Genomic DNA, 288,358 nt, shown 5'->3' with positions numbered 1-288,358 from the left:
CAACCAAGCAAGCTTGCAAAGGAAATCTGCACTACAATGAAGTCTCACTGCCACCCGGTCAAAAGGGCCATCTGGAAAAAGTGTAAAATCCAGAAAGGCAGGGCAGGCCATGGAGAACTGGGAGCCTTGTTATGCTGATGGCCGGGATGTAAATTGCCAATACCCACTCTGGAGAAGTGTATGTTGTTTCCTGAAACATCCAAAAAACAAAGCAACAGAGCCTAGGGCACTTCCACTTATGGTCCTATAGCTTAGGGAAATTAAAATCAAAAAGACACAGCCACCCCAAAGTTTGGGCTGGCTCTGTTTACAAGAACCTCGTTTACAGTACAAGTTGAATATCACAGAAAGCGTAAAATGGATAAAGAAGTTGTGGTACTTACGTACAATGCAGTATCACTCAGCAATGAAATCTATGTCATCAGGCCCGTAGCAGCATAATGAGTGGATTCAGGTACGATGATTCTAAGTGAAATAAGTCACACAGAAAAAGAAACATCATAAGGTATCACTAACACACGGAATGTAAACTTGGCTACATAGGAACTGAATTACAAAACAGAACAGGGTCTCAAATGTAGAAAACCAACTTATGCTTGCTTAAGGGGAAAGGTGACTTGGGGTGCGGCATAAAACCAGAGATTGAAATTAGCACAGATACCGTTCCATAAGCCAAATATGTAATAGACAAGAGCTACTCCTTGCTCAACGAAGTGGACTCAACACCCCATATTAAACGCCTAAGAATATACCTGACTAGTAAGAATCTTAAAACCTATGGATTTATATGTCTCCGAAAGAGAATCAAGCGTGTGTACAGCGGCATAAACGCAGCAGTGATAGGATTGGTGAGATTCGGTGAGCAAATGCAGACTCTTTGAAATCATATTGCATGGTACCCATTCCATGGGTCTCAACTCTCCAGGTTTAAGGGATTCTTCCTTCAGCTAAAACATGCATGTGGAACCCAGAGTATGATGCACCGTGTGATCGGGAAACGAGTTCAAATGTGTCTCAGTTTTCGTCCCTGGTACTCGGGTGCAACATTCCAGACGCTTTACTAACACTCTCCCCACTTGGAGAGTCAGTGCCTTTAACCTCCTGTTTGGCCCAGTTTGCAATTTCTGCGTAAGATGAACAGGAATAGGGAGAACCAATGAGAGAATAGGTGGAGGTGTCTGGACGGGCAAATTTAACTCTCATTTCCCACCAGGAAGAGGAATTAACCAAAGGCTCAACTTGCCATGCCGGAAACAAACTAGGGCCTGAAGCAATCCTGCGGTGTTGCGGCCAGCTCACAAGAAAGCGAGTTGAAGGAAGGAACTCAGGGGCACTGTAATTCACAAACCTGCAGAGTTATAAATGACAGCTATCGTCCAAAAATATATTGAAGTAAGGCTGCCAAGAGGACTTGAAAGCGGGGCAGAATTGCAGGAAACCGATTTCAGGAGGTAGACTGGAAATGCATGTAAAGCATAGGAAAAGAGGCAGAACGTCCACAATGATGCACTTGGCCAAAAAGGGCGTATGCATTTTTTCCTGAATATATTCAGGAAAATACGCATACGCCCTTTTTGGCCAACCAAGCAAGCTTGCAAAGGAAATCTGCACTACAATGAAGTCTCACTGCCCCCCAGTCAAAAGGGCCATCTGGAAAAAGTGTAAAATCCAGAAAGGCAGGGCAGGCCATGGAGAACTGGGAGCCTTGTTATGCTGATGGGCGGGATGTAAATTGACAACAGCCACTCTGGAGAAGTGTATGGTGTTTCCTGAAACATCCAAAAAACAAAGCAACAGAGCCTAGGGCACTTCCACTTATGGTCCTATAGATTAGGGAAATTAAAATCAAAAAGACACAGCCACCCCAAAGTTTGGGACGGCTGTGTTTACAAGAACCTCGTTTACCGTACAAGTTCAATATCACAGAAAGCGAAAAATGGATAAAGAAGTTGTGGTACTTACGTACAATGCAATATCACTCAGCAATGAAATCTATGTCATCAGGCCCGTAGCAGCATAATGAGTGGATTCAGGTACGATGATTCTAAGTGAAATTAGTCACACAGAAAAAGAAACATCATAAGATATCACTAATACATGGAATGTAAACTTGGCTACACAAGAACTGAATTACAAAACAGAACAGGGTCTCAAATGTAGAAAACTAACTTATGCTTGCTTAAGTGGAAAGGTGAGTTGGGGTGCTGCATAAAACCAGAGATTGAAATTAGCACAGATACCGTTCCATAAGCCAAATATGTAATAGAAAAGAGCTACTCCTTGCTCAACGAAGTGGACTCAACACCCCATATTAAACGCCTAAGAATATAACTGACTAGTAAGAATCTTAAAACCTATGGATTTATATGTCTCCAAAAGAGAATCAATTGTGTGTACAGCGGCATAAACGCAGCAGTGATAGGATTGGTGAGGTTCGGTGAGCAAATGCAGACCCTTTGAAGTCATATTGCATGGTACCCATTCCATGGGTCTCAACTCTCCAGGTTTAAGGGATTCTTCCTTCAGCTAAACATGCATGTGGAACCCAGAGTATGATCCACCGTGTGATCGGGAAACGTGTTCAAATGTGTCTCAGTTTTCGTCCCCTGGTACTCGGGTGCAACATTCCAGACGCTTTACTAACACTCTCCCCACTTGGAGAGTCAGTGCCTTTAACCTCCTGTTCGGCCCAGTTTGCAAATTCTGCGTAAGATGAACAGGAATAGGGAGAACCAATGAGAGACTAGGTGGAGGTGTCTGGACGGGCTAATTTAACTCTCATTTCCCACCAGGAAGAGGAATTAACCAAAGGCTCAGCGTGGCATTCCAGAAGCACACTAGGGTCTGAAGCAATCTTGCAGTGTTGCGGCCAGCTCACAAGAAAGCGAGTTGAAGAAAGGAACTCAGGGGCACTGTAATTCACCAACCTGCAGAGTTATAAATGACAGCTATCGTCCAAAAATATATTGAAGTAAGGCTGCCAAGAGGAGTTGAATGCGGGGCAGAATTGCAGGAAACCGATTTCAGGAGGTAGACAGGAATTGCATGTAAAGCATAGGAAAAGAGGCAGAACGTCCACAATGATGCACTTGGCCAAAAAGGGCGTATGCTTTTTTTCCTGAATATATTCAGAAAAAAACGCATACGCCCTTTTTGGCCAACCAAGCAAGCTTGCAAAGGAAATCTGCACTACAATGAAGTCTCACTGCCCCCCGGTCAAAAGGGCCATCTGAAAAAAGTGTAAAATCCAGAAAGGCAGGACAGGCCATGGAGAACTGGGGGACTTGTTATGCTGATGGGCGGGATGTAAATTGCCAGAAGCCACTCTGGAGAAGTGTATGGTGTTTCCTGAAACATCCAAAAAACAAAGCAACAGAGCCTAGGGCATTTCCACTTATGGTCCTATAGCTTAGGGAAATTAAAATCAAAAAGACACAGCCACCCCAAAGTTTGGGCCGGCTCTGTTTACAAGAACCTCGTTTACGGTACAAGTTCAATATCACAGAAACCGAAAAATGGATAAAGAAGTTGTGGTAATTACGTACAATGCAATATCACTCAACAATGAAATCTATGTCATCAGGCCCGTAGCAGCATAATGAGTGGATTCAGGTACGATGATTCTAAGTGAAATAAATCACACAGAAAAAGAAACATCATAAGATATCACTAACACACGGAATGTAAACTTGGCTACACAGGAACTGAATTACAAAACAGAACAGGGTCTCAAATGTAGAAAACCAACTTATGCTTGCTTAAGGGGAAAGGTGAGTTGGGGTGCTGCATAAAACCAGAGATTGAAATTAGCACAGATACCGTTCTATAAGCCAAATATGTAATAGACAAGAGCTACTCCTTGCTCAACGAAGTGTACTCAACACCCCATAATAAACGCCTAAGAATATACCTGACTAGTAAGAATCTTAAAACCTATGGATTTATATGTCTCCAAAAGAGAATCAAGCGTGTGTACAGCGGCATAAACGCAGCAGTGATAGGATTGGTGAGGTTCGGTGAGCAAATGCAGACCCTTTGAAGTCATGTTGCATGGTACCCATTCCATGGGTCTCAACTCTCCAGGTTTAAGGGATTCTTCCTTCAGCTAAACATGCATGTGGAACACAGAGTATGATCCACCGTGTGATCAGGAAACGTGTTCAAATGTGTCTCAGTTTTCGTCCCCTGGTACTCGGGTGCAACATTCCAGATGCTTTACTAACACTCTCCCCACTTGGAGAGTCAGTGCCTTTAACCTCCTGTTTGGCCCAGTTTGCAATTTCTGCGTAAGATGAACAGGAATAGGGAGAACCAATGAGAGACTAGGTGGAGGTGTCTGGACGGGCAAATTTAACTCTCATTTCCCACCAGGAAGAGGAATTAACCAAAGGCTCAGCGTGGCATGCCAGAAGCACACTAGGGCCTGAAACAATCCTGCGGTGTTGCGGCCAGCTCACAAGAAAGCGAGTTGAAGGAAGGAGCTCAGGGGCACTGTAATTCACAAACCTGCAGAGTTTAAATGACAGCTATCGTCCAAAAATATATTGAAGGAGGGCTGCCAAGAGGACTTGAAATCGGGGCAGAATTGCATGAAACCATTTCAGGAGGTAGACTGGAATTGCATGTAAACCATAGGAAAAGAGGCAGAACGTCCACAATGATGCACTTGGCCAAAAAGGGCGTATGCGTTTTTTCCTGAATATATTCAGGAAAAAACGCATACGCCCTTTTTGGCCAACCAAGCAAGCTTGCAAAGGAAATCTGCACTACAATGAAGTCTCACTGCCCTCCGGTCTAAAGGGCCATCTGAAAAAAGTGTAAAATCCAGAAAGTCAGGACAGGCCATGGAGAACTGGGAGCCTTGTTATGCTGATGGGTGGGATGTAAATTGCCAGCAGCCACTCTGGAGAAGTGTATGGTGTTTCCTGAAACATCCAAAAAACAAAGCAACAGAGCCTAGGGCACTTCCACTTATGGTCCTATAGATTAGGGAAATTAAAATCAAAAAGACACAGACACCCCAAAGTTTGGGCCGGCTCTGTTTACAAGAACCTCGTTTACGGTACGAGTTCAATATCACAGAAACTGAAAAATGGATAAAGAAGTTGTGCTACTTACGTACAATGCAATATCACTCAGCAATGAAATCTATGTCATCAGGCCCGTAGCAGCATAATGAGTGGATTCAGGTACGATGATTCTAAGTGAAATAAGTCACACAGAAAAAGAAACATCATAAGATATCACTACTACACGGAATGTAAACTTGGCTACACAGGAACTGAATTACAAAACAGAACATGGTATCAAAAGTAGAAACCCAACTTATGCTTGCTTAAGGGGAAAGGTGAGTTGGGGTGCGGCATAAAACCAGAGATTGAAATTAGCACAGATACCGTTCCATAAGCCAAACATGTAATAGACAAGAGCTAATCCTTGCTCAACGAAGTGGACTCAACACCCCATATTAAACGCCTAAGAATATACCTGACTAGTAAGAATCTTAAAACCTATGGATTTATATGTCTCCGAAAGAGAATCAAGCATGTTTACAGTGTCATAAATGCAGCAGTGATAGGATTGGTGAGGTTCGGTGAGCAAATGCAGGCCCTTTGAAGTCATATTGCATGGTACCCATTCCATGGGTCTCAACTCTCCAGATTTAAGGGATTCTTCCTTCAGCTAAAACATGCATGTGGAACCCAGAGTATGATCCACCGTGTGATCGGGAAACGTGTTCAAATGTGTCTCAGTTTTCGTTCCCTGGTACTCGGGTGCAACATTCCAGACGCTTTACTAACACTCTCCCCACTTGGAGAGTCAGTGCCTTTAACCTCCTGTTTGGCCCAGTTTGCAATTTCTGCGGAAGATGAAGAGGAAGAGGGAGAACCAATGAGAGACTAGCTGGAGCTGTCAGGACGGGCAAATTTAACTCTCATTTCCCACAAGGAAGAGGAATTAACCAAAGGCTCAGCATGCCGTGCTGGAACCAAACTAGGGCCTGAAGCAATCCTGCGGTGTTGCGGCCAGCTCACAAGAAAGCGAGTTGAAGAAAGGAGCTCAGGGGCACTGTAATTCACAAACCTGCAGAGTTATAAATGACAGCTATCTTCCAAAAATATATTGAAGTAAGGCTGCCAAGAGGACTTGAAAGCGGGGCAGAATTGCAGGAAACCGATTTCAGGAGGTAGACTGGAATTGCATGTAAAGCATAGGAAAAGAGGCAGAACGTCCACAATGATGCACTTGGCCAAAAAGGGCGTATGCGTTTTTTCCTGAATATATTCAGGAAAAAACGCATACGCCCTTTTTGGCCAACCAAGCAAGCTTGCAAAGGAAATCTGCACTACAATGAAGTCACACTGCCCCCTGGTCAAAAGGGTCATCTGAAAAAAGTGTAAAATCCAGAAAGGCAGGACAGGCCATGGAGAAATGGGAGACTTGTTATGCTGATGGGCGGGATGTAAATTGCCAGCAGCCACTCTGGAGAAGTGTATGGTGTTTCCTGAAACATCCAAAAAACAAAGCAACAGAGCCTAGGGCATTTCCACTTATGGTCCTATAGCTTAGGGAAATTAAAATCAAAAAGACACAGACACCCCAAAGTTTGGGCCGGCTCTGTTTACAAGAACCTCGTTTACAGTACAAGTTCAATATCACAGAAAGCGAAAAATGGATAAAGAAGTTGTGGTACTTACGTACAATGCAATATCACTCAGCAATGAAATCTATGTCATCAGGCCCGTAGCAGCATAATGAGTGGATTCAGGTACGATGATTCTAAGTGAAATAAGTCACACAGAAAAAGAAACATCATAAGATATCACTACTACACGGAATGTAAACTTGGCTACACAGGAACTGAATTACAAAACAGAACAGGGTTTCATATGTAGAAAACCAACTTATGCTTGCTTAAGGGGAAAGGTGAGTTGGGGTGGTGCATAAAACCAGAGATTGAAATTAGCACAGATTCCATTCCATAAGCCAAATATGTAATAGACAAGAGCTACTCCTTGCTCAACGAAGTGGACTCAACACCCCATATTAAACGCCTAAGAATATACCTGACTAGTAAGAATCTTAAAACCTATGGATTTATATGTCTCCGAAAGAGAATCAAGCATGTGTACAGCGGCATAAACGCAGCAGTGATAGGATTGGTGAGGTTCGGTGAGCAAATGCAGACCCTTTGAAGTCATATTGCATGGTACCCATTCCATGGGTCTCAACTCTCCAGGTTTAAGGGATTCTTCCTTCAGCTAAAACATGCATGTGGACCCAGAGTTCGATCCACCGTGTGATCAGGAAACGTGTTCAAATCTGTCTCAGTTTTCGTACCCTGGTACTCGGGTTCAACATTCCAGATGCTTTACTAACACTCTCCCCACTTGGAGAGTCAGTGCCTTTAACCTGCTGTTTGGCCCAGTTTGCAATTTCTGTGGAAAATGAACAGGAATAGGGAGAACCAATGAGAGACTAGGTGGAGGTGTCTGGACGGGCAAATTGAACTCTCATTTCCCACCAGGAAGAGGAATTAACCAAAGGCTCAGCGTGCCATGCCAGAAGCACACTAGGGCCTGAAGCAATCTTGCGGTGTTGCGGCCAGCTCACAAGAAAGCGAGTTGAAGAAAGGAACTCAGGGGCACTGTAATTCACAAACATGCAGAGTTATAAATGACAGCTATCGTCCAAAAATATATTGAAGTAAGGCTGCCAAGAGGACTTGAAAGCGGAGCAGAATTGCAGGAAACCGATTTCAGGAGGTAGACTGGAATTGCATGTAAAGCATAGGAAAAGAGGCAGAACGTCCACAATGATGCACTTGGCCAAAAAGGGCATATGCATTTTTTCCTGAATATATTCAGGAAAAAACGCATACGCACTTTTTGGCCAACCAAGCAAGCTTGCAAAGGAAATCTGCACTACAATGAAGTCTCACTGCCCCCCGGTCAAAAGGGCTATCTGAAAAAAGTGTAAAATCCAGAAAGGCAGGACAGGCCATGGAGAACTGGGAGCCTTGTTATGCTGATGGGCGGGATGTAAATTGCCAACAGCCACTCTGGAGAAGTGTATGTTGTTTCCTGAAACATCCAAAAAACAAAGCAACAGAGCCTAGGGCACTTCCACTTATGGTCCTATAGCTTAGGGAAATTAAAATCAAAAAGACACAGCCACCCCAAAGTTTGGGCCGGCTCTGTTTACAAGAACCTCGTTTACGGTACAAGTTGAATATCACAGAATGCGAAAAATGGATAAAGAAGTTCTGGTACTTACGTACAATGCAGTATCACACAGCAATGAAATCTATGTCATCAGGGCCGTAGCAGCATAATGAGTGGATTCAGGTACGATGATTCTAAGTGAAATAAGTCACACAGAAAAAGAAACATCATAAGGTATCACTAACACACGGAATGTAAACTTGGCTACACAGGAACTGAATTACAAAACAGAACAGGGTCTCAAATGTAGAAAACCAACTTATGATTGCTTAAGGGGAAAGATGAGTTGGGGTGCTGTATAAAACCACAGATTGAAATTAGCACAGATACCGTTCCGTAAGCCAAATAAGTAATAGACAAGAATTACTCCTTGCTCAACGAAGTGGACTCAACACCCCATAATAAACGCCTAAGAATATACCTGACTAGTAAGAATCTTAAAACCTATGGATTTATATGTCTCCAAAAGAGAATCAATCGTGTGTACAGCGGCATAAACGCAGCAGTGATAGGATTGGTGAGGTTCGGTGAGCAAATGCAGACCCTGTGAAGTCATATTGCATGGTACCCATTCCATGGGTCTCAACTCTCATGGTTTAAGGGATTCTTCCTTCAGCTAAACATGCATGTGGAACACAGAGTATGATCCACCGTGTGATCGGGAAACGTGTTCAAATGTGTCTCAGTTTTCGTCCCCTGGTACTCGGGTGCAACATTCCAGACGCTTTACTAACACTCTCCCCACTTGGAGAGTCGGTGCCTTTAACCTCCTGTTTGGCCCAGTTTGCAATTTCTGCGTAAGATGAACAGGAATAGGGAGAACCAATGAGAGAATAGGTGGAGGTGTCTGGACGGGCAAATTTAACTCTCATTTCCCACCAGGAAGAGGAATTAACCAAAGGCTCAACTTGCCATGCCGGAAACAAACTAGGGCCTGAAGCAATCCTGCGGTGTTGCGGCCAGCTCACAAGAAAGCGAGTTGAAGGAAGGAACTCAGGGGCACTGTAATTCACAAACCTGCAGAGTTATAAATGACAGCTATCGTCCAAAAATATATTGAAGTAAGGCTGCCAAGAGGACTTGAAAGCGGGGCAGAATTGCAGGAAACCGATTTCAGGAGGTAGACTGGAAATGCATGTAAAGCATAGGAAAAGAGGCAGAACGTCCACAATGATGCACTTGGCCAAAAAGGGCGTATGCATTTTTTCCTGAATATATTCAGGAAAATACGCATACGCCCTTTTTGGCCAACCAAGCAAGCTTGCAAAGGAAATCTGCACTACAATGAAGTCTCACTGCCCCCCAGTCAAAAGGGCCATCTGGAAAAAGTGTAAAATCCAGAAAGGCAGGGCAGGCCATGGAGAACTGGGAGCCTTGTTATGCTGATGGGCGGGATGTAAATTGACAACAGCCACTCTGGAGAAGTGTATGGTGTTTCCTGAAACATCCAAAAAACAAAGCAACAGAGCCTAGGGCACTTCCACTTATGGTCCTATAGATTAGGGAAATTAAAATCAAAAAGACACAGCCACCCCAAAGTTTGGGACGGCTGTGTTTACAAGAACCTCGTTTACCGTACAAGTTCAATATCACAGAAAGCGAAAAATGGATAAAGAAGTTGTGGTACTTACGTACAATGCAATATCACTCAGCAATGAAATCTATGTCATCAGGCCCGTAGCAGCATAATGAGTGGATTCAGGTACGATGATTCTAAGTGAAATTAGTCACACAGAAAAAGAAACATCATAAGATATCACTAATACATGGAATGTAAACTTGGCTACACAAGAACTGAATTACAAAACAGAACAGGGTCTCAAATGTAGAAAACTAACTTATGCTTGCTTAAGTGGAAAGGTGAGTTGGGGTGCTGCATAAAACCAGAGATTGAAATTAGCACAGATACCGTTCCATAAGCCAAATATGTAATAGAAAAGAGCTACTCCTTGCTCAACGAAGTGGACTCAACACCCCATATTAAACGCCTAAGAATATAACTGACTAGTAAGAATCTTAAAACCTATGGATTTATATGTCTCCAAAAGAGAATCAATTGTGTGTACAGCGGCATAAACGCAGCAGTGATAGGATTGGTGAGGTTCGGTGAGCAAATGCAGACCCTTTGAAGTCATATTGCATGGTACCCATTCCATGGGTCTCAACTCTCCAGGTTTAAGGGATTCTTCCTTCAGCTAAACATGCATGTGGAACCCAGAGTATGATCCACCGTGTGATCGGGAAACGTGTTCAAATGTGTCTCAGTTTTCGTCCCCTGGTACTCGGGTGCAACATTCCAGACGCTTTACTAACACTCTCCCCACTTGGAGAGTCAGTGCCTTTAACCTCCTGTTCGGCCCAGTTTGCAAATTCTGCGTAAGATGAACAGGAATAGGGAGAACCAATGAGAGACTAGGTGGAGGTGTCTGGACGGGCTAATTTAACTCTCATTTCCCACCAGGAAGAGGAATTAACCAAAGGCTCAGCGTGGCATTCCAGAAGCACACTAGGGTCTGAAGCAATCTTGCAGTGTTGTGGCCAGCTCACAAGAAAGCGAGTTGAAGAAAGGAACTCAGGGGCACTGTAATTCACCAACCTGCAGAGTTATAAATGACAGCTATCGTCCAAAAATATATTGAAGTAAGGCTGCCAAGAGGAGTTGAATGCGGGGCAGAATTGCAGGAAACCGATTTCAGGAGGTAGACAGGAATTGCATGTAAAGCATAGGAAAAGAGGCAGAACGTCCACAATGATGCACTTGGCCAAAAAGGGCGTATGCTTTTTTTCCTGAATATATTCAGAAAAAAACGCATACGCCCTTTTTGGCCAACCAAGCAAGCTTGCAAAGGAAATCTGCACTACAATGAAGTCTCACTGCCCCCCGGTCAAAAGGGCCATCTGAAAAAAGTGTAAAATCCAGAAAGGCAGGACAGGCCATGGAGAACTGGGGGACTTGTTATGCTGATGGGCGGGATGTAAATTGCCAGAAGCCAATCTGGAGAAGTGTATGGTGTTTCCTGAAACATCCAAAAAACAAAGCAACAGAGCCTAGGGCATTTCCACTTATGGTCCTATAGCTTAGGGAAATTAAAATCAAAAAGACACAGCCACCCCAAAGTTTGGGCCGGCTCTGTTTACAAGAACCTCGTTTACGGTACAAGTTCAATATCACAGAAACCGAAAAATGGATAAAGAAGTTGTGGTAATTACGTACAATGCAATATCACTCAACAATGAAATCTATGTCATCAGGCCCGTAGCAGCATAATGAGTGGATTCAGGTACGATGATTCTAAGTGAAATAAATCACACAGAAAAAGAAACATCATAAGATATCACTAACACACGGAATGTAAACTTGGCTACACAGGAACTGAATTACAAAACAGAACAGGGTCTCAAATGTAGAAAACCAACTTATGCTTGCTTAAGGGGAAAGGTGAGTTGGGGTGCTGCATAAAACCAGAGATTGAAATTAGCACAGATACCGTTCTATAAGCCAAATATGTAATAGACAAGAGCTACTCCTTGCTCAACGAAGTGTACTCAACACCCCATAATAAACGCCTAAGAATATACCTGACTAGTAAGAATCTTAAAACCTATGGATTTATATGTCTCCAAAAGAGAATCAAGCGTGTGTACAGCGGCATAAACGCAGCAGTGATAGGATTGGTGAGGTTCGGTGAGCAAATGCAGACCCTTTGAAGTCATGTTGCATGGTACCCATTCCATGGGTCTCAACTCTCCAGGTTTAAGGGATTCTTCCTTCAGCTAAACATGCATGTGGAACACAGAGTATGATCCACCGTGTGATCAGGAAACGTGTTCAAATGTGTCTCAGTTTTCGTCCCCTGGTACTCGGGTGCAACATTCCAGATGCTTTACTAACACTCTCCCCACTTGGAGAGTCAGTGCCTTTAACCTCCTGTTTGGCCCAGTTTGCAATTTCTGCGTAAGATGAACAGGAATAGGGAGAACCAATGAGAGACTAGGTGGAGGTGTCTGGACGGGCAAATTTAACTCTCATTTCCCACCAGGAAGAGGAATTAACCAAAGGCTCAGCGTGGCATGCCAGAAGCACACTAGGGCCTGAAACAATCCTGCGGTGTTGCGGCCAGCTCACAAGAAAGCGAGTTGAAGGAAGGAGCTCAGGGGCACTGTAATTCACAAACCTGCAGAGTTTAAATGACAGCTATCGTCCAAAAATATATTGAAGGAGGGCTGCCAAGAGGACTTGAAAGCGGGGCAGAATTGCATGAAACCATTTCAGGAGGTAGACTGGAATTGCATGTAAACCATAGGAAAAGAGGCAGAACGTCCACAATGATGCACTTGGCCAAAAAGGGCGTATGCGTTTTTTCCTGAATATATTCAGGAAAATACGCATACGCCCTTTTTGGCCAACCAAGCAAGCTTGCAAAGGAAATCTGCACTACAATGCAGTCTCACTGCCCCCCCGGTCAAAAGGGCCACCTGGAAAAAGTGTAAAATCCAGAAAGGCAGGGCAGGCCATGGAGAACTGGGAGCCCTGTTATGCTGATGGGCGGGATGTAAATTGACAACAGCCACTCTGGAGAAGTGTATGGTGTTTCCTGAAACATCTAAAAAACAAAGCAACAGAGCCTAGGGCACTTACACTTATGGTCCTATAGCTTAGGGAAATTAAAATCAAAAAGACACAGCCACCTCAAAGTTTCGGCCGGCTCTGTTTACAAGAACCTCATTTACGGAACAAGTTCAATATCGCAGAAAGTGAAAAATCGATAAAGAAGTTGTGGTACTTACGTACAATGCAATATCACTCAGCAATGAAATCTATGTCATCAGGCCCATAGCAGCATAATGAGTGGATTCAGGTACGATGATTCTAAGTGAAATAAGTCACACAGAAAAAGAAACATCATAAGATATCACTACTACACGGAATGTAAACTTGGCTACACAGGAACTGAATTACAAAACAGAACAGGGTCTCAAATGTAGAAAACCAACTTATGCTTGCTTAAGGGGAAAGGTGACTTGCGGTGTGGCATAAAACCAGAGATTGAAATTAGCACAGATACCGTTCCATAAGCCAAATATGTAATAGACAAGAGCTACTCCTTGCTCAACGAAGTGAATTCAACACCCCATATTAAACGCCTAAGAATATACCTGACTAGTAAGAATCTTAAAACCTATGGATTTGTATGTCTCCGAAAGAGAATCAAGCGTGTGTACAGCGGCATAAATGAAGCAGTGATAGGATTGGTGAGGTTCGGTGAGCAAATGCAGACTCTTTGAAGTCATATTGCATGGTACCCATTCCATGGGTCTCAACTCTCCATGTTTAAGGGATTCTTCCTTCAGCTAAAACATGCATGTGGAACCCAGAGTATGATCCACCGTGTGATCGGAAAACGTGTTCAAATATGTCTCAGTTTTCGTACCCTGGTACTCGGGTGCAACATTCCAGACGCTTTACTAACACTCTCCCCACTTGGAGAGTCAGTGCCTTTAACCTCCTGTTTGGCCCAGTTTGCAATTTCTGTGGAAAATGAACAGGAATAGGGAGAACCAGTGAGAGACTAGGTGGAGGTGTCTGGACGGGAAATTTGAACTCTCATTTCCCACCAGGAAGAGGAATTAACCAAAGGATCAGCATGCCGTGCCAGAACCAAACTAGGGCCTGAAGCAATCCTGCGGGGTTGCGGCCAGCTCACAAGAAAGCGAGTTGAAGAAAGGAGCTCAGGGGCACTGTAATTCACAAACCTGCAGAGTTATAAATGACAGCTATCGTCCAAAAATATATTGAAGTAAGGCTGCCAAGGGGAGTTGAATGCGGGGCAGAATTGCAGGAAACCGATTTCAGGAGGTAGACTGGAATTGCATGTAAAGCATAGGAAAAGAGGCAGAACGTCCACAATGATGCACTTGGCCAAAAAGGGCGTATGCGTTTTTTCCTGAATATATTCAGGAAAAAACGCATACGCCCTTTTTGGCCAACCAAGCAAGCTTGCAAAGGAAATCTGCACTACAATGCAGTCTCACTGCCCTCCGGTCTAAAGGGCCATCTGAAAAAAGTGTAAAATCCAGAAAGTCAGGACAGGCCATGGAGAACTGGGAGCCTTGTTATGCTGATGGGTGGGATGTAAATTGCCAGCAGCCACTCTGGAGAAGTGTATGGTGTTTCCTGAAACATCCAAAAAACAAAGCAACAGAGCCTAGGGCACTTCCACTTATGGTCCTATAGATTAGGGAAATTAAAATCAAAAAGACACAGACACCCCAAAGTTTGGGCCGGCTCTGTTTACAAGAACCTCGTTTACGGTACGAGTTCAATATCACAGAAACTGAAAAATGGATAAAGAAGTTGTGCTACTTACGTACAATGCAATATCACTCAGCAATGAAATCTATGTCATCAGGCCCGTAGCAGCATAATGAGTGGATTCAGGTACGATGATTCTAAGTGAAATAAGTCACACAGAAAAAGAAACATCATAAGATATCACTACTACACGGAATGTAAACTTGGCTACACAGGAACTGAATTACAAAACAGAACATGGTATCAAAAGTAGAAACCCAACTTATGCTTGCTTAAGGGGAAAGGTGAGTTGGGGTGCGGCATAAAACCAGAGATTGAAATTAGCACAGATACCGTTCCATAAGCCAAACATGTAATAGACAAGAGCTAATCCTTGCTCAACGAAGTGGACTCAACACCCCATATTAAACGCCTAAGAATATACCTGACTAGTAAGAATCTTAAAACCTATGGATTTATATGTCTCCGAAAGAGAATCAAGCATGTTTACAGTGTCATAAATGCAGCAGTGATAGGATTGGTGAGGTTCGGTGAGCAAATGCAGACTCTTTGAAGTCATATTGCATGGTACCCATTCCATGGGTCTCAACTCTCCAGATTTAAGGGATTCTTCCTTCAGCTAAAACATGCATGTGGAACCCAGAGTATGATCCACCGTGTGATCGGGAAACGTGTTCAAATGTGTCTCAGTTTTCGTTCCCTGGTACTCGGGTGCAACATTCCAGACGCTTTACTAACACTCTCCCCACTTGGAGAGTCAGTGCCTTTAACCTCCTGTTTGGCCCAGTTTGCAATTTCTGCGGAAGATGAAGAGGAAGAGGGAGAACCAATGAGAGACTAGCTGGAGCTGTCAGGACGGGCAAATTTAACTCTCATTTCCCACAAGGAAGAGGAATTAACCAAAGGCTCAGCATGCCGTGCTGGAACCAAACTAGGGCCTGAAGCAATCCTGCGGTGTTGCGGCCAGCTCACAAGAAAGCGAGTTGAAGAAAGGAGCTCAGGGGCACTGTAATTCACAAACCTGCAGAGTTATAAATGACAGCTATCTTCCAAAAATATATTGAAGTAAGGCTGCCAAGAGGACTTGAAAGCGGGGCAGAATTGCAGGAAACCGATTTCAGGAGGTAGACTGGAATTGCATGTAAAGCATAGGAAAAGAGGCAGAACGTCCACAATGATGCACTTGGCCAAAAAGGGCGTATGCGTTTTTTCCTGAATATATTCAGGAAAAAACGCATACGCCCTTTTTGGCCAACCAAGCAAGCTTGCAAAGGAAATCTGCACTACAATGAAGTCACACTGCCCCCTGGTCAAAAGGGTCATCTGAAAAAAGTGTAAAATCCAGAAAGGCAGGACAGGCCATGGAGAAATGGGAGACTTGTTATGCTGATGGGCGGGATGTAAATTGCCAGCAGCCACTCTGGAGAAGTGTATGGTGTTTCCTGAAACATCCAAAAAACAAAGCAACAGAGCCTAGGGCATTTCCACTTATGGTCCTATAGCTTAGGGAAATTAAAATCAAAAAGACACAGACACCCCAAAGTTTGGGCCGGCTCTGTTTACAAGAACCTCGTTTACAGTACAAGTTCAATATCACAGAAAGCGAAAAATGGATAAAGAAGTTGTGGTACTTACGTACAATGCAATATCACTCAGCAATGAAATCTATGTCATCAGGCCCGTAGCAGCATAATGAGTGGATTCAGGTACGATGATTCTAAGTGAAATAAGTCACACAGAAAAAGAAACATCATAAGATATCACTACTACACGGAATGTAAACTTGGCTACACAGGAACTGAATTACAAAACAGAACAGGGTTTCATATGTAGAAAACCAACTTATGCTTGCTTAAGGGGAAAGATGAGTTGGGGTGCTGTATAAAACCACAGATTGAAATTAGCACAGATACCGTTCCGTAAGCCAAATAAGTAATAGACAAGAATTACTCCTTGCTCAACGAAGTGGACTCAACACCCCATAATAAACGCCTAAGAATATACCTGACTAGTAAGAATCTTAAAACCTATGGATTTATATGTCTCCAAAAGAGAATCAATCGTGTGTACAGCGGCATAAACGCAGCAGTGATAGGATTGGTGAGGTTCGGTGAGCAAATGCAGACCCTTTGAAGTCATATTGCATGGTACCCATTCCATGGGTCTCAACTCTCATGGTTTAAGGGATTCTTCCTTCAGCTAAACATGCATGTGGAACACAGAGTATGATCCACCGTGTGATCGGGAAACGTGTTCAAATGTGTCTCAGTTTTCGTCCCCTGGTACTCGGGTGCAACATTCCAGACGCTTTACTAACACTCTCCCCACTTGGAGAGTCGGTGCCTTTAACCTCCTGTTTGGCCCAGTTTGCAATTTCTGCGTAAGATGAACAGGAATAGGGAGAACCAATGAGAGACTAGGTGGAGGTGTCTGGACGGGCAAATTTAACTCTCATTTCCCACCAGGAAGAGGAATTAACCAAAGGCTCAGCGTGGCATGCCAGAAGCACTCTAGGGCCTGAAGCAATCCTGCGGTGTTGCGGCCAGCTCACAAGAAAGCGAGTTGAAGAAAGGAGCTCAGGGGCACTGTAATTCACAAACCTGCAGAGTTATAAATGACAGCTATCTTCCAAAAATATATTGAAGTAAGGCAGCCAAGAATAGTTGAAAGCGGGGCAGAATTGCAGGAAACCGATTTCAGGAGGTAGACTGGAATTGCATGTAAAGCATAGGAAAAGAGGCAGAACGTCCACAATGATGCACTTGGCCAAAAAGGGCGTATGCGTTTTTTCCTGAATATATTCAGGAAAAAACGCATACGCCCTTTTTGGCCAACCAAGCAAGCTTGCAAAGGAAATCTGCACTACAATGAAGTCTCACTGCCCCCCGGTCAAAAGGGCCATCTGAAAAAAGTGTAAAGTCCAGAAAGGCAGGACAGGCCATGGAGAACTGGGAGCCTAGTTATGCTGATGGGCGTGATGTAAATTGCCAGCAACCACTGTGGAGAAGTGTATGGTGTTTCCTGAAACATCCAAAAAAGAAAGCAACAGAGCCTAGGGCACTTCCACTTATGGTCCTATAGCTTAGGGAAATTAAAATCAAAAAGACACAGCCACCCCAAAGTTTGGGACGGCTCTGTTTACAAGAACCTCGTTTACGGTACAAGTTGAATATCACAGAAAGCGAAAAATGGATAAAGAAGTTGTGGTACTTACGTACAATGCAATATCACTCAGCAATGAAATCTATGTCATCAGGCCCGTAGCAGCATAATGAGTGGATTCAGGTACGATGATTCTAAGTGAAATAAGTCACACAGAAAAAGAAACATCATAAGATATCACTACTACAAGGAATGTAAACTTGGCTACACAAGAACTGAATTGCAAAACAGAACAGGGTGTCAAATGTAGAAAACCAACTTATGCTTGCTTAAGGGGAAAGGTGAGTTGGGGTGCTGCATAAAACCAGAGATTGAAATCAGCACAGATAACGTTCCATAAGCCAAATATGTAATAGACAAGAGCTACTCCTTGCTCAACGAAGTGGACTCAACACCCCATATTAAACGCCTAAGAATATACATGACTAGTAAGAATCTTAAAACCTATGGATTTATATGTCTCCGAAAGAGAATCAAGCGTGTGTACAGCGGCATAAGCGCAGCAGTGATAGGATTGTTGAGGTTCAGTGAGCAAATGCAGACCCTTTGAAGTCATATTGCATGGTACCCATCCATGGGTCTCAACTCTCCATGTTTAAGGGATTCTTCCTTCAGCTAAAACATGCATGTGGAACCCAGAGTATGATCCACCGTGTGATCGGAAAACGTGTTCAAATGTGTCTCAGTTTTCGTCTCCTGGTACTCGGGTGCAACATTCCAGATGCTTTACTAACACTCTCCCCACTTGGAGAGTCAGTGCCTTTAACCTCCTGTTTGGCCCAGTTTGCAATTTCTGTGGAAAATGAACAGGAATAGGGAGAACCAATGAGAGACTAGGTGGAGGTGTCTGGACGGGCAAATTTAACTCTCATTTCCCACCAGGAAGAGGAATTAACCAAAGGCCCAGCATGCCGTGCCGGAACCAAACTAGGGCCGGAAGAAATCCTGCGGTGTTGCGTCCAGCTCACAAGAAAGCGAGTTGAAGAAAATAGCTCAGGGGCACTGTAATTCACAAACCTACAGAGTTATAAATGACAGACATCTTCCAAAAATATCTTAAAGTAAGGCTGCCAAGAGGAGTTGAAAGCGGGGCAGAATTGCAGGAAACCGATTTCAGGAGGTAGACTGGAATTGCATGTAAAGCATAGGAAAAGAGGCAGAACGTCCACAATGATGCACTTGGCCAAAAAGGGCGTATGCGTTTCTTCCTGAATATATTCAGGAAAAAACGCATACGCCCTTTTTGGCCAACCAAGCAAGCTTGCAAAGGAAATCTGCACTACAATGAAGTCTCACTGCCCCCCGGTCAAAAGGGCCATCCGAAAAAAGTGTAAAATCCAGAAAGGCAGGACAGGCCATGGAGAACTGGGAGCCTTGTTATGCTGATGGGCGGGATGTAAATTGTCAACAACCACTCTGGAGAAGTGTATGGTGTTTCCTGAAACATCCAAAAAACCAAGCAACAGAGCCTAGGGCATTTCCACTTATGGTCGTATAGCTTAGGGAAATAATAATCAAAAAGACACAGCCACCCCAAAGTTTAGGACGGCTCTGTTTACAAGAACCTCGTTTACGGTACAGGTTCAATATCGCAGAAAGCGAAAAATGGATAAAGAAATTGTGGTACTTACGTACAATGCAATATCACTCAGCAAAGAAATCTATGTCATCAGGCCCGTGACAGCATAATGAGTGGATTCAGGTATGATGATTCTAAGAGAAATAAGTCACACAGAAAAAGAAATATCATAAGATATCACTACTACACGGAATGTAAACTTGGCTACACAGGAACTGAATTACAAAACAGAACAGGGTGTCAAATGTAGAAAACCAACTTATGCTTGCTTAAGGGGAAAGGTGAGTTGGGGTGCTGCATGAAACCAGAGATTGAAATTAGCACAGACACCGTTCCATAAGCCAAATATGTAATAGACAAGAGCTACTCCTTGCTCAACGAAGTGGACTCAACACTCATTATTAAACGCCTAAGAATATACCTGACTAGTAAGAATCTTAAAACCTATGGATTTATATGTCTCCGAAAGAGAATCAAGGGTGTGTACAGCGGCATAAACGCAGCAGTGATAGGATTGGTGAGGTTCGGTGAGCAAATGCAGACCCTTTGAAGTCATATTGCATGGTACCCATTCCATGGGTCTCAACTCTCCAGGTTTAAGGGATTCTTCCTTCAGCTAAAACATGCATGTGGAACCCAGAGTATAATCCACCGTGTGATCGGGAAACGTGTTCAAATGTGTCTCAGTTTTCGTCCCCTGGTACTCGGGTGCAACATTCCAGACGCTTTACTAACACTCTCCCCACTTGGAGAGTCAGTGCCTTTAACCTCTTGTTTGGCCCAGTTTGCAATTTCTGCGTAAGATAAACAGGAAGAGGGAGAACCAATGAGAGACTAGGTGGAGGTGTCTGGACGGGCAAATTTAACTCTCATTTCCCACCAGGAAGAGGAATTAACCAAAGGCTCCGTGTGCCATGCTAGAACTAGATTAGGGCCTGAGGAGATCCTGCGGTGTTGCGGCCAGCTCACAAGAAAGCGAGTTGAAGAAAGGAGCTCAGGGGCACTGTAATTCACAAACCTACAGAGTTATAAATGACAGCTATCTTCCAAAAATATATTGCAGTAAGGCTGCCAAGAGGAGTTGAATGCGGGGCAGAATTGCAGGGAACCGATTTCAGGAGGTAGACTGGAATTGCATGTAAAGCATAGGAAAAGAGGCAGAACGTCCACAATGATGCACTTGGCCAAAAAGGGCGTATGCGTTTTTTCCTGAATATATTCAAGAAAAAACGCATACGCCCTTTTTGGCCAACCAAGCAAGCTTGAAAAGGAAATCTGCACTACAATGAAGTCTCACTGTCCCCCGGTCAAAAGGGCTATCTGAAAAAAGTGTAAAATCCAGAAAGGCATGACAGGCCATGGAGAACTGGGAGCCTTGTTATGCTGATGGGCGGCATGTAAATTGCCAACAGCCACTCTGGAGAAGTGTATGGTGTTTCCTGAAACATCTAAAACACAAAGCAACAGAGCCTAGGGCACTTCCACTTATGGTCCTATAGCTTAGGGAAATTAAAATCAAAAAGACACAGCCACCCCAAAGTTTGGGACGGCTCTGTTTACAAGAACCTCGTTTACGGTACAAGTTGAATATCACAGAAAGCGAAAAATGGATAAAGAAGTTGTGGTACTTACGTACAATGCAATATCACTCAGCAATGAAATCTATGTCATCAGGCCCGTAGCAGCATAATGAGTGGATTCAGGTACGATGATTCTAAGTGAAATAAGTCACACAGAAAAAGAAACATCATAAGATATCACTACTACAAGGAATGTAAACTTGGCTACACAAAAACTGAATTACAAAACAGAACAGGGTGTCAAATGTAGAAAACCAACTTATGCTTGCTTAAGGGGAAAGGTGAGTTGGGGTGCTGCATAAAACCAGAGATTCAAATTAGCACAGATACCGTTCCATAAGCCAAATATGTAATAGACAAGAGCTACTCCTTGCTCAACGAAGTGGACTCAACACCCCATATTAAACGCCTAAGAATATACCTGACTAGTAATAATCTTAAAACCTATGGATTTATATGTCTCCGAAAGAGAATCAAGCGTGTGTACAGTGGCATAAACGCAGCAGTAATAGTATTGGTGAGGTTCGGTGAGCAAATGCAGACCCTTTGAAGTCATATTGCATGGTACCCATCCATGGGTCTCAACTCTCCATGTTTAAGGGATTCTTCCTTCAGCTAAAACATGCATGTGGAACCCAGAGTATGATCCACCGTGTGATCGGAAAACGTGTTCAAATGTGTCTCAGTTTTTGTCCCCTGGTACTCGGGTGCAACATTCCAGAAGCTTTACTAACACTCTCCCCACTTGGAGAGTCGGTGCCTTTAACCTCCTGTTTGGCCCAGTTTGCAATTTCTGTGGAAAATGAACAGGAATAGGGAGAACCAATGAGAGACTAGGTGGAGGTGTCTGGACGGGCAAATTTAACTCTCATTTCCCACCAGGAAGAGGAATTAACCAAAGGCTCAGCCTGCCGTGCCGGAACCAAACTAGGGCCTGAAGCAATCCTGCGGTGTTGCGGCCAGCTCACAAGAAAGCGAGTTGAAGAAAGGAGCTCAGGGGCACTGTAATTCACAAACCTGCAGAGTTATAAATGACAGCTATCTTCCAAAAATATATTGAAGTAAGGCAGCCAAGAATAGTTGAAAGCGGGGCAGAATTGCAGGAAACCGATTTCAGGAGGTAGACTGGAATTGCATGTAAAGCATAGGAAAAGAGGCAGAACGTCCACAATGATGCACTTGGCCAAAAAGGGCGTATGCGTTTTTTCCTGAATATATTCAGGAAAAAACGCATACGCCCTTTTTGGCCAACCAAGCAAGCTTGCAAAGGAAATCTGCACTACAATGAAGTCTCACTGCCCCCCAGTCAAAAGGGCCATCTGAAAAAAGTGTAAAGTCCAGAAAGGCAGGACAGGCCATGGAGAACTGGGAGCCTAGTTATGCTGATGGGCGTGATGTAAATTGCCAGCAGCCACTGTGGAGAAGTGTATGGTGTTTCCTGAAACATCCAAAAAACAAAGCAACAGAGCCTAGGGCACTTCCACTTATGGTCCTATAGCTTAGGGAAATTAAAATCAAAAAGACACAGCCACCCCAAAGTTTGGGACGGCTCTGTTTACAAGAACCTCGTTTACGGTACAAGTTGAATATCACAGAAAGCGAAAAATGGATAAAGAAGTTGTGGTACTTACGTACAATGCAATATCACTCAGCAATGAAATCTATGTCATCAGGCCCGTAGCAGCATAATGAGTGGATTCAGGTACGATGATTCTAAGTGAAATAAGTCACACAGAAAAAGAAACATCATAAGATATCACTACTACAAGGAATGTAAACTTGCCTACACAACAACTGAATTACAAAACAGAACAGGGTGTCAAATGTAGAAAACCCACTTATGCTTTCTTAAGGGGAAGGGTGAGTTGGGGTGCTGCATAAAACCAGAGATTGAAATTAGCACAGATACCGTTCCATAAGCCAAATATGTAATAGACAAGAGCTACTCCTTGCTCAACGAAGTGGACTCAACACCCCATATTAAACGCCTAAGAATATACCTGACTAGTAAGAATCTTAAAACCTATGGATTTATATGTCTCCGAAAGAGAATCAAGCGTGTGTACAGCGGCATAAACGCAGCAGTGATAGTATTGGTGAGGTTCGGTGAGCAAATGCAGACCCTTTGAAGTCATATTGCATGGTACCCATTCCATGGGTCTCAACTCTCCAGGTTTAAGGGATTCTTCCTTCAGCTAAAACATGCATGTGGAACCCAGAGTATGATCCACCCTGTGATCGGAAAACGTGTTCAAATGTGTCTCAGTTTTCGTCCCCTGGTACTCGGGTGCAACATTCAGACGCTTCACTAACACTCCCCCTCTTGGAGAGTCAGTGCCTTTAACCTCCTGTTTGGCCCAGTTTGCAATTTCTGTGGAAAATGAACAGGAATAGGGAGAACCAATGAGAGACTAGGTGGAGGTGTCTGGACGGGCAAATTTAACTCTCATTTCCCACCAGGAAGAGGAATTAACCAAAGTCGCAGCATGCCGTGCCGGAACCAAACTAGGGCCTGAAGTAATCCTGCGATGTTGCGGCCAGCTCACAAGAAAGTGAGTTGAAAAAAGGAGCTCAGGGGCACTGTAATTCACAAACCTGCAGAGTTATAAATGACAGCTATCTTCCTAAAATATATTGAAGTAAGGCTGCCAAGAGGAGTTGAAAGCGGGGCAGAATTGCAGGAAACCGATTTCAGGAGGTTGACTGGAATTGCATGTAAAGAATAGGAAAAGAGGCAGAACGTCCACAATGATGCACTTGGCCAAAAAGGGCGTATGCGTTTTTTCCTGAATATATTCAGGAAAAAACGCATACGCCCTTTTTGGCCAACGAAGCAAGTTTGCAAAGGAAATCTGCACTACAATGAAGTCTCACTGCCCCCCGGTCAAAAGGGCCATCTGAAAAAAGTGTAAAACCCAGAAAGGCAGGACAGGCCATGGAGAACTGGGAGCCTTGTTATGCTGATGGGCGGGATGTAAATTGCCAGCAGCCACTCTGGAGAAGTGTATGGTGTTTCCTGAAACATCCAAAAAACAAAGCAACAGAGCCTAGGGCACTTCCACTTATGGTCCTATAGCTTAGGGAAATTAAAATCAAAAAGACACAGCCACCCCAAAGTTTGGGACGGCTCTGTTTACAAGAACCTCGTTTACGGTACAAGTTGAATATCACAGAAAGCGAAAAATGGATAAAGAAGTTGTGGTACTTAAGTACAATGCAATATCACTCAGCAATGAAATCTATGTCATCAGGCCCGTAGCAGCATAATGAGTGGATTCAGGTACGATGATTCTAAGTGAAATAAGTCACACAGAAAAAGAAACATCATAAGATATCACTACTACACGGAATGTAAACTTGGCTACACAGGAACTGAATTACAAAACAGAACAGGGTGTCAAATGTAGAAAACCAACTTATGCTTGCTTAAGTGGAAAGGTGAGTTGGGGTGCTGCATACAACAAGAGATTGAAATTAGCACAGATACCGTTCCATAAGCCAAATATGTAATAGACAAGAGCTACTCCTTGCTCAACGAAGTGGACTCAACACCCCATATTAAACGCCTAAGAATATACCTGACTAGTAAGAATCTTAAAACCTATGGATTTATATGTCTCCGAAAGAGAATCAAGCGTGTGTACAGTGGCATAAACGCAGCAGTGATAAGATTGGTGAGGTTCGGTGAGCAAATGCAGACCCTTTGAAGTCATATTGCATGGTACCCATCCATGGGACTCAACTCTCCATGTTTAAGGGATTCTTCCTTCAGCTAAATCATGCATGTGGAACCCAGAGTATGATCCACCGTGTGATCGGAAAACGTGTTCAAATGTGTCTCAGTTTTCGTCCCCTGGTACTCGGGTGCAACATTCCAGACGCTTTACTAAAACTCTCCCCACTTGGAGAGTCGGTGCCTTTAACCTCCTGTTTGGCCCAGTTTGCAATTTCTGTGGAAAATGAACAGGAATAGGGAGAACCAATGAGAGACTAGCTGGAGGTGTCCGGACGGGCAAATTTAACTCTCATTTCCCACCAGGAAGAGGAATTAACCAAAGGCTCAGCGTGCCATGCGGGAACCACACTAGGGCCAGAAACAATCCTGTGGTGTTGCGGCCAGCTCACAAGAAAGCGAGTTGAAGAAAGGAGCTCAGGGGCACTGTAATTCACAAACCTGCAGAGTTATAAATGACAGCTATCTTCCAAAAATATATTGAAGTAAGGCAGCCAAGAATAGTTGAAAGCGGGGCAGAATTGCAGGAAACCGATTTCAGGAGGTAGACTGGAATTGCATGTAAAGCATAGGAAAAGAGGCAGAACGTCCACAATGATGCTCTTGGCCAAAAAGGGCGTATGCGTTTTTTCCTGAATATATTCAGGAAAAGACGCATACGCCCTTTTTGGCCAACCAAGCAAGCTTGCAAAGGAAATCTGCACTACAATGAAGTCTCACTGCCCTCCGGTCAAAAGGGCCATCTGAAAAAAGTGTAAAACCCAGAAAGGCAGGACAGGCCATGGAGAACTGGGAGCCTTGTTATGCTGATGGGCGGGATGTAAATTGCCAGCAGCCACTCTGGAGAAGTGTATGGTGTTTCCTGAAACATCCAAAAAACAAAGCAACAGAGCCTAGGGCACTTCCACTTATGGTCCTATAGCTTAGGGAAATTAAAATCAAAAAGACACAGCCACCCCAAAGTTTGGGACGGCTCTGTTTACATGAACCTCGTTTACGGTACAATTTGAATATCACAGAAAGCGAAAAATGGATAAAGAAGTTGTGGTACTTACGTACAATGCAATATCACTCAGCAATGAAATCTATGTCATCAGGCCCATAGCAGCATAATGAGTGGATTCAGGTACGATGATTCTAAGTGAAATAAGTCACAAAGAAAAAGAAACATCATAAGATATCACTACTACACGGAATGTAAACTTGGCTACACAGGAACTGAATTACAAAACAGAACAGGGTGTCAAATGTAGAAAACCAACTTATGCTTGCTTAAGGGGAAAGGTGAGTTGGGGTGCTGCATAAAACCAGAGATTCAAATTAGCACAGATACCGTTCCATAAGCCAAATATGTAATAGACAAGAGCTACTCCTTGCTCAACGAAGTGGACTCAACACCCCATATTAAACGCCTAAGAATATACCTGACTAGTAAGAATCTTAAAACCTATGGATTTATATGTCTCCGAAAGAGAATCAAGCGTGTGTACAGTGGCATAAACGCAGCAGTAATAGTATTGGTGAGGTTCGGTGAGCAAATGCAGACCCTTTGAAGTCATATTGCATGGTACCCATCCATGGGTCTCAACTCTCCATGTTTAAGGGATTCTTCCTTCAGCTAAAACATGCATGTGGAACCCAGAGTATGATCCACCGTGTGATCGGAAAACGTGTTCAAATGTGTCTCAGTTTTCGTCCCCTGGTACTCGGGTGCAACATTCCAGACGCTTTACTAACACTCTCCCCACTTGGAGAGTCGGTGCCTTTAACCTCCTGTTTGGCCCAGTTTGCAATTTCTGTGGAAAATGAACAGGAATAGGGAGAACCAATGAGAGACTAGATGGAGGTGTCTGGACGGGCAAATTTAACTCTCATTTCCCACCAGGAAGAGGAATTAACCAATGGCTCAGCCTGCCGTGCTGGAACCAAACTAGGGCCTGAAGCAATCCTGCGGTGTTGCGGCCAGCTCACAAGAAAGCGAGTTGAAGAAAGGAGCTCAGGGGCACTGTAATTCACAAACCTGCAGAGTTATAAATGACAGCTATCTTCCAAAAATATATTGAAGTAAGGCAGCCAAGAATAGTTGAAAGCGGGGCAGAATTGCAGGAAACCGATTTCAGGAGGTAGACTGGAATTGCATGTAAAGCATAGGAAAAGAGGCAGAACGTCCACAATGATGCACTTGGCCAAAAAGGGCATATGCGTTTTTTCCTGAATATATTCAGGAAAAAACTCATACGCCCTTTTTGGCCAACCAAGCAAGCTTGCAAAGGAAATCTGCACTACAATGAAGTCTCACTGCCCCCCGGTCAAAAGGGCCATCTGAAAAAAGTGTAAAACCCAGAAAGGCAGGACAGGCCATGGAGAACTGGGAGCCTAGTTATGCTGATGGGCGTGATGTAAATTGCCAGCAGCCACTGTGGAGAAGTGTATGGTGTTTCCTGAAACATCCAAAAAACAAAGCAACAGAGCCTAGGGCACTTCCACTTATGGTCCTATAGCTTAGGGAAATTAAAATCAAAAAGACACAGCCACCCCAAAGTTTGGGACGGCTCTGTTTACAAGAACCTCGTTTACGGTACAAGTTGAATATCACAGAAAGCGAAAAATGGATAAAGAAGTTGTGGTACTTACGTACAATGCAATATCACTCAGCAATGAAATCTATGTCATCAGGCCCGTAGCAGCATAATGAGTGGATTCAGGTACGATGATTCTAAGTGAAATAAGTCACACAGAAAAAGAAACATCATAAGATATCACTACTACAAGGAATGTAAACTTGGCTACACAAGAACTGAATTACAAAACAGAACAGGGTGTCAAATGTAGAAAACCAACTTATGCTTGCTTAAGGGGAAAGGTGAGTTGGGGTGCTGCATAAAACCAGAGATTGAAATCAGCACAGATACCGTTCCATAAGCCAAATATGTAATAGACAAGAGCTACTCCTTGCTCAATGAAGTGGACTCAACACCCCATATTAAACGCCTAAGAATATACCTGACTAGTAAGAATCTTAAAACCTATGGATTTATATGTCTCCGAAAGAGAATCAAGCGTGTGTAAAGCGGCATAAACCCAGCAGTGATAGGACTGGTGAGGTTCGGTGAGCAAATGCAGACCCTTTGAAGTCATACTGCATGGTACCCATTCCATGAGTCTCAACTCTCCATGTTTAAGGGATTCTTCCTTCAGCTAAAACATGCATGTGGAACCCAGAGTATGATCCACGGTGTCATCGGGAAACGTGTTCAAATGTGTCTCAGTTTTCGTCCCCTGGTACTCGGGTGCAACATTCCAGACGCTCTACTAACACTCTCCCCACTTGGAGAGTCGGTGCCTTTAACCTCCTGTTTGGCCCAGTTTGCAATTTCTGTGGAAAATGAACAGGAATAGGGAGAACCAATGAGAGACTAGGTGGAGGTGTCTGGACGGGCAAATTTAACTCTCATTTCCCACCAGGAGGAGGAATTAACCAAAGGCTCAACATGCCATGCCGGAACCAAACTAGGGCCTGAAGCAATCCTGCGGTGTTGCGGCCAGCTCACAAGAAAGCGAGTTGAAGAAAGGAGCTCAGGGGCACTGTAATTCACAAACCTGCAGAGTTATAAATGACAGCTATCTTCCAAAACTATATTGAAGTAAGGCAGCCAAGAATAGTTGAAAGCGGGGCAGAATTGCAGGAAACCGATTTCAGGAGGTAGACTGGAATTGCATGTAAAGCATAGGAAAAGAGGTAGAACGTCCACAATGATGCACTTGGCCAAAAACGGCGTATGCGTTTTTTCCTGAATATATTCAGGAAAAAACGCATACGCACTTTTTGGCCAAGCAAGCAAGCTTGCAAAGGAAATCTGCACTACAATGAAGTCTCACTGCCCCCCGGTCAAAAGGGCTATCTGAAAAAAGTGTAAAATCCAGAAAGGCAGGACAGGCCATGGAGAAATGGGAGCCCTGTTATGCTGACGGGCGGGATGTAAATTGCCAGAAGCCACTCTGGAGAAGTGTATGGTGTTTCCTGAAACATCCAAAAAACAAAGCAACAGACCCTAGGGCACTTTCACTTATGGTCCTATAGCTTAGGGAAATTAAAATCAAAAAGACACAGCCACCCCAAAGTTTGGGCTGGCTCTGTTTACAAGAACCTCATTTACGGTACAAGTTCAATATCACAGAAAGCGAAAAATGGATAAAAAAGTTGTGGTACTTACGTACAATGCAATATACTCAGCAATGCAATCTATGTCATCAGGCCCATAGCAGCATAATGAGTGGATTCAGGTACGATGATTCTAAGTGAAATAAGTCACACAGAAAAAGAAACATCATAAGGTATCACTAATACACGGAATGTAAACTTGGCTACACAGGAACTGAATTACAAAACAGAAGAAGGTGTCAAATGTAGAAAACCAACTTATGCTTGCTTAAGGGGAAAGGTGAGTTGGGGTGCTTCATAAAACCAGAGATTGAAATTAGCACAGATACCGTTCCATAAGCCAAATATGTAATAGACAAGAGCTACTCCTTGCTCAACGAAGTGGACTCAACACCCCATATTAAACGCCTAAGAATATACCTGACTAGTAAGAATCTTAAAACCTATGGATTTATATGTCTCCGAAAGAGAATCAAGCGTGTGTACAGCGGCATAAGCGCAGCAGTGATAGGATTGTTGAGGTTCAGTGAGCAAATGCAGACCCTTTGAAGTCATATTGCATGGTACCCATTCCATGGTTCTCAACTCTCAATGTTTAAGGGATTCTTCCTTCAGCTAAAACATGCATGTGGAACCCAGAGTATGATCCACGGTGTCATCGGGAAACGTGTTCAAATGTGTCTCAGTTTTCGTCCCCTGGTACTCGGGTGCAACATTCCAGACGCTTTACTAACACTCTCCCCACTTGGAGAGTCGGTGCCTTTAACCTCCTGTTTGGCCCAGTTTGCAATTTCTGTGGAAAATGAACAGGAATAGGGAGAACCAATGAGAGACTAGGTGGAGGTGTCTGGACGGGCAAATTTAACTCTCATTTCCCACCAGGAAGAGGAATTAACCAAAGGCTCAAAATGCCGTGCCGGAACCAAACTAGGGCCTGAAGCAATCCTGCGGTGTTGCGGCCAGCTCACAAGAAAGCGAGTTGAAGAAAGGAGCTCAGGGGCACTGTAATTCACAAACCTGCAGAGTTATAAATGACAGCTATCTTCCAAAAATATATTGAAGTAAGGCAGCCAAGAGGAATTGAAAGCGGGGCAGAATTGCAGGAAACCGATTTCAGGAGGTAGACTGGAATTGCATGTAAAGCATAGGAAAAGAGGCAGAACGTCCACAATGATGCACTTGGCCAAAAAGGGCGTATGCGTTTTTTCCTGAATATATTCAGGAAAAAACGCATACGCCCTTTTTGGCCAGGCAAGCAAGCTTGCAAAGGAAATCTGCACTACAATGAAGTCTCACTGCCCCCCGGTCAAAAGGGCCATCTGAAAAAAGTGTAAAATCCAGAAAGGCAGGACAGGCCAAGGAGAACTAGGAGCCTTCTTATGCTGATGGACGGGATGTAAATTGCCAGCAGCCACTCTGGAGAAGTGTATGGTGTTTCCTGAAACATCCAAAAAATAAAGCAACAGAGTCTAGGGCACTTCCACTTATGGTCCATTAGCTTAGGGAAATTAAAATCAAAATGACACAGCCACCCCAATGTTTGGGACGGCTGTGTTTACAAGAACCTCGTTTACAGTACAAGTTCAATATCACAGAAAGCGAAAAATGGATAAAGAAGTTGTGGTACTTACGTACAATGCAATATCACTCAGCAATGAAATCTATGTCATCAGGCCCGTAGCAGCATAATGAGTGGATTCAGGTACGATGATTCTAAGTGAAATAAGTCACACAGAAAAAGAAACATCATAAGATATCACTACTACACGGAATGTAAACTTGCCTACACAACAACTGAATTACAAAACAGAACAGGGTGTCAAATGTAGAAAACCAACTTATGCTTGCTTAAGGGGAAAGGTGAGTTGGGGTGCTGCATAAAACCAGAGATTGAAAGTAGCACAGATACCGTTCCATAAGCCAAATATGTAATAGACAAGAGCTACTCCTTGCTCAACGAAGTGGACTCAACACCCCATATAAAACGCCTAAGAATATACCTGACTAGTAAGAATCTTAAAACCTATGGATTTATATGTCTCCAAAAGAGAATCAAGCGTGTGTACAGCGGCATAAACGCAACAGTGATAGGATTGGTGAGGTTCGGTGAGCAAATGCAGGCCCTTTGAAGTCATATTGCATGGTACCCATTCCATGGGTCTCAACTCTCCAGGTTTAAGGGATTCTTACTTCAGCTAAAACATGCATGAGGAACCCAGAGTATGATCCACCATGTGATCGGGAAACGTGTTCAAATTTGTCTCAGTTTTCGTCCCCTGGTACTCGGGTGCAACATTCCAGACGCTTTACTAACACTCTCCCCACTTGGAGAGTCAGTGCCTTTAACCTCCTGTTTGGCCCAGTTTGCAATTTCTGTGGAAAATGAACAGGAATAGGGAGAACCAATGAGAGACTAGGTGGAGGTGTCCGGACGGGGAAATTTAACTCTCATTTCCCACCAGGAAGAGGAAATAACCAAAGGCTCAGCGTGCCATGCCAGAACCACACTAGGGCCAGAAGCAATCCTGCGGTGTTGCGGCCACCTCACAAGAAAGCGAGTTGAAGAAAGGAGCTCAGGGGCACTGTAATTCACAAACCTGCAGAGTTATAAATGACAGCTATCTTCCAAAACTATATTGAAGTAAGGCAGCCAAGAATAGTTGAAAGCGGGGCAGAATTGCAGGAAACCGATTTCAGGAGGTAGACTGGAATTGCATGTAAAGCATAGGAAAAGAGGTAGAACGTCCACAATGATGCACTTGGCCAAAAACGGCGTATGCGTTTTTTCCTGAATATATTCAGGAAAAAACGCATACGCACTTTTTGGCCAAGCAAGCAAGCTTGCAAAGGAAATCTGCACTACAATTAAGTCTCACTGCCCCCCGGTCAAAAGGGCTATCTGAAAAAAGTGTAAAATCCAGAAAGGCAGGACAGGCCATGGAGAAATGGGAGCCCTGTTATGCTGACGGGCGGGATGTAAATTGCCAGAAGCCACTCTGGAGAAGTGTATGGTGTTTCCTGAAACATCCAAAAAACAAAGCAACAGACCCTAGGGCACTTTCACTTATGGTCCTATAGCTTAGGGAAATTAAAATCAAAAAGACACAGCCACCCCAAAGTTTGGGCTGGCTCTGTTTACAAGAACCTCATTTACGGTACAAGTTCAATATCACAGAAAGCGAAAAATGGATAAAAAAGTTGTGGTACTTACGTACAATGCAATATACTCAGCAATGCAATCTATGTCATCAGGCCCATAGCAGCATAATGAGTGGATTCAGGTACGATGATTCTAAGTGAAATAAGTCACACAGAAAAAGAAACATCATAAGGTATCACTAATACACGGAATGTAAACTTGGCTACACAGGAACTGAATTACAAAACAGAAGAAGGTGTCAAATGTAGAAAACCAACTTATGCTTGCTTAAGGGGAAAGGTGAGTTGGGGTGCTTCATAAAACCAGAGATTGAAATTAGCACAGATACCGTTCCATAAGCCAAATATGTAATAGACAAGAGCTACTCCTTGCTCAACGAAGTGGACTCAACACCCCATATTAAACGCCTAAGAATATACCTGACTAGTAAGAATCTTAAAACCTATGGATTTATATGTCTCCGAAAGAGAATCAAGCGTGTGTACAGCGGCATAAGCGCAGCAGTGATAGGATTGTTGAGGTTCAGTGAGCAAATGCAGACCCTTTGAAGTCATATTGCATGGTACCCATTCCATGGTTCTCAACTCTCAATGTTTAAGGGATTCTTCCTTCAGCTAAAACATGCATGTGGAACCCAGAGTATGATCCACGGTGTCATCGGGAAACGTGTTCAAATGTGTCTCAGTTTTCGTCCCCTGGTACTCGGGTGCAACATTCCAGACGCTTTACTAACACTCTCCCCACTTGGAGAGTCGGTGCCTTTAACCTCCTGTTTGGCCCAGTTTGCAATTTCTGTGGAAAATGAACAGGAATAGGGAGAACCAATGAGAGACTAGGTGGAGGTGTCTGGACGGGCAAATTTAACTCTCATTTCCCACCAGGAAGAGGAATTAACCAAAGGCTCAAAATGCCGTGCCGGAACCAAACTAGGGCCTGAAGCAATCCTGCGGTGTTGCGGCCAGCTCACAAGAAAGCGAGTTGAAGAAAGGAGCTCAGGGGCACTGTAATTCACAAACCTGCAGAGTTATAAATGACAGCTATCTTCCAAAAATATATTGAAGTAAGGCAGCCAAGAGGAATTGAAAGCGGGGCAGAATTGCAGGAAACCGATTTCAGGAGGTAGACTGGAATTGCATGTAAAGCATAGGAAAAGAGGCAGAACGTCCACAATGATGCACTTGGCCAAAAAGGGCGTATGCGTTTTTTCCTGAATATATTCAGGAAAAAACGCATACGCCCTTTTTGGCCAGGCAAGCAAGCTTGCAAAGGAAATCTGCACTACAATGAAGTCTCACTGCCCCCCGGTCAAAAGGGCCATCTGAAAAAAGTGTAAAATCCAGAAAGGCAGGACAGGCCAAGGAGAACTAGGAGCCTTCTTATGCTGATGGACGGGATGTAAATTGCCAGCAGCCACTCTGGAGAAGTGTATGGTGTTTCCTGAAACATCCAAAAAATAAAGCAACAGAGTCTAGGGCACTTCCACTTATGGTCCATTAGCTTAGGGAAATTAAAATCAAAATGACACAGCCACCCCAATGTTTGGGACGGCTGTGTTTACAAGAACCTCGTTTACAGTACAAGTTCAATATCACAGAAAGCGAAAAATGGATAAAGAAGTTGTGGTACTTACGTACAATGCAATATCACTCAGCAATGAAATCTATGTCATCAGGCCCGTAGCAGCATAATGAGTGGATTCAGGTACGATGATTCTAAGTGAAATAAGTCACACAGAAAAAGAAACATCATAAGATATCACTACTACACGGAATGTAAACTTGCCTACACAACAACTGAATTACAAAACAGAACAGGGTGTCAAATGTAGAAAACCAACTTATGCTTGCTTAAGGGGAAAGGTGAGTTGGGGTGCTGCATAAAACCAGAGATTGAAAGTAGCACAGATACCGTTCCATAAGCCAAATATGTAATAGACAAGAGCTACTCCTTGCTCAACGAAGTGGACTCAACACCCCATATTAAACGCCTAAGAATATACCTGACTAGTAAGAATCTTAAAACCTATGGATTTATATGTCTCCAAAAGAGAATCAAGCGTGTGTACAGCGGCATAAACGCAACAGTGATAGGATTGGTGAGGTTCGGTGAGCAAATGCAGGCCCTTTGAAGTCATATTGCATGGTACCCATTCCATGGGTCTCAACTCTCCAGGTTTAAGGGATTCTTACTTCAGCTAAAACATGCATGTGGAACCCAGAGTATGATCCACCATGTGATCGGGAAACGTGTTCAAATGTGTCTCAGTTTTCGTCCCCTGGTACTCGGGTGCAACATTCCAGACGCTTTACTAACACTCTCCCCACTTGGAGAGTCAGTGCCTTTAACCTCTTGTTTGGCCCAGTTTGCAATTTCTGTGGAAAATGAACAGGAATAGGGAGAACCAATGAGAGACTAGGTGGAGGTGTCCGGACGGGGAAATTTAACTCTCATTTCCCACCAGGAAGAGGAAATAACCAAAGGCTCAGCGTGCCATGCCAGAACCACACTAGGGCCAGAAGCAATCCTGCGGTGTTGCGGCCACCTCACAAGAAAGCGAGTTAAAGAAAGGAGCTCAGGGGCACTGTAATTCACAAACCCGCAGAGTTATAAATGACAGTTATCTTCCAAAAATATATTGAAGTAAGGCAGCCAAGAGGAGTTGAAAGCGGGGCAGAATTACAGGAAACCGATTTCAGGAGGTAGACTGGAATTGCATGTAAATCATAGGAAAAGAGGCAGAACGTCCACAATGATGCACTTGGCCAAAAAGGGCGTATGCGTTTTTTCCTGAATATATTCAGGAAAAAACGCATACGCCCTTTTTGGCCAAGCAAGCAAGCTTGCAAAGGAAATCTGCACTACAATGAAGTCTCACTGCCCCCCGGTCAAAAGGGCCATCTGAAAAAAGTGTAAAATCCAGAAAGGCAGGACAGTCCATGGAGAACTGGGAGCCTTGTTATGCTGATGGGCGGGATGTAAATTGCCAGCAGCCACTCTGGAGAAGTGTATGGTGTTTCCTGAAACATCCAAAAAACAAAGCAACAGAGCCTAGGGCACTTCCTCTTATGGTCCTATAGCTTAGGGAAATTAAAATCAAAAAGACACAGCCACCCCAAAGTTTGGGATGGCTCTGTTTACAATAACCTCGTTTACCGTACAAGTTCAATATCACAGAAAGCGAAAAATGGATAAAGAAGTTGTGGTACTTACGTACAATGCAATATCACTCAGCAATGAAATCTATGTCATCAGGCCCGTAGCAGCATAATGAGTGGATTCAGGTACGATGATTCTAAGTGAAATAAGTCACACAGAAAAAGAAACATCATAAGATATCACTACTACACGGAATGTAAACTTGGCTACACAAGAACTGAATTACAAAACAGAACAGGGTATCAAATGTAGAAAACCAACTTATGCTTGCTTAAGGGGAAAGGTGAGTTGGGGTGTTGCATAAAACCAGAGATTGAAATTAGCACAGATACCGTTCCATAAGCCAAATATGTAATAGACCAGAGCTACTCCTTGCTCAACGAAGTGGACTCAACACCCCATATTAAACGCCTAAGAATATACCTGACTAGTAAGAATCTTAAAACCTATGGATTTATATGTCTCTGAAAGAGAATCAAGCGTGTGTACAGCGGCATAAACGCAGCAGTGATAGGATTGGTGAGGTTCGGTGAGCAAATGCAGACCCTTTGAAGTCATATTGCATGGTACCCATTCCATGGGTCTCAACTCTCCAGGTTTAAGGGATTCTTCCTTCAGCTAAAACATGCATGTGGAACCCAGAGTATGATCCACCGTGTGATCGGGAAACGTGTTCAAATGTGTCTCAGTTTCATCCCCTGGTACTCGGGTGCAACATTCCAGACGCTTTACTAACACTCTCCCCACTTGGAGAGTCAGTGCCTTTAACCTCCTGTTTGGCCCAGTTTGCAATTTCTGTGGAAAATGAACAGGAATAGGGAGAACCAATGAGAGACTAGGTGGAGGTGTCCGGACGGGGAAATTTAACTCTCATTTCCCACCAGGAAGAGGAATTAACCAAAGGCTCAGCATGCGAAGCCGGAACCAAACTAGGGCCTGAAGCAATCTTGCGGTGTTGCGGCCAGCTCACAAGAAAGCGAGTTGAAGAAAGGAGCTCAGGGGCACTGTAATTCACAAACCTGCAGAGTTATAAATGACAGCTATCTTCCAAAAATATATTGAAGTAAGGCAGCCAAGAGGAGTTGAAAGCGGGGCAGAATTGCAGAAAACCGATTTCAGGAGGTAGACTGGAATTGCATGTAAAGCATAGGAAAAGAGGCAGAACGTCCACAATGATGCACTTGGCCAAAAAGGGCGTATGCGTTTTTTCCTGAATATATTCAGGAAAAAACGCATACGCCCTTTTTGGCTAACCAAGCAAGCTTGCAAAGGAAATCTGCACTACAATGAAGTCTCACAGCCCGCCGATCAAAAGGGCCATCTGAAAAAAGTGTAAAATCCAGAAAGGCAGGACAGGCCAAGGAGAACTAGGAGCCTTCCTATGCTGATGGGCGGGATGTACATTGCCAGCAGCCACTGTGGAGAAGTGTATGGTGTTTCCTGAAACATCCAAAAAACAAAGTAACAGAGCCTAGGGCACTTCCACTTATGGTCCTATAGCTTAGGGAAATTAAAATCAAAAAGACACAGCCACCCCAATGTTTGGGACGGATCTGTTTACAAGAACCTCGTTTACGGTACAAGTTCAATATCACAGAAAGCGAAAAATGGATAAAGAAGTTGTGGTACTTACGTACAATGCAATATCACTCAGCAATGAAATCTATGTCATCAGGCCCGTAGCAGCATAATGAGTGGATTCAGGTACGATGATTCTAAGTGAAATAAATCACACAGAAAAAGAAACATCATAAGATATCACTACTAAACGGAATGTAAACGTGGCTACACAGGAACTGAATTACAAAACAGAACAGTGTCTAAAATGTAGAAAACCAACTAATGCTTGCTTAAGGGGAAAGGTGAGTTGGGGTGTGGCATAAAACCACAGATTGAAATTAGCACAGATACCATTCCATAAGCCAAATATGTAATAGACAAGAGCTACTCCTTGCTCAACGAAGTGGACTCAACACCCCACAATAAACGCCTAAGAATATACCTGACTAGTAAGAATCTTAAAACCTATGGATTTATATGTCTCCGAAAGAGAATCAAGCGTGTGTACAGTGGCATAAACGCAGCAGTGATAGGATTGGTGAGGTTCGGTGAGCAAATGCAGACTCTTTGAAGGCATATTGCATGGTACCCATTCCACGGGTCTCAACTCTCCATGTTTAAGGGATTCTTCCTTCAGCTAAAACATGCATGTGGAACCCAGAGTACGATCCACCGCGTGATCGGAAAACGTGTTCAAATGTGTCTCAGTTTTCGTCCCCTGGTACTCGGGTGCAACATTCCAGACGCTTTACTAACACTCTCCCCACTTGGAGAGTCAGTGCCTTTAACCTCCTGTTTGGCCCAGTTTGCAATTTCTGTGGAAAATGAACAGGAATAGGGAGAACCAATGAGAGACTAGGTGGAGGTGTCCGGACGGGCAAATTTAACTCTCATTTCCCACCAGGAAGAGGAATTAACCAAAGGCTCAGCGTGCCATGCCGGAACCACATTAGGGCCCGAAGCAATCCTGCGGTGTTGCGGCCAGCTCACAAGAAAGCGAGTTGAAGAAAGGAGCTCAGGGGCACGGTAATTCACAAACCTGCAGAGTTATAAATGACAGCCATCTTCCAAAAATATATTAAAGTAAGCCTGCCAAGAGGAGTTGAAAGCGGGGCAGAATTGCAGGAAACCGATTTCAGGAGGTAGACTGGAAATGCATGTAAAGCATAGGAAAAGAGGCAGAACGTCCAGAATAATGCACTTGGCCAAAAAGGGCGTATGTGTTTTTTCCTGAATATATTCAGGAAAAAACGCATACGTCCTTTTTGGCCAACCAAGCAAGCTTGCAAAGAAATCTGCACTACAATGAAATCTCACTGCCCCCTGGTCAAAAGGGTCATCTGAAAAAAGTGTAAAATCCAGAAAGGCAGAACAGGCCATGGAGAACTGGGAGCCTTGTTATGCTGATGGGCGGCATGTAAATTGCCAGCAGCCACTCTGGAGAAGTGTATGGTGTTTCCTGAAACATCCAAAAAACCAAGCAACAGAGCCTAGGGCATTTCCACTTATGGTCGTATAGCTTAGGGAAATAATAATCAAAAAGACACAGCCTCCCCAAAGTTTGGGACAGCTCTGTTTACAAGAACCTCGTTTACGGTACAGGTTCAATATCGCAGAAAGCGAAAAATGGATAAAGAAATTGTGGTACTTACGTACAATGCAATATCACTCAGCAATGAAATCTATGTCATCAGGCCCCTGACAGCATAATGAGTGGATTCAGGTATGATGATTCTAAGAGAAATAAGTCACACAGAAAAAGAAACATCATAAGATATCACTACTACACGGAATGTAAACTTGGCTACACAGAAACTGAATTACAAAACAGAACAGCGTCTCAAATGTAGAAAACCAACTTATGCTTGCTTAAGGGGAAAGGTGAGTTGGGGTGCGGCATAAAACCACAGATTGAAATTAGCACAGATACCGTTCCATAAGCCAAATATGTAATAGACAAGAGCTACTCCTTGCTCAACGAAGTGGACTCAACACCCCATATTAAACGCCTAAGAATATACCTGACTAGTAATAATCTTAAAACCTATGGATTTATATGTCTCCGAAAGAGAATCAAGCGTGTGTACAGTGGCATAAACGCAGCAGTGATAGGATTGGTGAGGTTCGGTGAGCAAATGCAGACTCTTTGAAGTCATATTGCATGGTACCCATTCCACGGGTCTCAACTCTCCATGTTTAAGGGATTCTTCCTTCAGCTAAAACATGCATGTGGAACCCAGAGTACGATCCACCGCGTGATCGGAAAACGTGTTCAAATGTGTCTCAGTTTTCGTCCCCTGGTACTCGGGTGCAACATTCCAGACGCTTTACTAACACTCTCCCCACTTGGAGAGTCAGTGCCTTTAACCTCCTGTTTGGCCCAGTTTGCAATTTCTGTGGAAAATGAACAGGAATAGGGAGAACCAATGAGAGACTAGGTGGAGGTGTCCGGACGGGCAAATTTAACTCTCATTTCCCACCAGGAAGAGGAATTAACCAAAGGCTCAGCGTGCCATGCCGGAACCACACTAGGGCCCTAAGCAATCCTGCGGTGTTGCGGCCAGCTCACAAGAAAGCGAGTTGAAGAAAGGAGCTCAGGGGCACGGTAATTCACAAACCTGCAGAGTTATACATGACAGCCATCTTCCAAAAATATATTAAAGTAAGGCTGCCAAGAGGAGTTGAAAGCGGGGCAGAATTGCAGGAAACCGATTTCAGGAGGTAGACTGGAATTGCATGTAAAGCATAGGAAAAGAGGCAGAACGTCCAGAATGATGCACTTGGCCAAAAAGGGCGTATGCGTTTTTTCCTGAATATATTCAGGAAAAAACGCATACGCCCTTTTTGGCCAACCAAGCAAGCTTGCAAAGGAAATCTGCACTACAATGAAATCTCACTGCCCCCTGGTCAAAAGGGTCATCTGAAAAAGTGTAAAATCCAGAAAGGCAGGACAGGCGATGGAGAACTGGGAGCCTTGTTATGCTGATGGGCGGGATGTAAATTGCCAGCAGCCACTCTGGAGAAGTGTATGGTGTTTCCTGAAACATCCAAAAAACCAAGCAACAGAGCCTAGGGCATTTCCACTTATGGTCGTATAGCTTAGGGAAATAATAATCAAAAAGACACAGCCTCCCCAAAGTTTGTGACAGCTCTGTTTACAAGAACCTCGTTTACGGTACAGGTTCAATATCGCAGAAAGCGAAAAATGGATAAAGAAATTCTGGTACTTACGTACAATGCAATAACACTCAGCAATGAAATCTATGTCATCAGGCCCGTGACAGCATAATGAGTGGATTCAGGTATGATGATTCTAAGAGAAATAAGTCACACAGAAAAAGAAACATCATAAGATATCACTACTACACGGAATGTAAACTTGGCTACACAGAAACTGAATTACAAAGCAGAACAGCGTCTCAAATGTAGAAAACCAACTTATGCTTGCTTAAGGGGAAAGGTGAGTTGGGGTGCGGCATAAAACCACAGATTGAAATTAGCACAGATACCATTCCATAAGCCAAATATATAATAGACAAGAGCTACTCCTTGCTCAACAATGTGGACTCAACACCCCATATTAAACGCCTAAGAATATACCTGACTAGTAAGAATCTTACAACCTATGGATTTATATGTCTCCGAAAGAGAATCAAGCGTGTATACAGCGGCATAAACGCAGCAGTGATAGGATTGGTGAGGTTCGGTGAGCAAATGCAGACCCTTTGAAGTCATATTGCATGGTACCCATTCCATGGGTCTCAACTCTCCAGGTTTAAGGGATTCTTCCTTCAGCTAAAACATGCATGTGGAACCCAGAGTATGATCCACCGTGTGATTGGGAGACGTGTTCAAATGTGTCTCAGTTTTCGTCCCCTGGTACTCGGGTGCAACATTCCAGACGCTTTACTAACACTCTCCCCACTTGGAGAGTCAGTGCCTTTAACCTCTTGTTTGGCCCAGTTTGCAATTTCTGCGTAAGATAAACAGGAAGAGGGAGAACCAATGAGAGACTAGCTGGAGGTGTCCGGACGGGCAAATTTAACTCTCATTTCCCACCAGGAAGAGGAATTAACCAAAGGCTCAGCCTGCCGTGCCGGAACCAAACTAGGGCCTGAAGCAATCCTGCGGTGTTGCGGCCAGCTCACAAGAAAGCGAGTTGAAGAAAGGAGCTCAGGGGCACTGTAATTCACAAACCTGCAGAGTTATAAATGACAGCTATCTTCCAAAAATATATTGAAGTAAGGCTGCCAAGAGGAGTTGAAAGCGGGGCAGAATTGCAGGAAACCGATTTCAGGAGGTAGACTGGAATTGCATGTAAAGCACAGGAAAAGAGGCAGAACGTCCACAATGATGCACTTGGCCAAAAAGGGCGTATGCGTTTTTTCCTGAATATATTCAGGAAAAAACGCATACGCCCTTTTTGGCCAACCAAGCAAGCTTGCAAAGGAAATCTGCACTACAATGAAGTCTCACAGCCCGCCTATCAAAAGGGCCATCTGAAAAAAGTGTAAAATCCAGAAAGGCAGGACAGGCCAAGGAGAACTAGGAGCCTTCTTATGCTGATGGGCGGGATGTAAATTGCCAGCAGCCACTGTGGAGAAGTGTATGGTGTTTCCTGAAACATCCAAAAAACAAAGCAACAGAGCCTAGGGCACTTCCACTTATGGTCCTATAGCTTAGGGAAATTAAAATCAAAAAGACACAGCCACCCCAAAGTTTGGGATGGCTCTGATTACAAGAACCTCGTTTACGGTAAAAGTTCAATATCACAGAAAGCGAAAAATGGATAAAGAAGTTGTGGTACTTACGTACAATGCAATATCACTCAGCAATGAAATCTATGTCATCAGGCCCGTAGCAGCATAATGAGTGGATTCAGGTACGATGATTCTAAGTGAAATTAGTCACACAGAAAAAGAAACATCATAAGATATCACTAATACACAGAATGTAAAATGGCTACACAAGAACTGAATTACAAAACAGAACAGGGTGTCAAATGTAGAAAACCAACTTATGCTTGCTTAAGGGGACGGGTGAGTTGGGGTGCTGCATAAAACCAGAGATTGAAATTAGCACAGATACCGTTCCATAAGCCAAATATGTAACAGACAAGAGCTACTCCTTGCTCAACGAAGTGGACTTAACACCCCATATTAAATGCCTAAGAATATACCTGACTAGTAAGAATCTACCTGACTAGTAAGAATCTTAAAACCGATGGATTTATATGTCTCCGAAAGAGAATCAAGCGTGTGTACAACGGCATAAACGCAGCAGTGATAGGATTGGTGAGGTTCGGTGAGCAAATGCAGACCCTTTGAAGTCATACTGCATGGTACCCATTCCATGGGTCTCAACTCTCCAGGTTTAAGGGATTCTTCCTTCAGCTAAAACATGCATGTGGAACCCAGAGTATGATCCACCATGTGATCAGGAAACGTCTTCAAATGTGTCTCAGTTTTCTTCCCCTGGTACTGGGGTGCAACATTCCAGACGCTTTACTAACACTCTCTCCACTTGGAGAGTCAGTGCCTTTAACCTCCTGTTTGGCCCAGTTTGCAATTTCTGTGGAAAATGAACAGGAATAGGGAGAACCAATGAGAGACTAGGTGGAGGTGTCTGGACGGGCAAATTTAACTCTCATTTCCCACCAGGAAGAGGAAATAACCAAAGGCTCAGCGTGCCATGCCAGAACCACACTAGGGTCAGAAGCAATCCTGCGGTGTTGCGGCCAGCTCACAAGAAAGCGAGTTAAAGAAAGGAGCTCAGGGGCACTGTAATTCACAAACCCGCAGAGTTATAAATGACAGCTATCTTCCAAAAATATATTGAAGTAAGGCAGCCAAGAGGAGTTGAAAGCGGGGCAAAATTGCAGGAAACAGATTTCAGGAGGTAGACTGGAATTGCATGTAAAGCATAGGAAAAGAAGCAGAACGTCCACAATGATGCACTTGGCCAAAAAGGGCGTATGCGTTCTTTCCTGAATATATTCAGGAAAAAACGCATACGCACTTTTTTGACAACCAAGCAAGCTTGCAAAGGAAATCGGCACTACAATGAAGTCTCACTGCCCCCCGGTCAAAAGGGCCATCTGAAAAAAGTGTAAAATCCAGAAAGGCAAGACAGGCCATGGAGAACTGGGAGCCTTGTTATGCTGATGGGCGGGATGTAAATTGCCAGCAGCCACTCTGGAGAAGTGTATGGTGTTTCCTGAAACATCCAAAAAACAAAGCAACAGAGCCTAGGGCACTTCCACTTATGGTCCTATAGCTTAGGGAAATTAAAATCAAAAAGACACAGCCACCCCAAAGTTTGGGACGGCTCTGTTTACAAGAACCTCGTTTACGGTACAAGTTCAATATCACAGAAAGCTAAAAATGGATAAAGAAGTTGTGGTACTTACGTACAATGCAATATCACTCAGCAATGAAATCTATGTCATCAGGCCCGTAGCAGCATAATGAGTGGATTCAGGTACGATGATTCTAAGTGAAATAAGTCACACAGAAAAAGAAACATCATAAGATATCACTACTACACGGAATGTAAACTTGGCTACACAGAAACAGAATTACAAAACAGAACAGGGTGTCAAATGTAGAAAACCAACTCATGCTTGCTTAAGGGGAAAGGTGAGTTGGGGTGCTGCATACAGCAAGAGATTGAAATTAGCACAGATACCGTTCCATAAGCCAAATATGTAATAGACAAGAGCTACTCCTTGCTCAACGAAGTGGACTCAACACCCCATATTAAACGCCTAAGAATATACCTAACTAGTAAGAATCTTAAAACCTATGGATTTATATGTCTCCGAAAGAGAATCAAGCGTGTGTACAGCGGCATAAACGCAGCAGTGATAGGATTGTTGAGGTTCGGTGAGCAAATGCAGGCCCTTTGAAGTCATATTGCATGGTACCCATTCCATGGGTCTCAACTCTCCAGGTTTAAGGGATTTTTCCTTCAGCTAAAACATGCATGTGGAAACCAGAGTATGATCCACCGTGTGATCGGGAAACGTGTTCAAATGTGTCTCAGATTTTGTTCCCTGGTACTCGGGTGCAACATTCCAGATGCTTTACTAACACTCTCCCCACTTGGAGAGTCAGTGCCTTTAACCTCCTGTTTGGCCCAGTGTGCAATTTCTATGGAATATGAACAGGAATAGGGAGAACCAATGAGAGACTAGCTGGAGGTGTCCGGACGGGCAAATTTAAATCTCATTTCTCACCAGGAAGAGGAATTAACCAAAGGCTCAGCATGCCGTGCTGGAAACAAACTAGGGCCTGAAGCAATCCTGCGGTGTTGCGGCCAGCTCACAAGAAAGCGAGTTGAAGAAAGGAGCTCATGGGCACTGTCATTCACAAACCTGCAGAGTTATAAATGACAGCTATCTTCCAAAAATATATTGAAGTAAGGCAGCCAAGAGGAGTTGAAAACGGGGCAGAATTGCAGGAAACCGATTTCAGGAAGTAGACTGGAATTGCATGTAAAGCATAGGAAAAGAGGCAGAATGTCCACAATGATGCACTTGGCCAAAAAGGTCATATGCGTTTTTTCCTGAATATATTCAGGAAAAAACGCATATGCCCTTTTTGGACAACCAAGCAAGCTTGCAAAGGAAATCTGCACTACAATGAAGTCTCACTGCCCCCCGGTCAAAAGGGCCATCTGAAAAATGTGTAAAATCCAGAAAGGCAGGACAGGCCATGGAGAACTGGGAGCCTTGTTATGCTGATGGGCGGGATGTAAATTGCCAGCAGCCACTCTGGAGAAGTGTATGGTGTTTCCTGAAACATCGAAAAAACAAAGCAACAGAGCCTAGGGCACTTCCACTTATGGTCCTATAGATTAGGGAAATTAAAATCAAAAAGACACAGCCACCCCAAAGTTTGGGATGGCTCTGTTTACAAGAACCTCATTTACCGTACAAGTTCAATATCACAGAAAGCGAAAAATGGATAAAGAAATTGTGGTACTTACGTACAATGCAATATCACTCAGCAATGAAATCTATGTCATCAGGCCCGTAGCAGCATAATGAGTGTATTCAGGTACGATGATTCTAAGTGAAATAAGTCACACAGAAAAAGAAACATCATAAGATATCAGTAATACACGGAATGTAAACTTGGCTACACAGGAACTGAATTACAAAACAGAACAGGGTGTCAAATGTAGAAAACCAACTTATGCTTGCTTAAGGGGAAAGGTGAGTTGGGGTGCTGCATAAAACCAGAGATTGAAATTAGCACAGATACCGTTCCATAAGCCAAATATGTAATAGACAAGAGCTACTCCTTGCTCAACGAAGTGGACTCAACACCCCATATTAAACGCCTAAGAATATACCTGACTAGTAAGAATCTTAAAACCTATGGATTTATATGTCTCCGAAAGAGAATCAAGCGTGTGTACAGCGGCATAAACGCAGCAGTGATAGGACTGGTGAGGTTCGGTGAGCAAATGCAGACCCTTTGAAGTCATATTGCATGGTACCCATTCCATGGGTCTCAACTCTCCATGTTTAAGGGATTCTTCCTTCAGCTAAAACATGCATGTGGAACCCAGAGTATGATCCACCGTGTGATCGGGAAACGTGTTCAAATGTGTCTCAGTTTTCGTCCCCTGGTACTCGGGTGCAACATTCCAGACACTTTACTAACACTCTCCCCACTTGGAGAGTCAGTGCCTTTAACCTCCTGTTTGGCCCAGTTTGCAATTTCTGTGGAAAATGAACAGGAATAGGGAGAACCAATGAGAGACTAGGTCGAGGTGTCTGGACGGGCAAATTTAACTCTCATTTCCCACCAGGAAGAGGAATTAACCAAAGGCTCAACATGCCATGCCGGAACCAAACTAGGGCCTGAAGCAATACTGTGGTGTTGCGGCCAGCTCACAAGAAAGCGAGTTGAAGAAAGGAGCTCAGGGGCACTGTAATTCACAAACCTGCAGAGTTATAAATGACAGCTATCTTCCAAAAATATATTGAAGTAAGGCTGCCAAGAGGAGTTGAACGTGGGGCAGAATTGCAGGAAACCGATTTCAGGAGGTAGACTGGAATTGCATGTAAAGCATAGGAAAAGAGGCAGAACGTTCACAATGATGCCCTTGGCCAAAAAGGGCGTATGCGTTTTTTCCTGAATATATTCAGGAAAAAACGCATACGCTCTTTTTGGCCAACCAAGCAAGCTTGCAAAGGAAATCTGCACTACAATGAAGTCTCACTGCCCCTTGGTCAAAAGGGTCATCTGAAAAAAGTGTAAAATCCAGAAAGGCAGGACAGGCCATGGAGAACTGGTAGCCTTGTTATGCTGATGGGCGGGATGTAAATTGCCAGCAGCCACTCTGGAGAAGTGTATGGTGTCTCCTGAAACATCCAAAAAACAAAGCAACAGAGCCTAGGGCACTTCCACTTATGGTCCTATAGCTTAGGGAAATTAAAATCAAAAAGACACAGCCACCCCAAAGTTTGGGACGGCTCTGTTTACAAGAACCTCGTTTACAGTACAAGTTCAATATCACAGAAAGCGAAAAATGGATAAAGAAATTGTGGTACTTACGTACAATGCAATATCACTCAGCAATGAAATCTATGTCATCAGGCCCGTAGCAGCATAATGAGTGGATTCAGGTACGATGATTCTAAGTGAAATAAGTCACACAGAAAAAGAAACATCATAAGGTATCACTAATACACGGAATGTAAACTTGGCTACACAAGAACTGAATTACAAAACAGAACAGGGTGTCAAATGTAGAAAACCAACTTATGCTTGCTTAAGGGGAAAGGTGAGTTGGGGTGCTGCATAAAACCAGAGATTGAAATTAGCACAGATACCGTTCCATAAGCCAAATATGTAATAGACAAGAGCTACTCCTTGCTCAACGAAGTGGACTCAACACCCCATATTAAACGCCTAAGAATATACCTGACTAGTAAGAGTCTACCTGACTAGTAAGAATCTTAAAACCTATGGATTTATATGTCTCCGAAAGAGAATCAAGCGTGTGTACAGCGGCATAAATGCAGCAGTGATAGGATTGGTGAGGTTCGGTGAGCAAATGCAGACCCTTTGAAGTCATATTGCATGGTACCCATTCCATGGGTGTCAAGTCTCCGGGTTTAAGGGATTCTTCCTTCAGCTAAAACATGCATGTGGAACCCAGAGTATGATCCACCGTGTGATCGGGAAACGTGTTCAAATGTGTCTCAGTTTCGTCCCCTGGTACTCGGGTGCAACATTCCAGACGCTTTACTAACACTCTCCCCACATGGAGAGTCAGTGCCTTTAACCTCCTGTTTGGCCCAGTTTGCAATTTCTGTGGAAAATGAACAGGAATAGGGAGAACCAATGAGAGACTAGGTGGAGGTGTCTGAACGGGCAAATTTTACTCTCATTTCCCACCAGGAAGAGGAATTAACCAAAGGCTCAGCATGCGAAGCCGGAACCAAACTAGGGCCTGAAGCAATCCTGTGGTTTGCGGCCAGCTCACAAGAAAGCGAGTTGAAGAAAGGAGCTCAGGGGCACTGTAATTTACAAACCTGCAGAGTTATAAATGACAGCTATCTTCCAAAAATATATTGAAGTAAGGCAGCCAAGAGGAGTTGAAATCGGGGCAGAATTGCAGAAAACCGATTTCAGGAGGTAGACTGGAATTGCATGTAAAGCATAGGAAAAGAAGCAGAACGTCCACAATGATGCACTTGGCCAAAAAGGGCGTATGCGTTTTTTCCTGAATATATTCAGGAAAAAACGCATACGCACTTTTTGGCCAACCAAGCAAGCTTGCAAAGGAAATCTGCACTACAATGAAGTCTCACAGCCCGCCGATCAAAAGGGCCATCTGAAAAAAGTGTAAAATCCAGAAAGGCAGGACAGGCCAAGGAGAACTAGGAGCCTTCTTATGCTGATGGGCGGGATGTAAATTGCCAGCAGCCACTGTGGAGAAGTGTATGGTGTTTCCTGAAACATCCAAAAAACAAAGCAACAGAGCCTAGGGCACTTCCACTTATGGTCCTATAGCTTAGGGAAATTAAAATCAAAAAGACACAGCCACCCCAAAGTTTGGGATGGCTCTGATTACAAGAACCTCGTTTACGGTAAAAGTTCAATATCACAGAAAGCGAAAAATGGATAAAGAAATTGTGGTACTTACGTACAATGCAATATCACTCAGCAATGAAATCTATGTCATCAGGCCCGTAGCAGCATAATGAGTGGATTCAGGTATGATGATTCTAAGTGAAATTAGTCACACAGAAAAAGAAACATCATAAGATATCACTAATACACAGAATGTAAAATGGCTACACAAGAACTGAATTACAAAACAGAACAGGGTGTCAAATGTAGAAAACCAACTTATGCTTGCTTAAGGGGACGGGTGAGTTGGGGTGCTGCATAAAACCAGAGATTGAAATTAGCACAGATACCGTTCCATAAGCCAAATATGTAATAGACAAGAGCTACTCCTTGCTCAACGAAGTGGACTCAACACCCCATATTAAATGCCTAAGAATATACCTGACTAGTAAGAATCTACCTGACTAGTAAGAATCTTAAAACCGATGGATTTATATGTCTCCGAAAGAGAATCAAGCGTGTGTACAACGGCATAAACGCAGCAGTGATAGGATTGGTGAGGTTCGGTGAGCAAATGCAGACCCTTTGAAGTCATACTGCATGGTACCCATTCCATGGGTCTCAACTCTCCAGGTTTAAGGGATTCTTCCTTCAGCTAAAACATGCATGTGGAACCCAGAGTATGATCCACCATGTGATCAGGAAACGTCTTCAAATGTGTCTCAGTTTTCGTCCACTGGTACTGGGGTGCAACATTCCAGACGCTTTACTAACACTCTCTCCACTTGGAGAGTCAGTGCCTTTAACCTCCTGTTTGGCCCAGTTTGCAATTTCTGTGGAAAATGAACAGGAATAGGGAGAACCAATGAGAGACTAGGTGGAGGTGTCTGGACGGGCAAATTTAACTCTCATTTCCCACCAGGAAGAGGAAATAACCAAAGGCTCAGCGTGCCATGCCAGAACCACACTAGGGCCAGAAGCAATCCTGCGGTGTTGCGGCCAGCTCACAAGAAAGCGAGTTAAAGAAAGGAGCTCAGGGGCACTGTAATTCACAAACCCGCAGAGTTATAAATGACAGCTATCTTCCAAAAATATATTGAAGTAAGGCAGCCAAGAGGAGTTGAAAGCGGGGCAAAATTGCAGGAAACAGATTTCAGGAGGTAGACTGGAATTGCATGTAAAGCATAGGAAAAGAAGCAGAACGTCCACAATGATGCACTTGGCCAAAAAGGGCGTATGCGTTCTTTCCTGAATATATTCAGGAAAAAACGCATACGCACTTTTTTGACAACCAAGCAAGCTTGCAAAGGAAATCGGCACTACAATGAAGTCTCACTGCCCCCCGGTCAAAAGGGCCATCTGAAAAAAGTGTAAAATCCAGAAAGGCAAGACAGGCCATGGAGAACTGGGAGCCTTGTTATGCTGATGGGCGGGATGTAAATTGCCAACAGCCACTCTGGAGAAGTGTATGGTGTTTCCTGAAACATCTAAAACACAAAGCAACAGAGCCTAGGGCACTTCCACTTATGGTCCTATAGCTTAGGGAAATTAAAATCAAAAAGACACAGCCACCCCAAAGTTTGGGACGGCTCTGTTTACAAGAACCTCGTTTACGGTACAAGTTCAATATCACAGAAAGCGAAAAATGGATAAAGAAGTTGTGGTACTTACGTACAATGCAATATCACTCAGCAATGAAATCTATGTCATCAGGCCCGTAGCAGCATAATGAGTGGATTCAGGTACGATGATTCTAAGTGAAATAAGTCACACAGAAAAAGAAACATCATAAGATATCACTACTACACGGAATGTAAACTTGGCTACACAGAAACAGAATTACAAAACAGAACAGGGTGTCAAATGTAGAAAACCAACTCATGCTTGCTTAAGGGGAAAGGTGAGTTGGGGTGCTGCATACAACAAGAGATTGAAATTAGCACAGATACCGTTCCATAAGCCAAATATGTAATAGACAAGAGCTACTCCTTGCTCAACGAAGTGGACTCAACACCCCATATTAAACGCCTAAGAATATACCTAACTAGTAAGAATCTTAAAACCTATGGATTTATATGTCTCCGAAAGAGAATCAAGCGTGTGTACAGCGGCATAAACGCAGCAGTGATAGGATTGTTGAGGTTCGGTGAGCAAATGCAGGCCCTTTGAAGTCATATTGCATGGTACCCATTCCATGGGTCTCAACTCTCCAGGTTTAAGGGATTTTTCCTTCAGCTAAAACATGCATGTGGAACCCAGAGTATGATCCACCGTGTGATCGGGAAACGTGTTCAAATGTGTCTCAGATTTTGTTCCCTGGTACTCGGGTGCAACATTCCAGATGCTTTACTAACACTCTCCCCACTTGGAGAGTCAGTGCCTTTAACCTCCTGTTTGGCCCAGTGTGCAATTTCTATGGAAAATGTACAGGAATAGGGAGAACCAATGAGAGACTAGCTGGAGATGTCCGGACGGGCAAATTTAACTCTCATTTCTCACCAGGAAGAGGAATTAACCAAAGGCTCAGCATGCCGTGCTGGAAACAAACTAGGGCCTGAAGCAATCCTGCGGTGTTGCGGCCAGCTCACAAGAAAGCGAGTTGAAGAAAGGAGCTCAGGGGCACTGTAATTCACAAACCTGCAGAGTTATAAATGACAGCTATCTTCCAAAAATATATTGAAGTAAGGCAGCCAAGAGGAGTTGAAAACGGGGCAGAATTGCAGGAAACCGATTTCAGGAAGTAGACTGGAATTGCATGTAAAGCATAGGAAAAGAGGCAGAATGTCCACAATGATGCACTTGGCCAAAAAGGGCATATGCGTTTTTTCCTGAATATATTCAGGAAAAAACGCATATGCCCTTTTTGGACAACCAAGCAAGCTTGCAAAGGAAATCTGCACTACAATGAAGTCTCACTGCCCCCCGGTCAAAAGGGCCATCTGAAAAAAGTGTAAAATCCAGAAAGGCAGGACAGGCCATGGAGAACTGGGAGCCTTCTTATGCTGATGGGCGGGATGTAAATTGCCAGCAGCCACTCTGGAGAAGTGTATGGTGTTTCCTGAAACATCGAAAAAACAAAGCAACAGAGCCTAGGGCACTTCCACTTATGGTCCTATAGATTAGGGAAATTAAAATCAAAAAGACACAGCCACCCCAAAGTTTGGGATGGCTCTGTTTACAAGAACCTCATTTACCGTACAAGTTCAATATCACAGAAAGCGAAAAATGGATAAAGAAATTGTGGTACTTACGTACAATGCAATATCACTCAGCAATGAAATCTATGTCATCAGGCCCGTAGCAGCATAATGAGTGGATTCAGGTACGATGATTCTAAGTGAAATAAGTCACACAGAAAAAGAAACATCATAAGGTATCACTAATACACGGAATGTAAACTTGGCTACACAAGAACTGAATTACAAAACAGAACAGGGTGTCAAATGTAGAAAACCAACTTATGCTTGCTTAAGGGGAAAGGTGAGTTGGGGTGCTGCATAAAACCAGAGATTGAAATTAGCACAGATACCGTTCCATAAGCCAAATATGTAATAGACAAGAGCTACTCCTTGCTCAACGAAGTGGACTCAACACCCCATATTAAACGCCTAAGAATATACCTGACTAGTAAGAGTCTACCTGACTAGTAAGAATCTTAAAACCTATGGATTTATATGTCTCCGAAAGAGAATCAAGCGTGTGTACAGCGGCATAAATGCAGCAGTGATAGGATTGGTGAGGTTCGGTGAGCAAATGCAGACCCTTTGAAGTCATATTGCATGGTACCCATTCCATGGGTGTCAACTCTCCGGGTTTAAGGGATTCTTCCTTCAGCTAAAACATGCATGTGGAACCCAGAGTATGATCCACCGTGTGATCGGGAAACGTGTTCAAATGTGTCTCAGTTTCGTCCCCTGGTACTCGGGTGCAACATTCCAGACGCTTTACTAACACTCTCCCCACTTGGAGAGTCAGTGCCTTTAACCTCCTGTTTGGCCCAGTTTGCAATTTCTGTGGAAAATGAACAGGAATAGGGAGAACCAATGAGAGACTAGGTGGAGGTGTCTGAACGGGCAAATTTAACTCTCATTTCCCACCAGGAAGAGGAATTAACCAAAGGCTCAGCATGCGAAGCCGGAACCAAACTAGGGCCTGAAGCAATCCTGCGGTTTGCGGCCAGCTCACAAGAAAGCGAGTTGAAGAAAGGAGCTCAGGGGCACTGTAATTTACAAACCTGCAGAGTTATAAATGACAGCTATCTTCCAAAAATATATTGAAGTAAGGCAGCCAAGAGGAGTTGAAATCGGGGCAGAATTGCAGAAAACCGATTTCAGGAGGTAGACTGGAATTGCATGTAAAGCATAGGAAAAGAGGCAGAACGTCCACAATGATGCACTTGGCCAAAAAGGGCGTATGCGTTTTTTCCTGAATATATTCAGGAAAAAACGCATACGCCCTTTTTGGCCAACCAAGCAAGCTTGCAAAGGAAATCTGCACTACAATGAAGTCTCACAGCCCGCCGATCAAAAGGGCCATCTGAAAAAAGTGTAAAATCCAGAAAGGCAGGACAGGCCAAGGAGAACTAGGAGCCTTCTTATGCTGATGGGCGGGATGTAAATTGCCAGCAGCCACTGTGGAGAAGTGTATGGTGTTTCCTGAAACATCCAAAAAACAAAGCAACAGAGCCTAGGGCACTTCCACTTATGGTCCTATAGCTTAGGGAAATTAAAATCAAAAAGACACAGCCACCCCAAAGTTTGGGATGGCTCTGATTACAAGAACCTCGTTTACGGTAAAAGTTCAATATCACAGAAAGCGAAAAATGGATAAAGAAGTTGTGGTACTTACGTACAATGCAATATCACTCAGCAATGAAATCTATGTCATCAGGCCCGTAGCAGCATAATGAGTGGATTCAGGTACGATGATTCTAAGTGAAATAAGTCACACAGAAAAAGAAACATCATAAGGTATCACTAATACACGGAATGTAAACTTGGCTACACAAGAACTGAATTACAAAACAGAACAGGGTGTCAAATGTAGAAAACCAACTTATGCTTGCTTAAGGGGAAAGGTGAGTTGGGGTGCTGCATAAAACCAGAGATTGAAATTAGCACAGATACCGTTCCATAAGCCAAATATGTAATAGACAAGAGCTACTCCTTGCTCAACGAAGTGGACTCAACACCCCATATTAAACGCCTAAGAATATACCTGACTAGTAAGAGTCTACCTGACTAGTAAGAATCTTAAAACCTATGGATTTATATGTCTCCGAAAGAGAATCAAGCGTGTGTACAGCGGCATAAATGCAGCAGTGATAGGATTGGTGAGGTTCGGTGAGCAAATGCAGACCCTTTGAAGTCATATTGCATGGTACCCATTCCATGGGTGTCAACTCTCCGGGTTTAAGGGATTCTTCCTTCAGCTAAAACATGCATGTGGAACCCAGAGTATGATCCACCGTGTGATCGGGAAACGTGTTCAAATGTGTCTCAGTTTCGTCCCCTGGTACTCGGGTGCAACATTCCAGACGCTTTACTAACACTCTCCCCACTTGGAGAGTCAGTGCCTTTAACCTCCTGTTTGGCCCAGTTTGCAATTTCTGTGGAAAATGAACAGGAATAGGGAGAACCAATGAGAGACTAGGTGGAGGTGTCTGAACGGGCAAATTTAACTCTCATTTCCCACCAGGAAGAGGAATTAACCAAAGGCTCAGCATGCGAAGCCGGAACCAAACTAGGGCCTGAAGCAATCCTGCGGTTTGCGGCCAGCTCACAAGAAAGCGAGTTGAAGAAAGGAGCTCAGGGGCACTGTAATTTACAAACCTGCAGAGTTATAAATGACAGCTATCTTCCAAAAATATATTGAAGTAAGGCAGCCAAGAGGAGTTGAAATCGGGGCAGAATTGCAGAAAACCGATTTCAGGAGGTAGACTGGAATTGCATGTAAAGCATAGGAAAAGAGGCAGAACGTCCACAATGATGCACTTGGCCAAAAAGGGCGTATGCGTTTTTTCCTGAATATATTCAGGAAAAAACGCATACGCCCTTTTTGGCGAACCAAGCAAGCTTGCAAAGGAAATCTGCACTACAATGAAGTCTCACAGCCCGCCGATCAAAAGGGCCATCTGAAAAAAGTGTAAAATCCAGAAAGGCAGGACAGGCCAAGGAGAACTAGGAGCCTTCTTATGCTGATGGGCGGGATGTAAATTGCCAGCAGCCACTGTGGAGAAGTGTATGGTGTTTCCTGAAACATCCAAAAAACAAAGCAACAGAGCCTAGGGCACTTCCACTTATGGTCCTATAGCTTAGGGAAATTAAAATCAAAAAGACACAGCCACCCCAAAGTTTGGGATGGCTCTGATTACAAGAACCTCGTTTACGGTAAAAGTTCAATATCACAGAAAGCGAAAAATGGATAAAGAAGTTGTGGTACTTACGTACAATGCAATATCACTCAGCAATGAAATCTATGTCATCAGGCCCGTAGCAGCATAATGAGTGGATTCAGGTACGATGATTCTAAGTGAAATTAGTCACACAGAAAAAGAAACATCATAAGATATCACTAATACACAGAATGTAAAATGGCTACACAAGAACTGAATTACAAAACAGAACAGGGTGTCAAATGTAGAAAACCAACTTATGCTTGCTTAAGGGGACGGGTGAGTTGGGGTGCTGCATAAAACCAGAGATTGAAATTAGCACAGATACCGTTCCATAAGCCAAATATGTAATAGACAAGAGCTACTCCTTGCTCAACGAAGTGGACTCAACACCCCATATTAAATGCCTAAGAATATACCTGACTAGTAAGAATCTACCTGACTAGTAAGAATCTTAAAACCGATGGATTTATATGTCTCCGAAAGAGAATCAAGCGTGTGTACAACGGCATAAACGCAGCAGTGATAGGATTGGTGAGGTTCGGTGAGCAAATGCAGACCCTTTGAAGTCATACTGCATGGTACCCATTCCATGGGTCTCAACTCTCCAGGTTTAAGGGATTCTTCCTTCAGCTAAAACATGCATGTGGAACCCAGAGTATGATCCACCATGTGATCAGGAAACGTCTTCAAATGTGTCTCAGTTTTCGTCCACTGGTACTGGGGTGCAACATTCCAGACGCTTTACTAACACTCTCTCCACTTGGAGAGTCAGTGCCTTTAACCTCCTGTTTGGCCCAGTTTGCAATTTCTGTGGAAAATGAACAGGAATAGGGAGAACCAATGAGAGACTAGGTGGAGGTGTCTGGACGGGCAAATTTAACTCTCATTTCCCACCAGGAAGAGGAAATAACCAAAGGCTCAGCGTGCCATGCCAGAACCACACTAGGGCCAGAAGCAATCCTGCGGTGTTGCGGCCAGCTCACAAGAAAGCGAGTTAAAGAAAGGAGCTCAGGGGCACTGTAATTCACAAACCCGCAGAGTTATAAATGACAGCTATCTTCCAAAAATATATTGAAGTAAGGCAGCCAAGAGGAGTTGAAAGCGGGGCAAAATTGCAGGAAACAGATTTCAAGAGGTAGAGTGGAATTGCATGTAAAGCATAGGAAAAGAAGCAGAACGTCCACAATGATGCACTTGGCCAAAAAGGGCGTATGCGTTCTTTCCTGAATATATTCAGGAAAAAACGCATACGCACTTTTTTGACAACCAAGCAAGCTTGCAAAGGAAATCGGCACTACAATGAAGTCTCACTGCCCCCCGGTCAAAAGGGCCATCTGAAAAAAGTGTAAAATCCAGAAAGGCAAGACAGGCCATGGAGAACTGGGAGCCTTGTTATGCTGATGGGCGGGATGTAAATTGCCAACAGCCACTCTGGAGAAGTGTATGGTGTTTCCTGAAACATCTAAAACACAAAGCAACAGAGCCTAGGGCACTTCCACTTATGGTCCTATAGCTTAGGGAAATTAAAATCAAAAAGACACAGCCACCCCAAAGTTTGGGACGGCTCTGTTTACAAGAACCTCGTTTACGGTACAAGTTCAATATCACAGAAAGCGAAAAATGGATAAAGAAGTTGTGGTACTTACGTACAATGCAATATCACTCAGCAATGAAATCTATGTCATCAGGCCCGTAGCAGCATAATGAGTGGATTCAGGTACGATGATTCTAAGTGAAATAAGTCACACAGAAAAAGAAACATCATAAGATATCACTACTACACGGAATGTAAACTTGGCTACACAGAAACAGAATTACAAAACAGAACAGGGTGTCAAATGTAGAAAACCAACTCATGCTTGCTTAAGGGGAAAGGTGAGTTGGGGTGCTGCATACAACAAGAGATTGAAATTAGCACAGATACCGTTCCATAAGCCAAATATGTAATAGACAAGAGCTACTCCTTGCTCAACGAAGTGGACTCAACACCCCATATTAAACGCCTAAGAATATACCTAACTAGTAAGAATCTTAAAACCTATGGATTTATATGTCTCCGAAAGAGAATCAAGCGTGTGTACAGCGGCATAAACGCAGCAGTGATAGGATTGTTGAGGTTCGGTGAGCAAATGCAGGCCCTTTGAAGTCATATTGCATGGTACCCATTCCATGGGTCTCAACTCTCCAGGTTTAAGGGATTTTTCCTTCAGCTAAAACATGCATGTGGAACCCAGAGTATGATCCACCGTGTGATCGGGAAACGTGTTCAAATGTGTCTCAGATTTTGTTCCCTGGTACTCGGGTGCAACATTCCAGATGCTTTACTAACACTCTCCCCACTTGGAGAGTCAGTGCATTTAACCTCCTGTTTGGCCCAGTGTGCAATTTCTATGGAAAATGTACAGGAATAGGGAGAACCAATGAGAGACTAGCTGGAGGTGTCCGGACGGGCAAATTTAACTCTCATTTCTCACCAGGAAGAGGAATTAACCAAAGGCTCAGCATGCCGTGCTGTAAACAAACTAGGGCCTGAAGCAATCCTGCGGTGTTGCGGCCAGCTCACAAGAAAGCGAGTTGAAGAAAGGAGCTCAGGGGCACTGTAATTCACAAACCTGCAGAGTTATAAATGACAGCTATCTTCCAAAAATATATTGAAGTAAGGCTGCCAAGAGGAGTTGAACGTGGGGCAGAATTGCAGGAAACCAATTTCAGGAGGTAGACTGGAATTGCATGTAAAGCATAGGAAAAGAGGCAGAACGTCCACAATGATGCACTTGGCCAAAAAGGGCGTATGTGTTTTTTCCTGAATATATTCAGGAAAAAACGCATACACCCTTTTTGGCCAACCAAGAAAGCTTGCAAAGGAAATCTGCACTACAATGAAGTCTCACTGCCCCTTGGTCAAAAGGGTCATCTGAAAAAAGTGTAAAATCCAGAAAGGCAGGACAGGCCATGGAGAACTGGGAGCCTTGTTATGCTGATGGGCGGGATGTAAATTGCCAGCAGCCACTCTGGAGAAGTGTATGGTGTTTCCTGAAACATCCATAAAACAAAGCAACAGAGCCTAGGGCACTTCCACTTATGGTCCTATAGCTTAGGGAAATTAAAATCAAAAAGACACAGCCACCCCAAAGTTTGGGACGACTTTGTTTAAAAGAACCTCGTTAACGGTACAAGTTCAATATCACAGAAAGCGAAAAATGGATAAAGAAGTTGTGGTACTTACGTACAATGCAATATCACTCAGCAATGAAATCTATGTCATCAGGCCCGTAGCAATATAATGAGTGGATTCAGGTACGATGATTCTAAGTGAAATATAAGTCACACAGAAAAAGAAACATCATAAGATATCACTACTACACGGAATGTAAACTTGGCTACACAAGAACTGAATTACAAAACAGAACAGGGTGTCAAATGTAGAAAACCAACTAATGCTTGCTTAAGGGAAGGGTGAGTTGGGGTGCTGCATAAAACCAGAGATTGAAATTAGCACAGATACCGTTCCATAAGCCAAATATGTAATAGACAAGAGCTACTCCTTGCTCAACGAAGTGGATTCAACACCCCATATTAAACCCCTAAGAATATACCTGACTAGTAAGAATCTACCTGACTAGTCAGAATCTTAAAACCTATGGATTTATATGTCTCCGAAAGAGAATCAAGTGTGTGTAGAGTGGCATAAATGCAGCAGTGATAGGATTGGTGAGGTTCGGTGAGCAAATCCAGGCCCTTTGAAGTCATATTGCATGGTACCCATTCCATGGGTCTCAACTCTCAAGGTTTAAGGGATTCTTCCTTCAGCTAAAACATGCATGTGGAACCCAGAGTATGATCCACCGTGTGATCGGGAAACGTGTTCAAATGTGTCTCAGTTTTCATCCCCTGGTACTCGGGTGCAACATTCCAGACGCTTTACTAACACTCTCCCCACTTGGAGAGTCAGTGCCTTTAACCTCCTGTTTGGCCCAGTTTGCAATTTCTGTGGAAAATAAACAGGAATAGGGAGAACCAATGAGAGACTAGGTGGAGGTGTCCGGACGGGGAAATTTAACTCTCATTTCCCACCAGGAAGAGGAAATAACCAAAGGCTCAGCGTGCCATGCCAGAACCACACTAGGGCCAGAAGCAATCCTGCGGTGTTGCGGCCAGCTCACAAGAAAGCGAGTTAAAGAAAGGAGCTCAGGGGCACTGTAATTCACAAACCCGCAGAGTTATAAATGACAGCTATCTTCCAAAAATATATTGAAGTAAGGCAGCCAAGAGGAGTTGAAAGCGGGGCAGAATTACCGGAAACCGATTTCAGGAGGTAGACTGGAATTGCATGTAAAGCATAGGACAAGAGGCAGAACGTCCACAATGATGCACTTGGCCAAAAAGGGCGTATGCATTTCTTCCTGAATATATTCAGGAAAAAACGCATACGCCCTTTTTGGCCAACCAAGCAAGCATGCAAAGGAAATCTGCAATACAATGAAGTCTCACTGCCCCCCGGTCAAAAGGGCCATCTGAAAAAAGTGTAAAATCCAGAAAGGCAGGACAGTCCATGGAGAACTGGGAGCCTTGTTATGCTGATGGGCGGGATGTAAATTGCCAGCAGCCACTCTGGAGAAGTGTATGGTGTTTCCTGAAACATCCAAAAAACAAAGCAACAGAGCCTAGGGCACTTCCACTTATGGTCCTATAGCTTAGGGAAATTAAAATCAAAAAGACACAGCCACCCCAAAGTTTGGGACGGCTCTGTTTACAACAACCTCGTTTACCGTACAAGTTCAATATCACAGAAAGCGAAAAATGGATAAAGAAGTTGTGGTACTTACGTACAATGCAATATCACTCAGCAATGAAATCTATGTCATCAGGCCCGTAGCAGCATAATGAGTGGATTCAGGTACGATGATTCTAAGTGAAATAAGTCACACAGAAAAAGAAACATCATAAGATATCACTACTACACGGAATGTAAACTTGGCTACACAAGAACTGAATTACAAAACAGAACAGGGTATCAAATGTAGAAAACCAACTTATGCTTGCTTAAGGGGAAAGGTGAGTTGGGGTGCGGCATAAAACCAGAGATTGAAATTAGCACAGATACCGTTCCATAAGCCAAATATGTAATAGACAAGAGCTACTCCTTGCTCAACGAAGTGGACTCAACACCCCATATTAAACGCCTAAGAATATACCTGACTAGTAAGAATCTTAAAACCTATGGATTTATATGTCTCCGAAAGAGAATCAAGCGTGTGTACAGCGGCATAAATGCAACAGTGATAGGATTGGTGAGGTTCGGTGAGCAAATGCAGACCCTTTGAAGTCATATTGCATGGTACCCATTCCATGGGTCTCAACTCTCCATGTTTAAGGGATTCTTCCTTCAGCTAAAACATGCATGTGGAACCCAGAGTATGATCCACCGTGTGATCGGGAAACGTCTTCAAATGTGTCTCAGTTTTCGTCCCCTGGTACTCGGGTGCAACATTCCAGACGCTTTACTAACACTCTCCCCACTTGGAGAGTCAGTGCCTTTAACCTCCTGTTTGGCCCAGTTTGCAATTTCTGTGGAAAATGAACAGGAATAGGGAGAACCAATGAGAGACTAGGTGGAGGTGTCCAGACGGGCAAATTTAACTCTCATTTCCCACCAGGAAGAGGAATTAACCAAAGGCTCAGCGTGCCATGCCGGATCCACACTAGGGCCAGAAGCAATCATGCGGTGTTGCGGCCAGCTCACAAGAAAGCGAGTTGAAGAAAGGAGCTCAGGGGCACTGTAATTCACAAACCTGCAGAGTTATAAATGACAGCTATCTTCCAAAAATATATTGAAGTAAGGCTGCCAAGAGGAGTTGAAAGCGGGGCAGAATTGCAGGAAACCGATTTCAGGAGGTAGACTGGAATTGCATGTAAAGCATATGAAAAGAAGCAGAACGTCCACAATGATGCACTTGGCCAAAAAGGGCGTATGCGTTTTTTCCTGAATATATGCAGGAAAAAACGCATACGCCCTTTTTGGCCAACCAAGCAAGCTTGCAAAGGAAATCTGCAGTACAATGAAGTCTCACTGCCCCCCGGTCAAAAGGGCCATCTGAAAAAAGTGTAAAATCCAGAAAGGCAGGACAGGCCATGGAGAACTGGGAGCCTTGTTATGCTGATGGGCGGGGTGTCAATTGCCAGCAGCCACTCTGGAGAAGTGTATGGTGTTTCCTGAAACATCCAAAAAACAAAGCAACAGAGCCTAGGGCACTTCCACTTATGGTCCTATAGCTTAGGGAAATTAAAATCAAAAAGACACAGCCACCCAAAATTTTGGGACGGCTCTGTTTACAAGAACCTCGTTTACGGTACAAGTTCAATATCACAGAAAGCGAAAAATGGATAAAGAAGTTGTGGTACATACGAACAATGCAATATCACTTAGCAATGAAATCTATGTCATCAGGCCCGTAGCAGCATAATGAGTGGATTCAGGTACGATGATTCTAAGTGAAATAAGTCACACAGAAAAAGAAACATCATAAGATATCACTACTACACGGAATGTAAACTTGGCTACACAAGAACTGAATTACAAAACAGAACAGGGTGTCAAATGTAGAAAACCAACTTATGCTTGCTTAAGGGGAAAGGTGAGTTGGGATGCTGCATAAAACCAGAGATTGAAATTAGCACAGATACCGTTCCATAAGCCAAATATGTAATAGACAAGAGCTACTCCTTGCTCAACGAAGTGGACTCAACACCCCATATGAAACCCCTAAGAATATACCTGACTAGTAAAAATCTACCTGACTATTAAGAATCTTAAAACCTATGGATTTATATGTCTCCGAAAGAGAATCAAGCGTGTGTACAGCGGCATAAACGCAGCAGTGATAGGACGGGTGAGGTTCGGTGAGCAAATGCAGACCCTTTGAAGTCATATTGCATGGTACCCATTCCATGGGTCTCAACTCTCCATGTTAAGGGATTCTTCCTTCAGCTAAAACATGCATGTGGAACCCAGAGTATGATCCACCATGTGATCGGGAAACGTGTTCAAATGTGTCTCAGTTTTCATCCCATGGTACTCGGGTGCAACATTCTAGACGCTTTACTAACACTCTCCCCACTTGGAGAGTCAGTGCCTTTAACCTCCTGTTTGGCCCAGTTTGCAATTTCTGTGGAAAATGAACAGGAATAGGGAGAACCACTGAGAGACTAGGTGGAGGTGTCCGGACGGGCAAATTTAACTCTCATTTCCCACAAGGAAGAGGAATTAACCAAAGGCTCAGCGTGCCATGCCGGAACCACACTAGGGCCAGAAAGTATCCTGCGGTGTTGCGGCAGCTCATAAGAAAGCGAGTTGAAGAAAGGAGCTCAGGGGCACTGTAATTCACAAACCTGCAGAGTTATAAATGATAGCTATCTTCCAAAAATATATTGAAGTAAGGCTGCCAAGAGGAGTTGAAAGTGGGGCAGAATTGCCAGAAACCGATTTCAGGAGGTAGACTGGAATTGCATGTAAAGCATAGGAAAAGAGGCAGAACGTCCACAATGATGCACTTGGCCAAAAAGGGCGTATGCGTTTTTTCGTGAATATATTCAGGAAAAAACGCATACGCCCTTTTTGGCCAACCAAGCAAGCTTGCAAAGGAAATCTGCACTACAATGAAGTCTCACTGCCCCCTGGTCAAAAGGGCCATCTGAAAAAAGTGTAAAATCCAGAAAGGCAGGACAGGCCATGGAGAATTGGGAGCCTTGTTATGCTGATGGGCGGGATGTAAATTGCCAACAGCCACTCTGGAGAAGTGTATGGTGTTTCCTGAAACATCCAAAAAACAAAGCAACGGAGCCTAGGGCATTTCCACTTATGGTCCTATAGCTTAGGGAAATTAAAATCAAAAAGACACAGCCACCCCAAAGTTTGGGCCGTCTCTGTTTACAAGAACCTCGTTTACGGTACAAGTTCAATATCGCAGAAAGCGAAAAATGGATAAAGAAGTTGTGGTACTTACGTACAATGCAATATCACTCAGCAATGAAATCTATGTCATCAGGCCCGTAGCAGCATAATGAGTGGATTCAGGTACGATGATTCTAAGTGAAATAAGTCACACAGAAAAAGAAACATCATAAGATATCACTACTACACGGAATGTAAACTTGGCTACACAGGAACTGAATTACAAAACAGAACAGGGTCTCAAATGTAGAAAACCAACTTATGCTTGCTTAAGTGGAAAGGTGAGTTGGGGTGCTGCCTATAACCAGAGACTGAAATTAGCACAGATACCGTTCCATAAGCCAAATATGTAATAGACAAGAGCTACTCCTTGCTCAATGAAGTGGACTCAACACCCCACATTAAACGCCTAAGAATATACCTGACTAGTAATAATCTTAAAACCTAAGGATTTATATGTCTCCAAAAGAGAATCAAGCATGTGTACAGCGGCATAAACGCAGCAGTGATAGGATTGGTGAGGTTCGGTGAGCAAATGCAGACCCTTTGAAGTCATATTGCATGGTACCCATTCCATGGGTCTCAACTCTCCAGGTTTAAGGGATTCTTCCTTCAGCTAAAACATGCATGTGGAACCCAGAGTATGATCCACCGTGTGATCGGAAAACGTGTTCAAATGTGTCTCAGTTTTCGTCCCCTGGTACTCGGGTGCAACATTCCAGACGCTTTACTAACACTCTCCCCACTTGGAGAGTCAGTGCCTTTAACCTCCTGTTTGGCCCAGTTTGCAATTTCTGTGGAAAATGAACAGGAATAGGGAGAACCAATGAGAGACTAGGTGGAGGTGTCCAGACGGGCATATTTAACTCTCATTTCCCACCAGGAAGAGGAATTAACCAAAGGCTCAGTGTGCCATGCCGGAACCACACTAGGGCCAGAAGCAATCCTGTGGTGTTGCGGCCAGCTCACAAGAAAGCGAGTTGAAGAAAGGAGCTCAGGGGCACTGTAATTCACAAACCTGCAGAGTTATAAATGACAGCTATCTTCCAAAAATATATTGAAGTAAGGCTGCCAAGAGGAGTTGAAAGCGGGGCAGAATTGCAGGAAACCGATTTCAGGAGGTAGACTGGAATTGCATGTAAAGCATAGGAAAACTGGCAGAACGTCCACAATGATGCACTTGGCCAAAAAGTGCGTATGTGTTTTTACCTGAATATTCAAGGAAAAAACACATATGCCCTTTTTGGCCAACCAAGCAAGCTTGCAAAGGAAATCTGCACTACAATGAAGTCTCACTGCCCCCCGGTCAAAAGGGCCATCTGAAAAAAGTGTAAAATCCAGAAAGGCAGGACAGGCCATGGAGAACTGGGAGCCTTGTTATGCTGATGGGCGGGATGTAAATTGCCAGCAGCCACTCTGGAGAAGTGTATGGTGTTTCCTGAAACATCCAAAAAACAAAGCAACAGAGCCTAGGGCACTTCCACTTATGGTCCTATAGCTTAGGGAAATTAAAATCAAAAAGACACAGCCACCCCAAAGTTTGGGCCGTCTCTGTTTACAAGAACCTCGTTTACGGTACAAGTTCAATATCGCAGAAAGCGAAAAATGGATAAAGAAGTTGTGGTACTTACGTACAATGCAATATCACTCAGCAATGAAATCTATGTCATCAGCCCGTAGCAGCATAATGAGTGGATTCAGGTACGATGATTGTAAGTGAAATAAGTCACACAGAAAAAGAAACATCATAAGATATCACTAACACACGGAATGTAAACTTGGCTACAAAGGAACTGAATTACAAAACAGAACACGGTCTCAAATGTAGAAAACCAACTTATGCTTGCTTAAGGGGAATGGTGAGTTGGGGTGCTGCATGAAACCAGAGATTGAAATTGGCACAGATACCATTCCATAAGCCAAATATGTAATAGACAAGAGCTACTCCTTGCTCAACGAAGTGGACACAACACCCCATATTAAACGCGTAAGAATATACCTGACTAGTAAGAATCTTAAAACCTATGGATTTATATGTCTCTGAAAGAGAATCAAGCGTGTGTACAGCGGCATAAACGCAGCAGTGATAGGATTGGTGAGGTTCGGTGAGCAAATGCAGACCCTTTGAAGTCATATTGCATGGTACCCATTCCATGGGTCTCAACTCTCCAGGTTTAAGGGATTCTTCCTTCCGCTAAAACATGCATGAGGAATCCAGAGTATGATCCACGGTGTGATCGGGAAACGTGTTCAAATGTGTCTCAGTTTTCGTCTTCTGGTACTCGGGTGCAACATTCCAGACGCTTTACTAACACTCTCCCCACTTGGAGAGTCAGTGCCTTTAACTTCCTGTTTGGCCCAGTTTGCAATTTCTGTGGAAAATGAACAGGAATAGGGAGAACCAATGAGAGACTATGTGGAGGTGTCTGGACAGGCAAATTTAACTCTCATTTCCCACCAGGAAGAGGAATTAACCAAAGGCTCAGCATGCCATGCCGGAACCACACTAGGGTCTGAAGCAATCCTGCGGTGTTGCGGCCAGCTCACAAGAAAGCGAGTTGAAGAAAGGAGCTCAGGGGCACTGTAATTCACAAACCTGCAGAGTTATAAATGACAGCTATCTTCCAAAAATATATTGAAGTAAGGCTGCCAAGAGGAGTTGAAAGCGGGGCAGAATTACCGGAAACCGATTTCAGGAGGTAGACTGGAATTGCATGTAAAGCATAGGACAAGAGGCAGAACGTCCACAATGATGCACTTGGCCAAAAAGGGCGTATGCATTTCTTCCTGAATATATTCAGGAAAAAACGCATACGCCCTTTTTGGCCAACCAAGCAAGCATGCAAAGGAAATCTGCAATACAATGAAGTCTCACTGCCCCCCGGTCAAAAGGGCCATCTGAAAAAAGTGTAAAATCCAGAAAGGCAGGACAGTCCATGGAGAACTGGGAGCCTTGTTATGCTGATGGGCGGGATGTAAATTGCCAGCAGCCACTCTGGAGAAGTGTATGGTGTTTCCTGAAACATCCAAAAAACAAAGCAACAGAGCCTAGGGCACTTCCACTTATGGTCCTATAGATTAGGGAAATTAAAATCAAAAAGACACAGCCACCCCAAAGTTTGGGACGGCTCTGTTTACAATAACCTCGTTTACCGTACAAGTTCAATATCACAGAAAGCGAAAAATGGATAAAGAAGTTGTGGTACTTACGTACAATGCAATATCACTCAGCAATGAAATCTATGTCATCAGGCCCGTAGCAGCATAATGAGTGGATTCAGGTACGATGATTCTAAGTGAAATAAGTCACACAGAAAAAGAAACATCATAAGATATCACTACTACACGGAATGTAAACTTGGCTACACAAGAACTGAATTACAAAACAGAACAGGGTATCAAATGTAGAAAACCAACTTATGCTTGCTTAAGGGGAAAGGTGAGTTGGGGTGCTGCATAAAACCAGAGATTGAAATTAGCACAGATACCGTTCCATAAGCCAAATATGTAATAGACAAGAGCTACTCCTTGCTCAACGAAGTGGACTCAACACCCCATATTAAACGCCTAAGAATATACTTGACTAGTAAGAATCTTAAAACCTATGGATTTATATGTCTCCGAAAGAGAATCAAGCGTGTGTACAGCGGCCTAAACGCAGCAGTGATAGGATTGGTGAGATTCGGTGAGCAAATGCAGACCCTTTGAAGTCATATTGCATGGTACCCATTCCATGGGTCTCAACTCTCCATGTTTAAGGGATTCTTCCTTCAGCTAAAACATGCATGTGGAACCCAGAGTATGATCCACCGTGTGATCGGGAAACGTGTTCAAATGTGTCTCAGTTTTCGTCCCCTGGTACTCGGGTGCAACATTCCAGACGCTTTACTAACACTCTCCCCACTTGGAGAGTCAGTGCCTTTAACCTCCTGTTTGGCCCAGTTTGCAATTTCTGTGGAAAATGAACAGGAATAGGGAGAACCAATGAGAGACTAGGTGGAGGTGTCCAGACGGGCAAATTTAACTCTCATTTCCCACCAGGAAGAGGAATTAACCAAAGGCTCAGCGTGCCATGCCGGAACCACACTAGGGCCAGAAGCAATCATGCGGTGTTGCGGCCAGCTCACAAGAAAGCGAGTTGAAGAAAGGAGCTCAGGGGCACTGTAATTCACAAACCTGCAGAGTTATAAATGACAGCTATCTTCCAAAAATATATTGAAGTAAGGCTGCCAAGAGGAGTTGAAAGCGGGGCAGAATTGCAGGAAACCGATTTCAGGAGGTAGACTGGAATTGCATGTAAAGCATATGAAAAGAAGCAGAACGTCCACAATGATGCACTTGGCCAAAAAGGGCGTATGCGATTTTTCCTGAATATATGCAGGAAAAAACGCATACGCCCTTTTTGGCCAACCAAGCAAGCTTGCAAAGGAAATCTGCACTACAATGAAGTCTCACTGCCCCCCGGTCAAAAGGGACATCTGAAAAAAGTGTAAAATCCAGAAAGGCAGGACAGGCCATGGAGAACTGGGAGCCTTGTTATGCTGATGGGCGGGGTGTCAATTGCCAGCAGCCACTCTGGAGAAGTGTATGGTGTTTCCTGAAACATCCAAAAAACAAAGCAACAGAGCCTAGGGCACTTCCACTTATGGTCCTATAGCTTAGGGAAATTAAAATCAAAAAGACACAGCCACCCAAAATTTTGGGACGGCTCTGTTTACAAGAACCTCGTTTACGGTACAAGTTCAATATCACAGAAAGCGAAAAATGGATAAAGAAGTTGTGGTACATACGAACAATGCAATATCACTTAGCAATGAAATCTATGTCATCAGGCCCGTAGCAGCATAATGAGTGGATTCAGGTACGATGATTCTAAGTGAAATAAGTCACACAGAAAAAGAAGCATCATAAGATATCACTACTACACGGAATGTAAACTTGGCTACACAAGAACTGAATTACAAAACAGAACAGGGTGTCAAATGTAGAAAACCAACTTATGCTTGCTTAAGGGGAAAGGTGAGTTGGGATGCTGCATAAAACCAGAGATTGAAATTAGCACAGATACCGTTCCATAAGCCAAATATGTAATAGACAAGAGCTACTCCTTGCTCAACGAAGTGGACTCAACACCCCATATGAAACCCCTAAGAATATACCTGACTAGTAAAAATCTACCTGACTATTAAGAATCTTAAAACCTATGGATTTATATGTCTCCGAAAGAGAATCAAGCGTGTGTACAGCGGCATAAACGCAGCAGTGATAGGACGGGTGAGGTTCGGTGAGCAAATGCAGACCCTTTGAAGTCATATTGCATGGTACCCATTCCATGGGTCTCAACTCTCCATGTTTAAGGGATTCTTCTTTCAGCTAAAACATGCATGTGGAACCCAGAGTATGATCCACCATGTGATCGGGAAACGTGTTCAAATGTGTCTCAGTTTTCATCCCATGGTACTCGGGTGCAACATTCTAGACGCTTTACTAACACTCTCCCCACTTGGAGAGTCAGTGCCTTTAACCTCCTGTTTGGCCCAGTTTGCAATTTCTGTGGAAAATGAACAGGAATAGGGAGAACCACTGAGAGACTAGGTGGAGGTGTCCGGACGGGCAAATTTAACTCTCATTTCCCACAAGGAAGAGGAATTAACCAAAGGCTCAGCGTGCCATGCCGGAACCACACTAGGGCCAGAAAGTATCCTGCGGTGTTGCGGCAGCTCATAAGAAAGCGAGTTGAAGAAAGGAGCTCAGGGGCACTGTAATTCACAAACCTGCAGAGTTATAAATGACAGCTATCTTCCAAAAATATATTGAAGTAAGGCTGCCAAGAGGAGTTGAAAGTGGGGCAGAATTGCCAGAAACCGATTTCAGGAGGTAGACTGGAATTGCATGTAAAGCATAGGAAAAGAGGCAGAACGTCCACAATGATGCACTTGGCCAAAAAGGGCGTATGCGTTTTTTCCTGAATATATTCAGGAAAAAACGCATACGCCCTTTTTGGCCAACCAAGCAAGCTTGCAAAGGAAATCTGCACTACAATGAAGTCTCACTGCCCCCTGGTCAAAAGGGCCATCTGAAAAAAGTGTAAAATCCAGAAAGGCAGGACAGGCCATGGAGAATTGGGAGCCTTGTTATGCTGATGGGCGGGATGTAAATTGCCAACAGCCACTCTGGAGAAGTGTATGGTGTTTCCTGAAACATCCAAAAAACAAAGCAACGGAGCCTAGGGCATTTCCACTTATGGTCCTATAGCTTAGGGAAATTAAAATCAAAAAGACACAGCCACCCCAAAGTTTGGGCCGTCTCTGTTTACAAGAACCTCGTTTACGGTACAAGTTCAATATCGCAGAAAGCGAAAAATGGATAAAGAAGTTGTGGTACTTACGTACAATGCAATATCACTCAGCAATGAAATCTATGTCATCAGGCCCGTAGCAGCATAATGAGTGGATTCAGGTACGATGATTCTAAGTGAAATAAGTCACACAGAAAAAGAAACATCATAAGATATCACTACTACACGGAATGTAAACTTGGCTACACAGGAACTGAATTACAAAACAGAACAGGGTCTCAAATGTAGAAAACCAACTTATGCTTGCTTAAGTGGAAAGGTGAGTTGGGGTGCTGCCTATAACCAGAGACTGAAATTAGCACAGATACCGTTCCATAAGCCAAATATGTAATAGACAAGAGCTACTCCTTGCTCAATGAAGTGGACTCAACACCCCACATTAAACGCCTAAGAATATACCTGACTAGTAATAATCTTAAAACCTAAGGATTTATATGTCTCCAAAAGAGAATCAAGCATGTGTACAGCGGCATAAACGCAGCAGTGATAGGATTGGTGAGGTTCGGTGAGCAAATGCAGACCCTTTGAAGTCATATTGCATGGTACCCATTCCATGGGTCTCAACTCTCCAGGTTTAAGGGATTCTTCCTTCAGCTAAAACATGCATGTGGAACCCAGAGTATGATCCACCGTGTGATCGGAAAACGTGTTCAAATGTGTCTCAGTTTTCGTCCCCTGGTACTCGGGTGCAACATTCCAGACGCTTTACTAACACTCTCCCCACTTGGAGAGTCAGTGCCTTTAACCTCCTGTTTGGCCCAGTTTGCAATTTCTGTGGAAAATGAACAGGAATAGGGAGAACCAATGAGAGACTAGGTGGAGGTGTCCAGACGGGCATATTTAACTCTCATTTCCCACCAGGAAGAGGAATTAACCAAAGGCTCAGTGTGCCATGCCGGAACCACACTAGGGCCAGAAGCAATCCTGTGGTGTTGCGGCCAGCTCACAAGAAAGCGAGTTGAAGAAAGGAGCTCAGGGGCACTGTAATTCACAAACCTGCAGAGTTATAAATGACAGCTATCTTCCAAAAATATATTGAAGTAAGGCTGCCAAGAGGAGTTGAAAGCGGGGCAGAATTGCAGGAAACCGATTTCAGGAGGTAGACTGGAATTGCATGTAAAGCATAGGAAAACTGGCAGAACGTCCACAATGATGCACTTGGCCAAAAAGGGCGTATGTGTTTTTACCTGAATATTCAGGAAAAAACACATATGCCCTTTTTGGCCAACCAAGCAAGCTTGCAAAGGAAATCTGCACTACAATGAAGTCTCACTGCCCCCCGGTCAAAAGGGCCATCTGAAAAAAGTGTAAAATCCAGAAAGGCAGGACAGGCCATGGAGAACTGGGAGCCTTGTTATGCTGATGGGCGGGATGTAAATTGCCAGCAGCCACTCTGGAGAAGTGTATGGTGTTTCCTGAAACATCCAAAAAACAAAGCAACAGAGCCTAGGGCACTTCCACTTATGGTCCTATAGCTTAGGGAAATTAAAATCAAAAAGACACAGCCACCCCAAAGTTTGGGCCGTCTCTGTTTACAAGAACCTCGTTTACGGTACAAGTTCAATATCGCAGAAAGCGAAAAATGGATAAAGAAGTTGTGGTACTTACGTACAATGCAATATCACTCAGCAATGAAATCTATGTCATCAGCCCGTAGCAGCATAATGAGTGGATTCAGGTACGATGATTCTAAGTGAAATAAGTCACACAGAAAAAGAAACATCATAAGATATCACTAACACACGGAATGTAAACTTGGCTACAAAGGAACTGAATTACAAAACAGAACACGGTCTCAAATGTAGAAAACCAACTTATGCTTGCTTAAGGGGAATGGTGAGTTGGGGTGCTGCATGAAACCAGAGATTGAAATTGGCACAGATACCATTCCATAAGCCAAATATGTAATAGACAAGAGCTACTCCTTGCTCAACGAAGTGGACTCAACACCCCATATTAAACGCCTAAGAATATACCTGACTAGTAAGAATCTTAAAACCTATGGATTTATATGTCTCCGAAAGAGAATCAAGCGTGTGTACAGCGGCATAAACGCAGCAGTGATAGGATTGGTGAGGTTCGGTGAGCAAATGCAGACCCTTTGAAGTCATATTGCATGGTACCCATTCCATGGGTCTCAACTCTCCAGGTTTAAGGGATTCTTCCTTCCGCTAAAACATGCATGAGGAATCCAGAGTATGATCCACGGTGTGATCGGGAAACGTGTTCAAATGTGTCTCAGTTTTCGTCTTCTGGTACTCGGGTGCAACATTCCAGACGCTTTACTAACACTCTCCCCACTTGGAGAGTCAGTGCCTTTAACCTCCTGTTTGGCCCAGTTTGCAATTTCTGCGTAAAATGAACAGGAAGAGGGAGAACCAATGAGAGACTAGCTGGAGGTGTCTGGACGGACAAATTTAACTCTCATTTCCCACCAGGAAGCGGAATTAACCAAAGGCTCAGCATGTAATGCCGGAACCAAACTAAGGCCTGAAGCAATCCTGTGGTGTTACGGCCAGCTCACAAGAAAACGAGTTGAAGAAAGGAGCTAAGGGGCACTGTAATTCAGAAACCTGCAGAGTTATAAATGACAGCTATCGTCCAAAAATATATTGAAGGAAGGCTGCCAAGAGGACTTGAAAGCGGGGCAGAATTGCAGGAAACCGATTTCAGGAGGTAGACTGGAATTGCATGTAAAGTATAGGAAAAGAGGCAGAACGTCCACAATGATGCACTTGGCCATAAGGGCATATGCGTTTTTTCCTGAATATATTCAGGAAAAAACGCATACGCCCTTTTTGGCCAACCAAGCAAGCTTGCAAAGGAAATCTGCACTACAATGAAGTCTCACTGCCCCCCGGTCAAAAGGGCCATCTGAAAAAAGTGTAAAATCCAGAAAGGCAGGACAGGCCATGGAGAACTGGGAGCCTTGTTATGCTGATGGGCGGGATGTACATTGCCAACAGCAACTCTGGAGAAGTGTATGGTGTTTCCTGAAACATCTGAAAAACAAAGCAACAGAGCCTAGGGCACTTCCACTTATGGTCCTATAGCTAGGGAAAATAAAATCCAAAAAACACAGCCACCCCAAAGTTTGGGACGGCTCTGTTTACAAAAACTCGTTTACGGTACAAGTTGAATATCACAGAAAGCGAAAAATGGATAAAGAATTTGTGGTACTTACGTACAATGCAATATCACTCAGCAATGAAATCTATGTCATCAGGCCCGTAGCAGCATAATGAGTGGATTCAGGTACGATGATTCTAAGTGAAATAAGTCACACAGAAAAAGAAACATCATAAGATATCACTACTACACGGAATGTAAACTTGGCTACACAGGAACTGAATTACAAAACAGAACAGGGTCTCAAATATAGAAAACCCACTTATGCTTGCTTAAGGGGAAAGGTGAGTTGGGGTGCGGCATAAAACCAGAGATTGAAATTAGCACAGATACCGTTCCATAAGCCAAATATGTAATAGACAAGAGCTACTCCTTGCTCAACGAAGTGGACTCAACACCCCATATTAAACGCCTAAGAATATACCTGACTAGTAAGAATTTTAAAACCTATGGATTTATATGTCTCCGAAAGAGAATCAAGTGTGTGTACAGCGGCATAAACGCAGCAGTGATAGGATTGGTGAGGTTCGGTGAGCAAATGCAGACCCTTTGAAGTCATATTGCATGGTACCCATTCCATGGGTCTCAACTCTCCATGTTTAAGGGATTCTTCCTTCAGCTAAAACATGCATGTGGAACCCAGAGTACGATCCACCGTGTGATCGGAAAACGTGTTCAAATGTGTCTCAGTTTTCGTCCCCTGGTACTCGGGTGCAACATTCCAGACGCTTTACTAACACTCTCCCCACTTGGAGAGTCAGTGCCTTTAACCACCTGTTTGGCCCAGTTTGCAATTTCTGTAGAAAATGAACAGCAATAGGGAGAACCAATGAGAGAATAGGTGGAGGTGTCTGGACGGGCAAATTTAACTCTCATTTCCCACCAGGAAGAGGAATTAACCAAAGGCTCAGCATGCCGTGCCAGAACCAAACTAGGGCCTGAAGCAATCCTGCGGTGTTGCGGCCAGTTCACAAGAAAGCGAGTTGAAGAAAGGAGCTCAGGGGCACTGTAATTCACAAACCTGCAGAGTTATAAATGACAGCTATCGTCCAAAAATATATTGAAGGAAGGCTGCCAAGAGGACTTGAAAGCGGGGCAGAATTGCAGGAAACTGATTTCAGGAGGTAGACTGGATTTGCATGTAAAGCATAGGAAAAGAGGCAGAACGTCCACAATGATGCACTTGGCCAAAAAGGGAATATGCGTTTTTTCCTGAATATATACAGGAAAAAACGCATACGCCCGTTTTGGCCAACCAAGCAAGCTTGCAAAGGAAATCTGCACTACAATGAAGTCTCACTGCCCCCCGGTCAAAAGGGCCATCTGAAAAAAGTGTAAAATCCAGAAAGGCAGGACAGGCCATGGAGAACTGGGAGCCTTGTTATGCTGATGGGCGGCATGTAAATTGCCAACAGCCACTCGGGAGAAGTGTATGGTGTTTCATGAAACATCCAAAAAACAAAGCAACAGAGCCTAGGGCACTTCCACTTATGGTCCTATAGCTTAGGGAAATTAAAATCAAAAAGACACAGCCACCCCAAAGTTTCGGCCGACTCTATTTACAAGAACCTCGTTACGGTACAAGTTCAATATCACAGAAAGCAAAAAATGGATAAAGAAGTTGTGGTATTTACATACAATGCAATATCACTCAGCAATGAAATCTATGTCATCAGGCCCGTAGCAGCATAATGAGTGGATTCAGGTACGATGATTCTAAGTGAAATAAGTCATACAGAAAATGAAACATCATAAGATATCACTACTACACGGTGTAAACTTGGCTACACAGGAACTGAATTACAAAACAGAACAGGGTCTCAAATGTAGAAAACCAACATATGCTTGCTTAAGGGGAAAGGTGAGTTGGGGTGCGGCATAAAACCAGAGATTGAAATTAGCACAGATACCGTTCCATAAGCCAAATATATAATAGACAAGAGCTACTCCTTGCTCAACGAAGTGGACTCAACACCCCATATTAAACGCCTAAGAATATACCTGACTAGTAAGAATCTTAAAACCTATGGATTTATATGTCTCCGAAAGAGAATCAAGCGTGTGTACAGCGTCATAAACGCAGCAGTGATAGGATTGGTGAGGTTCGGTGAGCAAATGCAGACTCTTTGAAGTCACATTGCATGGTATCCATTCCATGGGTCTCAACTCTCCAGGATTAAGGGATTCTTCCTTCAGCTAAAACATGCATGTGTAACCCAGAGTACGATCCACCGTGTGATCGGGAAACGTGTTCAAATGTGTCTCAGTTTTCGTCCCCTGGTACTCGGGTGCAACATTCCAGACGCTTTACTAACACTCTCCCCACTTGGAGAGTCAGTGCCTTTAACCTCCTGTTTGGCCAAGTTTGCAATTTCTGCGTGAGATGAACAAGAAGAGGGAGAACCAATGAGAGACTAGCTGGAGGTGTCTGGACAGACAAATTTAACTCTCATTTCCCACCAGGAAGAGGAATTAACCAAAGTCTCAGCATGTGATGCCGGAACCAAACTAAGGCCTGAAGCAATCCTGCGGTGTTGCGGCCAGCTCACAAGAAAACGAGTTGAAGAAAGGAGCTAAGGGGCACTGTAATTCACAAACCTGCAGAGTTATAAATGACAGCTATCGTCCAAAAATATATTGAAGGAAGGCTGCCAAGAGGACTTGAAATCGGGGCAGAATTGCAGGAAATCGATTTCAGAAGGTAGACTGGAATTGCATGTAAAGCATAGGAAAAGAGGCAGAAAGTCCACAATGATGCACTTGGCCAAAAAGGGCGTATGCGTTTTTTCCTGAATATATTCAGGAAAAAACGCATACGCACTTTTTGGCCAACCAAGCAAGCTTGCAAAGGAAATCTGCACTACAATGAAGTCTCACTGCCCCCCGGTCAAAAGGGCCATCTGAAAAACGTGTAAAATCCAGAAAGTCAGGACAGGCCATGGAGAACTGGGAGCCTTGTTATGCTGATGGGCGGGATGTACATTGCCAACAGCAACTCTGGAGAAGTGTATGGTGTTTCCTGAAACATCTGAAAAACAAAGCAACAGAGCCTAGGGCACTTCCACTTATGGTCCTATAGCTAGGGAAAATAAAATCCAAAAAACACAGCCACCCCAAAGTTTGGGACGGCTCTGTTTACAAAAACTCGTTTACGGTACAAGTTGAATATCACAGAAAGCGAAAAATGGATAAAGAATTTGTGGTACTTACGTACAATGCAATATCACTCAGCAATGAAATATATGTCATTAGGCCCGTAGCAGCATAATGAGTGGATTCAGGTACGATGATTCTAAGTGAAATAAGTCACACAGAAAAAGAAACATCATAAGATATCACTACTACACGGAATGTAAACTTGGCTACACAGGAACTGAATTACAAAACAGAACAGGGTCTCAAATATAGAAAACCCACTTATGCTTGCTTAAGGGGAAAGGTGAGTTGGGGTGCGGCATAAAACCAGAGATTGAAATTAGCACAGATACCGTTCCATAAGCCAAATATGTAATAGACAAGAGCTACTCCTTGCTCAACGAAGTGGACTCAACACCCCATATTAAACGCCTAAGAATATACCTGACTAGTAAGAATCTTAAAACCTATGGATTTATATGTCTCCGAAAGAGAATCAAGTGTGTGTACAGCGGCATAAACGCAGCAGTGATAGGATTGGTGAGGTTCGGTGAGCAAATGCAGACCCTTTGAAGTCATATTGCATGGTACCCATTCCATGGGTCTCAACTCTCCATGTTTAAGGGATTCTTCCTTCAGCTAAAACATGCATGTGGAACCCAGAGTACGATCCACCGTGTGATCGGAAAACGTGTTCAAATGTGTCTCAGTTTTCGTACCCTGGTACTCGGGTGCAACATTCCAGACGCTTTACTAACACTCTCCCCACTTGGAGAGTCAGTGCCTTTAACCACCTGTTTGGCCCAGTTTGCAATTTCTGTGGAAAATGAACAGCAATAGGGAGAACCAATGAGAGACTAGGTGGAGGTGTCTGGACGGGCAAATTTAACTCTCATTTCCCACCAGGAAGAGGAATTAACCAAAGGCTCAGCATGCCGTGCCAGAACCAAACTAGGGCCTGAAGCAATCCTGCGGTGTTGCGGCCAGTTCACAAGAAAGCGAGTTGAAGAAAGGAGCTCAGGGGCACTGTAATTCACAAACCTGCAGTTATAAATGACAGCTATCGTCCAAAAATATATTGAAGGAAGGCTGCCAAGAGGACTTGAAAGCGGGGCAGAATTGCAGGAAACTGATTTCAGGAGGTAGACTGGATTTGCATGTAAAGAATAGGAAAAGAGGCAGAACGTCCAAAATGATGCACTTGGCCAAAAAGGGAATATGCGTTTTTTCCTGAATATATACAGGAAAAAACGCATACGCCCGTTTTGGCCAACCAAGCAAGCTTGCAAAGGAAATCTGCACTACAATGAAGTCTCACTGCCCCCCGGTCAAAAGGGCCATCTGAAAAAAGTGTAAAATCCAGAAAGGCAGGACAGGCCATGGAGAACTGGGAGCCTTGTTATGCTGATGGGCGGGATGTAAATTGCCAGCAGCCACTCTGGAGAAGTGTATGGTGTTTCCTGAAACATCCAAAAAACAAAGCAACAGAGCCTAGGGCACTTCCACTTACGGTCCTATAGCTTAGGGAAATTAAAATCAGAAAGTCACAGCCACCACAAAGTTTGGGCCGGCTCTGTTTACAACAACCTCGTTTACGGTACAAGTTCAATATCACGGAAAGCAAAAAATGGATAAAGAAGTTATGGTACTTACGTACAATGCAATAACACTCAGCAATGAAATCTATGTCATCAGGCCCGTAGCAGCATAATGAGTGGATTCAGGTACGATGATTCTAAGTGAAATAAGTCACACAGAAAAAGAAACATCATAAGATATCACTACTACACGGAATGTAAACTTGGCTACACAGGAACTGAATTACAAAACAGAACAGGGTGTCAAATGTAGAAAACCAACTTATGCTTGCTTAAGGGGAAAGGTGAGTTGGGGTGCGGCATAAAACCAGAGATTGAAATTAGCACAGATACCGTTCCGTAAGCCAAATATGTAATAGACAAGAGCTACTCCTTGCTCAACGAAGTGGACTCAACACCCCATAACAAACGCCTAAGAATATACCTGACTAGTAAGAATCTTAAAACCATGGATTTATATGTCTCCGAAAGAGAATCAAGTGTGTGTATAGCGGCATAAACACAGCAGTGATAGGATTGGTGAGGTTCGGTGAGCAAATGCAGACCCTTTGAAGTCATATTGCATGGTACACATTCCATGGGTCTCAACTCTCCAGGTTTAAGGGATTCTTCCTTCAGCTAAGCATGCATGTGGAACCCAGAGTATGATCCACAGTGTGATCAGAAAACGTGTTCAAATGTGTCTCAGTTTTCATCCCCTGGTACTCCGGTGTAACATTCCAGACGCTTTACTAACACTCTCCCCACTTGGAGAGTCAGTGCCTTTAACCTCCTGTTTGGCCCAGTTTGCAATTTCTGCGGAAGATGAACAGGAAGAGGGAGAACAAATGAGAGACCTGCTGGAGGCGTCTGGACGGGCAAATTTAACTCTCATTTCCCACCAGGAAGAGGAATTAACCAAAGGCTCAGCATGCGATGCCGGAACCAAACTAGGGCCTGAAGCAATCCTGCAGTGTTGCGGCCAGCTCACAAGAAAGCGAGTTAAAGAAAGGAGCTCAGGGGCACTGTAATTCACAAACCTGCAGAGTTATAAATGACAGCTATCGTCCAAAAATATATTGAAGGAAGGCTGCCAACAGGACTTGAAAGCGGGGCAGAATTGCAGGAAACCGATTTCAGGAGGTAGACTGGAATTGCATGTAAAGCATAGGAAAAGAGGCAGAACGTCCACAATGATGCACTTGGCCAAAAAGGGCGTATGCGTTTTTTCCTGTCCAGGAAAAAACGCATACGCCCTTTTTGGCCAACCAAGCAGGCTTGCAAAGAAATCTGCACTACTATGAAGTCTCACTGCCCCCCGGTCAAAAGGGCCATCTGAAAAAAGTGTAAAATCCAGAAAGGCAGGACAGGCCATGGAGAACTGGGAGCCTTGTTATGCTGATGGGCGGGATGTAAATTGCCAGCAGCCACTCTGGAGAAGTGTATGGTGTTTCCTGAAACATCCAAAAAACAAAGCAACAGAGCCTAGGGCACTTCCACTTATGGTCCTATAGCTTAGGGAAATTAAAATCAAAAAGACAAAGCCACCCCAAAGTTTGGGCCGGCTCTGTTTACAAGAACCCATTTTACCGTACAAGTTCAATATCACAGAAAGCGAAAAATGGATAAAGAATTGTGGTACTTACGTACAATGCAATATCACTCAGCAATGAAATCTATGTCATCAGGCCCGTAGCAGCATAATGAGTGGATTCAGGTACGATGATTCTAAGTGAAATAAGTCACACAGAAAAAGAAACATCATAAGATATCACTAATACACGGAATGTAATCTTGGCTACACAAGAACTGAATTACAAAACAGAACAGGGTGTCAAATGTAGAAAACCAACTTATGCTTGCTTAAGGGGAAAGGTGAGTTGGGGTGCGGCATAAAACCAGAGATTGAAATTAGCACAGATACCGTTCCATTAGCCAAATATGTAATAGACAAGAGCTACTCTTTGCTCAACGAAGTGGACTCAACACCCCATATTAAACACCAAAGAATATACCTGACTAGTAAGAATCTTAAAACCTATGGATTTATATGTCTCCGAAAGAGAATGAAGCGTGTGTACAGCGGCATAAACGCAGCAGTGATAGGATTGGTGAGGTTCGGTGAGTAAATGCAGACCCTTTGAAGTTATATTGCATGGTACCCATTCCATGGGTCTCAACTCTCCACGTTTAAGAGATTCTTCCTTCAGCTAAAACATGCATGTGGAACCCAGAGTATGATCCACCGTGTGATCGGGAAACGTGTTCAAATGTGTCTCAGTTTTCGTCCCGTGGTACTCGGGTGCAACATTCCAGACGCTTTACTAACACTCTCCCCACTTGGAGAGTCAGTGCCTTTAACCTCCTGTTTGGCCCAGTTTGCAATTTCTGTGGAAAATGAACAGGAATAGGGAGAACCAATGAGAGACTAGGTGGAGGTGTCTGGATGGGCAAATTTAACTCTCATTACCCACCAGGAAGAGGAATTAACCAAAGGCTCAGTGTTCTGTGCCGGAACCAAACTAGGGCCTGCAGCAATCCTGCGGTGTTGCGGCCAGCTCACAAGAAAGCCAGTTGAAGAAAGGAGCTCAGGGGCACTGTAATTCACAAACCTGCAGAGTTAAAAATGACAGCTATCTTCCAAAAATATATTGAAGGAAGGCTGCCAAGAGGAGTTGAAAGCGGGGCAGAATTGCAGGAAACCGATTTCAGGAGGTAGACTGGAATTGCATGTAAAGCATAGGAAAAGAGGCAGAACGTCCACAATGATCCACTTGGCCAAAAAGGGCATATGCGTTTTTTTCTGAATATATACAGGAAAAAACGCATACGCCCGTTTTGGCCAATCAAGCAAGCTTGCAAAGGAAACATGTACTACAATGAAGTCTCACTGCCCCCCGGTCAAAAGGGCCATCTGAAAAAAGTGTAAAATCCAGAAAGGCAGGACAGGCCATGGAGAACTGGGAGCCTTGTTATGCTGATGGACGGGATGTAAATTGCCAGCAGCCACTCTGGAGAAGTGTATGGTGTTTCCTGAAACATCAAAAAAATAAAGCAACAGAGTCTAGGGCACTTAGACTTATGGTCCTATAGCTTAGGGAAATTAAAATCAAAAAGACACAGCCATCCCAATGTTTGGGACGGCTGTGTTTACAAGAACCTCGTTTACAGTACAAGTTCAATATCACAGAAAGCGAAAAATGGATAAAGAAGTTGTGGTACTTACGTACAATGCAATATCACTCAGCAATGAAATCTATGTCATCAGGCCCGTAGCAGCATAATGACTGGATTCAAGTACGATGATTCTAAGTGAAATAAGTCACACAGAAAAAGAAACATCATAAGATATCACTACTACACGGAATGTAAACTTGGCTACACAAGAACTGAATTACAAAACAGAACAGGGTGTCAAATGTAGAAAACCAACTTATGCTTGCTTAAGGGGAAAGGTGAGTTGGGGTGCTGCATAAAACCAGAGATTGAAAGTAGCACAGATACCGTTCCATAAGCCAAATATGTAATAGACAAGAGCTACTACTTGCTCAACGAAGTGGACTCAACACCCCATATTAAACGCCTAAGAATATACCTGACTAGTAAGAGTCTACCTGACTAGTAAGAATCTTAAAACCTATGGATTTATATGTCTCCGAAAGAGAATCAAGCATGTGTACAGCGGCATAAACGCAGCAGTGATAGGATTGTTGAGGTTCGGTGAGCAAATGCATACCCTTTGAAGTCATATTGCATGGTACCCATTCCATGGGTCTCAACTCTCCAGGTTTAAGGGATTCTTCCTTCAGCTAAAACATGCATGTGGAACCCAGAGTATGATCCACCGTGTGATCGGGAAACGTGTTCAAATGTGTCTCAGTTTCGTCCCCTGGTACTCGGGTGCAACATTCCAGACGCTTTACTAACACTCTCCCCACTTGGAGAGTCAGTGCCTTTAACCTCCTGTTTGGCCCAGTTTGCAATTTCTGTGGAAAATGAACAGGAATAGGGAGAACCAATGAGAGACTAGGTGGAGGTGTCTGAACGGGCAAATTTAACTCTCATTTCCCACCAGGAAGAGGAATTAACCAAAGGCTCAGCATGCGAAGCCGGAACCAAACTAGGGCCTGAAGCAATCCTGCGGTGTTGCGGAAAGCTCACAAGAAAGCGAGTTGAAGAAAGGAGCTCAGGGGCACTGAAATTCACAAACCTGCAGAGTTATAAATGACAGCTATCTTCCAAAAATATATTGAAGTAAGGCAGCCAAGAGGAGTTGAAAGCGGGGCAGAATTGCAGAAAACCGATTTCAGGAGGTAGACTGGAATTGCATGTAAAGCATAGGAAAAGAGGCAGAACGTCCACAATGATGCACTTGGACAAAAAGGGCGTATGCGTTTTTTCCTGAATATATTCAGGAAAAAACGCATACGCCCTTTTTGGCCAACCAAGCAAGCTTGCAAAGGAAATATGCACTACAATGAAGTCTCACAGCCCGCCGATCAAAAGGGCCATCTGAAAAAAGTGTAAAATCCAGAAAGGCAGGACAGGCCAAGGAGAACTAGGAGCCTTCTTATGCTGATGGGCGGGATGTAAATTGCCAGCAGCCACTGTGGAGAAGTGTATGGTGTTTCCTGAAACATCCAAAAAACAAAGCAACAGAGCCTAGGGCACTTCCACTTATGGTCCTATAGCTTAGGGAAATTAAAATCAAAAAGACACTGCCACCCCAAAGTTTGGGACGGCTCTGTTTACAAGAACCTCGTTTACGGTACAAGATGAATATCACAGAAAGCGAAAAATGGATAAAGAAGTTGTGGTACTTACGTACAATGCAATATCACTCAGCAATGAAATCTATGTCATCAGGCCCGTAGCAGCATAATGAGTGGATTCAGGTACGATGATTCTAAGTGAAATTAGTCACACAGAAAAAGAAACATGATAAGATATCACTAATACACTGAATGTAAAATGGCTACACAAGAACTGAATTACAAAACAGAACAGGGTGTCAAATGTAGAAAACCAACTTATGCTTGCTTAAGGGGACGGGTGAGTTGGGGTACTGCATAAAACCAGAGATTGAAATTAGCACAGATACCGTTCCATAAGCCAAATATGTAATAGACAAGAGCTACTCCTTGCTCAACGAAGTGGACTCAACACCCCATATTAAACGCCTAAGAATATACCTGACTAGTAAGAATCTACCTGACTAGTAAGAATCTTAAAACCTATGGATTTATATGTCTCCGAAAGAGAATCAAGCGTGTGTACAGCGGCATAAACGCAGCAGTGATAGGATTGGTGAAGTTCGGTGAGCAAATGCAGACCCTTTGAAGTCATACTGCATGGTACCCATTCCATGGGTCTCAACTCTCCAGGTTTAAGGGATTCTTCCTTCAGCTAAAACATGCATGTGGAATCTAGAGTATGATCCACCGTGTGATCAGGAAACGTCTTCAAATGTGTCTCAGTTTTCGTCCCCTGGTACTGGGGTGCAACATTCCAGACGCTTTACTAACACTCTCCCCACTTGGAGAGTCAGTGCCTTTAACCTCCTGTTTGGTCCAGTTTGCAATTTCTGTGGAAAATGAACAGGAATAGGGAGAACCAATGAGAGACTAGGTGCAGGTGTCTGAACGGGCAAATTTAACTCTCATTTCCCACCAGGAAGAGGAATTAACCAAACGCTCAACATGCCATGCCGGAACCAAACTAGGGCCTGAAGCAATCCTGCGGTGTTGCGGCCAGCTCACAAGAAAGCGAGTTGAAGAAAGGAGCTCACGGGCACTGTAATTCACAAAACTGCAGAGTTATAAATGACAGCTATCTTCCAAAAATATATTGAAGTAAGGCAGCCAAGAGGAGTTGAAAGCGGGGCAGAATTGCAGGAAACCGATTTCAGGAGGTAGACTGGAATTGCATGTAAAGCATAGGAAAAGAGGCAGAACGTCCACAATGATGCACTTGGCCAAAAAGGGCGTATGCGTTTTTTCCTGAATATATTCAGGAAAAAACGCATACGCCCCTTTGGCCAACCAAGCAAGCTTGCAAAGGAAATCTGCACTACAATGAAGTCTCACTGCCCTCCGGTCAAAAGGGCCATCTGAAAAAACTGTAATATCCAGAAAGACAGGACAGGCAAAGGAGAACTAGGAGCCTTCTTATGCTGATGGGCGGGATGTAAATTGCCAGCAGCCACTCTGGAGAAGTGTATGGTGTTTCCTGAAACATCCAAAAAACAAAGCAACAGAGCCTAGGGCACTTCCACTTATGGTCCTATAGCTTAGGGAAATTAAAATCAAAAAGACACAGCCACCCCAAAGTTTGGGACGGCTCTGTTTACAAGAACCTCGTTTACGGTACAAGTTCAATATCACAGAAAGCGAAAAATAGATAAAGAAGTTGTGGTACTTACGTACAATGCAATATCACTCAGCAATGAAACCTATGTCATCAGGCCCGTAGCAGCATAATGAGTGGATTCAGGTATGATGATTCTAAGTGAAATAAGTCACACAGAAAAAGAAACATCATAAGATATCACTACTACACGGAATGTAAACTTGGCTACACAGGAACTGAATTACAAAACAGAACAGGGTGTTAAATGTAGAAAAGCAACTTATGCTTGCTTAAGGGGAAAGGTGAGTTGGGGTGCTGCATACAACAAGCGATTGAAATTAGCACAGATACCGTTCCATAAGCCAAATATGTAATAGACAAGAGCTACTCCTTGCTCAACGAAGTGGACTCAACACCCCATATTAAACGCCTAAGAATATACCTGACTAGTAAGAATCTTAAAACCTATGGATTTATATGTCTCCGAAAGAGAATCAAGCGTGTGTACAGTGGCATAAGCGCCGCAGTGATAGGATTGGTGAGGTTCGGTGAGCAAATGCAGACTCTTTGAAGTCATATTGCATGGTACCCATTCCATGGGTCTCAAATCTCCAGGTTTAAGGGATTCTTCCTTCAGCTAAAACATGCATGTGGAACCCAGAGTATGATCCACCGTGTGATCGGGAAACGTGTTCAAATGTGTCTCAGTTTTTGTCCCCTGGTACTCGGGTGCAACATTCCAGACGCTTTACTAACACTCTCCCCACTTGGAGAGTAAGTGCCTTTAAACTCCTGTGTGGCTCAGTTTCCAATTTCTGTGGAAAATGAACAGGAATAGGGAGAACCAATGAGAGACTAGGTGGAGGTGTCCGGACGGGTAAATTTAACTCTCATTTCCCACAAGGAAGAGGAATTAACCAAAGGCTCAGCGTGCCGTGCCGGAACCACACTAGGGCCAGAAGCAATCCTGCGGTGTTGCGGCCAGCTCACAAGAAAGCCAGATGAAGAAAGGAGCTCAGGGACACTGTAATTCACAAACCTGCAGAGTTATAAATGACAGCTATCTTCCAAAAATATATTGAAGTAAGTCTGCCAAGAGAAGTTGAAAGCGGGGCAGAATTGCACGAAACCGATTTCAGGAGGTACACTGGAATTGCATGTAAAGCATAGTAAAAGAGGCAGAACGTCCACAATGATGCACTTGGCCAAAAAGGGCGTATGCGTTTTTTCCTGAATATATTCAGGAAAAAACGCATACGCCCTTTTTGGCAAACCAAGCAAGCTTGCAAAGGAAATCTGCACTACAATGAAGTCTCACTGCCCCCCGGTCAAAAGGGCCATCTGAAAAAAGTGTAAAATCCAGAAAGGCAGGACAGGCCATGGAGAACTGGGAGCCTAGTTATGCTGATGGGCGGGATGTAAATTGCCAGCAGCCACTGTGGAGAAGTGTATGGTGTTTCCTGAAACATCCAAAAAACAAAGCAACAGAGCCTAGGGCACTTCCACTTATGGTCCTATAGCTTAGGGAAATTAAAATCAAAAAGACACAGCCACCCCAAAGTTTGGGACGGCTCTGTTTACAAGAACCTCGTTTACGGTACAAGTTCAATATCACAGAAAGCGAAAAATGGATAAAGAAGTTGTGGTACTTACGTACAATGCAATATCACTCAGCAATGAAATCTATGTCATCAGGCCCGTAGCAGCGTAATGAGTGGATTCAGGTACGATGATTCTAAGTGAAATTAGTCACACAGAAAAAGAAACATCATAAGATATCACTAATACACGGAATGTAAACTTGGCTACACAAGAACTGAATTACAAAACAGAACAGGGTGTCAAATGTAGAAAACCAACTTATGCTTGCTTAAGGGGAAGGGTGAGTTGGGGTGCTGCATAAAACCAGAGATTGAAATTAGCACAGATACCGTTCCATAAGCCAAATATGTAATAGACAAGAGCTACTCCTTGCTCAACGAAGTGGATTCAACACCCCATAATAAACGCCTAAGAATATACCTGACTAGTAAGAATCTACCTGACTAGTAAGAATCTTAAACCCTATGGATTTATATGTCTCTGAAAGAGAATCAAGCGTGTGTACAGCGGCATAAACGCAGCAGTGATAGGATTGGTGAGGTTCGGTGAGCAAATGCAGACCCTTTGAAGTCATATTGCATGGTACCCATTCCATGGGTCTCAACTCTCCATGTTTAAGGGATTCTTCCTTCAGCTAAAACATGCATGAGGAATCCAGAGTATGATCCACGGTGTGATCGGGAAACGTGTTCAAATGTGTCTCAGTTTTCGTCCCCTGGTACTCGGGTGCAACATTCCAGACGCTTTACTAACACTCTCCCCACTTGTAGAGTCAGTGCCTTTAACTTCCTGTTTGGCCCAGTTTGCAATTTCTGTGGAAAATGAACAGGAATAGGGAGAAACAATGAGAGACTAGGTGGAGGTGTCTGGACAGGCAAATTTAACTCTCATTTCCCACCAGGAAGAGGAATTAACCAAAGGCTCAGCATGCCATGCCGGAACAAAACTAGGGCCTGAAGCAATCCTGCTGTGTTGCGGCCAGCTCACAAGAAAGCGAGTTGAAGAAAGGAGCTCAGGGGCACTGTAATTCACAAACCTGCAGAGTTATAAATGACAGCTATCTTCCAAAAATATATTGAAGTAAGGGTGCCAAGAGGAGTTGAATGCGGGGCAGAATTGCAGGAAACCGATTTCAGGAGGTAGACTGGAATTGCATGTAAAGCATAGGAAAAGAGGCAGAACGTCCAAAATGATGCACTTGGCCTAAAAGGGCGTATGCGTTTTTTCCTGAATATATTCAGGAAAAAACGCATACGCCCTTTTTGGCCAACCAAGCAAGCTTGCAAAGGAAATGTGCACTACAATGAAGTCTCACTGCCCCGCGGTCAGAAGGGCTATCTGAAAAATGTGTAAAATCCAGAAAGGCAGGACAGGCCATGGAGAACTGGGAGCCTTGTTATGCTGATGGGCGGGATGTAAATTGCCAACAGCCACTCTGGAGAAGTGTATGGTGTTTCCTGAAATATCTAAAAAACAAAGCAACAGAGCCTAGGGCACTTCCACTTATGGTCCTATAGCTTAGGGAAATTAAAATAAAAAAGACACAGCCACCCGAATGTTTCGGCTGGCTCTGTTTAGAAGAACCTCGTTTCCGGTACAAGTTCAATATCACAGAAAGTGAAAAATGGATAAAGAAGTTGTGGTACTTACGTACAATGCAATATCACTCAGCAATGAAATCTATGTCATCAGGCCCGTAGAAGCATAATGAGTGGATTCAGGTACGATGATTCTAAGTGAAATAAGTCACACAGAAAAAGAAACATCATAAGATATAACTACTACACGGAATGTAAACTTGGCTACACAGGAACTGAATTACAAAACAGAACAGGGTGTCAAATATAGAAAACCAACTTATGCTTGCTTAAGGGGAAAGGTGAGTTGGGGTGCGGCATAAAACCAGAGATTGAAATTAGCACAGATACCGTTCCATAAGCCAAATATGTAATAGACAAGAGCTACTCCTTGCTCAACGAAGTGGACTCAACACCCCATATTAAACGCCTAAGAATATACCTGACTAGTAAGAATCTTAAAACCTATGGATTTGTATGTCTCCGAAAGAGAATCAAGTGTGCGTACAGCGGCATAAACGCAGCAGTGATAGGATTGGTGAGGTTCGGTTAGCAAATGCAGACCCTTTGAAGTCATATTGCATGATACCCATTCCATGGGTCTCAACTCTCCATGTGTAAGGGATTCTTCCTTCAGCTAAAACATGCATGTGGAACCCAGAATATGATCCACCGTGAGATCGGGAAACGTGTTCAAATGTGTCTCAGTTTTCGTCCCCTGGTACTCGGGTGCAACATTCCAGACGCTTTACTAACACTCTCCCCACTTGGAGAGTCAGTGCCTTTAACCTCTTGTTTGGCCCAGTTTGCAATTTCTGCGTAACATAAACAGGAAGAGGGAGAACCAATGAGAGACTAGGTGGAGGTGTCTGGACGGGCAAATTTAACTCTCATTTCCCACCAGGAAGAGGAATTAACCAAAGGCTCAACATGCCATGCCGGAACCAAACTAGGGCCTGAAGCAATCCTGCGGTGTTGCGGCCAGCTCACAAGAAAGCGAGTTGAAGAAAGGAGCTCAAGGGCACTGTAATTCACAAACCTGCAGAGTTATAAATGACAGCTATCTTCCAAAAATATATTGAGGTAAGGCAGCCAAGAATAGTTGAAAGCGGGGCAGAATTGCAGGAAACCGATTTCAGGAGGTAGACTGGAATTGCATGTAAAGCATAGGAAAAGAGGCAGAACGTCCAGAATGATGCACTTGGCCAAAAAGGGCGTATGCGTTTTTTCCTGAATATATTCAGGAAAAAACGCATACGCCCTTTTTGGCCAACCAAGCAAGTTTGCAAAGGAAATCTGCACTACAATGAAGTCTCACTGCCCCCCGGTCAAAAGGGCCATCTGAAAAAAGTGTAAAATCCAGAAAGGCAGGACAGGCCATGGAGAAATGGGAGCCTTGTTATGCTGATGGGCGGGATGTAAATTGCCAGCAGCCACTCTGGAGAAGTGTATGGTGTTTCCTGAAACATCCAGAAAACAAAGCAACAGAGCCTAGGGCACTTCCACTTATGGTCCTATAGCTTAGGGAAATTAAAATCAAAAAGACACAGCCACCCCAAAGTTTGGGCCGGCTCTGTTTACAAGAACCTCGTTTACGGTACAAGTTGAATATCACAGAAAGCGAAAAATGGATAAAGAAGTTGTGGTACTTACGTACAATGCAATATCACTCAGCAATGAAATCTATGTCATCAGGCACATAGCAGCATAATGAGTGGATTCAGGTACGATGATTCTAAGTGAAATAAGTCACACAGAAAAAGAAACATCATAAGATATCACTACTACACGGAATGTAAACTTGGCTACACAGGAACTGAATTACAAAACAGAACAGGGTCTCAAATGTAGAAAACCAACTTATGCTTGCTTAAGGGGAAAGGTGAGTTGGGGGGCTGCATACAACAAGAGATTGAAATTAGCACAGATACCGTTCCATAAGCCAAATATGTAATAGACAAGAGCTACTCCTTGCTCAACGAAGTGGACTCAACACCTCATATTAAACGCCTAAGAATATACCTGACTAGTAAGAATCTTAAAACCTATGGATTTATATGTCTCCGAAAGAGAATCAAGCGTGTGTACAGTGGCATAAACGCAGCAGTAACAGTATTGGTGAGGTTCGGTGAGCAAATGCAGACCCTTTGAAGTCATATTGCATGGTACCCATTCCATGGGTCTCAACTCACCAGGTTTAAGGGATTCTTCCTTCAGCTAAAACATGCATGTGGAACCCAGAGTATGATCCACCGTGTGATCGGGAAACGTGTTCAAATGTGTCTCAGGTTTCGTCCCCTGGTACTCGGGTGCAACATTCCAGACGCTTTACTAACACTCTCCCCACTTGGAGAGTCAGTGCCTTTAACCTCCTGTTTGGCTCAGTTTGCAATTTCTGTGGAAAATGAACAGGAATAGGAAGAACCAATGAGAGACTAGATGGAGGTGTCTGGACGGGCAAATTTAACTCTCATTTCCCACCAGGAAGAGGAATTAACCAAAGGCTCAACATGCCATGCCGGAACCAAACTAGGGCCTGAAGCAATCCTGCGGTGTTGCGGCCAGCTCACAAGAAAGCGAGTTGAAGAAAGGAGCTCACGGGCACTGTAATTCACAAACCTGCAGAGTTATAAATGACAGCTATCGTCCAAAAATATAATGAAGTAAGGCAGCCAAGAGGAGTTGAAAGCGGGGCAGAATTGCAGGAAACCGATTTCAGGAGGTAGACTGGAATTGCATGTAAAGCATAGGAAAAGAGGCAGAACGTCCACAATGATGCACTTGGCCAAAAAGTGCGTATGCGTTTTTTCCTGAACAGGAAAAAACGCATACGCCCTTTTTGGCCAACCAAGCAAGCTTGCAAAGGAAATCTGCACTACAATGAAGTCTCACTGTCCCCCGGTCAAAAGGGCTATCTGAAAAAAGTGTAAAATCCAGAAAGGCAGGACAGGCCATGGAGAACTGGGAGCATTGTTATGCTGATGGGCGGGATGTAAATTGCCAACACCCACTCTGGAGAAGTGTATGTTGTTTCCTGAAACATCCAAAAAACAAATCAACAGAGCCTAGGACACTTCCACTTATGGTCCTATAGCTTAGGGAAATTAAAATCAAAAAGACATAGCCACCCCAAAGTTTGGGTCGGCTCTGTTTACAAGAACCTCGTTTACGGTACAAGTTCAATATCACAGAAAGCGAAAAATGGATAAAGAAGTTGTGGTACATACGTACAATGCAGTATCACTCAGCAATGAAATCTATGTCATCAGGCCCGTAGCAGCATAATGAGTGGATTCAGGTATGATGATTCTAAGTGAAATAAGTCACACAGAAAGAGAAACTTCATAAGATATCACTAACACACGGAATTTAAACTTGGCTACAGAGGAACTGAATTACAAAACAGAACAGGGTCTCAAATGTAGAAAACCAACTTATGCTTGCTTAAGGGGAAAGGTGAGTTGGGGTGCTGCATAAAACCAGAGATTGAAATTAGCACAGATACCGTTCCATAAGCCAAATATGTAATAGACAAGAGCTACTCCTTGCTCAACGAAGTGGACTCAACACCCCATAATAAAGGCCAAAGAATATACCTGACTAGTAAGAATCTTAAAACCTATGGATTTATATGTCTCCAAAAGAGAATCAATCGTGTGTACAGCGGCATAAACGCAGCAGTGATAGGATTGGTGAGGTTAGGTGAGCAAATGCAGACCCTTTGAAATCATATTGCATGGTACCCATTCCATGGGTCTCAACTCTCCAGGTTTAAGGAATTCTTCCTTCAGCTAAACATGCATGTGGAACCCAGAGTATGATCCACCGTGTGATCGGGAAACGTGTTCAAATGTGTCTCAGTTTTCGTTCCCTGGTACTCGGGTGCAACATTCCAGACGCTTTACTAACACTCTCCCCACTTGGAGAGTGAGTGCCTTTAACCTCCTGTTTGGCCGAGTTTGCAATTTCTGCGTAAGATGAACAGGAATAGGGAGAACCAATGAGAGACTAGGTGGAGGTGTCTGGAAGGGTAAATTTAACTCTCATTTCCCACCAGGAAGAAGAATTAACCAAAGGCTCAGCGTGGCATGCCAGAAGCACACTAGGGCCTGAAACAATCCTGCGGTGTTGCGGCCAGCTCACAAGAAAGCGAGTTGAAGGAAGGAACTCAGGGGCACTGTAATTCACAAACCTGCAGAGTTATAAATGACAGCTATCGTCCAAAAATATATTGAAGGAAGGCTGCCAAGAGGACTTGAAAGCGGGGCAGAATTGCAGGATACCGATTTCAGGAGGTAGACTGGAATTGCATGTAAACCATAGGAAAAGAGGCAGAACGTCCACAATGATGCACTTGGCCAAAAAGTGCGTATGCGTTTTTTCCTGAACATATTCAATAAAAAACGCATACACACTTTTTGGACAACCAAGCAAGCTTGCAAAGGAAATCTGCACTACAATGAAGTCTCACTGCCCCCCGGTCAAAAGGGCCATCTGAAAAAAGTGTAAAATCCAGAAAGGCAGGACAGGCCATGGAGAACTGGGAGCCTTGTTATGCTGATGGGCGGGATGTAAACTGCCAACACCCACTCTGGAGAAGTGTATGTTGTTTCCTGAAACATCCAAAAAACAAATCAACAGAGCCTAGGACACTTCCACTTATGGTCCTATAGCTTAGGGAAATTAAAATCAAAAAGACACAGCCACCCCAAAGTTTGGGCCGGATCTGTTTACAAGAACCTCGTTTATGGTACAAGTTCAATATCACAGAAAGCGAAAAATGGATAAAGAAGTTGTGGTACTTACGTACAATGCAGTATCACTCAGCAATGAAATCTATGTCATCAGGCCCGTAGCAGCATAATGAGTGGATTCAGGTACGATGATTCTAAGTGAAATAAGTCACACAGAAAAAGAAACATCATAAGATATCACTAACACACGGAATTTAAACTTGGCTACAAAGGAACTGAATTACAAAACAGAACAGGGTCTCAAAAGTAGAAAACCAACTTATGCTTGCTTAAGGGGAAAGGTGAGTTGGGGTGCTGCATAAAACCAGAGATTGAAATTAGCACAGATACCGTTCCATAAGCCAAATATGTAATAGACAAGAGCTACTCCTTGCTCAACGAAGTGGACTCAACACCCCATAATAAAGGCCAAAGAATATACCTGACTAGTAAGAATCTTAAAACCTATGGATTTATATGTCTCCAAAAGAGAATCAATCGTGTGTACAGCGGCATAAACGCAGCAGTGATAGGATTGGTGAGGTTAGGTGAGCAAATGCAGACCCTTTGAAATCATATTGCATGGTACCCATTCCATGGGTCTCAACTCTCCAGGTTTAAGGCATTCTTCCTTCAGCTAAACATGCATGTGGAACCCAGAGTACGATCCACCGTGTGATCGGGAAACGTGTTCAAATGTGTCTCAGTTTTCGTCCCCTGTTACTCGGGTGCAACATTCCAGACGCTTTACTAACACTCTCCCCACTTGGAGAGTGAGTGCCTTTAACCTCCTGTTTGGCCGAGTTTGCAATTTCTGCGTAAGATGAACAGGAATAGGGAGAACCAATGAGAGACTAGGTGGAGGTGTCTGGAAGGGCAAATTTAACTCTCATTTCCCACCAGGAAGAAGAATTAACCAAAGGCTCAGCGTGGCATGCCAGAAGCACACTAGGGCCTGAAACAATCCTGCGGTGTTGCGGCCAGCTCACAAGAAAGCGAGTTGAAGGAAGGAACTCAGGGGCACTGTAATTCACAAACCTGCAGAGTTATAAATGACAGCTATCGTCCAAAAATATATTGAAGGAAGGCTGCCAAGAGGACTTGAAAGCGGGGCAGAATTGCAGGATACCGATTTCAGGAGGTAGACTGGAATTGCATGTAAACCATAGGAAAAGAGGCAGAACGTCCACAATGATGCACTTGGCCAAAAAGTGCGTATGCGTTTTTTCCTGAACATATTCAGTAAAAAACGCATACGCCCTTTTTGGCCAACCAAGCAAGCTTGCAAAGGAAATCTGCACTACAATGAAGTCTCACTGTCCCCCGGTCAAAAGGGCTATCTGAAAAAAGTGTAAAATCCAGAAAGGCAGGACAGGCCATGGAGAACTGGGAGCATTGTTATGCTGATGGGCGGGATGTAAATTGCCAACACCCACTCTGGAGAAGTGTATGTTGTTTCCTGAAACATCCAAAAAACAAATCAACAGAGCCTAGGACACTTCCACTTATGGTCCTATAGCTTAGGGAAATTAAAATCAAAAAGACATAGCCACCCCAAAGTTTGGGTCGGCTCTGTTTACAAGAACCTCGTTTACGGTACAAGTTGAATATCACAGAAAGCGAAAAATGGATAAAGAAGTTGTGGTACATACGTACAATGCAGTATCACTCAGCAATGAAATCTATGTCATCAGGCCCGTAGCAGCATAATGAGTGGATTCAGGTATGATGATTCTAAGTGAAATAAGTCACACAGAAAGAGAAACTTCATAAGATATCACTAACACACGGAATTTAAACTTGGCTACAGAGGAACTGAATTACAAAACAGAACAGGGTCTCAAATGTAGAAAACCAACTTATGCTTGCTTAAGGGGAAAGGTGAGTTGGGGTGCTGCATAAAACCAGAGATTGAAATTAGCACAGATACCGTTCCATAAGCCAAATATGTAATAGACAAGAGCTACTCCTTGCTCAACGAAGTGGACTCAACACCCCATAATAAAGGCCAAAGAATATACCTGACTAGTAAGAATCTTAAAACCTATGGATTTATATGTCTCCAAAAGAGAATCAATCGTGTGTACAGCGGCATAAACGCAGCAGTGATAGGATTGGTGAGGTTAGGTGAGCAAATGCAGACCCTTTGAAATCATATTGCATGGTACCCATTCCATGGGTCTCAACTCTCCAGGTTTAAGGGATTCTTCCTTCAGCTAAACATGCATGTGGAACCCAGAGTATGATCCACCGTGTGATCGGGAAACGTGTTCAAATGTGTCTCAGTTTTCGTTCCCTGGTACTCGGGTGCAACATTCCAGACGCTTTACTAACACTCTCCCCACTTGGAGAGTGAGTGCCTTTAACCTCCTGTTTGGCCGAGTTTGCAATTTCTGCGTAAGATGAACAGGAATAGGGAGAACCAATGAGAGACTAGGTGGAGGTGTCTGGAAGGGTAAATTTAACTCTCATTTCCCACCAGGAAGAAGAATTAACGAAAGGCTCAGCGTGGCATGCCAGAAGCACACTAGGGCCTGAAACAATCCTGCGGTGTTGCGGCCAGCTCACAAGAAAGCGAGTTGAAGGAAGGAACTCAGGGGCACTGTAATTCACAAACCTGCAGAGTTATAAATGACAGCTATCGTCCAAAAATATATTGAAGGAAGGCTGCCAAGAGGACTTGAAAGCGGGGCAGAATTGCAGGATACCGATTTCAGGAGGTAGACTGGAATTGCATGTAAACCATAGGAAAAGAGGCAGAACGTCCACAATGATGCACTTGGCCAAAAAGTGCGTATGCGTTTTTTCCTGAACATATTCAATAAAAAACGCATACACACTTTTTGGACAACCAAGCAAGCTTGCAAAGGAAATCTGCACTACAATGAAGTCTCACTGCCCCCCGGTCAAAAGGGCCATCTGAAAAAACTGTAAAATCCAGAAAGGCAGGACAGGCCATGGAGAACTGGGAGCCTTGTTATGCTGATGGGCGGGATGTAAACTGCCAACACCCACTCTGGAGAAGTGTATGTTGTTTCCTGAAACATCCAAAAAACAAATCAACAGAGCCTAGGACACTTCCACTTATGGTCCTATAGCTTAGGGAAATTAAAATCAAAAAGACACAGCCACCCCAAAGTTTGGGCCGGCTCTGTTTACAAGAACCTCGTTTACGGTACAAGTCCAATATCACAGAAAGCGAAAAATGGATAAAGAAGTTGTGGTACTTACGTACAATGCAGTATCACTCAGCAATGAAATCTATGTCATCAGGCCTGTAGCAGCATAATGAGTGGATTCAGGTATGATGATTCTAAGTGAAATAAGTCACACAGAAAAAGAAACATCATAAGATATCACTAACACACGGAATTTAAACTTGGCTACAAAGGAACTGAATTACAAAACAGAACAGGGTCTCAAAAGTAGAAAACCAACTTATGCTTGCTTAAGGGGAAAGGTGAGTTGGGGTGCTGCATAAAACCAGAGATTGAAATTAGCACAGATACCGTTCCATAAGCCAAATATGTAATAGACAAGAGCTACTCCTTGCTCAACGAAGTGGACTCAACACCCCATAATAAAGGCCAAAGAATATACCTGACTAGTAAGAATCTTAAAACCTATGGATTTATATGTCTCCAAAAGAGAATCAATCGTGTGTACAGCGGCATAAACGCAGCAGTGATAGGATTGGTGAGGTTAGGTGAGCAAATGCAGACCCTTTGAAATCATATTGCATGGTACCCATTCCATGGGTCTCAACTCTCCAGGTTTAAGGCATTCTTCCTTCAGCTAAACATGCATGTGGAACCCAGAGTATCATCCACCGTGTGATCGGGAAACGTGTTCAAATGTGTCTCAGTTTTCGTCCCCTGTTACTCGGGTGCAACATTCCAGACGCTTTACTAACACTCTCCCCACTTGGAGAGTGAGTGCCTTTAACCTCCTGTTTGGCCGAGTTTGCAATTTCTGCGTAAGATGAACAGGAATAGGGAGAACCAATGAGAGACTAGGTGGAGGTGTCTGGAAGGGTAAATTTAACTCTCATTTCCCACCAGGAAGAAGAATTAACCAAAGGCTCAGCGTGGCATGCCAGAAGCACACTAGGGCCTGAAACAATCCTGCGGTGTTGCGGCCAGCTCACAAGAAAGCGAGTTGAAGGAAGGAACTCAGGGGCACTGTAATTCACAAACCTGCAGAGTTATAAATGACAGCTATCGTCCAAAAATATATTGAAGGAAGGCTGCCAAGAGGACTTGAAAGTGGGGCAGAATTGCAGGATACCGATTTCAGGAGGTAGACTGGAATTGCATGTAAACCATAGGAAAAGAGGCAGAACGTCCACAATGATGCACTTGGCCAAAAAGTGCGTATGCGTTTTTTCCTGAACATATTCAGTAAAAAACGCATACACACTTTTTGGCCAACCAAGCAAGCTTGCAAAGGAAATCTGCACTAAAATGAAGTCTCACTGCCCCCCGGTCAAAAGGGCCATCTGAAAAAAGTGTAAAATCCAGAAAGGCAGGACAGGCCATGGAGAACTGGGAGCCTTGTTATGCTGATGGGCGGGATGTAAACTGCCAACACCCACTCTGGAGAAGTGTATGTTGTTTCCTGAAACATCCAAAAAACAAATCAACAGAGCCTAGGACACTTCCACTTATGGTCCTATAGCTTAGGGAAATTAAAATCAAAAAGACACAGCCACCCCAAAGTTTGGGCCGGCTCTGTTTACAAGAACCTCGTTTACGGTACAAGTTCAATATCACAGAAAGCGAAAAATGGATAAAGAAGTTGTGGTACTTACGTACAATGCAGTATCACTCAGCAATGAAATCTATGTCATCAGGCCTGTAGCAGCATAATGAGTGGATTCAGGTACGATGATTCTAAGTGAAATAAGTCACACAGAAAAAGAAACATCATAAGATATCACTAACACACGGAATTTAAACTTGGCTACAAAGGAACTGAATTACAAAACAGAACAGGGTCTCAAAAGTAGAAAAGCAACTTATGCTTGCTTAAGGGGAATGGTGAGTTGGGGTGCTGCATGAAACCAGAGATTGAAATTTGCACAGATACCGTTCCATAAGACAAATATGTAATAGACAAGAGCTATTACTTGCTCAACGAAGTGGACTCAACACCCCATATTAAACGCCTAAGAATATACCTGACTAGTAAGAATCTTAAAACCTATGGATTTATATGTCTCCGAAAGAGAATCAAGCGTGTGTACAGTGGCATAAGCGCAGCAGTGATAGGATTGGTGAGGTTAGGTGAGCAAATGCAGACCCTTGAAATCATATTGCATGGTACCCATTCCATGGGTCTCAACTCTCCAGGTTTAAGGCATTCTTCCTTCAGCTAAACATGCATGTGGAACCCAGAGTACGATCCACCGTGTGATCGGGAAACGTGTTCAAATGTGTCTCAGTTTTCGTCCCCTGTTACTCGGGTGCAACATTCCAGACGCTTTACTAACACTCTCCCCACTTGGAGAGTGAGTGCCTTTAACCTCCTGTTTGGCCGAGTTTGCAATTTCTGCGTAAGATGAACAGGAATAGGGAGAACCAATGAGAGACTAGGTGGAGGTGTCTGGAAGGGTAAATTTAACTCTCATTTCCCACCAGGAAGAAGAATTAACCAAAGGCTCAGCGTGGCATGCCAGAAGCACACTAGGGCCTGAAACAATCCTGCGGTGTTGCGGCCAGCTCACAAGAAAGCGAGTTGAAGGAAGGAACTCAGGGGCACTGTAATTCACAAACCTGCAGAGTTATAAATGACAGCTATCGTCCAAAAATATATTGAAGGAAGGCTGCCAAGAGGACTTGAAAGCGGGGCAGAATTGCAGGATACCGATTTCAGGAGGTAGACTGGAATTGCATGTAAACCATAGGAAAAGAGGCAGAACGTCCACAATGATGCACTTGGCCAAAAAGTGCGTATGCGTTTTTTCCTGAACATATTCAATAAAAAACGCATACACACTTTTTGGACAACCAAGCAAGCTTGCAAAGGAAATCTGCACTACAATGAAGTCTCACTGCCCCCCGGTCAAAAGGGCCATCTGAAAAAAGTGTAAAATCCAGAAAGGCAGGACAGGCCATGGAGAACTGGGAGCCTTGTTATGCTGATGGGCGGGATGTAAACTGCCAACACCCACTCTGGAGAAGTGTATGTTGTTTCCTGAAACATCCAAAAAACAAATCAACAGAGCCTAGGACACTTCCACTTATGGTCCTATAGCTTAGGGAAATTAAAATCAAAAAGACACAGCCACCCCAAAGTTTGGGCCGGATCTGTTTACAAGAACCTCGTTTACGGTACAAGTTCAATATCACAGAAAGCGAAAAATGGATAAAGAAGTTGTGGTACTTACGTACAATGCAGTATCACTCAGCAATGAAATCTATGTCATCAGGCCCGTAGCAGCATAATGAGTGGATTCAGGTACGATGATTCTAAGTGAAATAAGTCACACAGAAAAAGAAACATCATAAGATATCACTAACACACGGAATTTAAACTTGGCTACAAAGGAACTGAATTACAAAACAGAACAGGGTCTCAAAAGTAGAAAACCAACTTATGCTTGCTTAAGGGGAAAGGTGAGTTGGGGTGCTGCATAAAACCAGAGATTGAAATTAGCACAGATACCGTTCCATAAGCCAAATATGTAATAGACAAGAGCTACTCCTTGCTCAACGAAGTGGACTCAACACCCCATAATAAAGGCCAAAGAATATACCTGACTAGTAAGAATCTTAAAACCTATGGATTTATATGTCTCCAAAAGAGAATCAATCGTGTGTACAGCGGCATAAACGCAGCAGTGATAGGATTGGTGAGGTTAGGTGAGCAAATGCAGACCCTTTGAAATCATATTGCATGGTACCCATTCCATGGGTCTCAACTCTCCAGGTTTAAGGCATTCTTCCTTCAGCTAAACATGCATGTGGAACCCAGAGTACGATCCACCGTGTGATCGGGAAACGTGTTCAAATGTGTCTCAGTTTTCGTCCCCTGTTACTCGGGTGCAACATTCCAGACGCTTTACTAACACTCTCCCCACTTGGAGAGTGAGTGCCTTTAACCTCCTGTTTGGCCGAGTTTGCAATTTCTGCGTAAGATGAACAGGAATAGGGAGAACCAATGAGAGACTAGGTGGAGGTGTCTGGAAGGGCAAATTTAACTCTCATTTCCCACCAGGAAGAAGAATTAACCAAAGGCTCAGCGTGGCATGCCAGAAGCACACTAGGGCCTGAAACAATCCTGCGGTGTTGCGGCCAGCTCACAAGAAAGCGAGTTGAAGGAAGGAACTCAGGGGCACTGTAATTCACAAACCTGCAGAGTTATAAATGACAGCTATCGTCCAAAAATATATTGAAGGAAGGCTGCCAAGAGGACTTGAAAGCGGGGCAGAATTGCAGGATACCGATTTCAGGAGGTAGACTGGAATTGCATGTAAACCATAGGAAAAGAGGCAGAACGTCCACAATGATGCACTTGGCCAAAAAGTGCGTATGCGTTTTTTCCTGAACATATTCAGTAAAAAACGCATACACACTTTTTGGCCAACCAAGCAAGCTTGCAAAGGAAATCTGCACTACAATGAAGTCTCACTGTCCCCCGGTCAAAAGGGCTATCTGAAAAAAGTGTAAAATCCAGAAAGGCAGGACAGGCCATGGAGAACTGGGAGCATTGTTATGCTGATGGGCGGGATGTAAATTGCCAACACCCACTCTGGAGAAGTGTATGTTGTTTCCTGAAACATCCAAAAAACAAATCAACAGAGCCTAGGACACTTCCACTTATGGTCCTATAGCTTAGGGAAATTAAAATCAAAAAGACATAGCCACCCCAAAGTTTGGGTCGGCTCTGTTTACAAGAACCTCGTTTACGGTACAAGTTGAATATCACAGAAAGCGAAAAATGGATAAAGAAGTTGTGGTACATACGTACAATGCAGTATCACTCAGCAATGAAATCTATGTCATCAGGCCCGTAGCAGCATAATGAGTGGATTCAGGTATGATGATTCTAAGTGAAATAAGTCACACAGAAAGAGAAACTTCATAAGATATCACTAACACACGGAATTTAAACTTGGCTACAGAGGAACTGAATTACAAAACAGAACAGGGTCTCAAATGTAGAAAACCAACTTATGCTTGCTTAAGGGGAAAGGTGAGTTGGGGTGCTGCATAAAACCAGAGATTGAAATTAGCACAGATACCGTTCCATAAGCCAAATATGTAATAGACAAGAGCTACTCCTTGCTCAACGAAGTGGACTCAACACCCCATAATAAAGGCCAAAGAATATACCTGACTAGTAAGAATCTTAAAACCTATGGATTTATATGTCTCCAAAAGAGAATCAATCGTGTGTACAGCGGCATAAACGCAGCAGTGATAGGATTGGTGAGGTTAGGTGAGCAAATGCAGACCCTTTGAAATCATATTGCATGGTACCCATTCCATGGGTCTCAACTCTCCAGGTTTAAGGGATTCTTCCTTCAGCTAAACATGCATGTGGAACCCAGAGTATGATCCACCGTGTGATCGGGAAACGTGTTCAAATGTGTCTCAGTTTTCGTTCCCTGGTACTCGGGTGCAACATTCCAGACGCTTTACTAACACTCTCCCCACTTGGAGAGTGAGTGCCTTTAACCTCCTGTTTGGCCGAGTTTGCAATTTCTGCGTAAGATGAACAGGAATAGGGAGAACCAATGAGAGACTAGGTGGAGGTGTCTGGAAGGGTAAATTTAACTCTCATTTCCCACCAGGAAGAAGAATTAACGAAAGGCTCAGCGTGGCATGCCAGAAGCACACTAGGGCCTGAAACAATCCTGCGGTGTTGCGGCCAGCTCACAAGAAAGCGAGTTGAAGGAAGGAACTCAGGGGCACTGTAATTCACAAACCTGCAGAGTTATAAATGACAGCTATCGTCCAAAAATATATTGAAGGAAGGCTGCCAAGAGGACTTGAAAGCGGGGCAGAATTGCAGGATACCGATTTCAGGAGGTAGACTGGAATTGCATGTAAACCATAGGAAAAGAGGCAGAACGTCCACAATGATGCACTTGGCCAAAAAGTGCGTATGCGTTTTTTCCTGAACATATTCAATAAAAAACGCATACACACTTTTTGGACAACCAAGCAAGCTTGCAAAGGAAATCTGCACTACAATGAAGTCTCACTGCCCCCCGGTCAAAAGGGCCATCTGAAAAAAGTGTAAAATCCAGAAAGGCAGGACAGGCCATGGAGAACTGGGAGCCTTGTTATGCTGATGGGCGGGATGTAAACTGCCAACACCCACTCTGGAGAAGTGTATGTTGTTTCCTGAAACATCCAAAAAACAAATCAACAGAGCCTAGGACACTTCCACTTATGGTCCTATAGCTTAGGGAAATTAAAATCAAAAAGACACAGCCACCCCAAAGTTTGGGCCGGCTCTGTTTACAAGAACCTCGTTTACGGTACAAGTCCAATATCACAGAAAGCGAAAAATGGATAAAGAAGTTGTGGTACTTACGTACAATGCAGTATCACTCAGCAATGAAATCTATGTCATCAGGCCTGTAGCAGCATAATGAGTGGATTCAGGTACGATGATTCTAAGTGAAATAAGTCACACAGAAAAAGAAACATCATAAGATATCACTAACACACGGAATTTAAACTTGGCTACAAAGGAACTGAATTACAAAACAGAACAGGGTCTCAAAAGTAGAAAACCAACTTATGCTTGCTTAAGGGGAAAGGTGAGTTGGGGTGCTGCATAAAACCAGAGATTGAAATTAGCACAGATACCGTTCCATAAGCCAAATATGTAATAGACAAGAGCTACTCCTTGCTCAACGAAGTGGACTCAACACCCCATAATAAAGGCCAAAGAATATACCTGACTAGTAAGAATCTTAAAACCTATGGATTTATATGTCTCCAAAAGAGAATCAATCGTGTGTACAGCGGCATAAACGCAGCAGTGATAGGATTGGTGAGGTTAGGTGAGCAAATGCAGACCCTTTGAAATCATATTGCATGGTACCCATTCCATGGGTCTCAACTCTCCAGGTTTAAGGCATTCTTCCTTCAGCTAAACATGCATGTGGAACCCAGAGTATCATCCACCGTGTGATCGGGAAACGTGTTCAAATGTGTCTCAGTTTTCGTCCCCTGTTACTCGGGTGCAACATTCCAGACGCTTTACTAACACTCTCCCCACTTGGAGAGTGAGTGCCTTTAACCTCCTGTTTGGCCGAGTTTGCAATTTCTGCGTAAGATGAACAGGAATAGGGAGAACCAATGAGAGACTAGGTGGAGGTGTCTGGAAGGGTAAATTTAACTCTCATTTCCCACCAGGAAGAAGAATTAACCAAAGGCTCAGCGTGGCATGCCAGAAGCACACTAGGGCCTGAAACAATCCTGCGGTGTTGCGGCCAGCTCACAAGAAAGCGAGTTGAAGGAAGGAACTCAGGGGCACTGTAATTCACAAACCTGCAGAGTTATAAATGACAGCTATCGTCCAAAAATATATTGAAGGAAGGCTGCCAAGAGGACGTGAAAGTGGGGCAGAATTGCAGGATACCGATTTCAGGAGGTAGACTGGAATTGCATGTAAACCATAGGAAAAGAGGCAGAACGTCCACAATGATGCACTTGGCCAAAAAGTGCGTATGCGTTTTTTCCTGAACATATTCAGTAAAAAACGCATACACACTTTTTGGCCAACCAAGCAAGCTTGCAAAGGAAATCTGCACTAAAATGAAGTCTCACTGCCCCCCGGTCAAAAGGGCCATCTGAAAAAAGTGTAAAATCCAGAAAGGCAGGACAGGCCATGGAGAACTGGGAGCCTTGTTATGCTGATGGGCGGGATGTAAACTGCCAACACCCACTCTGGAGAAGTGTATGTTGTTTCCTGAAACATCCAAAAAACAAATCAACAGAGCCTAGGACACTTCCACTTATGGTCCTATAGCTTAGGGAAATTAAAATCAAAAAGACACAGCCACCCCAAAGTTTGGGCCGGCTCTGTTTACAAGAACCTCGTTTACGGTACAAGTTCAATATCACAGAAAGCGAAAAATGGATAAAGAAGTTGTGGTACTTACGTACAATGCAGTATCACTCAGCAATGAAATCTATGTCATCAGGCCTGTAGCAGCATAATGAGTGGATTCAGGTACGATGATTCTAAGTGAAATAAGTCACACAGAAAAAGAAACATCATAAGATATCACTAACACACGGAATTTAAACTTGGCTACAAAGGAACTGAATTACAAAACAGAACAGGGTCTCAAAAGTAGAAAAGCAACTTATGCTTGCTTAAGGGGAATGGTGAGTTGGGGTGCTGCATGAAACCAGAGATTGAAATTTGCACAGATACCGTTCCATAAGACAAATATGTAATAGACAAGAGCTATTACTTGCTCAACGAAGTGGACTCAACACCCCATATTAAACGCCTAAGAATATACCTGACTAGTAAGAATCTTAAAACCTATGGATTTATATGTCTCCGAAAGAGAATCAAGCGTGTGTACAGTGGCATAAGCGCAGCAGTGATAGGATTGGTGAGGTTCGGTGAGCAAATGCAGACTCTTTTAAGTCATATTGCATGGTACCCATTCCATGGGTCTCAACTCTCCAGGTTTAAGGGATTCTTCCTTCAGCTAAAACATGCATGTGGAACCCAGAGTATGATCCACCGTGTGATTGGGAAACGTGTTCAAATGTGTCTCAGTTTTTGTCCCCTGGTACTCGGGTGCAACATTCCAGACGCTTTACTAACACTCTCCCCACTTGGAGAGTCAGTGCCTTTAACCTCCTGTTTGGCCAGTTTGCAATTTCTGTGGAAAACGAACAGGAATAGGGAGAACCAATGAGAGACTAGGTGGAGGTGTCTGGACAGGCAAATTTAACTCTCATTTCCCACCAGGAAGAGGAATTAACCAAAGGCTCAGCATGCCATGCCGGAACCACACTAGGGTCTGAAGCAATCCTGCGGTGTTGCGGCCAGCTCACAAGAAAGCGAGTTGAAGAAAGGAGCTCAGGGGCACTGTAATTCACAAACTTGCAGAGTTATAAATGACAGCTATCTTCCAAAAATATATTGAAGTAAGGCTGCCAAGAGGAGTTGAAAGCGGGGCAGAATTGCAGAAAACCGATTTCAGGAGGTAGAGTGGAATTGCATGTAAAGCATAGGAAAAGAGGCAGAACGTCCACAATGATGCACTTGGCCAAAAAGGGCGTATGCGTTTTTTCCTGAATATATTCAGGAAAAAACGCATACGCCCTTTTTGGCCAACCAAGCAAGCTTGCAAAGGAAATCTGCACTACAATGAAGTCTCACTGCCCCCAGGTCAAAAGGGACATCTGAAAAAAGTGTAAAATCCAGAAAGGCAGGACAGGCCATGGAGAACTGGGAGCCTTGTTATGCTGATGGGCGGGATGTAAATTGACAACAGCCACTCTGGAGAAGTGTATGGTGTTTCCTGAAACATCTAAAAAACAAAGCAACAGAGCCTAGGGCACTTCCACATATGGTCCTATAGCTTAGGGAAATTAAAATCAAAAAGACACAGCCACCCCAAAGTTTGGGACGGCTCTGTTTACAAGAACCTCGTTTACAGTACAAGTTCAATATCACAGAAAGCGAAAAATGGATAAAGAAGTTGTGGTACTTACGTACAATGCAATATCACTCAGCAATGAAATCTATGTCATCAGGCCCGTAGCAGCATAATGAGTGGATTCAGGTACGATGATTGTAAGTGAAATAAGTCACACAGAAAAAGAAGCATCATAAGATATCACTAATACACGGAATGTAAACTTGGCTACAAAGGAACTGAATTACAAAACAGAACAGGGTGTCAAATGTAGAAAACCAACTTATGCTTGCTTAAGGGGAAAGGTGAGTTGGGGTGCTGCATAAAACCAGAGATTGAAATTAGCACAGATACCGTTCCGTAAGCCAAATATGTAATAGACAACACCTACTCCTTGCTCAACGAAGTGGACTCAACACCCCATATTAAACGCCTAAGAATATACCTGACTAGTAAGAATCTTAAAACCTATGGATTTATATGTCTCCGAAAGAGAATCAAGCCTGTGTACAGTGTCATAAACGCAGCAGTGATAGGATTGGTGAGGTTCGGTGAGCAAATGCAGACTCTTTTAAGTCATATTGCATGGTACCCATTCCATGGGTCTCAACTCTCCAGGTTTAAGGGATTCTTCCTTCAGCTAAAACATGCATGTGGAACCCAGAGTACGATCCACCGTGTGATCAGAAAACGTGTTCAAATGTGTCTCAGTTTTCGTACCCTGGTACTCGGGTGCAACATTCCAGACGCTTTACTAACACTCTCGCCACTTGGAGAGTCAGTGCCTTTAACCTCCTGTTTGGCCCAGTTTGCAATTTCTGCGTAAGATGAACAGGAATAGGGAGAACCAATGAGAGACTAGGTGGAGGTGTCTGGACGGGCAAATTTAACTCTCATTTCCCACCAGGAAGAGGAATTAATCAAAGGCTCAGAGTGGCATTCCAGAAGCACACTACGTTCTGAAGCAATCTTGCGGTGTTGCGGACAGCTCACAAGAAAGCGAGTTGAAGAAAGGAACTCAGGGGCACTGTAATTCACAAACCTGCAGAGTTATAAATGACAGGTATCGTCCAAAAATATATTGAAGGAAGGCTGCCAAGAGGACTTGAAAGCGGGGCAGAATTGCAGGAAACCGATTTCAGGAGGTTGACTGGAATTGCATGTAAACCATAGGAAAAGAGGCAGAACGTCCACAATGATGCACTTGGCCAAAAAGGGCGTATGCATTTTTTCCTGAATATATTCAGGAAAAAACGCATACGCCCTTTTTGGCCAACCAAGCAAGCTTGCAAAGGAAATCTGCACTACAATGAAGTCTCACTGCCACCCGGTCAAAAGGGCCATCTGGAAAAAGTGTAAAATCCAGAAAGGCAGGGCAGGCCATGGAAACTGGGAGCCTTGTTATGCTGATGGCCGGGATGTAAATTGCCAATACCCACTCTGGAGAAGTGTATGTTGTTTCCTGAAACATCCAAAAAACAAAGCAACAGAGCCTAGGGCACTTCCACTTATGGTCCTATAGCTTAGGGAAATTAAAATAAAAAAGACACAGCCACCCCAAAGTTTGGGCTGGCTCTGTTTACAAGAACCTCGTTTACAGTACAAGTTGAATATCACAGAAAGCGTAAAATGGATAAAGAAGTTGTGGTACTTACGTACAATGCAGTATCACTCAGCAATGAAATCTATGTCATCAGGCCCGTAGCAGCATAATGAGTGGATTCAGGTACGATGATTCTAAGTGAAATAAGTCACACAGAAAAAGAAACATCATAAGGTATCACTAACACACGGAATGTAAACTTGGCTACATAGGAACTGAATTACAAAACAGAACAGGGTCTCAAATGTAGAAAACCAACTTATGCTTGCTTAAGGGGAAAGGTGACTTGGGGTGCGGCATAAAACCAGAGATTGAAATTAGCACAGATACCGTTCTATAAGCCAAATATGTAATAGACAAGAGCTACTCCTTGCTCAACGAAGTGTACTCAACACCCCATAATAAACGCCTAAGAATATATCTGACTAGTAAGAATCTTAAAACCTATGGATTTATATGTCTCCAAAAGAGAATCAAGCGTGTGTACAGCGGCATAAACGCAGCAGTGATAGGATTGGTGAGGTTCGGTGAGCAAATGCAGACCCTTTGAAGTCATGTTGCATGGTACCCATTCCATGGGTCTCAACTCTCCAGGTTTAAGGGATTCTTCCTTCAGCTAAACATGCATGTGGAACACAGAGTATGATCCACCGTGTGATCAGGAAACGTGTTCAAATGTGTCTCAGTTTTCGTCACCTGGTACTCGGGTGCAACATTCCAGATGCTTTACTAACACTCTCCCCACTTGGAGAGTCAGTGCCTTTAACCTCCTGTTTGGCCCAGTTTGCAATTTCTGCGTAAGATGAACAGGAATAGGGAGAACCAATGAGAGACTAGGTGGAGGTGTCTGGACGGGCAAATTTAACTCTCATTTCCCACCAGGAAGAGGAATTAACCAAAGGCTCAGCGTGGCATGCCAGAAGCACACTAGGGCCTGAAACAATCCTGCGGTGTTGCGGCCAGCTCACAAGAAAGCGAGTTGAAGGAAGGAGCTCAGGGGCACAGTAATTCACAAACCTGCAGAGTTTAAATGACAGCTATCGTCCAAAAATATATTGAAGGAGGTCTGCCAAGAGGACTTGAAAGCGGGGCAGAATTGCATGAAACCATTTCAGGAGGTAGACTGGAATTGCATGTAAACCATAGGAAAAGAGGCAGAACGTCCACAATGATGCACTTGGCCAAAAAGGGCGTATGCGTTTTTTCCTGAATATATTCAGGAAAATACGCATACGCCCTTTTTGGCCAACCAAGCAAGCTTGCAAAGGAAATCTGCACTATAATGCAGTCTCACTGCCCCCCCGGTCAAAAGGGCCACCTGGAAAAAGTGTAAAATCCAGAAAGGCAGGGCAGGCCATGGAGAACTGGGAGCCCTGTTATGCTGATGGGCGGGATGTAAATTGACAACAGCCACTCTGGAGAAGTGTATGGTGTTTCCTGAAACATCTAAAAAACAAAGCAACAGAGCCTAGGGCACTTACACTTATGGTCCTATAGCTTAGGGAAATTAAAATCAAAAAGACACAGCCACCTCAAAGTTTCGGCCGGCTCTGTTTACAAGAACCTCATTTACGGTACAAGTTCAATATCGCAGAAAGTGAAAAATCGATAAAGAAGTTGTGGTACTTACGTACAATGCAATATCACTCAGCAATGAAATCTATGTCATCAGGCCCGTAGCAACATAATGAGTGGATTCAGGTACGATGATTCTAAGTGAAATAAGTCACACAGAAAAAGAAACATCATAAGATATCACTACTACACGGAATGTAAACTTGGCTACACAGGAACTGAATTACAAAACAGAACAGGGTCTCAAATGTAGAAAACCAACTTATGCTTGCTTAAGGGGAAAGGTGACTTGCGGTGTGGCATAAAACCAGAGATTGAAATTAGCACAGATACCGTTCCATAAGCCAAATATGTAATAGACAAGAGCTACTCCTTGCTCAACGAAGTGGATTCAACACCCCATATTAAACGCCTAAGAATATACCTGACTAGTAAGAATCTTAAAACCTATGGATTTATATGTCTCCGAAAGAGAATCAAGCATGTTTACAGTGTCATAAATGCAGCAGTGATAGGATTGGTGAGGTTCGGTGAGCAAATGCAGACTCTTTGAAGTCATATTGCATGGTACCCATTCCATGGGTCTCAACTCTCCAGATTTAAGGGATTCTTCCTTCAGCTAAAACATGCATGTGGAACCCAGAGTATGATCCACCGTGTGATCGGGAAACGTGTTCAAATGTGTCTCAGTTTTCGTTCCCTGGTACTCGGGTGCAACATTCCAGACGCTTTACTAACACTCTCCCCACTTGGAGAGTCAGTGCCTTTAACCTCCTGTTTGGCCCATTTTGCAATTTCTGCGGAAGATGAAGAGGAATAGGGAGAACCAATGAGAGACTAGCTGGAGCTGTCAGGACGGGCAAATTTAACTCTCATTTCCCACAAGGAAGAGGAATTAACCAAAGGCTCAGCATGCCGTGCCGGAACCAAACTAGGGCCTGAAGCAATCCTGCGGTGTTGCGGCCAGCTCACAAGAAAGCGAGTTGAAGAAAGGAGCTCAGGGGCACTGTAATTCACAAACCTGCAGAGTTATAAATGACAGCTATCTTCCAAAAATATATTGAAGTAAGGCTGCCAAGAGGACTTGAAAGCGGGGCAGAATTGCAGGAAACCGATTTCAGGAGGTAGACTGGAATTGCATGTAAAGCATAGGAAAAGAGGCAGAACGTCCACAATGATGCACTTGGCCAAAAAGGGCGTATGCGTTTTTTCCTGAATATATTCAGGAAAAAACGCATACGCTCTTTTTGGCCAACCAAGCAAGCTTGCAAAGGAAATCTGCACTACAATGAAGTCTCACTGCCCCCCGGTCAAAAGGGCCATCTGAAAAAAGTGTAAAATCCAGAAAGGCAGGACAGGCCATGGAGAACTGGGAGACTTGTTATGCTGATGGGCGGGATGTAAATTGCCAGCAGCCACTCTGGAGAAGTGTATGGTGTTTCCTGAAACATCCAAAAAACAAAGCAACAGAGCCTAGGGCATTTCCACTTATGGTCCTATAGCTTAGGGAAATTAAAATCAAAAAGACACAGCCACCCCAAAGTTTGGGCCGGCTCTGTTTACAAGAACCTCGTTTACGGTACGAGTTCAATATCACAGAAACTGAAAAATGGATAAAGAAGTTGTGCTACTTACGTACAATGCAATATCACTCAGCAATGAAATCTATGTCATCAGGCCCGTAGCAGCATAATGAGTGGATTCAGGTACGATGATTCTAAGTGAAATAAGTCACACAGAAAAAGAAACATCATAAGATATCACTACTACACGGAATGTAAACTTGGCTACACAGGAACTGAATTACAAAACAGAACATGGTATCAAAAGTAGAAACCCAACTTATGCTTTCTTAAGGGGAAAGGTGAGTTGGGGTGCGGCATAAAACCAGAGATTGAAATTAGCACAGATACCGTTCCATAAGCCAAATATGTAATAGACAAGAGCTACTCCTTGCTCAACGAAGTGGACTCAACACCCCATATTAAACGCCTAAGAATATACCTGACTAGTAAGAATCTTAAAACCTATGGATTTATATGTCTCCGAAAGAGAATCAAGCATGTTTACAGTGTCATAAATGCAGCAGTGATAGGATTGGTGAGGTTCGGTGAGCAAATGCAGACTCTTTGAAGTCATATTGCATGGTACCCATTCCATGGGTCTCAACTCTCCAGATTTAAGGGATTCTTCCTTCAGCTAAAACATGCATGTGGAACCCAGAGTATGATCCACCGTGTGATCGGGAAACGTGTTCAAATGTGTCTCAGTTTTCGTTCCCTGGTACTCGGGTGCAACATTCCAGACGCTTTACTAACACTCTCCCCACTTGGAGAGTCAGTGCCTTTAACCTCCTGTTTGGCCCAGTTTGCAATTTCTGCGGAAGATGAAGAGGAAGAGGGAGAACCAATGAGAGACTAGCTGGAGCTGTCAGGACGGGCAAATTTAACTCTCATTTCCCACAAGGAAGAGGAATTAACCAAAGGCTCAGCATGCCGTGCTGGAACCAAACTAGGGCCTGAAGCAATCCTGCGGTGTTGCGGCCAGCTCACAAGAAAGCGAGTTGAAGAAAGGAGCTCAGGGGCGCTGTAATTCACAAACCTGCAGAGTTATAAATGACAGCTATCTTCCAAAAATATATTGAAGTAAGGCTGCCAAGAGGACTTGAAAGCGGGGCAGAATTGCAGGAAACCGATTTCAGGAGGTAGACTGGAATTGCATGTAAAGCATAGGAAAAGAGGCAGAACGTCCACAATGATGCACTTGGCCAAAAAGGGCGTATGCGTTTTTTTCTGAATATATTCAGGAAAAAACGCATACGCCCTTTTTGGCCAACCAAGCAAGCTTGCAAAGGAAATCTGCACTACAATGAAGTCACACTGCCCCCTGGTCAAAAGGGTCATCTGAAAAAAGTGTAAAATCCAGAAAGGCAGGACAGGCCATGGAGAAATGGGAGACTTGTTATGCTGATGGGCGGGATGTAAATTGCCAGCAGCCACTCTGGAGAAGTGTATGGTGTTTCCTGAAACATCCAAAAAACAAAGCAACAGAGCCTAGGGCATTTCCACTTATGGTCCTATAGCTTAGGGAAATTAAAATCAAAAAGACACAGACACCCCAAAGTTTGGGCCGGCTCTGTTTACAAGAACCTCGTTTACAGTACAAGTTCAATATCACAGAAAGCGAAAAATGGATAAAGAAGTTGTGGTACTTGCGTACAATGCAATATCACTCAGCAATGAAATCTATGTCATCAGGCCCGTAGCAGCATAATGAGTGGATTCAGGTACGATGATTCTAAGTGAAATAAGTCACACAGAAAAAGAAACATCATAAGATATCACTACTACACGGAATGTAAACTTGGCTACACAGGAACTGAATTACAAAACAGAACAGGGTTTCATATGTAGAAAACCAACTTATGCTTGCTTAAGGGGAAAGGTGAGTTGGGGTGGTGCATAAAACCAGAGATTGAAATTAGCACAGATACCATTCCATAAGCCAAATATGTAATAGACAAGAGCTACTCCTTGCTCAACGAAGTGGACTCAACACCCCATATTAAACGCCTAAGAATATACCTGACTAGTAAGAATCTTAAAACCTATGGATTTATATGTCTCCGAAAGAGAATCAAGCATGTGTACAGCGGCATAAACGCAGCAGTGATAGGATTGGTGAGGTTCGGTGAGCAAATGCAGACCCTTTGAAGTCATATTGCATGGTACCCATTCCATGGGTCTCAACTCTCCAGGTTTAAGGGATTCTTCCTTCAGCTAAAACATGCATGTGGACCCAGAGTTCGATCCACCGTGTGATCAGGAAACGTGTTCAAATGTGTCTCAGTTTTCGTACCCTGGTACTCGGGTTCAACATTCCAGATGCTTTACTAACACTCTCCCCACTTGGAGAGTCAGTGCCTTTAACCTGCTGTTTGGCCCAGTTTGCAATTTCTGTGGAAAATGAACAGGAATAGGGAGAACCAATGAGAGACTAGGTGGAGGTGTCTGGACGGGCAAATTGAACTCTCATTTCCCACCAGGAAGAGGAATTAACCAAAGGCTCAGCGTGCCATGCCAGAAGCACACTAGGGCCTGAAGCAATCTTGCGGTGTTGCGGCCAGCTCACAAGAAAGCGAGTTGAAGAAAGGAACTCAGGGGCACTGTAATTCACAAACCTGCAGAGTTATAAATGACAGCTATCGTCCAAAAATATATTGAAGTAAGGCTGCCAAGAGGACTTGAAAGCGGAGCAGAATTGCAGGAAACCGATTTCAGGAGGTAGACTGGAATTGCATGTAAAGCATAGGAAAAGAGGCAGAACGTCCACAATGATGCACTTGGCCAAAAAGGGCATATGCATTTTTTCCTGAATATATTCAGGAAAAAACGCATACGCACTTTTTGGCCAACCAAGCAAGCTTGCAAAGGAAATCTGCACTACAATGAAGTCTCACTGCCCCCCGGTCAAAAGGGCTATCTGAAAAAAGTGTAAAATCCAGAAAGGCAGGACAGGCCATGGAGAACTGGGAGCCTTGTTATGCTGATGGGCGGGATGTAAATTGCCAACAGCCACTCTGGAGAAGTGTATGTTGTTTCCTGAAACATCCAAAAAACAAAGCAACAGAGCCTAGGGCACTTCCACTTATGGTCCTATAGCTTAGGGAAATTAAAATCAAAAAGACACAGCCACCCCAAAGTTTGGGCCGGCTCTGTTTACAAGAACCTCGTTTACGGTACAAGTTGAATATCACAGAAAGCGAAAAATGGATAAAGAAGTTCTGGTACTTACGTACAATGCAGTATCACACAGCAATGAAATCTATGTCATCAGGGCCGTAGCAGCATAATGAGTGGATTCAGGTACGATGATTCTAAGTGAAATAAGTCACACAGAAAAAGAAACATCATAAGGTATCACTAACACACGGAATGTAAACTTGGCTACACAGGAACTGAATTACAAAACAGAACAGGGTCTCAAATGTAGAAAACCAACTTATGCTTGCTTAAGGGGAAAGATGAGTTGGGGTGCTATATAAAACCACAGATTGAAATTAGCACAGATACCGTTCCGTAAGCCAAATAAGTAACAGACAAGAATTACTCCTTGCTCAACGAAGTGGACTCAACACCCCATAATATACGCCTAAGAATATACCTGACTAGTAAGAATCTTAAAACCTATGGATTTATATGTCTCCAAAAGAGAATCAATCGTGTGTACAGCGGCATAAACGCAGCAGTGATAGGATTGGTGAGGTTCGGTGAGCAAATGCAGACCCTGTGAAGTCATATTGCATGGTACCCATTCCATGGGTCTCAACTCTCATGGTTTAAGGGATTCTTCCTTCAGCTAAACATGCATGTGGAACACAGAGTATGATCCACCGTGTGATCGGGAAACGTGTTCAAATGTGTCTCAGTTTTCGTCCCCTGGTACTCGGGTGCAACATTCCAGACGCTTTACTAACACTCTCCCCACTTGGAGAGTCGGTGCCTTTAACCTCCTGTTTGGCCCAGTTTGCAATTTCTGCGTAAGATGAACAGGAATAGGGAGAACCAATGAGAGACTAGGTGGAGGTGTCTGGACGGGCAAATTTAACTCTCATTTCCCACCAGGAAGAGGAATTAACCAAAGGCTCAGCGTGGCATGCCAGAAGCACACTAGGGCCTGAAGCAATCCTGCGGTGTTGCGGCCAGCTCACAAGAAAGCGAGTTGAAGGAAGGAACTCAGGGGCACTGTAATTCACAAACCTGCAGAGTTATAAATGACAGCTTTCGTCCAAAAATATATTGAAGGAAGGCTGCCAAGAGGACTTGAAAGCGGGGCAGAATTGCAGGAAACCGATTTCAGGAGGTAGACTGGAATTGCATGTAAACCATAGGAAAAGAGGCAGAACGTCCACAATGATGCAGTTGGCCAAAAAGGGCGTATGCGTTTTTTCCGGAATATATTCAGGAAAAAACGCATACGCCCTTTTTGGCCAACCAAGCAAGCTTGCAAAGGAAATCTGCACTACAATGAAGTCTCACTGCCCCCTGGTCAAAAGGGCTATCTGAAAAAAGTGTAAAATCCAGAAAGGCAGGACAGGCCATGGAGAACTGGGAGCCTTGTTATGCTGATGGGCGGGATGTAAATTGCCAACAGCCACTCTGGAGAAGTGTATGTTGTTTCCTGAAACATCCAAAAAACAAAGCAACAGAGCCTAGGGCACTTCCACTTATGGTCCTATAGCTTAGGGAAATTAAAATCAAAAAGACACAGCCACCCCAAAGTTTGGGCCGGCTCTGTTTACAAGAACCTCGTTTACGGTACGAGTTCAATATCACAGAAACTGAAAAATGGATAAAGAAGTTGTGCTACTTACGTACAATGCAATATCACTCAGCAATGAAATCTATGTCATCAGGCCCGTAGCAGCATAATGAGTGGATTCAGGTACGATGATTCTAAGTGAAATAAGTCACACAGAAAAAGAAACATCATAAGATATCACTACTACACGGAATGTAAACTTGGCTACACAGGAACTGAATTACAAAACAGAACATGGTATCAAAAGTAGAAACCCAACTTATGCTTTCTTAAGGGGAAAGGTGAGTTGGGGTGCGGCATAAAACCAGAGATTGAAATTAGCACAGATACCGTTCCATAAGCCAAATATGTAATAGACAAGAGCTACTCCTTGCTCAACGAAGTGGACTCAACACCCCATATTAAACGCCTAAGAATATACCTGACTAGTAAGAATCTTAAAACCTATGGATTTATATGTCTCCGAAAGAGAATCAAGCATGTTTACAGTGTCATAAATGCAGCAGTGAGAGGATTGGTGAGGTTCGGTGAGCAAATGCAGACTCTTTGAAGTCATATTGCATGGTACCCATTCCATGGGTCTCAACTCTCCAGATTTAAGGGATTCTTCCTTCAGCTAAAACATGCATGTGGAACCCAGAGTATGATCCACCGTGTGATCGGGAAACGTGTTCAAATGTGTCTCAGTTTTCGTTCCCTGGTACTCGGGTGCAACATTCCAGACGCTTTACTAACACTCTCCCCACTTGGAGAGTCAGTGCCTTTAACCTCCTGTTTGGCCCAGTTTGCAATTTCTGCGGAAGATGAAGAGGAAGAGGGAGAACCAATGAGAGACTAGCTGGAGCTGTCAGGACGGGCAAATTTAACTCTCATTTCCCACAAGGAAGAGGAATTAACCAAAGGCTCAGCATGCCGTGCTGGAACCAAACTAGGGCCTGAAGCAATCCTGCGGTGTTGCGGCCAGCTCACAAGAAAGCGAGTTGAAGAAAGGAGCTCAGGGGCACTGTAATTCACAAACCTGCAGAGTTATAAATGACAGCTATCTTCCAAAAATATATTGAAGTAAGGCTGCCAAGAGGAGTTGAAAGCGGGGCAGAATTGCAGGAAACCGATTTCAGGAGGTAGACTGGAATTGCATGTAAAGCATAGAAAAAGAGGCAGAACGTCCACAATGATGCACTTGGCCAAAAAGGGCGTATGCGTTTTTTCCTGAATATATTCAGGAAAAAACGCATACGCCCTTTTTGGCCAACCAAGCAAGCTTGCAAAGGAAATCTGCACTACAATGAAGTCACACTGCCCCCTGGTCAAAAGGGTCATCTGAAAAAAGTGTAAAATCCAGAAAGGCAGGACAGGCCATGGAGAAATGGGAGACTTGTTATGCTGATGGGCGGGATGTAAATTGCCAGCAGCCACTCTGGAGAAGTGTATGGTGTTTCCTGAAACATTCAAAAAACAAAGCAACAGAGCCTAGGGAATTTCCACTTATGGTCCTATAGCTTAGGGAAATTAAAATCAAAAAGACACAGACACCCCAAAGTTTGGGCCGGCTCTGTTTACAAGAACCTCGTTTACAGTACAAGTTCAATATCACAGAAAGCGAAAAATGGATAAAGAAGTTGTGGTACTTACGTACAATGCAATATCACTCAGCAATGAAATCTATGTCATCAGGCCCGTAGCAGCATAATGAGTGGATTCAGGTACGATGATTCTAAGTGAAATAAGTCACACAGAAAAAGAAACATCATAAGATATCACTACTACACGGAATGTAAACTTGGCTACACAGGAACTGAATTACAAAACAGAACAGGGTTTCATATGTAGAAAACCAACTTATGCTTGCTTAAGGGGAAAGGTGAGTTGGGGTGGTGCATAAAACCAGAGATTGAAATTAGCACAGATACCATTCCATAAGCCAAATATGTAATAGACAAGAGCTACTCCTTGCTCAACGAAGTGGACTCAACACCCCATATTAAACGCCTAAGAATATACCTGACTAGTAAGAATCTTAAAACCTATGGATTTATATGTCTCCGAAAGAGAATCAAGCATGTGTACAGCGGCATAAACGCAGCAGTGATAGGATTGGTGAGGTTCGGTGAGCAAATGCAGACCCTTTGAAGTCATATTGCATGGTACCCATTCCATGGGTCTCAACTCTCAAGGTTTAAGGGATTCTTCCTTCAGCTAAAACATGCATGTGGACCCAGAGTTCGATCCACCGTGTGATCAGGAAACTTGTTCAAATCTGTCTCAGTTTTCGTACCCTGGTACTCGGGTTCAACATTCCAGATGCTTTACTAACACTCTCCCCACTTGGAGAGTCAGTGCCTTTAACCTGCTGTTTGGCCCAGTTTGCAATTTCTGTGGAAAATGAACAGGAATAGGGAGAACCAATGAGAGACTAGGTGGAGGTGTCTGGACGGGCAAATTGAACTCTCATTTCCCACCAGGAAGAGGAATTAACCAAAGGCTCAGCGTGCCATGCCAGAAGCACACTAGGGCCTGAAGCAATCTTGCGGTGTTGCGGCCAGCTCACAAGAAAGCGAGTTGAAGAAAGGAACTCAGGGGCACTGTAATTCACAAACCTGCAGAGTTATAAATGACAGCTATCGTCCAAAAATATATTGAAGTAAGGCTGCCAAGAGGACTTGAAAGCGGAGCAGAATTGCAGGAAACCGATTTCAGGAGGTAGACTGGAATTGCATGTAAAGCATAGGAAAAGAGGCAGAACGTCCACTATGATGCACTTGGCCAAAAAGGGCATATGCATTTTTTCCTGAATATATTCAGGAAAAAACGCATACGCACTTTTTGGCCAACCAAGCAAGCTTGCAAAGGAAATCTGCACTACAATGAAGTCTCACTGCCCCCCGGTCAAAAGGGCTATCTGAAAAAAGTGTAAAATCCAGAAAGGCAGGACAGGCCATGGAGAACTGGGAGCCTTGTTATGCTGATGGGCGGGATGTAAATTGCCAACAGCCACTCTGGAGAAGTGTATGTTGTTTCCTGAAACATCCAAAAAACAAAGCAACAGAGCCTAGGGCACTTCCACTTATGGTCCTATAGCTTAGGGAAATTAAAATCAAAAAGACACAGCCACCCCAAAGTTTGGGCCGGCTCTGTTTACAAGAACCTCGTTTACGGTACAAGTTGAATATCACAGAAAGCGAAAAATGGATAAAGAAGTTCTGGTACTTACGTACAATGCAGTATCACACAGCAATGAAATCTATGTCATCAGGGCCGTAGCAGCATAATGAGTGGATTCAGGTACGATGATTCTAAGTGAAATAAGTCACACAGAAAAAGAAACATCATAAGGTATCACTAACACACGGAATGTAAACTTGGCTACACAGGAACTGAATTACAAAACAGAACAGGGTCTCAAATGTAGAAAACCAACTTATGCTTGCTTAAGGGGAAAGATGAGTTGGGGTGCTGTATAAAACCACAGATTGAAATTAGCACAGATACCGTTCCGTAAGCCAAATAAGTAATAGACAAGAATTACTCCTTGCTCAACGAAGTGGACTCAACACCCCATAATAAACGCCTAAGAATATACCTGACTAGTAAGAATCTTAAAACCTATGGATTTATATGTCTCCAAAAGAGAATCAATCGTGTGTACAGCGGCATAAACGCAGCAGTGATAGGATTGGTGAGGTTCGGTGAGCAAATGCAGACCCTGTGAAGTCATATTGCATGGTACCCATTCCATGGGTCTCAACTCTCATGGTTTAAGGGATTCTTCCTTCAGCTAAACATGCATGTGGAACACAGAGTATGATCCACCGTGTGATCGGGAAACGTGTTCAAATGTGTCTCAGTTTTCGTCCCCTGGTACTCGGGTGCAACATTCCAGACGCTTTACTAACACTCTCCCCACTTGGAGAGTCGGTGCCTTTAACCTCCTGTTTGGCCCAGTTTGCAATTTCTGCGTAAGATGAACAGGAATAGGGAGAACCAATGAGAGACTAGGTGGAGGTGTCTGGACGGGCAAATTTAACTCTCATTTCCCACCAGGAAGAGGAATTAACCAAAGGCTCAGCGTGGCATGCCAGAAGCACACTAGGGCCTGAAGCAATCCTGCGGTGTTGCGGCCAGCTCACAAGAAAGCGAGTTGAAGGAAGGAACTCAGGGGCACTGTAATTCACAAACCTGCAGAGTTATAAATGACAGCTTTCGTCCAAAAATATATTGAAGGAAGGCTGCCAAGAGGACTTGAAAGCGGGGCAGAATTGCAGGAAACCGATTTCAGGAGGTAGACTGGAATTGCATGTAAACCATAGGAAAAGAGGCAGAACGTCCACAATGATGCACTTGGCCAAAAAGGGCGTATGCGTTTTTTCCGGAATATATTCAGGAAAAAACGCATACGCCCTTTTTGGCCAACCAAGCAAGCTTGCAAAGGAAATCTGCACTACAATGAAGTCTCACTGCCCCCTGGTCAAAAGGGCTATCTGAAAAAAGTGTAAAATCCAGAAAGGCAGGACAGGCCATGGAGAACTGGGAGCCTTGTTATGCTGATGGGCGGGATGTAAATTGCCAACAGCCACTCTGGAGAAGTGTATGTTGTTTCCTGAAACATCCAAAAAACAAAGCAACAGAGCCTAGGGCACTTCCACTTATGGTCCTATAGCTTAGGGAAATTAAAATCAAAAAGACACAGCCACCCCAAAGTTTGGGCCGGCTCTGTTTACAAGAACCTCGTTTACGGTACAAGTTGAATATCACAGAAAGCGAAAAATGGATAAAGAAGTTGTGGTACTTACGTACAATGCAGTATCACACAGCAATGAAATCTATGTCATCAGGGCCGTAGCAGCATAATGAGTGGATTCAGGTACGATGATTCTAAGTGAAATAAGTCACACAGAAAAAGAAACATCATAAGGTATCACTAACACACGGAATGTAAACTTGGCTACACAGGAACTGAATTACAAAACAGAACAGGGTCTCAAATGTAGAAAACCTACTTACGCTTGCTTAAGGGGAATGGTGGGTTGGGGTGCTGCATGAAACCAGAGATTGAAATTGGCACAGATACCGTTCCATAAGCCAAATATGTAATAGACAAGAGCTACTCCTTGCTCAACGAAGTGGACTCAACACCCCATATTAAACGCCTAAGAATATACCTGACTAGTAAGAATCTTAAAACCTATGGATTTATATGTCTCCGAAAGAGAATCAAGCGTGTGTTCAGCAGCATAAACGCAGCAGTGATAGGATTGGTGAGGTTCGGTGAGCAAACGCAGACCCTTTGAAGTCATATTGCATGGTACCCATTCCATGGGTCTCAACTCTCCAGTTTTAAGGGATTCTTCCTTCAGCTAAACATGCATGTGGAACCCAGAGTATGATCCACCGTGTGATCGGGAAACGTGTTCAAATGTGTCTCAGTTTTCGTCTCCTGGTACTCGGGTGCAACATTCCAGACGCTTTACTAACACTCTCCCCACTTGGAGAGTCAGTGCCTTTAAACTCCTGTTTGGCCCAGTTTGCAATTTCTGCGTAAGATGAACAGGAATAGGGAGAACCAATGAGAGACTAGGTGGAGGTGTCTGGACGGGCAAATTAAAATCTCATTTCCCACCAGGAAGAGGAATTAACCAAAGGCTCAGCGTGCCATGCCAGAAGCACACTAGGGCCTGAAGCAATCATGCGGTGTTGCGGCCAGCTCACAAGAAAGCGAGTTGAAGAAAGGAACTCAGGGGCACTGTAATTCACAAACCTGCAGAGTTATAAATGACAGCTATCGTCCAAAAATATATTGAAGTAAGGCTGCCAAGAGGACTTGAAAGCGGTGCAGAATTGCAGGAAACCGATTTCAGGAGGTAGACTGGAATTGCATGTAAAGCATAGGAAAAGAGGCAGAACGTCCACAATGATGCACTTGGCCAAAAAGGGCGTATGCGTTTTTTCCTGAATATATTCAGGAAAAAACGCATACGCCCTTTTTGGCCAACCAAGCAAGCTTGCAAAGGAAATCTGCACTACAATGAAGTCTCACTGCCCCCGGTCAAAAGGGCCATCTGAAAAAAGTGTAAAATCCAGAAAGGCAGGACAGGCCATAGAGAACTGGGAGACTTGTTATGCTGATGGGCGGGATGTAAATTGCCAGAAGCCACTCTGGAGAAGTGTATGGTGTTTCCTGAAACATCTAAAAAACAAAGCAACAGAGCCTAGGGCTCTTCCACTTATGGTCCTATAGCTTAGGGAAATTAAAATCAAAAAGACACAGTCACCCCAAAGTTTGGGCCGGCTCTGTTTACAAGAACCTCGTTTATGGTACAAGTTGAATATCACAGAAAGCGAAAAATGGATAAAGAAGTTGTGGTACTTACGTACAATGCAGTATCACACAGCAATGAAATCTATGTCATCAGGGCCGTAGCAGCATAATGAGTGGATTCAGGTACGATGATTCTAAGTGAAATAAGTCACACAGAAAAAGAAACATCATAAGATATCACTACTACACGGAATGTAAACTTGGCTACACAGGAACTGAATTACAAAACAGAACATGGTATCAAAAGTAGAAACCCAACTTATGCTTGCTTAAGGGGAAAGGTGAGTTGGGGTGCGGCATAAAACCAGAGATTGAAATTAGCACAGATACCGTTCCATAAGCCAAATATGTAATAGACAAGAGCTACTCCTTGCTCAACGAAGTGGACTCAACACCCCATATTAAACGCCTAACAATATACCTGACTAGTAAGAATCTTAAAACCTATGGATTTATATGTCTCCGAAAGAGAATCAAGCATGTTTACAGTGTCATAAATGCAGCAGTGATTGGATTGGTGAGGTTCGGTGAGCAAATGCAGACTCTTTGAAGTCATATTGCATGGTACCCATTCCATGGGTCTCAACTCTCCAGATTTAAGGGATTCTTCCTTCAGCTAAAACATGCATGTGGAACCCAGAGTATGATCCACCGTGTGATCGGGAAACGTGTTCAAATGTGTCTCAGTTTTCGTTCCCTGGTACTCGGGTGCAACATTCCAGACGCTTTACTAACACTCTCCCCACTTGGAGAGTCAGTGCCTTTAACCTCCTGTTTGGCCCAGTTTGCAATTTCTCCGGAAGATGAAGAGGAAGAGGGAGAACCAATGAGAGACTAGCTGGAGCTGTCAGGACGGGCAAATTTAACTCTCATTTCCCACAAGGAAGAGGAATTAACCAAAGGCTCAGCATGCCGTGCCGGAACCAAACTAGGGCCTGAAGCAATCCTGCGGTGTTGCGGCCAGCTCAGAAGAAAGCGAGTTGAAGAAAGGAGCTCAGGGGCACTCTAATTCACAAACCTGCAGAGTTATAAATGACAGCTATCTTCCAAAAATATATTGAAGTAAGGCTGCCAAGAGGACTTGAAAGCGGGGCAGAATTGCAGGAAACCGATTTCAGGAGGTAGACTGGAATTGCATGTAAAGCATAGGAAAAGAGGCAGAACGTCCACAATGATGCACTTGGCCAAAAAGGGCGTATGCGTTTTTTCCTGAATATATTCAGGAAAAAACGCATACGCCCTTTTTGGCCAGGCAAGCAAGCTTGCAAAAGAAATCTGCACTACAATGAAGTCTCACTGCCCCCCGGTCAAAAGGGCCATCTGAAAAAAGTGTAAAATCCAGAAAGGCAGGACAGGCCATGGAGAACTGGGAGACTTGTTATGCTGATGGGTGGGATGTAAATTGCCAGCAGCCACTCTGGAGAAGTGTATGGTGTTTCCTGAAACATCCAAAAAACAAAGCAACAGAGCCTAGGGCATTTCCACTTATGGTCCTATAGCTTAGGGAAATTAAAATCAAAAAGACACAGCCACCCCAAAGTTTGGGCCGGCTCTGTTTACAAGAACCTCGTTTACGGTACGAGTTCAATATCACAGAAACTGAAAAATGGATAAAGAAGTTGTGCTACTTACGTACAATGCAATATCACTCAGCAATGAAATCTATGTCATCAGGCCCGTAGCAGCATAATGAGTGGATTCAGGTACGATGATTCTAAGTGAAATAAGTCACACAGAAAAAGAAACATCATAAGATATCACTACTACACGGAATGTAAACTTGGCTACACAGGAACTGAATTACAAAACAGAACATGGTATCAAAAGTAGAAACCCAACTTATGCTTTCTTAAGGGGAAAGGTGAGTTGGGGTGCGGCATAAAACCAGAGATTGAAATTAGCACAGATACCGTTCCATAAGCCAAATATGTAATAGACAAGAGCTACTCCTTGCTCAACGAAGTGGACTCAACACCCCATATTAAACGCCTAAGAATATACCTGACTAGTAAGAATCTTAAAACCTATGGATTTATATGTCTCCGAAAGAGAATCAAGCATGTTTACAGTGTCATAAATGCAGCAGTGATAGGATTGGTGAGGTTCGGTGAGCAAATGCAGACTCTTTGAAGTCATATTGCATGGTACCCATTCCATGGGTCTCAACTCTCCAGATTTAAGGGATTCTTCCTTCAGCTAAAACATGCATGTGGAACCCAGAGTATGATCCACCGTGTGATCGGGAAACGTGTTCAAATGTGTCTCAGTTTTCGTTCCCTGGTACTCGGGTGCAACATTCCAGACGCTTTACTAACACTCTCCCCACTTGGAGAGTCAGTGCCTTTAACCTCCTGTTTGGCCCAGTTTGCAATTTCTGCGGAAGATGAAGAGGAAGAGGGAGAACCAATGAGAGACTAGCTGGAGCTGTCAGGACGGGCAAATTTAACTCTCATTTCCCACAAGGAAGAGGAATTAACCAAAGGCTCAGCATGCCGTGCCGGAACAAAACTAGGGCCTGAAGCAATCCTGCGGTGTTGCGGCCAGCTCACAAGAAAGCGAGTTGAAGAAAGGAGCTCAGGGGCACTGTAATTCACAAACCTTCAGAGTTATAAATGACAGCTATCTTCCAAAAATATATTGAAGTAAGGCTGCCAAGAGGACTGGAAAGCGGGGCAGAATTGCAGGAAGCCGATTTCAGGAGGTAGACTGGAATTGCATGTAAAGCATAGGAAAAGAGGCAGAACGTCCACAATGATGCACTTGGCCAAAAAGGGCGTATGCGTTTTTTCCTGAATATATTCAGGAAAAAACGCATACGCCCTTTTTGGCCAACCAAGCAAGCTTGCAAAGGAAATCTGCACTACAATGAAGTCACACTGCCCCCTGGTCAAAAGGGTCATCTGAAAAAAGTGTAAAATCCAGAAAGGCAGGACAGGCCATGGAGAAATGGGAGACTTGTTATGCTGATGGGCGGGATGTAAATTGCCAGCAGCCACTCTGGAGAAGTGTATGGTGTTTCCTGAAACATCCAAAAAACAAAGCAACAGAGCCTAGGGCATTTCCACTTATGGTCCTATAGCTTAGGGAAATTAAAATCAAAAAGACACAGACACCCCAAAGTTTGGGCCGGCTCTGTTTACAAGAACCTCGTTTACAGTACAAGTTCAATATCACAGAAAGCGAAAAATGGATAAAGAAGTTGTGGTACTTACGTACAATGCAATATCACTCAGCAATGAAATCTATGTCATCAGGCCCGTAGCAGCATAATGAGTGGATTCAGGTACGATGATTCTAAGTGAAATAAGTCACACAGAAAAAGAAACATCATAAGATATCACTACTACACGGAATGTAAACTTGGCTACACAGGAACTGAATTACAAAACAGAACAGGGTTTCATATGTAGAAAACCAACTTATGCTTGCTTAAGGGGAAAGGTGAGTTGGGGTGGTGCATAAAACCAGAGATTGAAATTAGCACAGATACCATTCCATAAGCCAAATATGTAATAGACAAGAGCTACTCCTTGCTCAACGAAGTGGACTCAACACCCCATATTAAACGCCTAAGAATATACCTGACTAGTAAGAATCTTAAAACCTATGGATTTATATGTCTCCGAAAGAGAATCAAGCATGTGTACAGCAGCATAAACGCAGCAGTGATAGGATTGGTGAGGTTCGGTGAGCAAATGCAGACCCTTTGAAGTCATATTGCATGGTACCCATTCCATGGGTCTCAACTCTCCAGGTTTAAGGGATTCTTCCTTCAGCTAAAACATGCATGTGGACCCAGAGTTCGATCCACCGTGTGATCAGGAAACGTGTTCAAATCTGTCTCAGTTTTCGTCCCCTGGTACTCGGGTTCAACATTCCAGATGCTTTACTAACACTCTCCCCACTTGGAGAGTCAGTGCCTTTAACCTGCTGTTTGGCCCAGTTTGCAATTTCTGTGGAAAATGAACAGGAATAGGGAGAACCAATGAGAGACTAGGTGGAGGTGTCTGGACGGGCAAATTGAACTCTCATTTCCAACCAGGAAGAGGAATTAACCAAAGGCTCAGCGTGCCATGCCAGAAGCACACTAGGGCCTGAAGCAATCTTGCGGTGTTGCGGCCAGCTCACAAGAAAGCGAGTTGAAGAAAGGAACTCAGGGGCACTGTAATTCACAAACCTGCAGAGTTATAAATGATAGCTATCGTCCAAAAATATATTGAAGTAAGGCTGCCAAGAGGACTTGAAAGCGGAGCAGAATTGCAGGAAACCGATTTCAGGAGGTAGACTGGAATTGCATGTAAAGCATAGGAAAAGAGGCAGAACGTCCACAATGATGCACTTGGCCAAAAAGGGCATATGCATTTTTTCCTGAATATATTCAGGAAAAAACGCATACGCACTTTTTGGCCAACCAAGCAAGCTTGCAAAGGAAATCTGCACTACAATGAAGTCTCACTGCCCCCCGGTCAAAAGGGCTATCTGAAAAAAGTGTAAAATCCAGAAAGGCAGGACAGGCCATGGAGAACTGGGAGCCTTGTTATGCTGATGGGCGGGATGTAAATTGCCAACAGCCACTCTGGAGAAGTGTATGTTGTTTCCTGAAACATCCAAAAAACAAAGCAACAGAGCCTAGGGCACTTCCACTTATGGTCCTATAGCTTAGGGAAATTAAAATCAAAAAGACACAGCCACCCCAAAGTTTGGGCCGGCTCTGTTTACAAGAACCTCGTTTACGGTACAAGTTGAATATCACAGAAAGCGAAAAATGGATAAAGAAGTTCTGGTACTTACGTACAATGCAGTATCACACAGCAATGAAATCTATGTCATCAGGGCCGTAGCAGCATAATGAGTGGATTCAGGTACGATGATTCTAAGTGAAATAAGTCACACAGAAAAAGAAACATCATAAGGTATCACTAACACACGGAATGTAAACTTGGCTACACAGGAACTGAATTACAAAACAGAACAGGGTCTCAAATGTAGAAAACCAACTTATGCTTGCTTAAGGGGAAAGATGAGTTGGGGTGCTGTATAAAACCACAGATTGAAATTAGCACAGATACCGTTCCGTAAGCCAAATAAGTAATAGACAAGAATTACTCCTTGCTCAACGAAGTGGACTCAACACCCCATAATAAACGCCTAAGAATATACGTGACTAGTAAGAATCTTAAAACCTATGGATTTATATGTCTCCAAAAGAGAATCAATCGTGTGTACAGCGGCATAAACGCAGCAGTGATAGGATTGGTGAGGTTCGGTGAGCAAATGCAGACCCTGTGAAGTCATATTGCATGGTACCCATTCCATGGGTCTCAACTCTCATGGTTTAAGGGATTCTTCCTTCAGCTAAACATGCATGTGGAACACAGAGTATGATCCACCGTGTGATCGGGAAACGTGTTCAAATGTGTCTCAGTTTTCGTCCCCTGGTACTCGGGTGCAACATTCCAGACGCTTTACTAACACTCTCCCCACTTGGAGAGTCGGTGCCTTTAACCTCCTGTTTGGCCCAGTTTGCAATTTCTGCGTAAGATGAACAGGAATAGGGAGAACCAATGAGAGACTAGGTGGAGGTGTCTGGACGGGCAAATTTAACTCTCATTTCCCACCAGGAAGAGGAATTAACCAAAGGCTCAGCGTGGCATGCCAGAAGCACACTAGGGCCTGAAGCAATCCTGCGGTGTTGCGGCCAGCTCACAAGAAAGCGAGTTGAAGGAAGGAACTCAGGGGCACTGTAATTCACAAACCTGCAGAGTTATAAATGACAGGTTTCGTCCAAAAATATATTGAAGGAAGGCTGCCAAGAGGACTTGAAAGCGGGGCAGAATTGCAGGAAACCGATTTCAGGAGGTAGACTGGAATTGCATGTAAAGCATAGGAAAAGAGGCAGAACGTCCACAATGATGCACTTGGCCAAAAAGGGCGTATGCGTTTTTTCCGGAATATATTCAGGAAAAAACGCATACGCCCTTTGTGGCCAACCAAGCAAGCTTGCAAAGGAAATCTGCACTACAATGAAGTCTCACTGCCCCCTGGTCAAAAGGGCTATCTGAAAAAAGTGTAAAATCCAGAAAGGCAGGACAGGCCATGGAGAACTGGGAGCCTTGTTATGCTGATGGGCGGGATGTAAATTGCCAACAGCCACTCTGGAGAAGTGTATGTTGTTTCCTGAAACATCCAAAAAACAAAGCAACAGAGCCTAGGGCACTTCCACTTATGGTCCTATAGCTTAGGGAAATTAAAATCAAAAAGACACAGCCACCCCAAAGTTTGGGCCGGCTCTGTTTACAAGAACCTCGTTTACGGTACAAGTTGAATATCACAGAAAGCGAAAAATGGATAAAGAAGTTGTGGTACTTACGTACAATGCAGTATCACACAGCAATGAAATCTATGTCATCAGGGCCGTAGCAGCATAATGAGTGGATTCAGGTACGATGATTCTAAGTGAAATAAGTCACACAGAAAAAGAAACATCATAAGGTATCACTAACACACGGAATGTAAACTTGGCTACACAGGAACTGAATTACAAAACAGAACAGGGTCTCAAATGTAGAAAACCTACTTACGCTTGCTTAAGGGGAATGGTGGGTTGGGGTGCTGCATGAAACCAGAGATTGAAATTGGCACAGATACCGTTCCATAAGCCAAATATGTAATAGACAAGAGCTACTCCTTGCTCAACGAAGTGGACTCAACACCCCATATTAAACGCCTAAGAATATACCTGACTAGTAAGAATCTTAAAACCTATGGATTTATATGTCTCCGAAAGAGAATCAAGCGTGTGTACAGCAGCATAAGTGCAGCAGTGATAGGATTGGTGACGTTCGATGAGCAAACGCAGAACCTTTGAAGTCATATTGCATGTTACCCATTCCATGGGTCTCAACTCTCCAGTTTTAAGGGATTCTTCCTTCAGCTAAACATGCATGTGGAACCCAGAGTATGATCCACCGTGTGATCGGGAAACGTGTTCAAATGTGTCTCAGTTTTCGTCTCCTGGTACTCGGGTGCAACATTCCAGACGCTTTACTAACACTCTCCCCACTTGGAGAGTCAGTGCCTTTAAACTCCTGTTTGGCCCAGTTTGCAATTTCTGCGTAAGATGAACAGGAATAGGGAGAACCAATGAGAGACTAGGTGGAGGTGTCTGGACGGGCAAATTAAAATCTCATTTCCCACCAGGAAGAGGAATTAACCAAAGGCTCAACGTGCCATGCCAGAAGCACACTAGGGCCTGAAGCAATCTTGCGGTGTTGCGGCCAGCTCACAAGAAAGCGAGTTGAAGAAAGGAACTCAGGGGCACTGTAATTCACAAACCTGCAGAGTTATAAATGACAGCTATCGTCCAAAAATATATTGAAGTAAGGCTGCCAAGAGGACTTGAAAGCGGGGCAGAATTGCAGGAAACCGATTTCAGGAGGTAGACTGGAATTGCATGTAAAGCATAGGAAAAGAGGCAGAACGTCCACAATGATGCACTTGGCCAAAAAGGGCGTATGCGTTTTTTCCTGAATATATTCAGGAAAAAACGCATACGCCCTTTTTGGCCAACCAAGCAAGCTTGCAAAGGAAATCTGCACTACAATGAAGACTCACTGCCCACCGGTCAAAAGGGCCATCTGAAAAAAGTGTAAAATCCAGAAAGGCAGGACAGGCCATGGAGAACTAGGAGCCTTGTTATGCTGATGGGCGGGATGTAAATTGCCAGAAGCCACTCTGGAGAAGTGTATGGTGTTTCCTGAAACATCTAAAAAACAAAGCAACAGAGCCTAGGGCACTTCCACTTATGGTCCTATAGCTTAGGGAAATTAAAATCAAAAAGACACAGCCACCCCAAAGTTTGGGCCGGCTCTGTTTACAAGAACCTCGTTTACGGTACAAGTTCAATATCACAGAAAGCGAAAAATGGATAAAGAAGTTGTGGTACTTACGTACAATGCAATATCACTCAGCAATGAAATCTATGTCATCAGGCCCATAGCAGCATAATGAGTGGATTCAGGTACGATGATTCTAAGTGAAATAAGTCACACAGAAAAAGAAACATCATAAGATATCACTAACACATGGAATGTAAACTTGGCTACACAGGAACTGAATTACAAAACAGAAAAGTGTCTCAAATGTAGAAAACCAACTTATGCTTGCTTAAGGGGAAAGGTGAGTTGGGGTGCGGCATAAAACCAGAGATTGAAATTAGCACAGATACCGTTCCATAAGCCAAATATGTAATAGACAAGAGCTACTCCTTGCTCAACGAAGTGGACTCAACACCCCATATTAAACGCCTAAGAATATACCTGACTAGTAAGAATCTTAAAACCTATGGATTTATATGTCTCCGAAAGAGAATCAAGTGTGTGTACAGAGGCATAAACGCAGCAGTGATAGGATTGGTGAGGTTCGGTGAGCAAATGCAGACTCTTTTAAGTCATATTGCATGGTACCCATTCCATGGGTCTCAACTCTCCAGGTTTAAGGGATTCTTCCTTCAGCTAAAACATGCATGTGGAACCCAGAGTATGATCCACCGTGTGATCGGGAAACGTGTTCAAATGTGTCTCACTTTTCGTCCCCTGGTACTCGGGTGCAACATTCCAGACGCTTTACTAACACTCTCCCCACTTGGAGAGTCAGTGCCTTTAACCTCCTGTTTGGCCCAGGTTGCAATTTCTGCGTAAGATGAACAGGAAGAGGGAGAACCAATGAGAGACTAGCTGGAGGTGTCTGGACGGACAAATTTAACTCTCATTTCCCACCAGGAAGAGGAATTAACCAAAGGCTCAGCATGCGATGCCGGAACCAAACTGGGCCCTGAAGCAATCCTGCGGTGTTGCGGCCAGCTCACAAGAAAGCGAGTTGAAGAAATGAGCTCAGGGGCACTGTAATTCACAAACCTGCAGAGTTATAAATGACAGCTATCTTCCAAAAATATATTGAAGTAAGGCTGCCAAGAGGAGTTGAAAGCGGGGCAGAATTGCAGGAAACCGATTTCAGGAGGTAGACTGGAATTGCATGTAAAGCATAGGAAAAGAGGCAGAACGTCCACAATGATGCACTTGGCCAAAAAGGGCGTATGCGTTTTTTCCTGAATATATTCAGGAAAAAACGCATACGCCCTTTTTGGCCAACCAAGCAAGTTTGCAAAGGAAATCTGCACTACAATGAAGTCTCACTGCCCCCAGGTCAAAAGGGCTATCTGAAAAAAGTGTAAAATCCAGAAAGGCAGGACAGGCCATGGGGACCTGGGAGCCTTGTTATGCTGATGGGCGGGATGTAAATTGCCAAAAGCCACTCTGGAGAAGTGTATGGTGTTTCCTGAAACATCTAAAAAACAAAGCAACAGAGCCTAGGGCACTTCCACTTATGGTCCTATAACATAGGGAAATTAAAATCAAAAAGACACAGCCACCCCAAAGTTTGGGCCGGCTCTGTTTACAAGAACCTCGTTTACGGTACAAGTTTAATATCACAGAAAGCGAAAAATGGATAAAGAAGTTGTGGTAATTACGTACAATGCAATATCATTCAGCAATGAAATCTTTGTCATCAGGCCCGTAGCAGCATAATTAGTGGATTCAGGTTTGATGATTCTAAGTGAAATAAGTCACACAGAAAAAGAAATATCATAAGGTATCACTAATACACGGAATGTAAACTTGGCTACACAAGAACTGAATTACAAAACAGAACAGGGTCTCAAAAGTAGAAACCCAACTTATGCTTGCTTAAGTGGAAAGGTGAGTTGGGGTGGTGCATAAAACCAGAGATTGAAATTAGCACAGATACCGTTCCATAAGCCAAATATGTAATAGACAAGAGGTACTCCTTGCTCAACGAAGTGGACTCAACACCCCATATTAATCGCCTAAGAATATACCTGACTAGTAAGAATCTTAAAACCTATGGATATATATGTCTCCGAATGAGAATCAAGCGTGTGTACAGCGGCATAAACGCAGCAGTGATAAGATTGGTGAGGTTCGGTGAGCAAATGGTGACCCTTTGAAGTCATATTGCATGGTACCCATTCCATGGGTCTCAACTCTCCAGGTTTAAGGGATTCTTCCTTCAGCTAAAACATGCATGTGGAACCCAGAGTATGATCCACCGTGTGATCGGGAAACGTGTTCAAATGTGTCTCAGTTTTCGTCCCCTGGTACTCGGGTGCAACATTCCAGACGCTTTACTAACACTCTCCCCACTTGGAGAGTCAGTGTCTTTAACCTCCTGTTTGGCCCAGTTTGCAACTTCTGTGGATAATGAACAGGAATAGGGAGAACCAATGAGAGACTAGGTGGACGTGTCTGGACGGGCAAATTTAACTCTCATTTCCCACCAGGAAGAGGAATTAACCAAAGGCTCAGCATGCCGTGCCGGAACCAAACTAGAGCCTGAAGCAATCCTGCGGTGTTGCGGCCAGCTCACAAGAAAGCGAGTTGAAGAAAGGAGCTCAGGGGCACTGTAATTCACAAACCTGCAGAGTTATAAATGACAGCTGTCTTCCAAAAATATATTGAAGGAAGGCAGCCAAGAGGACTTGAAAGCGGGGCAGAATTGCAGGAAACCGATTTCAGGAGGTAGACTGGAATTGCATGTAAAGCATAGGAAAAGAGGCAGAACGTCCACAATGATGCACTTGGCCAAAAAGGGCGTATGCGTCTTTTCCTGAGTATATTCAGGAAAAAATGCATACGCCCTTTTTGGCCAAACAAGCAAGCTTGCAAAGGAAATCTGCACTACAATGAAGTCTCACTGCCCCCTGGTCAAAAGGGCCATCTGAAAAAAGTGTAAAATACAGAAAGGCAGGACAGGCCATGGAGAACTGGGAGCCTTGTTATGCTGATGGTCGGGATGTAAATGGCCAGCACCCACTCTGGAGAAGTGTATGGTGTTTCCTGAAACATCCAAAAAACAAAGCAACAGAGCCTAGGGCATTTCCACTTATGGTCCTATAGCTTAGGGAAATTAAAATCAAAAAGACACAGCCACCCCAAAGTTTGGGCCGGCTCTGTTTACAAGAATCTCGTTTACGGTACAAGTTCAATATCACAGAAAGCAAAAAATGGATAAAGAAGTTGTGGTACTTACGTACAATGCAATAACACTCAGCAATGAAATCTATGTCATCAGGCCCGTAGCAGCATAATGAGTGGATTCAGGTACGATGATTCTAAGTGAAATAAGTCACACAGAAAAAGAAACATCATAAGATATCACTACTACACGGAATGTAAACTTGGCTACACAGGAACTGAATTACAAAACAGAACAGGGTGTCAAATGTAGAAAACCAACTCATGCTTGCTTAAGGGGAAAGGTGAGTTGGGGTGCTGCATAAAACCAGAGATTCAAATTAGCACAGATACCATTCCGTAAGCCAAATATGTAATAGACAAGAATTACTCCTTGCTCAACGAAGTGGACTCAACACCCCATAATAAACGCCTAGAATATACGTGACTAGTAAGTATCTTAAAACCTATGGATTTATATGTCTCCAAAAGAGAATCAATCGTGTGTACAGCGGCATAAACGCAGCAGTGATAGGATTGGTGAGGTTCGGTGAGCAAATGCAGACCCTTTGAAGTCATATTGCATGGTACCTATTCCATGGGTCTCAACTCTCCAGGTTTAAGGGATTCTTCTTTCAGCTAAACATGCATGTGGAACACAGAGTATGATCCACCGTGCGATCGGGAAACGTGTTCAAATGTGTCTCAGTTTTCGTCCCCTGGTACTCGGGTGCAACATTCCAGACGCTTTACTAACACTCTCCCCACTTGGAGAGTGAGTGCCTTTAACCTCCTGTTTGGCCCAGTTTGCAATATCTGCGTAAGATGAACAGGAAGAGCGAGAACGAATGACAGACTAGCTGGAGGTGTCTGGACGGGCAAATTTAACTCTCATTTCCCACCAGGAAGAGGAATTAACCAAAGGCTCAGCATACGATGCCGGAACCACACTAAGGCCTGAAGCAATCCTGCGGTGTTGCGGCCAGCTCACAAGAAAGCGAGTTGAAGAAAGGAGCTCAGGGGCACTGTAATTCACAAACCTGCAGAGTTATAAATGACAGCTATCGTCCAAAAATATATTGAAGGAAGGCTGCCAAGAGGACTTGAAAGCGGGGCAGAATTGCAGGAAACCGATTTCAGGAGGTAGACTGGAATTGCATGTAAAGCATAGGAAAAGAGACAGAACGTCCACAATGATGCACTTGGCCAAAAAGGGCATATGCGTTTTTTCCTGAATATATTAAGGAAAAAACGCATACGCCCTTTTTGGCCAACCAAGCAAGCTTGCAAAGGAAATCTGCACTACAATGAAGTCTCACTGCCCCCCAGTCAAAAGGGCTATCTGAAAAAAGTGTAAAATCCAGAAAGGCAGGACAGGCCATGGAGAACTGGGAGCCTTGTTATGCTGATGGGCGGCATGTAAATTGCCAACAGCCACTCTGGAGAAGTGTATGTTGTTTCGTGAAACATCCAAAAAACAAAGCAACAGAGACTAGGGCACTTCCACATATGGTCCTATAGCTTAGCGAAATTAAAATCAAAAAGACACAGCTACCCCAAAGTTTGGGCCGGCTCTGTTTACAAGAACGTCATTTACGGTACAAGTTGAATATCACAGAAAGCAAAAAATGGATAAAGAAGTTGTGGTACTTACGTACAATGCAATATCACTCAGCAAAGAAATCTATGTCATCAGGCCCGTAGCAGCATAATGAGTGAATTCAGGTACGATGATTCTAAGTGAAATAAGTCACACAGAAAAAGAAACATCATAAGATATCACTACTACACGGAATGTAAACTTGGCTACACAGGAACTGAATTACAAAACAGAACACGGTCTCAAATGTAGAAACGCAACTTATGCTTGCTTAAGGGGAAAGGTGAGTTGGGGTGCTGCATAAAACGAGAGATTGAAATTAGCACAGATACCGTTCTGTAAGCCAAATATGTAATAGACAAGAGCTACTCCTTGCTCAACGAAGTAGACTCAACACCCCATATTAAACGACTAAGAATATACCTGACCATTAAGAATCTTAAAACCTATGGATTTATATGTCTCCAAAAGAGAATCAAGCGTGTGTACAGTGGCATAAACGCAGCAGTGATAATATTGGTGAGGTTCGGTGAGCAAATGCAGACTCTTTGAAGTCATATTGCATGGTACCCATTCCATGAGTCTCAACTCTCCATGTTTAAGGGATTCTTCCTTCAGCTAAAACATGCATGTGGAACCCAGAGTATGATCCACCGTGTGATCGGGAAACGTGTTCAAATGTGTCTCAGTTTTCGTCCCCTGGTACTCGGATGCAACATTCCAGATGCTTTACTAACAGTCTCCCCACTTGGAGAGTCAGTGCCTTTAACCTCCTGTTTGGCCCAGTTTGCAATTTCTGCGTAAGATGAACAGGAAGAGGGAGAACCAATGAGAGACTAGCTGGAGGTGTCTGGACGGACAAATTTAACTCTCATTTCCTACCAGGAAGAGGAATTAACCAAAGGCTCAGCATGCGATGCCAGAAGCACACTAGGGCCTGAAGCAATCCTGCAGTGTTGCGGCCAGCTCACCAGAAAGCGAGTTGAAGAAAGGAGCTCAGGGCCACTGTAATTCACAACCTGCAGAGTTATAAATGACAGCTGTCGTCCAAAAATATATTGAAGGAAGGCTGCCAAGAGGACTTGAAAGCGGGGCAGAATTGCAGGAAACCGATTTCAGGAGGTAGACTGGAATTGCATGTAAAGCATAGGAAAAGAGGCAGAACGTCCACAATGATGCTCTTGGCCAAAAAGGTCGTATGCGTTTTTTCCGGAATATATTCAGGAAAAAACGCATACGCCCTTTTTGGCCAACCAAGCAAGCTTGCAAAGGAAATCTGCACTACAATGAAGTCTCACTGCACCTGGTCAAAATGGCCATCTGAAAAAAGTGTAAAATCCAGAAAGGCAGGACAGGCCATGGAGAACTGGGAGCCTTGTTATGCTGATGGGCGGGATGTAAATTGCCAACACCCACTCTGGAGAAGTGTATTGTGTTTCCTGAAACATCTAAAAAACAAAGCAACAGATCCTAGGGCACTTCTACTTATGGTCCTATAGCTTAGGGAAATTAAAATCAAAAAGACACAGCCACCCCAAAGTTTGGGCCGGCTCTGTTTACAAAAACCTCGTATACGGTACAAGTTGAATATCACAGAAAGCAAAAAATGGATAAAGATGTTGTGGTACTTACGTACAATGCAATATCACTCAGCAATGAAATCTATGTCATCAGGCCCGTAGCAGCATAATGAGTGGATTCAGGTACGATGATTCTAAGTGAAATAAGTCACACAGAAAAAGAAACATCATAAGATATCACTAACACACGGAATGTAAACTTGGCTACACAGGAACTGAATTACAAAACAGAAAAGTGTCTCAAATGTAGAAAACCAACTTATGCTTGCTTAAGGGGAAAGGTGAGTTGGGGTGCGGCATAAAACCAGAGATTGAAATTAGCACAGATACCGTTCCATAAGCCAAATATGTAATAGACAAGAGCTACTCCTTGCTCAACGAAGTGGACTCAACACCCCATATTAAACGCCTAAGAATATACCTGACTAGTAAGAATCTTAAAACCTATGGATTTATATGTCTCCGAAAGAGAATCAAGTGTGTGTACAGAGGCATAAACGCAGCAGTGATAGGATTGGTGAGGTTCGGTGAGCAAATGCAGACTCTTTGAAGTCATATTGCATGGTACCCATTCCATGGGTCTCAACTCTCCAGGTTTAAGGGATTCTTCCTTCAGCTAAAACATGCATGTGGAACCCAGAGTATGATCCACCGTGTGATCGGGAAACGTGTTCAAATGTGTCTCACTTTTCGTCCCCTGGTACTCGGGTGCAACATTCCAGATGCTTTACTAACACTCTCCCCACTTGGAGAGTCAGTGCCTTTAACCTCCTGTTTGGCCCAGGTTGCAATTTCTGCGTAAGATGAACAGGAAGAGGGAGAACCAATGAGAGACTAGCTGGAGGTGTCTGGACGGACAAATTTAACTCTCATTTCCCACCAGGAAGAGGAATTAACCAAAGGCTCAGCATGCGATGCCGGAATCAAACTGGGCCCTGAAGCAATCCTGCGGTGTTGCGGCCAGCTCACAAGAAAGCGAGTTGAAGAAATGAGCTCAGGGGCACTGTAATTCACAAACCTGCAGAGTTATAAATGACAGCTATCTTCCAAAAATATATTGAAGTAAGGCTGCCAAGAGGAGTTGAAAGCGGGGCAGAATTGCAGGAAACCGATTTCAGGAGGTAGACTGGAATTGCATGTAAAGCATAGGAAAAGAGGCAGAACGTCCAGAATGATGCAGTTGGCCAAAAAGGGCGTATGCGTTTTTTCCTGAATATATTCAGGAAAAAACGCATACGCCCTTTTTGGCCAACCAAGCAAGCTTGCAAAGGAAATCTGCACTACAATGAAGACTCACTGCCCACCGGTCAAAAGGGCCATCTGAAAAAAGTGTAAAATCCAGAAAGGCAGGACAGGCCATGGAGAACTAGGAGCCTTGTTATGCTGATGGGCGGGATGTAAATTGCAAACAGCCACTCTGGAGAAGTGTATGGTGTTTCCTGAAACATTTAAAACACAAAGCAACAGAGCCTAGGGCACTTCCACTTATGGTCCTATAGCTTAGGGAAATTAAAATCAAAAAGACACAGCCACCCCAAAGTTTGGGCCGGCTCTGTTTACAAGAACCTCGTTTACGGTACAAGTTCAATATCACAGAAAGCGAAAAATGGATAAAGAAGTTGTGGTACTTACGTACAATGCAATATCACTCAGCAATGAAATCTATGTCATCAGGCCCATAGCAGCATAATGAGTGGATTCAGGTACGATGATTCTAAGTGAAATAAGTCACACAGAAAAAGAAACATCATAAGATATCACTAACACATGGAATGTAAACTTGGCTACACAGGAACTGAATTACAAAACAGAAAAGTGTCTCAAATGTAGAAAACCAACTTATGCTTGCTTAAGGGGAAAGGTGAGTTGGGGTGCGGCATAAAACCAGAGATTGAAATTAGCACAGATACCGTTCCATAAGCCAAATATGTAATAGACAAGAGCTACTCCTTGCTCAACGAAGTGGACTCAACACCCCATATTAAACGCCTAAGAATATACCTGACTAGTAAGAATCTTAAAACCTATGGATTTATATGTCTCCGAAAGAGAATCAAGTGTGTGTACAGAGGCATAAACGCAGCAGTGATAGGATTGGTGAGGTTCGGTGAGCAAATGCAGACTCTTTTAAGTCATATTGCATGGTACCCATTCCATGGGTCTCAACTCTCCAGGTTTAAGGGATTCTTCCTTCAGCTAAAACATGCATGTGGAACCCAGAGTATGATCCACCGTGTGATCGGGAAACGTGTTCAAATGTGTCTCACTTTTCGTCCCCTGGTACTCGGGTGCAACATTCCAGACGCTTTACTAACACTCTCCCCACTTGGAGAGTCAGTGCCTTTAACCTCCTGTTTGGCCCAGGTTGCAATTTCTGCGTAAGATGAACAGGAAGAGGGAGAACCAATGAGAGACTAGCTGGAGGTGTCTGGACGGACAAATTTAACTCTCATTTCCCACCAGGAAGAGGAATTAACCAAAGGCTCAGCATGCGATGCCGGAACCAAACTGGGCCCTGAAGCAATCCTGCGGTGTTGCGGCCAGCTCACAAGAAAGCGAGTTGAAGAAATGAGCTCAGGGGCACTGTAATTCACAAACCTGCAGAGTTATAAATGACAGCTATCTTCCAAAAATATATTGAAGTAAGGCTGCCAAGAGGAGTTGAAAGCGGGGCAGAATTGCAGGAAACCGATTTCAGGAGGTAGACTGGAATTGCATGTAAAGCATAGGAAAAGAGGCAGAACGTCCACAATGATGCACTTGGCCAAAAAGGGCGTATGCGTTTTTTCCTGAATATATTCAGGAAAAAACGCATACGCCCTTTTTGGCCAACCAAGCAAGCTTGCAAAGGAAATCTGCACTACAATGAAGACTCACTGCCCACCGGTCAAAAGGGCCATCTGAAAAAAGTGTAAAATCCAGAAAGGCAGGACAGGCCATGGAGAACTAGGAGCCTTGTTATGCTGATGGGCGGGATGTAAATTGCAAACAGCCACTCTGGAGAAGTGTATGGTGTTTCCTGAAACATCTAAAACACAAAGCAACAGAGCCTAGGGCACTTCCACTTATGGTCCTATAGCTTAGGGAAATTAAAATCAAAAAGACACAGCCACCCCAAAGTTTGGGCCGGCTCTGTTTACAAGAACCTCGTTTACGGTACAAGTTCAATATCACAGAAAGCGAAAAATGGATAAAGAAGTTGTGGTACTTACGTACAATGCAATATCACTCAGCAATGAAATCTATGTCATCAGGCCCATAGCAGCATAATGAGTGGATTCAGGTACGATGATTCTAACTGAAATAAGTCACACAGAAAAAGAAACATCATAAGATATCACTACTACACGGAATGTAAACTTGGCTACACAAGAACTGAATTACAAAACAGAACAGGGTGTCAAATGTAGAAAACCAACTTATGCTTTCTTAAGGGGAAGGGTGAGTTGGGGTGCTGCATAAAACCAGAGATTGAAATTAGCACAGATACCGTTCCATAAGCCAAATATGTAATAGACAAGAGCTACTCCTTGCTCAACGATGTGGACTCAACACCCCATATTAAACGCCTAAGAATATACCTGACTAGTAAGAATCTTAAAACCTATGGATTTATATGTCTCCGAAAGAGAATCAAGCGTGTGTACAGCGGCATAAACGCAGCAGTGTTAGGATTGGTGAGGTTCGGTGAGCAAATGCAGACCCTTTGAAGTCATATTGCATGGTACCCATCCATGGGTCTCAACTCTCCATGTTTAAGGGATTCTTCCTTCAGCTAAAACATGCATGTGGAACCCAGAGTATGATCCACCGTGTGATCGGAAAACGTGTTCAAATGTGTCTCAGTTTTCGTCCCCTGGTACTCGGGTGCAACATTCCAGACGCTTTACTAACACTCTCCCCACTTGGAGAGTCGGTGCCTTTAACCTCCTGTTTGGCCCAGTTTGCAATTTCTGTGGAAAATGAACAGGAATAGGGAGAACCAATGAGAGACTAGGTGGAGGTGTCTGGACGGGCAAATTTAACTCTCATTTCCCACCAGGAAGAGGAATTAACCAAAGGCTCAGCCTGCCGTGCCGGAACCAAACTAGGGCCTGAAGCAATCCTGCGGTGTTGCGGCCAGCTCACAAGAAAGCGAGTTGAAGAAAGGAGCTCAGGGGCACTGTAATTCACAAACCTGCAGAGTTATAAATGACAGCTATCTTCCAAAAATATATTGAAGTAAGGCAGCCAAGAATAGTTGAAAGCGGGGCAGAATTGCAGGAAACCGATTTCAGGAGGTAGACTGGAATTGCATGTAAAGCATAGGAAAAGAGGCAGAACGTCCACAATGATGCACTTGGCCAAAAAGGGCGTATGCGTTTTTTCCTGAATATATTCAGGAAAAAACGCATACGCCCTTTTTGGCCAACCAAGCAAGCTTGCAAAGGAAATCTGCACTACAATGAAGTCTCACTGCCCCCCGGTCAAAAGGGCCATCTGAAAAAAGTGTAAAGTCCAGAAAGGCAGGACAGGCCATGGAGAACTGGGAGCCTAGTTATGCTGATGGGCGTGATGTAAATTGCCAGCAGCCACTGTGGAGAAGTGTATGGTGTTTCCTGAAACATCCAAAAAACAAAGCAACAGAGCCTAGGGCACTTCCACTTATGGTCCTATAGCTTAGGGAAATTAAAATCAAAAAGACACAGCCACCCCAAAGTTTGGGACGGCTCTGTTTACAAGAACCTCGTTTACGGTACAAGTTGAATATCACAGAAAGCGAAAAATGGATAAAGAAGTTGTGGTACTTAAGTACAATGCAATATCACTCAGCAATGAAATCTATGTCATCAGGCCCGTAGCAGCATAATGAGTGGATTCAGGTACGATGATTCTAAGTGAAATAAGTCACACAGAAAAAGAAACATCATAAGATATCACTACTACACGGAATGTAAACTTGGCTACACAGGAACTGAATTACAAAACAGAACAGGGTGTCAAATGTAGAAAACCAACTTATGCTTGCTTAAGGGGAAAGGTGAGTTGGGGTGCTGCATACAACAAGAGATTCAAATTAGCACAGATACCGTTCCATAAGCCAAATATGTAATAGACAAGAGCTACTCCTTGCTCAACGAAGTGGACTCAACACCCCATATTAAACGCCTAAGAATATACCTGACTAGTAAGAATCTTAAAACCTATGGATTTATATGTCTCCGAAAGAGAATCAAGCGTGTGTACAGTGGCATAAACGCAGCAGTAATAGTATTGGTGAGGTTCGGTGAGCAAATGCAGACCCTTTGAAGTCATATTGCATGGTACCCATCCATGGGTCTCAACTCTCCATGTTTAAGGGATTCTTCCTTCAGCTAAAACATGCATGTGGAACCCAGAGTATGATCCACCGTGTGATCGGAAAACGTGTTCAAATGTGTCTCAGTTTTCGTCCCCTGGTACTCGGGTGCAACATTCCAGACGCTTTACTAACACTCTCCCCACTTGGAGAGTCGGTGCCTTTAACCTCCTGTTTGGCCCAGTTTGCAATTTCTGTGGAAAATGAACAGGAATAGGGAGAACCAATGAGAGACTAGGTGGAGGTGTCTGGACGGGCAAATTTAACTCTCATTTCCCACCAGGAAGAGGAATTAACCAAAGGCTCAGCCTGCCGTGCTGGAACCAAACTAGGGCCTGAAGCAATCCTGCGGTGTTGCGGCCAGCTCACAAGAAAGCGAGTTGAAGAAAGGAGCTCAGGGGCACTGTAATTCACAAACCTGCAGAGTTATAAATGACAGCTATCTTCCAAAAATATATTGAAGTAAGGCAGCCAAGAATAGTTGAAAGCGGGGCAGAATTGCAGGAAACCGATTTCAGGAGGTAGACTGGAATTGCATGTAAAGCATAGGAAAAGAGGCAGAACGTCCACAATGATGCACTTGGCCAAAAAGGGCGTATGCGTTTTTTCCTGAATATATTCAGGAAAAAACGCATACGCCCTTTTTGGCCAACCAAGCAAGCTTGCAAAGGAAATCTGCACTACAATGAAGTCTCACTGCCCCCCGGTCAAAAGGGCCATCTGAAAAAAGTGTAAAGTCCAGAAAGGCAGGACAGGCCATGGAGAACTGGGAGCCTAGTTATGCTGATGGGCGTGATGTAAATTGCCAGCAGCCACTGTGGAGAAGTGTATGGTGTTTCCTGAAACATCCAAAAAACAAAGCAACAGAGCCTAGGGCACTTCCACTTATGGTCCTATAGCTTAGGGAAATTAAAATCAAAAAGACACAGCCACCCCAAAGTTTGGGACGGCTCTGTTTACAAGAACCTCGTTTACGGTACAAGTTGAATATCACAGAAAGCGAAAAATGGATAAAGAAGTTGTGGTACTTACGTACAATGCAATATCACTCAGCAATGAAATCTATGTCATCAGGCCCGTAGCAGCATAATGAGTGGATTCAGGTACGATGATTCTAAGTGAAATTAGTCACACAGAAAAAGAAACATGATAAGATATCACTAATACACTGAATGTAAAATGGCTACACAAGAACTGAATTACAAAACAGAACACGGTGTCAAATGTAGAAAACCAACTTATGCTTGCTTAAGGGGACGGGTGAGTTGGGGTGCTGCATAAAACCAGAGATTGAAATTAGCACAGATACCGTTCCATAAGCCAAATATGTAATAGACAAGAGCTACTCCTTGCTCAACGAAGTGGACTCAACACCCCATATTAAACGCCTAAGAATATACCTGACTAGTAAGAATCTACCTGACTAGTAAGAATCTTAAAACCTATGGATTTATATGTCTCCGAAAGAGAATCAAGCGTGTGTACAGCGGCATCAACGCAGCAGTGATAGGATTGGTGAAGTTCGGTGAGCAAATGCAGACCCTTTGAAGTCATACTGCATGGTACCCATTCCATGGGTCTCAACTCTCCAGGTTTAAGGGATTCTTCCTTCAGCTAAAACATGCATGTGGAATCCAGAGTATGATCCACCGTGTGATCAGGAAACGTGTTCAAATGTGTCTCAGTTTTCGTCCCCTGGTACTGGGGTGCAACATTCCAGACGCTTTACTAACACTCTCCCCACTTGGAGAGTCAGTGCCTTTAACCTCCTGTTTGGTCCAGTTTGCAATTTCTGTGGAAAATGAACAGGAATAGGGAGAACCAATGAGAGACTAGGTGCAGGTGTCTGAACGGGCAAATTTAACTCTCATTTCCCACCAGGAAGAGGAATTAACCAAAGGCTCAACATGCCATGCCGGAACCAAACTAGGGCCTGAAGCAATCCTGCGGTGTTGCGGCCAGCTCACAAGAAAGCCAGTTGAAGAAAGGAGCTCACGGGCACTGTAATTCACAAAACTGCAGAGTTATAAATGACAGCTATCTTCCAAAAATATATTGAAGTAAGGCAGCCAAGAGGAGTTGAAAGCGGGGCAGAATTGCAGGAAACCGATTTCAGGAGGTAGACTGGAATTGCATGTAAAGCATAGGAAAAGAGGCAGAACGTCCACAATGATGCACTTGGCCAAAAAGGGCGTATGCGTTTTTTCCTGAATATATTCAGGAAAAAACGCATACGCCCCTTTGACCAACCAAGCAAGCTTGCAAAGGAAATCTGCACTACAATGAAGTCTCACTGCCCTCCGGTCAAAAGGGCCATCTGAAAAAAGTGTAAAATCCAGAAAGACAGGACAGGCCAAGGAGAACTAGGAGCCTTCTTATGCTGATGGGCGGGATGTAAATTGCCAGCAGCCACTCTGGAGAAGTGTATGGTGTTTCCTGAAACATCCAAAAAACAAAGCAACAGAGCCTAGGGCACTTCCACTTATGGTCCTATAGCTTAGGGAAATTAAAATCAAAAAGACACAGCCACCCCAAAGTTTGGGATGGCTCTGTTTACAAGAACCTCGTTTACGGTACAAGTTCAATATCACAGAAAGCGAAAAATAGATAAAGAAGTTGTGGTACTTACGTACAATGCAATATCACTCAGCAATGAAATCTATGTCATCAGGCCCGTAGCAGCATAATGAGTGGATTCAGGTACGATGATTCTAAGTGAAATAAGTCACACAGAAAAAGAAACATCATAAGATATCACTACTACACGGAATGTAAACTTGGCTACACAGGAACTGAATTACAAAACAGGACAGGGTGTTAAATGTAGAAAAGCAACTTATGCTTGCTTAAGGGGAAAGGTGAGTTGGGGTGCTGCATACAACAAGCGATTGAAATTAGCACAGATACCGTTCCATAAGCCAAATATGTAATAGACAAGAGCTACTCCTTGCTCAACGAAGTGGACTCAACACCCCATATTAAACGCCTAAGAATATACCTGACTAGTAAGAATCTTAAAACCTATGGATTTATATGTCTCCGAAAGAGAATCAAGCGTGTGTACAGCGGCATAAACGCAGCAGTGATAGGATTGGTGAGGTTCGGTGAGCAAATGCAGACTCTTTGAAGTCATATTGCATGGTACCCATTCCATGGGTCTCAACTCTCCAGGTTTAAGGGATTCTTCCTTCAGCTAAAACATGCATGTGGAACCCAGAGTAAGATCCACCGTGTGATCGGGAAACGTGTTCAAATGTGTCTCAGTTTTTGTCCCCTGGTACTCGGGTGCAACATTCCAGACGCTTTACTAACACTCTCCCCACTTGGAGAGTAAGTGCCTTTAAACTCCTGTGTGGCTCAGTTTCCAATTTCTGTGGAAAATGAACAGGAATAGGGAGAACCAATGAGAGACTAGGTGGAGGTGTCCGGACGGGTAAATTTAACTCTCATTTCCCACAAGGAAGAGGAATTAACCAAAGGCTCAGCGTGCCGTGCCGGAACCACACTAGGGCCAGAAGCAATCCTGCGGTGTTGCGGCCAGCTCACAAGAAAGCCAGATGAAGAAAGGAGCTCAGGGACACTGTAATTCACAAACCTGCAGAGTTATAAATGACAGCTATCTTCCAAAAATATATTGAAGTAAGTCTGCCAAGAGAAGTTGAAAGCGGGGCAGAATTGCACGAAACCGATTTCAGGAGGTACACTGGAATTGCATGTAAAGCATAGTAAAAGAGGCAGAACGTCCACAATGATGCACTTGGCCAAAAAGGGCGTATGCGTTTTTTCCTGAATATATTCAGGAAAAAACGCATACGCCCTTTTTGGCAAACCAAGCAAGCTTGCAAAGGAAATCTGCACTACAATGAAGTCTCACTGCCCCCCGGTCAAAAGGGCCATCTGAAAAAAGTGTAAAATCCAGAAAGGCAGGACAGGCCATGGAGAACTGGGAGCGTAGTTATGCTGATGGGCGGGATGTAAATTGCCAGCAGCCACTGTGGAGAAGTGTATGGTGTTTCCTGAAACATCCAAAAAACAAAGCAACAGAGCCTAGGGCACTTCCACTTATGGTCCTATAGCTTAGGGAAATTAAAATCAAAAAGACACAGCCACCCCAAAGTTTGGGACGGCTCTGTTTACAAGAACCTCGTTTACGGTACAAGTTGAATATCACAGAAAGCGAAAAATGGATAAAGAAGTTGTGGTACTTACGTACAATGCAATATCACTCAGCAATGAAATCTATGTCATCAGGCCCGTAGCAGCATAATGAGTGGATTCAGGTACGATGATTCTAAGTGAAATTAGTCACACAGAAAAAGAAACATCATAAGATATCACTAGTACACGGAATGTAAACTTGGCTACACAAGAACTGAATTACAAAACAGAACAGGGTGTCAAATGTAGAAAACCAACTTATGCTTGCTTAAGGGGAAAGGTGAGTTGGGGTGCTGCATAAAACCAGAGATTGAAATCAGCACAGATACCGTTCCATAAGCCAAATATGTAATAGACAAGAGCTACTCCTTGCTCAATGAAGTGGACTCAACACCCCATATTAAACGCCTAAGAATATACCTGACTAGTAAGAATCTTAAAACCTATGGATTTATATGTCTCCGAAAGAGAATCAAGCGTGTGTACAGCGGCATAAACCCAGCAGTGATAGGACTGGTGAGGTTCGGTGAGCAAATGCATACCCTTTGAAGTCATATTACATGGTACCCATTCCATGGGTCTCAACTCTCCAGGTTTAAGGGATTCTTCCTTCAGCTAAAACATGCATGTGGAACCCAGAGTATGATCCACCGTGTGATCGAGAAACGTGTTCAAATGTGTCTCAGTTTCGTCCCCTGGTACCCGGGTGCAACATTCCAGACGCTTTACTAACACTCTCCCCACTTGGAGAGTCAGTGCCTTTAACCTCCTGTTTGGCCCAGTTTGCAATTTCTGTGGAAAATGAACAGGAATAGGGAGAACCAATGAGAGACTAGGTGGAGGTGTCTGAACAGGCAAATTTAACTCTCATTTCCCACCAGGAAGAGGAATTAACCAAAGGCTCAGCATGCGAAGCCGGAACCAAACTAGGGCCTGAAGCAATCCTGCGGTGTTGCAGAAAGCTCACAAGAAAGCGAGTTGAAGAAAGGAGCTCAGGGGCACTGAAATTCACAAACCTGCAGAGTTATAAATGACAGCTATCTTCCAAAAATATATTGAAGTAAGGCAGCCAAGAGGAGTTGAAAGCGGGGCAGAATTGCAGAAAACCGATTTCAGGAGGTAGACTGGAATTGCATGTAAAGCATAGGAAAAGAGGGAGAACGTCCACAATGATGCACTTGGACAAAAAGGGCGTATGCGTTTTTTCCTGAATATATTCAGGAAAAAACGCATACGCCCTTTTTGGCCAACCAAGCAAGCTTGCAAAGGAAATATGCACTACAATGAAGTCTCACAGCCCGCCGATCAAAAGGGCCATCTGAAAAAAGTGTAAAATCCAGAAAGGCAGGACAGGCCAAGGAGAACTAGGAGCCTTCTTATGCTGATGGGCGGGATGTAAATTGCCAGCAGCCACTGTGGAGAAGTGTATGGTGTTTCCTGAAACATCCAAAAAACAAAGCAACAGAGCCTAGGGCACTTCCACTTATGGTCCTATAGCTTAGGGAAATTAAAATCAAAAAGACACAGCCACCCGAAAGTTTGGGACGGCTCTGTTTACAAGAACCTCGTTTACGGTATAAGTTCAATATCACAGAAAGCGAAAAATGGATAAAGAAGTTGTGGTACTTACGTACAATGCAATATCACTCAGCAATGAAATCTATGTCATCAGGCCCGTAGCAGCATAATGAGTGGATTCAGGTACGATGATTCTAAGTGAAATTAGTCACACAGAAAAAGAAACATGATAAGATATCACTAATACACTGAATGTAAAATGGCTACACAAGAACTGAATTACAAAACAGAACACGGTGTCAAATGTAGAAAACCAACTTATGCTTGCTTAAGGGGACGGGTGAGTTGGGGTGCTGCATAAAACCAGAGATTGAAATTAGCACAGATACCGTTCCATAAGCCAAATATGTAATAGACAAGAGCTACTCCTTGCTCAACGAAGTGGACTCAACACCCCATATTAAACGCCTAAGAATATACCTGACTAGTAAGAATCTACCTGACTAGTAAGAATCTTAAAACCTATGGATTTATATGTCTCCGAAAGAGAATCAAGCGTGTGTACAGCGGCATCAACGCAGCAGTGATAGGATTGGTGAAGTTCGGTGAGCAAATGCAGACCCTTTGAAGTCATACTGCATGGTACCCATTCCATGGGTCTCAACTCTCCAGGTTTAAGGGATTCTTCCTTCAGCTAAAACATGCATGTGGAATCCAGAGTATGATCCACCGTGTGATCAGGAAACGTGTTCAAATGTGTCTCAGTTTTCGTCCCCTGGTACTGGGGTGCAACATTCCAGACGCTTTACTAACACTCTCCCCACTTGGAGAGTCAGTGCCTTTAACCTCCTGTTTGGTCCAGTTTGCAATTTCTGTGGAAAATGAACAGGAATAGGGAGAACCAATGAGAGACTAGGTGCAGGTGTCTGAACGGGCAAATTTAACTCTCATTTCCCACCAGGAAGAGGAATTAACCAAAGGCTCAACATGCCATGCCGGAACCAAACTAGGGCCTGAAGCAATCCTGCGGTGTTGCGGCCAGCTCACAAGAAAGCCAGTTGAAGAAAGGAGCTCACGGGCACTGTAATTCACAAAACTGCAGAGTTATAAATGACAGCTATCTTCCAAAAATATATTGAAGTAAGGCAGCCAAGAGGAGTTGAAAGCGGGGCAGAATTGCAGGAAACCGATTTCAGGAGGTAGACTGGAATTGCATGTAAAGCATAGGAAAAGAGGCAGAACGTCCACAATGATGCACTTGGCCAAAAAGGGCGTATGCGTTTTTTCCTGAATATATTCAGGAAAAAACGCATACGCCCCTTTGACCAACCAAGCAAGCTTGCAAAGGAAATCTGCACTACAATGAAGTCTCACTGCCCTCCGGTCAAAAGGGCCATCTGAAAAAAGTGTAAAATCCAGAAAGACAGGACAGGCCAAGGAGAACTAGGAGCCTTCTTATGCTGATGGGCGGGATGTAAATTGCCAGCAGCCACTCTGGAGAAGTGTATGGTGTTTCCTGAAACATCCAAAAAACAAAGCAACAGAGCCTAGGGCACTTCCACTTATGGTCCTATAGCTTAGGGAAATTAAAATCAAAAAGACACAGCCACCCCAAAGTTTGGGATGGCTCTGTTTACAAGAACCTCGTTTACGGTACAAGTTCAATATCACAGAAAGCGAAAAATAGATAAAGAAGTTGTGGTACTTACGTACAATGCAATATCACTCAGCAATGAAATCTATGTCATCAGGCCCGTAGCAGCATAATGAGTGGATTCAGGTACGATGATTCTAAGTGAAATAAGTCACACAGAAAAAGAAACATCATAAGATATCACTACTACACGGAATGTAAACTTGGCTACACAGGAACTGAATTACAAAACAGAACAGGGTGTTAAATGTAGAAAAGCAACTTATGCTTGCTTAAGGGGAAAGGTGAGTTGGGGTGCTGCATACAACAAGCGATTGAAATTAGCACAGATACCGTTCCATAAGCCAAATATGTAATAGACAAGAGCTACTCCTTGCTCAACGAAGTGGACTCAACACCCCATATTAAACGCCTAAGAATATACCTGACTAGTAAGAATCTTAAAACCTATGGATTTATATGTCTCCGAAAGAGAATCAAGCGTGTGTACAGCGGCATAAACGCAGCAGTGATAGGATTGGTGAGGTTCGGTGAGCAAATGCAGACTCTTTGAAGTCATATTGCATGGTACCCATTCCATGGGTCTCAACTCTCCAGGTTTAAGGGATTCTTCCTTCAGCTAAAACATGCATGTGGAACCCAGAGTAAGATCCACCGTGTGATCGGGAAACGTGTTCAAATGTGTCTCAGTTTTTGTCCCCTGGTACTCGGGTGCAACATTCCAGACGCTTTACTAACACTCTCCCCACTTGGAGAGTAAGTGCCTTTAAACTCCTGTGTGGCTCAGTTTCCAATTTCTGTGGAAAATGAACAGGAATAGGGAGAACCAATGAGAGACTAGGTGGAGGTGTCCGGACGGGTAAATTTAACTCTCATTTCCCACAAGGAAGAGGAATTAACCAAAGGCTCAGCGTGCCGTGCCGGAACCACACTAGGGCCAGAAGCAATCCTGCGGTGTTGCGGCCAGCTCACAAGAAAGCCAGATGAAGAAAGGAGCTCAGGGACACTGTAATTCACAAACCTGCAGAGTTATAAATGACAGCTATCTTCCAAAAATATATTGAAGTAAGTCTGCCAAGAGAAGTTGAAAGCGGGGCAGAATTGCACGAAACCGATTTCAGGAGGTACACTGGAATTGCATGTAAAGCATAGTAAAAGAGGCAGAACGTCCACAATGATGCACTTGGCCAAAAAGGGCGTATGCGTTTTTTCCTGAATATATTCAGGAAAAAACGCATACGCCCTTTTTGGCAAACCAAGCAAGCTTGCAAAGGAAATCTGCACTACAATGAAGTCTCACTGCCCCCCGGTCAAAAGGGCCATCTGAAAAAAGTGTAAAATCCAGAAAGGCAGGACAGGCCATGGAGAACTGGGAGCGTAGTTATGCTGATGGGCGGGATGTAAATTGCCAGCAGCCACTGTGGAGAAGTGTATGGTGTTTCCTGAAACATCCAAAAAACAAAGCAACAGAGCCTAGGGCACTTCCACTTATGGTCCTATAGCTTAGGGAAATTAAAATCAAAAAGACACAGCCACCCCAAAGTTTGGGACGGCTCTGTTTACAAGAACCTCGTTTACGGTACAAGTTCAATATCACAGAAAGCGAAAAATGGATAAAGAAGTTGTGGTACTTACGTACAATGCAATATCACTCAGCAATGAAATCTATGTCATCAGGCCCGTAGCAGCATAATGAGTGGATTCAGGTACGATGATTCTAAGTGAAATTAGTCACACAGAAAAAGAAACATCATAAGATATCACTAGTACACGGAATGTAAACTTGGCTACACAAGAACTGAATTACAAAACAGAACAGGGTGTCAAATGTAGAAAACCAACTTATGCTTGCTTAAGGGGACGGGTGAGTTGGGGTGCTGCATAAAACCAGAGATTGAAATTAGCACAGATACCGTTCCATAAGCCAAATATGTAATAGACAAGAGCTACTCCTTGCTCAACGAAGTGGACTCAACACCCCATATTAAACGCCTAAGAATATACCTGACTAGTAAGAATCTACCTGACTAGTAAGAATCTTAAAACCTATGGATTTGTATGTCTCCGAAAGAGAAACATGCGTGTGTACAGCGGCATAAACGCAGCAGTGATAGGATTGGTGAGGTTCGGTGAGCAAATGCAGACTCTTAGAAGTCACATTGCATGGTATCCATTCCATGGGTCTCAACTCTCCATGTTTAAGGGATTCTTCCTTCAGCTAAAACATGCATGTGTAACCCAGAGTACGATCCACCGTGTGATTGGGAAACGTGTTCAAATGTGTCTCAGTTTTCGTCCCCTGGTACTCGGGTGCAACATTCCAGACGCTTTACTAACACTCTCCCCACTTGGAGAGTCAGTGCCTTTAACCTCCTGTTTGGCCCAGTTTGCAATTTCTGCGTAAGATGAACAGGAAGAGGGAGAACCAATGAGAGACTAGCTGGAGGTGTCTCGACGGACAAATTTAACTCTCATTTCCTACCAGGAAGAGGAATTAACCAAAGGCTCAGCATGCGATGTCGGAACCAAACTAGGGCCTGAAGCAATCCTGCGGTGTTGCGGCCAGCTCACAAGAAAGCGAGTTGAAGAAAAGAGCTCAGGGGCACTTTAATTCACAAACCTGCAGAGTTATAAATGACAGCTATCGTGCAAAAATATATTGAAGGAAGGCTGCCAAGAGGACTTGAAAGCGGGGCAGAATTGCAGGAAACCGATTTCAGGAGGTAGACTGGAATTGCATGTAAAGCATAGGAAAAGAGGCAGAACGTCCACAATGATGCACTTGGCCAAAAAGGGCGTATGCGTTTTTTCCTGAATATATTCAGGAAAAAACGCATACGCCCTTTTTGGCCAACCAAGCAAGCTTGCAAAGGAAATCTGCACTACAATGAAGTCTCACTGCCCCCCGGTCAAAAGGGCCATCTGAAAAAAGTGTAAAATCCAGAAAGGCAGGACAGGCCATGGAGAACTGGGAGCCTTGTTATGCTGATGGGCGGGATGTAAATTGCCAACAGGCACTCTGGAGAAGTGTATGGTGTTTCCTGAAACATCTAAAAAACAAAGCAACAGAGCCTAGGGCACTTCCACTTATGGTCCTATAGCTTAGGGAAATTAAAATCAAAAAGTCACAGCCACCCCAAAGCTTGGGCAGGCTCTGTTTACAAGAACCTCATTTACGGTACAAGTTCAATATCACAGAAAGCGAAAAATGGCTAAAGAAGTTGTGGTACTTACATACAATGCAATATCACTCAGCAATGAAATCTATGTCATCAGGCCCATAGCAGCATAATGAGTGGATTCAGGTACGATGATTCTAAGTGAAATAAGTCACACAGAAAAAGATACATCATAAGATATCACTAATACACGGAATGTAAACTTGGCTACACAAGAACTGAATTACAAAACAGAACAGGGTGTCAAATATAGAAAACCAACTTACGCTTGCTTAAGGGGAAAGGTGAGTTGGGGTGCTGCATAAAACCAGAGATTGAAATTAGCACAGATACCGTTCCATAAGCCAAATATGTAATAGACAAGAGCTACTCCTTGCTCAACGAAGTGGACTCAACACCCCACATTAAACGCCTAAGAATATACCTGACTAGTAAGATTCTTAAAACCTAAGGATTTATATGTCTCCGAAAGAGAATCAAGCGTGTGTACAGCAGCATAAACGCAGCAGTGATAGGATTGGTGAGGTTCGGTGAGCAAATGCAGACTCTTTGAAGTCATATTGCATGGTACCCATTCCATGGGTCTCAACTCTCCAGGATTAAGGGATTCTTCCTTCAGCTAAAACATGCATGTGGAACCCAGAGTATGATCCACCATGTGATCAGGAAACGTGTTCAAATGTGTCTCAGTTTTCGTCCCCTGGTACTCCGGTGCAACATTCCAGACGCTTTACTAACACTCTCCCCACTTGGAGAGTCAGTGCCTTTAACCTCCTGTTTGGCCAAGTTTGCAATTTCTGCGTAAGATGAACAAGAAGAGGGAGAACCAATGAGAGACTAGCTGGAGGTGTCTGGACGGACAAATTTAACTCTCATTTCCCACCAGGAAGAGGAATTAACCAAAGTCTCAGCATGTGATGCCGGAACCAAACTAAGGCCTGAAGCAATCCTGCGGTGTTGTGGCCAGCTCACAAGAAAACGAGTTGAAGAAAGGAGCTAAGGGGCACTGTAATTCACAAACCTGCAGAGTTATAAATGACAGCTATCGTCCAAAAATATATTGAAGGAAGGCTGCCAAGAGGACTTGAAATCGGGGCAGAATTGCAGGAAATCGATTTCAGAAGGTACACTGGAATTGCATGTAAAGCATAGGAAAAGAGGCAGAAAGTCCACAATGATGCACTTGGCCAAAAAGTGCGTATGCATTTTTTCCTGAATATATTCAGGAAAAAACGCATACGCCCTTTTTGGCCAACCAAGCAAGCTTGCAAAGGAAATCTGCACTACAATGAAGTCTCACTGCCCCCCGGTCAAAAGGGCCATCTGAAAAAAGTGTAAAATCCAGAAAGGCAGGACAGGCCATGGAGAACTGGGAGCCTTGTTATGCTGATGGGCGGGATGTACATTGCCAACAGCAACTCTGGAGAAGTGTATGGTGTTTCCTGAAACATCTGAAAAACAAAGCAACAGAGCCTAGGGCACTTCCACTTATGGTCCTATAGCTAGGGAAAATAAAATCCAAAAAACACAGCCACCCCAAAGTTTGGGACGGCTCTGTTTACAAAAACTCGTTTACGGTACAAGTTGAATATCACAGAAAGCGAAAAATGGATAAAGAATTTGTGGTACTTACGTACAATGCAATATCACTCAGCAATGAAATATATGTCATTAGGCCCGTAGCAGCATAATGAGTGGATTCAGGTACGATGATTCTAAGTGAAATAAGTCACACAGAAAAAGAAACATCATAAGATATCAGTACTACACGGAATGTAAACTTGGCTACACAGGAACTGAATTACAAAACAGAACAGGGTCTCAAATATAGAAAACCCACTTATGCTTGCTTAAGGGGAAAGGTGAGTTGGGGTGCGGCATAAAACCAGAGATTGAAATTAGCACAGATACCGTTCCATAAGCCAAATATGTAATAGACAAGAGCTACTCCTTGCTCAACGAAGTGGACTCAACACCCCATATTAAACGCCTAAGAATATACCTGACTAGTAAGAATCTTAAAACCTATGGATTTATATGTCTCCGAAAGAGAATCAAGTGTGTGTACAGCGGCATAAACGCAGCAGTGATAGGATTGGTGAGGTTCGGTGAGCAAATGCAGACCCTTTGAAGTCATATTGCATGGTACCCATTCCATGGGTCTCAACTCTCCATGTTTAAGGGATTCTTCCTTCAGCTAAAACATGCATGTGGAACCCAGAGTACGATCCACCGTGTGATCGGAAAACGTGTTCAAATGTGTCTCAGTTTTCGTACCCTGGTACTCGGGTGCAACATTCCAGACGCTTTACTAACACTCTCCCCACTTGGAGAGTCAGTGCCTTTAACCACCTGTTTGGCCCAGTTTGCAATTTCTGTGGAAAATGAACAGCAATAGGGAGAACCAATGAGAGACTAGGTGGAGGTGTCTGGACGGGCAAATTTAACTCTCATTTCCCACCAGGAAGAGGAATTAACCAAAGGCTCAGCATGCCGTGCCAGAACCAAACTAGGGCCTGAAGCAATCCTGCGGTGTTGCGGCCAGTTCACAAGAAAGCGAGTTGAAGAAAGGAGCTCAGGGGCACTGTAATTCACAAACCTGCAGTTATAAATGACAGCTATCGTCCAAAAATATATTGAAGGAAGGCTGCCAAGAGGACTTGAAAGCGGGGCAGAATTGCAGGAAACTGATTTCAGGAGGTAGACTGGATTTGCATGTAAAGCATAGGAAAAGAGGCAGAACGTCCACAATGATGCACTTGGCCAAAAAGAGAATATGCGTTTTTTCCTGAATATATACAGGAAAAAACCCATACGCCCGTTTTGGCCAACCAAGCAAGCTTGCAAAGGAAATCTGCACTACAATGAAGTCTCACTGCCCCCCGGTCAAAAGGGCCATCTGAAAAAAGTGTAAAATCCAGAAAGGCAGGACAGGCCATGGAGAACTGGGAGCCTTGTTATGCTGATGGGCGGCATGTAAATTGCCAACAGCCACTCGGGAGAAGTGTATGGTGTTTCATGAAACATCCAAAAAACAAAGCAACAGAGCCTAGGGCACTTCCACTTATGGTCCTATAGCTTAGGGAAATTAAAATCAAAAAGACACAGCCACCCCAAAGTTTCGGCCGACTCTATTTACAAGAACCTCGTTTACGGTACAAGTTCAATATCACAGAAAGCAAAAAATGGATAAAGAAGTTGTGGTATTTACATACAATGCAATATCACTCAGCAATGAAATCTATGTCATCAGGCCCGTAGCAGCATAATGAGTGGATTCAGGTACGATGATTCTAAGTGAAATAAGTCATACAGAAAAAGAAACATCATAAGATATCACTACTACACGGAATGTAAACTTGGCTACACAGGAACTGAATTACAAAACAGAACAGGGTCTCAAATGTAGAAAACCAACATATGCTTGCTTAAGGGGAAAGGTGAGTTGGGGTGCGGCATAAAACCAGAGATTGAAATTAGCACAGATACCGTTCCATAAGCCAAATATGTAATAGACAAGAGCTACTCCTTGCTCAACGAAGTGGACTCAACACCCCATATTAAACGCCTAAGAATATACCTGACTAGTAAGAATCTTAAAACCTATGGATTTATATGTCTCCGAAAGAGAATCAAGCGTGTGTACAGTGTCATAAACGCAGCAGTGATAGGATTGGTGAGGTTCGGTGAGCAAATGCAGACTCTTAGAAGTCACATTGCATGGTATCCATTCCATGGGTCTCAACTCTCCATGTTTAAGGGATTCTTCCTTCAGCTAAAACATGCATGTGTAACCCAGAGTACGATCCACCGTGTGATTGGGAAACGTGTTCAAATGTGTCTCAGTTTTCGTCCCCTGGTACTCGGGTGCAACATTCCAGACGCTTTACTAACACTCTCCCCACTTGGAGAGTCAGTGCCTTTAACCTCCTGTTTGGCCCAGTTTGCAATTTCTGCGTAAGATGAACAGGAAGAGGGAGAACCAATGAGAGACTAGCTGGAGGTGTCTCGACGGACAAATTTAACTCTCATTTCCTACCAGGAAGAGGAATTAACCAAAGGCTCAGCATGCGATGTCGGAACCAAACTAGGGCCTGAAGCAATCCTGCGGTGTTGCGGCCAGCTCACAAGAAAGCGAGTTGAAGAAAAGAGCTCAGGGGCACTTTAATTCACAAACCTGCAGAGTTATAAATGACAGCTATCTTCCAAAAATATATTGAAGGAAGGCTGCCAAGAGGACTTGAAAGCGGGGCAGAATTGCAGGAAACCGATTTCAGGAGGTAGACTGGAATTGCATGTAAAGCATAGGAAAAGAGGCAGAACGTCCACAATGATGCACTTGGCCAAAAAGGGCGTATGCGTTTTTTCCTGAATATATTCAGGAAAAAACGCATACGCCCTTTTTGGCCAACCAAGCAAGCTTGCAAAGGAAATCTGCACTACAATGAAGTCTCACTGCCCCCCGGTCAAAAGGGCCATCTGAAAAAAGTGTAAAATCCAGAAAGGCAGGACAGGCCATGGAGAACTGGGAGCCTTGTTATGCTGATGGGCGGGATGTAAATTGCCAACAGGCACTCTGGAGAAGTGTATGGTGTTTCCTGAAACATCTAAAAAACAAAGCAACAGAGCCTAGGGCACTTCCACTTATGGTCCTATAGCTTAGGGAAATTAAAATCAAAAAGTCACAGCCACCCCAAAGCTTGGGCAGGCTCTGTTTACAAGAACCTCGTTTACGGTACAAGTTCAATATCACAGAAAGCGAAAAATGGCTAAAGAAGTTGTGGTACTTACATACAATGCAATATCACTCAGCAATGAAATCTATGTCATCAGGCCCATAGCAGCATAATGAGTGGATTCAGGTACGATGATTCTAAGTGAAATAAGTCACACAGAAAAAGATACATCATAAGATATCACTAATACACGGAATGTAAACTTGGCTACACAAGAACTGAATTACAAAACAGAACAGGGTGTGAAATATAGAAAACCAACTTACACTTGCTTAAGGGGAAAGGTGAGTTGGGGTGCTGCATAAAACCAGAGATTGAAATTAGCACAGATACCGTTCCATAAGCCAAATATGTAATAGACAAGAGCTACTCCTTGCTCAACGAAGTGGACTCAACACCCCACATTAAACGCCTAAGAATATACCTGACTAGTAAGAATCTTAAAACCTAAGGATTTATATGTCTCCAAAAGAGAATCAAGCGTGTGTACAGCGGCATAAACGCAGCAGTGATAGGATTGGTGAGGTTCGGTGAGCAAATGCAGACTCTTTGAAGTCATATTGCATGGTACCCATTCCATGGGTCTCAACTCTCCAGGATTAAGGGATTCTTCCTTCAGCTAAAACATGCATGTGGAACCCAGAGTATGATCCACCATGTGATCAGGAAACGTGTTCAAATGTGTCTCAGTTTTCGTCCCCTGGTACTCGGGTGCAACATTCCAGACGCTTTACTAACACTCTCCCCACTTGGAGAGTCAGTGCCTTTAACCTCCTGTTTGGCCAAGTTTGCAATTTCTGCGTAAGATGAACAAGAAGAGGGAGAACCAATGAGAGACTAGCTGGAGGTGTCTGGACGGACAAATTTAACTCTCATTTCCCACCAGGAAGAGGAATTAACCAAAGTCTCAGCATGTGATGCCGGAACCAAACTAAGGCCTGAAGCAATCCTGCGGTGTTGCGGCCAGCTCACAAGAAAACGAGTTGAAGAAAGGAGCTAAGGGGCACTGTAATTCACAAACCTGCAGAGTTATAAATGACAGCTATCTTCAAAAAATATATTGAAGTAAGGCAGCCAAGAGGAGTTGAAAACGGGGCAGAATTACAGGAACCTGATTTCAGGAGGTAGACTGGAATTGCATGTAAAGCATAGGAAAAGAGACAGAACGTCCACAATGATGCACTTGGCCAAAAAGGGCATATGCGTTTTTTCCTGAATATATTAAGGAAAAAACGCATACGCCCTTTTTGGCCAACCAAGCAAGCTTGCAAAGGAAATCTGCACTACAATGAAGTCTCACTGCCCCCCGGTCAAAAGGGCCATCTGAAAAAAGTGTAAAATCCAGAAAGGCAGGACAGGCCATGGAGAACTGGGAGCCTTGTTATGCTGATGGGCGGCATGTAAATTGCCAACAGCCACTCTGGAGAAGTGTATGTTGTTTCCTGAAACATCCAAAAAACAAAGCAACAGAGACTAGGGCACTTCCACATATGGTCCTATAGCTTAGCGAAATTAAAATCAAAAAGACACAGCTACCCCAAAGTTTGGGCCGGCTCTGTTTACAAGAACGTCATTTACGGTACAAGTTGAATATCACAGAAAGCAAAAAATGGATAAAGAAGTTGTGGTACTTACGTACAATGCAATATCACTCAGCAAAGAAATCTATGTCATCAGGCCCGTAGCAGCATAATGAGTGAATTCAGGTACGATGATTCTAAGTGAAATAAGTCACACAGAAAAAGAAACATCATAAGATATCACTACTACACGGAATGTAAACTTGGCTACACAGGAACTGAATTACAAAACAGAACACGGTCTCAAATGTAGAAACGCAACTTATGCTTGCTTAAGGGGAAAGGTGAGTTGGGGTGCTGCATAAAACCAGAGATTGAAATCAGCACAGATACCGTTCCATAAGCCAAATATGTAATAGACAAGAGCTACTCCTTGCTCAATGAAGTGGACTCAACACCCCATATTAAACGCCTAAGAATATACCTGACTAGTAAGAATCTTAAAACCTATGGATTTATATGTCTCCGAAAGAGAATCAAGCGTGTGTACAGCGGCATAAACCCAGCAGTGATAGGACTGGTGAGGTTCGGTGAGCAAATGTAGACCCTTTGAAGTCATACTGCATGGTACCCATTCCATGAGTCTCAACTCTCCATGTTTAAGGGATTCTTCCTTCAGCTAAAACATGCATGTGGAACCCAGAGTATGATCCACCGTGTCATCGGGAAACGTGTTCAAATGTGTCTCAGTTTTCGTCCCCTGGTACTCGGGTGCAACATTCCAGACGCTCTACTAACACTCTCCCCACTTGGAGAGTCGGTGCCTTTAACCTCCTGTTTGGCCCAGTTTGCAATTTCTGTGGAAAATGAACAGGAATAGGGAGAACCAATGAGAGACTAGGTGGAGGTGTCTGGACGGGCAAATTTAACTCTCATTTCCCACCAGGAAGAGGAATAAACCAAAGGCTCAACATGCCATGCCGGAACCAAACTAGGGCCTGAAGCAATCCTGCGGTGTTGCGGCCAGCTCACAAGAAAGCGAGTTGAAGAAAGGAGCTCAGGGGCACTGTAATTCACAAACCTGCAGAGTTATAAATGACAGCTATCTTCCAAAAATATATTGAAGTAAGGCAGCCAAGAATAGTTGAAAGCGGGGCAGAATTGCAGGAAACCGATTTCAGGAGGTAGACTGGAATTGCATGTAAAGCATAGGAAAAGAGGCAGAACGTCCACAATGATGCACTTGGCCAAAAACGGCGTATGCGTTTTTTCCTGAATATATTCAGGAAAAAACGCATACGCCCTTTTTGGCCAAGCAAGCAAGCTTGCAAAGGAAATCTGCACTACAATGAAGTCTCACTGCCCCCCGGTCAAAAGAGCCATCTGAAAAAAGTGTAAAATCCAGAAAGGCAGGACAGGCCATGGAGAAGTGGGAGCCTAGTTATGCTGATGGGCGTGATGTAAATTGCCAGCAGCCACTGTGGAGAAGTGTATGGTGTTTCCTGAAACATCCAAAAAACAAAGCAACAGACCTAGGGCACTTCCACTTATGGTCCTATAGCTTAAGGAAATTAAAATCAAAAAGACACAGCCACCCCAAAGTTTGGGACGGCTGTGTTTACAAGAACCTCGTTTACGGTACAAGTTCAATATCACAGAAAGCGAAAAATGGATAAAGAAGTTGTGGTACTTACGTGCAATGCAATATCACTCAGCAATGAAATCTATGTCATCAGGCCCGTAGCAGCATAATGAGTGGATTCAGGTACGATGATTCTAAGTGAAATGAGTCACACAGAAAAAGAAACATCATAAGTTATCACTACTACACGGAATGTAAACTTGGCTACACAGGAACTGAATTACAAAACAGAACAGGGTGTCAAATGTAGAAAACCAACTTATGCTTGCTTAAGGGGAAAGGTGAGTTGGGGTGCTACATACAACAAGAGATTGAAATTAGCACAGATACCGTTCCATAAGCCAAATATGTAATAGACAAGAGCTACTCCTTGCTCAACGAAGTGGACTCAACACCCCATATTAAACGCCTAACAATATACATGACTAGTAAGACTCTTAAAACCTATGGATTTATATGTCTCCGAAAGAGAATCAAGCATGTGTACAGCAGCATAAACGCAGCAGTGATAGGATTGGTGAGGTTCGGTGAGCAAATGCAGACCCTTTGAAGTCATATTGCATGGTACCCATTCCATGGGTCTCAACTCTCTATGTTTAAGGGATTCTTCCTTCAGCTAAAACATGCATGTGGAACCCAGAGTATGATCCACTGTGTGATCGGAATACGTGTTCAAATGTGTCTCAGTTTTCGTCCCCTGGTACTCGGGTGCAACATTCCAGACGCTTTACTAACACTCTCCCCAATTGGAGAGTCAGTGCCTTTAAACTCCTGTTTGGCCCAGTTTGCAATTTCTGTGGAAAATGAACAGGAATAGGGAGAACCAATGAGAGACTAGGTGGAGGTGTCTGGACGGGCAAATTTAACTCTCATTTCCCACCAGGAAGAGGAATTAACCAAAGGCTCAGCATGCCGTGCCAGAACCAAACTAAGGCCTGAAGCAATCCTGCGGTGTTGCGGCCAGCTCACAAGAAAGCGAGTTGAAAAAAGGAGCTCAGGGGCACTGTAATTCACAAACCTGCAGAGTTATAAATGACAGGTATCTTCCAAAAATATATTGAAGTAAGGCTGCCAAGAGGAGTTGAATGCGGGGCAGAATTGCAGGGAACCGATTTCAGGAGGTAGACTGGAATTGCATGTAAAGCATAGGAAAAGAGGCAGAACGTCCACAATGATGCACTTGGCCAAAAATCGCATATGCATTTTTTCCTGAATATATTCAGGAAAAAACGCATATGCCCTTTTTGGCCAACCAAGCAAGCTTGCAAAGGAAATCTGCACTACAATGAAGTCTCACTGCCCCCCGGTCAAAAGGGCTATCTGAAAAAAGTGTAAAATCCAGAAAGGCAGGACAGGCCATGGAGAACTGGGAGCCCTGTTATGCTGACGGGCGGGATGTAAATTGCCAGAAGCCACTCTGGAGAAGTGTATGGTGTTTCCTGAAACATCCAAAAAACAAAGCAACAGACCCTAGGGCACTTTCACTTATGGTCCTATAGCTTAGGGAAATTAAAATCAAAAAGACACAGCCACCCCAAAGTTTGGGCTGGCTCTGTTTACAAGAACCTCATTTACGGTACAAGTTCAATATCACAGAAAGCGAAAAATGGATAAAAAAGTTGTGGTACTTACGTACAATGCAATATACTCAGCAATGCAATCTATGTCATCAGGCCCGTAGCAGCATAATGAGTGGATTCAGGTACGATGATTCTAAGTGAAATAAGTCACACAGAAAAAGAAACATCATAAGGTATCACTAATACACGGAATGTAAACTTGGCTACACAGGAACTGAATTACAAAACAGAAGAAGGTGTCAAATGTAGAAAACCAACTTATGCTTGCTTAAGGGGAAAGGTGAGTTGGGGTGCTTCATAAAACCAGAGATTGAAATTAGCACAGATAGCGTTCCATAAGCCAAATATGTAATAGACAAGAGCTACTCCTTGCTCAACGAAGTGGACTCAACACCCCATATTAAACGCCTAAGAATATACCTGACTAGTAAGAATCTTAAAACCTATGGATTTATATGTCTCCGAAAGAGAATCAAGCGTGTGTACAGCGGCATAAGCGCAGCAGTGATAGGACTGTTGAGGTTCAGTGAGCAAATGCAGACCCTTTGAAGTCATATTGCATGGTACCCATTCCATGGTTCTCAACTCTCCAGGTTTAAGGGATTCTTCCTTCAGCTAAAACATGCATGTGGAACCCAGAGTATGATCCACCGTGTGATCGGAAAACGTGTTCAAATGTGTCTCAGTTTTCGTCTCCTGGTACTCAGGTGCAACATTCCAGATGCTTTACTAACACTCTCCCCACTTGGAGAGTCAGTGCCTTTAACCTCCTGTTTGGCCCATTTTGCAATTTCTGTGGAAAATGAACAGGAATAGGGAGAACCAATGAGAGACTAGGTGGAGGTGTCTGGACGGGCAAATTTAACTCTCATTTCCCACCAGGAAGAGGAATTAACCAAAGGCCCAGCATGCCGTGCCGGAACCAAACTAGGGCCTGAAGCAATCCTGCGGTGTTGCGGCCAGCTCACAAGAAAGCGAGTTGAAGAAAGGAGCTCAGGGGCACTGTAATTCACAAACCTGCAGAGTTATAAATGACAGCTATCTTCCAAAAATATATTGAAGTAAGGCAGCCAAGAGGAATTGAAAGCGGGGCAGAATTGCAGGAAACTGATTTCAGGAGGTAGACTGGAATTGCATGTAAAGCATAGGAAAAGAGGCAGAACGTCCACAATGATGCACTTGGCCAAAAAGGGCGTATGCGTTTTTTCCTGAATATATTCAGGAAAAAACGCATACGCCCTTTTTGGCCAAGCAAGCAAGCTTGCAAAGGAAATCTGCACTACAATGAAGTCTCACTGCCCCCCGGTCAAAAGGGCCATCTGAAAAAAGTGTAAAATCCAGAAAGGCAGGACAGGCCAAGGAGAACTAGGAGCCTTCTTATGCTGATGGGCGGGATGTAAATTGCCAGCAGCCACTCTGGAGAAGTGTATGGTGTTTCCTGAAACATCCAAAAAACAAAGCAACAGAGCCTAGGGTATTTCCACTTATGGTCCTATAGCTTAGGGAAATTAAAATCAAAAAGACACAGCCACCCCAAAGTTTGGGACAGCTCTGTTTACAAGAACCTCGTTTACGGTACAAGTTCAATATCACAGAAAGCGAAAAATGGATAAAGAAGTTGTGGTACTTACGTACAATGCAATATCACTCAGCAATGAAATCTATGTCATCAGGCCCGTAGCAGCATAATGAGTGGATTCAGGTACGATGATTCTAAGTGAAATGAGTCACACAGAAAAAGAAACATCATAAGTTATCACTACTACACGGAATGTAAACTTGGCTACACAGGAACTGAATTACAAAACAGAACAGGGTGTCAAATGTAGAAAACCCACTTATGCTTGCTTAAGGGGAAAGGTGAGTTGGGGTGCTACATACAACAAGAGATTGAAATTAGCACAGATACCGTTCCATAAGGCAAATATGTAATAGACAAGAGCTACTCCTTGCTCAACGAAGTGGACTCAACACCCCATATTAAACGCCTAACAATATACATGACTAGTAAGACTCTTAAAACCTATGGATTTATATGTCTCTGAAAGAGAATCAAGCGTGTGTACAGTGGCATAAACGCAGCAGTGATAGGATTGGTGAGGTTCGGTGAGCAAATGCAGACCCTTTGAAGTCATATTGCATGGTACCCATTCCATGGGTCTCAACTCTCTATGTTTAAGGGATTCTTCCTTCAGCTAAAACATGCATGTGGAACCCAGAGTATGATCCACCGTGTGATCGGAATACGTGTTCAAATGTGTCTCAGTTTTCGTCCCCTGGTACTCGGGTGCAACATTCCAGACGCTTTACTAACACTCTCCCCAATTAGAGAGTCAGTGCCTTTAAACTCCTGTTTGGCCCAGTTTGCAATTTCTGTGGAAAATGAACAGGAATAGGGAGAACCAATGAGAGACTAGGTGGAGGTGTCTGGACGGGCAAATTTAACTCTCATTTCCCACCAGGAAGAGGAATTAACCAAAGGCTCAGCATGCCGTGCCAGAACCAAACTAGGGCCTGAAGCAATCCTGCGGTGTTGCGGCCAGCTCACAAGAAAGCGAGTTGAAAAAAGGAGCTCAGGGGCACTGTAATTCACAAACCTGCAGAATTATAAATGACAGGTATCTTCCAAAAATATATTGAAGTAAGGCTGCCAAGAGGAGTTGAATGCGGGGCAGAATTGCAGGAAACCGATTTCAGGAGGTAGACTGGAATTGCATGTAAAGCATAGGAAAAGAGGCAGAACGTCCACAATGATGCACTTGGCCAAAAATCGCATATGCATTTTTTCCTGAATATATTCAGGAAAAAACGCATATGCCCTTTTTGGCCAACCAAGCAAGCTTGCAAAGGAAATCTGCACTACAATGAAGTCTCACTGCCCCCCGGTCAAAAGGGCTATCTGAAAAAAGTGTAAAATCCAGAAAGGCAGGACAGGCCATGGAGAACTGGGAGCCCTGTTATGCTGACGGGCGGGATGTAAATTGCCAGAAGCCACTCTGGAGAAGTGTATGGTGTTTCCTGAAACATCCAAAAAACAAAGCAACAGACCCTAGGGCACTTTCACTTATGGTCCTATAGCTTAGGGAAATTAAAATCAAAAAGACACAGCCACCCCAAAGTTTGGGCTGGCTCTGTTTACAAGAACCTCATTTACGGTACAAGTTCAATATCACAGAAAGCGAAAAATGGATAAAAAAGTTGTGGTACTTACGTACAATGCAATATACTCAGCAATGCAATCTATGTCATCAGGCCCGTAGCAGCATAATGAGTGGATTCAGGTACGATGATTCTAAGTGAAATAAGTCACACAGAAAAAGAAACATCATAAGGTATCACTAATACACGGAATGTAAACTTGGCTACACAGGAACTGAATTACAAAACAGAAGAAGGTGTCAAATGTAGAAAACCAACTTATGCTTGCTTAAGGGGAAAGGTGAGTTGGGGTGCTTCATAAAACCAGAGATTGAAATTAGCACAGATACCGTTCCATAAGCCAAATATGTAATAGACAAGAGCTACTCCTTGCTCAACGAAGTGGACTCAACACCCCATATTAAACGCCTAAGAATATACCTGACTAGTAAGAATCTTAAAACCTATGGATTTATATGTCTCCGAAAGAGAATCAAGCGTGTGTACAGCGGCATAAGCGCAGCAGTGATAGGATTGTTGAGGTTCAGTGAGCAAATGCAGACCCTTTGAAGTCATATTGCATGGTACCCATTCCACGGTTCTCAACTCTCCAGGTTTAAGGGATTCTTCCTTCAGCTAAAACATGCATGTGGAACCCAGAGTATGATCCACCGTGTGATCGGAAAACGTGTTCAAATGTGTCTCAGTTTTCGTCTCCTGGTACTCGGGTGCAACATTCCAGATGCTTTACTAACACTCTCCCCACTTGGAGAGTCAGTGCCTTTAACCTCCTGTTTGGCCCATTTTGCAATTTCTGTGGAAAATGAACAGGAATAGGGAGAACCAATGAGAGACTAGGTGGAGGTGTCTGGACGGGCAAATTTAACTCTCATTTCCCACCAGGAAGAGGAATTAACCAAAGGCCCAGCATGCCGTGCCGGAACCAAACTAGGGCCGGAAGCTATCCTGTGGTGTTGCGGCCAGCTCACAAGAAAGCGAGTTGAAGAAAATAGCTCAGGGGCACTGTAATTCACAAACCTACAGAGTTATAAATGACAGCCATCTTCCAAAAATATCTTAAAGTAAGGCTGCCAAGAGGAGTTGACAGCGGGGCAGAATTGCAGGAAACCGATTTCAGGAGGTAGACTGGAATTGCATGTAAAGCATAGGAAAAGAGGCAGAACGTCCACAATGATGCACTTGGCCAAAAAGGGCGTATGCGTTTCTTCATGAATATATTCAGGAAAAAACGCATACGCCCTTTTTGGCCAAGCAAGCAAGCTTGCAAAGGAAATCTGCACTACAATGAAGTCTCACTGCCCCCCGGTCAAAAGGGCTATCTGAAAAAAGTGTAAAATCCAGAAAGGCAGGACAGGCCATGGAGAACTGGGAGCCCTGTTATGCTGACGGGCGGGATGTAAATTGCCAGAAGCCACTCTGGAGAAGTGTATGGTGTTTCCTGAAACATCCAAAAAACCAAGCAACAGAGCCTAGGGCATTTCCACTTATGGTCGTATAGCTTAGGGAAATAATAATCAAAAAGACACAGCCACCCCAAAGTTTGGGACGGCTCTGTTTACAAGAACCTCGTTTAAGGTACAGGTTCAATATCGCAGAAAGCGAAAAATGGATAAAGAAATTGTGGTACTTACGTACAATGCAATATCACTCAGCAAAGAAATCTATGTCATCAGGCCCGTGACAGCATAATGAGTGGATTCAGGTATGATGATTCTAAGAGAAATAAGTCACACAGAAAAAGAAATATCATAAGATATCACTACTACACGGAATGTAAACTTGGCTACACAGGAACTGAATTACAAAACAAAACAGGGTGTCAAATGTAGAAAACCAACTTATGCTTGCTTAAGGGGAAAGGTGAGTTGGGGTGCTGCATGAAACCAGAGATTGAAATTAGCACAGACACCGTTCCATAAGCCAAATATGTAATAGACAAGAGCTACTCCTTGCTCAACGAAGTGGACTCAACACTCAATATTAAACGCCTAAGAATATACCTGACTAGTAAGAATCTTAAAACCTATGGATTTATATGTCTCCGAAAGAGAATCAAGGGTGTGTACAGCGGCATAAACGCAGCAGTGATAGGATTGGTGAGGTTCGGTGAGCAAATGCAGACCCTTTGAAGTCATATTGCATGGTACCCATTCCATGGGTCTCAACTCTCCAGGTTTAAGGGATTTTTCCTTCAGCTAAAACATGCATGTGGAACCAGAGTATAATCCACCGTGTGATCGGGAAACGTGTTCAAATGTGTCTCAGTTTTCGTCCCCTGGTACTCGGGTGCAACATTCCAGACGCTTTACTAACACTCTCCCCACTTGGAGAGTCAGTGCCTTTAACCTCTTGTTTGGCCCAGTTTGCAATTTCTGCGTAAGATAAACAGGAAGAGGGAGAACCAATGAGAGACTAGGTGGAGGTGTCTGGACGGGCAAATTTAACTCTCATTTCCCACCAGGAAGAGGAATTAACCAAAGGCTCCGTGTGCCATGCTAGAACTAGATTAGGGCCTGAGGAGATCCTGCGGTGTTGCGGCCAGCTCACAAGAAAGCGAGTTGAAGAAAGGAGCTCAGGGGCACTGTAATTCACAAACCTACAGAGTTATAAATGACAGCTATCTTCCAAAAATATATTGCAGTAAGGCTGCCAAGAGGAGTTGAATGCGGGGCAGAATTGCAGGGAACCGATTTCAGGAGGTAGACTGGAATTGTATGTAAAGCATAGGAAAAGAGGCAGAACGTCCACAATGATGCACTTGGCGAAAAAGGGCGTATGCGTTTTTTCCTAAATATATTCAGGAAAAAACGCATACGCCCTTTTTGGCCAACCAAGCAAGATTGAAAAGGAAATCTGCACTACAATGAAGTCTCACTGTCCCCCGGTCAAAAGGGCTATCTGAAAAAAGTGTAAAACCCAGAAAGGCAGGACAGGCCATGGAGAACTGGGAGCCTTGTTATGCTGATGGGCGGGATGTAAATTGCCAGCAGCCACTCTGGAGAAGTGTATGGTGTTTCCTGAAACATCCAAAAAACAAAGCAACAGAGCCTAGGGCACTTCCACTTATGGTCCTATAGCTTAGGGAAATTAAAATCAAAAAGACACAGCCACCCCAAAGTTTGGGACGGCTCTGTTTACAAGAACCTCGTTTACGGTACAAGTTGAATATCACAGAAAGCGAAAAATGGATAAAGAAGTTGTGGTACTTACGTACAATGCAATATCACTCAGCAATGAAATCTATGTCATCAGGCCCGTAGCAGCATAATGAGTGGATTCAGGTACGATGATTCTAAGTGAAATAAGTCACACAGAAAAAGAAACATCATAAGATATCACTACTACAAGGAATGTAAACTTGGCTACACAAAAACTGAATTACAAAACAGAACAGGGTGTCAAATGTAGAAAACCAACTTATGCTTGCTTAAGGGGAAAGGTGAGTTGGGGTGCTGCATAAAACCAGAGATTCAAATTAGCACAGATACCGTTCCATAAGCCAAATATGTAATAGACAAGAGCTACTCCTTGCTCAACGAAGTGGACTCAACACCCCATATTAAACGCCTAAGAATATACCTGACTAGTAATAATCTTAAAACCTATGGATTTATATGTCTCCGAAAGAGAATCAAGCGTGTGTACAGTGGCATAAACGCAGCAGTAATAGTATTGGTGAGGTTCGGTGAGCAAATGCAGACCCTTTGAAGTCATATTGCATGGTACCCATCCATGGGTCTCAACTCTCCATGTTTAAGGGATTCTTCCTTCAGCTAAAACATGCATGTGGAACCCAGAGTATGATCCACCGTGTGATCGGAAAACGTGTTCAAATGTGTCTCAGTTTTCGTCCCCTGGTACTCGGGTGCAACATTCCAGACGCTTTACTAACACTCTCCCCACTTGGAGAGTCGGTGCCTTTAACCTCCTGTTTGGCCCAGTTTGCAATTTCTGTGGAAAATGAACAGGAATAGGGAGAACCAATGAGAGACTAGGTGGAGGTGTCTGGACGGGCAAATTTAACTCTCATTTCCCACCAGGAAGAGGAATTAACCAAAGGCTCAGCCTGCCGTGCCGGAACCAAACTAGGGCCTGAAGCAATCCTGCGGTGTTTCGGCCAGCTCACAAGAAAGCGAGTTGAAGAAAGGAGCTCAGGGGCACTGTAATTCACAAACCTGCAGAGTTATAAATGACAGCTATCTTCCAAAAATATATTGAAGTAAGGCAGCCAAGAATAGTTGAAAGCGGGGCAGAATTGCAGGAAACCGATTTCAGGAGGTAGACTGGAATTGCATGTAAAGCATAGGAAAAGAGGCAGAACGTCCACAATGATGCACTTGGCCAAAAAGGGCGTATGCGTTTTTTCCTGAATATATTCAGGAAAAAACGCATACGCACTTTTTGGCCAACCAAGCAAGCTTGCGAAGGAAATCTGCACTACAATGAAGTCTCACTGCCCCCCGGTCAAAAGGGCCATCTGAAAAAAGTGTAAAGTCCAGAAAGGCAGGACAGGCCATGGAGAACTGGGAGCCTAGTTATGCTGATGGGCGTGATGTAAATTGCCAGCAGCCTCTCTGGAGAAGTGTATGGTGTTTCCTGAAACATCCAAAAAACAAAGCAACAGAGCCTAGGGCACTTCCACTTATGGTCCTATAGCTTAGGGAAATTAAAATCAAAAAGACACAGCCACCCCAAAGTTTGGGACGGCTCTGTTTACAAGAACCTCGTTTACGGTACAAGTTGAATATCACAGAAAGCGAAAAATGGATAAAGAAGTTGTGGTACTTACGTACAATGCAATATCACTCAGCAATGAAATCTATGTCATCAGGCCCGTAGCAGCATAATGAGTGGATTCAGGTACGATGATTCTAAGTGAAATAAGTCACACAGAAAAAGAAACATCATAAGATATCACTAATACAAGGAATGTAAACTTGGCTACACAAGAACTGAATTACAAAACAGAACAGGGTGTCAAATGTAGAAAACCAACTTATGCTTTCTTAAGGGGAAGGGTGAGTTGGGGTGCTGCATAAAACCAGAGATTGAAATTAGCACAGATACCGTTCCATAAGCCAAATATGTAATAGACAAGAGCTACTCCTTGCTCAACGAAGTGGACTCAACACCCCATATTAAACGCCTAAGAATATACCTGACTAGTAAGAATCTTAAAACCTATGGATTTATATGTCTCCGAAAGAGAATCAAGCGTGTGTACAGCGGCATAAACGCAGCAGTGATAGGATTGGTGAGGTTCGGTGAGCAAATGCAGACCCTTTGAAGTCATATTGCATGGTACCCATTCCATGGGTCTCAACTCTCCAGGTTTAAGGGATTCTTCCTTCAGCTAAAACATGCATGTGGAACCCAGAGTATGATCCACCCTGTGATCGGAAAACGTGTTCAAATGTGTCTCAGTTTTCGTCCCCTGGTACTCGGGTGCAACATTCCAGACGCTTCACTAACACTCCCCCTCTTGGAGAGTCAGTGCCTTTAACCTCCTGTTTGGCCCAGTTTGCAATTTCTGTGGAAAATGAACAGGAATAGGGAGAACCAATGAGAGACTAGGTGGAGGTGTCTGGACGGGCAAATTTAACTCTCATTTCCCACCAGGAAGAGGAATTAACCAAAGTCGCAGCATGCCGTGCCGGAACCAAACTAGGGCCTGAAGTAATCCTGCGATGTTGCGGCCAGCTCACAAGAAAGTGAGTTGAAAAAAGGAGCTCAGGGGCACTGTAATTCACAAACCTGCAGAGTTATAAATGACAGCTATCTTCCTAAAATATATTGAAGTAAGGCTGCCAAGAGGAGTTGAAAGCGGGGCAGCATTGCAGGAAACCGATTTCAGGAGGTTGACTGGAATTGCATGTAAAGCATAGGAAAAGAGGCAGAACGTCCACAATGATGCACTTGGCCAAAAAGTGCGTATGCGTTTTTTCCTGAATATATTCAGGAAAAATCGCATACGCCCTTTTTGGCCAACGAAGCAAGTTTGCAAAGGAAATCTGCACTACAATGAAGTCTCACTGCCCCCCGGTCAAAAGGGCCATCTGAAAAAAGTGTAAAACCCAGAAAGGCAGGACAGGCCATGGAGAACTGGGAGCCTTGTTATGCTGATGGGCGGGATGTAAATTGCCAGCAGCCACTCTGGAGAAGTGTATGGTGTTTCCTGAAACATCCAAAAAACAAAGCAACAGAGCCTAGGGCACTTCCACTTATGGTCCTATAGCTTAGGGAAATTAAAATCAAAAAGACACAGCCACCCCAAAGTTTGGGACGGCTCTGTTTACAAGAACCTCGTTTACGGTACAAGTTGAATATCACAGCAAGCGAAAAATGGATAAAGAAGTTGTGGTACTTAAGTACAATGCAATATCACTCAGCAATGAAATCTATGTCATCAGGCCCGTAGCAGTATAATGAGTGGATTCAGGTACGATGATTCTAAGTGAAATAAGTCACACAGAAAAAGAAACATCATAAGATATCACTACTACACGGAATGTAAACTTGGCTACACAGGAACTGAATTACAAAACAGAACAGGGTGTCAAATGTAGAAAACCAACTTATGCTTGCTTAAGTGGAAAGGTGAGTTGGGGTGCTGCATACAACAAGAGATTGAAATTAGCACAGATACCGTTCCATAAGCCAAATATGTAATAGACAAGAGCTACTCCTTGCTCAACGAAGTGGACTCAACACCCCATATTAAACGCCTAAGAATATACCTGACTAGTAAGAATCTTAAAACCTATGGATTTATATGTCTCCGAAAGAGAATCAAGCGTGTGTACAGTGGCATAAACGCAGCAGTGATAAGATTGGTGAGGTTCGGTGAGCAAATGCAGACCCTTTGAAGTCATATTGCATGGTACCCATCCATGGGACTCAACTCTCCATGTTTAAGGGATTCTTCCTTCAGCTAAAACATGCATGTGGAACCCAGAGTATGATCCACCATGTGATCGGAAAACGTGTTCAAATGTGTCTCAGTTTTCGTCCCCTGGTACTCGGGTGCAACATTCCAGACGCTTTACTAAAACTCTCCCCACTTGGAGAGTCGGTGCCTTTAACCTCCTGTTTGGCCCAGTTTGCAATTTCTGTGGAAAATGAACAGGAATAGGGAGAACCAATGAGAGACTAGCTGGAGGTGTCCGGACGGGCAAATTTAACTCTCATTTCCCACCAGGAAGAGGAATTAACCAAAGGCTCAGCGTGCCATGCCGGAACCACACTAGGGCCAGAAACAATCCTGTGGTGTTGCGGCCAGCTCACAAGAAAGCGAGTTGAAGAAAGGAGCTCAGGGGCACTGTAATTCACAAACCTGCAGAGTTATAAATGACAGCTATCTTCCAAAACTATATTGAAGTAAGGCAGCCAAGAATAGTTGAAAGCGGGGCAGAATTGCAGGAAACCGATTTCAGGAGGTAGACTGGAATTGCATGTAAAGCATAGGAAAAGAGGCAGAACGTCCACAATGATGCACTTGGCCAAAAAGGGCGTATGCGTTTTTTCCTGAATATATTCAGGAAAAGACGCATACGCCCTTTTTGGCCAACCAAGCAAGCTTGCAAAGGAAATCTGCACTACAATGAAGTCTCACTGCCCTCAGGTCAAAAGGGCCATCTGAAAAAAGTGTAAAACCCAGAAAGGCAGGACAGGCCATGGAGAACTGGGAGCCTTGTTATGCTGATGGGCGGGATGTAAATTGCCAGCAGCCACTCTGGAGAAGTGTATGGTGTTTCCTGAAACATCCAAAAAACAAAGCAACAGAGCCTAGGGCACTTCCACTTATGGTCCTATAGCTTAGGGAAATTAAAATCAAAAAGACACAGCCACCACAAAGTTTGGGAGGGCTCTGTTTACAAGAACCTCGTTTACGGTACAATTTGAATATCACAGAAAGCGAAAAATGGATAAAGAAGTTGTGGTACTTATGTACAATGCAATATCACTCAGCAATGAAATCTATGTCATCAGGCCCATAGCAGCATAATGAGTGGATTCAGGTACGATGATTCTAAGTGAAATAAGTCACACAGAAAAAGAAACATCATAAGATATCACTACTACACGGAATGTAAACTTGGCTACACAGGAACTGAATTACAAAACAGAACAGGGTGTCAAATGTAGAAAACCAACTTATGCTTGCTTAAGGGGAAAGGTGAGTTGGGGTGCTGCATAAAACCAGAGATTCAAATTAGCACAGATACCGTTCCATAAGCCAAATATGTAATAGACAAGAGCTACTCCTTGCTCAACGAAGTGGACTCAACACCCCATATTAAACGCCTAAGAATATACCTGACTAGTAAGAATCTTAAAACCTATGGATTTATATGTCTCCGAAAGAGAATCAAGCGTGTGTACAGTGGCATAAACGCAGCAGTAATAGTATTGGTGAGGTTCGGTGAGCAAATGCAGACCCTTTGAAGTCATATTGCATGGTACCCATCCATGGGTCTCAACTCTCCATGTTTAAGGGATTCTTCCTTCAGCTAAAACATGCATGTGGAACCCAGAGTATGATCCACCGTGTGATCGGAAAACGTGTTCAAATGTGTCTCAGTTTTCGTCCCCTGGTACTCGGGTGCAACATTCCAGACGCTTTACTAACACTCTCCCCACTTGGAGAGTCGGTGCCTTTAACCTCCTGTTTGGCCCAGTTTGCAATTTCTGTGGAAAATGAACAGGAATAGGGAGAACCAATGAGAGACTAGGTGGAGGTGTCTGGACGGGCAAATTTAACTCTCATTTCCCACCAGGAAGAGGAATTAACCAAAGGCTCAGCCTGCCGTGCTGGAACCAAACTAGGGCCTGAAGCAATCCTGCGGTGTTGCGGCCAGCTCACAAGAAAGCGAGTTGAAGAAAGGAGCTCAGGGGCACTGTAATTCACAAACCTGCAGAGTTATAAATGACAGCTATCTTCCAAAAATATATTGAAGTAAGGCAGCCAAGAATAGTTGAAAGCGGGGCAGAATTGCAGGAAACCGATTTCAGGAGGTAGACTGGAATTGCATGTAAAGCATAGGAAAAGAGGCAGAACGTCCACAATGATGCACTTGGCCAAAAAGGGCGTATGCGTTTTTTCCTGAATATATTCAGGAAAAAACGCATACGCCCTTTTTGGCCAACCAAGCAAGCTTGCAAAGGAAATCTGCACTACAATGAAGTCTCACTGCCCCCCGGTCAAAAGGGCCATCTGAAAAAAGTGTAAAGTCCAGAAAGGCAGGACAGGCCATGGAGAACTGGGAGCCTAGTTATGCTGATGGGCGTGATGTAAATTGCCAGCAACCACTGTGGAGAAGTGTATGGTGTTTCCTGAAACATCCAAAAAAGAAAGCAACAGAGCCTAGGGCACTTCCACTTATGGTCCTATAGCTTAGGGAAATTAAAATCAAAAAGACACAGCCACCCCAAAGTTTGGGACGGCTCTGTTTACAAGAACCTCGTTTACGGTACAAGTTGAATATCACAGAAAGCGAAAAATGGATAAAGAAGTTGTGGTACTTACGTACAATGCAATATCACTCAGCAATGAAATCTATGTCATCAGGCCCGTAGCAGCATAATGAGTGGATTCAGGTACGATGATTCTAAGTGAAATAAGTCACACAGAAAAAGAAACATCATAAGATATCACTACTACAAGGAATGTAAACTTGGCTACACAAGAACTGAATTACAAAACAGAACAGGGTGTCAAATGTAGAAAACCAACTTATGCTTGCTTAAGGGGAAAGGTGAGTTGGGGTGCTGCATAAAACCAGAGATTGAAATCAGCACAGATACCGTTCCATAAGCCAAATATGTAATAGACAAGAGCTACTCCTTGCTCAACGAAGTGGACTCAACACCCCATATTAAACGCCTAACAATATACATGACTAGTACGACTCTTAAAACCTATGGATTTATATGTCTCCGAAAGAGAATCAAGCGTGTGTACAGTGGCATAAACGCAGCAGTGATAGGATTGGTGAGGTTCGGTGAGCAAATGCAGACCCTTTGAAGTCATATTGCATGGTACCCATTCCATGGGTCTCAACTCTCTATGTTTAAGGGATTCTTCCTTCAGCTAAAACATGCATGTGGAACCCAGAGTATGATCCACCGTGTGATCGGAAAACGTGTTCAAATGTGTCTCAGTTTTCGTCCCCTGGTACTCGGGTGCAACATTCCAGACGCTTTACTAACACTCTCCCCAATTGGAGAGTCAGTGCCTTTAAACTCCTGTTTGGCCCAGTTTGCAATTTCTGTGGAAAATGAACAGGAATAGGGAGAACCAATGAGAGACTAGGTGGAGGTGTCTGTACGGGCAAATTTAACTCTCATTTCCCACCAGGAAGAGGAATTAACCAAAGGCTCAGCATGCCGTGCCAGAACCAAACTAGGGCCTGAAGCAATCCTGCGGTGTTGCGGCCAGCTCACAAGAAAGCGAGTTGAAAAAAGGAGCTCAGGGGCACTGTAATTCACAAACCTGCAGAGTTATAAATGACAGCTATCTTCCAAAAATATATTGAAGTAAGGCTGCCAAGAGGAGTTGAATGCGGGGCAGAATTGCAGGGAACCAATTTCAGGAGGTAGACTGGAATTGCATGTAAAGCATAGGAAAAGAGGCAGAACGTCCACAATGATGCACTTGGCCAAAAATCGCATATGCATTTTTTCCTGAATATATTCAGGAAAAAACGCATACGCCCTTTTTGGCCAACCAAGCAAGCTTGCAAAGGAAATCTGCACTACAATGAAGTCTCACTGCCCCCCGGTCAAAAGGGCTATCTGAAAAAAGTGTAAAATCCAGAAAGGCAGGACAGGCCATGGAGAACTGGGAGCCCTGTTATGCTGACGGGCGGGATGTAAATTGCCAGAAGCCACTCTGGAGAAGTGTATGGTGTTTCCAGAAACATCCAAAAAACAAAGCAACAGACCCTAGGGCACTTTCACTTATGGTCCTATAGCTTAGGGAAATTAAAATCAAAAAGACACAGCAACCCCAAAGTTTGGGCTGGCTCTGTTTACAAGAACCTCATTTACGGTACAAGTTCAATATCACAGAAAGCGAAAAATGGATAAAAAAGTTGTGGTACTTACGTACAATGCAATATACTCAGCAATGCAATCTATGTCATCAGGCCCGTAGCAGCATAATGAGTGGATTCAGGTACGATGATTCTAAGTGAAATAAGTCACACAGAAAAAGAAACATCATAAGGTATCACTAATACACGGAATGTAAACTTGGCTACACAGGAACTGAATTACAAAACAGAAGAAGGTGTCAAATGTAGAAAACCAACTTATGCTTGCTTAAGGGGAAAGGTGAGTTGGGGTGCTTCATAAAACCAGAGATTGAAATTAGCACAGATACCGTTCCATAAGCCAAATATGTAATAGACAAGAGCTACTCCTTGCTCAACGAAGTGGACTCAACACCCCATATTAAACGCCTAAGAATATACCTGACTAGTAAGAATCTTAAAACCTATGGATTTATATGTCTCCGAAAGAGAATCAAGCGTGTGTACAGCGGCATAAGCGCAGCAGTGATAGGATTGTTGAGGTTCAGTGAGCAAATGCAGACCCTTTGAAGTCATATTGCATGGTACCCATCCATGGGTCTCAACTCTCCATGTTTAAGGGATTCTTCCTTCAGCTAAAACATGCATGTGGAACCCAGAGTATGATCCACCGTGTGATCGGAAAACGTGTTCAAATGTGTCTCAGTTTTCGTCTCCTGGTACTCGGGTGCAACATTCCAGACGCTTTACTAACACTCTCCCCACTTGGAGAGTCAGTGCCTTTAACCTCCTGTTTGGCCCATTTTGCAATTTCTGTGGAAAATGAACAGGAATAGGGAGAACCAATGAGAGACTAGGTGGAGGTGTCTGGACGGGCAAATTTAACTCTCATTTCCCACCAGGAAGAGGAATTAACCAAAGGCCCAGCATGCCGTGCCGGAACCAAACTAGGGCCGGAAGAAATCCTGCGGTGTTGCGGCCAGCTCACAAGAAAGCGAGTTGAAGAAAATAGCTCAGGGGCACTGTAATTCACAAACCTACAGAGTTATAAATGACAGCCATCTTCCAAAAATATCTTAAAGTAAGGCTGCCAAGAGGAGTTGAAAGCGGGGCAGAATTGCAGGAAACCGATTTCAGGAGGTAGACTGGAATTGCATGTAAAGCATAGGAAAAGAGGCAGAACGTCCACAATGATGCACTTGGCCAAAAAGGGCGTATGCGTTTCTTCCTGAATATATTCAGGAAAAAACGCATACGCCCTTTTTGGCCAACCAAGCAAGCTTGCAAAGGAAATCTGCACTACAATGAAGTCTCACTGCCCCCCGGTCAAAAGGGCCATCCGAAAAAAGTGTAAAATCCAGAAAGGCAGGACAGGCCATGGAGAACTGGGAGCCTTGTTATGCTGATGGGCGGGATGTAAATTGTCAACAACCACTCTGGAGAAGTGTATGGTGTTTCCTGAAACATCCAAAAAACCAAGCAACAGAGCCTAGGGCATTTCCACTTATGGTCGTATAGCTTAGGGAAATAATAATCAAAAAGACACAGCCACCCCAAAGTTTGGGACGGCTCTGTTTACAAGAACCTCGTTTACGGTACAGGTTCAATATCGCAGAAAGCGAAAAATGGATAAAGAATTTGTGGTACTTACGTACAATGCAATATCACTCAGCAAAGAAATCTATGTCATCAGGCCCGTGACAGCATAATGAGTGGATTCAGGTATGATGATTCTAAGAGAAATAAGTCACACAGAAAAAGAAATATCATAAGATATCACTACTGCACGGAATGTAAACTTGGCTACACAGGAACTGAATTACAAAACAGAACAGGGTGTCAAATGTAGAAAACCAACTTATGCTTGCTTAAGGGGAAAGGTGAGTTGGGGTGCTGCATGAAACCAGAGATTGAAATTAGCACAGACACCGTTCCATAAGCCAAATATGTAATAGACAAGAGCTACTCCTTGCTCAACGAAGTGGACTCAACACTCAATATTAAACGCCTAAGAATATACCTGACTAGTAAGAATCTTAAAACCTATGGATTTATATGTCTCCGAAAGAGAATCAAGGGTGTGTACAGCGGCATAAACGCAGCAGTGATAGGATTGGTGAGGTTCGGTGAGCAAATGCAGACCCTTTGAAGTCATATTGCATGGTACCCATTCCATGGGTCTCAACTCTCCAGGTTTAAGGGATTTTTCCTTCAGCTAAAACATGCATGTGGAACCCAGAGTATAATCCACCGTGTGATCGGGAAACGTGTTCAAATGTGTCTCAGTTTTCGTCCCCTGGTACTCGGGTGCAACATTCCAGACGCTTTACTAACACTCTCCCCACTTGGAGAGTCAGTGCCTTTAACCTCTTGTTTGGCCCAGTTTGCAATTTCTGCGTAAGATAAACAGGAAGAGGGAGAACCAATGAGAGACTAGGTGGAGGTGTCTGGACGGGCAAATTTAACTCTCATTTCCCACCAGGAAGAGGAATTAACCAAAGGCTCCGTGTGCCATGCTAGAACTAGATTAGGGCCTGAGGAGATCCTGCGGTGTTGCGGCCAGCTCACAAGAAAGCGAGTTGAAGAAAGGAGCTCAGGGGCACTGTAATTCACAAACCTACAGAGTTATAAATGACAGCTATCTTCCAAAAATATATTGCAGTAAGGCTGCCAAGAGGAGTTGAATGCGGGGCAGAATTGCAGGGAACCGATTTCAGGAGGTAGACTGGAATTGTATGTAAAGCATAGGAAAAGAGGCAGAACGTCCACAATGATGCACTTGGCCAAAAAGGGCGTATGCGTTTTTTCCTGAATATATTCAAGAAAAAACGCATACGCCCTTTTTGGCCAACCAAGCAAGCTTGAAAAGGAAATCTGCACTACAATGAAGTCTCACTGTCCCCCGGTCAAAAGGGCTATCTGAAAAAAGTGTAAAATCCAGAAAGGCAGGACAGGCCATGGAGAACTGGGAGCCTTGTTATGCTGATGGGCGGCATGTAAATTGCCAACAGCCACTCTGGAGAAGTGTATGGTGTTTCCTGAAACATCTAAAACACAAAGCAACAGAGCCTAGGGCACTTCCACTTATGGTCCTATAGCTTAGGGAAATTAAAATCAAAAAGACACAGCCACCCCAAAGTTTGGGACGGCTCTGTTTACAAGAACCTCGTTTACGGTACAAGTTGAATATCACAGAAAGCGAAAAATGGATAAAGAAGTTGTGGTACTTACGTACAATGCAATATCACTCAGCAATGAAATCTATGTCATCAGGCCCGTAGCAGCATAATGAGTGGATTCAGGTACGATGATTCTAAGTGAAATAAGTCACACAGAAAAAGAAACATCATAAGATATCACTACTACAAGGAATGTAAACTTGGCTACACAAAAACTGAATTACAAAACAGAACAGGGTGTCAAATGTAGAAAACCAACTTATGCTTGCTTAAGGGGAAAGGTGAGTTGGGGTGCTGCATAAAACCAGAGATTCAAATTAGCACAGATACCGTTCCATAAGCCAAATATGTAATAGACAAGAGCTACTCCTTGCTCAACGAAGTGGACTCAACACCCCATATTAAACGCCTAAGAATATACCTGACTAGTAATAATCTTAAAACCTATGGATTTATATGTCTCCGAAAGAGAATCAAGCGTGTGTACAGTGGCATAAACGCAGCAGTAATAGTATTGGTGAGGTTCGGTGAGCAAATGCAGACCCTTTGAAGTCATATTGCATGGTACCCATCCATGGGTCTCAACTCTCCATGTTTAAGGGATTCTTCCTTCAGCTAAAACATGCATGTGGAACCCAGAGTATGATCCACCGTGTGATCGGAAAACGTGTTCAAATGTGTCTCAGTTTTCGTCCCCTGGTACTCGAGTGCCACATTCCAGACGCTTTACTAACACTCTCCCAACTTGGAGAGTCGGTGCCTTTAACCTCCTGTTTGGCCCAGTTTGCAATTTCTGTGGAAAATGAACAGGAATAGGGAGAACCAATGAGAGACTAGGTGGAGGTGTCTGGACGGGCAAATTTAACTCTCATTTCCCACCAGGAAGAGGAATTAACCAAAGGCTCAGCCTGCCGTGCCGGAACCAAACTAGGGCCTGAAGCAATCCTGCGGTGTTGCGGCCAGCTCACAAGAAAGCGAGTTGAAGAAAGGAGCTCAGGGGCACTGTAATTCACAAACCTGCAGAGTTATAAATGACAGCTATCTTCCAAAAATATATTGAAGTAAGGCAGCCAAGAATAGTTGAAAGTGGGGCAGAATTGCAGGAAACCGATTTCAGGAGGTAGACTGGAATTGCATGTAAAGCATAGGAAAAGAGGCAGAACGTCCACAATGATGCACTTGGCCAAAAAGGGCGTATGCGTTTTTTCCTGAATATATTCAGGAAAAAACGCATACGCCCTTTTTGGCCAACCAAGCAAGCTTGCAAAGGAAATCTGCACTACAATGAAGTCTCACTGCCCCCCAGTCAAAAGGGCCATCTGAAAAAAGTGTAAAGTCCAGAAAGGCAGGACAGGCCATGGAGAACTGGGAGCCTAGTTATGCTGATGGGCGTGATGTAAATTGCCAGCAGCCACTGTGGAGAAGTGTATGGTGTTTCCTGAAACATCCAAAAAACAAAGCAACAGAGCCTAGGGCACTTCCACTTATGGTCCTATAGCTTAGGGAAATTAAAATCAAAAAGACACAGCCACCCCAAAGTTTGGGACGGCTCTGTTTACAAGAACCTCGTTTACGGTACAAGTTGAATATCACAGAAAGCGAAAAATGGATAAAGAAGTTGTGGTACTTACGTACAATGCAATATCACTCAGCAATGAAATCTATGTCATCAGGCCCATAGCAGCATAATGAGTGGATTCAGGTACGATGATTCTAAGTGAAATAAGTCACACAGAAAAAGAAACATCATAAGATATCACTACTACAAGGAATGTAAACTTGGCTACACAAGAACTGAATTACAAAACAGAACAGGGTGTCAAATGTAGAAAACCCACTTATGCTTTCTTAAGGGGAAGGGTGAGTTGGGGTGCTGCATAAAACCAGAGATTGAAATTAGCACAGATACCGTTCCATAAGCCAAATATGTAATAGACAAGAGCTACTCCTTGCTCAACGAAGTGGACTCAACACCCCATATTAAACGCCTAAGAATATACCTGACTAGTAAGAATCTTAAAACCTATGGATTTATATGTCTCCGAAAGAGAATCAAGCGTGTGTACAGCGGCATAAACGCAGCAGTGATAGTATTGGTGAGGTTCGGTGAGCAAATGCAGACCCTTTGAAGTCATATTGCATGGTACCCATTCCATGGGTCTCAACTCTCCAGGTTTAAGGGATTCTTCCTTCAGCTAAAACATGCATGTGGAACCCAGAGTATGATCCACCGTGTGATCGGGAAACGTGTTCAAATGTGTCTCAGTTTTCGTCCCCTGGTACTCAGGTGCAACATTCCAGACGCTTCACTAACACTCCCCCTCTTGGAGAGTCAGTGCCTTTAACCTCCTGTTTGGCCCAGTTTGCAATTTCTGTGGAAAATGAACAGGAATAGGGAGAACCAATGAGAGACTAGGTGGAGGTGTCTGGACGGGCAAATTTAACTCTCATTTCCCACCAGGAAGAGGAATTAACCAAAGGCTCAGCCTGCCGTGCCGGAACCAAACTAGGGCCTGAAGCAATCCTGCGGTGTTGCGGCCAGCTCACAAGAAAGCGAGTTGAAGAAAGGAGCTCAGGGGCACTGTAATTCACAAACCTGCAGAGTTATAAATGACAGCTATCTTCCAAAAATATATTGAAGTAAGGCAGCCAAGAATAGTTGAAAGTGGGGCAGAATTGCAGGAAACCGATTTCAGGAGGTAGACTGGAATTGCATGTAAAGCATAGGAAAAGAGGCAGAACGTCCACAATGATGCACTTGGCCAAAAAGGGCGTATGCGTTTTTTCCTGAATATATTCAGGAAAAAACGCATACGCCCTTTTTGGCCAACCAAGCAAGCTTGCAAAGGAAATCTGCACTACAATGAAGTCTCACTGCCCCCCAGTCAAAAGGGCCATCTGAAAAAAGTGTAAAGTCCAGAAAGGCAGGACAGGCCATGGAGAACTGGGAGCCTAGTTATGCTGATGGGCGTGATGTAAATTGCCAGCAGCCACTGTGGAGAAGTGTATGGTGTTTCCTGAAACATCCAAAAAACAAAGCAACAGAGCCTAGGGCACTTCCACTTATGGTCCTATAGCTTAGGGAAATTAAAATCAAAAAGACACAGCCACCCCAAAGTTTGGGACGGCTCTGTTTACAAGAACCTCGTTTACGGTACAAGTTGAATATCACAGAAAGCGAAAAATGGATAAAGAAGTTGTGGTACTTACGTACAATGCAATATCACTCAGCAATGAAATCTATGTCATCAGGCCCGTAGCAGCATAATGAGTGGATTCAGGTACGATGATTCTAAGTGAAATAAGTCACACAGAAAAAGAAACATCATAAGATATCACTACTACAAGGAATGTAAACTTGGCTACACAAGAACTGAATTACAAAACAGAACAGGGTGTCAAATGTAGAAAACCCACTTATGCTTTCTTAAGGGGAAGGGTGAGTTGGGGTGCTGCATAAAACCAGAGATTGAAATTAGCACAGATACCGTTCCATAAGCCAAATATGTAATAGACAAGAGCTACTCCTTGCTCAACGAAGTGGACTCAACACCCCATATTAAACGCCTAAGAATATACCTGACTAGTAAGAATCTTAAAACCTATGGATTTATATGTCTCCGAAAGAGAATCAAGCGTGTGTACAGCGGCATAAACGCAGCAGTGATAGTATTGGTGAGGTTCGGTGAGCAAATGCAGACCCTTTGAAGTCATATTGCATGGTACCCATTCCATGGGTCTCAACTCTCCAGGTTTAAGGGATTCTTCCTTCAGCTAAAACATGCATGTGGAACCCAGAGTATGATCCACCGTGTGATCGGGAAACGTGTTCAAATGTGTCTCAGTTTTCGTCCCCTGGTACTCAGGTGCAACATTCCAGACGCTTCACTAACACTCCCCCTCTTGGAGAGTCAGTGCCTTTAAACTCCTGTTTGGCCCAGTTTGCAATTTCTGTGGAAAATGAACAGGAATAGGGAGAACCAATGAGAGACTAGGTGGAGGTGTCTGGACGGGCAAATTTAACTCTCATTTCCCACCAGGAAGAGGAATTAACCAAAGTCGCAGCATGCCGTGCCGGAACCAAACTAGGGCCTGAAGTAATCCTGCGATGTTGCGGCCAGCTCACAAGAAAGTGAGTTGAAAAAAGGAGCTCAGGGGCACTGTAATTCACAAACCTGCAGAGTTATAAATGACAGCTATCTTCCTAAAATATATTGAAGTAAGGCTGCCAAGAGGAGTTGAAAGCGGGGCAGAATTGCAGGAAACCGATTTCAGGAGGTTGACTGGAATTGCATGTAAAGCATAGGAAAAGAGGCAGAACGTCCACAATGATGCACTTGGCCAAAAAGGGCGTATGCGTTTTTTCCTGAATATATTCAGGAAAAAACGCATACGCCCTTTTTGGCCAACGAAGCAAGTTTGCAAAGGAAATCTGCACTACAATGAAGTCTCACTGCCCCCCGGTCAAAAGGGCCATCTGAAAAAAGTGTAAAACCCAGAAAGGCAGGACAGGCCATGGAGAACTGGGAGCCTTGTTATGCTGATGGGCGGGATGTAAATTGCCAGCAGCCACTCTGGAGAAGTGTATGGTGTTTCCTGAAACATCCAAAAAACAAAGCAACAGAGCCTAGGGCACTTCCACTTATGGTCCTATAGCTTAGGGAAATTAAAATCAAAAAGACACAGCCACCCCAAAGTTTGGGACGGCTCTGTTTACAAGAACCTCGTTTACGGTACAAGTTGAATATCACAGAAAGCGAAAAATGGATAAAGAAATTGTGGTACTTAAGTACAATGCAATATCACTCAGCAATGAAATCTATGTCATCAGGCCCGTAGCAGCATAATGAGTGGATTCAGGTACGATGATTCTAAGTGAAATAAGTCACACAGAAAAAGAAACATCATAAGATATCACTACTACACGGAATGTAAACTTGGCTACACAGGAACTGAATTACAAAACAGAACAGGGTGTCAAATGTAGAAAACCAACTTATGCTTGCTTAAGTGGAAAGGTGAGTTGGGGTGCTGCATACAACAAGAGATTGAAATTAGCACAGATACCGTTCCATAAGCCAAATATGTAATAGACAAGAGCTACTCCTTGCTCAACGAAGTGGACTCAACACCCCATATTAAACGCCTAAGAATATACCTGACTAGTAAGAATCTTAAAACCTATGGATTTATATGTCTCCGAAAGAGAATCAAGCGTGTGTACAGTGGCATAAACGCAGCAGTGATAAGATTGGTGAGGTTCGGTGAGCAAATGCAGACCCTTTGAAGTCATATTGCATGGTACCCATCCATGGGACTCAACTCTCCATGTTTAAGGGATTCTTCCTTCAGCTAAAACATGCATGTGGAACCCAGAGTATGATCCACCGTGTGATCGGAAAACGTGTTCAAATGTGTCTCAGTTTTCGTCCCCTGGTACTCGGGTGCAACATTCCAGACGCTTTACTAAAACTCTCCCCACTTGGAGAGTCGGTGCCTTTAACCTCCTGTTTGGCCCAGTTTGCAATTTCTGTGGAAAATGAACAGGAATAGGGAGAACCAATGAGAGACTAGCTGGAGGTGTCCGGACGGGCAAATTTAACTCTCATTTCCCACCAGGAAGAGGAATTAACCAAAGGCTCAGCGTGCCATGCCGGAACCACACTAGGGCCAGAAACAATCCTGTGGTGTTGCGGCCAGCTCACAAGAAAGCGAGTTGAAGAAAGGAGCTCAGGGGCACTGTAATTCACAAACCTGCAGAGTTATAAATGACAGCTATCTTCCAAAAATATATTGAAGTAAGGCAGCCAAGAATAGTTGAAAGCGGGGCAGAATTGCAGGAAACCGATTTCAGGAGGTAGACTGGAATTGCATGTAAAGCATAGGAAAAGAGGCAGAACGTCCACAATGATGCACTTGGCCAAAAAGGGCGTATGCGTTTTTTCCTGAATATATTCAGGAAAAGACGCATACGCCCTTTTTGGCCAACCAAGCAAGCTTGCAAAGGAAATCTGCACTACAATGAAGTCTCACTGCCCTCCGGTCAAAAGGGCCATCTGAAAAAAGTGTAAAACCCAGAAAGGCAGGACAGGCCATGGAGAACTGGGAGCCTTGTTATGCTGATGGGCGGGATGTAAATTGCCAGCAGCCACTCTGGAGAAGTGTATGGTGTTTCCTGAAACATCCAAAAAACAAAGCAACAGAGCCTAGGGCACTTCCACTTATGGTCCTATAGCTTAGGGAAATTAAAATCAAAAAGACACAGCCACCCCAAAGTTTGGGACGGCTCTGTTTACATGAACCTCATTTACGGTACAATTTGAATATCACAGAAAGCGAAAAATGGATAAAGAAGTTGTGGTACTTACGTACAATGCAATATCACTCAGCAATGAAATCTATGTCATCAGGCCCATAGCAGCATAATGAGTGGATTCAGGTACGATGATTCTAAGTGAAATAAGTCACAAAGAAAAAGAAACATCATAAGATATCACTACTACACGGAATGTAAACTTGGCTACACAGGAACTGAATTACAAAACAGAACAGGGTGTCAAATGTAGAAAACCAACTTATGCTTGCTTAAGGGGAAAGGTGAGTTGGGGTGCTGCATAAAACCAGAGATTCAAATTAGCACAGATACCGTTCCATAAGCCAAATATGTAATAGACAAGAGCTACTCCTTGCTCAACGAAGTGGACTCAACACCCCATATTAAACGTCTAAGAATATACCTGACTAGTAAGAATCTTAAAACCTATGGATTTATATGTCTCCGAAAGAGAATCAAGCGTGTGTACAGTGGCATAAACGCAGCAGTAATAGTATTGGTGAGGTTCGGTGAGCAAATGCAGACCCTTTGAAGTCATATTGCATGGTACCCATCCATGGGTCTCAACTCTCCATGTTTAAGGGATTCTTCCTTCAGCTAAAACATGCATGTGGAACCCAGAGTATGATCCACCGTGTGATCGGAAAACGTGTTCAAATGTGTCTCAGTTTTCGTCCCCTGGTACTCGGGTGCAACATTCCAGACGCTTTACTAACACTCTCCCCACTTGGAGAGTCGGTGCCTTTAACCTCCTGTTTGGCCCAGTTTGCAATTTCTGTGGAAAATGAACAGGAATAGGGAGAACCAATGAGAGACTAGATGGAGGTGTCTGGACGGGCAAATTTAACTCTCATTTCCCACCAGGAAGAGGAATTAACCAAAGGCTCAGCCTGCCGTGCTGGAACCAAACTAGGGCCTGAAGCAATCCTGCGGTGTTGCGGCCAGCTCACAAGAAAGCGAGTTGAAGAAAGGAGCTCAGGGGCACTGTAATTCACAAACCTGCAGAGTTATAAATGACAGCTATCTTCCAAAAATATATTGAAGTAAGGCAGCCAAGAATAGTTGAAAGCGGGGCAGAATTGCAGGAAACCGATTTCAGGAGGTAGACTGGAATTGCATGTAAAGCATAGGAAAAGAGGCAGAACGTCCACAATGATGCACTTGGCCAAAAAGGGCATATGCGTTTTTTCCTGAATATATTCAGGAAAAAACTCATACGCCCTTTTTGGCCAACCAAGCAAGCTTGCAAAGGAAATCTGCACTACAATGAAGTCTCACTGTCCCCCGGTCAAAAGGGCCATCTGAAAAAAGTGTAAAGTCCAGAAAGGCAGGACAGGCCATGGAGAACTGGGAGCCTAGTTATGCTGATGGGCGTGATGTAAATTGCCAGCAGCCACTGTGGAGAAGTGTATGGTGTTTCCTGAAACATCCAAAAAACAAAGCAACAGAGCCTAGGGCACTTCCACTTATGGTCCTATAGCTTAGGGAAATTAAAATCAAAAAGACACAGCCACCCCAAAGTTTGGGACGGCTCTGTTTACAAGAACCTCGTTTACGGTACAAGTTGAATATCACAGAAAGCGAAAAATGGATAAAGAAGTTGTGGTACTTACGTACAATGCAATATCACTCAGCAATGAAATCTATGTCATCAGGCCCGTAGCAGCATAATGAGTGGATTCAGGTACGATGATTCTAAGTGAAATAAGTCACACAGAAAAAGAAACATCATAAGATATCACTACTACAAGGAATGTAAACTTGGCTACACAAGAACTGAATTACAAAACAGAACAGGGTGTCAAATGTAGAAAACCAACTTATGCTTGCTTAAGGGGAAAGGTGAGTTGGGGTGCTGCATAAAACCAGAGATTGAAATCAGCACAGATACCGTTCCATAAGCCAAATATGTAATAGACAAGAGCTACTCCTTGCTCAATGAAGTGGACTCAACACCCCATATTAAACGCCTAAGAATATACCTGACTAGTAAGAATCTTAAAACCTATGGATTTATATGTCTCCGAAAGAGAATCAAGCGTGTGTAAAGCGGCATAAACCCAGCAGTGATAGGACTGGTGAGGTTCGGTGAGCAAATGCAGACCCTTTGAAGTCATACTGCATGGTACCCATTCCATGAGTCTCAACTCTCCATGTTTAAGGGATTCTTCCTTCAGCTAAAACATGCATGTGGAACCCAGAGTATGATCCACGGTGTCATCGGGAAACGTGTTCAAATGTGTCTCAGTTTTCGTCCCCTGGTACTCGGGTGCAACATTCCAGACGCTCTACTAACACTCTCCCCACTTGGAGAGTCGGTGCCTTTAACCTCCTGTTTGGCCCAGTTTGCAATTTCTGTGGAAAATGAACAGGAATAGGGAGAACCAATGAGAGACTAGGTGGAGGTGTCTGGACGGGCAAATTTAACTCTCATTTCCCACCAGGAGGAGGAATTAACCAAAGGCTCAACATGCCATGCCGGAACCAAACTAGGGCCTGAAGCAATCCTGCGGTGTTGCGGCCAGCTCACAAGAAAGCGAGTTGAAGAAAGGAGCTCAGGGGCACTGTAATTCACAAACCTGCAGAGTTATAAATGACAGCTATCTTCCAAAAATATATTGAAGTAAGGCAGCCAAGAATAGTTGAAAGCGGGGCAGAATTGCAGGAAACCGATTTCAGGAGGTAGACTGGAATTGCATGTAAAGCATAGGAAAAGAGGCAGAACGTCCACAATGATGCACTTGGCCAAAAACGGCGTATGCGTTTTTTCCTGAATATATTCAGGAAAAAACGCATACGCACTTTTTGGCCAAGCAAGCAAGCTTGCAAAGGAAATCTGCACTACAATGAAGTCTCACTGCCCCCCGGTCAAAAGGGCCATCTGAAAAAAGTGTAAAATCCAGAAAGGCAGGACAGGCCATGGAGAACTGGGAGCCTAGTTATGCTGATGGGCGTGATGTAAATTGCCAGCAGCCACTGTGGAGAAGTGTATGGTGTTTCCTGAAACATCCAAAAATCAAAGCAACAGAGCCTAGGGCACTTCCACTTATGGTCCTATAGCTTAGGGAAATTAAAATCAAAAAGACACAGCCACCCGAAAGTTTGGGACGGCTCTGTTTACAAGAACCTCGTTTACGGTACAAGTTGAATATCACAGAAAGCGAAAAATGGATAAAGAAGTTGTGGTACTTACGTACAATGCAATATCACTCAGCAATGAAATCTATGTCATCAGGCCCGTAGCAGCATAATGAGTGGATTCAGGTACGATGATTCTAAGTGAAATAAGTCACACAGAAAAAGAAACATCATAAGATATCACTACTACACGGAATGTAAACTTGGCTACACAAGAACTGAATTACAAAACAGAACAGGGTGTCAAATGTAGAAAACCAACTTATGCTTGCTTAAGGGGAAAGGTGAGTTGGGGTGCTGCATAAAACCAGAGATTGAAATTAGCACAGATACAGTTCCATAAGCCAAATATGTAATAGACAAGAGCTACTCCTTGCTCAACGAAGTGGACTCAACACCCCATATTAAACGCCTAAGAATATACCTGACTAGTAAGAACCTTAAAACCTATGGGTTTATATGTCTCCGAAAGAGAATCAAGCGTGTGTACAGCGGCATAAACGCAGCAGTGATAGGACTAGTGAGGTTCGGTGAGCAAATGCAGACCCTTTGAAGCCATATTGCATGGTACCCATTCCATGAGTCTCAACTCTCCATGTTTCAGGGATTCTTCCTTCAGCTAAAACATGCATGTGGAACCCAGAGTATGATCCACGGTTTCATCTGGAAACGTGTTCAAATGTGTCTCAGTTTTCGTCCCCTGGTACTCAGGTGCAACATTCCAGACGCTTTCAACACTCTCCCCAATTGGAGAGTCAGTGCCTTTAAACTCCTGTTTGGCCCAGTTTGCAATTTCTGTGGAAAATGAACAGGAATAGGGAGAACCAATGAGAGACTAGGTGGAGGTGTCTGGACGGGCAAATTTAACTCTCATTTCCCACCAGGAAGAGGAATTAACCAAAGGCTCAGCATGCCGTGCCAGAACCAAACTAGGGCCTGAAGCAATCCTGCGGTGTTGCGGCCAGTTCACAAGAAAGCGAGTTGAAAAAAGGAGCTCAGGGGCACTGTAATTCACAAACCTGCAGAGTTATAAATGACAGCTATCTTCCAAAAATATATTGAAGTAAGGCTGCCAAGAGGAGTTGAATGCGGGGCAGAATTGCAGGGAACCGATTTCAGGAGGTAGACTGGAATTGCATGTAAAGCATAGGAAAAGAGGCAGAACGTCCACAATGATGCACTTGGCCAAAAATCGCATATGCATTTTTTCCTGAATATATTCAGGAAAAAATGCATACGCCCTTTTTGGCCAACCAAGCAAGCTTGCAAAGGAAATCTGCACTACAATGAAGTCTCACTGCCCCCCGGTCAAAAGGGCTATCTGAAAAAAGTGTAAAATCCAGAAAGGCAGGACAGGCCATGGAGAACTGGGAGCCCTGTTATGCTGACGGGCGGGATGTAAATTGCCAGAAGCCACTCTGGAGAAGTGTATGGTGTTTCCTGAAACATCCAAAAAACAAAGCAACAGACCCTAGGGCACTTTCACTTATGGTCCTATAGCTTAGGGAAATTAAAATCAAAAAGACACAGCCACTCCAAAGTTTGGGCTGGCTCTGTTTACAAGAACCTCATTTACGGTACAAGTTCAATATCACAGAAAGCGAAAAATGGATAAAAAAGTTGTGGTACTTACGTACAATGCAATATACTCAGCAATGCAATCTATGTCATCAGGCCCGTAGCAGCATAATGAGTGGATTCAGGTACGATGATTCTAAGTGAAATAAGTCACACAGAAAAAGAAACATCATAAGGTATCACTAATACACGGAATGTAAACTTGGCTACACAGGAACTGAATTACAAAACAGAAGAAGGTGTCAAATGTAGAAAACCAACTTATGCTTGCTTAAGGGGAAAGGTGAGTTGGGGTGCTTCATAAAACCAGAGATTGAAATTAGCACAGATACCGTTCCATAAGCCAAATATGTAATAGACAAGAGCTACTCCTTGCTCAACGAAGTGGACTCAACACCCCATATTAAACGCCTAAGAATATACCTGACTAGTAAGAATCTTAAAACCTATGGATTTATATGTCTCCGAAAGAGAATCAAGCGTGTGTACAGCGGCATAAGCGCAGCAGTGATAGGATTGTTGAGGTTCAGTGAGCAAATGCAGACCCTTTGAAGTCATATTGCATGGTACCCATTCCATGGTTCTCAACTCTCCAGGTTTAAGGGATTCTTCCTTCAGCTAAAACATGCATGTGGAACCCAGAGTATGATCCACCGTGTGATCGGAAAACGTGTTCAAATGTGTCTCAGTTTTCGTCACCTGGTACTCGGGTGCAACATTCCAGATGCTTTACTAACACTCTCCCCACTTGGAGAGTCAGTGCCTTTAACCTCCTGTTTGGCCCATTTTGCAATTTCTGTGGAAAATGAACAGGAATAGGGAGAACCAATGAGAGACTAGGTGGAGGTGTCTGGACGGGCAAATTTAACTCTCATTTCCCACCAGGAAGAGGAATTAACCAAAGGCCCAGCATGCCGTGCCGGAACCAAACTAGGGCCGGAAGCAATCCTGCGGTGTTGCGGCCAGCTCACAAAAAACCGAGTTGAAGAAAATAGCTCAGGGGCACTGTAATTCACAAACCTACAGAGTTATAAATGACAGCTATCTACCAAAAATATATTGCAGTAAGGCTGCCAAGAGGACTTGAAAGCGGGGCAGAATTGCAGGAAACCGATTTCAGGAGGTAGACTGGAATTGTATGTAAAGCATAGGAAAAGAGGCAGAACGTCCACAATGATGCACTTGGCCAAAAAGGGCGTATGCGTTTTTTCCTGAATATATTCAGGAAAAAACGCATACGCCCTTTTTGGCCAACCAAGCAAGCTTGAAAAGGAAATCTGCACTACAATGAAGTCTCACTGTCCCCCGGTCAAAAGGGCTATCTGAAAAAAGTGTAAAATCCAGAAAGGCAGGACAGGCCATGGAGAACTGGGAGCCTTGTTATGCTGATGGGCGGCATGTAAATTGCCAACAGCCACTCTGGAGAAGTGTATGGTGTTTCTTGAAACATCCAAAAAACAAAGCAACAGAGCTTAGGGCCCTTCCACTTATGGTCCCATAGCTTAGGGAAATTAAAATCCGAATGACACAGCCCCCCCAATGTTTGGGCCGGCTCTGTTTACAAGAACCTCGTTTACGGTACAAGTTCAATATCACAGAAAGCGAAAAATGGATAAAGAAGTTGTGGTACTTACGTACAATGCAATATCACTCAGCAATGAAATCTTTTTCATCAGGCCCGTAGAAGCATAATGAGTGGATTCAGGTACGATGATTCTAAGTGAAATAAGTCACACAGAAAAAGAAACATCATAAGATATCACTACTACACGGAATGTAAACTTGGCTGCACAGGAACTGAATTACAAAACAGAACAGGGTCTCAAATGTAGAGAACCAACTTATGCTTGCTTAAGGGGAAAGGTGAGTTGGGGTGCGGCTTAAAACCACAGATTGAAATTAGCACAGATACCGTTCCATTAACCAAATATGGAATAGACAAGAGCTACTCCTTGCTCAACGAAGTGGACTCAACACCCCATATTAAACGCCTAAGAATATACCTGACTAGTAAGAATCTTAAAACCTATGGATTTATATGTCTCCGAAAGAGAATCAAGCGTGTGTACAGCGGCATAAGCGCAGCAGTGATAGGATTGTTGAGGTTCAGTGAGCAAATGCAGACCCTTTGAAGTCATATTGCATGGTACCCATTCCATGAGTCTCAACTCTCAATGTTTAAGGGATTCTTCCTTCAGCTAAAACATGCATGTGGAACCCAGAGTATGATCCACGGTGTCATCGGGAAACGTGTTCAAATGTGTCTCAGTTTTCGTCCCCTGGTACTCGGGTGCAACATTCCAGACGCTTTACTAACACTCTCCCCACTTGGAGAGTCGGTGCCTTTAACCTCCTGTTTGGCCCAGTTTGCAATTTCTGTGGAAAATGAACAGGAATAGGGAGAACCAATGAGAGACTAGGTGGAGGTGTCTGGACGGGCAAATTTAACTCTCATTTCCCACCAGGAAGAGGAATTAACCAAAGGCTCAAAATGCCGTGCCGGAACCAAACTAGGGCCTGAAGCAATCCTGCGGTGTTGCGGCCAGCTCACAAGAAAGCGAGTTGAAGAAAGGAGCTCAGGGGCACTGTAATTCACAAACCTGCAGAGTTATAAATGACAGCTATCTTCCAAAAATATATTGAAGTAAGGCAGCCAAGAGGAATTGAAAGCGGGGCAGAATTGCAGGAAACCGATTTCAGGAGGTAGACTGGAATTGCATGTAAAGCATAGGAAAAGAGGCAGAACGTCCACAATGATGCACTTGGCCAAAAAGGGCATATGCGTTTTTTCCTGAATATATTCAGGAAAAAACGCATACGCCCTTTTTGGCCAACCAAGCAAGCTTGCAAAGGAAATCTGCACTACAATGAAGTCTCACTGCCCCCCGGTCAAAAGGGCCATCTGAAAAAAGTGTAAAATCCAGAAAGGCAGGACAGGCCAAGGAGAACTAGGAGCCTTCTTATGCTGATGGGCGGGATGTCAATTGCCAGAAGCCAATCTGGAGAAGTGTATGGTGTTTCCTGAAACATCCAAAAAACAAAGCAACAGAGCCTAGTGTATTTCCACTTATGGTCCTATAGCTTAGGGATATTAAAATCAAAAAGACACAGCCACCCCAAATTTTGGGACAGCTCTGTTTACAAGAACCCCGTTTACGGTACAAGTTCAATATCACAGAAAGTGAAAAATGGATAAAGATGTTGTGGTACTTACGTACAATGCAATATCACTCAGCAATGAAATCTATGTCATCAGGCCCATAGCAGCATAATGAGTGGATTCAAGTACGATGATTCTAAGTGAAATAAGTCACACAGAAAAAGAAACATCATAAGTTATCACTACTACACGGAATGTAAACTTGGCTACACAGGAACTGAATTACAAAACAGAACAGGGTGTCAAATGTAGAAAACCCACTTATGCTTGCTTAAGGGGAAAGGTGAGTTGGGGTGCTACATACAACAAGAGATTGAAATTAGCACAGATACCGTTCCATAAGCCAAATATGTAATAGACAAGAGCTACTCCTTGCTCAACGAAGTGGACTCAACACCCCATATTAAACGCCTAACAATATACATGACTATTAAGACTCCTAAATCCTATGGATTTATATGTCTCCGAAAGAGAATCAAGCGTGTGTACAGTGGCATAAACGCAGCAGTGATAGGATTGGTGAGGTTCGGTGAGCAAATGCAGACCCTTTGAAGTCATATTGCATGGTACCCATTCCATGGGTCTCAACTCTCCATGTTTAAGGGATTCTTCCTTCAGCTAAAACATGCATGTGGAACCCAGAGTATGATCCACCGTGTGATCGGAAAACGTGTTCAAATGTGTCTCAGTTTTCGTCCCCTGGTACTCGGGTGCAACATTCCAGACGCTTTACTAACACTCTCCCCAATTGGAGAGTCAGTGCCTTTAACCTCCTGTTTGGCCCAGTTTGCAATTTCTGTGGAAAATGAACAGGAATAGGGAGAACCAATGAGAGACTAGGTGGAGGTGTCTGGACGGGCAAATTTAACTCTCATTTCCCACCAGGAAGAGGAATTAACCAAAGGCTCAGCATGCCGTGCCGGAACCAAACTAGGGCCTGAAGCAATCCTGCGGTGTTGCGGCCAGCTCACAAGAAAGCGAGTTGAAGAAAGGAGCTCAGGGTCACTGTAATTCACAAACCTGCAGAGTTATAAATGACAGCTATCTTCCAAAAATATATTGAAGTAAGGCAGCCAAGAATAGTTGAAAGCGGGGCAGAATTGCAGGAAACCGATTTCAGGAGGTAGACTGGAATTGCATGTAAAGCATAGGAAAAGAGGCAGAACGTCCACAATGATGCACTTGGCCAAAAAGGGCGTATGCGTTTTTTCCTGAATATATTCAGGAAAAAACGCATACGCCCTTTTTGGCCAATCAAGCAAGCTTGCAAAGGAAATCTGCACTACAATGAAGTCTCACTGCCCCCCGGTCAAAAGGGCCATCTGAAAAAAGTGTAAAATCCAGAAAGGCAGGACAGGCCATGGAGAACTGGGAGCCTAGTTATGCTGATGGGCGTGATGTAAATTGCCAGCAGCCACTGTGGAGAAGTGTATGGTGTTTCCTGAAACATCCAAAAAACAAAGCAACAGAGCCTAGGGTACTTCCACTTATGGTCCTATAGCTTAGGGAAGTTAAAATCAAAAAGACACAGCCACGCCAAAGTTTGGGACGGCTCTGTTTACAAGAACCTCGTTTACGGTACAAGTTGAATATCACAGAAAGCGAAAAATGGATAAAGAAGTTGTGGTACTTACGTACAATGCAATATCACTCAGCAATGAAATCTATGTCATCAGGCCCGTAGCAGCATAATGAGTGGATTCAGGTACGATGATTCTAAGTGAAATAAGTCACACAGAAAAAGAAACATCATAAGATATCACTACTACACGGAATGTAAACTTGGCTACACAAGAACGGAATTACAAAACAGAACAGGGTGTCAAATGTAGAAAACCAACTTATGCTTGCTTAAGGGGAAAGGTGAGTTGGGGTGCGGCATAAAACCAGAGATTGAAATTAGCACAGATACCGTTCCATAAGCCAAATATGTAATAGACAAGAGCTACTCCTTGCTCAACGAAGTGGACTCAACACCCCATATTAAACGCCTAAGAATATACCTGACTAGTAAGAATCTTAAAACCTATGGATTTATATGTCTCCGAAAGAGAATCAAGCGTGTGTACAGCGGCATAAACGCAGCAGTGATAGGACTGGTGAGGTTCGGTGAGCAAATGCAGACCCTTTGAAGTCATATTGCATGGTACCTATTCCATGAGTCTCAACTCTCAATGTTTAAGGGATTCTTCCTTCAGCTAAAACATGCATGTGGAACCCAGAGTATGATCCACGGTGTCATCGGAAACGTGTTCAAATGTGTCTCAGTTTTCGTCCCCTGGTACTCGGGTGCAACATTCCAGACGCTTTACTAACACTCTCCCCACTTGGAGAGTCGGTGCCTTTAACCTCCTGTTTGGCCCAGTTTGCAATTTCTGTGGAAAATGAACAGGAATAGGGAGAACCAATGAGAGACTAGGTGGAGGTGTCTGGACGGGCAAATTTAACTCTCATTTCCCACCAGGAAGAGGAATTAACCAAAGGCTCAAAATGCCGTGCCGGAACCAAACTAGGGCCTGAAGCAATCCTGCGGTGTTGCGGCCAGCTCACAAGAAAGCGAGTTGAAGAAAGGAGCTCAGGGGCACTGTAATTCACAAACCTGCAGAGTTATAAATGACAGCTATCTTCCAAAAATATATTGAAGTAAGGCAGCCAAGAATAGTTGAAAGTGGGGCAGAATTGCAGGAAACCGATTTCAGGAGGTAGACTGGAATTGCATGTAAAGCATAGGAAAAGAGGCAGAACGTCCACAATGATGCACTTGGCCAAAAAGGGCGTATGCGTTTTTTCCTGAATATATTCAGGAAAAAACGCATACGCCCTTTTTGGCCAACCAAGCAAGCTTGCAAAGGAAATCTGCACTACAATGAAGTCTCACTGCCCCCCAGTCAAAAGGGCCATCTGAAAAAAGTGTAAAGTCCAGAAAGGCAGGACAGGCCATGGAGAACTGGGAGCCTAGTTATGCTGATGGGCGTGATGTAAATTGCCAGCAGCCACTGTGGAGAAGTGTATGGTGTTTCCTGAAACATCCAAAAAACAAAGCAACAGAGCCTAGGGCACTTCCACTTATGGTCCTATAGCTTAGGGAAATTAAAATCAAAAAGACACAGCCACCCCAAAGTTTGGGACGGCTCTGTTTACAAGAACCTCGTTTACGGTACAAGTTGAATATCACAGAAAGCGAAAAATGGATAAAGAAGTTGTGGTACTTACGTACAATGCAATATCACTCAGCAATGAAATCTATGTCATCAGGCCCGTAGCAGCATAATGAGTGGATTCAGGTACGATGATTCTAAGTGAAATAAGTCACACAGAAAAAGAAACATCATAAGATATCACTACTACAAGGAATGTAAACTTGGCTACACAAGAACTGAATTACAAAACAGAACAGGGTGTCAAATGTAGAAAACCCACTTATGCTTTCTTAAGGGGAAGGGTGAGTTGGGGTGCTGCATAAAACCAGAGATTGAAATTAGCACAGATACCGTTCCATAAGCCAAATATGTAATAGACAAGAGCTACTCCTTGCTCAACGAAGTGGACTCAACACCCCATATTAAACGCCTAAGAATATACCTGACTAGTAAGAATCTTAAAACCTATGGATTTATATGTCTCCGAAAGAGAATCAAGCGTGTGTACAGCGGCATAAACGCAGCAGTGATAGTATTGGTGAGGTTCGGTGAGCAAATGCAGACCCTTTGAAGTCATATTGCATGGTACCCATTCCATGGGTCTCAACTCTCCAGGTTTAAGGGATTCTTCCTTCAGCTAAAACATGCATGTGGAACCCAGAGTATGATCCACCGTGTGATCGGAAAACGTGTTCAAATGTGTCTCAGTTTTCGTCCCCTGGTACTCGGGTGCAACATTCCAGACGCTTTACTAACACTCTCCCCACTTGGAGAGTCGGTGCCTTTAACCTCCTGTTTGGCCCAGTTTGCAATTTCTGTGGAAAATGAACAGGAATAGGGAGAACCAATGAGAGACTAGATGGAGGTGTCTGGACGGGCAAATTTAACTCTCATTTCCCACCAGGAAGAGGAATTAACCAAAGGCTCAGCCTGCCGTGCTGGAACCAAACTAGGGCCTGAAGCAATCCTGCGGTGTTGCGGCCAGCTCACAAGAAAGCGAGTTGAAGAAAGGAGCTCAGGGGCACTGTAATTCACAAACCTGCAGAGTTATAAATGACAGCTATCTTCCAAAAATATATTGAAGTAAGGCAGCCAAGAATAGTTGAAAGCGGGGCAGAATTGCAGGAAACCGATTTCAGGAGGTAGACTGGAATTGCATGTAAAGCATAGGAAAAGAGGCAGAACGTCCACAATGATGCACTTGGCCAAAAAGGGCATATGCGTTTTTTCCTGAATATATTCAGGAAAAAACTCATACGCCCTTTTTGGCCAACCAAGCAAGCTTGCAAAGGAAATCTGCACTACAATGAAGTCTCACTGTCCCCCGGTCAAAAGGGCCATCTGAAAAAAGTGTAAAGTCCAGAAAGGCAGGACAGGCCATGGAGAACTGGGAGCCTAGTTATGCTGATGTGCGTGATGTAAATTGCCAGCAGCCACTGTGGAGAAGTGTATGGTGTTTCCTGAAACATCCAAAAAACAAAGCAACAGAGCCTAGGGCACTTCCACTTATGGTCCTATAGCTTAGGGAAATTAAAATCAAAAAGACACAGCCACCCCAAAGTTTGGGACGGCTCTGTTTACAAGAACCTCGTTTACGGTACAAGTTGAATATCACAGAAAGCGAAAAATGGATAAAGAAGTTGTGGTACTTACGTACAATGCAATATCACTCAGCAATGAAATCTATGTCATCAGGCCCGTAGCAGCATAATGAGTGGATTCAGGTACGATGATTCTAAGTGAAATAAGTCACACAGAAAAAGAAACATCATAAGATATCACTACTACAAGGAATGTAAACTTGGCTACACAAGAACTGAATTACAAAACAGAACAGGGTGTCAAATGTAGAAAACCAACTTATGCTTGCTTAAGGGGAAAGGTGAGTTGGGGTGCTGCATAAAACCAGAGATTGAAATCAGCACAGATACCGTTCCATAAGCCAAATATGTAATAGACAAGAGCTACTCCTTGCTCAATGAAGTGGACTCAACACCCCATATTAAACGCCTAAGAATATACCTGACTAGTAAGAATCTTAAAACCTATGGATTTATATGTCTCCGAAAGAGAATCAAGCGTGTGTAAAGCGGCATAAACCCAGCAGTGATAGGACTGGTGAGGTTCGGTGAGCAAATGCAGACCCTTTGAAGTCATACTGCATGGTACCCATTCCATGAGTCTCAACTCTCCATGTTTAAGGGATTCTTCCTTCAGCTAAAACATGCATGTGGAACCCAGAGTATGATCCACGGTGTCATCGGGAAACGTGTTCAAATGTGTCTCAGTTTTCGTCCCCTGGAACTCGGGTGCAACATTCCAGACGCTCTACTAACACTCTCCCCACTTGGAGAGTCGGTGCCTTTAACCTCCTGTTTGGCCCAGTTTGCAATTTCTGTGGAAAATGAACAGGAATAGGGAGAACCAATGAGAGACTAGGTGGAGGTGTCTGGACGGGCAAATTTAACTCTCATTTCCCACCAGGAGGAGGAATTAACCAAAGGCTCAACATGCCATGCCGGAACCAAACTAGGGCCTGAAGCAATCCTGCGGTGTTGCGGCCAGCTCACAAGAAAGCGAGTTGAAGAAAGGAGCTCAGGGGCACTGTAATTCACAAACCTGCAGAGTTATAAATGACAGCTATCTTCCAAAAATATATTGAAGTAAGGCAGCCAAGAATAGTTGAAAGCGGGGCAGAATTGCAGGAAACCGATTTCAGGAGGTAGACTGGAATTGCATGTAAAGCATAGGAAAAGAGGCAGAACGTCCACAATGATGCACTTGGCCAAAAACGGCGTATGCGTTTTTTCCTGAATATATTCAGGAAAAAACGCATACGCACTTTTTGGCCAAGCAAGCAAGCTTGCAAAGGAAATCTGCACTACAATGAAGTCTCACTGCCCCCCGGTCAAAAGGGCCATCTGAAAAAAGTGTAAAATCCAGAAAGGCAGGACAGGCCATGGAGAACTGGGAGCCTAGTTATGCTGATGGGCGTGATGTAAATTGCCAGCAGCCACTCTGGAGAAGTGTATGGTGTTTCCTGAAACATCCAAAAATCAAAGCAACAGAGCCTAGGGCACTTCCACTTATGGTCCTATAGCTTAGGGAAATTAAAATCAAAAAGACACAGCCACCCGAAAGTTTGGGACGGCTCTGTTTATAAGAACCTCGTTTACGGTACAAGTTGAATATCACAGAAAGCGAAAAATGGATAAAGAAGTTGTGGTACTTACGTACAATGCAATATCACTCAGCAATGAAATCTATGTCATCAGGCCCGTAGCAGCATAATGAGTGGATTCAGGTACGATGATTCTAAGTGAAATAAGTCACACAGAAAAAGAAACATCATAAGATATCACTACTACACGGAATGTAAACTTGGCTACACAAGAACTGAATTACAAAACAGAACAGGGTGTCAAATGTAGAAAACCAACTTATGCTTGCTTAAGGGGAAAGGTGAGTTGGGGTGCTGCATAAAACCAGAGATTGAAATTAGCACAGATACAGTTCCATAAGCCAAATATGTAATAGACAAGAGCTACTCCTTGCTCAACGAAGTGGACTCAACACCCCATATTAAACGCCTAAGAATATACCTGACTAGTAAGAACCTTAAAACCTATGGGTTTATATGTCTCCGAAAGAGAATCAAGCGTGTGTACAGCGGCATAAACGCAGCAGTGATAGGACTAGTGAGGTTCGGTGAGCAAATGCAGACCCTTTGAAGCCATATTGCATGGTACCCATTCCATGAGTCTCAACTCTCCATGTTTCAGGGATTCTTCCTTCAGCTAAAACATGCATGTGGAACCCAGAGTATGATCCACGGTTTCATCGGGAAACGTGTTCAAATGTGTCTCAGTTTTCGTCCCCTGGTACTCAGGTGCAACATTCCAGACGCTTTCAACAGTCTCCCCAATTGGAGAGTCAGTGCCTTTAAACTCCTGTTTGGCCCAGTTTGCAATTTCTGTGGAAAATGAACAGGAATAGGGAGAACCAATGAGAGACTAGGTGGAGGTGTCTGGACGGGCAAATTTAACTCTCATTTCCCACCAGGAAGAGGAATTAACCAAAGGCTCAGCATGCCGTGCCAGAACCAAACTAGGGCCTGAAGCAATCCTGCGGTGTTGCGGCCAGTTCACAAGAAAGCGAGTTGAAAAAAGGAGCTCAGGGGCACTGTAATTCACAAACCTGCAGAGATATAAATGACAGCTATCTTCCAAAAATATATTGAAGTAAGGCTGCCAAGAGGAGTTGAATGCGGGGCAGAATTGCAGGGAACCGATTTCAGGAGGTAGACTGGAATTGCATGTAAAGCATAGGAAAAGAGGCAGAACGTCCACAATGATGCACTTGGCCAAAAATCGCATATGCATTTTTTCCTGAATATATTCAGGAAAAAATGCATACGCCCTTTTTGGCCAACCAAGCAAGCTTGCAAAGGAAATCTGCACTACAATGAAGTCTCACTGCCCCCCGGTCAAAAGGGCTATCTGAAAAAAGTGTAAAATCCAGAAAGGCAGGACAGGCCATGGAGAACTGGGAGCCCTGTTATGCTGACGGGCGGGATGTAAATTGCCAGAAGCCACTCTGGAGAAGTGTATGGTGTTTCCTGAAACATCCAAAAAACAAAGCAACAGACCCTAGGGCACTTTCACTTATGGTCCTATAGCTTAGGGAAATTAAAATCAAAAAGACACAGCCACTCCAAAGTTTGGGCTGGCTCTGTTTACAAGAACCTCATTTACGGTACAAGTTCAATATCACAGAAAGCGAAAAATGGATAAAAAAGTTGTGGTACTTACGTACAATGCAATATACTCAGCAATGCAATCTATGTCATCAGGCCCGTAGCAGCATAATGAGTGGATTCAGGTACGATGATTCTAAGTGAAATAAGTCACACAGAAAAAGAAACATCATAAGGTATCACTAATACACGGAATGTAAACTTGGCTACACAGGAACTGAATTACAAAACAGAAGAAGGTGTCAAATGTAGAAAACCAACTTATGCTTGCTTAAGGGGAAAGGTGAGTTGGGGTGCTTCATAAAACCAGAGATTGAAATTAGCACAGATACCGTTCCATAAGCCAAATATGTAATAGACAAGAGCTACTCCTTGCTCAACGAAGTGGACTCAACACCCCATATTAAACGCCTAAGAATATACCTGACTAGTAAGAATCTTAAAACCTATGGATTTATATGTCTCCGAAAGAGAATCAAGCGTGTGTACAGCGGCATAAGCGCAGCAGTGATAGGATTGTTGAGGTTCAGTGAGCAAATGCAGACCCTTTGAAGTCATATTGCATGGTACCCATTCCATGGTTCTCAACTCTCCAGGTTTAAGGGATTCTTCCTTCAGCTAAAACATGCATGTGGAACCCAGAGTATGATCCACCGTGTGATCGGAAAACGTGTTCAAATGTGTCTCAGTTTTCGTCTCCTGGTACTCGGGTGCAACATTCCAGATGCTTTACTAACACTCTCCCCACTTGGAGAGTCAGTGCCTTTAACCTCCTGTTTGGCCCATTTTGCAATTTCTGTGGAAAATGAACAGGAATAGGGAGAACCAATGAGAGACTAGGTGGAGGTGTCTGGACGGGCAAATTTAACTCTCATTTCCCACCAGGAAGAGGAATTAACCAAAGGCCCAGCATGCCGTGCCGGAACCAAACTAGGGCCGGAAGCAATCCTGCGGTGTTGCGGCCAGCTCACAAAAAACCGAGTTGAAGAAAATAGCTCAGGGGCACTGTAATTCACAAACCTACAGAGTTATAAATGACAGCTATCTACCAAAAATATATTGCAGTAAGGCTGCCAAGAGGACTTGAAAGCGGGGCAGAATTGCAGGAAACCCATTTCAGGAGGTAGACTGGAATTGTATGTAAAGCATAGGAAAAGAGGCAGAATGTCCACAATGATGCACTTGGCCAAAAAGGGCGTATGCGTTTTTTCCTGAATATATTCAGGAAAAAACGCATACGCCCTTTTTGGCCAACCAAGCAAGCTTGAAAAGGAAATCTGCACTACAATGAAGTCTCACTGTCCCCCGGTCAAAAGGGCTATCTGAAAAAAGTGTAAAATCCAGAAAGGCAGGACAGGCCATGGAGAACTGGGAGCCTTGTTATGCTGATGGGCGGCATGTAAATTGCCAACAGCCACTCTGGAGAAGTGTATGGAGTTTCTTGAAACATCCAAAAAACAAAGCAACAGAGCTTAGGGCCCTTCCACTTATGGTCCCATAGCTTAGGGAAATTAAAATCCGAATGACACAGCCCCCCCAATGTTTGGGCCGGCTCTGTTTACAAGAACCTCGTTTACGGTACAAGTTCAATATCACAGAAAGCGAAAAATGGATAAAGAAGTTGTGGTACTTACGTACAATGCAATATCACTCAGCAATGAAATCTTTTTCATCAGGCCCGTAGAAGCATAATGAGTGGATTCAGGTACGATGATTCTAAGTGAAATAAGTCACACAGAAAAAGAAACATCATAAGATATCACTACTACACGGAATGTAAACTTGGCTGCACAGGAACTGAATTACAAAACAGAACAGGGTCTCAAATGTAGAGAACCAACTTATGCTTGCTTAAGGGGAAAGGTGAGTTGGGGTGCGGCTTAAAACCACAGATTGAAATTAGCACAGATACCGTTCCATTAACCAAATATGGAATAGACAAGAGCTACTCCTTGCTCAACGAAGTGGACTCAACACCCCATATTAAACGCCTAAGAATATACCTGACTAGTAAGAATCTTAAAACCTATGGATTTATATGTCTCCGAAAGAGAATCAAGCGTGTGTACAGCGGCATAAGCGCAGCAGTGATAGGATTGTTGAGGTTCAGTGAGCAAATGCAGACCCTTTGAAGTCATATTGCATGGTACCCATTCCATGAGTCTCAACTCTCAATGTTTAAGGGATTCTTCCTTCAGCTAAAACATGCATGTGGAACCCAGAGTATGATCCACGGTGTCATCGGGAAACGTGTTCAAATGTGTCTCAGTTTTCGTCCCCTGGTACTCGGGTGCAACATTCCAGACGCTTTACTAACACTCTCCCCACTTGGAGAGTCGGTGCCTTTAACCTCCTGTTTGGCCCAGTTTGCAATTTCTGTGGAAAATGAACAGGAATAGGGAGAACCAATGAGAGACTAGGTGGAGGTGTCTGGACGGGCAAATTTAACTCTCATTTCCCACCAGGAAGAGGAATTAACCAAAGGCTCAAAATGCCGTGCCGGAACCAAACTAGGGCCTGAAGCAATCCTGCGGTGTTGCGGCCAGCTCACAAGAAAGCGAGTTGAAGAAAGGAGCTCAGGGGCACTGTAATTCACAAACCTGCAGAGTTATAAATGACAGCTATCTTCCAAAAATATATTGAAGTAAGGCAGCCAAGAGGAATTGAAAGCGGGGCAGAATTGCAGGAAACCGATTTCAGGAGGTAGACTGGAATTGCATGTAAAGCATAGGAAAAGAGGCAGAACGTCCACAATGATGCACTTGGCCAAAAAGGGCGTATGCGTTTTTTCCTGAATATATTCAGGAAAAAACGCATACGCCCTTTTTGGCCAACCAAGCAAGCTTGCAAAGGAAATCTGCACTACAATGAAGTCTCACTGCCCCCCGGTCAAAAGGGCCATCTGAAAAAAGTGTAAAATCCAGAAAGGCAGGACAGGCCAAGGAGAACTAGGAGCCTTCTTATGCTGATGGGCGGGATGTCAATTGCCAGAAGCCAATCTGGAGAAGTGTATGGTGTTTCCTGAAACATCCAAAAAACAAAGCAACAGAGCCTAGTGTATTTCCACTTATGGTCCTATAGCTTAGGGAAATTAAAATCAAAAAGACACAGCCACCCCAAATTTTGGGACAGCTCTGTTTACAAGAACCCCGTTTACGGTACAAGTTCAATATCACAGAAAGTGAAAAATGGATAAAGATGTTGTGGTACTTACGTACAATGCAATATCACTCAGCAATGAAATCTATGTCATCAGGCCCATAGCAGCATAATGAGTGGATTCAAGTACGATGATTCTAAGTGAAATAAGTCACACAGAAAAAGAAACATCATAAGTTATCACTACTACACGGAATGTAAACTTGGCTACACAGGAACTGAATTACAAAACAGAACAGGGTGTCAAATGTAGAAAACCCACTTATGCTTGCTTAAGGGGAAAGGTGAGTTGGGGTGCTACATACAACAAGAGATTGAAATTAGCACAGATACCGTTCCATAAGCCAAATATGTAATAGACAAGAGCTACTCCTTGCTCAACGAAGTGGACTCAACACCCCATATTAAACGCCTAACAATATACATGACTATTAAGACTCCTAAATCCTATGGATTTATATGTCTCCGAAAGAGAATCAAGCGTGTGTACAGTGGCATAAACGCAGCAGTGATAGGATTGGTGAGGTTCGGTGAGCAAATGCAGACCCTTTGAAGTCATATTGCATGGTACCCATTCCATGGGTCTCAACTCTCCATGTTTAAGGGATTCTTCCTTCAGCTAAAACATGCATGTGGAACCCAGAGTATGATCCACCGTGTGATCGGAAAACGTGTTCAAATGTGTCTCAGTTTTCGTCCCCTGGTACTCGGGTGCAACATTCCAGACGCTTTACTAACACTCTCCCCAATTGGAGAGTCAGTGCCTTTAACCTCCTGTTTGGCCCAGTTTGCAATTTCTGTGGAAAATGAACAGGAATAGGGAGAACCAATGAGAGACTAGGTGGAGGTGTCTGGACGGGCAAATTTAACTCTCATTTCCCACCAGGAAGAGGAATTAACCAAAGGCTCAGCATGCCGTGCCGGAACCAAACTAGGGCCTGAAGCAATCCTGCGGTGTTGCGGCCAGCTCACAAGAAAGCGAGTTGAAGAAAGGAGCTCAGGGTCACTGTAATTCACAAACCTGCAGAGTTATAAATGACAGCTATCTTCCAAAAATATATTGAAGTAAGGCAGCCAAGAATAGTTGAAAGCGGGGCAGAATTGCAGGAAACCGATTTCAGGAGGTAGACTGGAATTGCATGTAAAGCATAGGAAAAGAGGCAGAACGTCCACAATGATGCACTTGGCCAAAAAGGGCGTATGCGTTTTTTCCTGAATATATTCAGGAAAAAACGCATACGCCCTTTTTGGCCAATCAAGCAAGCTTGCAAAGGAAATCTGCACTACAATGAAGTCTCACTGCCCCCCGGTCAAAAGGGCCATCTGAAAAAAGTGTAAAATCCAGAAAGGCAGGACAGGCCATGGAGAACTGGGAGCCTAGTTATGCTGATGGGCGTGATGTAAATTGCCAGCAGCCACTGTGGAGAAGTGTATGGTGTTTCCTGAAACATCCAAAAAACAAAGCAACAGAGCCTAGGGTACTTCCACTTATGGTCCTATAGCTTAGGGAAGTTAAAATCAAAAAGACACAGCCACCCCAAAGTTTGGGACGGCTCTGTTTACAAGAACCTCGTTTACGGTACAAGTTGAATATCACAGAAAGCGAAAAATGGATAAAGAAGTTGTGGTACTTACGTACAATGCAATATCACTCAGCAATGAAATCTATGTCATCAGGCCCGTAGCAGCATAATGAGTGGATTCAGGTACGATGATTCTAAGTGAAATAAGTCACACAGAAAAAGAAACATCATAAGATATCACTACTACACGGAATGTAAACTTGGCTACACAAGAACGGAATTACAAAACAGAACAGGGTGTCAAATGTAGAAAACCAACTTATGCTTGCTTAAGGGGAAAGGTGAGTTGGGGTGCGGCATAAAACCAGAGATTGAAATTAGCACAGATACCGTTCCATAAGCCAAATATGTAATAGACAAGAGCTACTCCTTGCTCAACGAAGTGGACTCAACACCCCATATTAAACGCCTAAGAATATACCTGACTAGTAAGAATCTTAAAACCTATGGATTTATATGTCTCCGAAAGAGAATCAAGCGTGTGTACAGCGGCATAAACGCAGCAGTGATAGGACTGGTGAGGTTCGGTGAGCAAATGCAGACCCTTTGAAGTCATATTGCATGGTACCTATTCCATGAGTCTCAACTCTCAATGTTTAAGGGATTCTTCCTTCAGCTAAAACATGCATGTGGAACCCAGAGTATGATCCACGGTGTCATCGGAAACGTGTTCAAATGTGTCTCAGTTTTCGTCCCCTGGTACTCGGGTGCAACATTCCAGACGCTTTACTAACACTCTCCCCACTTGGAGAGTCGGTGCCTTTAACCTCCTGTTTGGCCCAGTTTGCAATTTCTGTGGAAAATGAACAGGAATAGGGAGAACCAATGAGAGACTAGGTGGAGGTGTCTGGACGGGCAAATTTAACTCTCATTTCCCACCAGGAAGAGGAATTAACCAAAGGCTCAAAATGCCGTGCCGGAACCAAACTAGGGCCTGAAGCAATCCTGCGGTGTTGCGGCCAGCTCACAAGAAAGCGAGTTGAAGAAAGGAGCTCAGGGGCACTGTAATTCACAAACCTGCAGAGTTATAAATGACAGCTATCTTCCAAAAATATATTGAAGTAAGGCAGCCAAGAGGAATTGAAAGCGGGGCAGAATTGCAGGAAACCGATTTCAGGAGGTAGACTGGAATTGCATGTAAAGCATAGGAAAAGAGGCAGAACGTCCACAATGATGCACTTGGCCAAAAAGGGCGTATGCGTTTTTTCCTGAATATATTCAGGAAAAAACGCATACGCCCTTTTTGGCCAACCAAGCAAGCTTGCAAAGGAAATCTGCACTACAATGAAGTCTCACTGCCCCCCGGTCAAAAGGGCCATCTGAAAAAAGTGTAAAATCCAGAAAGGCAAGACAGGCCATGGAGAACTGGGAGACTTGTTATGCTGTTGGGCGGGATGTAAATTGCCAGCAGCCACTCTGGAGAAGTGTATGGTGTTTCCTGAAACATCCAAAAAACAAAGCAACAGAGCCTAGGGCACTTCCACTTATGGTCCTATAGCTTAGGGAAATTAAAATCAAAAAGACACAGCCACCCCAAAGTTTGGGACGGCTCTGTTTACAAGAACCTCGTTTACGGTACAAGTTCAATATCACAGAAAGCGAAAAATGGATAAAGAAGTTGAGGTACTTACGTACAATGCAATATCACTCAGCAATGAAATCTATGTCATCAGGCCCGTAGCAGCATAATGAATGGATTCAGGTACGATGATTCTAAGTGAAATAAGTCACACAGAAAAAGAAACATCATAAGATATCACTACTACACGGAATGTAAACTTGGCTACACAGAAACAGAATTACAAAACAGAACAGTGTGTCAAATGTAGAAAACCAAATCATGCTTGCTTAAGGGGAAAGGTGCGTTGGGGTGCTGCATACAACAAGAGATTGAAATTAGCACAGATACCGTTCCATAAGCCAAATATGTAATAGACAAGAGCTACTCCTTGCTCAACGAAGTGGACTCAACACCCCATATTAAACGCCTAAGAATATACCTGACTAGTAAGAATCTTAAAACCTATGGATTTATATGTCTCCAAAAGAGAATCAAGCGTGTGTACAGCGGCATAAACGCAACAGTGATAGGATTGGTGAGGTTCGGTGAGCAAATGCAGGCCCTTTGAAGTCATATTGCATGGTACCCATTCCATGGGTCTCAACTCTCCAGGTTTAAGGGATTCTTACTTCAGCTAAAACATGCATGTGGAACCCAGAGTATGATCCACCATGTGATCGCGAAACGTGTTCAAATGTGTCTCAGTTTTCGTCCCCTGGTACTCGGGTGCAACATTCCAGACGCTTTACTAACACTCTCCCCACTTGGAGAGTCAGTGCCTTTAACCTCCTGTTTGGCCCAGTTTGCAATTTCTGTGGAAAATGAACAGGAATAGGGAGAACCAATGAGAGACTAGGTGGAGGTGTCCGGACGGGGAAATTTAACTCTCATTTCCCACCAGGAAGAGGAAATAACCAAAGGCTCAGCGTGCCATGCCAGAACCACACTAGGGCCAGAAGCAATCCTGCGGTGTTGCGGCCAGCTCACAAGAAAGCGAGTTAAAGAAAGGAGCTCAGGGGCACTGTAATTCACAAACCCGCAGAGTTATAAATGACAGCTATCTTCCAAAAATATATTGAAGTAAGGCAGCCAAGAGGAGTTGAAAGCGGGGCAGAATTACAGGAAACCGATTTCAGGAGGTAGACTGGAATTGCATGTAAATCATAGGAAAAGAGGCAGAACGTCCACAATGATGCACTTGGCCAAAAAGGGCGTATGCGTTTATTCAGGAAAAAACGCATACGCCCTTTTTGGCCAAGCAAGCAAGCTTGCAAAGGAAATCTGCACTACAATGAAGTCTCACTGCCCCCCGGTCAAAAGGACCATCTGAAAAAAGTGTAAAATCCAGAAAGGCAGGACAGTCCATGGAGAACTGGGAGCCTTGTTATGCTGATGGGCGGGATGTAAATTGCCAGCAGCCACTGTGGAGAAGTGTATGGTGTTTCCTGAAACATCCAAAAAACAAAGCAACAGAGCCTAGGGCACTTCCTCTTATGGTCCTATAGCTTAGGGAAATTAAAATCAAAAAGACACAGCCACCCCAAAGTTTGGGACGGCTCTGTTTACAATAACCTCGTTTACCGTACAAGTTCAATATCACAGAAAGCGAAAAATGGATAAAGAAGTTGTGGTACTTACGTACAATGCAATATCACTCAGCAATGAAATCTATGTCATCAGGCCCGTAGCAGCATAATGAGTGGATTCAGGTACGATGATTCTAAGTGAAATAAGTCACACAGAAAAAGAAACATCATAAGATATCACTACTACACGGAATGTAAACTTGGCTACACAAGAACTGAATTACAAAACAGAACAGGGTATCAAATGTAGAAAACCAACTTATGCTTGCTTAAGGGGAAAGGTGAGTTGGGGTGCTGCATAAAACCAGAGATTGAAATTAGCACAGATACCGTTCCATAAGCCAAATATGTAATAGACAAGAGCTACTCCTTGCTCAACGAAGTGGACTCAACACCCCATATTAAACGCCTAAGAATATACCTGACTAGTAAGAATCTTAAAACCTATGGATTTATATGTCTATGAAAGAGAATCAAGCGTGTGTACAGCGGCATAAACGCAACAGTGATAGGATTGGTGAGGTTCGGTGAGCAAATGCAGAACCTTTGAAGTCATATTGCATGGTACCCATTCCATGGGTCTCAACTCTCCATGTTTAAGGGATTCTTCCTTCAGCTAAAACATGCATGTGGAACCCAGAGTATGATCCACCGTGTGATCGGGAAACGTGTTCAAATGTGTCTCAGTTTTCGTCCCCTGGTACTCGGGTGCAACATTCCAGACGCTTTACTAACACTCTCCCCACTTGGTGAGTCAGTGCCTTTAACCTCCTGTTTGGCCCAGTTTGCAATTTCTGTGGAAAATGAACAGGAATAGGGAGAACCAATGAGAGACTAGGTGGAGGTGTCCGGACGGGCAAATTTAACTCTCATTTCCCACCAGGAAGAGGAAATAACCAAAGGCTCAGCGTGCCATGCCGGAACCACACTAGGGCCAGAAGCAATCATGCGGTGTTGCGGCCAGCTCACAAGAAAGCGAGTTGAAGAAAGGAGCTCAGGGGCACTGTAATTCACAAACCTGCAGAGTTATAAATGACAGCTATCTTCCAAAAATATATTGAAGTAAGGCTGCCAAGAGGAGTTGAAAGCGGGGCAGAATTGCAGGAAACCGATTTCAGGAGGTAGACTGGAATTGCATGTAAAGCATAGGAAAAGAAGCAGAACGTCCACAATGATGCACTTGGCCAAAAAGGGCGTATGCGTTTTTTCCTGAATATATTCAGGAAAAAACGCATACGCCCTTTTTGGCCAACCAAGCAACCTTGCAAAGGAAATCTGCACTACAATGAAGTCTCACTGCCCCCCGGTCAAAAGGGCCATCTGAAAAAAGTGTAAAATCCAGAAAGGCAGGACAGGCCATGGAGAACTGGGAACCTTGTTATGCTGATGGGCGGGGTGTAATTTGCCAGCAGCCACTCTGGAGAAGTGTATGGTGTTTCCTGAAACATCCAAAAAACAAAGCAACAGAGCCTAGGGCACTTCCACTTATGGTCCTATAGCTTAGGGAAATTAAAATCAAAAAGACACAGCCACCCCAAATTTTGGGACGGCTCTGTTTACAAGAACCTCGTTTACGGTACAAGTTCAATATCACAGAAAGCGAAAAATGGATAAAGAAGTTGTGGTACATACGAACAATGCAATATCACTTAGCAATGAAATCTATGTCATCAGGCCCGTAGCAGCATAATGAGTGGATTCAGGTACGATGATTCTAAGTGAAATAAGTCACACAGAAAAAGAAACATCATAAGATATCACTACTACACGGAATGTAAACTTGGCTACACAAGAACTGAATTACAAAACAGAACAGGGTGTCAAATGTAGAAAACCAACTTATGCTTGCTTAAGGGGAAAGGTGAGTTGGGATGCTGCATAAAACCAGAGATTGAAATTAGCACAGATACCGTTCCATAAGCCAAATATGTAATAGACAAGAGCTACTCCTTGCTCAACGAAGTGGACTCAACACCCCATATTAAACCCCTAAAAATATACCTGACTAGTAAAAATCTACCTGACTAGTAAGAATCTTAAAACCTATGGATTTATATGTCTCTGAAAGAGAATCAAGCGTGTGTACAGCGGCATAAACGCAACAGTGATAGGATTGGTGAGGTTCGGTGAGCAAATGCAGACCCTTTGAAGTCATATTGCATGGTACCCATTCCATGGGTCTCAACTCTCCAGGTTTAAGGGATTCTTCCTTCAGCTAAAACATGCATGTGGAACCCAGAGTATGATCCACCGTGTGATCGGGAAACGTGTTCAAATGTGTCTCAGTTTTCGTCCCCTGGTACTCGGGTGCAACATTCCAGACGCTTTACTAACACTCTCCCCACTTGGAGAGTGAGTGCCTTTAACCTCCTGTTTGGCCCAGTTTGCAATTTCTGTGGAAAATGAACAGGAATAGGGAGAACCAATGAGAGACTAGGTGGAGGTGTCCGGACGGGCAAATTTAACTCTCATTTCCCACCAGGAAGAGGAATTAACCAAAGGCTCAGCGTGCCATGCCGGAACCACACTAGGGCCAGAAAGAATCGTGCGGTATTGCGGCAGCTCATAAGAAAGCGAGTTGAAGAAAGGAGCTCAGGGGCACTGTAATTCACAAACCTGCAGAGTTATAAATGACAGCTATCTTCCAAAAATATATTGAAGTAAGGCTGCCAAGAGGAGTTGAAAGCGGGGCAGAATTGCAGGAAACCGATTTCAGGAGGTAGACTGGAATTGCATGTAAAGCATAGGAAAAGAAGCAGAACGTCCACAATGATGCACTTGGCCAAAAAGGGCGTATGCGTTTTTTCCTGAGGAAAAAACGCATACGCCCTTTTTGGCCAACCAAGCAAGCTTGCAAAGGAAATCTGCACTACAATGAAGTCTCACTGCCCCCCGGTCAAAAGGGCCATCTGAAAAAAGTGTAAAATCCAGAAAGGCAGGACAGGCCAAGGAGAACTAGGAGCCTTCTTATGCTGATGGACGGGATGTAAATTGCCAGCAGCCACTCTGGAGAAGTGTATGGTGTTTCCTGAAACATCCAAAAAATAAAGCAACAGAGTCTAGGGCACTTCCACTTATGGTCCTATAGCTTAGGGAAATTAAAATCAAAATGACACAGCCACCCCAATGTTTGGGACGGCTGTGTTTACAAGAACCTCGTTTACAGTACAAGTTCAATATCACAGAAAGCGAAAAATGGATAAAGAAGTTGTAGTACTTACGTACAATGCAATATCACTCAGCAATGAAATCTATGTCATCAGGCCCGTAGCAGCATAATGAGTGGATTCAGGTACGATGATTCTAAGTGAAATAAGTCACACAGAAAAAGAAACATCATAAGATATCACTACTACACGGAATGTAAACTTGGCTACACAACAACTGAATTACAAAACAGAACAGGGTGTCAAATGTAGAAAACCAACTTATGCTTGCTTAAGGGGAAAGGTGAGTTGGGGTGCTGCATAAAACCAGAGATTGAAAGTAGCACAGATACCGTTCCATAAGCCAAATATGTAATAGACAAGAGCTACTCCTTGCTCAACGAAGTGGACTCAACACCCCATATTAAACGCCTAAGAATATACCTGACTAGTAAGAATCTTAAAACCTATGGATTTATATGTCTCCAAAAGAGAATCAAGCGTGTGTACAGCGGCATAAGCGCCACAGTGATAGGATTGGTGAGGTTCGGTGAGCAAATGCAGGCCCTTTGAAGTCATATTGCATGGTACCCATTCCATGGGTCTCAACTCTCCAGGTTTAAGGGATTCTTACTTCAGCTAAAACATGCATGTGGAACCCAGAGTATGATCCACCATGTGATCGGGAAACGTGTTCAAATGTGTCTCAGTTTTCGTCCCCTGGTACTCGGGTGCAACATTCCAGACGCTTTACTAACACTCTGCCCACTTGGAGAGTCAGTGCCTTTAACCTCCTGTTTGGCCCAGTTTGCAATTTCTGTGGAAAATGAACAGGAATAGGGAGAACCAATGAGAGACTAGGTGGAGGTGTCCGGACGGGGAAATTTAACTCTCATTTCCCACCAGGAAGAGGAAATAACCAAAGGCTCAGCGTGCCATGCCAGAACCACACTAGGGCCAGAAGCAATCCTGCGGTGTTGCGGCCAGCTCACAAGAAAGCGAGTTAAAGAAAGGAGCTCAGGGGCACTGTAATTCACAAACCCGCAGAGTTATAAATGACAGCTATCTTCCAAAAATATATTGAAGTAAGGCAGCCAAGAGGAGTTGAAAGTGGGGCAGAATTACAGGAAACCGATTTCAGGAGGTAGACTGGAATTGCATGTAAATCATAGGAAAAGAGGCAGAACGTCCACAATGATGCACTTGGCCAAAAAGGGCGTATGCGTTTTTTCCTGAATATATTCAGGAAAAAACGCATACGCCCTTTTTGGCCAAGCAAGCAAGCTTGCAAAGGAAATCTGCACTACAATGAAGTCTCACTGCCCCCCGGTCAAAAGGGCCATCTGAAAAAAGTGTAAAATCCAGAAAGGCAGGACAGTCCATGGAGAACTGGGAGCCTTGTTATGCTGATGGGCGGGATGTAAATTGCCAGCAGCCACTCTGGAGAAGTGTATGGTGTTTCCTGAAACATCCAAAAAACAAAGCAACAGAGCCTAGGGCACTTCCTCTTATGGTCCTATAGCTTAGGGAAATGAAAATCAAAAAGACACAGCCACCCCAAAGTTTGGGATGGCTCTGTTTACAATAACCTCGTTTACCGTACAAGTTCAATATCACAGAAAGCGAAAAATGGATAAAGAAGTTGTGGTACTTACGTACAATGCAATATCACTCAGCAATGAAATCTATGTCATCAGGCCCGTAGCAGCATAATGAGTGGATTCAGGTACGATGATTCTAAGTGAAATAAGTCACACAGAAAAAGAAACATCATAAGATATCACTACTACACGGAATGTAAACTTGGCTACACAAGAACTGAATTACAAACAGAACAGGGTATCAAATGTAGAAAACCAACTTATGCTTGCTTAAGGGGAAAGGTGAGTTGGGGTGCTGCATAAAACCAGAGATTGAAATTAGCACAGATACCGTTCCATAAGCCAAATATGTAATAGACAAGAGCTACTCCTTGCTCAACGAAGTGGACTCAACACCACATATTAAACGCCTAAGAATATACCTGACTAGTAAGAATCTTAAAACCTATGGATTTATATGTCTCTGAAAGAGAATCAAGCGTGTGTACAGCGGCATAAACGCAGCAGTGATAGGATTGGTGAGGTTCGGTGAGCAAATGCAGACCCTTTGAAGTCATATTGCATGGTACCCATTCCATGGGTCTCAACTCTCCAGGTTTAAGGGATTCTTCCTTCAGCTAAAACATGCATGTGGAACCCAGAGTATGATCCACCGTGTGATCGGGAAACGTGTTCAAATGTGTCTCAGTTTCATCCCCTGGTACTCGGGTGCAACATTCCAGACGCTTTACTAACACTCTCCCCACTTGGAGAGTCAGTGCCTTTAACCTCCTGTTTGGCCCAGTTTGCAATTTCTGTGGAAAATGAACAGGAATAGGGAGAACCAATGAGAGACTAGGTGGAGGTGTCTGAACGGGCAAATTTAACTATCATTTCCCACCAGGAAGAGGAATTAACCAAAGGCTCAGCATGCGAAGCCGGAACCAAACTAGGGCCTGAAGCAATCTTGCGGTGTTGCGGCCAGCTCACAAGAAAGCGAGTTGAAGAAAGGAGCTCAGGGGCACTGTAATTCACAAACCTGCAGAGTTATAAATGACAGCTATCTTCCAAAAATATATTGAAGTAAGGCAGCCAAGAGGAGTTGAAAGCGGGGCAGAATTGCAGAAAACCGATTTCAGGAGATAGACTGGAATTGTATGTAAAGCATAGGAAAAGAGGCAGAACGTCCACAATGATGCACTTGGCCAAAAAGGGCGTATGCGTTTTTTCCTGAATATATTCAGGAAAAAACGCATACGCCCTTTTTGGCTAACCAAGCAAGCTTGCAAAGGAAATCTGCACTACAATGAAGTCTCACAGCCCGCCGATCAAAAGGGCCATCTGAAAAAAGTGTAAAATCCAGAAAGGCAGGACAGGCCAAGGAGAACTAGGAGCCTTCTTATGCTGATGGGCGGGATGTACATTGCCAGCAGCCACTGTGGAGAAGTGTATGGTGTTTCCTGAAACATCCAAAAAACAAAGTAACAGAGCCTAGGGCACTTCCACTTATGGTCCTATAGCTTAGGGAAATTAAAATCAAAAAGACACAGACACCCCAATGTTTGGGACGGATCTGTTTACAAGAACCTCGTTTACGGTACAAGTTCAATATCACAGAAAGCGAAAAATGGATAAAGAAGTTGTGGTACTTACGTACAATGCAATATCACTCAGCAATGAAATCTATGTCATCAGGCCCGTAGCAGCATAATGAGTGGATTCAGGTACGATGATTCTAAGTGAAATAAATCACACAGAAAAAGAAACATCATAAGATATCACTACTAAACGGAATGTAAACGTGGCTACACAGGAACTGAATTACAAAACAGAACAGTGTCTAAAATGTAGAAAACCAACTTATGCTTGCTTAAGGGGAAAGGTGAGTTGGGGTGCGGCATAAAACCACAGATTGAAATTAGCACAGATACCGTTCCATAAGCCAAATATGTAATAGACAAGAGCTACTCCTTGCTCAACAATGTGGACTCAACACCCCATATTAAACGCCTAAGAATATACCTGACTAGTAAGAATCTTACAACCTATGGATTTATATGTCTCCGAAAGAGAATCAAGCGTGTATACAGCGGCATAAACGCAGCAGTGATAGGATTGGTGAGGTTCGGTGAGCAAATGCAGACCCTTTGAAGTCATATTGCATGGTACCCATTCCATGGGTCTCAACTCTCCATGTTTAAGGGATTCTTCCTTCAGCTAAAACATGCATGTGGAACCCAGAGTACGATCCACCGTGTGATCGGAAAACGTGTTCAAATGTGTCTCAGTTTTCGTCCCCTGGTACTCGGGTGCAACATTCCAGACGCTTTACTAACACTCTCCCCACTTGGAGAGTCAGTGCCTTTAACCTCCTGTTTGGCCCAGTTTGCAATTTCTGTGGAAAATGAACAGGAATAGGGAGAACCAATGAGAGACTAGGTGGAGGTGTCCGGACGGGCAAATTTAACTCTCATTTCCCACCAGGAAGAGGAATTAACCAAAGGCTCAGCGTGCCATGCCGGAACCACACTAGGGCCCTAAGCAATCCTGCGGTGTTGCGGCCAGCTCACAAGAAAGCGAGTTGAAGAAAGGAGCTCAGGGGCACGGTAATTCACAAACCTGCAGAGTTATACATGACAGCCATCTTCCAAAAATATATTAAACTAAGGCTGCCAAGAGGAGTTGAAAGCGGGGCAGAATTGCAGGAAACCGATTTCAGGAGGTAGACTGGAATTGCATGTAAAGCATAGGAAAAGAGGCAGAACGTCCAGAATGATGCACTTGGCCAAAAAGGGCGTATGCGTTTTTTCCTGAATATATTCAGGAAAAAACGCATACGCCCTTTTTGGCCAACCAAGCAAGCTTGCAAAGGAAATCTGCACTACAATGAAATCTCACTGCCCCCTGGTCAAAAGGGTCATCTGAAAAAGTGTAAAATCCAGAAAGGCAGGACAGGCCATGGAGAACTGGGAGTCTTGTTATGCTGATGGGCGGCATGTAAATTGCCAGCAGCCACTCTGGAGAAGTGTATGGTGTTTCCTGAAACATCCAAAAAACCAAGCAACAGAGCCTAGGGCATTTCCACTTATGGTCGTATAGCTTAGGGAAATAATAATCAAAAAGACACAGCCTCCCCAAAGTTTGGGACAGCTCTGTTTACAAGAACCTCGTTTACGGTACAGGTTCAATATCGCAGAAAGCGAAAAATGGATAAAGAAATTGTGGTACTTACGTACAATGCAATATCACTCAGCAATGAAATCTATGTCATCAGGCCCGTGACAGCATAATGAGTGGATTCAGGTATGATGATTCTAAGAGAAATAAGTCACACAGAAAAAGAAACATCATAAGATATCACTACTACACGGAATGTAAACTTGGCTACACAGAAACTGAATTACAAAACAGAACAGCGTCTCAAATGTAGAAAACCAACTTATGCTTGCTTAAGGGGAAAGGTGAGTTGGGGTGCGGCATAAAACCACAGATTGAAATTAGCACAGATACCATTCCATAAGCCAAATATATAATAGACAAGAGCTACTCCTTGCTCAACAATGTGGACTCAACACCCCATATTAAACGCCTAAGAATATACCTGACTAGTAAGAATCTTACAACCTATGGATTTATATGTCTCCGAAAGAGAATCAAGCGTGTATACAGCGGCATAAACGCAGCAGTGATAGGATTGGTGAGGTTCGGTGAGCAAATGCAGACCCTTTGAAGTCATATTGCATGGTACCCATTCCATGGGTCTCAACTCTCCAGGTTTAAGGGATTCTTCCTTCAGCTAAAACATGCATGTGGAACCCAGAGTATGATCCACCGTGTGATCGGAAGACGTGTTCAAATGTGTCTCAGTTTTCGTCCTCTGGTACTCGGGTGCAACATTCCAGACGCTTTACTAACACTCTCCCCACTTGGAGAGTGAGTGCCTTTAACCTCCTGTTTGGCCCAGTTTGCAATTTCTGTGGAAAATGAACAGGAATAGGGAGAACCAATGAGAGACTAGGTGGAGGTGTCTGGACGGGCAAATTTAACTCTCATTTCTCACCAGGAAGAGGAATTATCCAAAGACTCAGCATGCCGTGCCGGAAACAAACTAGGGCCTGAAGCAATCCTGCGGTGTTGCGGCCAGCTCACAAGAAAGCGAGTTGAAGAAAGGAGCTCAGGGGCACTGTAATTCACAAACCTGCAGAGTTATAAATGACAGCTATCTTCCAAAAATATATTGAAGTAAGGCAGCCAAGAGGAGTTGAAAACGGGGCAGAATTGCAGGAAACCGATTTCAGGAAGTAGACTGGAATTGCATGTAAAGCATAGGAAAAGAGGCAGAATGTCCACAATGATGCACTTGGCCAAAAAGGGCGTATGCGTTTTTTCCTGAATATATTCAGGAAAAAACGCATACGCACTTTTTGGACAACCAAGCAAGCTTGCAAAGGAAATCTGCACTACAATGAAGTCTCACTGCCCCCCGGTCAAAAGGGCCATCTGAAAAAAGTGTAAAGTCCAGAAAGGCAGGACAGGCCATGGAGAACTGGGAGCCTTGTTATGCTGATGGGCGGGATGTAAATTGCCAGCAGCCACTCTGGAGAAGTGTATGGTGTTTCCTGAAACATCCAAAAAACAAATAAACAGAGCCTAGGGCACTTCCACTTATGGTCCTATAGCTTAGGGAAATTAAAATCAAAAAGACACAGCCACCCCAAAGTTTGGGACGGCTCTGTTTACAAGAACCTCGTTTACAGTACAAGTTCAATATCACAGAAAGCGAAAAATGGATAAAGAAATTGTGGTACTTACGTACAATGCAATATCACTCAGCAATGAAATCTATGTCATCAGGCCCGTAGCAGCATAATGAGTGGATTCAGGTACGATGATTCTAAGTGAAATAAGTCACACAGAAAAAGAAACATCATAAGGTATCACTAATACACGGAATGTAAACTTGGCTACACAAGAACTGAATTACAAAACAGAACAGGGTGTCAAATGTAGAAAACCAACTTATGCTTGCTTAAGGGGAAAGGTGAGTTGGGGTGCTGCATAAAACCAGAGATTGAAATTAGCACAGATACCGTTCCATAAGCCAAATATGTAATAGACAAGAGCTACTCCTTGCTCAACGAAGTGGACTCAACACCCCATATTAAACGCCTAAGAATATACCTGACTAGTAAGAGTCTACCTGACTAGTAAGAATCTTAAAACCTATGGATTTATATGTCTCCGAAAGAGAATCAAGCGTGTGTACAGCGGCATAAACGCAGCAGTGATAGGATTGGTGAGGTTCGGTGAGCAAATGCAGACCCTTTGAAGTCATATTGCATGGTACCCATTCCATGGGTGTCAACTCTCCAGGTTTAAGGGATTCTTCCTTCAGCTAAAACATGCATGTGGAACCCAGAGTATGATCCACCGTGTGATCGGGAAACGTGTTCAAATGTGTCTCAGTTTCGTCCCCTGGTACTCGGGTGCAACATTCCAGACGCTTTACTAACACTCTCCCCACTTGGAGAGTCAGTGCCTTTAACCTCCTGTTTGGCCCAGTTTGCAATTTCTGTGGAAAATGAACAGGAATAGGGAGAACCAATGAGAGACTAGGTGGAGGTGTCTGAACGGGCAAATTTAACTCTCATTTCCCACCAGGAAGAGGAATTAACCAAAGGCTCAGCATGCGAAGCCGGAACCAAACTAGGGCCTGAAGCAATCCTGCGGTTTGCGGCCAGCTCACAAGAAAGCGAGTTGAAGAAAGGAGCTCAGGGGCACTGTAATTTACAAACCTGCAGAGTTATAAATGACAGCTATCTTCCAAAAATATATTGAAGTAAGGCAGCCAAGAGGAGTTGAAATCGGGGCAGAATTGCAGAAAACCGATTTCAGGAGGTAGACTGGAATTGCATGTAAAGCATAGGAAAAGAGGCAGAACGTCCACAATGATGCACTTGGCCAAAAAGGGCGTATGCGTTTTTTCCTGAATATATTCAGGAAAAAACGCATACGCCCTTTTTGGCCAACCAAGCAAGCTTGCAAAGGAAATCTGCACTACAATGAAGTCTCACAGCCCACCGATCAAAAGGGCCATCTGAAAAAAGTGTAAAATCCAGAAAGGCAGGACAGGCCAAGGAGAACTAGGAGCCTTCTTATGCTGATGGGCGGGATGTAAATTGCCAGCAGCCACTGTGGAGAAGTGTATGGTGTTTCCTGAAACATCCAAAAAACAAAGCAACAGAGCCTAGGGCACTTCCACTTATGGTCCTATAGCTTAGGGAAATTAAAATCAAAAAGACACAGCCACCCCAAAGTTTGGGATGGCTCTGATTACAAGAACCTCGTTTATGGTAAAAGTTCAATATCACAGAAAGCGAAAAATGGATAAAGAAGTTGTGGTACTTACGTACAATGCAATATCACTCAGCAATGAAATCTATGTCATCAGGCCCGTAGCAGCATAATGAGTGGATTCAGGTACGATGATTTTAAGTGAAATAAGTCACACAGAAAAAGAAATATCATAAGGTATCACTAATGCACGGAATGTAAACTTGGCTACACAGGAACTGAATTACAAAACAGAACAGGGTGTCAAATGTAGAAAACCAACTTATGCTTGCTTAAGGGGACGGGTGAGTTGGGGTGCTGCATAAAACCAGAGATTGAAATTAGCACAGATACCGTTCCATAAGCCAAATATGTAATAGACAAGAGCTACTCCTTGCTCAACGAAGTGGACTCAACACCCCATATTAAATGCCTAAGAATATACCTGACTAGTAAGAATCTACCTGACTAGTAAGAATCTTAAAACCGATGGATTTATATGTCTCCGAAAGAGAATCAAGCGTGTGTACAACGGCATAAACGCAGCAGTGATAGTATTGGTGAGGTTCGGTGAGCAAATGCAGACCCTTTGAAGTCATACTGCATGGTACCCATTCCATGGGTCTCAACTCTCCAGGTTTAAGGGATTCTTCCTTCAGCTAAAACATGCATGTGGAACCCAGAGTATGATCCACCATGTGATCAGGAAACGTCTTCAAATGTGTCTCAGTTTTCGTCCCCTGGTACTGGGGTGCAACATTCCAGACGCTTTACTAACACTCTCTCCACTTGGAGAGTCAGTGCCTTTAACCTCCTGTTTGGCCCAGTTTGCAATTTCTGTGGAAAATGAACAGGAATAGGGAGAACCAATGAGAGACTAGGTGGAGGTGTCTGGACGGGCAAATTTAACTCTCATTTCCCACCAGGAAGAGGAAATAACCAAAGGCTCAGCGTGCCATGCCAGAACCACACTAGGGCCAGAAGCAATCCTGCGGTGTTGCGGCCAGCTCACAAGAAAGCGAGTTAAAGAAAGGAGCTCAGGGGCACTGTAATTCACAAACCCGCAGAGTTATAAATCACAGCTATCTTCCAAAAATATATTGAAGTAAGGCAGCCAAGAGGAGTTGAAAGCGGGGCAAAATTGCAGGAAACAGATTTCAGGAGGTAGACTGGAATTGCATGTAAAGCATAGGAAAAGAAGCAGAACGTCCACAATGATGCACTTGGCCAAAAAGGGCGTATGGGTTCTTTCCTGAATATATTCAGGAAAAAACGCATACGCACTTTTTTGACAACCAAGCAAGCTTGCAAAGGAAATCGGCACTACAATGAAGTCTCACTGCCCCCCGGTCAAAAGGGCCATCTGAAAAAAGTGTAAAATCCAGAAAGGCAAGACAGGCCATGGAGAACTGGGAGCCTTGTTATGCTGATGGGCGGGATGTAAATTGCCAGCAGCCTCTCTGGAGAAGTGTATGGTGTTTCCTGAAACATCCAAAAAACAAATAAACAGAGCCTAGGGCACTTCCACTTATGGTCCTATAGCTTAGGGAAATTAAAATCAAAAAGACACAGCCACCCCAAAGTTTGGGACGGCTCTGTTTACAAGAACCTCGTTTACGGTACAAGTTCAATATCACAGAAAGCTAAAAATGGATAAAGAAGTTGTGGTACTTACGTACAATGCAATATCACTCAGCAATGAAATCTATGTCATCAGGCCCGTAGCAGCATAATGAGTGGATTCAGGTACGATGATTCTAAGTGAAATAAGTCACACAGAAAAAGAAACATCATAAGATATCACTACTACACGGAATGTAAACTTGGCTACACAGAAACAGAATTACAAAACAGAACAGGGTGTCAAATGTAGAAAACCAACTCATGCTTGCTTAAGGGGAAAGGTGAGTTGGGGTGCTGCATACAGCAAGAGATTGAAATTAGCACAGATACCGTTCCATAAGCCAAATATGTAATAGACAAGAGCTACTCCTTGCTCAACGAAGTGGACTCAACACCCCATATTAAACGCCTAAGAATATACCTAACTAGTAAGAATCTTAAAACCTATGGATTTATATGTCTCCGAAAGAGAATCAAGCGTGTGTACAGAGGCATAAACGCAGCAGTGATAGGATTGTTGAGGTTCGGTGAGCAAATGCAGGCCCTTTGAAGTCATATTGCATGGTACCCATTCCATGGGTCTCAACTCTCCAGGTTTAAGGGATTTTTCCTTCAGCTAAAACATGCATGTGGAAACCAGAGTATGATCCACCGTGTGATCGGGAAACGTGTTCAAATGTGTCTCAGATTTTGTTCCCTGGTACTCGGGTGCAACATTCCAGATGCTTTACTAACACTCTCCCCACTTGGAGAGTCAGTGCCTTTAACCTCCTGTTTGGCCCAGTGTGAAATTTCTATGGAAAATGAACAGGAATAGGGAGAACCAATGAGAGACTAGCTGGAGGTGTCCGGACGGGCAAATTTAACTCTCATTTCTCACCAGGAAGAGGAATTAACCAAAGGCTCAGCATGCCGTGCTGGAAACAAACTAGGGCCTGAAGCAATCCTGCGGTGTTGCGGCCAGCTCACAAGAAAGCGAGTTGAAGAAAGGAGCTCAGGGGCACTGTAATTCACAAACCTGCAGAGTTATAAATGACAGCTATCTTCCAAAAATATATTGAAGTAAGGCAGCCAAGAGGAGTTGAAAATGGGGCAGAATTGCAGGAAACCGATTTCAGGAAGTAGACTGGAATTGCATGTAAAGCATAGGAAAAGAGGCAGAATGTCCACAATGATGCACTTGGCCAAAAAGGGCATATGCGTTTTTTCCTGAATATATTCAGGAAAAAACGCATATGCCCTTTTTGGACAACGAAGCAAGCTTGCAAAGGAAATCTGCACTACAATGAAGTCTCACTGCCCCCCGGTCAAAAGGGCCATCTGAAAAATGTGTAAAATCCAGAAAGGCAGGACAGGCCATGGAGAACTGGGAGCCTTCTTATGCTGATGGGCGGGATGTAAATTGCCAGCAGCCACTCTGGAGAAGTGTATGGTGTTTCCTGAAACATCGAAAAAACAAAGCAACAGAGCCTAGGGCACTTCCACTTATGGTCCTATAGATTAGGGAAATTAAAATCAAAAAGACACAGCCACCCCAAAGTTTGGGATGGCTCTGTTTACAAGAACCTCATTTACCGTACAAGTTCAATATCACAGAAAGCGAAAAATGGATAAAGAAATTGTGGTACTTACGTACAATGCAATATCACTCAGCAATGAAATCTATGTCATCAGGCCCGTAGCAGCATAATGAGTGGATTCAGGTACGATGATTCTAAGTGAAATAAGTCACACAGAAAAAGAAACATCATAAGATATCAGTAATACACGGAATGTAAACTTGGCTACACAGGAACTGAATTACAAAACAGAACAGGGTGTCAAATGTAGAAAACCAACTTATGCTTGCTTAAGGGGAAAGGTGAGTTGGGGTGCTGCATAAAACCAGAGATTGAAATTAGCACAGATACCGTTCCATAAGCCAAATATGTAATAGACAAGAGCTACTCCTTGCTCAATGAAGTGGACTCAACACCCCATATTAAACGCCTAAGAATATACCTGACTAGTAAGAATCTTAAAACCTATGGATTTATATGTCTCCGAAAGAGAATCAAGCGTGTGTACAGCGGCATAAACGCAGCAGTGATAGGACTGGTGAGGTTCGGTGAGCAAATGCAGACCCTTTGAAGTCATATTGCATGGTACCCATTCCATGGGTCTCAACTCTCCATGTTTAAGGGATTCTTCCTTCAGCTAAAACATGCATGTGGAACCCAGAGTATGATCCACCGTGTGATCGGGAAACGTGTTCAAATGTGTCTCAGTTTTCGTCCCCTGGTACTCGGGTGCAACATTCCAGACACTTTACTAAAACTCTCCCCACTTGGACAGTCAGTGCCTTTAACCTCCTGTTTGGCCCAGTTTGCAATTTCTGTGGAAAATGAACAGGAATAGGGAGAACCAATGAGAGACTAGGTCGAGGTGTCTGGACGGGCAAATTTAACTCTCATTTCCCACCAGGAAGAGGAATTAACCAAAGGCTCAACATGCCATGCCGGAACCAAACTAGGGCCTGAAGCAATACTGTGGTGTTGCGGCCAGCTCACAAGAAAGCGAGTTGAAGAAAGGAGCTCAGGGGCACTGTAATTCACAAACCTGCAGAGTTATAAATGACAGCTATCTTCCAAAAATATATTGAAGTAAGGCTGCCAAGAGGAGTTGAACGTGGGGCAGAATTGCAGGAAACCGATTTCAGGAGGTAGACTGGAATTGCATGTAAAGCATAGGAAAAGAGGCAGAACGTTCACAATGATGCCCTTGGCCAAAAAGGGCGTATGTGTTTTTTCCTGAATATATTCAGGAAAAAACGCATATGCCCTTTTTGGCCAACCAAGCAAGCTTGCAAAGGAAATCTGCACTACAATGAAGTCTCACTGCCCCCCGGTCAAAAAGGCCATCTGAAAAAAGTGTAAAATCCAGAAAGGCAGGACAGGCCATGGAGAACTGGGAGCCTTGTTATGCTGATGGGCGGGATGTAAATTGCCAGCAGCCACTGTGGAGAAGTGTATGGTGTTTCCTGAAACATCCAAAAAACAAAGCAACAGAGCCTAGGGCACTTCCACTTATGGTCCTATAGCTTAGGGAAATTAAAATCAAAAAGACACAGCCACCCCAAAGTTTGGGATGGCTCTGATTACAAGAACCTCGTTTACGGTAAAAGTTCAATATCACAGAAAGCGAAAAATGGATAAAGAAGTTGTGGTACTTACGTACAATGCAATATCACTCAGCAATGAAATCTATGTCATCAGGCCCGTAGCAGCATAATGAGTGGATTCAGGTACGATGATTCTAAGTGAAATTAGTCACACAGAAAAAGAAACATCATAAGATATCACTAATACACAGAATGTAAAATGGCTACACAAGAACTGAATTACAAAACAGAACAGGGTGTCAAATGTAGAAAACCAACTTATGCTTGCTTAAGGGGACGGGTGAGTTGGGGTGCTGCATAAAACCAGAGATTGAAATTAGCACAGATACCGTTCCATAAGCCAAATATGTAATAGACAAGAGCTACTCCTTGCTCAACGAAGTGGACTCAACACCCCATATTAAATGCCTAAGAATATACCTGACTAGTAAGAATCTACCTGACTAGTAAGAATCTTAAAACCGATGGATTTATATGTCTCCGAAAGAGAATCAAGCGTGTGTACAGCGGCATAAACGCAGCAGTGATAGGATTGTTGAGGTTCGGTGAGCAAATGCAGGCCCTTTGAAGTCATATTGCATGGTACCCATTCCATGGGTCTCAACTCTCCAGGTTTAAGGGATTTTTCCTTCAGCTAAAACATGCATGTGGAACCCAGAGTATGATCCACCGTGTGATCGGGAAACGTGTTCAAATGTGTCTCAGATTTTGTTCCCTGGTACTCGGGTGCAACATTCCAGATGCTTTACTAACACTCTCCCCACTTGGAGAGTCAGTGCCTTTAACCTCCTGTTTGGCCCAGTGTGCAATTTCTATGGAAAATGAACAGGAATAGGGAGAACCAATGAGAGACTAGCTGGAGGTGTCCGGACGGGCAAATTTAACTCTCATTTCTCACCAGGAAGAGGAATTAACCAAAGGCTCAGCATGCCGTGCTGGAAACAAACTAGGGCCTGAAGCAATCCTGCGGTGTTGCGGCCAGCTCACAAGAAAGCGAGTTGAAGAAAGGAGCTCAGGGGCACTGTAATTCACAAACCTGCAGAGTTATAAATGACAGCTATCTTCCAAAAATATATTGAAGTAAGGCAGCCAAGAGGAGTTGAAAACGGGGCAGAATTGCAGGAAACCGATTTCAGGAAGTAGACTGGAATTGCATGTAAAGCATAGGAAAAGAGGCAGAATGTCCACAATGATGCACTTGGCCAAAAAGGGCATATGCGTTTTTTCCTGAATATATTCAGGAAAAAACGCATATGCCCTTTTTGGACAACCAAGCAAGCTTGCAAAGGAAATCTGCACTACAATGAAGTCTCACTGCCCCCCGGTCAAAAGGGCCATCTGAAAAAAGTGTAAAATCCAGAAAGGCAGGACAGGCCATGGAGAACTGGGAGCCTTCTTATGCTGATGGGCGGGATGTAAATTGCCAGCAGCCACTCTGGAGAAGTGTATGGTGTTTCCTGAAACATCCAAAAAACAAAGCAACAGAGCCTAGGGCACTTCCACTTATGGTCCTATAGATTAGGGAAATTAAAATAAAAAAGACACAGCCACCCCAAAGTTTGGGATGGCTCTGTTTACAAGAACCTCATTTACCGTACAAGTTCAATATCACAGAAAGCGAAAAATGGATAAAGAAATTGTGGTACTTACGTACAATGCAATATCACTCAGCAATGAAATCTATGTCATCAGGCCCGTAGCAGCATAATGAGTGTATTCAGGTACGATGATTCTAAGTGAAATAAGTCACACAGAAAAAGAAACATCATAAGATATCAGTAATACACGGAATGTAAACTTGGCTACACAGGAACTGAATTACAAAACAGAACAGGGTGTCAAATGTAGAAAACCAACTTATGCTTGCTTAAGGGGAAAGGTGAGTTGGGTTGCTGCATAAAACCAGAGATTGAAATTAGCACAGATACCGTTCCATAAGCCAAATATGTAATAGACAAGAGCTACTCCTTGCTCAACGAAGTGGACTCAACACCCCATATTAAACGCCTAAGAATATACCTGACTAGTAAGAATCTTAAAACTTATGGATTTATATGTCTCCGAAAGAGAATCAAGCGTGTGTACAGTGGCATAAACACAGCAGTGATAGGATTGGTGAGGTACGGTGAGCAAATGCAGACCCTTTGAAGTCATATTGCATGGTACCCATTCCATGGGTCTCAACTCTCCAGGTTTAAGGGATTCTTCCTTCAGCTAAAACATGCATGTGGAACCCAGAGTATGATCCACCGTGTGATCGGAAAACGTGTTCAAATGTGTCTCAGTTTTCGTGCCCTGGTACTCGGGTGCAACATTCCAGATGCTTTACTAACACTCTCCCCACTTGGAGAGTCAGTGCCTTTAACCTCCTGTTTGGCCCAGTTTGCAATTTCTGTGGAAAATGAACAGGAATAGGGAGAACCAATGAGAGACTAGCTGGAGGTGTCTGGACGGGCAAATTTAACTCTCATTTCCCACCAGGAAGAGGAATTAACCAAAGGCTCAGCATGCGATGCCGGAACCAAACTAGGGCCTGAAGCAATCCTGCGGTGTTGCGGCCAGCTCACAAGAAAGCGAGTTGAAGAAAGGAGCTCAGGGGCACTGTAATTCACAAACCTGCAGTTATAAATGACAGCTATCATCCAAAATATATTGAAGGAAGGCTGCCAAGAGGACTTGAAAGCGGGGCAGAATTGCAGGAAACCGATTTCAGGAGGTAGACTGGAATTGCATGTAAAGCATAGGAAAAGAGGCAGAACGTCCACAATGATGCACTTGGCCAAAAAGGGCGTATGCGTTTTTTCCTGAATATATTCAGGAAAAAACGCATACGCACTTTTTGGCCAACCAAGCAAGCTTGCAAATGAAATCTGCACTACAATGAAGTCTCACTGCCCCCGGGTCAAAAGGGCTATCTGAAAAAAGTGTAAAATGCAGAAAGGCAGGGCAGGCCTTGGAGAACTGGGAGCCTTGTTATGCTGATCGGCAGGATGTAAATTGCCAACAGCCACTCTTGAGAAGTGTATGATGTTTCCTGAAACATCAAAAAAACAAAGCAACAGAGCCTAGGGCACTTCCACTTATGGTCCTATAGCTTAGGGAAATTAAAATCAAAAAGACACAGCCACCCCAAAGTTTGGGACGGCTCTGTTTACAAGAACTTCGTTTACGGTACAGGTTCAATATCACAGAAAGCGAAAAATGGATAAAGAAGTTGTGGTACTTACGTACAATGCAATATCACTCAGCAATGAAATCTATGTCATCAGGCCCGTAGCAGCATAATGAGTGGATTCAGGTACGATGATTCTAAGTGAAATAAGTCACACAGAAAAAGAAACATCATAAGATATCACTACTACACGGAATGTAAACTTGGTTACACAAGAACTGAATTACAAAACAGTACAGGGCCTCAAATGTAGAAAACCAACTTATGCTTGCTTAAGGGGAAAGTTGAGTTGGGGTGCTTCATAAAACCAGAGATTGAAATTAGCACAGATACCGTTCCATAAGCCAAATATGTAATAGAGAAGAGCTACTCCTTGCTCAACGAAGTGGACTCAACACCCCATATTAAACGCCTAAGAATATACCTGACTAGTAAGAATCTTAAAACCTATGGATTTATATGTCTCCGAAAGAGAATCAAGCGTGTGTACAGTGGCATAAGCGCAGCAGTGATAGGATTGGTGAGGTTCGGTGAGCAAATGCAGACCCTTTGAAGTCATATTGCATGGTACCCATTCCATGGGTCTCAACTCTCCAGGTTTAAGGGATTCTTCCTTCAGCTAAAACATGCATGTGGAACCCAGAGTATGATCCACCGTGTGATCGGAAAACGTGTTCAAATGTGTCTCAGTTTTCGTCCCCTGGTACTCGGGTGCAACATTCCAGATGCTTTACTAACACTCTCCCCACTTGGAGAGTCAGTGCCTTTAACCTCCTGTTTGGCCCAGTTTGCAATTTCTGTGGAAAATGAACAGGAATAGGGAGAACCAATGAGAGACTAGGTGGAGGTGTCCGGACGGGCAAATTTAACTCTCATTTCCCACCAGGAAGAGGAATTAACGAAAGGCTCAGCGTGCCATTCCTGAACCACACTAGGGCCTGAAGCAATCCTGCGGTGTTGCGGCCAGTTCAAAAGAAAGCGAGTTGAAGAAAGGAGCTCAGGGGCACTGTAATTCACAAACCTGCAGAGTTATAAATGACAGCCATCTTCCAAAAATATATTAAAGTAAGGCTGCCAAGAGGAGTTGAATGCGGGGCAGAATTGCAGGAAACCGATTTCAGGAGGTAGACTGGAATTGCATGTAAAGCATAGGAAAAGAGGCAGAACGTCCACAATGATGCACTTGGCCAAAAAGGGCGTATGCGTTTTTTCCTGAATATATTCAGGAAAAAACGCATACGCCCTTTTTGGCCAACCAAGCAAGCTTGCAAAGGAAATCTGCACTACAATGAAGTCTCACTGCCCCCCGGTCAAAAGGGCCATCTGAAAAAAGTGTAAAATCCAGAAAGGCAGGACAGGCCATGGAGAACTGGGAGCCTTGTTATGCTGATGGGCGGGATGTAAATTGCCAACAGCCACTCTGGAGAAGTGTATGGTGTTTCCTGAAACATCCAAAAAACCAAGCAACAGAGCCTAGGGCATTTCCACTTATGGTCATATAGCTTAGGGAAATAATAATCAAAAAGACACAGCCTCCCCAAAGTTTGGGACGGCTCTGTTTACAAGAACCTCTTTTACGGTACAGGTTCAATATCGCAGAAAGCGAAAAATGGATAAAGAAATTGTGGTACTTACGTACAATGCAATATCACTCAGCAATGAAATCTATGTCATCAGGCCTGTGACAGCATAATGAGTGGATTCAGGTATGATGATTCTAAGAGAAATAAATCACACAGAAAAAGAAACATCATAAGATATCACTACTACACGAATGTAAACTTGGCTACACAGGAACTGAATTACAAAACAGAACAGGGTGTCAAATGTAGAAAACCAACTTATGCTTGCTTAAGGGGAAAGGTGAGTTGGGGTGCTGCATAAAACCAGAGATTGAAATTAGCACAGATACCGTTCCATAAGCCAAATATGTAATAGACAAGAGCTACTCCTTGCTCAACGAAGTGGACTCAACACCCCATATTAAACGCCTAACAATATACCTGACTAGTAAGAATCTTAAAACTTATGGATTTATATGTCTCCGAAAGAGAATCAAGGGTGTGTACAGCGGCATAAACACAGCAGTGATAGGATTGGTGAGGTTCGGTGAGCAAATGCAGACCCTTTGAAGTCATATTGTATGGTACCCATTCCATGGGTCTCAAAACTCCATGTTTAAGGGATTCTTCCTTCAGCTAAAACATGCATGTGGAAACCAGAGTATGATCCACCGTGTGATCGGGAAACGTGTTCAAATGTGTCTCAGTTTTCGTACCCTGGTACTCGGGTGCAACATTCCAGACGCTTTACTAACACTCTCCCCACTTGGAGAGTCAGTGCCTTTAAACTCCTGTTTGGCCCAGTTTGCAATTTCTGCGTAAGATGAACAGGAAGAGGGAGAACCAATGAGAGACTAGCTGGAGCTGTCTGGACAGGCAAATTTAACTCTCATTTCCCACCAGGAAGAGGAATTAACCAAAGGCTCAGCATGCGATGCCGGAACCAAACTAGGGCCTGAAGCAATCCTGCGGTGTTGCGGCCAGCTCAGAAGAAAGCGAGTTGAAGAAAGGAGCTCAGGGGCACTGTAATTCACAAACCTGCAGAGTTATAAATGACAGCTATCGTCCAAAAATATATTGAAGGAAGGCTGCCAAGAGGAGTTGAAAGCAGGGCAGAATTGCAGGAAACCGATTTCAGGAGGTAGACTGGAATTGCATGTAAAGCATAGGAAAAGAGGCAGAACGTCCACAATGATGCTCTTGGCCAAAAAGGGCGTATGCGTTTTTTCCTGAATATATTCAGGAAAAAATGCATACGCCCTTTTTGGTCAACCAAGCAAGCTTGCAAAGGAAATCTGCACTACAAAGAAGTCTCACTGCCCCCCGGTCAAAAGGGCCATCTGAAAAAAGTGTAAAATCCAGAAAGGCAGGACAGGCCATGGAGAACTGGGAGCCTTGTTATGCTGATGGGCGGGATGTAAATTGCCAGCAGCCACTCTGGAGAAGTGTATGGTGTTTCCTGAAACATCCAAAAAACCAAGCAACAGATCCTAGGTCACTTCCACTTATGGTCCTATAGCTTAGGGAAATTAAAATCAAAAAGACACAGCCACCCCAAAGTTTGGGCCGGCTCTGTTTACAAGAACCTCGTTTACAGTACAAGTTCAATATCACAGAAAGCGAAAAATGGATAAAGAAGTTGTGGTACTTACGTACAATGCAATATCACTCAGCAATGAAATCTATGTCATCAAGCCTGTAGCAGCATAATGAGTGGATTCAGGTACGATGATTCTAAGTGAAATAAGTCACACAGAAAAAGAAACATCATAAGATATCACTACTACACGGAATGTAAACTTGGCTACACAAGAACTGAATTACAAAACAGAACAGGGCCTCAAATGTAGAAAACCAACTTATGCTTGCTTAAGGGGAAAGGTGAGTTGGGGTGCTTCATAAAACCAGAGATTGAAATTAGCACAGATACCGTTCCATAAGCCAAATATGTAATAGACAAGAGCTACTCCTTGCTCAACGAAGTGGACTCAACACCCCATATTAAACGCCTAAGAATATACCTGACTAGTAAGAATCTTAAAACCTATGGATTTATATGTCTCTGAAAGAGAATCAAGCGTGTGTACAGCGGCATAAGCGCAGCAGTGATAGGATTGGTGAGGTTCGGTGAGCAAATGCAGACCCTTTGAAGTCATATTGCATGGTACCCATTCCATGGGTCTCAACTCTCCAGGTTTAAGGGATTCTTCCTTCAGCTAAAACATGCATGTGGAACCCAGAGTATGATCCACCGTGTGATAGGAAAACGTGTTCAAATGTCTCTCAGTTTTCGTGCCCTGGTACTCGGGTGCAACATTCCAGATGCTTTACTAACACTCTCCCTACTTGGAGAGTCAGTGCCTTTAACCTCCTGTTTGGCCCAGTTTGCAATTTCTGTGGAAAATGAACAGGAATAGGGAGAACCAATGAGACACTAGGTGGAGGTGTCCGGACGGGCAAATTTAACTCTCATTTCCCACCAGGAAGAGGAATTAACCAAAGGCTCAGCGTGCCATTCCAAAACCACACTAGGGCCAGACGGAATCCTGCGGTGTTGCGGCCAGCTCACAAGAAAGCGAGTTGAAGAAAGGAGCTCAGGGGCACTGTAATTCACAAACCTGCAGAGTTATAAATGACAGCCATCTTCCAAAAATATATTAAAGTAAGGCTGCCAGAGGAGTTGAAATCGGGGCAGAATTGCAGGAAACCGATTTCAGGAGGTAGACTGGAATTGCATGTAAAGCATAGGAAAAGAGGCAGAACGTCCACAATGATGCACTTGGCCAAAAAGGGCGTATGCGTTTTTTCCTGAATATATTCAGGAAAAAACGCATACGCCCTTTTTGGCCAACCAAGCAAGCTTGCAAAGGAAATCTGCACTACAATGAAGTCTCACTGCCCCCCGGTCAAAAGGGCCATCTGAAAAAAGTGTAAAATCCAGAAAGGCAGGACAGGCCATGGAAAACTGGGAGCCTTGTTATGCTGATCGGCGGGATGTAAATTGCCAACAGCCACTCTGGAGAAGTGTATGGTGTTTCCTGAAACATCCAAAAAACGAAACAACAGAGCCTAGGGCATTTCCACTTATGGTCGTATCGCTTAGGGAAATAATAATCAAAAAGACACAGCCTCCCCAATGTTTGGGACGGCTCTGTTTACAAGAACCTCGTTTACGGTACAGGTTCAATATCGCAGAAAGCGAAAAATGGATAAAGAAATTGTGGTACTTACGTACAATGCAATATCACTCAGCAATGAAATCTATGTCATCAGGCCTGTGACAGCATAATGAGTGGATTCAGGTATGATGATTCTAAGAGAAATAAGTCACACAGAAAAAGAAACATCATAAGATATCACTACTACACGGAATGTAAACTTGGCTACACAGGAACTGAATTACAAAACAGAACAGGGTCTCAAATGTAGAAAACCAACTTATGCTTGCTTAAGGGGAAAGGTGAGTTGGGGTGCGGCATAAAATCAGAGATTGAAATTAGCACAGATACCGTTCCATAAGCCAAATATGTAATAGACAAGAGCTACTCCTTGCTCAACGAAGTGGACTCAACACCCCATATTAAACGCCTAAGAATATACCTGACTAGTAAGAATCTTAAAACCTATGGATTTATATGTCTCCGAAAGAGAATCAAGCGTGTGTACAGTGTCATAAACGCAGCAGTGATAGGATTGGTGAGGTTCGGTTAGCAAATGCAGACTCTTTGAAGTCATATTGCATGGTACCCATTCCATGGGTCTCAACTCTCCAGGTTTAAGGGATTCTTCCTTCAGCTAAATCATGCATGTGGAACCCAGAGTATGATCCACCGTGTGATCGGGAAACGTGTTCAAATGTGTCTCAGTTTTCGTCCCCTGGTACTCGGGTGCAACATTCCAGACGCTTTACTAACACTCTCCCCACTTGGAGAGTCAGTGCCTTTAACCTCCTGTTTGGCCCAGTTTGCAATTTCTTCGGAAGATGAACAGGAATAAGGAAAAACAATGGGAGACTATCTGTAGGTGTCTGGACGGGCAAATTTAACTCTCATTTCCCACCAGGAAGATAAATGAACCAAAGGCTCCGTGTGCCATGCTGGAACTAGATTAGGGCCTGAGGAGATCCTGCGGTGTTGCGGCCAGCTCACAAGAAAGCGAGTTGAAGAAAGGAGCTCAGGGGCACTGTAATTCAGAAACCTGCGGAGTTATAAATGACAGCTATCATCCAAAATTATACTGAAGTAAGGCTGCGAAGAGGACTTGAATGCGGGGCAGAATTGCTGGAAACTGATTTCAGAACGTACACGGGAGTAGCTCTTAAAGCATAGGAAAAGAGACAGAACTTGGAAAATAATGCACTTGGCAAAAAAGGGCATATGTGTTTTATCCAGAGCTCTCATAACTGAGGGGAGGAGATTCCCAGCAGGCTCCAACTGCCACCTGAGGGCTCACATTGCCAAGGCAACGTGAGCATGCCAGGCAGGAGTTACCTCACAGCAGAGGTCCCACCTCACAGAAGGGTGAGAAACCCAGCCAACATCAGACTCTCACCAGAGGGCCCACATCACCAAGGGGATGGGAACCAGGCAGGAGTGTCTTCACATCAGTGGGGCCACATCATCGAAAGCTGAGGTACTCAGCACATGTGTCCTCAAACCAGAGGACCCACATCACCAAGGACCTCGGAGTGAGGCAGGCAGGAGTAGCCTCACAACACTGGGCACATAGAATAAAAACGTGAGGAATCCAGCAGTTGGAACCTCCCAGCAGGCGGCCCAGAGCACCGAGGCTATGGGATCCAGGCCACAGTGAACTCACAGAAGAGGGCCCATGTCATGAAACTGAGCAACCCAGCCATTGGGACCTCAGAGCAGGAGGCCCACATCCCCATGGGGATGGAATTCTGGTAGGAGTGTCCTCGCACCACTGAGAACGTATCAGAAAATTTTGGGCGACCAGCAGTTAGGGCCTGACGCCAGAGGACCCTCATCACCAAGGGAAGGAGGCTCCCAGCAGGCTCCAACTGCCACCAGAGGGCTGATGTCGTCAAGGCGATGTGTGCCAACCAGGCACGAATGACCTCACAGCAGAGGGCCCACCTCAGAGAAGTGTGACGAACCCAGTCAGGATCAGACTCGCACCAGAGGGCCCACATCACCAAATGGATTGGAACCAGGCAGGAGTGTCCTCACATGAGTAGGGCCACATCATCTAAAGGTGAGGAACCCAGAACATGTGGCTTCAAACCATAGGACACCCATCACCAAGGGGCTGGGAGTGAGGCAGGCAGGAGGAGCCTCATAACAGAGGGCCCAAAAATAAGAAAGGTGAGGAATCCAGCAGTTGGAACCTCCCAGCAGGCGGCCCAGAGCACAGAGGCTAGAGGAACCAGGCCAGAGTGAACTAACACCAGACAGCCCACATCATGAAACTGTGAGCAACCCAGACATTGGGACCTCAGAGCAGAAGGCCCACATCCCCATGGTGATGGGAACATGACAGGAGTGTCCTGGCATCACTGGGCTCACATCAGAAAACGTGGGGTGCTCAGAAGTTAGGGCCTGACGCTAGAGGGCACTCATCACCGAGAGGAGGAGGCTCCCAGCAGGCTCCAGCTGCCACCAGAGGGCCAACGTCGCCAAGGCGATGTGTGCCAGCCTGGCAGGAGTGACCTCACAGCAGAGGGCCCACCTCACAGAAGGGTGAGGAACACAGCCAGGATCAGACTCTCACCAGAGGGCCCACAACACCAAGGGGATGGGAACCAGTCAGGACTGTCCTCCCACCAGTGGGACAACATCATCGAAAGGTGAGGATCCCAGCACATGTGTCCTCAAACCAGAGGAACCACATCACCAAGGGGTTCGGAATGAGGCTGGCAGGACTGGCCTCACAACACAGGGTCCATAGAATATAAAAGTTGAGGAATCCAGCAGTTGGAACCTCCCAGCAAGTGGCCCAGAGCACCGAGGCTATGGGATCCAGGCCGCAGTGAACTCACAGCAGAGGGCCCACATCATGAACCTGTGAGCAGCCCAGCTGTTGGGACCTCAGAACAGAAGACCCACATCCCCATTGGGATGGGAACCTGGCAGGAGTGGCTTTGCACCACTTAGCACATATCAGAAAATGTTAGGAGCCCAGCAGTTAGGGCCTGATGCCAGGGGGCCCTCATAACTGAGGGGAGGAGACTCCCAGCAGGTTCCAACTGCCAACAGAGGGCCCACGTCTACAAGGTGGCATGCACCAGCCAGGCAGTAGTGACCTCACAGCAGAGGGCCTATCTCACAGAAGGGTGAGGAACCGAGGCAGGATGAGACTCTCACCAGAGGGCCCACAACACCAAGGGGATGGGAACCAGTCAGGACTGTCCTCCCACCAGTGGGGCCACATCATCGAAAGGTGAGGAACCCAGCACATGTGGCCTCATATCAGAGGACATACATCACAAAGGGGATGGGAGTGAGGCAGGTAGGAGTAGCCTAAAAACAGAGGGCCCAAAGAATAAAAAAAGTGAGGAATCCAGCATTTGGAACCTCCCAGCAGGCGGCCGAGAGCACAGAAGCTATGGGATGCAGGCAGGAGTTAACTAACACCAGAGAGCCCACATCATGAAACTGTGAGCAACCCAGGCATTGGGACCTCAGAGCAGAAAGCCCACATCCCCATGGGGATGGGAACCTGACAGGAGTGTCCTGGCATCACTGGGCTCACATCAGAAAACGTGGGGAGCCCAGCAGTTAGAGCCTGATGCTAGAGGGCCGTCATCACCGAGGGCAGGAGGCTCCCAGCAGGTTCCATGTGCCAACAGAGGGCCCACGTCGCCAAGGTGATGTGTGCAAGTCAGGCAGGATTGACCTCACAGCAGAGGGCCTACCTCACAGAAGAGTGAGGAACCCAGCCAGGATAAGACTGTCACCAGAAGGCCCACATCACCAAGGGGATGGGAACCAGGCAGGAGTGTCCTCACACCAGTGGGGCCACATCATTGAAAGTTGCCTAACCCAGCACATGTGGCCTCAAACCAGAAGACCCACATCACGAAGGGGTTGCGAGTGAGGCAGGCAGGAGGAGCATCACAACACAGGACCCATAGAATACAAAAGTTGAGGAATCGAGCAGTTGGAACCTCCCAGCAGGCAGCCAAGACCACAGAGGCTATGGGATCCAGGCCACAGTGAACTAACACCAGAGAGCCCACATCATGAAATTGTGATCAACCCAGCCGTTGGAACCTCAGAGCAGAAGGCCCACATCCCCATGGGGATGGGAACCTAAGAGGAGTGCTTGAGCAACACTGGGCTCACTAAGAAAAGTTGGGGAGCCCAGCAGTTAGGGCCTGACGTCAGAGGGCCCTCATCACAGAGCTGAGGAGGCTCCCAGCAGGGTCCAATTGCCACCAGAGGGCTCATGTCAACAAGGCGAGGTGAGCAACCCAGGCAAGAGTTACCTGATAGTAGAGGGCCCACCTCACAGATGGGTGAGGAACCCAGCCAGGATCAGACTCTCACCAGAGCGCCCACATCACAAAGGGGATGGGACCCAGTCAGGATTATCCTCACACCAGTGGGGCCTCATCATCTTAAGGTGAGGAACCCAGCACATGTGTCCTCAAACCAGAGGACCCACATCACCAAGGGCCTTGGAGTGAGGCAGGCAGGAGTAACCTCACAACACAGGGCACATAATATAAAAAACGTGAGGGTTCCAGCATTTAGACCTTCCAGCAGGCGGCCCAGAACACCGAGGCTATGGGATCCAGGCCACAGTGAACTCACAGCAGAGGGCCCACATCACAAAACTGTGAGCAACCCAGGAGTTGAGACCTCAGCGCAGAAGGACCACATCCCCATGGGAATGGGAACCTGGCTGGAGTGTCCTCGCACCACTGGGCGCACATCAGAAAATGTGGGGAGCCCACCATTTAGGGCCTGACGCCAGAGGGCCGTCATCACCGAGAGGAGGAGGCGCCCTGCACGCTCCAACTGCCACCAGAGGGCTCACGTCTCCAAGGTGACGTGTGCCAGCCAGGCAGGAGTGACCTCACAGCAGAGGGCCTACCTCACAGAACGTTGAGGAACCCAGCCAGGATTAGACTCTCGCCAGAGGGCCCACCTCACCAAGGGGATGGGAACCAGGCAGGAGTGTCCTCACACGAGTGGGGTCACATCATCGAAAGGTGAGGAACGCAGCACATGTGGCCTCAAGCCATAGGACAGTCATCACCAAGGGGCTGGCAGTGAGGCAGGCAGGAGGAGCCTCACAACAGAGGGCACATAGAATAAAAAAGTTGAGGAATCCAGCAGTTGGAACCTCCCAGCAGGCGGCTCAGAGCACCGATGATAAGGGATCCTTGCCGGAGTGAACTCACAGCAGAGGGCCCACATCATGGTACTGTGAGCAAGCCAGCCGTTTTGACCTCAGAGCAGAAGGCCCATATCGCCATGGGGATGGGAACCTGGCAAGAGTCTCCTCACTCACTTGGCGCACATCAGAAAATGTGGGGAGCCCAGCAGTTATGGTCTAAGGCAAGAGGGCCCTCATCACCGAGGGGAGGAGGATCCCAGCACACTCCAACTGCCACCAGAGGGCCCACGTCGCCAAGGTGACGTGTGCCAGACAGGCATGATTGACCTCACAGCAGAGGGCCCACCTCACAGAAGGGTGAGGAACCCAGCCAGGATCAGACTCTCACCTGAGGGCCCACATCAGCAAGGGGATGGGAACCAGTCAGGACTGTCTTCCCTCCAGTGGGGTCACATCATCGAAAGGTGCGGAACCCAGCACATGTGGCCTCAAATCAGAGGACACATATCACAAAGGGAATGGGAGTGAGGCAGGCAGGAGTAGCCTAAAAACAGAGGGCCCAAAGAATAAGAAAGGTGAGGAATCCAGCATTTGGAACCTCCCAGCAGGCGGCCCAGAGCACAGAAGCTATGGGATGCAGGCAGGAGTGAACTAATACCAGAGAGCCCACATCATGAAACTGTGAGCAACCCAGGCTTTGGGACCTCAGAGCAGAAGGCCCACATCCCAATGGGGATGTGAACCTGGCTGGAGTGTCCTCGCACCACTGGGCGCACATCACAAAATGTGGGGAGCCCAGCAGTTAGGGCCTGACGCCAGAGGGCCTTCATCACTGAGGAGAGGAGGCTCCCAGCAGGCTCCAAGTGCCACCAGAGGGCTCATGTCCACAAGGCGAGGTGAGCAAGCCAGGCAGGAGTGACCTCACAGCAGACGGCCCACCTCACAGATGGGTTAGGAACCCAGCCAGGATCAGACTCTCAACAGAGGGCCCACATCACCAAGGGGATGTGAACCAGGCAGGAGTCTCCTAAGACCATTGGTCCCACATCATCGAAAGGTGAGGAACCCAGCACATGTGGCCTCAAACCAGACGACACACATCACGAAGGGGCTGGGAGTGAGGCAGGCAGAAGGATCCTCACAACAGAGGGCCCAAAAAATTAAAAAAGTGAGGAATCCAGCAGTTGGAACCTCCCAGCAGGCGGCCAAGAGCACAGAGGCTATGGGATCCAGGCTTCTGTGAACTAACACCAGAGAGCCCACATCATGAAAATGTGAACAACCCAGCCGTTGGGACCTCAGAGCAGAAGGCCCACATCCCCATGGAGATGGGATCCTAAGAGGAGTGCCAAAGCATCACTGGGCTCACTAAGAAAAGTTGGTGAGCCCAGCAGTTAGGGCCTGACGCAAGAGGGCTCTCATCACCGGGGGGAAGAGATTCCCAGCACGCTCCAACTGCCACCACACGGCTGACTTCACCAAGGCAATGTGTGCCAGCCATGCAGGAGTGACCTATCAGCAGAGGGTCTCCCTCACAGGTGGGTGAGGAACAAAGCCAGGAACAGACTCTCACCAGGGGGTCCACATAACCACGTGGATGAGAACCAAGCAGGAGTGTCCTCACACTAGTGGGGCCACATCATCGAAAGGTGAGGAACCCAGCAAAAGTGGCCACAAACCAGAGGACCCACATCACCAAGGGGTTGAGAGTGAGGTAGGTGTCTGGACGGGCATATTTAACACTCATTTCCCACCAGGAAGAGGAATTAACCAAAGGCTCAGCGTGCCCTGCCAGAAGCAGATTAGGGCCTGAAGCAGTCTTGCGGGTTTGCGGCCAGCTCACAAGAAAGCGAGTTGAAGAAAGGAGCTCAGGGGCCCTGTAATTCACAAACCTGCAGAGTTATAAATGACAGATAACGTCCAAAAATATATTGAAGTAAGGCTGCGAAGAGGACTTGAAAGCGGGGCAGAATTGCAGGAAACCGATTTCAGGAGGTAGACTGGATTTGCATTTAAAGCATAGGAAAAGAGGCAGAACATCGACAATGATGCACTTGGCAACAAAGGGCGTATGAGTTTGTTCCTGAATATATTCAGGAAAAAACACATACGCCCTTTTTGGCAAACCAAGCAAGCTTGCAATGGAAATCCGAACTACTATGAAGTGTCACTTCCCCCCGGTCTAAAGGGCCATCTGAGAAAAGTGTAAAATCCAGAAAGGCAAGACAGGCCATGGGGAAAAAGGAGCCTTGTTATGCTGATGGGCGGGATGTACATTGCCAACAGCCACTCTGGAGAAGTGTATGGTGTTTCCTGATACATCTGAAAAACAAAGCAACAGAGTCTAGGGCATTTCCACTTATGGTCCTATAGCTTAGGGAAATTAAAATCAAAAAGACACAGCCACCCCAAAATTTACAATGGCTCTGTTTACAGGAGCCTCTTCTACAGTACAAGTTAAATATCCCAGAGAACAAATAATTGATAAAGAAGTTGCGGTACTTATGTACAACAGAATACCACTCAGCAATGAAATCTGTGTCACCAGGCCTGTACCAGCATAATGAGTGGATTGAGGCATGATGATTCTAAGTGAAATAAGTCACACAGAAAAAGAAACATCATAAGGTATCACTAATGCACGGAATGTAAACTTGGCTACACATGAACTGAATTACAAAACAGAACAGGGTCTCAAGTTTAGAAAACCAACTTATGCTTGCTTAAGGGGAAAGGTGAGTTGGGGTGCTGCATAAAACCAGAGTTTGAAATTAGCACAGATACCGTTCCATAAGCCAAATATGTAATAGACAAGACCTACCCCTTGCTCAACGAAATGGACTCAACAATGAGGTATCACCTCACACCTGTTAGAATGGGCATCATCTGAAAATCTACAAACAACAAATGCTGGAAAGGGTGTGGAGAAAAGGAAGCCTCTTCCACTATTGTTGGGAATATAAATTGATACAGTCACTATGGAGAACAATATGGAGTTTCTTAAGAAACTAATAATAGAATTACCATATGATACAGCAATCCCAGGACTGGACATATACTCAGACAAAACCATAAATCAAAAAGAGACATTCACCGCAATGTTCATTGCATCACTATTTACAATATCGAGGTAATGGAAGCAACCTAAATGCCCACAGACAGACGAATGCATAAAGCTGTGGTACATATATAAAATGGAATATTACTAAGCCATGAAAGGAATGAAATTGGGTCATTTGTAGAGACGTCGATGGATCTAGAGACTGTCATACAGAGTGAAGTAAGTCAGAAAGAGAAAAACAAATCTTGTATATTCATGCATATATGTGGAACCTAGAAAAACTGTACAGATTAACCGTTTTGCAAGGCATAAATAGAGCAACAGATGTAGACAACAATCGTATGGACAACAAGGGGGGAAAGCTCTTGGAGGGGTGGTGGTGGGAGGAGTTGAGAGATTGGGATTGGCATGTAAACATTTATATGTATAAAATAGATAACCAATGAGAACCTGCTGTATAAAAATATAAAATAAAATTCAAAATTAAAAAGAAATAAAATTTAAAAAAATAAAACAGAAAAAACAATTATTCCCTTCACATACATGTATTTATATGAATAAATTATTTCCATGCTTATATCTGTAAATACAAAAAAGAGGAATAAAATCTACCTTGAACCAAAAACAAAAAAGAGAAAAAAAAAAACAGAACCCACCAGTTACTCAGAGGAAAACCGTATCAGGGCACTTGCTCCAGTTGTAAACAATTCTGAAGTTGGTCAGTGGTGGGGAATCGTCTCCCATTCAGCCAGCAGCCCCCACACAACAAGCGTCCTCATTGCAAAGCTGGGGCACTGTGCCGAGGCATCTGTGAGTAAACGTGAGCTGAGCCCCAGGCCAGTTGCTGCTGAACTGTTCCCGCCCTTCCCAGGTAAAACACCTGAATATATACAAGGACTTGAAAGCCTAGAGGAAGGGCCATGGAGCCACACGAGTGACAGCATGCCAGCTGACTTGGTGCCTGCAGGCCAGCCAGGATGGTCCTGGCCCTGGGTGCTCTTCTGGAAGATTTCCATTTCCCTGCCTGAGATACCCGTCCTGTCCCTGCCCCCACTGCTTTTTTCCTTCCTCACCTCTGCCCAGGGAGAAATTCCAGCAGCAGGTATGGGTGACACATCCTCTTCTTTAGCAGGTGGCAGCCTGGCAACTGCTGCAGAAAGTCCAGCAGAGCCCCACTCACACTGGGCCACCCACAAAGCTGTGGCCTCTCACTCCCTCCCACCAGCCCAGCCCCGAGACTGCTGACAGGGCAGAGAAAATGGCGTCAGGCACAGCTGCAGGGGCTTTTGCTGCCTGGAGTGGTATTTATATTGATCTCAACCCAGGCACACCTGGGGAGGGCTGGCCGGCATGGTAAGGCTGCCCAGGTAGCCAATCATCACCCCTCAGGGGCTCACAGTTGCAGAAAATGGAACTTGCTGAACCGGCCAGGTCCAAGGAACAGGTGTGGGCTCCTGAGAGTCAGGATAGACAAGGGGCTGCAGCTTTGGCTTGTTTTCTAATCATTTTATCTGGCCCATGAGTGGGAGACAACTTCAAGAAAACCCTCTCCTAATGAGACGAACCCAGGAGTCAGGGAGAGGAGGGGTGGGTGGTGGTTGGAGACAGAGGCCTGGTGCCCTGGGTGCAGTGGAAGTCTCTGGAAGACCAGGTGGAGGGAGGCCACACAGAGTGACGCCCAGGGTCACAGACCTGTCGGAGCTGCTGTTTGTTAGTTCAAGTCCTGCTCTGAGGTGCTCTGTGTCAGCTCTGAGCGACAGGTGAGCTGGGGGTGCTCTTCAATGAGGGCTATGTGCACGGTTCCTGTGTGCCCAGCCCTGCCACGGTACCTGCAAGGGTAGCTCTGTATCCTGGGAGGGGCCTGACCATGAGAGCCCCGTGGGCTGGGTTGGGGGTGGGGTACCTGCCCAGGAGAGCTCCATATCCTGGGATTGGCCTGACCACGAGAGCCCCATGGGCTGCTGGGGACCTGGTAAAGGATGTCAGGACAGTCAGTGAAGCCACCGAGGATATACCTCCAGTTGCTCCTGATTCCTACACCCTGCTGGTCATTCTACCAACCACCAGGACATGGTATTCTGTATTAGTCTTCAATGATGCCTTCTTTTGTATTCCATTAGTCCCAGAGTCACAAGAAATTTTGGCTTGTGAGTGGCAGGACTCAACATACAACTAAAACAATACTTCCGGGCCGTCTTGCCCCAAGGGTTCAAAAATTCTCACACCATCTTTGGGGAAAGCTTAGCTAACGACCGAAAAGTTCTACCTCTGGAAAAGGAAACCCTCCTTCAATATGCAGACGACATTCTGATCGCCAGGCCTACTAAGGAGGCCTCTGAACTACCAAGCCAATAAAGGATAGAAGTTGTCCAAGAAAAAGCTCAAATATCACAGACTGCGGTGACCTGCCTGGGCTTCATTCTCACACAAGGTCAGAGAAGCCCATCCCAGGAAAGGGAAGAAACCATTTGCAGCCTTACCCCTTTCTAAAACTAGAAGACAGCTTAGGGGTTCCTGGGGAGGCCAGGGTTTGCTGCTTCTGGATCCCTAACTACAGTCTACTAGCTGGGCCTCTATATGAAACACTGAAAGGAAAAGATGATGATCCTTTTGAACAGAATCCAGAAGTGGCCTTTCAAGAATGGAAAGAGCAGTCAATTCAGACCCTTGCCCTGGAACTCCCTAATTGAGCTAAACCCTTTGACCTTTCCATTCCCGGTGAAAGGTGAATCGCCATTGGAGAATTAGTGCAAAAACTGGGACCACTTGAAATGGAACAACGCAAGAATGCCATCCAGGTAGGATAAACTACAGTCACCAAGGGGCTTGGCCCACTGCCACATCTGGCCAAGATACTGGCGGTATCTAAAAACCTGGAAATCAGCAGCCCAAAAGGCCACCTCCCTCCTAAGGGAAAAGGACCCCACGTGGTGATCCTAATCACCAACCATGCCCTGAAGTTGCAGGGTTCGCTCCGTGGGCACACCGACCTCGAGTGAGGAGGCCCTCCAACTCCAACATCCAGAGAGATAACCGGGGGCAACAGGGCACCATGACGACTCGTGTGAACATCACTTGACCTGGAGTTTCTCTCATAAAACAACAATAGTGTGTCCCGAAGGAGTAGACTACTGCTTGCAAGACTTCCTGCACCCGGAGGGGAGCTAATAATCTTGGCGGGGCAACCGTATATCACACTGTCACCATAGAAAAGCCTACAGACACCGTGATGATGGTGGCCAATAAGACCGGCTGGACTCCTGTTTACTTCAAAAGGCTGTTGACTCAGTGGCCATCATGGTCCTTGATCACCACTGACCCTGGACTGTCTGGGAGTTGAGTGGGCAGGGCTCTGACACCTGGTGCTGTTTTTACGTTAATTCAGGGGCCTAATTGAAGAAAGAGCAGACTACTGGTCAGAGCATCTAGGCTGGCAGAAACGGTCAGCCTAAGGTGGCCGAACAAATGTGGGGCGGGGTGAAACCGGCCCCCACAGCGTCTCTGCACATCTCTTTCCTGGACCCTTAAAGGTCATTAGAATCTATAACACTTCCAATGCTGGTGCTCAGGCGGACGAGCAGGGAGGCAGGGGTCCTGGGGCCAATCAACGTCACCTGGAGGCTGCTGGGGAGAAGTTCTGACCCTCGTCCCCTGGTATGAGGGCTCCCAACTCAGCACTCAGCAGTTACAGAAGAAGGGTCTGCACCCTCAGCACTCCAAGAATGAGGAACGGGACAAAAGGCAGAGGAGGGTTTTGTCCCCAGCAAGGCCCATTAAAAATCCCTGGGAGATAAAAATAGAATGTGGGCAATAAAGTCAAGTCTGACCTTTTTTATCCTTTGTGCTTTGTCTAATTTCACGTGCTCCTAGGGTCCCGCATGCAGAGGTTCCACACCCGGCACTTCAGACCAGATTTCCTGGTGCAGAATGGCTGGGTCGACACCTCAGCTCCTGGGGCCCAGTGCAGACTCCGAGATATAGAGCCTGAGCTGCAGCCAACCCGGCCCTTGAGAGCTCCGCCCCCTCCCTCCCACTGACTCTGACAGGATCTCTACACAGCAGCCCAGCCCACAGCCCACGGGGTAGTGCATGCTCTCACCTCTCCATTCTCTGATGAAAATATAAAGTTTCCTTTGCTTGGGAACCAAACTCAGTCTCGATCTGTTGGCCCCAATGACACTGGGCAGGGGGACCCTTGTTGGGGTCCACTCTGGAGGATCAGTAACAGAAATTGAGACTATTGTAACTTCAATGAACAGATGTGTGAGCCAAGCTGTAGTTAACATAGAACAGTTTATAAGGCTCGGGTAAAATAAGGTGTTTCTAACACTTCCATTTGATATTTCCATCACTTTATTATAAGCAAGTTCAGTGAGAAGGTTTGTCCTATTTGTCAGGTCAATATTAGAGAAATGAAGTGATTTCTTTCCAAGGATGTACATCTAATAATCTTGGTTAAAGCTTCAATCTTGTTTTAAATGCTTTTCCATTGAAAATGATACCTCTCTTTCAGCTCCCCCATTTCTGAGAAGTATAAAATCTTATAATTTATTATTACCAAAGGGGAAAGGTGGGAGGAGGGATAAATTAACAGTTTGGAATTAACACATACACACTGCTATGTATAAAATAGATCATCAACAAGGAACTACTGTATAGCACAGGGAACTACACTCAATATTGTGCAATAACCTATAAGGGGAAATAATCGGAAAAAGAACAGATATTTTTATTGACATCATCTATCAATGACAGTTAAAGTGTAACCTAAGGGAAGCCGGTGGTGAGTGCTTCTGACCCTGAAGACTTCAGTCATCTAAAGTTTGCACTCTGCCTACTTCCCAAGGCCCTTAATGAACATATGTGTAGCCGTAGCTTAAAAAACTCCCCAGTTTGGGTTTCGGGGAGACACTGATTTTGAAAAAGCCCTGGTGTTCTCCTTACATGAATGGGACTCTTCCTACTGCTAAAACATGTCTGTCACATCCAGAGGATGGTATACCGTCTGATCGGGAAGAGTTTGGAAAAGGCATCTCATCTCCTCATCTCCTGGTGCTCGGGTTCACCCCTCCAGCGTCCTTACTAACAGTCTCCCCACTTGGAGATGTCAACACTGTCAACATCCTGTTGCGTACAGTTTGGAATTTGTCCAGAGGATGAAGCGGAAGGATGAGGAACAATGAGAGACAAGTCCTAGGTGTTCAGACAGGCACATGTCACTCTAATTTCCAATCAGGAAGATGAATTGACCAAAGGCTAGGGTTGCCCATGGAAACAGTATAGGGCTTGAGGAAATCCCACTGCTTTGTGGCCAGTTCCCATAAACACAAGTTGAACAATGGAACTCAGGGGCAGTAAAATTCACGAAACTGCAGAGTTGAAAATATCTATCACTGAAAAATGTCTTGAGGAAAGTCAAAGAAAAGGATTGGCAAGCAAGGGAGAATGGCAGGAAAGGGATTTGAGGAGGTAGAAAGGACTCGCCATTAAGCACAAGAAAAGGGGCTGAACATTGCCAACATTGCAGTTGGCCAAAAAGGCTGTATGCGTTTTTTTCTGTATATATTCAAGAAAAGGGCATACACTTTTTTAGCCAACCAAACAGGTGGGCACTGGAAATCAATACTACAAAAGATATCACTTCACATCAGTCAGAAGAGCCATCCTCATAAAGTGTAAACGCCAGAAATGCAGGACAGGGCAAGGAGAAGAGGGAGCCCTGTGAGGCTTATAGTGGAAATTATATTGCCAATGGCCATTCTGGAGAAGTGTATTGTGTTTACTAAAGCATCTAAAAAATGAGCTACAGAGCATAGGGCACTTGCACTCATGGGCGTATATCTAGGGAAAAACAAAAATCGAGAGGACACAGGCACCCCAATGTTTACTGCCTCTCTGTTTAAAAGATCCTCGACTAGGATATAACTTAAATGTCTCTGGAGGGAAAAAATGGATAGAGATGTGGTACTTATGTAGAGTGGAATATTACTCAGCCTGGAAATCAATGAAATATGGCCAGTTGTAACAACTCCGGAGGAGTTACGTATGATCATTCTAAGTGACATAAATATGTAGAAAACACGCGTAAGGCTGCTAAACGGGAAAGGTGGGGAGGGGTGAGGCATCATCCAGGAGGTTGAAATTAGCAAAGATACCATTCCAAATACCAAACTGATAATCAACAAGGCCTACACGGTAGCTAAAAGAACTGCACTCAGCACACTCAAGTCACTGGAAAAGAATATCTATGACTGGTAAGAATCTGAAAAAGAAATTATTGATGTCTCTCTGTACGTGAATTAAGTGGATGTACAGCAGCAAGAAACAGAGCTTTGAAAATCAGCTGTAAACAACATAGTAATAAATTGAAAAAAATAAACGACAGAGAGACAGAGAAAACCTCTTACAACTTTTCCTCAGGGACGGTGATGCAACATGGATTGAACACATCTAGACCCACAGCAGGATGAGACATAAGGCTGGAAACTGTTCGCACTAAGAGAAATGTGAGGTTGGGTGAGGAAATGCACACCCTTTAAAGTAATACTACCTGGTACCCATTCAATGGGTCCCAAATCTGCAGGTTCAAGGAATCTTCCTACAGCTAAAACATGCATGGAAAACCCAGAGGACTGTACACCATGTGATCGGGAGATGTGTCTAAAATGCACCTCATTTATCCTCTCCTGGTGCTCCTGTTCATCATTCCAGCCACGTTACTTAGAATCTCCCCACTTAGAGAATCAGCACATTTAAACTTCTGTTTCACACATTTTGCAAATTGTGAGGAGGATGAACGGGAACAGGGGGAACCAATGAGAGAATAGTTGTAGGGGTTTGGACGGGCACATGTCACTCTAATTTCCCATTAAGAATAAGAATTAAAAAAAGGCTCAGCCCGCCTCGCCGAGCCAAAATAGGGCCTGAAGCAATCCTGCGGTTTTGAGGCCAGCTCACAAAAGAGCAACTTAAAAAATGGAGCTCAGGGTCACTGCAATTCACAAACCTGCAGAGTTATAAATGAAAACTAACGTCCAAAAATATGTTGAGGTAAGGCAAAGAAGAGGATCTGAATGCAAGACAGAATTGCAAGAAACAGATTTCAAGAGATAGATTGGACTCGCCTTTAAAGCACATGAAAAGCGGCAGAATTTCGACAATGATGCAGTTGGCCCAAAAGGGAGTATGCGTTTTTTCCTGAATATATCCAGGAAAAAACGCATACGCACTTTATGGGCAACCAAGCAAGCAAGCAATGCAAATGTGCACAACAAAGAAGTCTCATTTCCCACCGGTCAAAAGGGCCATCCGAAAAAATTGTAAAAACCAGAAATGCAGGACAGGCCATGGAGAACAGGGAGCCTTTATACGCTGATGGACAGTGTGTGAACTGCCGAGAGCCACTCTGGAGAAGTGTATGGTGGTTCCTAAATCATCTAAAACACAGAGCGACAGAGCATAGGGCACTTCCAATCACGGGAGTATATCTAGGGAAGTCTAAAAATCAACAAGACACAAGCACACCACAGTTTAGGGCTACTCTGTTTACAAGAACCTCAACTTCAGTACACCTTAAATATCCCAGGAAAGAGAACAATGGATAAAGAAAATGTGGTACTTATGTACAATGGAATATCTCTTCACCATGAAATCAATGTAATAAGGCTAGTAGAAGGATAAAGAGTGGATTGAGGTCCGATAATACTACTTGAAATAAGTCAAACAGAAAAAGAAACATATCATAAGATATCACTTATAGAGGGAGGATAAATATGGCTGCACAAAAAATGAATTACAAAACAGAACAGTGTCTCACATTTAGAAAACACACTTATGTCAGCTTAAGGGGAAAGGAGAGGTGGGGTGATGCATAAAACCAGAGTTTGAAATTAGCACAGATACCGTTCAATAAACCAAATAGGTATCAGACAAGATCTACACCTCGCTCAATGAACTGGCCTCAACACACCCTATACACCGCAGAGAAATATATCTGAGTAATAAGAATCTTAAAACCCATGTATTGATATATCTCCATAAGGGAATCAAGTGTGCGCAGAGCGGCACAAACACAGCAGTGAAAATGAGCTAAACCCCATTATAGAAATAAATTTTAAAACCAAAACGCAGAAACAATGAAAGAGAGAAAAATTCTTACAAAATTCGCTCAGGGGCTGTGATGCAACCTGGAATGACCACATATAAACCCACAGCTGGATAAGACATAAGGCTGGACACTTGGGGCTGAAAGGATTGGTGAGCTTTGGTGAGCAACTGCCGAAAGTTTAATGCAATACTTCATGCTACTTATTCCAAGGGTCCCAACACTCCAAGTTGAAGGGAATCTTCCTACAGCTAAACCATGCATGGGAAATCCAGCAGATGGTATACCATATGATCGGGAAAGGTTTCTAAAATGCACCTCATTTTCCTCTCCTGGGGCTCCGGATCAACATTCCAGCCACTTTACTAACAACATCTCCACATGGAGAGTCAATGCCTTTAAGTTCCGGTATCGCACAGTCTGCAGTTAGTGCGGAGGATGAATGGGAATAGGGGGAACCAGTGAGAAAATAGCTGTAGCGGTTTCAATGGGCACATGTCACTCTAATTTCACATCAGGAAGAAGAATTAACCAAAGGCAGAGCAAGGCGCCCCAGAAGAAGAATACGGCCTGAAGAAATCCTGTGGATATGAGGCAAGATCACAAAAATAAGAGCTGAAAAATGGAGCTAATGGCCACTGCAATTCAAAAACCTGCAGAGTTATAAAGGCCAACTATTTTCCAAAAGTATATTGAGGTAAGGCTATGAAGAGGCACTGAGAGCAAGGCAGAACTGCAGGAAACCGATTTCAGGAGGTAGACTGGAATTGCACTGAAAACATATGAAAAGACTCAGAACGTCGACAATGATGCACTTGGCCAAAAAGGGTGTATGCGTACTTTCCTGAATATATTCAGGAAGAAACGCATAGGCCCTTTCTGGCCAACCAAGCAGCTTGCAAAGGAAATTTGCACTACAATGAAGTCTCACTGCCCCCCGGTCAAAAGGCCTTCTGAAAAAAGTGTAAAATCCAGAAAGGCAGGACAGGCCATGGAGAACTGGGAGCCTTGTTATGCTGATGGGCGGGATGTAAATTGCCAGCAGCCACTCTGGAGAAGTGTATGGTGTTTCCTGAAACATCCAAAAAACAAAGCAACAGAGCCTAGGGCACTTCCACTTATGGTCCTATAGCTTAGGGAAATTAAAATCAAAAAGACACAGTCACCCCAAAGTTTCGGCGGGCTCTGTTTACAAGAACCTCGTTTACGGTATGAGTTCAATATCACAGAAAGCAAAAAATGGATAAAGAAGTTGTGGTACTTACGTACAATGCAATATCACTCAGCAATGAAATCTATGTCATCAGGCCCGTAGCAGCATAATGAGTGGATTCAGGTACGATGATTCTAAGTGAAATAAGTCACACAGAAAAAGAAACATCATAAGATATCACTACTACACGGAATGTAAACTTGGCTACACAAGAACTGAATTACAAAACAGAACAGGGCCTCAAATGTAGAAAACCAACTTATGCTTGCTTAAGGGGAAAGGTGAGTTGGGGTGCTTCATAAAACCAGAGATTGAAATTAGCACAGATACCGTTCCATAAGCCAAATATGTAATAGACAAGAGCTACTCCTTGCTCAACGAAGTGGACTCAACACCCCATATTAAACGCCTAAGAATATACCTGACTAGTAAGAATCTTAAAACCTATGGATTTATATGTCTCTGAAAGAGAATCAAGCGTGTGTACAGCGGCATAAACGCAGCAGTGATAGGACTGGTGAGGTTCGGTGAGCAAATGCAGACCCTTTGAAGTCATATTGCATGGTACCCATTCCATGGGTCTCAACTCTCCATGTTTAAGGGATTCTTCCTTCAGCTAAAACATGCATGTGGAACCCAGAGTATGATCCACCGTGTGATCGGAAAACGTGTTCAAATGTGTCTCAGTTTTCGTCCCCTGGTACTCGGGTGCAACATTCCAGATGCTTTACTAACACTCCCCCACTTGGAGAGTCAGTGCCTTTAACCTCCTGTTTGGCCCAGTTTGCAATTTCTGTGGAAAATGAACAGGAATAGGGAGAACCAATGAGAGACTAGGTGGAGGTGTCCAGACGGGCAAATTTAACTCTCATTTCCCACCAGGAAGAGGAATTAACCAAAGGATCAGCGTGCCATTCCGGAACCACACTAGGGCCAGACGGAATCCTGCGGTGTTGCGGCCAGCTCACAAGAAAGCGAGTTGAAGAAAGGAGCTCAGGGGCACTGTAATTCACAAACCTGCAGAGTTATAAATGACAGCCATCTTCCAAAAATATATTAAAGTAAGGCTGCCAGAGGAGTTGAAAGCGGGGCAGAATTGCAGGAAACCGATTTCAGGAGGTAGACTGGAATTGCATGTAAAGCATAGGAAAAGAGGCAGAACGTCCACAATGATGCACTTAGCCAAAAAGTGCGTATGCGTTTTTTCCTGAATATATTCAGGAAAAAACGCATACGCCCTTTTTGGCCAACCAAGCAAGCTTGCAAAGGAAATCTGCACTACAATGAAGTCTCACTGCCCCCCGGTCAAAAGGGCCATCTGAAAAAAGTGTAAAATCCAGAAAGGCAGGACAGGCCATGGAGAACTGGGAGCCTTGTTATGCTGATGGGCGGGATGTAAATTGCCAACAGCCACTCTGGAGAAGTGTATGGTGTTTCCTGAAACATCCAAAAAACCAAGCAACAGAGACTAGGGCATTTCCACTTATGGTCATATAGCTTAGGGAAATAATAATCAAAAAGACACAGCCTCCCCAAAGTTTGGGACGGCTCTGTTTACAAGAACATCGTTTACGGTACAAGTTCAATATCACAGAAAGCAAAAAATGGATAAAGAAGTTGTGGTACTTACGTACAATGCAATATCACTCAGCAATGAAATCTATGTCATCAGGCCTGTGACAGCATAATGAGTGGATTCAGGTATGATGATTCTAAGAGAAATAAATCACACAGAAAAAGAAACATCATAAGATATCACTACTACACGAATGTAAACTTGGCTACACAGGAACTGAATTACAAAACAGAACAGGGTGTCAAATGTAGAAAACCAACTTATGCTTGCTTAAGGGGAAAGGTGAGTTGGGGTGCTGCATAAAACCAGAGATTGAAATTAGCACAGATACCGTTCCATAAGCCAAATATGTAATAGACAAGAGCTACTCCTTGCTCAACGAAGTGGACTCAACACCCCATATTAAACGCCTAAGTATATACCTGACTAGTAAGAATCTTAAAACTTATGGATTTATATGTCTCCGAAAGAGAATCAAGGGTGTGTACAGCGGCATAAACACAGCAGTGATAGGATTGGTGAGGTTCGGTGAGCAAATGCAGACCCTTTGAAGTCATATTGTATGGTACCCATTCCATGGGTCTCAAAACTCCATGTTTAAGGGATTCTTCCTTCAGCTAAAACATGCATGTGGAAACCAGAGTATGATCCACCGTGTGATCGGGAAACGTGTTCAAATGTGTCTCAGTTTTCGTACCCTGGTACTCGGGTGCAACATTCCAGACGCTTTACTAACACTCTCCCCACTTGGAGAGTCAGTGCCTTTAAACTCCTGTTTGGCCCAGTTTGCAATTTCTGCGTAAGATGAACAGGAAGAGGGAGAACCAATGAGAGACTAGCTGGAGCTCTCTGGACAGGCAAATTTAACTCTCATTTCCCACCAGGAAGAGGAATTAACCAAAGGCTCAGCATGCGATGCCAGAACCAAACTAGGGCCTGAAGCAATCCTGCGGTGTTGCGGCCAGCTCAGAAGAAAGCGAGTTGAAGAAAGGAGCTCAGGGGCACTGTAATTCACAAACCTGCAGAGTTATAAATGACAGCTATCGTCCAAAAATATATTGAAGGAAGGCTGCCAAGAGGAGTTGAAAGCAGGGCAGAATTGCAGGAAACCGATTTCAGAAGGTAGACTGGAATTGCATGTAAAGCATAGGAAAAGAGGCAGAACGTCCACAATGATGCACTTGGCCAAAAAGGGCGTATGCGTTTTTTCCTGAATATATTCAGGAAAAAACGCATACGCCCTTTTTGGTCAACCAAGCAAGCTTGCAAAGGAAATCTGCACTACAATGAAGTCTCACTGCCCCCTGGTCAAAAGGGCCATCTGAAAAAAGTGTAAAATCCAGAAAGGCAGGACAGGCCATGGAGAACTGGGAGCCTTGTTATGCTGATGGGCGGGATGTAAATTGCCAGCAGCCACTCTGGAGAAGTGTATGGTGTTTCCTGAAACATCCAAAAAACCAAGCAACAGAGCCTAGGTCACTTCCACTTATGGTCCTATAGCTTAGGGAAATTAAAATCAAAAAGACACAGCCACCCCAAAGTTTGGGCCGGCTCTGTTTACAAGAACCTCGTTTACAGTACAAGTTCAATATCACAGAAAGCGAAAAATGGATAAAGAAGTTGTGGTACTTACGTACAATGCAATATCACTCAGCAATGAAATCTATGTCATCAGGCCTGTAGCAGCATAATGAGTGGATTCAGGTACGATGATTCTAAGTGAAATAAGTCACACAGAAAAAGAAACATCATAAGATATCACTACTACACGGAATGTAAACTTGGCTACACAAGAACTGAATTACAAAACAGAACAGGGCCTCAAATGTAGAAAACCAACTTATGCTTGCTTAAGGGGAAAGGTGAGTTGGGGTGCTTCATAAAACCAGAGATTGAAATTAGCACAGATACCGTTCCATAAGCCAAATATGTAATAGACAAGAGCTACTCCTTGCTCAACGAAGTGGACTCAACACCCCATATTAAACGCCTAAGAATATACCTGACTAGTAAGAATCTTAAAACCTATGGATTTATATGTCTCCGAAAGAGAATCAAGCGTGTGTACAGTGGCATAAGCGCAGCAGTGATAGGATTGGTGAGGTTCGGTGAGCAAATGCAGACCCTTTGAAGTCATATTGCATGGTACCCATTCCATGAGTCTCAACTCTCAATGTTTAAGGGATTCTTCCTTCAGCTAAAACATGCATGTGGAACCCAGAGTATGATCCACGGTGTCATCGGGAAACGTGTTCAAATGTGTCTCAGTTTTCGTCCCCTGGTACTCGGGTGCAACATTCCAGACGCTTTACTAACACTCTCCCCACTTGGAGAGTCGGTGCCTTTAACCTCCTGTTTGGCCCAGTTTGCAATTTCTGTGGAAAATGAACAGGAATAGGGAGAACCAATGAGAGACTAGGTGGAGGTGTCTGGACGGGCAAATTTAACTCTCATTTCCCACCAGGAAGAGGAATTAACCAAAGGCTCAAAATGCCGTGCCGGAACCAAACTAGGGCCTGAAGCAATCCTGCGGTGTTGCGGCCAGCTCACAAGAAAGCGAGTTGAAGAAAGGAGCTCAGGGGCACTGTAATTCACAAACCTGCAGAGTTATAAATGACAGCTATCTTCCAAAAATATATTGAAGTAAGGCAGCCAAGAGGAATTGAAAGCGGGGCAGAATTGCAGGAAACCGATTTCAGGAGGTAGACTGGAATTGCATGTAAAGCATAGGAAAAGAGGCAGAACGTCCACAATGATGCACTTGGCCAAAAAGGGCGTATGCGTTTTTTCCTGAATATATTCAGGAAAAAACGCATACGCCCTTTTTGGCCAGGCAAGCAAGCTTGCAAAGGAAATCTGCACTACAATGAAGTCTCACTGCCCCCCGGTCAAAAGGGCCATCTGAAAAAAGTGTAAAATCCAGAAAGGCAGGACAGGCCAAGGAGAACTAGGAGCCTTCTTATGCTGATGGGCGGGATGTCAATTGCCAGAAGCCAATCTGGAGAAGTGTATGGTGTTTCCTGAAACATCCAAAAAACAAAGCAACAGAGCCTAGTGTATTTCCACTTATGGTCCTATAGCTTAGGGAAATTAAAATCAAAAAGACACAGCCACCCCAAATTTTGGGACAGCTCTGTTTACAAGAACCCCGTTTACGGTACAAGTTCAATATCACAGAAAGTGAAAAATGGATAAAGATGTTGTGGTACTTACGTACAATGCAATATCACTCAGCAATGAAATCTATGTCATCAGGCCCATAGCAGCATAATGAGTGGATTCAAGTACGATGATTCTAAGTGAAATAAGTCACACAGAAAAAGAAACATCATAAGTTATCACTACTACACGGAATGTAAACTTGGCTACACAGGAACTGAATTACAAAACAGAACAGGGTGTCAAATGTAGAAAACCCACTTATGCTTGCTTAAGGGGAAAGGTGAGTTGGGGTGCTACATACAACAAGAGATTGAAATTAGCACAGATACCGTTCCATAAGCCAAATATGTAATAGACAAGAGCTACTCCTTGCTCAACGAAGTGGACTCAACACCCCATATTAAACGCCTAACAATATACATGACTATTAAGACTCCTAAATCCTATGGATTTATATGTCTCCGAAAGAGAATCAAGCGTGTGTACAGTGGCATAAACGCAGCAGTGATAGGATTGGTGAGGTTCGGTGAGCAAATGCAGACCCTTTGAAGTCATATTGCATGGTACCCATTCCATGGGTCTCAACTCTCCATGTTTAAGGGATTCTTCCTTCAGCTAAAACATGCATGTGGAACCCAGAGTATGATCCACCGTGTGATCGGAAAACGTGTTCAAATGTGTCTCAGTTTTCGTCCCCTGGTACTCGGGTGCAACATTCCAGACGCTTTACTAACACTCTCCCCACTTGGAGAGTCAGTGCCTTTAACCTCCTGTTTGGCCCAGTTTGCAATTTCTGTGGAAAATGAACAGGAATAGGGAGAACCAATGAGAGACTAGGTGGAGGTGTCCGGACGGGCAAATTTAACTCTCATTTCCCACCAGGAAGAGGAATTAACCAAAGGCTCAGCGTGCCATTCCAAAACCACACTAGGGCCAGACGGAATCCTGCGGTGTTGCGGCCAGCTCACAAGAAAGCGAGTTGAAGAAAGGAGCTCAGGGGCACTGTAATTCACAAACCTGCAGAGTTATAAATGACAGCCATCTTCCAAAAATATATTAAAGTAAGGCAGCCAAGAATAGTTGAAAGCGGGGCAGAATTGCAGGAAACCGATTTCAGGAGGTAGACTGGAATTGCATGTAAAGCATAGGAAAAGAGGCAGAACGTCCACAATGATGCACTTGGCCAAAAAGGGCGTATGCGTTTTTTCCTGAATATATTCAGGAAAAAACGCATACGCCCTTTTTGGCCAACCAAGCAAGCTTGCAAAGGAAATCTGCACTACAATGAAGTCTCACTGCCCCCCGGTCAAAAGGGCCATCTGAAAAAAGTGTAAAGTCCAGAAGGGCAGGACAGGCCATGGAGAACTGGGAGCCTAGTTATGCTGATGGGCGTGATGTAAATTGCCAGCAGCCACTGTGGAGAAGTGTATGGTGTTTCCTGAAACATCCAAAAAACAAAGCAACAGAGCCTAGGGCACTTCCACTTATGGTCCTATAGCTTAGGGAAATTAAAATCAAAAAGACACAGCCACCCCAAAGTTTGGGACGGCTCTGTTTACAAGAACCTCGTTTACGGTACAAGTTGAATATCACAGAAAGCGAAAAATGGATAAAGAAGTTGTGGTACTTAAGTACAATGCAATATCACTCAGCAATGAAATCTATGTCATCAGGCCCGTAGCAGCATAATGAGTGGATTCAGGTACGATGATTCTAAGTGAAATAAGTCACACAGAAAAAGAAACATCATAAGATATCACTACTACACGGAATGTAAACTTGGCTACACAGGAACTGAATTACAAAACAGAACAGGGTGTCAAATGTAGAAAACCAACTTATGCTTGCTTAAGGGGAAAGGTGAGTTGGGGTGCTGCATACAACAAGAGATTCAAATTAGCACAGATACCGTTCCATAAGCCAAATATGTAATAGACAAGAGCTACTCCTTGCTCAACGAAGTGGACTCAACACCCCATATTAAACGCCTAAGAATATACCTGACTAGTAAGAATCTTAAAACCTATGGATTTATATGTCTCCGAAAGAGAATCAAGCGTGTGTACAGTGGCATAAACGCAGCAGTAATAGTATTGGTGAGGTTCGGTGAGCAAATGCAGACCCTTTGAAGTCATATTGCATGGTACCCATCCATGGGTCTCAACTCTCCATGTTTAAGGGATTCTTCCTTCAGCTAAAACATGCATGTGGAACCCAGAGTATGATCCACCGTGTGATCGGAAAACGTGTTCAAATGTGTCTCAGTTTTCGTCCCCTGGTACTCGGGTGCAACATTCCAGACGCTTTACTAACACTCTCCCCACTTGGAGAGTCGGTGCCTTTAACCTCCTGTTTGGCCCAGTTTGCAATTTCTGTGGAAAATGAACAGGAATAGGGAGAACCAATGAGAGACTAGGTGGAGGTGTCTGGACGGGCAAATTTAACTCTCATTTCCCACCAGGAAGAGGAATTAACCAAAGGCTCAGCCTGCCGTGCTGGAACCAAACTAGGGCCTGAAGCAATCCTGCGGTGTTGCGGCCAGCTCACAAGAAAGCGAGTTGAAGAAAGGAGCTCAGGGGCACTGTAATTCACAAACCTGCAGAGTTATAAATGACAGCTATCTTCCAAAAATATATTGAAGTAAGGCAGCCAAGAATAGTTGAAAGCGGGGCAGAATTGCAGGAAACCGATTTCAGGAGGTAGACTGGAATTGCATGTAAAGCATAGGAAAAGAGGCAGAACGTCCACAATGATGCACTTGGCCAAAAAGGGCGTATGCGTTTTTTCCTGAATATATTCAGGAAAAAACGCATACGCCCTTTTTGGCCAACCAAGCAAGCTTGCAAAGGAAATCTGCACTACAATGAAGTCTCACTGCCCCCCGGTCAAAAGGGCCATCTGAAAAAAGTGTAAAGTCCAGAAAGGCAGGACAGGCCATGGAGAACTGGGAGCCTAGTTATGCTGATGGGCGTGATGTAAATTGCCAGCAGCCACTGTGGAGAAGTGTATGGTGTTTCCTGAAACATCCAAAAAACAAAGCAACAGAGCCTAGGGCACTTCCACTTATGGTACTATAGCTTAGGGAAATTAAAATCAAAAAGACACAGCCACCCCAAAGTTTGGGACGGCTCTGTTTACAAGAACCTCGTTTACGGTACAAGTTGAATATCACAGAAAGCGAAAAATGGATAAAGAAGTTGTGGTACTTACGTACAATGCAATATCACTCAGCAATGAAATCTATGTCATCAGGCCCGTAGCAGCATAATGAGTGGATTCAGGTACGATGATTCTAAGTGAAATAAGTCACACAGAAAAAGAAACATCATAAGATATCACTACTACAAGGAATGTAAACTTGGCTACACAAGAACTGAATTACAAAACAGAACAGGGTGTCAAATGTAGAAAACCAACTTATGCTTGCTTAAGGGGAAAGGTGAGTTGGGGTGCTGCATAAAACCAGAGATTGAAATCAGCACAGATACCGTTCCATAAGCCAAATATGTAATAGACAAGAGCTACTCCTTGCTCAATGAAGTGGACTCAACACCCCATATTAAACGCCTAAGAATATACCTGACTAGTAAGAATCTTAAAACCTATGGATTTATATGTCTCCGAAAGAGAATCAAGCGTGTGTACAGCGGCATAAACCCAGCAGTGATAGGACTGGTGAGGTTCGGTGAGCAAATGCATACCCTTTGAAGTCATATTGCATGGTACCCATTCCATGGGTCTCAACTCTCCAGGTTTAAGGGATTCTTCCTTCAGCTAAAACATGCATGTGGAACCCAGAGTATGATCCACCGTGTGATCGGGAAACGTGTTCAAATGTGTCTCAGTTTCGTCCCCTGGTACCCGGGTGCAACATTCCAGACGCTTTACTAACACTCTCCCCACTTGGAGAGTCAGTGCCTTTAACCTCCTGTTTGGCCCAGTTTGCAATTTCTGTGGAAAATGAACAGGAATAGGGAGAACCAATGAGAGACTAGGTGGAGGTGTCTGAACGGGCAAATTTAACTCTCATTTCCCACCAGGAAGAGGAATTAACCAAAGGCTCAGCATGCGAAGCCGGAACCAAACTAGGGCCTGAAGCAATCCTGCGGTGTTGCGGAAAGCTCACAAGAAAGCGAGTTGAAGAAAGGAGCTCAGGGGCACTGAAATTCACAAACCTGCAGAGTTATAAATGACAGCTATCTTCCAAAAATATATTGAAGTAAGGCAGCCAAGAGGAGTTGAAAGCGGGGCAGAATTGCAGAAAACCGATTTCAGGAGGTAGACTGGAATTGCATGTAAAGCATAGGAAAAGAGGGAGAACGTCCACAATGATGCACTTGGACAAAAAGGGCGTATGCGTTTTTTCCTGAATATATTCAGGAAAAAACGCATACGCCCTTTTTGGCCAACCAAGCAAGCTTGCAAAGGAAATATGCACTACAATGAAGTCTCACAGCCCGCCGATCAAAAGGGCCATCTGAAAAAAGTGTAAAATCCAGAAAGGCAGGACAGGCCAAGGAGAACTAGGAGCCTTCTTATGCTGATGGGCGGGATGTAAATTGCCAGCAGCCACTGTGGAGAAGTGTATGGTGTTTCCTGAAACATCCAAAAAACAAAGCAACAGAGCCTAGGGCACTTCCACTTATGGTCCTATAGCTTAGGGAAATTAAAATCAAAAAGACACAGCCACCCGAAAGTTTGGGACGGCTCTGTTTACAAGAACCTCGTTTACGGTATAAGTTCAATATCACAGAAAGCGAAAAATGGATAAAGAAGTTGTGGTACTTACGTACAATGCAATATCACTCAGCAATGAAATCTATGTCATCAGGCCCGTAGCAGCATAATGAGTGGATTCAGGTACGATGATTCTAAGTGAAATTAGTCACACAGAAAAAGAAACATGATAAGATATCACTAATACACTGAATGTAAAATGGCTACACAAGAACTGAATTACAAAACAGAACACGGTGTCAAATGTAGAAAACCAACTTATGCTTGCTTAAGGGGACGGGTGAGTTGGGGTGCTGCATAAAACCAGAGATTGAAATTAGCACAGATACCGTTCCATAAGCCAAATATGTAATAGACAAGAGCTACTCCTTGCTCAACGAAGTGGACTCAACACCCCATATTAAACGCCTAAGAATATACCTGACTAGTAAGAATCTACCTGACTAGTAAGAATCTTAAAACCTATGGATTTATATGTCTCCGAAAGAGAATCAAGCGTGTGTACAGCGGCATCAACGCAGCAGTGATAGGATTGGTGAAGTTCGGTGAGCAAATGCAGACCCTTTGAAGTCATACTGCATGGTACCCATTCCATGGGTCTCAACTCTCCAGGTTTAAGGGATTCTTCCTTCAGCTAAAACATGCATGTGGAATCCAGAGTATGATCCACCGTGTGATCAGGAAACGTGTTCAAATGTGTCTCAGTTTTCGTCCCCTGGTACTGGGGTGCAACATTCCAGACGCTTTACTAACACTCTCCCCACTTGGAGAGTCAGTGCCTTTAACCTCCTGTTTGGTCCAGTTTGCAATTTCTGTGGAAAATGAACAGGAATAGGGAGAACCAATGAGAGACTAGGTGCAGGTGTCTGAACGGGCAAATTTAACTCTCATTTCCCACCAGGAAGAGGAATTAACCAAAGGCTCAACATGCCATGCCGGAACCAAACTAGGGCCTGAAGCAATCCTGCGGTGTTGCGGCCAGCTCACAAGAAAGCCAGTTGAAGAAAGGAGCTCACGGGCACTGTAATTCACAAAACTGCAGAGTTATAAATGACAGCTATCTTCCAAAAATATATTGAAGTAAGGCAGCCAAGAGGAGTTGAAAGCGGGGCAGAATTGCAGGAAACCGATTTCAGGAGGTAGACTGGAATTGCATGTAAAGCATAGGAAAAGAGGCAGAACGTCCACAATGATGCACTTGGCCAAAAAGGGCGTATGCGTTTTTTCCTGAATATATTCAGGAAAAAACGCATACGCCCCTTTGACCAACCAAGCAAGCTTGCAAAGGAAATCTGCACTACAATGAAGTCTCACTGCCCTCCGGTCAAAAGGGCCATCTGAAAAAAGTGTAAAATCCAGAAAGACAGGACAGGCCAAGGAGAACTAGGAGCCTTCTTATGCTGATGGGCGGGATGTAAATTGCCAGCAGCCACTCTGGAGAAGTGTATGGTGTTTCCTGAAACATCCAAAAAACAAAGCAACAGAGCCTAGGGCACTTCCACTTATGGTCCTATAGCTTAGGGAAATTAAAATCAAAAAGACACAGCCACCCCAAAGTTTGGGATGGCTCTGTTTACAAGAACCTCGTTTACGGTACAAGTTCAATATCACAGAAAGCGAAAAATAGATAAAGAAGTTGTGGTACTTACGTACAATGCAATATCACTCAGCAATGAAATCTATGTCATCAGGCCCGTAGCAGCATAATGAGTGGATTCAGGTACGATGATTCTAAGTGAAATAAGTCACACAGAAAAAGAAACATCATAAGATATCACTACTACACGGAATGTAAACTTGGCTACACAGGAACTGAATTACAAAACAGAACAGGGTGTTAAATGTAGAAAAGCAACTTATGCTTGCTTAAGGGGAAAGGTGAGTTGGGGTGCTGCATACAACAAGCGATTGAAATTAGCACAGATACCGTTCCATAAGCCAAATATGTAATAGAGAAGAGCTACTCCTTGCTCAACGAAGTGGACTCAACACCCCATATTAAACGCCTAAGAATATACCTGACTAGTAAGAATCTTAAAACCTATGGATTTATATGTCTCCGAAAGAGAATCAAGCGTGTGTACAGCGGCATAAACGCAGCAGTGATAGGATTGGTGAGGTTCGGTGAGCAAATGCAGACTCTTTGAAGTCATATTGCATGGTACCCATTCCATGGGTCTCAACTCTCCAGGTTTAAGGGATTCTTCCTTCAGCTAAAACATGCATGTGGAACCCAGAGTAAGATCCACCGTGTGATCGGGAAACGTGTTCAAATGTGTCTCAGTTTTTGTCCCCTGGTACTCGGGTGCAACATTCCAGACGCTTTACTAACACTCTCCCCACTTGGAGAGTAAGTGCCTTTAAACTCCTGTGTGGCTCAGTTTCCAATTTCTGTGGAAAATGAACAGGAATAGGGAGAACCAATGAGAGACTAGGTGGAGGTGTCCGGACGGGTAAATTTAACTCTCATTTCCCACAAGGAAGAGGAATTAACCAAAGGCTCAGCGTGCCGTGCCGGAACCACACTAGGGCCAGAAGCAATCCTGCGGTGTTGCGGCCAGCTCACAAGAAAGCCAGATGAAGAAAGGAGCTCAGGGACACTGTAATTCACAAACCTGCAGAGTTATAAATGACAGCTATCTTCCAAAAATATATTGAAGTAAGTCTGCCAAGAGAAGTTGAAAGCGGGGCAGAATTGCACGAAACCGATTTCAGGAGGTACACTGGAATTGCATGTAAAGCATAGTAAAAGAGGCAGAACGTCCACAATGATGCACTTGGCCAAAAAGGGCGTATGCGTTTTTTCCTGAATATATTCAGGAAAAAACGCATACGCCCTTTTTGGCAAACCAAGCAAGCTTGCAAAGGAAATCTGCACTACAATGAAGTCTCACTGCCCCCCGGTCAAAAGGGCCATCTGAAAAAAGTGTAAAATCCAGAAAGGCAGGACAGGCCATGGAGAACTGGGAGCGTAGTTATGCTGATGGGCGGGATGTAAATTGCCAGCAGCCACTGTGGAGAAGTGTATGGTGTTTCCTGAAACATCCAAAAAACAAAGCAACAGAGCCTAGGGCACTTCCACTTATGGTCCTATAGCTTAGGGAAATTAAAATCAAAAAGACACAGCCACCCCAAAGTTTGGGACGGCTCTGTTTACAAGAACCTCGTTTACGGTACAAGTTCAATATCACAGAAAGCGAAAAATGGATAAAGAAGTTGTGGTACTTACGTACAATGCAATATCACTCAGCAATGAAATCTATGTCATCAGGCCCGTAGCAGCATAATGAGTGGATTCAGGTACGATGATTCTAAGTGAAATTAGTCACACAGAAAAAGAAACATCATAAGATATCACTAGTACACGGAATGTAAACTTGGCTACACAAGAACTGAATTACAAAACAGAACAGGGTGTCAAATGTAGAAAACCAACTTATGCTTGCTTAAGGGGACGGGTGAGTTGGGGTGCTGCATAAAACCAGAGATTGAAATTAGCACAGATACCGTTCCATAAGCCAAATATGTAATAGACAAGAGCTACTCCTTGCTCAACGAAGTGGACTCAACACCCCATATTAAACGCCTAAGAATATACCTGACTAGTAAGAATCTACCTGACTAGTAAGAATCTTAAAACCTATGGATTTGTATGTCTCCGAAAGAGAAACATGCGTGTGTACAGCGGCATAAACGCAGCAGTGATAGGATTGGTGAGGTTCGGTGAGCAAATGCAGACTCTTAGAAGTCACATTGCATGGTATCCATTCCATGGGTCTCAACTCTCCATGTTTAAGGGATTCTTCCTTCAGCTAAAACATGCATGTGTAACCCAGAGTACGATCCACCGTGTGATTGGGAAACGTGTTCAAATGTGTCTCAGTTTTCGTCCCCTGGTACTCGGGTGCAACATTCCAGACGCTTTACTAACACTCTCCCCACTTGGAGAGTCAGTGCCTTTAACCTCCTGTTTGGCCCAGTTTGCAATTTCTGCGTAAGATGAACAGGAAGAGGGAGAACCAATGAGAGACTAGCTGGAGGTGTCTCGACGGACAAATTTAACTCTCATTTCCTACCAGGAAGAGGAATTAACCAAAGGCTCAGCATGCGATGTCGGAACCAACCTAGGGCCTGAAGCAATCCTGCGGTGTTGCGGCCAGCTCACAAGAAAGCGAGTTGAAGAAAAGAGCTCAGGGGCACTTTAATTCACAAACCTGCAGAGTTATAAATGACAGCTATCGTGCAAAAATATATTGAAGGAAGGCTGCCAAGAGGACTTGAAAGCGGGGCAGAATTGCAGGAAACCGATTTCAGGAGGTAGACTGGAATTGCATGTAAAGCATAGGAAAAGAGGCAGAACGTCCACAATGATGCACTTGGCCAAAAAGGGCGTATGCGTTTTTTCCTGAATATATTCAGGAAAAAACGCATACGCCCTTTTTGGCCAACCAAGCAAGCTTGCAAAGGAAATCTGCACTACAATGAAGTCTCACTGCCCCCCGGTCAAAAGGGCCATCTGAAAAAAGTGTAAAATCCAGAAAGGCAGGACAGGCCATGGAGAACTGGGAGCCTTGTTATGCTGATGGGCGGGATGTAAATTGCCAACAGGCACTCTGGAGAAGTGTATGGTGTTTCCTGAAACATCTAAAAAACAAAGCAACAGAGCCTAGGGCACTTCCACTTATGGTCCTATAGCTTAGGGAAATTAAAATCAAAAAGTCACAGCCAACCCAAAGCTTGGGCAGGCTCTGTTTACAAGAACCTCATTTACGGTACAAGTTCAATATCACAGAAAGCGAAAAATGGCTAAAGAAGTTGTGGTACTTACATACAATGCAATATCACTCAGCAATGAAATCTATGTCATCAGGCCCATAGCAGCATAATGAGTGGATTCAGGTACGATGATTCTAAGTGAAATAAGTCACACAGAAAAAGATACATCATAAGATATCACTAATACACGGAATGTAAACTTGGCTACACAAGAACTGAATTACAAAACAGAACAGGGTGTCAAATATAGAAAACCAACTTACGCTTGCTTAAGGGGAAAGGTGAGTTGGGGTGCTGCATAAAACCAGAGATTGAAATTAGCACAGATACCGTTCCATAAGCCAAATATGTAATAGACAAGAGCTACTCCTTGCTCAACGAAGTGGACTCAACACCCCACATTAAACGCCTAAGAATATACCTGACTAGTAAGATTCTTAAAACCTAAGGATTTATATGTCTCCGAAAGAGAATCAAGCGTGTGTACAGCAGCATAAACGCAGCAGTGATAGGATTGGTGAGGTTCGGTGAGCAAATGCAGACTCTTTGAAGTCATATTGCATGGTACCCATTCCATGGGTCTCAACTCTCCAGGATTAAGGGATTCTTCCTTCAGCTAAAACATGCATGTGGAACCCAGAGTATGATCCACCATGTGATCAGGAAACGTGTTCAAATGTGTCTCAGTTTTCGTCCCCTGGTACTCCGGTGCAACATTCCAGACGCTTTACTAACACTCTCCCCACTTGGAGAGTCAGTGCCTTTAACCTCCTGTTTGGCCAAGTTTGCAATTTCTGCGTAAGATGAACAAGAAGAGGGAGAACCAATGAGAGACTAGCTGGAGGTGTCTGGACGGACAAATTTAACTCTCATTTCCCACCAGGAAGAGGAATTAACCAAAGTCTCAGCATGTGATGCCGGAACCAAACTAAGGCCTGAAGCAATCCTGCGGTGTTGTGGCCAGCTCACAAGAAAACGAGTTGAAGAAAGGAGCTAAGGGGCACTGTAATTCACAAACCTGCAGAGTTATAAATGACAGCTATCGTCCAAAAATATATTGAAGGAAGGCTGCCAAGAGGACTTGAAATCGGGGCAGAATTGCAGGAAATCGATTTCAGAAGGTACACTGGAATTGCATGTAAAGCATAGGAAAAGAGGCAGAAAGTCCACAATGATGCACTTGGCCAAAAAGTGCGTATGCATTTTTTCCTGAATATATTCAGGAAAAAACGCATACGCCCTTTTTGGCCAACCAAGCAAGCTTGCAAAGGAAATCTGCACTACAATGAAGTCTCACTGCCCCCCGGTCAAAAGGGCCATCTGAAAAAAGTGTAAAATCCAGAAAGGCAGGACAGGCCATGGAGAACTGGGAGCCTTGTTATGCTGATGGGCGGGATGTACATTGCCAACAGCAACTCTGGAGAAGTGTATGGTGTTTCCTGAAACATCTGAAAAACAAAGCAACAGAGCCTAGGGCACTTCCACTTATGGTCCTATAGCTAGGGAAAATAAAATCCAAAAAACACAGCCACCCCAAAGTTTGGGACGGCTCTGTTTACAAAAACTCGTTTACGGTACAAGTTGAATATCACAGAAAGCGAAAAATGGATAAAGAATTTGTGGTACTTACGTACAATGCAATATCACTCAGCAATGAAATATATGTCATTAGGCCCGTAGCAGCATAATGAGTGGATTCAGGTACGATGATTCTAAGTGAAATAAGTCACACAGAAAAAGAAACATCATAAGATATCAGTACTACACGGAATGTAAACTTGGCTACACAGGAACTGAATTACAAAACAGAACAGGGTCTCAAATATAGAAAACCCACTTATGCTTGCTTAAGGGGAAAGGTGAGTTGGGGTGCGGCATAAAACCAGAGATTGAAATTAGCACAGATACCGTTCCATAAGCCAAATATGTAATAGACAAGAGCTACTCCTTGCTCAACGAAGTGGACTCAACACCCCATATTAAACGCCTAAGAATATACCTGACTAGTAAGAATCTTAAAACTTATGGATTTATATGTCTCCGAAAGAGAATCAAGTGTGTGTACAGCGGCATAAACGCAGCAGTGATAGGATTGGTGAGGTTCGGTGAGCAAATGCAGACCCTTTGAAGTCATATTGCATGGTACCCATTCCATGGGTCTCAACTCTCCATGTTTAAGGGATTCTTCCTTCAGCTAAAACATGCATGTGGAACCCAGAGTACGATCCACCGTGTGATCGGAAAACGTGTTCAAATGTGTCTCAGTTTTCGTACCCTGGTACTCGGGTGCAACATTCCAGACGCTTTACTAACACTCTCCCCACTTGGAGAGTCAGTGCCTTTAACCACCTGTTTGGCCCAGTTTGCAATTTCTGTGGAAAATGAACAGCAATAGGGAGAACCAATGAGAGACTAGGTGGAGGTGTCTGGACGGGCAAATTTAACTCTCATTTCCCACCAGGAAGAGGAATTAACCAAAGGCTCAGCATGCCGTGCCAGAACCAAACTAGGGCCTGAAGCAATCCTGCGGTGTTGCGGCCAGTTCACAAGAAAGCGAGTTGAAGAAAGGAGCTCAGGGGCACTGTAATTCACAAACCTGCAGTTATAAATGACAGCTATCGTCCAAAAATATATTGAAGGAAGGCTGCCAAGAGGACTTGAAAGCGGGGCAGAATTGCAGGAAACTGATTTCAGGAGGTAGACTGGATTTGCATGTAAAGCATAGGAAAAGAGGCAGAACGTCCACAATGATGCACTTGGCCAAAAAGAGAATATGCGTTTTTTCCTGAATATATACAGGAAAAAACCCATACGCCCGTTTTGGCCAACCAAGCAAGCTTGCAAAGGAAATCTGCACTACAATGAAGTCTCACTGCCCCCCGGTCAAAAGGGCCATCTGAAAAAAGTGTAAAATCCAGAAAGGCAGGACAGGCCATGGAGAACTGGGAGCCTTGTTATGCTGATGGGCGGCATGTAAATTGCCAACAGCCACTCGGGAGAAGTGTATGGTGTTTCATGAAACATCCAAAAAACAAAGCAACAGAGCCTAGGGCACTTCCACTTATGGTCCTATAGCTTAGGGAAATTAAAATCAAAAAGACACAGCCACCCCAAAGTTTCGGCCGACTCTATTTACAAGAACCTCGTTTACGGTACAAGTTCAATATCACAGAAAGCAAAAAATGGATAAAGAAGTTGTGGTATTTACATACAATGCAATATCACTCAGCAATGAAATCTATGTCATCAGGCCCGTAGCAGCATAATGAGTGGATTCAGTTACGATGATTCTAAGTGAAATAAGTCATACAGAAAAAGAAACATCATAAGATATCACTACTACACGGAATGTAAACTTGGCTACACAGGAACTGAATTACAAAACAGAACAGGGTCTCAAATGTAGAAAACCAACATATGCTTGCTTAAGGGGAAAGGTGAGTTGGGGTGCGGCATAAAACCAGAGATTGAAATTAGCACAGATACCGTTCCATAAGCCAAATATGTAATAGACAAGAGCTACTCCTTGCTCAACGAAGTGGACTCAACACCCCATATTAAACGCCTAAGAATATACCTGACTAGTAAGAATCTTAAAACCTATGGATTTATATGTCTCCGAAAGAGAATCAAGCGTGTGTACAGTGTCATAAACGCAGCAGTGATAGGATTGGTGAGGTTCGGTGAGCAAATGCAGACTCTTAGAAGTCACATTGCATGGTATCCATTCCATGGGTCTCAACTCTCCATGTTTAAGGGATTCTTCCTTCAGCTAAAACATGCATGTGTAACCCAGAGTACGATCCACCGTGTGATTGGGAAACGTGTTCAAATGTGTCTCAGTTTTCGTCCCCTGGTACTCGGGTGCAACATTCCAGACGCTTTACTAACACTCTCCCCACTTGGAGAGTCAGTGCCTTTAACCTCCTGTTTGGCCCAGTTTGCAATTTCTGCGTAAGATGAACAGGAAGAGGGAGAACCAATGAGAGACTAGCTGGAGGTGTCTCGACGGACAAATTTAACTCTCATTTCCTACCAGGAAGAGGAATTAACCAAAGGCTCAGCATGCGATGTCGGAACCAAACTAGGGCCTGAAGCAATCCTGCGGTGTTGCGGCCAGCTCACAAGAAAGCGAGTTGAAGAAAAGAGCTCAGGGGCACTTTAATTCACAAACCTGCAGAGTTATAAATGACAGCTATCTTCCAAAAATATATTGAAGGAAGGCTGCCAAGAGGACTTGAAAGCGGGGCAGAATTGCAGGAAACCGATTTCAGGAGGTAGACTGGAATTGCATGTAAAGCATAGGAAAAGAGGCAGAACGTCCACAATGATGCACTTGGCCAAAAAGGGCGTATGCGTTTTTTCCTGAATATATTCAGGAAAAAACGCATACGCCCTTTTTGGCCAACCAAGCAAGCTTGCAAAGGAAATCTGCACTACAATGAAGTCTCACTGCCCCCCGGTCAAAAGGGCCATCTGAAAAAAGTGTAAAATCCAGAAAGGCAGGACAGGCCATGGAGAACTGGGAGCCTTGTTATGCTGATGGGCGGGATGTAAATTGCCAACAGGCACTCTGGAGAAGTGTATGGTGTTTCCTGAAACATCTAAAAAACAAAGCAACAGAGCCTAGGGCACTTCCACTTATGGTCCTATAGCTTAGGGAAATTAAAATCAAAAAGTCACAGCCACCCCAAAGCTTGGGCAGGCTCTGTTTACAAGAACCTCGTTTACGGTACAAGTTCAATATCACAGAAAGCGAAAAATGGCTAAAGAAGTTGTGGTACTTACATACAATGCAATATCACTCAGCAATGAAATCTATGTCATCAGGCCCATAGCAGCATAATGAGTGGATTCAGGTACGATGATTCTAAGTGAAATAAGTCACACAGAAAAAGATACATCATAAGATATCACTAATACACGGAATGTAAACTTGGCTACACAAGAACTGAATTACAAAACAGAACAGGGTGTGAAATATAGAAAACCAACTTACACTTGCTTAAGGGGAAAGGTGAGTTGGGGTGCTGCATAAAACCAGAGATTGAAATTAGCACAGATACCGTTCCATAAGCCAAATATGTAATAGACAAGAGCTACTCCTTGCTCAACGAAGTGGACTCAACACCCCACATTAAACGCCTAAGAATATACCTGACTAGTAAGAATCTTAAAACCTAAGGATTTATATGTCTCCAAAAGAGAATCAAGCGTGTGTACAGCGGCATAAACGCAGCAGTGATAGGATTGGTGAGGTTCGGTGAGCAAATGCAGACTCTTTGAAGTCATATTGCATGGTACCCATTCCATGGGTCTCAACTCTCCAGGATTAAGGGATTCTTCCTTCAGCTAAAACATGCATGTGGAACCCAGAGTATGATCCACCATGTGATCAGGAAACGTGTTCAAATGTGTCTCAGTTTTCGTCCCCTGGTACTCGGGTGCAACATTCCAGACGCTTTACTAACACTCTCCCCACTTGGAGAGTCAGTGCCTTTAACCTCCTGTTTGGCCAAGTTTGCAATTTCTGCGTAAGATGAACAAGAAGAGGGAGAACCAATGAGAGACTAGCTGGAGGTGTCTGGACGGACAAATTTAACTCTCATTTCCCACCAGGAAGAGGAATTAACCAAAGTCTCAGCATGTGATGCCGGAACCAAACTAAGGCCTGAAGCAATCCTGCGGTGTTGCGGCCAGCTCACAAGAAAACGAGTTGAAGAAAGGAGCTAAGGGGCACTGTAATTCACAAACCTGCAGAGTTATAAATGACAGCTATCTTCAAAAAATATATTGAAGTAAGGCAGCCAAGAGGAGTTGAAAACGGGGCAGAATTACAGGAACCTGATTTCAGGAGGTAGACTGGAATTGCATGTAAAGCATAGGAAAAGAGACAGAACGTCCACAATGATGCACTTGGCCAAAAAGGGCATATGCGTTTTTTCCTGAATATATTAAGGAAAAAACGCATACGCCCTTTTTGGCCAACCAAGCAAGCTTGCAAAGGAAATCTGCACTACAATGAAGTCTCACTGCCCCCCGGTCAAAAGGGCCATCTGAAAAAAGTGTAAAATCCAGAAAGGCAGGACAGGCCATGGAGAACTGGGAGCCTTGTTATGCTGATGGGCGGCATGTAAATTGCCAACAGCCACTCTGGAGAAGTGTATGTTGTTTCCTGAAACATCCAAAAAACAAAGCAACAGAGACTAGGGCACTTCCACATATGGTCCTATAGCTTAGCGAAATTAAAATCAAAAAGACACAGCTACCCCAAAGTTTGGGCCGGCTCTGTTTACAAGAACGTCATTTACGGTACAAGTTGAATATCACAGAAAGCAAAAAATGGATAAAGAAGTTGTGGTACTTACGTACAATGCAATATCACTCAGCAAAGAAATCTATGTCATCAGGCCCGTAGCAGCATAATGAGTGAATTCAGGTACGATGATTCTAAGTGAAATAAGTCACACAGAAAAAGAAACATCATAAGATATCACTACTACACGGAATGTAAACTTGGCTACACAGGAACTGAATTACAAAACAGAACACGGTCTCAAATGTAGAAACGCAACTTATGCTTGCTTAAGGGGAAAGGTGAGTTGGGGTGCTGCATAAAACCAGAGATTGAAATCAGCACAGATACCGTTCCATAAGCCAAATATGTAATAGACAAGAGCTACTCCTTGCTCAATGAAGTGGACTCAACACCCCATATTAAACGCCTAAGAATATACCTGACTAGTAAGAATCTTAAAACCTATGGATTTATATGTCTCCGAAAGAGAATCAAGCGTGTGTACAGCGGCATAAACCCAGCAGTGATAGGACTGGTGAGGTTCGGTGAGCAAATGTAGACCCTTTGAAGTCATACTGCATGGTACCCATTCCATGAGTCTCAACTCTCCATGTTTAAGGGATTCTTCCTTCAGCTAAAACATGCATGTGGAACCCAGAGTATGATCCACCGTGTCATCGGGAAACGTGTTCAAATGTGTCTCAGTTTTCGTCCCCTGGTACTCGGGTGCAACATTCCAGACGCTCTACTAACACTCTCCCCACTTGGAGAGTCGGTGCCTTTAACCTCCTGTTTGGCCCAGTTTGCAATTTCTGTGGAAAATGAACAGGAATAGGGAGAACCAATGAGAGACTAGGTGGAGGTGTCTGGACGGGCAAATTTAACTCTCATTTCCCACCAGGAAGAGGAATAAACCAAAGGCTCAACATGCCATGCCGGAACCAAACTAGGGCCTGAAGCAATCCTGCGGTGTTGCGGCCAGCTCACAAGAAAGCGAGTTGAAGAAAGGAGCTCAGGGGCACTGTAATTCACAAACCTGCAGAGTTATAAATGACAGCTATCTTCCAAAAATATATTGAAGTAAGGCAGCCAAGAATAGTTGAAAGCGGGGCAGAATTGCAGGAAACCGATTTCAGGAGGTAGACTGGAATTGCATGTAAAGCATAGGAAAAGAGGCAGAACGTCCACAATGATGCACTTGGCCAAAAACGGCATATGCGTTTTTTCCTGAATATATTCAGGAAAAAACGCATACGCCCTTTTTGGCCAAGCAAGCAAGCTTGCAAAGGAAATCTGCACTACAATGAAGTCTCACTGCCCCCCGGTCAAAAGAGCCATCTGAAAAAAGTGTAAAATCCAGAAAGGCAGGACAGGCCATGGAGAAGTGGGAGCCTAGTTATGCTGATGGGCGTGATGTAAATTGCCAGCAGCCACTGTGGAGAAGTGTATGGTGTTTCCTGAAACATCCAAAAAACAAAGCAACAGACCTAGGGCACTTCCACTTATGGTCCTATAGCTTAAGGAAATTAAAATCAAAAAGACACAGCCACCCCAAAGTTTGGGACGGCTCTGTTTACAAGAACCTCGTTTACGGTACAAGTTCAATATCACAGAAAGCGAAAAATGGATAAAGAAGTTGTGGTACTTACGTGCAATGCAATATCACTCAGCAATGAAATCTATGTCATCAGGCCCGTAGCAGCATAATGAGTGGATTCAGGTACGATGATTCTAAGTGAAATGAGTCACACAGAAAAAGAAACATCATAAGTTATCACTACTACACGGAATGTAAACTTGGCTACACAGGAACTGAATTACAAAACAGAACAGGGTGTCAAATGTAGAAAACCAACTTATGCTTGCTTAAGGGGAAAGGTGAGTTGGGGTGCTACATACAACAAGAGATTGAAATTAGCACAGATACCGTTCCATAAGCCAAATATGTAATAGACAAGAGCTACTCCTTGCTCAACGAAGTGGACTCAACACCCCATATTAAACGCCTAACAATATACATGACTAGTAAGACTCTTAAAACCTATGGATTTATATGTCTCCGAAAGAGAATCAAGCGTGTGTACAGTGGCATAAACGCAGCAGTGATAGGATTGGTGAGGTTCGGTGAGCAAATGCAGACCCTTTGAAGTCATATTGCATGGTACCCATTCCATGGGTCTCAACTCTCTATGTTTAAGGGATTCTTCCTTCAGCTAAAACATGCATGTGGAACCCAGAGTATGATCCACCGTGTGATCGGAATACGTGTTCAAATGTGTCTCAGTTTTCGTCCCCTGGTACTCGGGTGCAACATTCCAGACGCTTTACTAACACTCTCCCCAATTGGAGAGTCAGTGCCTTTAAACTCCTGTTTGGCCCAGTTTGCAATTTCTGTGGAAAATGAACAGGAATAGGGAGAACCAATGAGAGACTAGGTGGAGGTGTCTGGACGGGCAAATTTAACTCTCATTTCCCACCAGGAAGAGGAATTAACCAAAGGCTCAGCATGCCGTGCCAGAACCAAACTAAGGCCTGAAGCAATCCGGCGGTGTTGCGGCCAGCTCACAAGAAAGCGAGTTGAAAAAAGGAGCTCAGGGGCACTGTAATTCACAAACCTGCAGAGTTATAAATGACAGGTATCTTCCAAAAATATATTGAAGTAAGGCTGCCAAGAGGAGTTGAATGCGGGGCAGAATTGCAGGGAACCGATTTCAGGAGGTAGACTGGAATTGCATGTAAAGCATAGGAAAAGAGGCAGAAGGTCCACAATGATGCACTTGGCCAAAAATCGCATATGCATTTTTTCCTGAATATATTCAGGAAAAAACGCATATGCCCTTTTTGGCCAACCAAGCAAGCTTGCAAAGGAAATCTGCACTACAATGAAGTCTCACTGCCCCCCGGTCAAAAGGGCTATCTGAAAAAAGTGTAAAATCCAGAAAGGCAGGACAGGCCATGGAGAACTGGGAGCCCTGTTATGCTGACGGGCGGGATGTAAATTGCCAGAAGCCACTCTGGAGAAGTGTATGGTGTTTCCTGAAACATCCAAAAAACAAAGCAACAGACCCTAGGGCACTTTCACTTATGGTCCTATAGCTTAGGGAAATTAAAATCAAAAAGACACAGCCACCCCAAAGTTTGGGCTGGCTCTGTTTACAAGAACCTCATTTACGGTACAAGTTCAATATCACAGAAAGCGAAAAATGGATAAAAAAGTTGTGGTACTTACGTACAATGCAATATACTCAGCAATGCAATCTATGTCATCAGGCCCGTAGCAGCATAATGAGTGGATTCAGGTACGATGATTCTAAGTGAAATAAGTCACACAGAAAAAGAAACATCATAAGGTATCACTAATACACGGAATGTAAACTTGGCTACACAGGAACTGAATTACAAAACAGAAGAAGGTGTCAAATGTAGAAAACCAACTTATGCTTGCTTAAGGGGAAAGGTGAGTTGGGGTGCTTCATAAAACCAGAGATTGAAATTAGCACAGATAGCGTTCCATAAGCCAAATATGTAATAGACAAGAGCTACTCCTTGCTCAACGAAGTGGACTCAACACCCCATATTAAACGCCTAAGAATATACCTGACTAGTAAGAATCTTAAAACCTATGGATTTATATGTCTCCGAAAGAGAATCAAGCGTGTGTACAGCGGCATAAGCGCAGCAGTGATAGGATTGTTGAGGTTCAGTGAGCAAATGCAGACCCTTTGAAGTCATATTGCATGGTACCCATTCCATGGTTCTCAACTCTCCAGGTTTAAGGGATTCTTCCTTCAGCTAAAACATGCATGTGGAACCCAGAGTATGATCCACCGTGTGATCGGAAAACGTGTTCAAATGTGTCTCAGTTTTCGTCTCCTGGTACTCAGGTGCAACATTCCAGATGCTTTACTAACACTCTCCCCACTTGGAGAGTCAGTGCCTTTAACCTCCTGTTTGGCCCATTTTGCAATTTCTGTGGAAAATGAACAGGAATAGGGAGAACCAATGAGAGACTAGGTGGAGGTGTCTGGACGGGCAAATTTAACTCTCATTTCCCACTAGGAAGAGGAATTAACCAAAGGCCCAGCATGCCGTGCCGGAACCAAACTAGGGCCTGAAGCAATCCTGCGGTGTTGCGGCCAGCTCACAAGAAAGCGAGTTGAAGAAAGGAGCTCAGGGGCACTGTAATTCACAAACCTGCAGAGTTATAAATGACAGCTATCTTCCAAAAATATATTGAAGTAAGGCAGCCAAGAGGAATTGAAAGCGGGGCAGAATTGCAGGAAACTGATTTCAGGAGGTAGACTGGAATTGCATGTAAAGCATAGGAAAAGAGGCAGAACGTCCACAATGATGCACTTGGCCAAAAAGGGCGTATGCGTTTTTTCCTGAATATATTCAGGAAAAAACGCATACGCCCTTTTTGGCCAAGCAAGCAAGCTTGCAAAGGAAATCTGCACTACAATGAAGTCTCACTGCCCCCCGGTCAAAAGGGCCATCTGAAAAAAGTGTAAAATCCAGAAAGGCAGGACAGGCCAAGGAGAACTAGGAGCCTTCTTATGCTGATGGGCGGGATGTAAATTGCCAGCAGCCACTCTGGAGAAGTGTATGGTGTTTCCTGAAACATCCAAAAAACAAAGCAACAGAGCCTAGGGTATTTCCACTTATGGTCCTATAGCTTAGGGAAATTAAAATCAAAAAGACACAGCCACCCCAAAGTTTGGGACAGCTCTGTTTACAAGAACCTCGTTTACGGTACAAGTTCAATATCACAGAAAGCGAAAAATGGATAAAGAAGTTGTGGTACTTACGTACAATGCAATATCACTCAGCAATGAAATCTATGTCATCAGGCCCGTAGCAGCATAATGAGTGGATTCAGGTACGATGATTCTAAGTGAAATGAGTCACACAGAAAAAGAAACATCATAAGTTATCACTACTACACGGAATGTAAACTTGGCTACACAGGAACTGAATTACAAAACAGAACAGGGTGTCAAATGTAGAAAACCCACTTATGCTTGCTTAAGGGGAAAGGTGAGTTGGGGTGCTACATACAACAAGAGATTGAAATTAGCACAGATACCGTTCCATAAGGCAAATATGTAATAGACAAGAGCTACTCCTTGCTCAACGAAGTGGACTCAACACCCCATATTAAACGCCTAACAATATACATGACTAGTAAGACTCTTAAAACCTATGGATTTATATGTCTCTGAAAGAGAATCAAGCGTGTGTACAGTGGCATAAACACAGCAGTGATAGGATTGGTGAGGTTCGGTGAGCAAATGCAGACCCTTTGAAGTCATATTGCATGGTACCCATTCCATGGGTCTCAACTCTCTATGTTTAAGGGATTCTTCCTTCAGCTAAAACATGCATGTGGAACCCAGAGTATGATCCACCGTGTGATCGGAATACGTGTTCAAATGTGTCTCAGTTTTCGTCCCCTGGTACTCGGGTGCAACATTCCAGACGCTTTACTAACACTCTCCCCAATTAGAGAGTCAGTGCCTTTAAACTCCTGTTTGGCCCAGTTTGCAATTTCTGTGGAAAATGAACAGGAATAGGGAGAACCAATGAGAGACTAGGTGGAGGTGTCTGGACGGGCAAATTTAACTCTCATTTCCCACCAGGAAGAGGAATTAACCAAAGGCTCAGCATGCCGTGCCAGAACCAAACTAGGGCCTGAAGCAATCCTGCGGTGTTGCGGCCAGCTCACAAGAAAGCGAGTTGAAAAAAGGAGCTCAGGGGCACTGTAATTCACAAACCTGCAGAATTATAAATGACAGGTATCTTCCAAAAATATATTGAAGTAAGGCTGCCAAGAGGAGTTGAATGCGGGGCAGAATTGCAGGAAACCGATTTCAGGAGGTAGACTGGAATTGCATGTAAAGCATAGGAAAAGAGGCAGAACGTCCACAATGATGCACTTGGCCAAAAATCGCATATGCATTTTTTCCTGAATATATTCAGGAAAAAACGCATATGCCCTTTTTGGCCAACCAAGCAAGCTTGCAAAGGAAATCTGCACTACAATGAAGTCTCACTGCCCCCCGGTCAAAAGGGCTATCTGAAAAAAGTGTAAAATCCAGAAAGGCAGGACAGGCCATGGAGAACTGGGAGCCCTGTTATGCTGACGGGCGGGATGTAAATTGCCAGAAGCCACTCTGGAGAAGTGTATGGTGTTTCCTGAAACATCCAAAAAACAAAGCAACAGACCCTAGGGCACTTTCACTTATGGTCCTATAGCTTAGGGAAATTAAAATCAAAAAGACACAGCCACCCCAAAGTTTGGGCTGGCTCTGTTTACAAGAACCTCATTTACGGTACAAGTTCAATATCACAGAAAGCGAAAAATGGATAAAAAAGTTGTGGTACTTACGTACAATGCAATATACTCAGCAATGCAATCTATGTCATCAGGCCCGTAGCAGCATAATGAGTGGATTCAGGTACGATGATTCTAAGTGAAATAAGTCACACAGAAAAAGAAACATCATAAGGTATCACTAATACACGGAATGTAAACTTGGCTACACAGGAACTGAATTACAAAACAGAAGAAGGTGTCAAATGTAGAAAACCAACTTATGCTTGCTTAAGGGGAAAGGTGAGTTGGGGTGCTTCATAAAACCAGAGATTGAAATTAGCACAGATACCGTTCCATAAGCCAAATATGTAATAGACAAGAGCTACTCCTTGCTCAACGAAGTGGACTCAACACCCCATATTAAACGCCTAAGAATATACCTGACTAGTAAGAATCTTAAAACCTATGGATTTATATGTCTCCGAAAGAGAATCAAGCGTGTGTACAGCGGCATAAGCGCAGCAGTGATAGGATTGTTGAGGTTCAGTGAGCAAATGCAGACCCTTTGAAGTCATATTGCATGGTACCCATTCCATGGTTCTCAACTCTCCAGGTTTAAGGGATTCTTCCTTCAGCTAAAACATGCATGTGGAACCCAGAGTATGATCCACCGTGTGATCGGAAAACGTGTTCAAATGTGTCTCAGTTTTCGTCTCCTGGTACTCGGGTGCAACATTCCAGATGCTTTACTAACACTCTCCCCACTTGGAGAGTCAGTGCCTTTAACCTCCTGTTTGGCCCATTTTGCAATTTCTGTGGAAAATGAACAGGAATAGGGAGAACCAATGAGAGACTAGGTGGAGGTGTCTGGACGGGCAAATTTAACTCTCATTTCCCACCAGGAAGAGGAATTAACCAAAGGCCCAGCATGCCGTGCCGGAACCAAACTAGGGCCGGAAGCTATCCTGTGGTGTTGCGGCCAGCTCACAAGAAAGCGAGTTGAAGAAAATAGCTCAGGGGCACTGTAATTCACAAACCTACAGAGTTATAAATGACAGCCATCTTCCAAAAATATCTTAAAGTAAGGCTGCCAAGAGGAGTTGACAGCGGGGCAGAATTGCAGGAAACCGATTTCAGGAGGTAGACTGGAATTGCATGTAAAGCATAGGAAAAGAGGCAGAACGTCCACAATGATGCACTTGGCCAAAAAGGGCGTATGCGTTTCTTCATGAATATATTCAGGAAAAAACGCATACGCCCTTTTTGGCCAAGCAAGCAAGCTTGCAAAGGAAATCTGCACTACCATGAAGTCTCACTGCCCCCCGGTCAAAAGGGCTATCTGAAAAAAGTGTAAAATCCAGAAAGGCAGGACAGGCCATGGAGAACTGGGAGCCCTGTTATGCTGACGGGCGGGATGTAAATTGCCAGAAGCCACTCTGGAGAAGTGTATGGTGTTTCCTGAAACATCCAAAAAACCAAGCAACAGAGCCTAGGGCATTTCCACTTATGGTCGTATAGCTTAGGGAAATAATAATCAAAAAGACACAGCCACCCCAAAGTTTGGGACGGCTCTGTTTACAAGAACCTCGTTTAAGGTACAGGTTCAATATCGCAGAAAGCGAAAAATGGATAAAGAAATTGTGGTACTTACGTACAATGCAATATCACTCAGCAAAGAAATCTATGTCATCAGGCCCGTGACAGCATAATGAGTGGATTCAGGTATGATGATTCTAAGAGAAATAAGTCACACAGAAAAAGAAATATCATAAGATATCACTACTACACGGAATGTAAACTTGGCTACACAGGAACTGAATTACAAAACAAAACAGGGTGTCAAATGTAGAAAACCAACTTATGCTTGCTTAAGGGGAAAGGTGAGTTGGGGTGCTGCATGAAACCAGAGATTGAAATTAGCACAGACACCGTTCCATAAGCCAAATATGTAATAGACAAGAGCTACTCCTTGCTCAACGAAGTGGACTCAACACTCAATATTAAACGCCTAAGAATATACCTGACTAGTAAGAATCTTAAAACCTATGGATTTATATGTCTCCGAAAGAGAATCAAGGGTGTGTACAGCGGCATAAACGCAGCAGTGATAGGATTGGTGAGGTTCGGTGAGCAAATGCAGACCCTTTGAAGTCATATTGCATGGTACCCATTCCATGGGTCTCAACTCTCCAGGTTTAAGGGATTTTTCCTTCAGCTAAAACATGCATGTGGAACCAGAGTATAATCCACCGTGTGATCGGGAAACGTGTTCAAATGTGTCTCAGTTTTCGTCCCCTGGTACTCGGGTGCAACATTCCAGACGCTTTACTAACACTCTCCCCACTTGGAGAGTCAGTGCCTTTAACCTCTTGTTTGGCCCAGTTTGCAATTTCTGCGTAAGATAAACAGGAAGAGGGAGAACCAATGAGAGACTAGGTGGAGGTGTCTGGACGGGCAAATTTAACTCTCATTTCCCACCAGGAAGAGGAATTAACCAAAGGCTCCGTGTGCCATGCTAGAACTAGATTAGGGCCTGAGGAGATCCTGCGGTGTTGCGGCCAGCTCACAAGAAAGCGAGTTGAAGAAAGGAGCTCAGGGGCACTGTAATTCACAAACCTACAGAGTTATAAATGACAGCTATCTTCCAAAAATATATTGCAGTAAGGCTGCCAAGAGGAGTTGAATGCGGGGCAGAATTGCAGGGAACCGATTTCAGGAGGTAGACTGGAATTGTATGTAAAGCATAGGAAAAGAGGCAGAACGTCCACAATGATGCACTTGGCGAAAAAGGGCGTATGCGTTTTTTCCTAAATATATTCAGGAAAAAACGCATACGCCCTTTTTGGCCAACCAAGCAAGATTGAAAAGGAAATCTGCACTACAATGAAGTCTCACTGTCCCCCGGTCAAAAGGGCTATCTGAAAAAAGTGTAAAACCCAGAAAGGCAGGACAGGCCATGGAGAACTGGGAGCCTTGTTATGCTGATGGGCGGGATGTAAATTGCCAGCAGCCACTCTGGAGAAGTGTATGGTGTTTCCTGAAACATCCAAAAAACAAAGCAACAGAGCCTAGGGCACTTCCACTTATGGTCCTATAGCTTAGGGAAATTAAAATCAAAAAGACACAGCCACCCCAAAGTTTGGGACGGCTCTGTTTACAAGAACCTCGTTTACGGTACAAGTTGAATATCACAGAAAGCGAAAAATGGATAAAGAAGTTGTGGTACTTACGTACAATGCAATATCACTCAGCAATGAAATCTATGTCATCAGGCCCGTAGCAGCATAATGAGTGGATTCAGGTACGATGATTCTAAGTGAAATAAGTCACACAGAAAAAGAAACATCATAAGATATCACTACTACAAGGAATGTAAACTTGGCTACACAAAAACTGAATTACAAAACAGAACAGGGTGTCAAATGTAGAAAACCAACTTATGCTTGCTTAAGGGGAAAGGTGAGTTGGGGTGCTGCATAAAACCAGAGATTCAAATTAGCACAGATACCGTTCCATAAGCCAAATATGTAATAGACAAGAGCTACTCCTTGCTCAACGAAGTGGACTCAACACCCCATATTAAACGCCTAAGAATATACCTGACTAGTAATAATCTTAAAACCTATGGATTTATATGTCTCCGAAAGAGAATCAAGCGTGTGTACAGTGGCATAAACGCAGCAGTAATAGTATTGGTGAGGTTCGGTGAGCAAATGCAGACCCTTTGAAGTCATATTGCATGGTACCCATCCATGGGTCTCAACTCTCCATGTTTAAGGGATTCTTCCTTCAGCTAAAACATGCATGTGGAACCCAGAGTATGATCCACCGTGTGATCGGAAAACGTGTTCAAATGTGTCTCAGTTTTCGTCCCCTGGTACTCGGGTGCAACATTCCAGACGCTTTACTAACACTCTCCCCACTTGGAGAGTCGGTGCCTTTAACCTCCTGTTTGGCCCAGTTTGCAATTTCTGTGGAAAATGAACAGGAATAGGGAGAACCAATGAGAGACTAGGTGGAGGTGTCTGGACGGGCAAATTTAACTCTCATTTCCCACCAGGAAGAGGAATTAACCAAAGGCTCAGCCTGCCGTGCCGGAACCAAACTAGGGCCTGAAGCAATCCTGCGGTGTTTCGGCCAGCTCACAAGAAAGCGAGTTGAAGAAAGGAGCTCAGGGGCACTGTAATTCACAAACCTGCAGAGTTATAAATGACAGCTATCTTCCAAAAATATATTGAAGTAAGGCAGCCAAGAATAGTTGAAAGCGGGGCAGAATTGCAGGAAACCGATTTCAGGAGGTAGACTGGAATTGCATGTAAAGCATAGGAAAAGAGGCAGAACGTCCACAATGATGCACTTGGCCAAAAAGGGCGTATGCGTTTTTTCCTGAATATATTCAGGAAAAAACGCATACGCACTTTTTGGCCAACCAAGCAAGCTTGCAAAGGAAATCTGCACTACAATGAAGTCTCACTGCCCCCCGGTCAAAAGGGCCATCTGAAAAAAGTGTAAAGTCCAGAAAGGCAGGACAGGCCATGGAGAACTGGGAGCCTAGTTATGCTGATGGGCGTGATGTAAATTGCCAGCAGCCTCTCTGGAGAAGTGTATGGTGTTTCCTGAAACATCCAAAAAACAAAGCAACAGAGCCTAGGGCACTTCCACTTATGGTCCTATAGCTTAGGGAAATTAAAATCAAAAAGACACAGCCACCCCAAAGTTTGGGACGGCTCTGTTTACAAGAACCTCGTTTACGGTACAAGTTGAATATCACAGAAAGCGAAAAATGGATAAAGAAGTTGTGGTACTTACGTACAATGCAATATCACTCAGCAATGAAATCTATGTCATCAGGCCCGTAGCAGCATAATGAGTGGATTCAGGTACGATGATTCTAAGTGAAATAAGTCACACAGAAAAAGAAACATCATAAGATATCACTAATACAAGGAATGTAAACTTGGCTACAGAAGAACTGAATTACAAAACAGAACAGGGTGTCAAATGTAGAAAACCAACTTATGCTTTCTTAAGGGGAAGGGTGAGTTGGGGTGCTGCATAAAACCAGAGATTGAAATTAGCACAGATACCGTTCCATAAGCCAAATATGTAATAGACAAGAGCTACTCCTTGCTCAACGAAGTGGACTCAACACCCCATATTAAACGCCTAAGAATATACCTGACTAGTAAGAATCTTAAAACCTATGGATTTATATGTCTCCGAAAGAGAATCAAGCGTGTGTACAGCGGCATAAACGCAGCAGTGATAGGATTGGTGAGGTTCGGTGAGCAAATGCAGACCCTTTGAAGTCATATTGCATGGTACCCATTCCATGGGTCTCAACTCTCCAGGTTTAAGGGATTCTTCCTTCAGCTAAAACATGCATGTGGAACCCAGAGTATGATCCACCCTGTGATCGGAAAACGTGTTCAAATGTGTCTCAGTTTTCGTCCCCTGGTACTCGGGTGCAACATTCCAGACGCTTCACTAACACTCCCCCTCTTGGAGAGTCAGTGCCTTTAACCTCCTGTTTGGCCCAGTTTGCAATTTCTGTGGAAAATGAACAGGAATAGGGAGAACCAATGAGAGACTAGGTGGAGGTGTCTGGACGGGCAAATTTAACTCTCATTTCCCACCAGGAAGAGGAATTAACCAAAGTCGCAGCATGCCGTGCCGGAACCAAACTAGGGCCTGAAGTAATCCTGCGATGTTGCGGCCAGCTCACAAGAAAGTGAGTTGAAAAAAGGAGCTCAGGGGCACTGTAATTCACAAACCTGCAGAGTTATAAATGACAGCTATCTTCCTAAAATATATTGAAGTAAGGCTGCCAAGAGGAGTTGAAAGCGGGGCAGAATTGCAGGAAACCGATTTCAGGAGGTTGACTGGAATTGCATGTAAAGCATAGGAAAAGAGGCAGAACGTCCACAATGATGCACTTGGCCAAAAAGTGCGTATGCGTTTTTTCCTGAATATATTCAGGAAAAATCGCATACGCCCTTTTTGGCCAACGAAGCAAGTTTGCAAAGGAAATCTGCACTACAATGAAGTCTCACTGCCCCCCGGTCAAAAGGGCCATCTGAAAAAAGTGTAAAACCCAGAAAGGCAGGACAGGCCATGGAGAACTGGGAGCCTTGTTATGCTGATGGGCGTGATGTAAATTGCCAGCAGCCACTGTGGAGAAGTGTATGGTGTTTCCTGAAACATCCAAAAAACAAAGCAACAGAGCCTAGGGCACTTCCACTTATGGTCCTATAGCTTAGGGAAATTAAAATCAAAAAGACACAGCCACCCCAAAGTTTGGGACGGCTCTGTTTACAAGAACCTCGTTTACGGTACAAGTTGAATATCACAGCAAGCGAAAAATGGATAAAGAAGTTGTGGTACTTAAGTACAATGCAATATCACTCAGCAATGAAATCTATGTCATCAGGCCCGTAGCAGTATAATGAGTGGATTCAGGTACGATGATTCTAAGTGAAATAAGTCACACAGAAAAAGAAACATCATAAGATATCACTACTACACGGAATGTAAACTTGGCTACACAGGAACTGAATTACAAAACAGAACAGGGTGTCAAATGTAGAAAACCAACTTATGCTTGCTTAAGTGGAAAGGTGAGTTGGGGTGCTGCATACAACAAGAGATTGAAATTAGCACAGATACCGTTCCATAAGCCAAATATGTAATAGACAAGAGCTACTCCTTGCTCAACGAAGTGGACTCAACACCCCATATTAAACGCCTAAGAATATACCTGACTAGTAAGAATCTTAAAACCTATGGATTTATATGTCTCCGAAAGAGAATCAAGCGTGTGTACAGTGGCATAAACGCAGCAGTGATAAGATTGGTGAGGTTCGGTGAGCAAATGCAGACCCTTTGAAGTCATATTGCATGGTACCCATCCATGGGACTCAACTCTCCATGTTTAAGGGATTCTTCCTTCAGCTAAAACATGCATGTGGAACCCAGAGTATGATCCACCATGTGATCGGAAAACGTGTTCAAATGTGTCTCAGTTTTCGTCCCCTGGTACTCGGGTGCAACATTCCAGACGCTTTACTAAAACTCTCCCCACTTGGAGAGTCGGTGCCTTTAACCTCCTGTTTGGCCCAGTTTGCAATTTCTGTGGAAAATGAACAGGAATAGGGAGAACCAATGAGAGACTAGCTGGAGGTGTCCGGACGGGCAAATTTAACTCTCATTTCCCACCAGGAAGAGGAATTAACCAAAGGCTCAGCGTGCCATGCCGGAACCACACTAGGGCCAGAAACAATCCTGTGGTGTTGCGGCCAGCTCACAAGAAAGCGAGTTGAAGAAAGGAGCTCAGGGGCACTGTAATTCACAAACCTGCAGAGTTATAAATGACAGCTATCTTCCAAAAATATATTGAAGTAAGGCAGCCAAGAATAGTTGAAAGCGGGGCAGAATTGCAGGAAACCGATTTCAGGAGGTAGACTGGAATTGCATGTAAAGCATAGGAAAAGAGGCAGAACGTCCACAATGATGCACTTGGCCAAAAAGGGCGTATGCGTTTTTTCCTGAATATATTCAGGAAAAGACGCATACGCCCTTTTTGGCCAACCAAGCAAGCTTGCAAAGGAAATCTGCACTACAATGAAGTCTCACTGCCCTCAGGTCAAAAGGGCCATCTGAAAAAAGTGTAAAACCCAGAAAGGCAGGACAGGCCATGGAGAACTGGGAGCCTTGTTATGCTGATGGGCGGGATGTAAATTGCCAGCAGCCACTCTGGAGAAGTGTATGGTGTTTCCTGAAACATCCAAAAAACAAAGCAACAGAGCCTAGGGCACTTCCACTTATGGTCCTATAGCTTAGGGAAATTAAAATCAAAAAGACACAGCCACCCCAAAGTTTGGGAGGGCTCTGTTTACAAGAACCTCGTTTACGGTACAATTTGAATATCACAGAAAGCGAAAAATGGATAAAGAAGTTGTGGTACTTATGTACAATGCAATATCACTCAGCAATGAAATCTATGTCATCAGGCCCATAGCAGCATAATGAGTGGATTCAGGTACGATGATTCTAAGTGAAATAAGTCACACAGAAAAAGAAACATCATAAGATATCACTACTACACGGAATGTAAACTTGGCTACACAGGAACTGAATTACAAAACAGAACAGGGTGTCAAATGTAGAAAACCAACTTATGCTTGCTTAAGGGGAAAGGTGAGTTGGGGTGCTGCATAAAACCAGAGATTCAAATTAGCACAGATACCGTTCCATAAGCCAAATATGTAATAGACAAGAGCTACTCCTTGCTCAACGAAGTGGACTCAACACCCCATATTAAACGCCTAAGAATATACCTGACTAGTAAGAATCTTAAAACCTATGGATTTATATGTCTCCGAAAGAGAATCAAGCGTGTGTACAGTGGCATAAACGCAGCAGTAATAGTATTGGTGAGGTTCGGTGAGCAAATGCAGACCCTTTGAAGTCATATTGCATGGTACCCATCCATGGGTCTCAACTCTCCATGTTTAAGGGATTCTTCCTTCAGCTAAAACATGCATGTGGAACCCAGAGTATGATCCACCGTGTGATCGGAAAACGTGTTCAAATGTGTCTCAGTTTTCGTCCCCTGGTACTCGGGTGCAACATTCCAGACGCTTTACTAACACTCTCCCCACTTGGAGAGTCGGTGCCTTTAACCTCCTGTTTGGCCCAGTTTGCAATTTCTTTGGAAAATGAACAGGAATAGGGAGAACCAATGAGAGACTAGGTGGAGGTGTCTGGACGGGCAAATTTAACTCTCATTTCCCACCAGGAAGAGGAATTAACCAAAGGCTCAGCCTGCCGTGCTGGAACCAAACTAGGGCCTGAAGCAATCCTGCGGTGTTGCGGCCAGCTCACAAGAAAGCGAGTTGAAGAAAGGAGCTCAGGGGCACTGTAATTCACAAACCTGCAGAGTTATAAATGACAGCTATCTTCCAAAAATATATTGAAGTAAGGCAGCCAAGAATAGTTGAAAGCGGGGCAGAATTGCAGGAAACCGATTTCAGGAGGTAGACTGGAATTGCATGTAAAGCATAGGAAAAGAGGCAGAACGTCCACAATGATGCACTTGGCCAAAAAGGGCGTATGCGTTTTTTCCTGAATATATTCAGGAAAAAACGCATACGCCCTTTTTGGCCAACCAAGCAAGCTTGCAAAGGAAATCTGCACTACAATGAAGTCTCACTGCCCCCCGGTCAAAAGGGCCATCTGAAAAAAGTGTAAAGTCCAGAAAGGCAGGACAGGCCATGGAGAACTGGGAGCCTAGTTATGCTGATGGGCGTGATGTAAATTGCCAGCAACCACTGTGGAGAAGTGTATGGTGTTTCCTGAAACATCCAAAAAAGAAAGCAACAGAGCCTAGGGCACTTCCACTTATGGTCCTATAGCTTAGGGAAATTAAAATCAAAAAGACACAGCCACCCCAAAGTTTGGGAGGGCTCTGTTTACAAGAACCTCGTTTACGGTACAATTTGAATATCACAGAAAGCGAAAAATGGATAAAGAAGTTGTGGTACTTATGTACAATGCAATATCACTCAGCAATGAAATCTATGTCATCAGGCCCATAGCAGCATAATGAGTGGATTCAGGTACGATGATTCTAAGTGAAATAAGTCACACAGAAAAAGAAACATCATAAGATATCACTACTACACGGAATGTAAACTTGGCTACACAGGAACTGAATTACAAAACAGAACAGGGTGTCAAATGTAGAAAACCAACTTATGCTTGCTTAAGGGGAAAGGTGAGTTGGGGTGCTGCATAAAACCAGAGATTCAAATTAGCACAGATACCGTTCCATAAGCCAAATATGTAATAGACAAGAGCTACTCCTTGCTCAACGAAGTGGACTCAACACCCCATATTAAACGCCTAAGAATATACCTGACTAGTAAGAATCTTAAAACCTATGGATTTATATGTCTCCGAAAGAGAATCAAGCGTGTGTACAGTGGCATAAACGCAGCAGTAATAGTATTGGTGAGGTTCGGTGAGCAAATGCAGACCCTTTGAAGTCATATTGCATGGTACCCATCCATGGGTCTCAACTCTCCATGTTTAAGGGATTCTTCCTTCAGCTAAAACATGCATGTGGAACCCAGAGTATGATCCACCGTGTGATCGGAAAACGTGTTCAAATGTGTCTCAGTTTTCGTCCCCTGGTACTCGGGTGCAACATTCCAGACGCTTTACTAACACTCTCCCCACTTGGAGAGTCGGTGCCTTTAACCTCCTGTTTGGCCCAGTTTGCAATTTCTTTGGAAAATGAACAGGAATAGGGAGAACCAATGAGAGACTAGGTGGAGGTGTCTGGACGGGCAAATTTAACTCTCATTTCCCACCAGGAAGAGGAATTAACCAAAGGCTCAGCCTGCCGTGCTGGAACCAAACTAGGGCCTGAAGCAATCCTGCGGTGTTGCGGCCAGCTCACAAGAAAGCGAGTTGAAGAAAGGAGCTCAGGGGCACTGTAATTCACAAACCTGCAGAGTTATAAATGACAGCTATCTTCCAAAAATATATTGAAGTAAGGCAGCCAAGAATAGTTGAAAGCGGGGCAGAATTGCAGGAAACCGATTTCAGGAGGTAGACTGGAATTGCATGTAAAGCATAGGAAAAGAGGCAGAACGTCCACAATGATGCACTTGGCCAAAAAGGGCGTATGCGTTTTTTCCTGAATATATTCAGGAAAAAACGCATACGCCCTTTTTGGCCAACCAAGCAAGCTTGCAAAGGAAATCTGCACTACAATGAAGTCTCACTGCCCCCCGGTCAAAAGGGCCATCTGAAAAAAGTGTAAAGTCCAGAAAGGCAGGACAGGCCATGGAGAACTGGGAGCCTAGTTATGCTGATGGGCGTGATGTAAATTGCCAGCAACCACTGTGGAGAAGTGTATGGTGTTTCCTGAAACATCCAAAAAAGAAAGCAACAGAGCCTAGGGCACTTCCACTTATGGTCCTATAGCTTAGGGAAATTAAAATCAAAAAGACACAGCCACCCCAAAGTTTGGGACGGCTCTGTTTACAAGAACCTCGTTTACGGTACAAGTTGAATATCACAGAAAGCGAAAAATGGATAAAGAAGTTGTGGTACTTACGTACAATGCAATATCACTCAGCAATGAAATCTATGTCATCAGGCCCGTAGCAGCATAATGAGTGGATTCAGGTACGATGATTCTAAGTGAAATAAGTCACACAGAAAAAGAAACATCATAAGATATCACTACTACAAGGAATGTAAACTTGGCTACACAAGAACTGAATTACAAAACAGAACAGGGTGTCAAATGTAGAAAACCAACTTATGCTTGCTTAAGGGGAAAGGTGAGTTGGGGTGCTGCATAAAACCAGAGATTGAAATCAGCACAGATACCGTTCCATAAGCCAAATATGTAATAGACAAGAGCTACTCCTTGCTCAACGAAGTGGACTCAACACCCCATATTAAACGCCTAACAATATACATGACTAGTACGACTCTTAAAACCTATGGATTTATATGTCTCCGAAAGAGAATCAAGCGTGTGTACAGTGGCATAAACGCAGCAGTGATAGGATTGGTGAGGTTCGGTGAGCAAATGCAGACCCTTTGAAGTCATATTGCATGGTACCCATTCCATGGGTCTCAACTCTCTATGTTTAAGGGATTCTTCCTTCAGCTAAAACATGCATGTGGAACCCAGAGTATGATCCACCGTGTGATCGGAAAACGTGTTCAAATGTGTCTCAGTTTTCGTCCCCTGGTACTCGGGTGCAACATTCCAGACGCTTTACTAACACTCTCCCCAATTGGAGAGTCAGTGCCTTTAAACTCCTGTTTGGCCCAGTTTGCAATTTCTGTGGAAAATGAACAGGAATAGGGAGAACCAATGAGAGACTAGGTGGAGGTGTCTGTACGGGCAAATTTAACTCTCATTTCCCACCAGGAAGAGGAATTAACCAAAGGCTCAGCATGCCGTGCCAGAACCAAACTAGGGCCTGAAGCAATCCTGCGGTGTTGCGGCCAGCTCACAAGAAAGCGAGTTGAAAAAAGGAGCTCAGGGGCACTGTAATTCACAAACCTGCAGAGTTATAAATGACAGCTATCTTCCAAAAATATATTGAAGTAAGGCTGCCAAGAGGAGTTGAATGCGGGGCAGAATTGCAGGGAACCAATTTCAGGAGGTAGACTGGAATTGCATGTAAAGCATAGGAAAAGAGGCAGAACGTCCACAATGATGCACTTGGCCAAAAATCGCATATGCATTTTTTCCTGAATATATTCAGGAAAAAACGCATACGCCCTTTTTGGCCAACCAAGCAAGCTTGCAAAGGAAATCTGCACTACAATGAAGTCTCACTGCCCCCCGGTCAAAAGGGCTATCTGAAAAAAGTGTAAAATCCAGAAAGGCAGGACAGGCCATGGAGAACTGGGAGCCCTGTTATGCTGACGGGCGGGATGTAAATTGCCAGAAGCCACTCTGGAGAAGTGTATGGTGTTTCCTGAAACATCCAAAAAACAAAGCAACAGACCCTAGGGCACTTTCACTTATGGTCCTATAGCTTAGGGAAATTAAAATCAAAAAGACACAGCCACCCCAAAGTTTGGGCTGGCTCTGTTTACAAGAACCTCATTTACGGTACAAGTTCAATATCACAGAAAGCGAAAAATGGATAAAAAAGTTGTGGTACTTACGTACAATGCAATATACTCAGAAATGCAATCTATGTCATCAGGCCCGTAGCAGCATAATGAGTGGATTCAGGTACGATGATTCTAAGTGAAATAAGTCACACAGAAAAAGAAACATCATAAGGTATCACTAATACACGGAATGTAAACTTGGCTACACAGGAACTGAATTACAAAACAGAAGAAGGTGTCAAATGTAGAAAACCAACTTATGCTTGCTTAAGGGGAAAGGTGAGTTGGGGTGCTTCATAAAACCAGAGATTGAAATTAGCACAGATACCGTTCCATAAGCCAAATATGTAATAGACAAGAGCTACTCCTTGCTCAACGAAGTGGACTCAACACCCCATATTAAACGCCTAAGAATATACCTGACTAGTAAGAATCTTAAAACCTATGGATTTATATGTCTCCGAAAGAGAATCAAGCGTGTGTACAGCGGCATAAGCGCAGCAGTGATAGGATTGTTGAGGTTCAGTGAGCAAATGCAGACCCTTTGAAGTCATATTGCATGGTACCCATCCATGGGTCTCAACTCTCCATGTTTAAGGGATTCTTCCTTCAGCTAAAACATGCATGTGGAACCCAGAGTATGATCCACCGTGTGATCGGAAAACGTGTTCAAATGTGTCTCAGTTTTCGTCTCCTGGTACTCGGGTGCAACATTCCAGATGCTTTACTAACACTCTCCCCACTTGGAGAGTCAGTGCCTTTAACCTCCTGTTTGGCCCATTTTGCAATTTCTGTGGAAAATGAACAGGAATAGGGAGAACCAATGAGAGACTAGGTGGAGGTGTCTGGACGGGCAAATTTAACTCTCATTTCCCACCAGGAAGAGGAATTAACCAAAGGCCCAGCATGCCGTGCCGGAACCAAACTAGGGCCGGAAGAAATCCTGCGGTGTTGCGGCCAGCTCACAAGAAAGCGAGTTGAAGAAAATAGCTCAGGGGCACTGTAATTCACAAACCTACAGAGTTATAAATGACAGACATCTTCCAAAAATATCTTAAAGTAAGGCTGCCAAGAGGAGTTGAAAGCGGGGCAGAATTGCAGGAAACCGATTTCAGGAGGTAGACTGGAATTGCATGTAAAGCATAGGAAAAGAGGCAGAACGTCCACAATGATGCACTTGGCCAAAAAGGGCGTATGCGTTTCTTCCTGAATATATTCAGGAAAAAACGCATACGCCCTTTTTGGCCAACCAAGCAAGCTTGCAAAGGAAATCTGCACTACAATGAAGTCTCACTGCCCCCCGGTCAAAAGGGCCATCCGAAAAAAGTGTAAAATCCAGAAAGGCAGGACAGGCCATGGAGAACTGGGAGCCTTGTTATGCTGATGGGCGGGATGTAAATTGTCAACAACCACTCTGGAGAAGTGTATGGTGTTTCCTGAAACATCCAAAAAACCAAGCAACAGAGCCTAGGGCATTTCCACTTATGGTCGTATAGCTTAGGGAAATAATAATCAAAAAGACACAGCCACCCCAAAGTTTGGGACGGCTCTGTTTACAAGAACCTCGTTTACGGTACAGGTTCAATATCGCAGAAAGCGAAAAATGGATAAAGAAATTGTGGTACTTACGTACAATGCAATATCACTCAGCAAAGAAATCTATGTCATCAGGCCCGTGACAGCATAATGAGTGGATTCAGG

The sequence above is a fragment of the Leucopleurus acutus genome, assembly GCF_964270905.1.
Source record: "Leucopleurus acutus genome assembly, chromosome: 4".
In the NCBI taxonomy this organism is placed as follows: domain Eukaryota; kingdom Metazoa; phylum Chordata; class Mammalia; order Artiodactyla; family Delphinidae; genus Leucopleurus; species Leucopleurus acutus.
The sequence above is the reverse complement of the archived record's forward strand: the minus strand, read 5'-3'. Positions refer to the sequence as shown.